Source organism: Epinephelus fuscoguttatus, linkage group LG8 (genome assembly GCF_011397635.1).
Source record: "Epinephelus fuscoguttatus linkage group LG8, E.fuscoguttatus.final_Chr_v1".
Lineage (NCBI taxonomy): Eukaryota > Metazoa > Chordata > Actinopteri > Perciformes > Serranidae > Epinephelus > Epinephelus fuscoguttatus.
This window is the reverse complement of record NC_064759.1, coordinates 12,160,485-12,425,523: the sequence shown is the minus strand read 5'-3', so window position 1 is coordinate 12,425,523 and position 265,039 is coordinate 12,160,485. Positions and strand designations below refer to the sequence as shown.

Here is a 265,039-nt window from a genome sequence, read left to right as displayed (position 1 = left end):
AAACAGTAAATTTCCTGTTAAAACAGAAGTGTGTTGGGGCGTTGGTAGCTTAGTGGATAGTGCCGGCGCCCCATGTGTAGAGGTGATGCCTCGCTGCAGCTGTTGCAAGTTGAACTCCGGCTTGCAACCCTTTGCTGCATGTCGTCTCCCCACTCTCTCTGTCTCCCCATTTCACACTGTCCTGTATATTAAAGGCAAAAAAAGCCCCCCACCCCCACCAAAAAAAATCTTCCAAAAAAAAAACAAAACAAAACAAAAAAAAAACAGAAGTGTGTTCTGAAAGAAGACAATGCATGTAACTTGACACGGCGTCCCAGAACGTCAACAACCAACGCACCCAGGGTATTTTTCACGTTGTATCTGGACGTGGAAAGTCCATGACCAAACAGACATTGTCACTCCGACAAGGTTTGAACAACCCAACAGCAAAGTCTCTTTGGAGAAATCATGGCCAGGTTACTCAAGATAATCCACAGACCTTGTTGTGAGCAGTGTCATACAGGAACTATTTTCTTTCTGTTGAATCACATCCACCACTGTGTCACCACGCAGAAGGAAGTGTGCATCTACTCATGGATGAGAGGTTGAGCTAGCAGGACATGCAGACTTCCTTCTATGCAGTGATACTGTTGGTGGGTGTTGTTCTGCAGAAAGAAAGAGATTAATTATCATGAAGAATGTGGACGTCAACACGTGAAGTGGAAAAGAAGATTAAAACAGGACTTTAAAATATAAAAGAAAAGCAAGGCAAGTGAACATTTGAACATGAAACTGCTCACAACAAGGTCTGTGGATTATCTTAAGTAACCTTGTCATGATTTCTGGAAAGAGACATTGCTGTTGAGTTTTTCAAATGTATTTTGACACTTTGAGGCACCACAAACCAAGTGTTGTATAGTTCCACTGTATTGGAGAAATGGCAGACCTCTCTATGGCCAATATCTCCAACACTCAGACTCACACCAAAACAATCTAGACTGATCAATAACACTACAGGGGCCTGTATCACAAAGCGAGATCAACCTTTCCTGGGTTACCCAGACCTATCCTGGGTTGACTAACCCTAACAATGGCAATCAGGATAATCAGTATCACGACGCTGGATATCAACTCGGTAACTCAACCCAGGGTTGCTTTATCAAGAGCCGTGAACGCGCACGCAGCGGACCAATCACAATCATGAGAGAAGTGCAGCGTCACTGAGCGTCCTCACAGAGCGCCGTATGTGAGGGGAAAAAAAAGTATTTCTCATGAGGATCAGAGATTAATTCTACTAAAATATGAGGAGGAGAAAAGCAACGTTACAGAAAAGGCCAACACCGTGGCAGCTGCAGGAGGAGGAAACATGCGTGGCAACGCATAACGAGATGAATAATGTTTAGTTTTAGTTTAGATTAGTTTATTTGCACATAATGTTAAAAATAAAATTTACAAGATTAAAAAAAGAAAAGTGCCGGAGAGGTCAGAAGCCACTAAAAGCTTATCAAAGAAATTCCCCTGTCAAAACATCAATGAAATCACATAATAGAGAAGAAAAAAACGGGTCAGGAAAGAAGAAATAGAGGAGGAGAGAGGGAAAAATCAAGACAAAACAAGGTAGCAAATAAAATGATGTGTAGGTTAAATTACTCATCACTGGTTCAAGTAGCTACAGTACCTGTACCTGTACATCTGACACTGATAACACCCTTGAATCCCATCAAATCAATGCTGCGCAAATGAATTGCATGTATTACAATTATCGTCTAACATCATTGCGTCTGATAAATTGCTCTTCTTTGTCATAACGTTATATATGCTACAATAAATCTTAAAGCTGACGCCACAGTTAAATCATATCAACACCAAACTGATAGTCTGAATAAAATCATCCTGATATTGAGCTGTGTTAGAAATTAACAGCTGTGCAGAAATATACCTAGTGTCCCTCTTTAAAAAACAAAAAGGAAAATCCCTCAAACACCATGAAGTGTAGACATGATAGGCTACTTTGCACATTTCCAGCAGCAAAGCTGTCAATTAGGCCCATCATCTTTAACAGGGATCATTTCCTCCAACAAAACAAAATGTTAGCACTAATTAATGGTGCTATTAACTGTCCGCAAATTATCAGTTTCTTTCTTATGACGGAGTGGGATGAAAGTTCGACTTCTTTCCGCTCCCTTTTGAACAATCTTTTCATTGTCTGTTGTTGTTGCTTTCTTTTCTTTTTTAATGTTCAAAATAAACTTTCAAATCAAAATCAATCAAATGAATTAAACTTCCCGTCATGACTGGGCTGCATTTCTGTCAGCCATCAACAGCTGATTGGCCAGTGGGTGGTGCTTTTTACAGGATCAGATTCAACCCTGAACTTACCCTGCTCCGGAGCAGGATAGCTGTTCAGAGTAAGTTACCATGGTGATCTACCCCGATAAGAACTGAACCGGCTTTGTGAGACCGAAAACCCAGGGTTAACCCTGAAGTTACCTCGCTAAGACATTAAACCTGCTTCGTGATACAGGCCCCAGGTTAGAAGAAAAATATGTATTTTTAATTTAGGGGTGAACTGTCCCTTTAAACCTGGACATTAGGATTCTTTGCTTGGAGAAATGATGTGACTCTGGGGAAATGTTCAACACAATCTGGCACAGTGTCACATTTAGTCTGATGATTTTAGGAACAATCAATTTAAAAAGGATTTAAAACAGTCACCTTACATTAAGAGAAGACTCACTTATCCCAGCTTTTTAGAACGCTTATTTATTCAAAACACTTTACTTGAGATGACTGTAACAAGGGAAAATAAAGTAACAACAAAAAGTTGTGGGGGTTTAAATTATGGGTTCACACAATGATGATCCGATCCAACCAGGGGCCTTTATGTTTTAGGTTTGCATGGTATTATATGAACTTTTCCACATTGAAATGTCTTAAAACAATCATATCAATATTACGTTTTTTTTTTAATTTGGATACTTAACATTAGCCCAAACATTTTCAACAATAGAACCCATAGAAATCTGTCATTTTAATAAAGGATACAGTACATGTCATTTGATCCTTGTCGCCTATCAGTGGCATTATGAACCCTTTGTCTTGTATGCTAGAAGCTAGAAGCTGCCTTTTTATCCTGTTTTAAGCCACATTTTTACTATAAATGTTTTAGATCTTGGTTGTTTTTAACTATACGTTTTAAACAGATGAAGGATGTTAAGTCATTGGACAACTGGATCTTAAATTATCAGAGAAACGAGCTGAGCTAATGTCAGCTGCAGCTCAACTCCAGCCCCTGCAGTAACAAACAGCCTTGGAGAAACACTGATTTTTAACTTGAAACTGCTTTATTAAGTGCTTTTGGATAATTCAGCTCCCGGTAAAAAACCTCCTGAACAATGAACGCAGAGGGAAACCTAACCGGGTGAAACCGTCTGCAATGATGGCATTGCATCATCTGTTATTGTTTTGATTAAAAGACCCCTTGCAACAGAAAGATGTAATATTATATGTGTAAAGATGTGCAAGTACTTAAGACTCTAAATTTATACTTATGGTGTGTACATCTGAGTGAGTGGTTGTCTATTACCCTGCAGAGCAGGTACAGGTAATGGCTGGACTCCTAATGCGTGGTATTCAATCGTACGAGGCAGGTACAGTTTGTGCACTATGATTATAAAAGTAGTGGCAGCAGGTTATCGTCTGTCTGAGACGAGAAAATAATGATGATAATGTCTGCATTCAGTGTTTCCTTTGACAGCTTGTTTGCAGCTGTGCTTGTACCTCAGAACACACTGTTGCTCGGTTGCTTTTTCTTAATGCCAGTGGCACAGAGACTCCTGTTCGACCCACTGCATCCATTTGAGAGCAGCGAGGGAGAACAAGGGCACTATGCTAATGCACTAAATGCAGGGGAAAAAAAGGAGAAGCTGAACTAATGCATCAGAAAAAAGCACATGAAGGCAGGTCATGAAAAGTGCACTTAGGAAGAATCCTAAAATGTTACTTATGATGTCAAGTACCACACATCCAACCTGCAGATTATTCAGAGAAGTACATATGAAACCATTTATTTCACACATACAATCAGCTCCCTGTGCTATGGAAAGATTGAGTCTTTCTCCATATTATGGTATAAAACATTACAACTAAAGCTGCCTTTTTTCAATATGCTCCTCTTCCCTGATCAGTATTCAGCAGTATTCAGAGGAAACGGCTACAAACTTGGAAAATAAACACTTCTGAGAAAATTAATTCACACATTAAGATTTAATAGATTTTGAAGTGGCCATAAATGGTTTCAGATTTTTGACACTGTTTAAAATTTCATTTCATACAAATTACTGTTCCCTGTCTAAAATAAGGCTCCTTTAAAACTTAGTGATGGGGCTTCAAGTTGTTGGGTTTTTCCTCCGCAGATCAGTGTCACCTTCAGGGGGCATTTTCTTATAGTTCATGGCATCTAGACGATATTTCTCCATGTAAAATTATGTATAAATGACTGTGTTAAAGTTTAGAGGCAGAACTTTGCATTCATTCTTATTATAGCAATTTCCAAAAAAATAACATACTCACAAATCTTCAGTGTAAAACTGAAGAAAAAATTAGGATGATTTCAAGAGTGAGGCCACTAAATAGTGGATGTATCAGTCTACAATGAATGTGCCCAACATTATTAAATCTATTTTGTCTTCACATAGTAGGCTAATAAGTTGAATAATGGGTAAAAGCAATTAGCTATTATTGTTTTCTCTTACTAAATATGTATGGACCCATCACAAAGGAGATTAAGATTAGACAGTAACAGAAACATTTAACTATATGCAAGATGTGCAGGAAAAGGGCTGCAACTTGATATCAAGGCGTCACTTAATTTTGTACATTTACGACAAATTTTGTCATGGGAATATTAGTTTCAAACATTTCTTCAATTTCCAGTCCACTTTGAAAAGCCTGTAAAATAACCATTTGTATATCAACTACTCATTGCATGTTATGTTGAATTTGTGAAGAACACTGTTTATCTCACACGCCTCCATGCTGAACGGAGAATTCAAAAAGTACGATCCTTCTTCATGAATTGAAGTCGTTGGGGACTGGGTTTATCAAACAGCAAAACTTAAATCAAAACATCCGTTTGCAAAAAGGTCACACAACTTGCGCAGTATAAGCCAAGTCTCTTTCATTCAGTTTTATGCTCAGTACTTCCTAAAAACATGCATTTTCATTGAAACATCATGATACAAACACTTCCGCCTACGAGAAGCAGGACGCGCCTCAGCATGAATGTGCATATGAGTAGTTTTCAAATGCAAGGGGCATGGCCAGGCATTCCTCTTGACCATGCATGAGACCATGACGTGTTTTAAATCATATCATATCATCCTTTTAGCGAAAATGCACGTGTTTGGGAAGTAGTGACAATACGACTGGATAAACAAAACTTGCTAGCATAGAGTTGTGTGAAGAGTTTGTGAGTTGTGTGAGAGTTTGTGAAAAGATGTTTTGATTTGGTTTTGCTCTTGTTCAACGTAGTCCCCAAAGACTTCGATTCGGGAAGAATGTTCGTCTTTTTTGGGATTCTCCATTCACTGTGGAGGCATGTGAAAAAGAAAAAGGTCTCTTCACAAATTCACGGTAACACTTAGTGAGTTATTGATAAACAAATTATCATTTTGAGGGTGAAATATTCTTTTAACTCTACACCAAATCAATGTATTGTCAACCAATTTTTGCAGTGCAATAAAATGTGCAAAATGTCATTTTAAAGCCACTATTAAGAGAACTATAAATGTCACTGTATGCTGGTTTACCTCTTTTTTAACTTCTGTCATGAAAAGCTGTGAACAAAATGCTGCAGCACATCAGCAGCTGCATTTCATTTGATGTGAAACAAAATAAATGGGGGAAAAAAGGGGATTTTTTTCACCCCTGAAAGAAAATAAGTGAGTGTAGATCACTGCCATTTTTAAATTGATGTTTCTGAAGAGAAGAGAAATCTAGTGGCGTGTATAATCCATGGCTCAGAATGTGGTGTGGTTCAAGTATTGAAATATTCAAAAACAGACCAGTTTACCCCCTCACTTCATTTGTTCCTTCCTAGTCCTCAAACCCCAGAAATTCCACGTCCATGTCATCACTTGACTGGAAAATCTCCAAAAGTCTCAGCAAAGAGCTGTCAGGAGTGTCACTTGGCTTCACACTCTCAACGCGTGTGTCCACTTTCCGTCTTTTGCGCTTATAAAATCTCACCCTCCTCCGTATTTTCCGGACCGGGGAGAAGCTTTGTGAGGGAAGGCTCACTTCTTCCTTTAATGAGAGGTTGTTTTCAGTCATTTTGTCAGGCAATGTGTTTACGTCCTGAACAGCCTCATGCACTGAGGAATCCTGTTTCTTCTCAGACTCCTCTTTTTGATTGGTTACAACATTAAGGCATTTTAAGGAAGTTTCATTCTGTACATTCATGTCTTGGAGATGAGAAGATGAGTTGTTAATGTCTTGAGTAACTGTTTGGTCCTCCTCTTTGACCTGAGTAACCCTGGTGGGAATAGAGGGAGGACATTCACCTCCAGAGGGGGCTGTTTCCATCACGGGCTGAAGAATTTCAGCCTGTTCAGTCTTTTGAGGGCAAGAAGTCAAAGAATTCTGTCTGCACGGCCGTTTACGTGCAAGAGATCTGTGCTTGGATCTGTCTGTGTGAGTGTAACAGTTCCTCCTCTCCCCACCTCTGTCAACCAGAGGAGCAGAACCAGTAACTGATCTGGTTTTTAAAGTGTGTCCTGAATAAGATCCCTCGTGCCCATCGATAGTCCAGTGCTGCTCTTCTTTAATAATCTCTGTGGTATCGAGATCTCCCTTGTGCCTTAGCTCAGTTTTCCCACATGGTCCCGGGGCAATGAGAACAGAGGAAACACTGCACTTTGGTCTGACAGGAATCAAAGAAAAATATTGCATGAGTGAAAGTTGAGAGTGAAGCAGAGATAAAAAATCTGAATATGTCAAACACAAATCAATTTAAATGCATTTCTTTCTTATGAACATATGTTGATGGACGTTTTTAAAGGAATGTAAACAAATTACCTTTTAACTTGAGTTCTGATGTGGATGAAGTTGCACTGCAGAGTTGAAACCAGTTGGTCAACCACCAGGTATTCATCACTCTTGGAGAAAGCTTTGTGACGTTCACTTTTAAGATGCTGAACAAAAAAAAAAAAAAAATTACATCACTCGATTAAATAATTGATAATTACAGCTGTCTAGTGGAGACTAATTTGCACACAATTTCTTCTGTTACACACCCAAGTAGCTACAAAAAAAACAGACAGATCAAAATTACAGACAGCTTTTAAAAATGCCTTCTAGGATGCAGATTTTTCAAAGCTCTGGTTACTGTTCATCTTTGTGGACGTGTAAAACGGAGCGTCTGGGGGAAAAAATTGCCTGATCTCCTTAAGTCGGGCATGTCCATTGTTGCTGTGTAAAGAGCATGTCCAGAAACAATACCTATGGTGGATTACTGGTTTGCTAACATTTTTTAACACTGTTTGGTGTGACTACTTTACACTTAAACTTAGTATTGCTGAAGCTCTTCACAAAAGAATGGAGGCATCTGCCGCACCAAATGTTTTTGCTCCACCTCAAAATCCACCAAAAACAACCATTTTGATTTAGGCTCGTTCAAACCAGCAGATTGTGTGACACATTCCAGAGTGGGAGTTTTGTCGATGACAGGAAAACCTCCAAATGTCTCTTACATGTCTCTCAACACTCTTATGTTTGAGTGAGTTCTTGCAACCTCATATTAAATGGTAATCAGACAGCTGATGGTGAGCGTTTAGGGTTGGTGTTTTTGCGCTCTCCTGTCTACAGAGATATTTTGCAAAGCAAAGGTTGTGTGGGGTGTGGGTTTTGGTTTTTGTGGTATTAACATAAATTATTGTATTATAGTCCTGGTGGTATTGTATTGACAGTTTTTGCTTTGTGATAACTTACCATTGTGACGTTCTCATATTTGATCATACAGCACTCGCAGTAGCCGCCTCGTTTCTTGTCTCTGTTCTTCTTTCTGCCGTGTGCTCGCTCTTCACTGGCTGAGGCTTTTGCACCTCTGTTTTCCAGACGTTGCACAAATAAAACACACATTTTTATCCAGTCTTGATGGGTGGCTCCAGCACTACCAACTCAAATTGGGTGGAGAATCAACCACATCACTATTATCAAGATCCTAAAGGTTTTGAAGACTGAACTGCAGATCGATGTGTAGGAAAGTAAGCCAACACAGTGCAGTAATCTGTGAAAATACATTCCTTTTAAACAGTGTGGAAAAAATGTATTTAGTTAGTTACTTTATTTTCCACAGCGTTGAGAATTTGTCCTTGGCTTCGACCCACAGTACAAATTAAAAACAAGGCAACACAATTAGTTCAGAACAGATGTCTTTAACAGAACATCAATAAACAACAGCACTGTGAAAGATATAGATCACTGAAAAATACAAAAAGGAGCTGTGTGCAAAAGTTAGTTGATTAAACTAACTTTGAAGCTCCTTCAGGGGAATTTAAAGTGGGATTTGGTGGTGCCAGTGGTTAAAGTATGTGAAAATAAATGTGGTCTTTATGAACATGTGACATACTCTGCTCTCCACATGTTGAGCAAAGCAGAGAAGAAACACCATACCTGTGTACTGGCTGTTTGTTCCCTGCTGGATGTTTGTCCTCAACACAGAAGGGCGTACAGGGAGGGGCAGTCTTCAGGTTGAACTCAAGCATGTTTGGCATAGTGAGGTAGATTGGACGGTAGTGTCTGAGGAGGAGAAAAGAAGCATTTTATAGCCAATAGATGTAAGCTCAAAGACAGCAGGATGTCATCTCCCTTTAACCTACTGTCTCTTACCTGCTTGAATCCTCAACCTTGATGAATGGTTTAGTGATGCGCCCCCCTGGAACAAACATCATTGATGGGAAATTTAAATATGAGCATGTACTTAGAAAACATCAAAAGTAATAGTCAAGTCAAGTTTATTATAGCCCCGTATCACAGAGCATGCTTTTCACCCCCCCCCCCCACACAATACTGGGTAATAACTAGGCAACATTTCACATACCTTTGCATTTCTGAAAGCCTTGCTTTGCTGCTGACTCAGCTTTGACCTTTAAAAAAAATGAAAAACAAAAGCTTTTATAAACAAAATTTTACAAAACCTTCAGCCAATCATACTTTTCTGTCAGAGCTTCTATACTATGGTATGATCTCCCATCTGAGATAAGAAACTTTAACACCTGTCACACCTTCAAACAAAGGCTCAAGACCTGTTTTTTGGACAATCAGACATGTGAACATTTCTAATCAACAGTACACTGCTCACCGAAACACTGTTATTTCTTTCCTAACCTGGTGCTAACTTGCTTTACGTCATTGCCAGGCAGTCAGCTCTGCATGGGTATGTGTGCAGTATCTATTTTATTAACAGCATGACTAACTTTGTGTCGCATGGCTTGTGTGTTAGTGCACATGACCATATCACTGACCTGTAACTGCATGTTTTAACATTTTACTAAGACCTACATAATGACTATTGTATTTTATCCATTATCCTTTCGCGATTGTCACTCTTGGCCGTGCCGAGTAAAACCATGCTGTGCCAATTTGTGTTTCTATTGTCAGTTTAGATGCACCGTGTCATGCCAAGCCATACTGCAGATTGACCTTCTCAGGAGCTGGTCCAAAAGCCGGGCTGCCCGCACTCAAGCGGGTAGCGGTAATTTCTTGCCGACCACAGCCAACCCCTGACAACCCCCCGTGTTAGTGGTTTGTTCTGATGCTCTGCTGTTGCTTGTTGCTTTGCACAGCTTCTCTTCTATCTTGACAATTTCTGTGTGCTGTAATTAATGCTGTGTTTGCGTCTCTATGTTATCTTTGTTCTGTGAATTGTTGTGTGAATTTTATTCTTTTATTGGTTTAAAAACATCTCGCCAAAGGACTGCAGCTGAAAATTAGCCAGCTGGCTAACGTTAATTAATGTGCATTTTCCTTTAAAATAAAATAAATGAAATGAAATGTTAAACCAGAGAATGCATTTAAGAACTTGAAATTTACACTTACACTTGTTTTCACAGCAGTGACAGCAGGACACTGGCTGCTGAAGATCTTTTTTTTCTTCTGTACATATGCTATAATATCTGAAAGAGCCATAAGAGAGATAAAACCAGAAAAAAGGTCATTATTGGTTATTACATATTCAAGCACTGTAAACAGTGGTTGAGGTTATGAAGCAAAAACTGGTGTAACCTCTACAACATACCGTCTATGTAGAGGATTTTCACACCCCACTCCAGAGCATTCGACAGGATCTTGTTCATTTTCACCCTCTCCTGAAAACAAACAACTGTGTATGAGCACAGGAAAGAAACAGGGTAGTTAAAGTTCCTTGCTGAACTCATAAGTTGACTTACCTGCCCTTTCACCACTCTCTCCAACAAAGCCTTCCCTCGGCTTGAAACACACTGCAAACAAAAACAAAAAATCTATCCCATTAATAACAAGTAAGAATCCAGATCTAGAAGGGAATGACACAGGTAAGAAGAGACCGACCTAAAAACACATCTGCACTACAGTTGATGAAGCAATGAAAGCGAACCCACTGTGTCTGTTTGGCCCTGAGACCTGCTTTTGACGTTGTCCCCACGGCTGCTGGGTCGGTGCTGGTTTGATCGAGGGTGAGGTGAACTCGGTCCAGAGTCCGGGCTGGGCACAGGAGAGTCCTGCCTCAGGCACTGAACGTATCGTGCCTCCCTTTTGTTGGATACCAGATACTTAATTTCCTTACTGAAGAACTTCTCAACAGTCTAAGTGACAAAGACGAAAAAACACAGGACAAGGTTTTTGAGAAAAATTTAGGACCCTTATGCCAAACAATTGCAATACACAGAGTATATTTACAGTGTCTTACATACATGTGTTGGTATCCACATTAAATGCATTTTGGTACTAACTGACATGTCTCCATGTTCACAGTGTTCTGAAAACTGTCAAGGATCAAAAATTGGTATTAAGTTTGGTATTTCTCAACCTGGACCCTATTTCCCATGGGTTTTTGTGCAAGTGACTAATGGGAACAACAGTTTTTGTAATTGGTCCAATAATGAGTGAGACACAGTGACAAAACAGGCTTCAATGTAACCTCTCAGGATAAGTTTGCACATCAGTTTTCATCTCCTGAAAGTGGTTGTTTTTGCCACTGATAGGCTCAGATTGTTACTGTAAGTGTTTGACAAGTTTATGGAAAAGATCCCTACAGAGATAAACCTCTTTAAGAACAAATAGAAAAAGGTATACACACAAGTACAATAAGAACAGAAGTTGGAAAACTGTACAGGAGCAGCTACAGAGAAGATGAAGAATCATCATAGTTTATAGCAGTGGTTCCCAACTGGTCCAGCTACAGGGTTCAGATTTCTCCCCAGTCATTGGTTCAAGGTCCACACAGTTTAATATATTCAGCATCACACTTGTGTTTGGCCATGTCTCAAGCTAGTTTGCGGTCTCCATTAAATTATTCACTCACTCTACAGCAGGAAACTGCACTTCAAAATAAAAGCTCTGTGCTGGAAATTCACTGTAGTGAAAAATGAAGTGTGTTTTTTACAAAGTTGATACATTAGCAAGTCACTTGTGGCCCATTCAGAATGGACCCATGACCCACTTTTGGACCACGACCCACCAGTTGGAAACCACTGGTTTAAAGGTTAAATTATATCAGTCTATAATGATACAATGCTACCAAATAAAAGAGTCAGTTTACTTCAAACACAGAGGAGAAATCTGAGTATAGGGATGAAGCCTCATAAAGTCAGCAGAGCTAATTGGGAGAAAATACAACATTGTGTTTTATAGAGTATAGACTTTATCCAACTGACTCAATCATGGATATGTAAAGCCGACACAAGGGAAGCGACAGATATTTGAGCCCTTCTGACAACCAAAATAAGAATATAGATAAATGTCTCACCCCTCCCAGGTCTTTGATGTCACTCTCCAACGTCTCTGCTACTCTGTTTGATGGCAGATCCAAGTAAAATACCTTCCCAACAAAAGGTCTGACTTGAGCAGGAGAGGACACACATGTTGGCTTAGCTTGGCTCAGCGCTGCCTTGTTACCAGTAGTGACACATTTCCCTGAAAAGACAAATCAGTAAAGTCACAGGATGAGAGAGGGAGATCAACAAGTCTTGAATCAGTGGTCACTAACTGAGTGATCAGTCACAAATGAAACCATTTATTTTACTTACCGGTCATTTGTTGTTACATTCTTCTGGTTAAAAGTTAAACCTTTGATAGTTACATCTTCAGAAATACAATGAGCAGCTTGTTTTTAATCATTGTCAACTGGGTGTGTTTCATCAGCTGCTGGCTAAACTAAGCAACTTTAAAGATAACAAAGGACTTTGTTACTTTATCCTCTCATTGCACTGTATAATAACTGTTAAAGTTGACTTGATGGGACATTAATTCAGCTGAAGACAGACTTTGAGTGAAGAGACTTAAACATCTTGAATCAAAGTAACATTGCTTTTAGGTTATGTGGAGCAGATGTAGGTGTCTACAGGTATCAGACAGTTAAATTTAATGCTTTTTAAGACCTGTTCAAGACACCTTAGGACAGATTTTTGGACAAATCAAGCAGTATATATGTGGTCTTGTGCAAAGGTAAGTGTTATGTAGGAACGTGGTTATTACAGTGAGTTAAGTCAGTCTACATTTTGCCAACAGGTAAGTGCAAGTATGAAGTAAAATGACAATATTATAGTTTTTAAAGTTTGTAACCTTAGATATGTGGACTTTTACACAAAAATGCTTCACTCATTTTCACAAAAAGAAATTATTATGTATTTTAAATGTATATAATGGTTGTGTGTATGTGTGTGTGGACCATTTGAGTCCGTAATAAAGATTATTATTAAATTAAAAATGGATAAATTAACTTAGATAAAATTTTTGTAGTAGTTAAGTTCACAAATTCAAATTTAAGACTATTTTATTACTTTTAAGGCCTTTAAAGACTTCTTAAGGACCCAGTTTAACCGAAAAACATTGCGTCAGTGATGATAAAAATCGTTAAACTAGCTTAACACTACGTCTCAGATTTAACTGGAAAACATGGAAACGGACTTTGGTGTTTCAACATTTCTAGTAAATAAAAACATAAACATTACCTTGCCAATTGGGGCCTGTGTGCCTCTGGATGCGTCTCGGCTTCATTTTATTCTCTTTCATTGAGGAGAAAAATGTTCTTACTGCCCTCTTGTCTCAAGTCAACATGACCCAGGAAGTCCTTGTTTGTCCCCTGTTGGTAAACAAACAAGCGGATATTTACAAATAATGCAAACAGTAAGGCAAAAAGTGTTTGAATAGTAAAATATGAGCAATGTAATGTCGGCGCACCGTTAGTGTCAACCGATAGCCGGATTTAACCAACGGTAACTTTTAAATGCAGTCTTACCGTGTGACGTTACTGTTTCGTTTCCTCCGGTGCACACAGCTTTGTCAGTTAGCTGCTTTGCTAACTTTACGTTACATTATTTCGCAAGCTAACATTAATAAACGGTAAACGAGCGACGTGAGCAAGTTTGCTGGCACAAACTATCCATTTGTGGGAGGTTTTACAACTGTTAAGCCAGCTGTAGGAAACTTTCCAGACCACAGCTCCACAAAGCTTCCCTTTCCCGCTTTAAATCCAATAGAAGAGGAAGTCCACGTTGCCATGTTTGATATTTTCCGGTCACGTAAGCACTGTTACGTTTGTTTTAAAGGTGCTCAGCGGGCGTTCCCAAATTAGTTGAACAGCAGTTTTGTATTTACATATAGTATTCCTAAAAATAACCCACTTGTCTTTGATGAACGTCACGGTCGTACTTTTAATACCGTTGACAAATTGAGACGTTGTGAGGTTTTACGGAAATTCTTCAACCCTGGCAACACCGGAAATAAGTAAACGCTGCCTCTGTGTTTGAAAGTGATGTTTCCACATTGCTGTAAAAAAATTAAATAATAAAAATATACATTAAAAATGCAAATCGATAAATTAGCCTCTTTACAAACAACTTTTATACGCTTCGTATGTAAATATTAATATCCTCTTCTGCGTTTAATGTAACGTAAAATTCCGAAAAGTGCAAGAAAGTGCTCTGCTGAAATTAACACCGTGCAGGAAATGTTATCATGTTGTTGTGTAAACTGACCAGCTAGCTAAGGTTACAGCCACTGCGCACACACACGTGTTGGAGCTGTGCTGTCCCTTTAGATCATGTAGGACAGTAGTAGTAACTGTCAAAACACTAAAAAACGTGAGGATCATGTGTCATGGACGACTTCGTTGATGCTGAGGCGCTTTAGCAGGTAGGAAGTTAGCTAACTTAAATAGCTAACCCAGGTCAGCCCATGAATGTATGAAGATATATAAAATGGCTGTATAAAGATATGCGTGGATTGGTTAGCTGGAGAGTTCTGTTCATGTAATGTTATGACACCTGGGGCGATATTGTAATAAGTTAGTAACCACAGTGTTGGAATGTAACTGAGTACATTTACTTAAGTACAGTCTTGACATACTTGTGGCTTACTTGAGTATTTCCATTGTTATGCTGCTTTATACCTCTACGTTACTACATCATAGAGGGAAATATTGTACCATTTACTCCACTATATTTATCTGATAACTTAAGTTGTATTGCAGAATGTGAGTATTATTTCTAAGGGATTGTTCTTTACTTATCAGAGGAGGGTGGTGGCTGGGGTTTGACTTTTTTGCTTGTTTGTTTTCTTTTGCTTTTTAACCCTCCCCAAAGCTACAAATGTTTTTCCTTGAGTCTCCCTGAGTGACTTGGGGAAATGCTCAACCCTCCCTCCACCATAAATTAGTTATAACGTTTTAAAGACTTACCCAAACTTGATGTTTGAAAGTTAAAGATTGAGGGTAAACTCCTCAAGTTGAAAAAAAAAAAAACAGTTTTTCCTCTCTTGTTATGTATGTTGGTTTGCTAGTGCCGAATTTTTACAAAATTTTAGATATAGAATAAAGTAACTTTGATAAAATATCACCTTTTTTTTTTTTAACTCAATTTGTTTTTCTGTTGGTAGCAATCGTCCCATGTAATGTGTTCAAGTACCATCATAAATTTGAAAATCCAAAGATACTTTTTGTTTCTGCCTGAAATAAATGGTGTAGTTTAGAGTAATTTTAAAGAAAACAGCCCTTTCAAACCCGCTTTCAAAGAGCTGTTTTCTTTCAATGAGCTGTATGCCCCTCCCTTAAGCCAAAATAAAAAAATAAGTCCTGCCGCATTGCTTGAAAAAAATATTTGACATGCCCCTCCCTTTTTGCACCACCCCCTCTCCTATCATAAATAACAAACAGTCCCTAATATATCCCTAAAAATATGGATTAAGACAGCCATCAGTACATAATGTAATTAAAATAAGCTCCACCTTTACAAGCTTCATCATTAAAAGGATTACCACATGAATGCATCAGTAATAATCCAGTTAATGGGCCATTATGAGTACTTTTACTTTGGGCACTTAAACATTATTTTTATGCTAATACTTTTCTACTTTAGCCTAAGACTTTGAATGCAGGACTTTCACTTTGACTTCACTGGACTATTTTACACTGTAGTATTGCTACTTTTACTTAAAGGGGAAGTCCATCTAAATTAAGAATTCCAAATGTCACTTCCACGGCCTTAGAAAGTTCAGTCAGTATTTGTGAACACGAGGTGAGTCTCAAACTTGTGATGTGATAAGATATAAAGTCTGGAGCTGCTCCACAGACATAGAGTGCGATTACATGCACATGAATAACCTGTTTACGAGGCTTATCTAAATTATGATCATATTTGGGACATGGCGTTTACATGAGAACAGAGAAATAAGGTTCTTCATATACCCTGTATACATCCTGGTTATACTTGTGAAAGTGGAGTTTCCTCCCTCACCTACTGGAAAAGTAAACACAGGTCAAGGCACAATCTGAGGCTGATATGGCTCTCTGCCTGACAACCTCCATCCGCCCAGTTGAATATGCTGCTCAGTTTTATGCAATATATGCAGTAGGGGGTTCCCGCTCTGTCTCTCTTTCAGCTAAGGGGTCGTTGGCCTGTAAAACTTCCCCAGATCTGTAACATCTTTTAGCATTCATTGCCTATGGAGCAGCTCCAGACCAAAACACAATTTAATTTCAATTTAATTTTTAATCAATCTAAGTTTTAGCATTCTGCTTTTTGTACTTGGGACAGAGTTGTCAATTTTACAAATATATTTGGACTGTCTTAAACCACAGGAATAACATGTATGAATTTTGAAAATGGGTGTAGTTCCCCTTTACGTAAAAGAGCTGATTAATTATTCCACTACAGTCTAACTAAGTCAATGTTTCTGTGGCTACTAATTTACTCATTTGACAAAACAGGTTCTTGATAAGTTACACACAGTCTACAACACGTCTAATGTCAAACTATATCTCTGCTTTTAAGAAGACACAATGAGTGGTCAAAGTCCTCCAGCCTCTAATGGCATTACTCCACTGCAGCAGATGGCGGCGTCCTGCTCCGGAGCCATCCTTACATCTTTGTTTGGTGAGAGACTAAGCATCTGTCCTGTTTAGGCTTTTTACTTGCTTTAGCTCATGCAAAGCAATACTACATTTAATCATTTCTTATAACTCGCCATTTGTTTCCTGTCTTTACCGGCAGTCACTGTTTTCTACTCAATTCAGTGCATTCTGAAAATCTACTTTAAAAATTGAAACCTAAATCTCAGTTGACACTTTATTGGGTAAAACCTTATTATTGTGCATCTATGGGTAAAGCCAGGGAAAACCAATGCAGTCTAATACAATACTATCCTGTAAGTAGGTAGGATTAACTGCAGAGCTGTCTTATTAGAATGTATTAATGTCATCAATATTTACATGACAACTAGTCAAACAAGTGCGCTTCAGGGAATCCACCGTGAACATTCTGTTTCTTTTTCATTTCTGTTAAAACTGAGTTAGCATTTTATTTTGTGGTGGTAATGAAACAGTCAAATTGAATTTAAAAGTCGGTCCAAGTGATGTGTTCAAATACAGATGGGATTCTCGAAACTTTAAGACCTGAAAGGAAATCTGAGCAGTAGATAAACAATAAGATGAACATGGACGTGGTGAAAATAATCATGTAAAATGTGGTAACTACTTCTTTTCTTTTTTAAATAGTTTCTGTCGCTGTATCAAACTTTTTATGTTTGTGACTGTGACAGATTATTAATCAAGTTCATGAAAATGTTCATAATGTGAACGAGTAATTCAAGGAAGGTTATAAAGGTTTCTTGAAATGTAGGGAAAAAAAATAGCTGTTATCTTCTGAAAATGGTTGATAGTAATGCAAAATATATGTGATATATTACAAGGGGCCACAACATACAGAAACACTCATGTTACATTTTTAGGGCCCTATTAAATCCGTTTTAATTTTTTCCAGATTCCTTTTTATTTTTTCCCAATTTTGGTGATTTTCATTTAAATTTTTCTAAATTCTGTTTTATGATTTAAGCACACTTTGCCACGAGAAAGAGTGTGTAATCACTAATCAAAGTTTCAACAATTCAATAATAAAATAATAAAAATGTAATGACTGTCAATGAATTTGGCATAAAACAACACTGTACTATTTTTTGGAACTATTTTCAATAATTTTAAATATGTTTTATAGTTCCTGCGAATATGATCTAATTGAGCTTATCACCATATACGTATTTATACTGTATTAACATCTTATTTTGAAAAGTGGACATAGTCATACGAGTATCCTGGACTGTTTGAATGCATTTAGCTCATAGGTCAGAACAGGCCTACAAGTGCACGGTGCGCTCCAACTTAAGCGACAGCTGCAGGTCTGACCACGAAGATGTGAGTGACAGCTGATTTGATGCAGAGTCATGAGACGCTGTGTGTGTGGACGACCCGAGAATCACAAGAAAGCAGGATTTGACCTAGCTTGACTCACCGAGGAAACTTAACAGACAGACCAAAAACATGTACAAGCACTGATGTATATTATGAGTAGTACAGCAGATCTATTTGCACAGAAAGACATTGCATGTACTTAATTTCATACATGGCTGCTCATGTTAATTTAACTTTTTTTTTCAGTTACACCTTTGGATGTTGTGAAGATCAGACTGCAAGCACAGAAAAATCCCTTCCCCAAAGGTATAAGGAAAATGAACTGTGTTGGTTTTATTTGTTGAATTCAGTAAATGTGAAATGACTAAGTTTTTTTTTTCCAATATCTTTCAGGGAAATGCTTCGTCTACTGCAATGGACTAATGGACCACATATGTGTGTGTGAAAATGGCAACTCCAGGGCCTGGTACAAAGCCCCAGGTCACTTCAGTGGCACGCTGGTAACCATTTCCCCAATTCACTCTTTCCCAAAATAAAATACAAAGGCTTAGAGTTAGTCAGACAAGTGCCCCAGCTTTTGCTTGTCTCACTTGCCAAACAGCACATTGACTCTACACTCACATCTCCGCAGGATGCCTTCATAAAGATAGTCCGCAACGAAGGAGTAAAATCATTATGGAGCGGTCTACCTCCAACCCTGTGAGTGTGAAGTCTTCTGTGTCTCTTTTATTCCCCTGTTGCACTTCATCCTGCTTTCGCTCCTCTTAGAGTGAGTTATTGAGCAAATGTGGTCGGCCGACAGTCGTTTAGCCCGTAGCCCATGCACTCATTAAGGATACTTTGAAGTTGTACCAATTAGTGGCAAACCACCTAAGGTTTTCTCTAGGGCTGACGACTAAAGATTGATTCATGTTAAGTGTTATCTTAATGGAAGTTTCTTTAATAAATGTTCAGTAATTTATTGGTGTTGCGTTTGTGGCTGACATTTTCCCTGCTTGGAATACTCTTGACGGAAGCTTAATATATGAATATTTTCCATATGTGTCATCTCCAGTGTGATGGCAGTCCCTGCTACAGTGATCTACTTCACGTGCTACGACCAACTGTGCGCAGCACTGAGGGTCAGGATGGGAGAGCGTGCTCAGGTGGCTCCTCTTCTAGCAGGAGCTATCGCTAGAGGTGAGTCAAATGCTGTCACATCAAGAGGACCGATCCCAGCATTGATTATTTTACAGAGTGGAACCATCTATTTAAAGGTCCAGTGTGAGGATTAGGGGCACCTATTGGCAGAATTGGACTGTAATATTCACAAATGTAGCCCCGTTTCCACCAAACACTTTGGTGGAACCTAAAGTAACCCTTCAGACATGGTACCTAGACTCTAGGGTTTCCACTGCAAACAGTACTCTTAAATGTGGGCGGGGTTCTTGTCACTCACTGCTCCGTCCAGCACTCACTGTATTTCCTCCTTTATCAGTCTGCACTATATAGTCACTGATATAGTTAGTGTGTTCCAGTACCCATACTACCATACCATTTAGTATGCCCAAGTACATAGTATGTCAAATGGAGTATGCCAAAAATACCAGGATGTTCTACAGCAGTGGTTCCCAAGTGCTCCAGTCACAGGAGCCAGATTTCTCCTGCACACTTGGCACATGAGACAATTATCAGTTGGAGGCCGTTTACACGTGGCCGGCTATTTTCATAAACGGACATTTCACCGTCTCCGTTTTCAAAAAGATCTTCGTTTACACTCACCTGTGTATATATACACAAGAGCATGCCAAACCTGTAGGTGGCAGTGTAACGAGAAGCTCAAGCCTTCCATGTATCCATTGTCACCATAGCAACATAGGTCGCACTTTTGACAAAGGCGCAGGTTCCGGCGCATACTGTGACGTCGACTGCCTATAACTCCGTTTGAACCGTCTCCGTTTATCTCAGTTTACATGCAAACACGGAACCGGAGTTTCCCAAAATCTCCACTCTGGCCGGAGTTTTTAGAAAGACTCGTTTTCAGAGGCGAAATCTCCGTTTGCGTGTAAACGAAGGGCACAAACGAAGGAAGATGTCTCCGTTTATCAAAATCACCGTGTACGTGTAAACGGCCTCTAGGTGTCACTGCAACCTCACAGCTAGGTGCCACTAAATCCTACACACTAGAACTCTTATCAAAACAGTATCAGTTGAAAAGGTGTTTTTTGAGTCATCAAAGTTCCTTTCAGCTTGATTAACATATTGCTGTATTTTAATAATGCTGGTGTTTTAATATCTAGATTAATTTTCAAGGGCATCCACCCATACCTTCTGCCCAACAGCTCTGAGTATCTGTGTGTAATTTTATCACTACGTTAGATTTCATTTTGAACACGTTGTGGCCCTGGCTGGGTTTCGAGGAGGGTGACTGCAATTTGCTTGTTAATAATTCATGAAGTGATACACGACTCTTCAGTTAAAATGCTCAAAATGTCATCATCACCTGGTGTGTTCTCTGCGACAGTATGTTTTAAACTTTTCCTCTCTGTTTCCGTGTGTGTGTGTGTGTGTGTCAGTGGGTTCAGCGACAGTGATCAGCCCCCTGGAGTTGATCCGTACAAAGATGCAATCTCGGAAACAGACGTACAGGGAGCTAACCGACTGCATCCGCTCTGCGGTGCAGGCAGAGGGCAGGCTGTCTCTGTGGCGAGGCCTGGGGCCCACGCTCCTCCGAGACGTGCCCTTCTCTGCCATGTACTGGTACAACTATGAGAGGGGCAAGAGCTTCCTGTGTGAGCTGTATAACACCAGAGAACCCACCTTTACCATGACCTTCATATCTGGAGCGGTGTCTGGCTCTGTAAGTGTATCTGCGCCTTGTGTCCTGTCAAACTGCTCAGAACTCAGCTCTTCAACCTGCAGGAATAGAACTCGAAGGAAAATATCACTAATTAATTGATACATATTTCCATTTCAGATTGCAGCCATCGTAACGTTACCTTTTGATGTCGTCAAAACGAGGAGGCAGGTGGAGCTGGGAGAGCTACAAGCAAAGAATTGTAATTATGACATCATTATTTATTGCTCTGAAGATTGTGATTGTTGTACATCAGTTGATTTCCAAGATCTCCAACTGGTGTGTTTTACCCTCCATGGTAGTTCTGCAGTTGTCAGAGTGTATATGAAAAGATTGTGGAGATTGTGCAGCCAAACATTGTCTTTGATTCCTTTAATCTAAGACAGTTTACTCTTTCAGTAGATGATTTAAGAGATCCCACAGTTTCCAAAGTCATACAGTGTAAACTTCACACATCTTCAATGAAGAGCTGGAACAAGCTGACACAGGATGTTTCTGTAAAACTGTCAGACAATGTGGAATAAGATGTTTTTTCCTACATTAAAGCTGCAATAACTTTTATAAAGTACGTTTTCGTCATGTCTGCCGAAACTGTCACACAGAAGTCCATGAGACAGATAATCTGTGAACAAAATATTCCTCTGCCCTCTCTGTCGAATGCCAGCGCTCCTAATGGCATCGCTGGACGGGAACAAAAACAGCCAATCAGAGTGGAGGAGTCTCTAACGCAGATTTCAAGCATGACAATCACTACTCGTGAACTGTGGTTAAACTGACAGACTAGGCAGCGCTGATCAAATATGAATTAGATTCTGTTACTACATTTCATATTTCTCACCTTAGATGTTCACAGACACATATTTTAGAGCAATGGTTCCCAATAAAAATGTCAAGTTTGTAAAAAACACAGTCTATTTTAAAGTACAGTGAATTTCCAGCACAGAGCTTTTTTTCTGAAGTACCGTTTCCTGCTGTAGAGTGAGTGATTAACAGACAGCTACTTGACAGAGGCGGCAAACTAGCTTGACGACTTGGCCAAACGCATGTACGATGCTGAATATATTAAACTGTGTGGACCTTGAACTAATGACTAAGGAGAAATCTGGCCCCTGTGGCTGGACCAGTTTAGAGCCACTGCTTTACTGTTTAGCTGTAAAATGAGAAAGTTGGTGACTGTTCAAAACAGGCGAACTGAAAATGAAGCACCGTCCACTAGCCAGAGCAAAACTTTCTGAAAACATTTAAAGCAAGAAATAGGCAATGCAGTAAGAGAATCTTGAGTTATATTTGATCAGTGCTGCCTATTTTGTGCCTATTTATTTTGTATTATTATCTTAAGCCATGAAAAAAACAGACGCTTAGAAACACTTGCCGCACTGGCGTTACTCTACCTTCTGCGTGGCTTTACTGAAAATGTTTGCTTTGATGCCGCAAAAAACTCATCGTGTATGCAGTCCTTTAGGCTACTGTTAGCGGAAGGATAAACTGTTGCAACATTCTCTCTCCTTCTGTGAAACACTTTGCCGATATTAATGTGTATTATTTTGTTTGAATTCGGCTTTTTCCGAAGGGGCACGCATATGCATTTGTAGAACAGCCAATAGAGACGCCCTCTCTTGGCCAAAGTCTCCCGTCACGTGCTAGATTTTTTTAAAGCCTGAAAACAGAGCCAAGAGGAGGTGCAGAAGTCTATTTTTCTCTCAGTCCAATTGAAATACAATATGCTCAAAGGTTATTATGGGATTTTTGCCCTGTGAAGCCAAAATCGCCTACCCCAGCTTTAATGTGCCATTTGATGTTGACTATTGTTGTTGTCTCATCAGTGTCCCATCAGGTCTCCACCTCCACCCTCAGTGTGATGAGCAGGATTGTGGCGCAGGACGGCTTCAGTGGACTGTTCAGAGGTAGAAAACCTGTGTGATATTCTGTGAATGATTATAGTTATTTCTCCTGACATGGCCTGTAATCACTCCTCTTATGTGTTGTTTCTCTGTCAGGTTTCCTCCCAAGGCTGATCAAAGTGGCCCCGGCCTGCGCAATCATGATCAGCACCTACGAGTTCGGAAAAGCCTTTTTCCGCAAATACAACGAGGAGAGGATACTCAGGCCGCTGCAGACCAGCAACTCCTGAAACAGCACTACGACCACTGTGATACTATAGCAGGGGGAGAAATGGCTCATTTTGCCAAAGTAAAAAAACACAAGCAGAAATGGTGAACGGCTCAACCCATTTCTGCGTTAAAGATTTATATTAAATTCAGTTTATTTGTATTTAAAATGATATTCTATAATATATGTTCACTCCTACAGATCCTGTGCGCACAACTGAAAATAGATCATGTTTTGTCTGTCTCATCAGTGCTCCAATCACATGCTTTTTGATGCGCTGAACAGCCAGCAGATGGCAGCCACAGTTTTGTTAATAATATGTGATATGTTTCACTGTAATCATGTGCACTGTGCCTGAAGTCCTTACATTAGAGATACAAGATTGTGATTCCCCTGTGTGTCAGTCCAAGTCAGTGTATCCTTCCACAACACAGAGAGGATCTCTGTGTGTTTGCACCTCTACTCCAACTCCCTGTTACCTGTGAATACACGTGTGACAGAGAAACAAACGCACAACAGCCCAAATCAAGTGTTAAGCCATTAAGAGTGTGGACTGTGACATGTGTAAACTTCATGAAAATATGACTTTTCAAATGTTTACTATACATACCTGATTGTCTTTGTAGATTCTTCTCATGCACTGACTTTATACAGACTGTATCACACCCATTCATTGTCAAAAAGAAACTCAAATGTCGCTATCAAATTCTCACTGTTTGATCAAGTGGAGTTTATTCAAAATGAAGGATAAAAAGGCAAACAAATCCAATAAAACATCTGCTGCATATCTGTGCAAATGACTGCTGAAACGAGCTAAAGGCAAAGTCATGTGTTCAGTGTTGAGGTACACGGCTAGTCACCAATCAAACACATCACGTTATACTGATATTCTGCAAATTCACGTTTCTTAGTCTGAAAAATATCTGTCACAAGATATTCTTTACTGGGTTCTAACACAGATCTTTAATTAGAGTTTTAAGAGTGATCTATTTGTGGTAACTAGCCATTAAAATACTGCATTTGAATAATTAAAGGGCCAATAATGCTTAAAGGGACAGTTCACCCCAAAATCAAAAATACATATTGTTCCTCTTACCTGTGGTGCTATTTATCAGTCTAGATAGTTTTGGTGTGGAGATATTGGCTGCGGAGATGTCTGTCTTCACTCCAGTGTAATGGAAAAAGATGGCACTCGTCTTGTGGTGCTCAAAGTGCCAAAAAGATACATTTAAAAAATTCAATAGCAATGTCTCTTTCCAGAAATCATGACTCATTTATTTAAGATAATCCACAGACCTTGTTGAGAGCAGTTTCATGTAGGAACTATTTTCTTTCTACCAAACTACATCCGCAAAATTAATCAACACGCAGAAGGAAGTGTGCATCTACTGCTAGCTCACCTAGCACCACTGAGCAAGTGAACGTTACAGCTTAATCAAGGAGGATGCAATTAATGTTCGCATCTTACACTGCCAGGAGCATTAGCCTCGTCCATGAGTAGACTTCATACTTCCTTCTGCGCAGTGATTCAGTTGGCGGGTGTAGTTTGGTAGAAAGAAAATAGTTCCTACAAGAAACTGCTCACAACAAGTTTTATGGATTATCTTGAGTAACCAGGTTATGATTTTTGAACAGAGACATTGCTGTTGAGTTTTGCAAATGTTTGGTTTGTTTTTTTGTTTGTTTTTTTTGCACTTTGAGCACCATAAGCTGAGTGCCATCTAGTTCCATAATACTGGAGAGAAGGCAGACATCTCTACGGCCAATATCTCCAACACTCGACAACTCATACTGTGTCTGAACTAGATGTGTTTTGTTGAACGGCCCTTTTATATTTTATTCTTGTTGCTCGTGTTGAAAGCACCACAGTGGACAAGGAGTTGCTGATTCACGAGGAGTCATCTATGATACCTACAAAAACCTACATAAGTTGGCATCTGGCTGGAAGAAGAGCCCCAGGGAGCTGAAAGTTTCTGGCAAGTATTGTGTGGGATGCTCAGCTGAGCTTGTTAGCAAGCTAGCTTGTTTTACAAAGTGGAGATGGTGGTACGATACAGCAGTAGTTCCCAACTGGCGGGTAAAAACACACTTTATTTTTAAGCACGGTGAATTTCCAGCACAGTTTTCATTTTGAAGTGCCGTTTCCTGCTGTAGAGTGAATGAATAACGCACAGCTACTCGACAGCAGACAGAGACAGCAAACTAGCTTGCAGAAATGGCCAAACGCAAGTATGACACTGAATGTATTTAACTGCGAGGACCGTGAACTAATGACTAAGGAGAAATCTGGACCCCATGGCTGGACCAGTTTCGGAACCACTGCGATATAGTGTGGTAGCTACAACAATGATATCTATACGATAGGAGTGATAATATTGTTGTGAATATGGAAAATAAGGAAGTATGTACTAAAATTCCAGAGTTCCATATTTTACAGATCCAGCGTGGACAGAAAGTCTCCAATTTAACACACTGTGGAGCGACAGTCTGACACTCACTTGCTGTTAGGACATGGTGTCACACCAGAACAATCTAGATTAATAAACAGCACTACAGGTAAGAAGAAAAATGCATTTCTGATTTTGGAATGAAGTGTCCCTTTAATCTTAAAGTAATAAAGGGTGAGTATTAATCATAGGGATCATTACCTGAGAACAAAACCATGTGACACTGCATTATACACCATGTTGACAATATAAAACTGATCAAATAAAAAATGTGAAAAAAGTGCAGAAACATTTACACCCGAAAACAAAAAGTGAGATGGCATTATGCAAAACTTTGATGTCATAATGTGACAAATGTGAAGGTACATTCATCAGAAATCAAAGAGATCACTAGATAAAAAAAACATGAATTCAGTGGCAGCAGTAAAAGCACAGACAATAATAAAAGACCCTTTGAAATGATTCATAGTGACAAGAGACTAACACTGACCAAAGCTTTCAGTATTTTGTGTTTTCTCAGAACTCTGATCTACACTCAGTATTTTCAGCATGCTATGATCTCCTGGGAAACCTTTCAATCCTTACACAAACTCTCTATTATTTAATACATTTCCCATAATGGAAAAAAACGGATGCTCCACAGATAAAAACACCAACAAAACAAAAACACATATAGAGAGGTGAAGTCCCTCCCCTTCTGGTGGACCTTGTTTCGGAAGAAATAGGTGCTGTAGTCAACGTCAAGAGACAAATATCATTTTGATCCCCTGTGACATGAATCACACATATGATAATATAAATAAATAGGTAAATAGAAAGACACACCCAAAAATCATATAAGTGATGTCATAACTTCCTCTTGCTGAAGCTACGACGCCTGTGTGTTTCCAACTGGGATGTACTGACATTGGCACATCTGCGGCTCTTGACATGGCCAGACTTGTAGTAATTTTCACCTCTTTAATGCTTATTCTCACATTCTGGGAGAATGTTGTGTGGAGGTAACAGCCGTGTTGGTGTTGGTGACATAAACTGTATGTGACAAGAGGTGTAGATCATTGAGTACAAAACTAAATGGAAGGGGAGGGACTTCGCCTCTCTATTAATGAAATAACAGCAGGATATCCTCTATAGAGAGTCAGAGGTCGTTTCAGCTGTATGGTACAGTAGTAAGACATTATTCTGTCTGATGGAGCTGCTCTTGAGTTTAACACAATTCAAAGGACATGCTTCACCTGATTCTCTACTTACAAACCCCGACTTCCATCTGTCAAAGCTCCACATACAGACAGAACGGAAATGTCTACAAATCAATGAGCCTGTTGACACCTGGTATTGACAAGTGCTTCAGTAATCCGAACGCAGGTGGACAGCCGAGACACATCACCGTTCATATCTGTGTCTATTATGCGCCTCCAGCTGACAGTTTGTGTTCAGATTGTGTTACTGCCTATGTCATTGACACTATGAGGGCCCAGCACAAAGTTATTACATCCACGCTCTTGCTAGCATGTTTGCTAGTCATGTGAGTGGTTGTGTCGGTACAGCTGGAGATACCGCTGCCAGCAGATTTAACACTGTGCTTCAAACCGATCAATGCTTATCCACAATACATTGTTCAATTCATCATAAAATTGGCAAGTAATAGAGCAGGCATCTCCATAGTCCGGCCTGGGGGCCAATTGTGGCCCCCGAACTGATTTTAAACGGCCCCCAGCTTGTTGTTCAAAGTAGACTATGTATGGTCCACAGCACAGTATTGGATAGTCAAGCAAGTTCACTTTGCATTTTTTCAGTTCACCTCATGATGACAGGACTGTCAAACAGTTTGTAGACATGCCCCAAGTAGAATAGATAAATAGAATAATAGAATAAATAGATGGTAAACAAGCTAACGAAAGTTTAGATTCGGGAGCAGACATGAACACAGCAAAGAAGCATAAAGTCGACAGCAAAGCTCGTCACTTTTAGGAGCTGGCCCTCCAGGTATTTTCCCATTGTCTAATCCAGCCCCAGTTGAAAACAGTTTGGACACCCCTGTTATACAGCATCAGCACTAGGCTTGGGTGGTATTACATGATAAGATTTTCAATCCATCCATTTTCATGCTCTTGTCTAAGGCCAGGTCATGGGGCAGCAGGCCGAGCAAAGCACCCCAGACGTCCCTCTCCCCAGCAACACTTTCCAGCTCCTCCTGGGGGACCCCAAGGTGTTCCCAGGCCAGATGAGATATGTAGTGTGTTCTGGGTCTGCCCCGGGGCCTCCTACCAGTTGGACATGCCCAGAACACCTCTATCTGGAGGCGCCCAGGAAGCATCCTGATCAGATGCCCTAACCACCTCAACTGATCCCTTTCGGCACGAAGGAGCAGCAGCTCTACTCCGAGACAATACTGTCAAAAATACAGACACTCATCTTTCTTTTGAAATCACATGGAGAGGCTGTGTTGAGGATATATGTGCCGCACATCATGCATCACCTAGTGTCAGTCTCTACTGGTGCAACAGGCAACTGAGATGACATACATGGTGACTGCGAAGAGTGGGGATAACGTTACAGGACTGCAAACAGCCAGCCTGCATGGCAGAAAGAGACCGGTGGAAAAACAGCTTATTTTTTACATTTAACTCTGTGAATTAAGGGTTTATTTTGACCGAACTAGAGTCGATGATTATTGGAACAGTGGACTAAAAAACTAAACCAAAAGCAAGTAAACTGAGTCGGACGGTTTTGGTGAGTTTTATTTCGTTTCTGTTGAGTTTGAATGAAGTGTGTTTTACGACAAGGTCACAAGGCAAGTAAGCTTAACGTTAGTTCAGTGAAAGAGAGAATCTTGAATTTATTAACATTTTGTGAGTCTCACCACGACCACCTCTACAAGTGGTTGGAGTTATCGTATCACAGTGCGTCTTGGTGGCTGTTTACACTGTGTACTTAGCGCTGTCCACTTGTGATGGTATCACCCAAGAAGCACGTCAATACCAGGTGTAAACAGGCTCAGAAACACCTACATTAAGAAAGTTCCTGGATTGTCTGGCCCTGGTTGTGATGTATTTTTTTAGCTCTATGTTCCTTATGAAGGAGTGAAGCCCGGGCTGCTGATCTCTGTTGCAGGACTGGCCAAACACTCGCTGGACTTCAGGCTGGCCAGAGACTTGTAGCTTGCGACTGAGGTCAGGGAGCCACACAGACCCTTTAGAGATGGAGTTTCCTCTTTACCTGAGTGACAAGATAAATAAGATTAATACTCACATCAGAGCGGAGGCCCTCCTGGACAACGGTGCTTACTCGCAGAAGGAGACGTACCTTGGTGGGGCCAGTGTGTGCCGGTCGGCCTGCCCTCCAGACTCATTGTGTGTGCCGGTTCAAGTGAGGTCTGGGAGAGACTCATGTCTGCAGACAGCTGCTCCAGGCTCTGGAAACTCTTCCTGCAAAGAGGCGACAGAGGATCAGTAAAGATTACACGTAACCAGTGCTGAGACAATAATCGTTAAACACATTTACTGCTACAGATAAATGAGCAAGGTCTGTACTCCATGAATAATTCACTTAAGTTATTGAGATTAATTAATAATAAAAAAAAATAGTTGGAAGCTGTAAAAGCATCTACATACTCCTCCCACTGTCCCGTGCTCTTCCTGTACAGCAGCGTGTCCAAGGCAACGGCGTTGGCATCCAAGACGACAGGAGATGGCCACTGATTGGTCAGATGGGCAGTAAGCTCTTGTCTGGATCGCAAATCATTGTTTTTCAGGACCGTGCTAAAGACAACAGACGTCCAGAGTTAGAGACAATTTATTGACTGAATGAACTCTTCAAACAGAAAGAGGACAAAGGTCATTCAGTGCAGTGTAAAATAATATCTGCACAAATGCAGTCACTTAACATTTAACATAAAACATAACACAACAACACACCAAACACAATATCATTATTATGCCAGAAATAAATTATGACAACACTAAGATATTTGAAATACTGGAAAAATGCAACAGTGCAGCAGTGATGACTTGAGTCTGTCTCAACCTTCCATCAGCAGAGTGATCGCACTAACAATGACAACACTTTCACAGTCCGCAGTTCATTTAATTTCCACTGGGTGTCCACACCTTGCAGACTCACAAAAGGGCATGTCTCTGACAACCAATCACATCTGTTAAAAGAATGTATCACACCAAGCAACGGGGTCAACACCTCCTCACTATGATAAAAGTTCCTGTCCCTTCCTTGCTCAGAGCTGCTTTGAGAACCTTCCTAACTCACTCCTAAGCTAGGACTCCTTCCTAAAGTTTCTAGGCAAAGTTGATAGCTCTCTGAGAGTGTTCTCAGTTTGTGTTTGTGAATACGGCCCCTGGCCCTCAATAGGGTGCAAGGTGTCCCGCCGACCACTTTCTTTTTCACAATGAAAATAAATTGATTCACATTAGGATTTTTTGTTGATTTTTTTTTTTGCTTGTTTATTTAAAAAGAAAAGTGCCAGGGGAGGATCGCTGACAGAGGTCAGAGCTAATTATTTATATATTCATCATCTATGTTTGTTTACTAACTGGCCCCTGGCCTCCTGTCATTTTGAAAAAGTGGCCCACTGTCATAGCAAGTTTAGCATTTAGCATACTGTATTTATAAGAACAGGACCCCAGGAAGACGAGACGCAGATCCACGTGAGAAGTAGAATCAGAAGAGGATTTATTGCCAAGTAGGTTTTCACTTACAATGAATTTGCTTTGGTTTTTTGGTACATACATAAAACAGTACTGCAACACTCAAGAATATGAATACAAACTAGAAAAATTACAATAAAAATATGACTAAGATAGTTATTTAAAAAGTTCAATGACATAGCAAATATGTACAATAAATCTGTTTATGACTGTGTCAGAACAAGATGTGGAGTTTGTGCAGAAGGTGCAAAAATATTAGTCAGGCAATGTGCAAAAGTTCCCAGTGCAATGTGCAGATCTGCCTCTAATAGGGATCCTTGAATAAACAATAAACAACAATACCTGCGTACTCTAAATACTCTCTGACTCACAGTGTCATCTCTCTGACTGCACTCGCTGCTCCTCACTTTGCCTCTCACTCTATTTGCATTTGAAAACATCCACTGACTCATTCCACTGGCTTTAGACTGCAGTTTAATTTCCAGAGATTCTGACACACAAATCCTCCTGACAGACTGTGCAGCCAGCGTTAAATTAGCGATCAAACTGAAAATGTTTTTTCACTAATTAGAGCATTAATTTAAAGACACAACGCTGCTGCAGCTTTTCCTCTCGGCGAAAAGCAGCGATTGATTCAACAAAACACAAACAGCAAACCGACTACAACCTCCGGGCTTCCTGCTGTGTCCTGAATGTCAAACCCACAGCTGGATGCTGCTGCAAAATGCTCTCCACCTCACCGTCACCGACCTCACATGCACTGACAAACACACACAGAGAGGCAGGATGAACTCACAGTTGGTCCTGTAGTTCCAGTATGATGTACTCGAGCTGCTCTTTCTCCAGTGTGTGGGAGACGTGTGTGTCTGCTAGGCTCTGCTGAAGAGCTTTGTTATGAGACATGGCCTCTGACAGCTGGGCCTCTCGGAGACGGACCAGCTCCTCTAGGTAGCCCTGAGGTAAACACACACATCAGCATACACATTTGCGTTGTGTGTTTGTTTACAGAAGTATTTCAATGCTGAAAAGATGGTCTTTTTGTAAAACTAGGCTATGCAGTGGAAAAACACAAAGACTTTTGAAACTGGTGCTACATGACCAGAGAAAACAAAGGGAGGGGCTGTGGTATTCGCTTTTGCTCAAGAGGTAGAAAACCTACAACTACCAGAATGCCCTGCGCCGCACCAGACCAATAAACGCTCCTACTAGTAGGTGAGGAAATGCAAGCTTGTTTTGTTTTTTTTCCAAGGGAAACAATATGGCGGCTGGTATGAAACAAATGATCTTTTTACACATACTACCCACATTGGCATGATACAAAGCTGGTTGATAATGGGTAAAGCACCCCTTTAATGCTGTTTGAGCTTTTTGTTTTTGGCTCAAAGCAAAGTGGAGACAGTGGCAGGTCCGTTGTTTTATCCTCGTGAGACCCTGTGTCCTCATATGACGACGTTATATTTTGGGTTTCCTGCACCTTATACTCCATTCTGCATAACTTGGACCTGTTGTCCTAGTTTGTGGACACTTTTATGCTCAGTCTACAGCTGATCCCGACACAATAGACTCACAAGTCAGTTTAGACGCCTTGCTTAAGACTGATGACTTTCTCCTTGATTTTGTATTTAGATGGGTGGATACAATTTCAGAGTTTAAAAAATTTCCCTACGTTGCAGAACCAATAGTAAATCTGCAGGGCGGTCCTTCGGTGGCTCGCTGAACTCTTGTGCTCGTAAACATAGTCTGACTAGAAACACGTGCAGCGGTACAAAATGGCTCAAGTCGCTGTAAGTCCTTCATTTCCACAATCTTGTGGACTGAACACACGTTTGATAAAACGGAGTTAAATCTCTCGGCATCCATTTTCAAGCTCTCTGTGTGTTTGTTTCCTTGCGGACGAGAAAAGGGGGAGCGCACATTTCCGGGAGGGTGTGACCTTTTCAAAAATGCAAGAGGCATTGCTTTGTTGCCGACCGTTTTCGCCGGTGTGTTAAACACACTTTAGAAAGGAGTGTCCCCAGACTATCAGAAGCTGGAGGTCTCTGATTGTCTGGTGGCGAGACTACCGACACAAAGGTAGACTAGGTGCAAAAGCTGATCAAATTTTATGGTTGAAACTTGTTTATTTGTGCTAAATAACATCTGTAATTTGATATGGCTACAAATTTGAACAATTTTAGCAACAGTGACAAGCCAAAATGCTGAAATTGGGACAAACTCGTTTGAGCACACAGGGACTTTAATATTGTACTATCCCAGCATTTTTCACAGGCCACTTAGGTGGGACAGACTGTTCCCACGGACAAAAAGGACATTGTAGTATGGAGCAGAGAAAATATGATCCAGGGTTACAAAACGAACAAATCACAAGGCTTTTAGATATTTTGCATTACTTAATTACAGTTTTGCACAGCCATGTTCAGGCGTTGAAATGAACAGTTTTTGAACAGTGTTAGACTTGAACAGTGACCTCTAACCTCTAAATGTAGCATTGTTTGTAATTTTGTTTTTGCACAACAGTGTTCAGGTATTGAAACAAACAGTTTTATACTTTTTTACACACTTGCAACTATTAAAAACAAGCCCATTGTCTCCCTATGAAGACATCTTTTTGTCCAAAAATTACTTCCTGTTCAAAGACAATGTTTAGTTTTTTATACTTATCAGGTCCTTCCAATCCTAAGTAGCTCAGAGAAATTAAAAACGCCTATCAAACACAAGCTGCGGTCTCAGGAGGTTATGTAACAGCCAAAGCCACAGAGGAAAGTGACATTAAGGATGTAGTACATTCAAAAAAGTCAAGCTAAATGTGTTTGTTTGTGTCAAAAACATTTCTTCACAGAACACATCTCCTGGCATTTCACAGCTCGAGCTTTTAACGTTCATGCAGGCATCATGGGAAATGTCACGTTTGCATATATATTACCATCCACTTTGTTTATCCCAAAATAACAGTATTACTACACACACACACACTACCTTCTGCTCCAGTGCCATCCGGTACTTCTGCTCAAAGCGTTTGCACTTGCTGACCAAGTTGCTCTGCTCGGTGAAGATGGAGGCGGCGGTGGCCGTTTTGTCGGGGGTGCTGCTCTCACTGCCGCTGCTCCCCAGAGTCCTCATCTCCTCCTCGTCGCTGCTGATGCTGTCTGCACTGCACAGGGAACAAACATGAGCCTCATATAAGTACACATCCAACACAGCTGGGGCAGGCAAACAGTGGCCTGTGACTGACCCTCTTTATAGTGCTGTTTATCAGTCTAGATTGTTTTGGTGTGAGTTGTCGAGTGTTGGAGATATCAGCCGTAGAGATGTCTGTCTTCTCTCAAATATAATGGAACTAGATGGCACTCGGCTTGTGGTGCTCAAAGTGCCAAAAAAAAAAAATACATTTGAAAAACTCAACAGCAATGTCTCGTCCCAGAAATCATGACGTGGTTACTCAAAATAATCCACAGACTTTGTTGTGAGCAGTTTCATGTATTCAGTCTATTGATAATCGATCTATTGTGCAGTCAGAATGTTTGTGGGTGCACGTGGGAGCTGACACGCACCCTGTGGGAATGGACAGGAATAGATAACACACTGTGGGAGTGGTGGTGGTCAGAAATCCAGCAGGAACGGGCAGGAGTGGGATTAGGAAAACAGTCCTATGCAGGGCACGCTTCCTTCTGCGCGGTGATACAGTTGGCGAGTGTAGTTCGGTAGCAAGGAAATAGTTCCTGCATGAAACTGCTCACAACAAGGTCTGTGGATTATCTTGAGTACCCAGGTCATGATTTCTGCAAAGAGACATTGCTGTTGAGTTTTCAAATGTATTTTTGACACTTGCACCACAAGCCAAGTGTCATCTAGCTCCATTATATTGCAGAGAAAGTTAATATCTCCAACACTCGACAACTCACACCAAAACAATCTAGACTAATAAACAGCACTACAGGTAAGAGGAAAAATATGTCTTTTTAATTCAGGGGTGAACTGCCCCTTTAAAACTTTTGCACAACTTTTAAAAAATCTGCTGTAGACAACAGTGTAAATACAATTTAAATCCCAATAAAAATGACTTTGTTGACCCCTGCTATCATGTGTTATTGGGTGTTATTTGACCTCACATACTTCTGAGTGAACTTCAGGTAAGGCGTGTAGTCGATCACGGCGGGGCAGCTCCCGTCCAGACCCTCTCCTTTCAGACAGAAGCTAAAAGACACGATGGAGAATCAAAGCACCATCTCTTCTGCTGCAACAATGCCGATTTAGGTGTGTCCAGTGAGAGTAGGTAAATACTTACGCAAACAAACATCTAGCTCCGGTAAATTATATAAAACTTTTAATCTAAAATGTATTTCTATTACAGTCAAGAGGAGCAGCTTGTTATTCCATCCACGTCCTCCTTTTGACTCATTACACATAAAAGCCTTTTGGCTCAGCCTCAAAACCGGAGGAGGGATCGTAACTTTTCCGATGACACTTTGCCAAAGAAAGCTACATACTGACTGAGCAGCAGGGAGAAAAAGAAAGTACACTTAGAGTTACAGTGAGAAATAGCAGACTGTGATTAGTACCTGAAGTCAATGGTGTTGAGTCCGATGAGCGTGTCTGCTAACAGCCCTGCCTCCTCTCCCAGTATGATCGCGCCGTCCTCATAAAACCTCCTACAGTCACACATGTGCAAACATTATCGACATTAATTCCTTTAGATGCAGTGAGATGACTGGGAGTTGAATAAAAAGTGGAGCAGGAAGGTGGAGCTGTAAGATGTGTGATAATCAACTAATAAGAAGATGTAAATGATGCTGCAGGATGCTGATGTTGGAGAGAGACCCTGTCTGAATGCACATGATTTGATAAAGATGTCATAATTAGGGTTGAAGGGGAAACAGTGTGTAGAGTGTATGAGCAGCACATTAAGACCTGGTGGTTTTGAAGTCCCTCAGTGCAGATGAGATGTATTCTGATAATCTCTTCTCCATCAGGACCACTCTGATCCACGCCCTGCCCTGCAGAGACAGACACAAGTAACACTGAGCCATTAGTCGAAGCTTATGGAGTTCATGACCTGAGAGAGTGCGCGCCTGTGTGTGCCTTGTTCTCACCTACAGCCAACATTAGCTCCAATTGTTTGCTCTCTTACTTGCGGGGTTAGACTGAGTCACGTTTTATGAGCATGAGTGTTCTTAACAGTTTTTTTGTTCCCTTTGTTCTTTTTCTGAGGGGATAATATAAAGAGGGCTAAAATAACACACCTCTCATTGTGCACTGTGTGTGTGCTGCAGGTCAGGACACTGTCGGACTCAGTATACTCAGTATATCTTTCAATTTGTGGCTAAATTTACACATTAAAAAAGAAAATAATTAAATTGGAGATTCAAGTTATTTTCCTCCCTGCTGCCTCGGGTAATTAAATCTGGTCCCAAGACAGATTTATCCTCACTTTAGCTCTCGACGATCGCACATTCTCCATGCTCTCGATGCTTCGGATGCAATTATGAGGGACTTTACTGCAGGCAGCTTTAATGTAATCCCAGAAACTCCGAGGACTCTCATAACCAAACCAAGTTGTCTGACCTGCAAGAAAAAAAGAGACAGAAACAGAGGTTTTAAATGCTTGAATCTGCATTAGTCATTCTCTGAATGTTAAAGGGATAGTGCACCCAAAAATGAAAATTCAGCCATTATCTACTCACCCATATGCCGAGGGAGACTCAGGTGAAGTTTTAAAGTCCTCACAACACTTGCAGAGATCCAAGGGGAGAGGAGGTAGCAACACAACTAATGCAGGCTTATGGTGCCCCAAATTCAAACGTCCAAAAACACATAATTGAAACCACAAAATATCTCCATACTGCTCGTCCATAGTGATCCAAGTGTCCTGAAGCCCAAAAAGTTGTTGAGTTAAAATGACGTTTTTCCAAACAACTTTTTATGTCGGGGCTTCAGGACACTTGGATCACTACGGACCAGCAGTATGGAGATATTTTGTGGTTTCAATTATGTGTTTTTGGACATTTGAATCTGGGGCACCGTCAGCCTCCATTAGGTGGAGTTGTGTTGCTACCCACTCCCCCCTCGTATCTCCACAAGTGATGTGAGGACTCTAAAACTTCACCAGAGCCTCCATCGGCATATGGATGAGTAGATAATGGCTGAATTTTCATTTTTGGGTGCACTATCCCTTTAAAGATGCTCAAAGGAAGTTTGTACTTGTTATACATACGGCAGTGGAACACAGTTTAAGGGATTTTTTTTAAAGAGAAATTACACTGAAGTGACATATAATATGCACTCATTGGACTGAATGTATTAGAATTACCACCTCAGGGTCGTATGTCTCTGTTAACCAGTCAAGTTGAAGTTACAGTTTATATCCATGTCTCATATGTAGCCATGATGGTAGACAACACTTAAAATATGGATGCTGCTGCAAAGAAGCTACATATTCTAAAAAATGGATGCTTCACATACATCTTCAACCCGGCAGCACAGAAGATCTATGCAATCAAATCAGTTTCAAGATGGACACCCAAAATTAGTGTCACTAACTAGTGTCACAGTGAAGTTGACCTTTGACCTTTTGGATATAAAATGTCATCACGTTAAAATTACATCCCGAGCCACATTTATTTAAAAATTTTGTCATAATTAGCATACAAATTCTTGAGAGATGGCCAAAAACATGTTGTGTGAGGTCGCACAGACCTTTGACCCCACACGTGAGTCCAAGTGGACGTTTCTGCCAAATTTGAAGAAATTCCCTTAAGCCACTCCTGAGAAATCTTGTTCATGAGAGCGGGACGGACAGACGGACAACCCGAAAAGATAATGTCTTTGGCCACGGCTATGTCTGTACCAGCAGGAAGGCACAAGACGTCCACCTTTCTGAAAGTAAGTCCTTAGAGTCCTAGTTAAGGTTTCCTCAAAATAAAATCAGTTGCACAAAACACCCTTAAGTCTTCTCCTTAAGAATTTTTTAAAATGATCATTTAAGTATTTCCGGATTTCTACTTGTCTTGGTGTTTTACTTAAAGAAACCCTACACAGTTGCACAAAAGACCTTAGCAACCAGAGCATGGTAAAAAAAAAAAAAAAAAAAGAAAGAAAAGGTACGTCTGACTTATCTTAACTGCAATGCGACAGTGTTTATAGTGATGAATGAAAAGAACTAACACACCCTGAGCAGAGTGTTCTGTGACCAGGAGAACCTGATGGATACCTTTTGATTTTACACTTTAGATTTGACTGAATCAATGTTTTATTCTTACAACTGTTTTCTTTTTCAGGTACTTGAGATCAAATTTAATCTTCTCCTCCTCTGACCAATATAGTTTTGTTATCTTCAGCCATTTTTTCACTAACTATAGGCCAAATTTGTGAGTCCAAGCAAATAAACAATCTCCAGGGAAACTTTTACCGCTGTAAAATCTCTTTCAATGCAGTAGATGAGTTCACATTTTTCCTTAACTAGAGAAACCTTGTTAGGGATTCTGTGCAACTGTGTGAGTCCCTCAGGTACGGAGAAAATAAGCCTTAAGTGTCATACTTAAGGAGAAAACTTAAGGTGTTTTGTGCAACTGGTCCCAGGTCTTTAACAGGCCAGTATTTATACTATAGTTTAGAAATAATCTAGAATCTAGAAGAATCTACTGTGTTTGATACTGAGAATATTTTTTTTTACCAGCATCCATACTTGATCTCAATAAAGGGACACAAGATGCCTGTTGTTACCCTAACTAGTGATTGCAACCGATGAGTCATTCCAATTTCACATTAAAATTTTGCATATTTTTTCATATTCTTATCTGGGTTGCTGTTATCAAGACACAAGTGACCACAACGTCCGCTGCTCATTTCCTACTAAGAACCATTATCACGTGTCATCCCTCTCTTTCTCTCTCATGTTTCCTGTCACTCTCTTATCAATAAAGTCAGAGCGTGACAAAAATAATATTGCATCCTGCAGCTTAAATATTAGGCTGCATGGCATGCATATGTTTATGTATGGGTTATGTCTTTTACCTTTGAGTCGATGACTGAGGATGTGCTCCAGGATGGAAACAAAGTTGATGAACTCTGGAGACGTGTCGTCTATTGTCTCAAAACAGGAACGGTCCAGAAGAGTCTTCACTGAAAACCTGGACACAAAAGAAGATGCACACACTGGTATTAAAATCACTATTAGGCCTGTATGGAGCTCTATAGGTATCTACCAGGAAGGAACATCTGATGAAAAGAGGCTACTGGTTGCAGTATGGGAACTGCAGGATCAAGCAGTTTTGTTACATTTAATAAATAGCCAGAATATGTTGGCCCTTTCATTTAAAAAAAAATCTCTCTCGTGAGTCCCCAAACTGAAGGCGAGTATCCCTTTAAATGTGCGAGGGATCTATTCCCATTTTTCTACACTGACATCTAAGCATCCACATTGATAAAAGACTTTCTTTGTTGCTGTCTGATCCCAGACTGAGTGATGTGAAACACTCGAAAAGGTAATACACACTTTACTGAATGCATCACAACAAACAAACAAACAAAAAGAAGAAGAAGAATTTCAATTGACATAAACTGAACGTAACATGTCTGTCATTAATTACAAGGCACGAAAAATAAACACATTTTGCCTCCAGAGTTTTTTTTTTCCTGTTGTATTTGCAGATACAAGCTTCATGAATACTGTTCAGACTGACTGATCTGCAGCTACTCAGGAATATGTATGAAGATTTGTTATGACTGAAGTCCCTGAGCTTTAGATTTGCAGTGTCATGCTGAGTAGGTGTGTATTCAATCTCCTCTTGAAGGTTGTCTGGTCTATAAAAGGTCAGAAAATAGTGGAGAATATTGCTCAAAAGGCCAAGTTGACGTCCTAAAATGTCTTATTTACCCCACAGCCCAAAGATATTGAGTTTGCTAGGATTAAAGAAACCAGAAATATTTAAATTTAAGAAGCTGATATCAGATAATTTCACTTTTTTCTTGATTGATCATCAAATTATTTGGCGATTAATTTAATAGTTGACAACTGATTGAATGAATGGTGCAGCTCTAATGTGAACACTACTTGAGGTGGTGTCTCTGATGACAGCAGGGGGGAGGCTGCTCCATGCTGTTACAGCAGAGTGGAGAAAGATCCTATCAAGACATCTGTTATTAGCTCTGGGGAGTGACAAGAGATGGCTTGGTGGTTCGACCTGGGACATGAGCTGAGGGAAGCAGTGCATCTTGAAAAGAGACTTGTTGCAGCAACTGTTCACCAATGGTTAGCGAGGCTTTGATTAATATCCTGTGATGATAACAGTCATAATGTGCTGCCCACTGCGACAGTCATGTGCTCCGGCTGACTCCATCTAATCTGGTTTCAACTAATTAGACAGGAAGGAGAGTTAATGGGCAAGTGTGTGCACATGTATGTGTGTGTGTGTGTGTGTGTATGTGTTGTCCAAATTCTGCCAAACTGTGTCTCTTTCTATCTCGTTGCTTAGCAGCAGGTTGACCACAGAGCGCGGGCTTCCTGTGAAAGACGAAAGCAGAGAGATTTCAGCTTATTTCCATGAACAACGGCAGGTTTTAATGACATGTCATGTAAATTAACTTTCAGACACTTTGAAAATCAGCCCTGCTTGTTACAGCAATTTAGGCAGACACCACAGAAACGTTTCTGCAAACCACCAATACGTTACATTTGCACGTTATAATGTGTGGATATGTTGAAACCTTATGTTTCACCAACACTGTGGTTAATGTGTGGTTAGGTTTAGAAATTATGTTTCAGCCTAAAATACCCGGGTCTAAGGCACAATCTCTGTTGGAACATAGCTGCTTTTTGTGTCATTTCCCAGCAGAAAAGACAGAAAACTTCTGGGATCTAAAAGGCTGCTGGAAAAACAGCAAGTAGTCCCTACAAATCACCAACATTTAAGGGTTGAAAGGCCTCAGGAAACTCAGCAACGGGTTCCTAAAAATACCCACTTTTGATGGCTTAAAAGCAGCCATGTTAGGGGGCTAAAAAGCCGCATGAAACGCAACCACGTCCCTAAAAAACACCCACATTTAAGGACTGAAAAGCTGCAGGACCAGGTCCATAAAAATGAATCCATATTTTCCTGGTATTTCCCAGCAAGAAAGCCTAAAAATACACCCTCTTTTGGGGTCTAAAAAGCTGCTGGAAAAACAGGAATGGGTCCCTACAAATCACCCACATTAAAGGGCTGAAAAGCCACAGGAAATGCAGTAACAGGTCCCTACAAAAACCCATGTTTGGGGGCTAAAAAGCTGCTGGAAACACAGCCACAGGTTGCCAAAAAACACCCACATTTAATAGCTTAAAAGCTTCAGGAAACACAGCACCAGGTCCATAAAAATACATGTTTTCGTGGCATTTCCCATCAGGAAGGACTAAAAAACACCCTCTTTTGGGGTCTAAAATGCTGCTGGAAAAACAGCAATGGGCCCCTACAAAACACCCACATACAACGGCTTAAAAGTTGTAGGAAACATCGCACCAGGTCCATAACAAAAATACCCACATTTGGGTAAAAGCCCCTGGAAAATCACCCACAGGTCGCTTAAAAGCAGCCATGTTTGGGGACTAAACAGCCGCTGTAAACACGGCAATGACTCGATTAAACACGACCAGTTTTGCTGTTTGTTGGTCTCAAACAGTGGTTTGCAACTTGGCAGGTATCTTGCCTAGGTGTCATGCCATCAACCATTCCCCCACCTCCTGATGAAAAAGTCACCTCATATATTACATGCAAACTTAATGTATTAGTGGTTTGCAGAAAAGTATAATACCAACATTCTCTTCTGGAGACTGGGTTGAAAGTTTAGGAACACCTGTAGCAGACTATGTACAGTATAATACACATTAGAAATTATATCACTGTGAGGATGGTTTTAACATAGAGTAAGTCAAATTCATTTATAGAGCACGTTTCAAAACAACAGATATACTTTACGAAGAAATGTAAAATACAATTCAAATTATTAAAAACAAAACAAATAAATAACTGTAACAGACAAAACTAGGACAATTGTTTAAATTTGGGTTTTTAAAAGTGGTGATAGATGGGTTAAACTGTTTGATCTCTCCAATGGATCGACTGAATAAAGTCCCTTTAAGGTCAGACAGCCCGAGACCAGAACATCCACAACACTGTCCACCCACACACAACTCATTTAACATAACGCTGCATTCAAATGTAACTCCTGAGGCTGTGTTTTCGATATCAAAATTCAGTCACGCACAGTATCGCTTGCTGAGGTGGTTAAAGTTGTGAGAACCCTGTTGCTAGGCGACCGACAACAATAATCGATGTTACCTCTCAGAAAATTGTGAATGATCTGTTTTCTGCATGTCAACGCGTCCCAGTGTGACATGATGGATTCATGATGTGACAATACGCGACGTTTGAGCCATCAGAAAATAATTATTCCCACAGACACAGGGCACCATTTGAGGGCTTGTCTTCCCCCATCTCAGGATCAATCAATCAGATTTCATTCAGAAAGCTGTGTGCTTGGATGAATAACATCACACAGCCTCTTAGAAAACACTGCTGCTCTTCTCTTTGGCCTTCACTCTATAAAAACATCTCCTCAGTTATTTATAAAAACCCTATAAAGCAGTGTTTTAGATGTTTTCCTCCATGTGATTACATGACTGTAGATGGACACTCTCTGTCCTCCAACAGAACATTGAATTTAATGACTTCTGCACAGGTCTTCCCAGAAGAGGTCAAATCAGTCAGAGTGCATGAAAACACCTGTGTAGGTTTGAAGGGTGTTAAAATAGAAAGAAGGTGATCTTAAAGATATATGGTGACATATGGTGTTTTTTTATAAGACATATCATGAATGATATGAGCAGTCAATGCCCTGGCTGAGCATTTCCACGTTAGAACTGGTACCGATGAGTCTCAAAAACACAGATTTCGACAGCAAGGGCCCAGTTGTTGAAAGAATTGTAGTGGAAATCCCATGATTTGCTGTCTAGGATCAGCTAATCCATCTTAGTTTTGTGCCAGTTTTTCAAAGCAACATTGCATTGGATCACCCTAATCCAGATACAAATTTTTAAGAGCACCAAATCTGCTCTAAATAGGATTACATATCAATGTAGTCTGCCAACAAACTCACTGTAATTACCACTTGTCATCGTAGGTGCTGCCAAAAAGAACGAAACAGAAATCTTTAATATTATAACTTTAAATAATTTTTGTTTGATTTTGACAGCTTATTCTATGGGGACAACATCCTTTTCGAACTTTACTATGCTGAAAGGCTTAATAGGTTGCATAATGTCTAATCTATCTACTTTATCACAGTAACTGTTATACAAATGAAGTGCAAAATATTAACAAATGTATATATATTTTACCAATTTTAAAGTTTTATAACAAGCTCCTGAATCCACACTTCAGGATAATCCTCATTTACTGGATCTTCTGACAGCCCATTTTCAAGATTTGATCATATCTGACAGCCGAAATGCGATCACATTATATCTGAACTGGGCCGTCGGTTTCAAACGCAACACAATCTCACACTGACCTCATCACACATCGACGTTTGGTCACGGACCTTCTACATCCAGATACGATGTGAAAGGTACCCTGGGTGAGTTAGTTGTTGACGTTCTGGGACGCTGTGTCAGGTTATGCCTGTCACATGCATTGTCTTCTTTCAAAATACACTTGTGTTTTCTCAGGAAATTTACCATTTACACACAGTCTCTTTCAAAATAAACACATTATGTCCGTAGAACAACGTGAATTCAGGTTTTATTTCCTCCAACAACTAACACACATGGTTAACTTTAGGGAAAAAAGAACAGGGTTTGGCCTTATAATCTTAGGGGAAGTGAGCACGGCTCTCCTGAGTGAAGGTTGGTGTTTGTTGGACCCATCCACCACCTCTCCCACCCACCCTACTTGGACTTTTGCCGCCTTAACTTTCATTTTTCGCCCGCCGTGTTTCCCCCTGACACAGCTGAGCACCATTAAACTATAATGGCGACCAGCCATGTATCATGCCAACATTAAAGGACAGCTTTTTTCGTCAGTGTCTTACGCCGCAAGTCACTGCCCAAGCGCTAGATTTCGAAGACTTCAGAGTGAGACCAGGTTGTCAAACGTTACCAACATAAGGAACCAATCTTGTCAACTTGAAGGGTGGAAATTTCCATATCATTAGCATAACACTCAAGGGGTATCAAAAGAGAAGCCAGGTGTAGCTACGTTTCAGTATTTTGCAAGTTAAGCGTACTTTCACACCTAACCCGTTTGGTCTGGTTAAAATCAACTAATCAACCAAACCAAGAACACATAAAAAGGTGGTCTCAGTTTACTTCCAAGCAGACTCTGGTGCATTTTGTTTGCGGTGTGAAAGCAAATGAACCAACCACATGATTTCATGATAGTAGATATGTGATTTCCAAAGCTGATCTACTAATAATCAATCTGCTGATCCTGAAATCTGTCCGCTTTCTCATGACCGATCTGCATAAGGCCATGTATATGACCTGTCAAAGCTGATAATTTGGTGACCATGCTAACCCATATGCACGGCTGTGTGGGTATTTTCTTTGATTAATAGGTCAAAGCTGTTAAAACAGCCGATGGGTGGGTGGAGACAGAAGCGAGAAACTAATCTGCATGTTCACAGATCTGCGCATACTAAATAGAGGCAAAGGTGCAGAGTTACATGTAAGCCATTTAAGGGCATGAAGAGGTTGTTTTCAGGGAAAATACTCCAAAATATGTAACTTGCAGTGTCCTGCCTCTTTTGTCTTTTGAGCTTTTAGACAATGTCTGTTGACAGTTCCTGCAGCAGCTCTTACAGAGTCTCTGCTTTCCTCTCATGCTCACTTTCAGTAGCAATCTACACTTTTCTTAAAGCCTGAACCACCTAACAAGCAGCAGGCTCATGCTGTGCAGACAAGCACTGCTCAAACCAAGTGAAATTGAAATTCTGGTGAAGATCCTAAAGTTTCCGGGGGGCTGTATAAAATGATGAATAAGACATCCACAATTTGCATGGAATATAATTCACTCGGTGTTCAACATCAAGGTTTAAATAAAAAGCTGCAACAAGCCAATGCAGAATATGCAGTATATGTTAATAGGGCTGCAAACTAACTATCAATTAACCTGCTTGATTAATCATTCTGTCTATAAAATGACAGAAAATTACCGTAAAATAACAATTCATATTTCCCAATGTGACATTCACCGTGTTTGTTTGTCCAAGCAACAGTCAAAAACCCCAAAGATATAATGTTTCCTGTCATATATAAGAAAAGCATCAAATCTTTACATGTGAGCAGCTGTGACCCGTAAATACAATAAATGAAATAAAATGTGTCAATATCGGTGAAACATTTCAGAGATGGAGAGAAAATGTTGATAGTGTAGCCTACTCAAGTGGCTGAAATGAATTTCCTTAGAAGGGTGGCTGGGCTCAGCCGCAGAGACTGGGCAAGGCGCTAAGACATCTGGAGGGAGCTCGGAGTCTCTGCTCCTTTGCTTCGAAAGAGGTCAGTTGAGGTGGTTTGGGCATCCGATAAGGATGCGTCCTTGGTGTCTCTCGCTTAAGGTGTTCCGGGCAACTGCTAGGAGGCCCCGGGCAGACTCAGAGTACGCTGGAGGGTTACATATCTCACCTGGCCTGGGAACACCTTGGGGCCCCCAAAGAGGAGCTGGAAAGCGTTGCTGGGGAGAGGGACGCCTGGAAAACTTTGCTCAGCCTGCTTCCCCACTGACCAGGCTTCAGATAAGCGGTTGAAAATGGGTGGATGGATGTAGCCGTCTCCTAACCAGAGCAAAAGGCTCACGACTGCAGCTTCAAGTTCACATTTATGTGGTTAACATTAGCGAGAGCCTCGACTCAGTGTGTCCTCCGCCTCACTCTGATACAGACCAACTTGCCGGGAAGAGAGTGAGCAGCAGCTCTGCGTGGCTGTGAACCTGAGGCCGCAGCAACCCGAATCCAGCCAGCTCAAACCCCAGCTCCAGGGGAACGTACAGCCCCAACTCCTCACCAGATCAGCAAACTTTCTGTTGCTGCTGTTACACAGGTTAGACCCAGCACTGCTGCTAGCCACCAGCCCACTGAGACACCCAGCACTGGGGGGTTTGCACTGGCCAAATTTGAGATGCAACAGCCACTAACAGAAGGTCCATCTCCCAGGCTGCAGCCTGCTCTCCTCCCAGGGAAGCAGGCCACAGCGGTGGGGAGCGAGGCAGAGAGACTGTGGGTCTGCTTGCTGGGTAATTCTTGTCTCATTTCTGATACACAGAGAGAAAGCGGGGCAAGGAGGTGCTGGGAGAATGAGCTGTGTGCTACTGTACAATGAAATAAGATTGGATACATCAATGTAAAGGAAACAATGGGCTACTGAATGAAGCATGTGCATGTGCCCATGGTCGTCTGGTGGGAGGGATTTAAGACAGAGAGGGGAGAGCTGCAGGAGGGGGGTGTATTTTCAAATCCTGACTTTTTTCCTTTTGCCATTTCCAGATTTCTGCCTGTCTTGGCTTTAAAGCTACCAAGGTGGAAACAAGAGGGAAAATGTATTGTCCTCCTTCAATATTACTCTGCCCTCCTCTAACTCCAGTAATATTTAATCCTCCACTCATTAATTTTGCCATCTCTTTCTCTCACCTTCCTTCTCCCTCCTCCGCTTGTGCCAATCAGCGAGTTGATGGCTGGTGCGGAGGCAGAGAGAGCCGGGAACAGGACCAGAGTGGTCAGCATGCAGCACCTGCGTCTAATTACTCTCCCTTTACATCTGTTTCAGTGATGTTAATGGAGGAAGGCGTACCAGACACGCTACACCTGATATTGTCCTGAAACCTGAAAATTATATTTGTTCTCTTGTAAACAGAGCAGACACCAGCTGGAGCAGGTGGTGTATTATCAGTTTGTTTTCTGGACTGTTACTCTTTCTTGGTGCCAAAATAAAAAACTACGCCTCTGCATCTTTGCTTTTTTCTGACCCTTTGTGCTCCTCAGTCTCAAACGCACCACAGGGACTGTCAGTCAGTAACTGACATGTGCCAGCAGCTCAGAGGACCACAGATCGATACTCAAAGAGCTTTTCACTTCAGCTGACAAAGAGAAGCGGGGAAACAGGCGGGCGACACGTGTGCACACACCTCAACATCTATTTATCTACCTGTCAACCATGCTCCATATATATCAACCAAGCTTATATTTATGAATGCAATGAGGAATGAATGACTGGGTTGGGGTGCATAAACACAGAATTTATGCATTGTTTTCCAGACTTAGTATCTTTATATTTAAGTTTCAGCCAGTCAAAACAGGAAAAACCACTTAGTATTTTTCTACTTTAATCATATTTCTGGTGTGTTAAAGCACCAGTGAGGGGGATTTAAAAATATAAATGCATATTTGCACAGTTAAATGAACAAAAAATATATAAAAACAACATTTTTCAGTTTGCTTTTGATGCCTAATCCAACATTTTTATTGAGGTGGGACTGTGATGGAGGAATTTGGACTCGTGACCTGAGTATTTCCAAAATCCCGGCTTAATCCTACACTGAACTGATTGTATGGGTAATTAAAAGTGAAATGTGATTGTTTAATGGAGGCTTGTGTAGGCTGCTTGTAGTGGGTGAGTGTGCATTTGTGTGTGAGTGAATGAAAGAGGCAAAATACACATGATAGATGCATTTACCTGAGGTCAGCCAGCTGGTATTTAAAAACATAAATAAATAAATTCAATTATATTTTCATGCACATCGTTTAAAAGATGCAGGATGACTTTCTCCCATGTGCACATGAAGTCATATTTTTAAATACGGATCCACGAGCTAAACTCAAACAAACGCCTCTGAGATTATTAATAAACATCTCTGCCGTGAGGCGCTGTTTCATCCTCCCTGTCATCAGATAAAAGAGCAGTGTGAGGAAATCCCACCTGCACACCGTGAGCAGGTTCCTCCTCTCCACCGCGGCGCTCCTGCCCGCTCCCCGCTTGCGGATGAGGTGCAGCCCCACGCCGAGCGACGCCATCCCCGGCCCGTGTCCGTCCGTGGCTGCGGGCGGCGACGGTGCGTCGTCCCTGCTCCGCTCGCTCTGCTGCACCAGGGAAGGACCAGCTGTCTCCGTCACCCCGGAGGAACACACGCTGCTCCGCTGCAGGAGGGGCTGAGGGCTCAACACAAAGCTGGGTCAAGGCAACTGGTACAGAACTTCCGGCTGGAACCTTCAGAATAAAAGCTAATATAATTTAATACAATGTGTCAGAATACAACTTAAAGGTCTTGGGTTTGGTGCTATCTAGTGGTGAGGTTGCAGATTTGCAACCATGGACGGTATAAAATAACTAAATGGACATAGCTACCTTGATGTCACCCATTGGTTGGTGGACACTGGTTTGAAACCTCAAGTTTGGCATTTCTCCAGAAGTGACCATATTTGGACGTGAGGGTGGAGCTGTGGAGGAGTGAAGGGTGGATCTGACTCATGGCCTGTTGCTCAAGTAATTCTGCATAACTTTAAGCCGTGATAAAATGTAAACCGCTGAGTCATATATAAAAATTTTACCCCCTGTGCAGTTGTCATGAATGTTGAAATTATCTACAGGGACTTTTTTTGTTTCAAGCTGTAAACATGATTGTTTCTGCTGTAAAGTTGGGCATGTTAACATGGGGGGTCTGTGGGGATTGACATATGGAGCCAGTCTCAAGTGGCCATGAGAGGAACTGCAATATTTGGCTCAGGAGGATGCTGCTTGGTCAGAATGCAAATAAGTCTAGTATGTCAGATTTCGTGCCATCTAGTGGTGAAATTGCAGATTGCAACCAATGGAAACTTCACCTGTGTGCCAAGCATGTTAGTTAGAGAACTATGATGGCTGATATGAAAATGCAAATGGTCCTATCAAGAGCCAGTGTGCAGGCTACTGTAGAACGACATGACAGACTCTGCGGAGGAGAGCCCACTTAGAATATAAATATAAACGTCTCATTCTAAGGTAACAAAAACACAGTTCTTAGTTTGAACACATACTTGTGAATTTATGTTCAATTTCTGCCAATATATCTCCTTCAGTTTATATTAGACAAGGAATTCAAAAAAAACTCAAATTGTGTAGTTTATGACAAATACTTCCTTCAAATGTTTCTGTTTCATTTGAGAGGACATTATTGGTTAAAAATATGCTGTAATTTCTGACAAATACAATTCCCATGATGCTGCTAAATGTCATTTACCCTGGCATGAAGTCTTGTTCTTTGTTTTGTTTTGTTTTTTAAGTTTGGGAGTACCTGGGGACCTATCTATCTATCTATCTATCTATCTATCTATCTATCTATCTATCTATCTTTATTATTATTATTATTAGTAGTAGTAGTAATAATGATAATAATAATATTATTATCATTATTACGAACTTCCTTGCCAGATCTTCTTGTAGTTAAAAAATACAGTTTAAAGAAAGTAAAATATAGCCATTAACTACATATATAACTGTTAAAACTGAAATTATTAATTAATCAGCCAAATTAATTATAAAATAAATTTTTAAAAAAAGAAAAAAGAAGAAGATATCTGGTCATTTTCACAATAAAATAACTCTTTTTTTGGCCCCTAACATTAGACTACCTATCCTTATCAAACTGGTCAGTTTGTCTCATGAGCCATATCTACCTGAGAGCTTCTCTCTGTATTTCAAGTTTTTATTCTACTAAATTTAAATGTTCAAATGCACACTTAATTTGACCTACTTTTACTTTGAAGGCAGACTTGTCCAATCGGCAGTATGAGTCTGATAGTGAAAGGGTCCTGAATGAAAAGCAAGATGATGTTTATCCTGTAATCAGTGTGAGGGGTTAAATTAAAGGTGTGTGTGTGTGTGTGTGTGTGTGTGTGTGTGTGTGTGACTGCCTGTCACCCACAAACAGAAATTTATATAATGGGTAAATGACATGTCTGTTTTAATTTGCAAGTGTTAAGAAGCTGATTCATCCAACAAATGAATGAAAACATTCTGAATCTTACATTTTCCTCTTTGAACTACATATTTATCAATTTTCCAGTGAATCATACGTGAAATATATAAATAAGTTTTACTCCTGTATTAATAAAACAAAACATTTAATAGCATCAGAAAACATTGAGTCACATTTATGTTTTCTAATGTTCATGCGTGTCTTAAAATAACTGACAGTAAATGCAATGTGAGAGAGTTGCCATGTTCCAGTCCTGTGCTTGGATTTTAAATATTTTGTCGGATCACTGTGTCTTTTAACTGCCTTTAAATTCAGTTATGTCAGCTTTGAAGGAGGAGAGAGCCATCCAGTGGCCCCAAAGAAAACAGCACATTCTATCCTGGTTCCCTTCAATATTACAGCATTAAACACTAGAGGGTGGAGGTGAGTTGTATTTGAGAGACGCGCTGCTTTGTTTTTACCCTTGCAGTTCCACAAGTTGTCTAAAATGTTACAGGGTTAGGGTTAGGGTTAAAATGAGCCATGCGCTCTTTGCATACATTTCCAAAACAGAAATCTGAACTAAAAGAAACACCTCAGTGTGTATTTTGGATGTTTTCTTTCCTCTAGTCTAATAGAAAGTCTGTTATGGAGGCAAAATGTCTCAAATTTTTTCAAATTTTCTGTACCTCCATGTCCTGTTGGGGGTTGCGGGGGGCTGGAGCCTATCCCAGTTGTCATTGGGCGAGAGGCAGGGGTACACCCTGGACAGGTCGCCAGACTATCACAGGGCTGACACATAGAGACAGACAACCATTCACACTCAAATTCACACCTATGGACAATTTAGAGTCACCAGTTAACCTGCATGTCTTTGGACTGTGGGAGGAGGCTGGAGCACCTGGAGAAAACCCACGCTGACACAGGGAGAACATGCAAATTCTGCACAGAAGGGTACCTATACCCCCGGGTTCGAACCCAGAACACTCTTGCTATGAGGTGACAATGCTAACCACTGCACCGTTTTTTTAATTGTAGTTTATTTTATTTTATTTCATTCTAGTTGATTCTAATTTTAATGTGTTATATTCTAGTTTATTTTATTTTATTTAATTTCATTTCATTTCGTTTCATTTTATTTATTTTATTTTCATTCATTCATTCATCTTCTAACCGCTTCATCCTCTTGAGGGTCGCGGGGGGGCTGGAGCCTATCCCAGCTACATCGGGCGAGAGGCAGGGTACACCCTGGACAGGTCGCCAGACTATCGCAGGGCTGACACATAGAGACAAACAACCATTCACACTCACATTCACACCTACGGACAATTTAGAGTCACCAGTTAACCTGCATGTCTTTGGACTGTGGGAGGAGGCTGGAGCACCTGGAGAAAACCCACGCTGACACAGGGAGAACATGCAAATTCTGCACAGAAGGGTACCTATACCCCCGGGTTCGAACCCAGAACACTCTTGCTATGAGGTGACAATGCTAACCACTGCACCGTTTTTTTAATTGTAGTTTATTTTATTTTATTTCATTCTAGTTGATTCTAATTTTAATGTGTTATATTCTAGTTTATTTTATTTTATTTAATTTCATTTCATTTCGTTTCATTTTATTTATTTTATTTTATTCTAGTTTATTTTATTTTCACTGAGTTGAGTCGAGTTAAGTTTAATAAAGAAGGGATAGTGCAAATTAATAAATACACATGGTATAAAATGCCAAAATTTGCCAAAAAGCTATTTTGCATCAGTAGTCCCTCAGCCAAGATGTTACACGAGGCTACCTAAAATACAACAAAGCACAAAACAAATAAAAAAACAAAACAAAACAACACAAAAAAGAAAAAGGAAACAGGGCATACAGTGATCTACCCGATTATTAGATCTGAAAGCAACACAAAGACATTGTAAAAACTCTTAACGCTGCAGTGTAAAATAGTGGTTCCCAACCTTTTTTGTGTCAAGGACCCTTAAACTGAAACACATTAGGTCACGGTACCCTATTTAATAAGGTTTTTGCTTCAGGGACGTCCATCTGAAAAGACTAATCTCTGCTATTCTATTATTTCATATTAAGAAACAGAGTGACAGGAAAGGCAGGGGAGAGAAGATGACACGCAGCAAAGGGCCCGGGCTGAACTCAAGCCCTTTATGCTGCAGTAAGAGCTTAGCCTTAATGGTATGCGCTGGGAGCCACTGAGGGCGCCCCATATGACAAGATTTTGGTTGTTAATTAGACTTCAAGATTTGTTAACTGCAGCTGTGGAGATAACCGTGAAGGATGTGAAACCTATGATCAGAATAGTCATTCTTATGACTCTTACCCACATTGGACTCACTGCTGTAGTGAATTAAACAGTGAAAATAATGAATTTCCCATTTTTATGAAACTCCCTCAAGGTGGTTTGTTGAGTCAGTCTGACATGTAGCATGAACTCTACTTGAATCCTTACGTGTGTTTGTGAACCAAACCACAACAGCAGCGTCTCATTATCACATGATTAATCTGCTGAATCTGTTCTTTTTTTTTACACCACATAACCTCTGTGCAGCCAGAACCTGCGCTTCAGAGTGAGGTGACGTGAATCAAAGAAACCACAGGAGTGACATTTCCCATAATGTCGACGACAGTGATAAAAATACTCTCCGAAGGAAACACCTGACACAGTTGTAAATATGATGACCTTTACTGAGTTACATGACTTATTGTTGAAGGTAAGACACGTGACTCTCCGCTGCTTTGCTTTAACTTGGTATAAGAACAAATGTGAGGGAATCAGACATCAGTGCTACAGTAAAGGAGCCTTTCATCCACAACAGCCTGCGTCCACACAGGACATGATAGGACATGATAACACAGGGTGAAGTCTGTTTTTATGGTCTGTTATCAACACAATGTCAGAGTTCAACAAGAGAGTAAACCGTTTATATGATATGACCATTAAACTCAAAGCTCAGACCTTTTAAGGTGTACAAAACACGGATTTTAGTAACTCATTTAGTGACGTCTGTGTCTCCTGTGAGATCTCAATAGATCACAGGTCTTACGCTACCTTTCACCCACGTTGAGTCAACATTATGACTTGTGTAATGCGGTAATATGACAGTTTCACACCACACGTGCACTCAGCTGTAATGTCAACCTTTAAACGATACATGCTCTTTGACATGAACAAAACAAGCAACTGACCCCAAATGATGACACAAGAGGACAGATGATACAGCACAGGGTTTGATTCAATCATAGACACAATTCATCAACATTAATTGGATAACAAGCAGAGGTGGGCCCAGGTCTTTGTTTAACAAGTCACACATAAGACTGAAGTCCAAAGTCAAGATCGGCCCAAGATCAGTCTCGACGGCCTACATCAGCCTCTCAATACAAGTAGGCTAGCTACACATCAATACCATATATGCCATGAAAAGAAAGATGTCACTGAAAACATTTTAACACTAGCTTGTTTGTGCCAAAATTGAAGAAATTCCCTAAATCTGATCTTAAGATATGGTGTTCACGAGAATGAGACAGACACAAGGTCACAGTGATCTTGACCTTTGACTACCAAATTCCACTCAGTTCATTGTTGAGTCCAAGTGAACATTCATTCATTCATTCATCTTCTAACCGCTTCATCCTCTTGAGGGTCGCGGGGGGGCTGGAGCCTATCCCAGCTGACATCGGGCGAGAGGACCCTGGACAGGTCGCCAGACTATCGCAGGGCTGACACATAGAGACAAACAACCATTCACGCTCACATTCACACCTATGGACAATTTATCCAAGTGAACACCAGTGAAAAATATTGTGTTTACAAGAATGAGACCTTGACCTTTGACCTATGACGACCAAATTCTAATCACTTCATCATTAAGTCCAGGTGAATGTTTGTGCTTAATTTGTCATACATAGGTCTCAAATCTTTGCACTGAAGTCCAAAGTCAAGATCAGCAAGTCCTGAGTCAAGTCTCAAGTCAAGACCGCCAAGTGCCAAGTCCTAAACTTTGAGTTTCGAGTCCTAAACAAGTCATAATGCGCTCTTCAACAAATGTAATGCAATATTACGAAGAGAGTAAATTCATAATGTACAAAAAAAAATGCTTTTTAAAATTTTGACTTATTTGTTAAAAGCGTTGTGTGGTAGCGCTGCATCTACATCTGTCATTTTCAAACAAACATTAGCCCTCCATAGTTCTCTCCTGCAACTTGCCTGGAAGCTGTCGGACTAATTTAAACAAAACTGATTGGGGGACTTACATGTCGACTTGTTGGGAATAGATAGCATTAACATGAGTTAATTCAGAACATGAAGGAACAAAGAATTGATTCATGGCACGCTTTTTAAATCGAGTATTAATATATTTGGGGTTGGGGGAAGGTATCAAATATTTTCAAGTCAAAACGCTCAACTCCAAGAAAAGTCATGAGTCACTGGTGTTCAAATCCAAATCTAGTTGCAAGTCTTCTTTGATTTTTCTAAAGTCATCAAATTTGTGATTCAAACTTGAGTCCAAGTCAGTCAGTAGTGGTATTCATTCATTTTCCGTAACCACTTAGCCTGGTGAGGGTCACGGGGGGACTGGAGCCTATCCCAGCTGACACTGAATCACTAGACTATCACAGGGCTGACACATAGAGACAGACAACCATTCATGCTCCCAGTCACACCTACAGCAATTTAGAGAAACTGATTAACCTGATGTGCATGTCTTTGAACTGTGGGAGGAAGCTGGAGTACAAGAAGAAAACCCACGCTGACACAGGGAGGACATGCAAACGCCGCACAGAAGGGCTCCCCCACCCCAGTGTCTCTTGCTAACCACTACACCACCATGCCTTCGTGCATTATGATACTGTCAATGATATACTACAGGGATATTACAAACATAGTGGGCATTAAAGAAACAACAGACACAGTATGTTTAATGTTATTCACCATCTTCAGTACCATCTGGTGTCACCATCATCATTAGCACTGGTTGGATTTAAATACTGTAATAATATTTAAAACTGATAGAAATAGGGGAATGAAATTAGTTTTAAATGAATCGCAGAAAATGCAAAGAAAGCAACGGAGTAAATAACATTCATCACGAGAAAGATGTAGAACTTTTACACCAGTAAATGTCCTGATATGGTACTGTAAAAATGCTCCATTATAAGTTAATGTCCATCATTCAAAATCCTAGTTGAGGTGAAGCATTATCTGCAAAATGTACTTTTAATATCAAAAGTAAAAGTACTCATTGTGCACAAGAATGGCCCCAATAACTGGTTTGTTATTATATACTGATGATGTTGGATCAATACATAAGCTGCCAGGGGTGGAGCTAGTTACTTTCATGAATTTTGGTAGGGCTCCTTCCAGTGGGTCTCAAGATAAATATGAGGGGTCATGAGATGATGGAAGAGAACACAGAATTGTATTAATTTCTTTGGACTCCTAAATGTAACAAGAGACCCTTTTCTTAAAGGGGTTTTTGAAATGTAAATCTTTATCTGAAACTCAAACCATCATTCAACTGCAGTGAATTAAAAAGTGCAATATGTCCCCCATGGAAAGGAAATATTCAGGTAACTACCTCAAAACTGTTTTTGGTCAAGCTTAGAATGACGATAGAGGGTCATCGGTTGATCCAGCTTGCCCCAGTCCTCAGGCTATAAAAGCTGGACCACCAGTTTCTCTCTCTCTGCAGAAGACATCCACCCTCCATCACTTATATTTATCTTACACCATTCAACACCTCAACACATACCTCACACCTTCATGCACTGATTGCGTTCTTGATTTCCCTCTTCCATCGTTTGTTCTGGAGTTCAGTTTGAGTTAATTATCTTTGTTTCTCCCGTGTATCTCTGGCGTGGACTCGGCCCTTATCACGTTCCCTGAGCTACTTTGTGACAATACATGCAGATCAAAGGTATACAAAGGAGAAAAGTAAATATTACCAATGATATTCTGTTAAACCAAACAGGCAACTGATCAGCTTTGCAGTTTGTAGCTCTTGTTGTCATCGTAATTTGCCTCAAGCAATGAAACACTTAGAAGCGTGACAAACCTGTTTTTGAGGAAAAACCTATAGCCTACGCTATCAGCAGAGGAGTCCTTGGGCTTTGTTTTAAAAGTCTTTAAATATGCAAATACTGGACTGAGTTGGATTCAGATCATTATTTCAAATAATCTCAAATGCAAACAATGAGGTTATAACCCAACCGTGTATATTAATTACAGGAGGACCCATGCTAATATTAATATATGAAGTATATGAAGTGTATGATATACACTATGACAATCACGAGGTGGTTGCCCACCCCACAGCATGGTGCAGGGAGTAGTCTTGTACCTCAGAGATTTTGGTCCATATTGACATGATAGCATCACACAGTTGCTGCAAATTTGTCGGCTGCACATCCATGATGTGAATCTCCCGTTCCACCACATCCCAAAGGTGCTCTATTGGACTGAGATCTGGTGACTGTGGAGGCCATTGGAGTACAGTGAACTCATTGTCATGTTCAAGAAACCAGTTTGAGATGATTTGAGCTTTGTGACATGGTGCGTTATCCTGCTGGAAGTAGCCATCAGAAGATGGGTACACTGTGGTCATAAAGGGATGGACATGGTCAGCAACAATACTCAGGTAGGATGTGGTGTTTAAACCATGCTCAGTTGGTACTAAGGGGCCCAAAGTGTGCCAAGACAATCTCCCCCACACCATTACACCACCACTACCAGCCTGAACTGTTGATACAAGGCAGGATGGATCCATGCTTTCATGTTTACACCAAATTCTGACCCTATCATCTGAATGTGGCAGCAGAAATCCAGACTCATCAGACCAGGCAACGTTTTTCCAATCTTCTATTGTCCAGTTTTGGTGAGCCTGTGTGAACTGTAGCCTCAGTTTCCTGTTGTTAGCTGACAGGAGTGGCACCTGGTGTGGTCTTCTGCTGCTGTAGCCCATCTGCTTCAAGGTTGGACGAGGTGTTGTTGGTTCAGAGATGCTCTTCTACAGACCTTGGCTGTAACCAGTGGTTATTTGAGTTCCTGTTGCCTTTCTATCATCTTGAACCAGTCTGGCCATTCTCCTTTGACCTCTGGCATCAACAAGGCATTTTCACCCAGAGAACTGCTGCTCACTGGATATTGTCTCTTTATCGGACCATCCTCTGTAAACCCTAGAGATGGCTGTGTGTCCATGCCACGTTCAAAGTCACTTAAATCACCTTTCTTCCCCATTCTGATGCTCAGTTTGATCTTCAGCAGGTCGTCCGTGTCTACATGCCTAAATGCACTGAGTTGCTGCCAAGTGATTGGCCAATTAGCTATTTGCGTTAACAAGCAGTTGAACAGGTGTACCTAATGAAGTGGCCGGTGAGTGTATATAGATCGTTTTACTGTACGGAGCAAATTAAAACAAAGCACCAGCGAAGACCTATCACTGAAAGAAAAGCCTCATTGTTTGCACAAAAGCCACCTCTCTTATTTTTCCTATTTTTTATTGTTTTATGTCGTGATTAGAGTGATAACACACGTTATAAAAGCCCAATGATGGCAGCCGGAATCGCCAGCTGATTTGGCCCGATTCTGGGGCGTCATTCTGAGTCTCAGTCGTCAGGCACCTGGATACGGCCGGCTAATTTCATTCAGGATGCCGACTTTGGGCCGATGCTGGGCCAGGTCATTTTTGATAACGGCCTAGTGATGGCAGTGTGTGCCGCCAGAATCGTGCCAGCTGATTTGGCCCAATTCTGGGGCTTCATTCATACTGAGTCTCAGCCGAGTTGGGCAACTGGAGACGGCCCGGCTAATTTCATCCAAGTTCAGGCCAGTTCTAGGCCATATCCTTTTGGCAACCTGGGAGCTATTGAGCACAGACACAAATACAGGTGTGCTTTGAGATTTTGACTTGGCCTGAGCACAAAAAGTTTGAAAACCACCGCCCTTTGACATCACAGATTTGAGTTTTGGCACTCTAGTTTTTGGATTTGGGAGACGTACATTTTTACTAATATTTTTAGACAGTCATATGAGCAAAATGTATGAATGATGAAAATGAGTGAAGTACCCCTTTAACATTATTGGTGTCGATCATCTCGTGTACTTCTTACCACGAGAGCGATCTTAAATGTAGTTATGTAATTGCGGACACTTTCTTTGACTTGGGTGAGGTGAAACATAGAGTAAATGACAGGAAAATAGACATCTGCACTCCCGGGCACGCCCCTGGCTGTTGTTGACAGACTTTAACCGATGTGAAGCACCGTTCAGCGGACACAAGCAGGAGGAAGAAAGAGCCACGAGTGAGACATCAACAAGTCAAATGTGCATTTCAACTCTCTGCAGGTGACAAGAGTCAGCGCTTTCGTTAACCCCCGAGGGTTGTCCTCTGATAGAGTAGAGTACGGCGGAGATAAAGACACGTGAGGAGGGGACAGGGAGGAGGAAGAGGAGGAGGGGACAGGGGAGGAGAAGGAAGGGCTAAGCAAGCGCGTGTGTGATCATTGCTTCTGTCAAAAATAGACCGGAGGACAGAGAGGGGTCGGTGGTGTAACAGTGGCACAGCCTCCCTGCTGTTTTATTTTATTTAATATTTTATCCCACTTTTATCCTCTAACCTCCACGAGTGTTTTTCATCACACAGTTTAATCTTAGACTTACAGTTTATAATGAACCTCAGTCTGAGCCAGTGAGCTCTGAATCCTGAGGCTGCTCTTCGGTTATTTGATTTTTATTTTTTTTTTTTTAATCTCACAGAGGATAATATAATTTGTTTAGCCGGAGACATTTACTGACAGGACCCAAACATGGAGGCGAAGGACGAGATGGAAATGCTGGACGCCGGCAAACAGGAACAAAACGGAGGTATAAGGTAAACTCTCTTTAAATTCTCTTATTTTAACCAAGTTCAGTAGATTTAAAAAAAATATCACACAGCCTAAACACTGACAGGTGAAAAAAAAAGCAATTAGACTTTATATTCATGCATCATTTTTATATCCTCCAGTGATAGCAAGACGGATGGAAAGGAGAAAGAAAAAGAGGCAAAGGAGCCCATGGTTGGCCCCATTGATGTGGTAAGCTCAGTCACCATCACGCTCTCATCTCTCTCTTGAATTAGGGGTTTGAAGCAGTTTATGTAGTTTAATTTTTTCTCATTCTTTCAACTGTTTTCACTTAAAACAAAAATGGTACCCGAAAGTGGTTCTTTGGCTGGTTGTAACAAGGAACCTGTTGTGGTGTTATTTGGTACCCATTCTTTAAAGGTGCTATAGGCTACAACACCTTCGTCAATTCATGCTGATGTTTAGTATTATAGCTGTTTCAAAATGTTATGATATCATGGAGTCGTCAATATGTTTTTTAAATGACACTTTTACTTATAATATGAACGATTATTAATCATTTCTTGTGAGATAACCTATTGGTGTAAAGGTTAAGAATCCTGCACTAAATGCTTACTGAGGAATTCAATATAAACCTGGTTGAGAGCCACTCCTTTAATGTGTCATCCTGTGGAAGTGCACTGTTTGTAGGCTCTTTGAAAGTCGTGTTTCTATTTTTTCTCCAGTAAACTCACCTAAACTAAGCTGAGGAGCCAGCGAGGAACCTCTAAAGAACAATTTAGAGGCTTAAAATATTCTTTCTCTGCTGGTTCTTCAGCTTAGTTTACTGGGGGAGGAACCAGTAGAGAGCCTCTAAAGAAACATGCGAGGCCTTAACAAAAGGTTTCTTAGTTTAGTTTAGTTTAGTTTACGAGGGAAAGAACTAGTAGAGAACATCTAAAGAACCTTACAGGGGCTTAAAATGTTCTCTACTGGTTCTTCAGATTAATTTAATTTAGTGGGGAAAGAACTAGTAGAGAACCTCTAAAGAACCATGCAGGGTCTTAATAAAGGTTCTCTATTGGTTCCTTAGTTTAGTTTAGTTTAGCTTAGTTTAGTTTAGTTTAATTTAGTGGGGAAAGAACCAATAAAGAGCATCTTAAGAACCATACAGGGTCTTAATAAAGGTTCTCTATTGGTTCCTTAGTTTAGTTTAGTTTAGTTTAGTTTATGAGGGAAAGAACCAGTAGAGAACATCTAAAGAACCTTACAGGGGCTTAAAATGTTCTCTACTGGTTCTTCAGATTAATTTAATTTAGTGGGGAAAGAACTAGTAGAGAACCTCTAAAGAACCATGTAGGGTCTTAATAAAGGTTCTCTATTGGTTCCTTAGTTTAGTTTAGTTTAGCTTAGTTTAGTTTAGTTTAATTTAGTGGGGAAAGAACCAATAAAGAGCATCTTAAGAACCATACAGGGTCTTAATAAAGGTTCTCTATTGGTTCCTTAGTTTAGTTTAGTTTAGTTTATGAGGGAAAGAACTAGTAGAGAACATCTAAAGAACCTTACAGGGGCTTAAAATGTTCTCTACTGGTTCTTCAGATTAATTTAATTTAGTGGGGAAAGAACCAGTAGAGAACCTCTAAAGAACCATGCAGGGTCTTAATAAAGGTTCTCTATTGGTTCCTTAGTTTAGTTTAGTTTAGTTTAGTTTAATTTAGTGGGGAAAGAACCAATAAAGAACATCTTAAGAACCATACAGGGTCTTAATAAAGGTTCTCTATTGGTTCCTTAGTTTAGTTTAGTTTAGTTTAGTTTAGTTTAGTTTAGTTTAGTTTACGAGGGAAAGAACTAGTAGAGAACATCTAAAGAACCTTACAGGGTCTTAATAAAGGTTCTCTATTGGTTCTTTAGTTTAGTTTAGTTTAGTTTACGAGGGAAAGAACTAGTAGAGAACATCTAAAGAACCTTACAGGGGCTTAATAAAGGTTCTCTATTGGTTCTTTAGTTTAGTTTAGTTTAGTTTAGTTTAGCTTACGAGGGAAAGAACTAGTAGAGAACATCTAAAGAACCTTACAGGGGCTTAAAATGTTCTCTACTGGTTCTTCAGATTAATTTAATTTAGTGGGGAAAGAACCAGTAGAGAACCTCTAAAGAACCATGCAGGGTCTTAATAAAAGGTTCTCTATTGGTTCCTTAGTTTATCTTACTTTAGTTTAGTGACATTTAGTTTAGTTTACTGAGGGAAAAAACAGTAGCGATCCTCTGAAGAACCTTAGGGGTTTTAAAATGTTCTTTACTGGTACTCAAGCTAAATGTAGTTTATTGGGGAAATAACCAACGGAGAACCTCTAACGAACCATACAGTGGCTTAATTAGGTTCTCTATTGGTTCCTTAGTTTAGTGTAGTTTAGCTTAGTTTAGCTTAGTTTTGTGTAGCTTAGATTAATTTAGCTTAGTTTACTGGGGAAAGAACCAGTAGATCCTCTAAAGAGCCATATTGGGGCTTAAAATATTCTCTGCTGGTTCTTCAGCTTAGTTTTGTATAGTTTACTGGGGAAAGAAGTAATAGAGAACCTCTAAAGAAACATACAGGGCCTTTAAAAAGATTCTTTATTGGTTCTTTATTTTATTTTAGTTTTGTTAGTTTTGTGTATTGCGGAAAAGAACCAATAGAGATCCTCTAAAGAACCATACAGGGCCTAAATAAAAGGTTCCTCAAGGTTTAAAGTTCAAGGTTCAGTTTATTTTATTTTATGTTTACTCAAACATGTTAAAAACATGAGGGAATGAAATTCGTTACCCAGGTCCAGCAGAATAAATAGCTCAGTTTAGTTTAGTTTGCTGGGGGAAATAACCAACAGAGAACCTATAAAGAACCATATTCAGACTTAAAAAAAAGTTCTCTATTAGTTCCGTAGTTTAGTTTAGTAAGAACCAATAGAGAACCTCTAAAGAACCATACAGGGGCTTAATGCTCTCTACTGGTTCTTCAGCTTAGTTTAGTTTACTGGGAAAAGAACCAATAGAGAACTTTTAAAGAACCATACAAGACCCACACACTCACCCAGTGACCAACAACAGTGCTCGCAAGTGTATTAGGTGTAAAGTGTCAGTCATGGATGTTGCGCTGCGTGTGTCACATATGAAGACGGGAGCAGCTTTAAATTATTTAACATAGTATTCTGTAAAGCTGTGCATGCTCAGTGGCTACAGCCTTTGGTGGTTTAATCTTACAGTCATAACAGCAAGTTGCGTGTGTGTCAAGGTTTGTGTGAGTGTATGAAGTAAGAGGAGGAGGCTGGGAGAGAGGATGGGAGTGTGGAACATCCTGCTGTTGTTTGACCCCACCTGTCCCCCGCTGTGAGAATATAATAGCTGCTTAGAGTTAAAAGTCTTTCCCTCGCTCTGATTGTGTAATTCAAAATTCTTAACCTCCAGCAAATAATCAGGTGCATCCACAACATACAGATACTGATATCTGCTGTTCTGTCTTTGGTCTGTCCGCACTGTCTCTTTTACCTGAGTGTAGTTCAGGTTTGCAAGCGGAGTGGACATTGCGTTGATCTTGGCTGGGACACTGCTGGCCATGGTGCACGGTGTGGTGCTTCCTCTCATGTGTGTCGTGTTTGGGGACATGACGGACAGCTTTGTACAGGACGCGATGAGCCACATGAACACCAGCCACCTCAGTGAGTTTTCAGTTACAGACATCGGCACACATAAGTAACTGAAATAAATAATTAATATGCAGTAACACCTATATCACTGTCTTTTTTTACCGTGTGTCATCAGATATCACCATCCCACCAAGAAACAGCACCTTACAGGAGGATATGACGAGGTAAGACTTTACATGATCCGCATCAACAGAGCAAGCTGTCGTTATCGAGTGAAAATATCTCCAAAATACTGAATGTAACGTTGATGATTGTTTGTTTTTTTTTAGTTTGTTGAGAGTTTCATAAATGCAGGAAGATCAGGGAGCTTGCAGGGATTAGATATAAAATAGCATAAATTGCAATTTCTTGTTACTTGCATCCTTATTAGACACATTCGAGAACTTTTGAAGTCCTTTGTGTCACAACACTTCTCTCCTTCTCCTTCCAGGTTTGCCATCTACTACTCCATCCTGGGTTTTGTGGTACTGATTGCAGCCTACGGGCAGGTGGCCTTCTGGAGCCTGTCGGCCGGGCGGCAGGCCTCACACATCCGCAAGTTGTTCTTCCACCGCATCATGCAGCAGGACATCGGCTGGTTTGATGTCACTGAAACGGGAGAGCTCAACACACGTCTCACAGAGTGGGTAACAGACAAGCCACACACTCTATTTTATGTGCAGGTGTAAAGTAGAGCTGCGACCAATTATTGATTCAAAATTTGCTGATCATTTTTTGGGTGGCTGTGGCTCAGAGGAATCGAGATTGGCAGTCCGATCCCAGGCTCCTCCAGTCCGCATGTCGAAGTGTCCTTGGGCAAGCCCCAAATTGCTCCTGATAGCAGTTCTATCAGTGTGTGAGAGCGTGTGAATGGTTACTGAGTAGCACGTAGCACCTTGTATGGCAGCTTTGGCCACCAGTGGTTGAATGAGTGAATGTGACTCATAGTGTAAAAGCACCTTGAGTAGTCGGAAGAGAAAGGTGCTGTACAAGTGCAGTCCATTTACTATTTTCTCAAATAACTGATTCCCCATTTGGGTCATTGTAACTGAAAAATACCCCTAACAGATAGATAGATACATGTTGCAGTACTCTGAAGATCATTGGTGTTTTTATTTGTGTGTGCAGTGATATCTACAAGATCCAAGAGGGTATTGGCGACAAGGCTGGGAAGCTTGTCTATGCTATCGCCAGCTTATTGTCATCCTTCATCATCGGCTTCATCAAAGGCTGGAAACTCACTCTGGTCATCCTGGCTGTGAGCCCTTTGCTGGGCATTTCAGCTGCACTTTTCTCAAAGGTGAGTCTCTCCATCTTCTTCCTCTCTTTTACAGGTGCAATGTGTAGGAAAGAAATGGGGGTCAGCATTTCACTGCTTTGCCTCTGGGTCCATGAAATCTAAATTTAGTCATCAGTCATATTAAAAAAAAAGCTAACTACTAACAGCAGGGCAAGAATACGCACAATTTTTGAATAAGCTGCTGAAACTCTGAGAGCCGGTCGAAATATTCATGTGTGACATCAGCCTGTAGCTTAAGTTACAACCTGCTGAGCTCAGTTTTAGCAAGACCACAGTAGCAAGATAACAGCTCTACCAAAATCATATACTGCCGCCATTTGGAATGTTTCCAGTATTGTTTGTGTTGTCATTACTTACACCGAAGATTCATTTAGCTATATAGCCAACGTTGGATTTTACTTACCAGTCTAAAGCCCCCTTTTCACCGCACAACAAACCCGTCAACACCTGCTAACATCTGGCTTTTTGAATGTAATGGCAAAGGCTACAACCACTATTCACACATGGATTTATCGGCTCCGGCTCATATCGGCATTGATGGAAATACGATGAACACGCAGATTTTTTTACTGGCGAGATTCAATGATGCGTCACCACAAAATACTGTCCATCTCCGCCCAAGCAGCGCTCAAACATTGGTCCAAATTACTCTGCACTGAGTTTGAAACGGAGACTGAGTAAGTAAGAGATAAAGAAGTAACCACCATGAAGTTTTCGCAGGCCTCTATGCTGCGTGGATGTCGAGCGTGACACCAAAAAACCCCCACAAACACAGAAAGGCAGACTCATCTGCTGCAGTGCTATGTACACAGCTCCGGTCTACTGGGAATGGAGTCCATTGCCTGTTTTTAGCAGGTTTACCCGTGTTTAAAGAACACGTGTACACGCACTAATTGGGGTATAAAAGAAAAGTTCAGCATACAAACCTCTTCAGCAGGTGGTTGGCTAAAGTTAAACTTGTCTGTGCTCAAAGCCAGACTCCAAAAGAAAGGTTTTTAGTCAAAATACATGTGTTTGGGAAGAATTGATCATACGACTGGATAAATGGAAAGTGGAACTATTTTTGCTCCATGTGTCACTGAGCAACTTTCATAGGAATCAACGGGGTCCCGGCTCCAACGTTGTATCCAGTTCTCTTCATACACCAGCTCTTTGTCCACCTTTCCACCTTTCTCTTACCCCCTCACAGGTATTCTTAGTAACATTATGTTTTTTGGTCAAAACAGGTGCTGGCGACTTTCACTTCTAAAGAGCAGACTGCATATGCCAAAGCTGGTGCTGTGGCAGAGGAGGTGCTCTCTGCTATCAGGACAGTGTTTGCCTTCAATGGTCAGGAAAAAGAAATCGCCAGGTGCAGTATGTTTATGTACTGTATGTAAAGGTATAGGTGGTCCACTGCTGATTTTCAGCTTACTGTCAGATGGATATAATGACACTGATTCTCTCAAAATAAATATTGAGTGTTTGAGTTATTTTTCATTTGCAGATCTGTGATTATAATAATAATAATAAAACTATTTGTATAGCATGTTTTATACAAAAATATGGAATACAGTGGGTTTTACAAAAGACAGATGCTGAAACCAGGGACATTAAAAACCAAATAGGGATGCACAATACTGGAATTTTTGCCGATTTGCAGGTCAACAGTGTGTACATGTAGAAGTGTTTTACATCATTTGAAAGCAAGAAACCTGAAGAGAATGATGAAAGTATACGATAGCCATTCCAATGCTCCATTATGTCTCATAAGTTGTTCCAGCAACTTTGGGGTTGATACCATTTGTTACACAGATTTGGTGCTAAAATTGTCAATTCTGTGGGTCTTCTTGATTCATATGATACCAGTTTCATCACTGTAGCGTTAAAACTCAGCCCTCTACAGCCTCTTTAAAACAGGAATGTCAGCTGGGATTGCCAGCGGCCCTGTGGGCTTTATAGGGTTAATGCCAAACAAGCTGCATAGTAAATAAATGACAAGTAAAGCTGGCTGAGCTACAGTATATCAGTAGTTTCTAGGTATGGCTAGTCACCTTGTAGCTGAAGATCAGTGTTGGAATATCCAAATTCAAAGTGTTGCCCTTAAATTACAACAAGATTTTGACATTAATCATTAATCCATTAATCTGATGGATGGTTACGAGACCAAATTTTGCTAATTTCTACTCAACAAAGCAAAACATCTGTGAATAAATCTGTTTTTAAGGTGATTAAAGTCCAGGAAATATCCCCCGCAAAGCTGTAACTGGATAAAACCCATCAAAAAAGCCCATAGAATTAGATTACTCTTTTCTACTGATGTGACATTTGTTGATGCCAAAAGGCCGTGTTGTCACCACAATCTAATTTCTATTTAACTTTGTTTCCACTGAGCTAACACTCATGCTTGTATGCGTGTTACACCACAGATATAATAAGAACTTGGAGGATGCAAAGAACGTGGGAATAAAGAAGGCGCTATCTGCTAACTTGGCCATGGGCTTCACCTTCATGGTGATCTACCTGTCTTATGCATTGGCCTTCTGGTACGGAAGTACACTCATCCTGAGTAAGGAGTACACAATTGGAACTGTACTCACTGTGAGTAGACACTTCATGACAGAATTTGTAATGATTTGTTTCCCTTTAACCATAAAGAGACACTAAAAAAGAAGGTTGCTACAGCTTACTGTGATTTGTGTCTTCAGGTGTTCTTCGTCGTGCTTATTGGAGTGTTCACTTTGGGACAAACTGCTCCTAACTTCCAGACCTTTGACAGCGCCAGGGGAGCTGCACATAAAGTGTACAGCATTATTGAACGCGTAAGGAATGCAACATTTTCCCCTAATACACACACGTCAAAAGATTTGATTTAGACCTTTTTGCTGCTGGACAGTTGTCGGGCTGCATTACTGAGCACGCACCGCTGCACTCTGGCGCTCTGGGAAGCTGCTTTGATGCAGCCGACAACTTGGAGTGAGAGATGCTGGATTTTACTCTAATTGGAGCACCTGCTGTCAGGTCATTTGGTTTATACTGCACAGCTGTGGCTCTCCCCTTCCTGAACTTACTGCAAGTGTACCGTGAGGTTAAACAAGATTTTAGTTTTTCAAATATCGTACTGCTGTCACACACGTACATCAGCTTCTCATCATGCATGTCTGTGACTACCATCAGTGTATTTAAACTAGTCCATATACTTATAGGAACATGCAGCATAACCAGTTCGTTTAAGGGAACCACTTCCAGGGGAATGTTAGACATTCTCATCTCTTGCTATTCTGGGACGGGCCTGTGTTTAGTTTACAGTGCGCCTGTTAGTTTTTCACATTGACAACACACTTAAGTTAGTTTAGAGGCACAGCTACAGGATGTTGTATTCTGCAAACAAGTGGGTGAATATAACATCTGTTTGCGCATTAACAAAAATAAGTAGTTAGTACACAGCCTCAAGCAAAACTGAAGAAGTGTGAAATCTTCCCTGAGGGCATTTTCGTTGTCCCATGCTCCAAGCTCAAAACTGAAAGAGGTTGCACAGGGTTCACGCTGATCCTTAAAAAGTCTCGACGATCTAGTGTGTAGGATTTTGTGGCTCCAGTGGTGAGTTTGCAGAACTGGAACTTCTCCCATGTGCCAAGTGTTTAGAAGAGCCACAGTGGCCGACGTGAAGCCCGTGTTTGATTTGTCTAAAATCAGTCCTTGGATAGTTTTAAAATTGTTTGAGACATGGGAAGTAGGATTTTATGATTGTTTTTTTTTAATCAATGACATCTATATTTTTGAAATAATTTACGGGAACCAACAACTATTATTTTGTTTCCAACCTGGATGCTCAGAGCAGAGGATCCACTGTCTGTTAGCAAGCTGTCACTCTACCCTGGAGGACATGGGGGAGTGCACAGTCAACAAAAACTGGCTATTTAACCAACATTTCACAGCATGGCTGAAACTGGTACAAGGCGATGCATATGAGGCTCATGTATTTCATGCAAAAAACTTGACATGATGGGAATCCCACATGCTGATTGAGAAACACAAAATTTGCAAGGACAGCTGCCAAGAAATGCCAGGTATTTCCCAGTATTGTTCTGCCCTCGGCTCTGCCTTTTTTCTTCTTCTTTTTTTTTTTTTCAGCATTTAAAATAGTAGTACAACAAAGAATTTGCCTAAGTCATTGCACTTCATTTACCAATATCTTCTTAAGTTTTCCTTAAATTTGTTTCTGAGAAAACTTCCCGTCAGATTCATGATATTTCTTTAAACGGCAGAATTACTCACACCTGTGTTCTTATGATGAATCCTGTTGTCCTCGCACATTTACAATGCATGTCTATTAGTCCTAATTAGCATAGATAAACACCCTGCAAATCCCCTAAAAAAAAAGTCATGAGACTGCAGGGCCACGTGCACACACAGAAACTGAAGAAGACGAGGTGGAGCACCACATTCCAAACGTAAGAAAATAAAACTTCTGTGTTGAAGTGAATGCCAAATAAGCTGTCATATTTAGTAGCATCAGAAGAGGATTTAAAATAACCTGACACAAATAAAGATGCAGAGGGTTGGCCTCCACCAGCTCAGTAGAGCGGGCACCTCATGTGCAAAGGCCACGTCCTCGCCACAGCAGCTGTGGCTTCAATTGCAACTCCAGTCCTTTGCTACATGTCATCCCCCCCGCCTCTCTCCTCATTTCTTACTAGAGCTATCCTATCTAATAAAGGCAAAAATGCCAAAAACAAATCTTAATAAAAAGATGCATGGGGTGCTAAAAATATCCTACCTAAAAGCAAATCCAAAATTAGTGAATGTCAAAATCTCCATGAAACTGTCTAAGTGTGTTTTAAGAAGAATTTTTTCTTAAGAACATTTGAATGAGACCATATGATATCAGTTTTCGTTTTCTATTTAGGTTGTTGTAAAATTGGTCTTAAATTTCACCCCAAGTCACATTAAAAAGTTTCAAAAAGCCTTGAATCTAACTTGCTTTAAACTGTAGGAACCCTGTGTGCATTTGAGGTCATGGCTCCTAAACTTGGTAACACTGTGTAAATTACTATTAGACCGTGTCTTTTCTATGTCTTGGTGATGTTTGATCTAGAAAGGTGCTTTACTGTCTAGTCTGAAACACAGAAGGGTGAGGCCTCAAATAGGGACGTGAAACAGTACACCAAGAGAAGCAGTGAAAGCACAAAAGAGCTGTAGAAAAAACATTAGCCTTTTTAGAGTAAATACGCTCACCCTCACACTGAGAGCTAACAGCCTTCCTCCCATTGTTTGTCTGAGGTTGTGATAACGATCAGGTTCTTTATCCAACTGTGACTCAACTACAAACTGAGCTGAGCTTTTAGAAGTCAAAATATAGTTAAAGGGAAAATTCACCAGTTTTCAACCAGCTGTGGGTAGTGTGTGTAAATGAGCTGTGGTACACTTCCCTACATCTAACTAGTGCCTAGATCTCCCAGCAAAACTCTGGATGACACATTTTGTGGGCTATCATCCAGTAGAATTTCCCTGGCTCACAGGCTATTGCTCAGACTACAGGCTGTACTTCTGTATATTGGTATTGCCCACCACCCATGCCACCACACAAAGGGTATAGAAGTGGATCAAGAGACAGACCCGGCCCTCTCTTTCTCAAACTCAGACCAAACTCCAATCAAACATTAAAACTAGGCGATGCTGACCGAATATAAACTAAGATTCTGTTACAATACTGCCTGTTTCTCACTTAAAATGTTTACAGAACATATTTTAGTGCCCTGTTTAGCTGTAATCACTAGAGTTCGTGAACAGAAAGTGGGCACCATTGAGAAATTGAGATTTAATGCTATGACTAGTCATCACTGATCAAATATAAACCAAAATTCTGCTACTATGCTGCCTATTTCTGGACTAAAAATTTTTCAGAAACGTGTTAGCTTACTGTTTAACTGCAGTTCAAGATCGTTTCGTTACCAGCCAGCCACCCACCATTGCATTATGTCACCTACCAGCAGGAGTGCTTATTGGTCTGGTGCGGCACTGTGCATTCTGGTAGTTGTAGGTTTTCTACCTCTTGAGCAAAAGTGAACGCCACAGCCGTTTACCTCTGTTTTCCCTCGTCATTTTGCACCATTTTCAAAAGTATTTGTGTCTTTCCACTGCATAGACAGCCTAGTTTAATGAAAAGACCATCTTTCCTGACGTGAAATACTTCGTTAACTCTTGTCTCAACAGCAACCCACCATCGACAGCTATTCAGAGGAGGGCTTCAAGCCTGATTCCATCACAGGAAACATAGAGTTTCAGAACATCTTCTTCAGCTACCCCTCGAGGCCGGACGTCCAGGTACTTCAACATAGCCACTTTTACTGAACTCTAAAACAGACATGACAGTACTTCATCCTGTATCTCATTATTGACATTGTTATCATTTGTAGATATTGAATAACTTGTGTCTGAGTGTGAAGAGTGGACAGACCATAGCCTTGGTGGGTAGCAGCGGCTGTGGTAAAAGCACCACGATCCAGCTGCTGCAGAGGTTCTACGATCCTCAGGAAGGATCTGTAAGTGATTTCTGATTATGATATGATTTCTAAACCACTTCATTCAAAAGATTAATTCAGTATTTGTCATCATATCCTTGGTGGACTCTAAATGAGCAGTTAAAAAACACTATTCTTTATCAGCAACAGGAGATGCCATTTCAAATATGCATTGTTGTGTTTAGATGTCGATAACGTTCTGTGTCTGTTTGACTCCTGCATTTTAGGTGACTATTGACGGTCACGATATCCGTTCTCTTAATGTCCGCTACCTGAGAGACATGATTGGAGTGGTGAGTCAGGAGCCCATCCTCTTTGCCACCACCATCTCTGAGAACATCAGATACGGCCGACTTGATGTGACGCAGTGGGAGATTGAACAAGCTGCCAAGGAGGCTAATGCCTACGACTTCATCATGAACCTTCCTGATGTATGATTGTATTTATGACTTCTTGTCCTCTGTGCTTATCAAGAACTACGTCAACCACTTACTAATATCTAATTCTTGTTGAGCAGAAGTTTGAGACAATGGTCGGAGAGCGAGGGACTCAGATGAGTGGAGGACAGAAACAGAGGATTGCAATTGCTCGAGCTCTAGTCCGCAACCCCAAAATACTGCTGTTGGACGAAGCCACATCTGCTCTTGATGCTGAGAGTGAGACTATTGTACAAGCTGCACTTGACAAGGTACTTCTACACCTCATTCAGAACACAACTGTAGGGTTTACTTTGCACTTTGAATCTGACACAGTTAAAATACACTTACTACAACAAGGAGTACTTTAGTTTATTGCTTTCTTTAGTGACACTAATGGCACAGGTTTAGAAATGTTGGTCTGTCCGTTGGTCGGTCCACTGCTTTGGTCCAGACTGAAATATCTATCGATTACCATGAAATTTTGTACAGTCATTCATGGCCCCCAGAGGCTGAACCCTTCTGACTTCAGTGATCCCCTGAGCCTTTTCCTCTAGCGCCACTAACAAGTTTGTTTGTAGTGAATTCTCTCGGCTATGGATGAATTAAGAAAAACTGGAGACTGCGTTCCAAGATTGCGCTCCATTCATTTCCATCAAAGCTTCTGTAGACTTCCTCATGCTGTCTCTGGCCCGTAGAGCAAAAATAGACTGTGTTCAGACTTCCTTTGGCTGAGGCAGTTTACTTCCTGTTGGCTCCTCACAAACAAGAATGGGATTAAATATCATAATCATACAGCTGCTTTAGACCCAAATTTTATTGGAGGTTATGGACCAAATTCTGATTATACAAAACATAATTTCAACAAATAAATTCACAATTTTACAGACATTTATTTTCTAATGTATGTATGGTAAAAAGTATTTTTGGGCTGCCTGCGTGCGCCATGTGATACCGCAATATTAAGTGTGGTGATTGCAGTAAAATCACCTCCAAAGCTGCTCCTTGGTCTCAGCAAATACTTGATGGATATCCATAAAATAAAGTACATATATCCATGGCACCTATAAGATGCAAGGACTTTTGTGATGCTCTGACTTTCCCAGTAACACCACCAGCTAGCCAAATTTGAATTTGTCCAGCACTACTGGTTTTTGAACAAATATTTACCACAGAGCTTATTTTCTGCAGTAATCCAAAATCAAATGGAAAAATCCCGATGGCGATCTTAACTTTCATGTTTGTCTACAAATAAACATAATTCCTGCAGCACTCTATAATGGCATTCTAATCCCCCTGACCCTATGTTCATCCTACAAGCAATAGCGCAAAGGCGCGACAAGCTACATTATCGCAGTCGCCATGGAACTGTTGCTCAAGCATTTGTTAACATGGTTACGGCATCACAGGCTTGGGTGTCTGCTACTTGCGAGAATGCACCTCAACTGAACGCCATCTAAAGTTTGTATTAAGTCATAAAAATATTGATGCGATCAATCAGTTCCCTCACTTTTGGCCTCCTGCTGCCACCCCATTGCATCACTGTGTGCACCGCAATGCACAGAAACGAAGCATAGCATCAGCTAAGTTAGCTAAACAACACAATACCACAGCTAGAAAACAAAAACATGCAATTAGTTGACGCTTTACCGTGTCATTGGAGTGCTGGATAAGTTAAGGCCAGCTCAAGTTTCGTTTGTAGCACTTCACGAATGTCAGCAGCAACAAGTATCGGGCGTCAGTCTGTAGCTTCATGTCACCGGCTTCCACTTAAAATGACATGTATCCTGTTGCTGCGCCGCTCGTAGAGTGAGCACAGCATTAGTGTTTAGTGCTAAATAGCAATTGAAACCATACTAACTTGCTAAATTAAGATGGTGAACATGGCAAACACCACATTAGCATTTTCACTGTAAGTGTGTTAGCATGCTGATGTTAGCATTAAGCTCAAAGCACTACCACTGTGCCTAAGGGCTCATTTATGCTCAGTGTAAGACGAAGATGGACGGAGCCTTCTGTCCCTTCTCTGTGTTTATTTTGTCCACATTTGTGCATGTTTTAGAAAGCTTACAGATACAAACAAAAGAGAGAAGTACCACCGGATTGTGGAGGCAGTGTTAGCTAGCTTAAGCAAGATGCGACCGCAGGAGACGACAAATCAATGTAAATGATAGTGGAACCGAACAAATCTGTAATACATAATAATATACAGTCAAAGCAGTCGAAAGAATTCTCAGTCCACACATTGACATGTACTTAACGGCAGCACAGACCACCGCTGTCTACAACGCTGCCTCTGTTTAAGGGTACAATATTACGACCTCCTCCGCCGTCGCCTCGATTGTTGTTGTATGAAATGTTTGACTCTGCCCTCTAGTGCCATTTATTGACTGTATCTATGCCATCATAAAGGACGCATAGATGTATGAGGGCAGGGATGTTTACAACATTTGAAACTGACCTATCTATTTTCATTCGTAAAGGGAGTAGCCTATAAATGGGAGTATTAATGAGCTATAAAGCTATCAGCCGTAGACTTTTAGTTTTATCACTATTATTAAAGCATGTCAACTGCAAACATGTTGTATGTACAAGTTTAGTTCATTCTTGTAAATGTAAGCATTGAAACAAAAACTCGGACACATCTTTGTGTGCAGGTCCGACTGGGTCGTACCACCATAGTTGTTGCCCACCGCCTCTCAACCATCAGAAATGCTGACGTCATTGCCGGCTTCCAAAAAGGTCGAGTTGCCGAGCTAGGGACTCACAGCCAACTGATGGAAGAGAAAGGAGTCTACCATACACTGGTCACCATGCAGGTAACATAGACACACATAAACACTTTGACGCACCATTTGGGCAGTCTGGAAGTCAAGGGGAGTTTTCATAATGTTCAGTCTTTAATATTGTTTGTGTTTGTGGTTTCCTCCCGTCGCTTTCTGCTGCAGACCTTTCAGGAACTTGAGGAGTTGGAAGAGGCAGAGTTTGAGCTGTCTGCAGATGGGGAGAAGAGCCGCTTAGTCAGGACCCCCTCTCGGTCCTCTCTGCGCAGGAGGAAGTCCACTAGGGGCTCCTCCTTTACCGGCTCAGTGGGAGAGAAAGAAGAGAAAGAGAAGCTCAAGGATGGAAATAAGGAGGAGGTGAGCTGTGTTGCAATATCTCTGGGGTTTGAGTGGTTTGGTCAACACCACTATTACCTGAAATTCATATATCATTAGATGTCAAAACAGGCTTTTAACGGGGCTGAGAGATTTTCTTTTTTCAGGCTTTAACGGGTTTTGTTACAATGAAAAATCTCTTCCTGGAAAAAAAGGGAGAGAGGCACAGGGAAAGGAGGTGTGACTCAGCTCTTTCTCCCTCTGTCTGTAGGATGACAGTGCTCCACCCGTGTCATTCTCTGAAGTGATGCGTCTCAACCTTCCCGAGTGGCCGTACATTTTGGTGGGGACCATCTGTGCCATCATCAACGGCGTGATGCAGCCACTGTTCGCTGTCATCTTCTCCAAGATCATCACTGTATGTAACTCACAGTATCTGTGTACCACAAGTTACTTTACTGCTTCATGTTCACTGCAATATTTGTCAGATGTTGTAGAAGGTGTTTTTCCCCCCTCTCCTTTCAGGTGTTTGCAAACCCAGATACAGAGGTTGTTAGGCGAAAAACTGGATTCTTTTCTCTGATGTTTGTCGCTATTGGAGCTATAAGCTTTGTCGCCATGTTTCTACAGGTAAGCGCGTACAGACACACACACATGAATTTGACGTACATTTGTTTTTTTGGTGTGTTTATTGCCCTCAGAGGAATAGTTTGATGTTTTGGAAAATAGACTTCTTTAATTTCTTGATTTGCGACGAGATTAAACCGTTTTAGAACGTTGCAGAGAAAAGTTGCAGCGGTGTGAACTGGCAGTCTGAGCTCGACTCAAGCTGACGGATGGTGTCACCTACAACTCAGCTGCATTTATATGCAGATATTTGAGCGGAGCTTGGTCTGGCGCCCAGATGTCTGCTGGCTACACCAGCCCAGTCAAAGATATTGGCCGTCACCCCTAGAGTCTTCATCGTCATTAGACAATAGTGGATGGGTTCTGAGATTGCAGGAAGCCTGGAGCCAGGAGCGTATCTGTGTTCCCAGGGTCCTATGTTTCCTAGTTCAATATTCTGTTAACTCATATCAACCCTTCTTATGTGTTCCTGCCACTTTCTTGTCACTCTCTGTCTCTAAAATAGCCTTGGTGTCCTCTGACTATCAATACATAAGACATATCAGACAAAGAACCATAAATAGACCAAGAAATAAGATTATAACTGATGAGAAAGATTGCAGGTGAAGGTTCAGACCTCTTTTCCAGGTCTGTTTGGAGAGAAGAATAGTTAGTTAATTTTCACCTTAACCTGACCTTCGACCTATTTCCTAACCTTAACCTGACTGGAGATGGGAAGTAAACCTTGCCCTAGATTTCTTTTCTAATCCTTTGTTAGCCCTTTTTCATTCCCTAATTGTTTTTGTTTTTTTTATTCTTTCATTCTTATAAAAGATTTTAAGTTCTTAGGCCACAATTAATTTTGGAACTGTCATTCAACAGAAAGAGCAACTATATTTTGACAAAGACCTGTGCCAGCACAATTTCATCACTCTCAGAGTCATGATTTTAGTCCCCTAACCTAACCTAAACCTAATGTCATAATAAATTAATGCAGAGCTGGGGAGCATTGGACCTTGGAAACCTCAGCATAAATAAGCTTAAGTGCACCTCTAAAGCTCACTAATTAACACATTGTGTCTTGTTTGTTTAGTCGGTTCACAGGACAAATGTAAAAACAAGTAACTTTGGAAAGAGCTGGGCTAGCTATTTCCCCCTGTTTCCAGTCTTTGTGCTGAGCTAAGCTAACCGTCCTCTGGGTGCTTTATATTTACTGGACAGACATCGAACTTCTCATCTATCTCTCAGCAAGAAAGCTATTAAACAAATTTCCTTTCTTTACCCAGATGATAGTGTTGCAGTAAAAACACGTGGCAGTTAGTCATAGAAGTTCACATCAACGTCCAGGTGTGCTCATGTCCTCTGTCCTCTGTCTGTCTAAACTCTTAACAGGGCTTCTGTTTTGGTAAATCTGGAGAGATTCTGACCCTCAAATTGAGACTCAGGGCCTTTATGTCCATGATGAGACAGGTGAGTGTTACTAACTGAAATGTGAGACCTTCACAGGGTTCTACATGGGAACTAAATTAGTAATAACAGAGTCATGGTTTCGACCCTCTTTTCTCACCTCTGTTATCTCTCTGTCAGGGCTGAGCTTCTCCAGATATTGAGTTCTTAATAAACAATAACTAATTATGTTGTTTTTTTTAAAACTTTGTTGATTATCTTGTAAAGTCTGATGTTACAGAGAGATAAGGTTTTCAGGTGGTAAATGGACGTGCACTTGTATAGCACCTTTCCAGTCTTCTGACCACTCAAAGCGCTTTTTTTTTACACTACGAGTCACATTCAACCACACATTTATATACTGGTGGTCAAGGCTACCTTACAAGGTGCCACCTGCTACTAAGTTTTTAATACACTCACACACCGATGGAACAGCCACCAGGAGCAAACTGGGGTTCAGTATCTTGCTCAGGGATATCCAGGGATTGAACCGCTGATCTTCCGGCTCTAATTAGTGAAGGACCAACTGTACCTCTGAGCCACAGCCACCCAAAGATGGTCAAAAGCTAAATGGTTTCAGTACAGTAGAAGTCAGAACAATATGGCACTCAAGCTCAAAATATTATTTCCATAGATTTATTTTCATACCCAGATCGGACGCCAAGATGGCTCGTATTCATTCCAGTGGAGCTGCTCGCCTGTCTCATATGCCAAATAAAGTTTTGAGCTTCTGGGTTTAGTTCTGCGGTATGCAGTCCACTGAATATGCACACTAGTATTTCTCTCCAGGCCCCGCCTACGAGTTACCTCTCTGCTCTTAGACTTAACATTGTTAAAACACCACAGATTTTTACAATGTTTTTCTCGGCTTGAGGAAAATTTCAAATATTAAACCTCCAGTGATCAATTCATAACAGAGAGAGTCATAAATTATCTTGTTTAAAGTTCGAGGTGTCTTGTCAACAGTTTTACAGATGTCATTTTTATAATGGTGGTAATGGGGAAAATGCCTTTTGATGGGATTTTCCTTGCAATACCCCGAGTTGCCACTGGGAAAAATTTGCCTCAGGGCCAAGCGTTCCTGGAGGCCTGGTTATTTCTGATTGCTGCAGTGTTTTAAAAGCCTTTTAACTCTCAGTTTATGTTAGCTATTCATTTTCATTGCCAAAAAAAAAGTCAATCCCTGTTTTCTTGTAGGACCTTGGCTGGTTTGACGACCCTAAAAACAGTGTCGGAGCGCTTACTACCAGACTGGCCACAGACGCTGCTCAAGTGCAAGGGGTAAGTCTCACCAGCTATCACACACGTGCACACACACAACTCAGGTCAAACCAAATCTTAACACAAGTGATCACAGGACACTTTACAGAGAGAGCGCATCTAGATCATACAGTGAGCCAACTACTCAAAGGAATTTTCTAATTACTTTCGTCTGTTGTGCGGCAGTGGCAAGGAAAAGCTTCCTTTTAACATATTCGAATTGAACAGCCAAATCTTCGACTGATATAATTCTGAGTCAGGTACGGTCCTCGTAATAAAAACAGTAATGATAATGGACGAAGGACTAATAATAATATCTGTGGGCATCAAGCAGGATCACGGCAGCAGGTGCCACCCCAATTCAAGAAACCTGCGAGCTCAGTGTATCCTCCAAAAGTCCCCCTGCAGACTAGGCAGCCTAACTAGGGGCTGGTTCAAAGCAAGCCTGAGCCAGCCCTAACTAAAAGCTTTATCAAAGAGGAATTTAGCTACAGCACTATCGACAGACATCTAGTACCTAACAAAGCTATTTGCCAAAGACCAGTGAATCAGAAAAAAATGTGATCTTGTCATCTGCTTTGTTCCCATCTTCCACATCTGCTCAGGCCACAGGAGTGCGTATGGCCACGCTGGCCCAGAACATAGCCAACATGGGCACCAGTTTGATCATCTCCTTTGTGTACGGTTGGGAGCTGACCCTACTCATCCTGTCTGTGGTGCCTGTCATGGCATTGGCTGGAGCTGTGGAGATGAAGGCGCTCACTGGAAATGCTGCTGAAGACAAGAGGGAGCTGGAGAAGTCTGGAAAGGTGGGGATTCAGTGTGGGGCTCTCCAAGGACGAGCACCACTTGTTAAAACACCGACCTTGTGATATGTAATGATGTTTGTATGGTTTGTCTCTACAGATTGCTACGGAGGCCATCGAGAATATCCGAACTGTTGTCTCTCTTAACAGAGAGCCCAAGTTTGAGTCTTTGTATCAGGAAAACCTCGAAATACCATTCAAGTACGGAAAATTCGATTTTTTTTAAAACACAGCTCCAAACAAAAACTATATATGTATTTTAATGAAATTTGATTGATTTGAGAAGTGCTCTCTCTCATGACACCTCTCTATATCTCTCTGTACAGGAACTCCCAGAAAAGCGCCCATGTCCATGGTATTACCTTCTCCTTCAGCCAGGCCATGATCTACTTTGCTTATGCAGGCTGTTTCCGCTTTGGAGCCTGGCTCATTAAGGAGGGAAGGATGGATGTCGAGGGAGTGTTTCTGTGAGTTAACAGACAGCATGACTTTGTCTCGTCTCTTAATCAGGAGATTGAGTTCCAGTTTATGATGAGGAAGATGAACAGTTTGCATGGACTTGTAGGTTTCAGCAGGGAATATCAGCAAAGCTTTTCTGTTGGGAGGAGAGGCTGTTTATATGGCTTTTAATCATTACCCCGGCCTGAAGTATGTGAGGGGCCACTGTGAATGTGTTAACTGTGAACCCAGAGGACTTAATAACACAATCCACCAGACACACACGTGTTTTAGGATGCTGACGTAACTCAGTGTCATCGTTGGGAGGAGCTTCCACCTTCACTTATTTTCTACCTGTTGCACACAGAGGAAGTCCAAAGGTCACACACTGAGCTTCTGAAGGAGCATAAAACTATAAAACACAGAAATATTAACTCCTCAGCCCATGGAACAGTACACAAACACATGCTGTAAACCTTCAAAGAGAGGACCGACTGAGAGTCTTGCTGCAAAGAAACATTTAAAGCTGCAAGCATGTAGGCCTACTTGCTTAATGTCCGCACATCTGATATATAGAAGTTTCTGATCATTTAGTTAGAGTGAGTGAAATTTCTGGTATTGTGCCACCACGCTTTAATGGTGATGCAAGCCAGATGACCTAGCTACCATGACGTTACCCATTGGTTTGTGGACTGTTGTTCTGAAGCCTTGAGTTTGGGATTTTGGCCATCGTCATCCTGGTTTTTTGGAGCAAGTAGTGACCATGTTTGGACGAAAGGTTGGAGCTGTGGATGAGTGAGGTTGGATTTGACTCGAAGGCTGCAGGGAGGCCTCACAGACGGCCTGTCACTCAAGCGGCCCCACCCTTAAACAATGTCTGACTTTGATAAAATGTAAATGGGGGAGTTAAAAAGAAAAATTGACTCCCCTGTACAGTCATTATAAATGTTGAAATTAGCTATAGAGACCAGAACATTGTACCAGGCTATAAATATGTTTATTTCTGCTGTTAAGTTGGGCATTTTAACATGGGAGTCTATGGGGATTTACTCTGTTTCGGAGCCAGCCTCAAGTGGCCATTTAAGGAACTGCAGCTTTTGTCAAGTCATGTTTTCAGGGGAGCTCATGTCTCATTAGGAGGATCCAAGCTCCCTCTGACTCTGCTGTGGTTCACAAACCAATGGGTGATGTCATGGAAGCTACATCCAAATATGGTGAACCAGAGGTGGACCAACAACCCGAAAGCCATGTTGCTTAAAGGGCCAGTGTGTAATGTTTGGCATGGTTTATTGTCAAATCTGAATCTGAATCTGAATATTCTACCCATTAATATGTTTATACAGGTGTATAATCGCTATAAAATAAAATTCGTTTGGTTTTTGTAGCCTTATAATTATGCTTTTATATATATATATAGCAAGGGCCTTGCTTTAGAGAGGTCGCCATTTTGCGCCGTCATGTATGTAAGGCAGCCCGAGTGGACAATCCAGCCAGCCGGAGAACACGTTTCGCGTGTATAAATGAACCAACGAAGACAGCGGAAGGAAGGAAGAAGGAGGAGGAAACAGCAGGGAGTGTTAGTAGTTTGTCGATAGAGAGTAGTGAAAAGTTTTTTTAGTTATAAAGTTTGCGAATGGACCACACTTACCACGCAACAGGAGAGAATGAACCTGAACCGTCATCTGCGAGGAAAAGAAGACACAACTTCACTCCTTGTGATGCACTCTACGATGGTAGCACCGAATCCCATTCTGTGCAGCAAAATGGGAGCGGAGGATTCAGCCTCTCTTCTTGCCCGCTCAGCATCAAACACATGGAGTTCCTCATCTGTGTGCTCCGGCTCAAACAGGTATGGCTCTGGGTCTGTGTCTGCTACAAGAAGAGACGGAGTCTTTTACCCCCTGGAGCGTTACCGGAGTTTTTGGAGTGCTCAAATAAACTGGCCTTTTTCCCGAACGCTACTCTGGTCTCCTGCTCGTGAGGGATCCATTACAATATCGTAACATGGTTTAGATTTCTAATAAATATTCACCTCGTTGCTAGATAGACCTACTCCTGAAAAACTGGTATCTGTGCAAGGCTTTTTGTCCCTACGAGGCCACTGTCATTTACCCGACGGGAGGGGTGAGCGAGTGAGACCTGCAATCTAGAATTTGACCACTGATATCACTGTTTTCAACCCATTTTACACACTGGCCCTTTAAAAATGTTAAATCTAAGTTAGAATCAATTAAGGGGAACAAATAAAAGGAGATACTGGGAACGCTGGGTGACTAAAATGTAAAAGTGAATTATCTTCATCCATTCAACATTTGATAGAACTCTATTCACTATTTTATCTTTTCTTCATAAACAAAAAATTATACAAGTGCCATATAAAAGTTTATTAATTTGCAAAACAGTCCATGAGTCAGATTCAACACAACATTATGATGATGACTTGTGCACCTTTCACCTGTGAGCTGCAAACACAACACCCCTTCATTTGTTGTATTTAAAGCTGTAAACACATGAGCCAATTCATCATGACATGACGGCAAACTGAACTCAACAGAATGGCTTGTGTAATTAGGGGACAAAAGAGGAAATGGTGTTTCTTTTCACATATGAACACCTACAAACACGTGATGTTGACACAGAGGTTAAGCTGTCATTGGCCCATGTTATCTCAGTGTTATGTAATCACGTGTAACGCTCTGTTGAATAGTAACTGTGAAAGGTCAAACTAACGTGCATCTGACTTCCTCTCCAGTGTGGTTGCGGCTGTTCTGTACGGTGCCATGGCTCTCGGAGAGGCCAATTCCTTTGCTCCAAACTACGCCAAGGCCAAAATCTCAGCTGCCCACCTGATGATGCTGCTGAAGAAAGAACCTGCCATTGACAATCTGTCACATGAGGGAGAGTCACCGGTACATAACAGAGCCCCACACACACTAAACACGTCACATACAACACAGCTCTTTACACACATGCTAACATATCACTCCTCTGTGTCCTCTCTTAAAACCGCAGGAGGAATTTGATGGTAACGTGCACTTTGAGGGTGTTAAGTTTAACTACCCCTCCCGCCCTGAGGTGCCCATCCTCCAAGGGCTGAACTTGAAGGTGAGCAAGGGAGAGACTCTGGCGTTGGTGGGGAGCAGCGGCTGCGGAAAGAGCACCACCATCCAGCTGCTGGAGCGCTTCTATGACCCCAGAGAGGGGAGAGTGGTGAGCAGCTCCACCCACGCTCTGTGTACACTAGCACTTGCCTCTTCACCTACTGTCATCTAGCTAATGGTTAGCTCACTGGTGTGTTTATGGCTGCTTTACAGCACTGTACTGGGAGACAGGGACCTAGAGACTGCGTGAGGCCTGTGTAGCATGTGTGTTTATCTTTACTGCACTGACCAGTTCATTTTATCATGATGGGATTGCTGGTCTTGCCGACAGTCATCTGAGAGTGTAAAGAGTATTTATTGCTATCTCCTGGTCTCTCACGCTATGACAAGGTCACTATTTTAAAGGCCCTCACAGCTCACATTTGTATAAACTTATTAAATCACACCCCTTCTCCATAAATCACTGAGTGAATTGAAACAGACAGTTCCCTTATGTAGATAAACCTATACCTAAGACTTATCTAAATATACCATTGTTATTACCTTTAAACTTTGTCACACAAAAATGTTTATGTATGTAATAGTAATTACCAAATATCTATCTTATAAAAACTCATCTTAGTATATAATATAAATTACTAATTTTCCATGACTTGGATATATATAATACCAAGTGTCTTTGCCTCACAGAAAAATAAATATGAATATTAATAATAAATATATATCTTTATCAGCTCGTCCTGCTAATTGTTTCTGTTTAAATTAGTGAACATATGAATTCATTCATTAATTTTATTTATTATATTAAATCATATAATATATATTAATTTTTATACTATTTTTTCATTGTTAATTACAGAAAAAGAAAATATATATATAAAACTTGTCCTGCTGTCTTTTTATATTTAAATAAGTGAACATGTGACTTATACAAAGTATGAATATATTAATTTTATTTATTATATTATACAATGTAATAATTTTTCTCATTGTTAATTACAGAAAAATAGAATATATATATATATATATATATACACACACATGTTTGAGAAAGTAAACAGTAATCCCTGTGAACAAATAGTGAATGTCAAACCCCTTCTTCAACCCTGTATTTCCTGAATATCACGTCTGAATACCTTTTAAATTGGTGTATGTTTGGACATCGCTTGAGCTCCACATTTAAACTGCTCCATGACTTCACTCCACATACTAAAAAACAAAAACTCCCCCCTCCCCCTGCTTTATGTTGCTGTCGGACATGGATTTCTGTTGGAGAACTGAAGCAGTTCTGTTGCTCTCCTCAGAGCCAGACTCCATTGAGAAAAACAGTGATTTAACATCGCTGATCACAGGAGCTGCTGGTCTACTGCTGCCTCCATCAGTTTGTTTGTTTGTGTTACTGTGTGATTTTGGTGTTTAAATGGGTAAGTTTGAATTTACCACAGTCACAATAACACAGACTAACTTACTTATTGAGGCCGTGGTAGATCAGCAGCTCCTGTGATCAGCTATATTAAATCAGTGTTTTTCTCAGTGGAGTCTGGTGAAGCCATTAACTGCTTCCATCTGAACAGGCCATCTGACATTAAGGCAAAGCAGTGAAAATATTCCAAATAAAACGTACACTTAACTGATGTAGATTTTGTTTCAGATGGGACTTTTTTTAGGTGGCTAAAATACATTTTGTTGCTGCCGTCATCCACAGCAGTACACTGCTTAGCTTAAGTTGCGGTTCTCCTGCTGCTTCTCCAAACTGAGTGCCTGATATTTTACTCAGGAGTTTGTGGCGACCAAAAAAAGAGGCCAAAAAATTAAAAAAAATTAAAATAGTCATGCATGTTTTAGACATCAAGCCCCATCACTCCTACAATAATAACTGCTAACATTTTCTCCTTCAGCTGCTGGACAATAGAAACGCAAAAGAGCTCAACATCCACTGGTTGAGATCCCAGATAGGCATCGTATCCCAGGAGCCCGTGCTGTTCGACTGCACCTTGGCCGAAAACATCGCCTACGGAGACAACAGCCGCACTGTGACCAAGGAGGAGATAGAGGAGGCTGCTAGAGCGGCCAACATTCACAAATTCATCGAGGACCTGCCACAGGTAACTGCTGTGATGTGTCAGTCATGACATAGGTGGAAATAAAAGAGCAGTGTGATGATTTATATCGATCAGTTATAATCTTTACAGCATCTCAAGGCCCTCACTGAGACAGTCGGGATATGATGTCTGTCAGTGTGCCAAGGATTATACAACAGCAAGCAATACAACTCACGTCAAGGTCATTTAATCATACGAGTCAAGGACTGGGCACCCAAATTACACTTAAATTATTCAGTGTTTTCCCTTAAGTGATGACTAGTCTTTTACCTCCAGTGGTGTTGAGTTTTTTTCCTTAAGTGGTGTCAAGTCTTTTACCTTAAGTGGAAACTAGTCTTTTACCTCTAGTGGTGTTGAGTCTTTTACCTTAGTGGAAACTAGTGTTTTACCTCTAGAAGTGTTGAGTTTTTTTCCTTAAGTGGTGTCGAGTCTTTTACCTTAAGTGGAAACTAGTGTTTTACCTCTAGTGGTGTCGAGTCTTTTACCTAAAGTGATGTCTAGTCTTTTACCTCTAGTGGTGTCGAGTCTTTTTCCTTAAGTGGTGTCTAGTCTTTTACATTAAGTGGAAACTAGTGTTTTACCTCTAGTGGTGTTGAGTCTTTTCCCTTAAGTGATGTCTAGTCTTTTACCTCCAGTGGTGTCTAGTCTTTTACCTTAAGTGGAAACTATTGTTTTACCTCTATTGGTTTCCAGTCTTTTACCCCTAGTGATGACTAGTCTTTTACCTTAAGTGGTGTCTTGTCTTTTACCTCTAGTAGTATCTAGTCTTTATTTTACCTCTTGCTGTGTCTAGTCTTTTACCTCTGGTGGTGTCTAGTCTTTTACCTCTGGTGGTGTGTAGTCTTTTACCTAAGTGATGTTAAGTCTTTTACCTTAAATGATGTTTAGTCTTTTACCTTAAGTGGTTTCTAGTCTTGTACCTCTAGTAGAGTCTAGTCTTTTACATCTAGTGGTATCTAGTCTCTTAGCTTAAGTGGTATTTAGTCTTAAACCTCTAGTGGTGTATAGTCTTTTACCTTTAGTGATATCTAGTGTTTTAACTGTAGTGGATTGTGTTCCTTTTACCTTTAGTCATGTCTAGTTTTCTTTTTTCTTTTTTTTTTTTTTAACCTCTTGTGGTGTCGAGCCTTTTATCTTAAGTGATGTCTAGTGTTTTACCTCCTGTGGTAAGTAGTTTGGGCTATATTTGCCCAAGAGGAAGTGTCCCTGGTACTTCATTTTATGGATCCATAATTTCTTTATAATTTCCTGGGTAGGTAAAAGTAAACTAATGTACACACAGTGTTCAAATCAGTACATTTCTTTATTGAGAGAATATTCTACTCAGTGCACAGCAGCTCAGCTGAACATGCAAAAAATGTGAAATAAGTGTAAAAGTACATGGAAAGTAAACTTTCCAATAATTAATAAATAATCTATGATATGTTACTTTAGATTAAATGTTGCAGTTCTTCCAAGAAACTCTCAGTCATCAACTGCTTATGAACTAAACTAAACAAATCCAACTAACATATAGTCTCAGACCTGTCTCTGTATTACCATTGTAATTAGTACCAATTTTATGTTTCTTTCTAGGAAACTACTGACTCATAAAATAAAGTGTTGCCACACCATTTCTTCAGTACAAAGTATTTACAATGAAAACTGGATAACAAGATGCTTCTGTCATGACTTTGGTCACTTCCTCTCTCCCTCTGTTTGTATGAGCAGAAATACGACACTCAGGCAGGTGACAAAGGAGCGCAGCTGTCAGGTGGCCAGAAGCAGCGTATAGCCATAGCCCGAGCCATTCTCCGAAACCCCACAGTGTTGCTCCTGGATGAGGCCACATCCGCGCTCGACACTGAGAGTGAGAAGGTAAGTGTTAGGTGTGGGAGGGCTAAACCAAAGATGTTTTAGGACCAAAGGAACTTTTTCATAGTTCTAAACACCCATCTTTTTGTTGTGTCTTAACTAGGAACGATCTTAGTTCTTAGAACGCTGTTTTTAAGGGACTTTTTAGCTCCTATTTCAGAGGAAGTGCTCCTCCAGCACAAGAGGAACCAGCTGTGCGTTACAATACCCATACTACCATTCTATTTAGTGTGCCAGAAATAGATGTATGTATGTATGTAACACATGGAAATCAATGTATGTCAGATGCATTATGCCAAAAAAAAAAAACAGGATGTTCTACTACATGCGGTCAAATTTTGCAATATGCAAGCCAGCATGCTTTACTGGCTATTCTGACCCACAATCCTCTGCACAGTGGAAGATGATGGATGACAGCACAGTCAAGCACATTAATGGTTTAAATGAACAAAATAATCATAAAGATAATACGTCCTGACCCCGTACATACTGCATGCAACAGTACGTACTTTTCAAGGGCAGCTGTAGTACCTACTAAAAGTAAAAAGATGAAGTATGCGATTCAGCATGCATCCATGATTGATGTTAGCATATGGCGATTGGTCGAACACGGTCAATGAAGCCCCGACGGCAGCCATTTTTAAAGACCTGTTAGCTGTGTAAACAACCGGCAACACAAACAACAGCTCATAACGACAAAAATTACAGGTAACACAGACAAACGGACCAACACCTACATCCAGGCTTTACTAAGCATGTATGGAACAGTGGAAATAATGCAACGTGACTTTGACTCATTAAAGCCAAAGTGATAGTGCTATACCAACCACTGGCTGCATGAATGCAAACAGGAAAAAAACCCTCAAAGGTATGTATTTCTCAGGAGCTCTGCAGTCGACAGTTCCTCTCAAGCCCCTCTCGAGTCCCCAAAACTGTTGGTCTGAAATGCCTAGTGTCACCAGTAGCTCAATGAATCCTTCCCACAAATGATGCTTGCACCAGTAAGACCAAAGAGCAAGGAAATGGGAATATAAGAATAGTTTTATGTGAAAGGAATTAAAGGTCTGTCCCAGATACAGGCCTGTTGACTTCAGTAATTTAAACAAATAATAGCCAGGGCTATTAATTGAAGTTTTACAGGAGTTAATTTGCTAAAACTTTACTTGATTTAATTTGTGTGGAAATATCAGTTAACAAAAAAACTAATCTCAAATGTACTAAGTGGAAAATAACCTTCACAATGGTTTTAAAAGAAAGCATTTCATTGTTTGCTGTTGAGGGAATTTTACCTTAAGGGCTTTCTGCCAAAAAAAAATTTCTCTGGTAGGTAGGTTTGGGAAAAAAGATCATGGTTTGGGTTAATGAGGAGATATCTGGCAGAAAGCCCTGAAGGCAAACTTCCACGTGCTGACCCGTGGGCCCTCGTGAGCTTTTATTTGATGATTATATGTAAACAACTGCTGTATTTGCTGTTGTTTAACTGGTTAAGTCAAACAACCTAATGTTCAAAAACTACACTCCTTGCAGCTCAATTGATATGGACCATTTTATGATACAGCCACTATAGCAGGTTCAATAAATGCAACTGTCAGACAAAAAACAGTTTAAACTCACCTATGAAGCGTTGTTGTAATCCACAGATTGATATTATGCCAACAGAAATGGTCATCATAAGTGTCTTCATACATTCCCAGTAGTCCAGATGATCTAAATCCAAATTTCTCCACATAATTTCTTCAGTTTGAATCAATAGCCAGTGATTGCCCCAATGGCTTATGGGTCTTATAGTCAATGAAACTCCTGACCTCCGCAAGAGGTTTAAACTCCCTCTGGGCAACAGAGACTGTCATACATGTACAGAGATGATAAACAAATCGCTTCTCTGTTGTCTTGGGGTAAAAACCAGTCTGTCTTACCAATTTAGGAGTGCTTCATGTAGTCAAACTCTTAAATTAAAGTTAACCTAATCAGTAGTAATGCAGTATGTACTCTCAGATTTTAATTAGTGTCAGAGCAGTGCTGCAGCGTCTTTAGTATCATCATGTATATATATGACACAGGAAAACAAATATGAACAGGGAGAGGTACAAACCAACAGAGGAAGACGTAACAAGCTGCACCTTTCACCAGATGTTTTATATACGTTCATGTGAGGTCATTCTGCTCTTTCCAGGTGGTGCAGGAGGCGTTGGACCAGGCCAGTAAAGGCAGGACGTGCATCATCGTAGCCCACCGTTTGTCCACCATCCAAAACGCAGACCGCATCGCCGTCTTCCAGGGCGGAGTGGTGGTCGAACAGGGGACACATCAGCAGCTGCTGGCCCAGAGGGGAGTTTACCACATGCTGGTCACCACACAGATGGGCCACGGGAGGGAATAAGAGGACAAAGGGAGCTATACTACACAGATTGTTTTTTATCTTAATGTTTCCAAAGATATTTATGTTTCCCTGCCCAGCTTCAGTGGAACTGTCAGATGTGTATGAACGTGTATGAATGTGTCTCGGCTTGTTTGGAGATTTGCCTCAGTGACCTTTTAGCTGTGTGAGAATTTGTCTTGCAGCTGTACCTCTTTGGGTCACCTTGTGTGGTCATCATCAGACAAGTTACCTTTCAGTCAGAAAGCCTAGTCAGCCAAGAAGTGGTCGTAGCCTCCGGGTCTGAAAAGTGAAGGCAGTGCAGCAGCGCCTTAAAGGAACAGTGTGTAGGATTTAGTGGCATCTAGCAGTGAGGACTGCAGATTGCAACCTGCTGTAACTTCTCTTGTCTGGATTTCTTCAGTGTTCTTGTTCAGGAGGTTTTTAACCATGAGCCGAACTACCCACAGAGGTCTCTTCTCCAAACCAAACCACAACACAATAAAAAACATAAAAGATAAAGAGTGGTGTAAAATATTAGAACACCTACGCACAATGACAAGACCCATCCGACTCATTCATCCTTGTAGTTATTAGAGCTTTAAAGTCAGGTGAAGAGACCAATTCATGTAGTTTCAAATGTCTTTGAAGCAGTTTTATATTTGTCTTACGTCACTTGGCTGAAGCCGCACCTGCACAGGTAGTCAGCGGCACAACAACCACGTTAACACACGGATCATAAACAGGTTAGCCATGTCAATGTAAACGCACTCACTCGCTAGTTTCAAGTCCTCTTCAATACAGCATGATATTCATTTTGTAAATTACAGTCCCAGTGAGGCTCTCAGTCAGATCCATTCTTCGCACTTCCACAGCTCCACCCTCTCATCCAAACATGCTCAACTCTGGCTCCAAAAAACCAAGATGGCAACGGCCAAAATGCCAAACTAGAGATTTCAAAAGAGTCGTCTACAAACCAATGTGCGGCTACGTCCACTTCTTTTATACAGTCTGTGTTCTTTACTACCGTTTGTTAGCTGTCACTTTTATGGGCCTTTTTCACAGAGGATATGTTGACATGTGACAGCTGGAGAAGCACAGGTAACATTAATGACTGAATTCCAGGAACTCCTCACTGGAACACTCAAATATTCTTGGTAGCACCTGTTCTTTCCTACAATCAGAAGTCCAAATGTCTGCTTTGGAAAAAGGTTTACTATACTGTACTCTCTCGTGTTTTCTCTTTTCTTCCTCTGTTTCGTCCAAGTTTGTGTCTTGTAAACTGAGACATATTTACCCCTGCCCTCTCTTCACGAAGGTGGAGCTACTTGTAACAAAAAAGCCTTAGCTGTTGATTCCTGGTGCCATCTTCTGTTAAATGCTCAATCTAACAGTACACTGGATTTATTATGTATAACACTGCATTATGTATACCTCTGACACTGGGACTATCATCACAAATGAGTTATGTTCTACAATATATGCATTTGTGCAAATTCTTTGATAATTGCTCTGATTGTTTAGATGCAACTTTATTTTTTTTTACAGTTTGAGTGAATAATGGAGCAGAAGTGCCTGAAGATACTGTATACACAGAGCTGTGAAGATTTAAACTGTGGCTGCATCACTTGGAATCCTATTTTGTTTCTACAAAAGCCAGGGATTACTGTACTAACTTTTTTTTTGTAGAATATGCTTGTTTGTAACTATTAAAGTTTTATATTCAATTATTGAACCTTATCGTGTGACTCATTTAACAGGACAAACACACACATGGAAATCTCTCAGGTTTATTTGTCAGAACAACTTTGCTACATTTCCAAAATCACATTTAACATTTTTACAATAATAGAAATGCAATTGAAATTTAAAATATTCAGATATTATTTAAAGATAAAGGAAGTACAATCTTATTCACATTTTGCCATTTCCATAAGCTTTGTAGACTTATTACAGATTAGGCTTTAAAAGCAGGAAAACAATGTTGGTGAATAACATTTTTAAGGCTTATTTATGTTTTACAGCAGTTAATGTAAAGTCATATGAACATTCCTCGTTAACTTGACAGACAGTACACAGATAAAGGTGTGTGGTCCAGGCCCTGTAAGTGTAGTGACTTAGAAAGGAGGGTTTTGGTTTAAAAATAAAAAATGAGTCAACAATAAGTGATCCAGCAGTTTGTAGTACAAAGCAATGTGTAGCACCTCAAGAGACTAAGAGGCAACTCAAGAAAGTGGAAGCTAGCAAAATACAGTAGTAACGTTACGTCCTGCATAGCTAGCTAGTGTTTGCTGTTGTTTCTTAGCAGTGAAAGTGGAAATCAGTGGATAGTGAAGAGCAGCATGATTAAGGGTCTGATCACACAGAAAGCTTTTTGCAGGATATCTGTGTGGTACATGAGACCCTATATAAAAGGGTGGATCATGGGGAGTACCACCAGTTGGTCCAGGAGCTTCTCCTCGATGATGGCTGGTTGCAGGCGTTTTTTAGGATGACAACCTGCTATCATCGGGCTGTGTAGCACTGGGTATCCAGCAACCGCTACCACCAGTTTCTCCTCTATTGTTTACCAACTGTAAACTTGTTGTCGTGACCATGACAAAAAAAAAAAGAGATAACGTGGGGCATTTATCCGTTTTTTCAACTCAAGGAGTTCAGAGCACCCTGGCAAAAACGCCAGGTGACTGATGAGTTTTACACCACAGACAGTCAGTGAGCTGATCTGATGTGTTTAAGTGGGTTTTGTCAGTGACTATGTGCTTGTCTTACTATTTGTCTGCTTTTTACAATGTTGTCTTTTATGTTTGGCGAGCTGAAGACAAATTTCTACCCATGGTGGACAATAAAGATATAATCTATTCTATTCTAGTCTATGATCGTGGCCCAGCCTCCAACACTGTATCCACTTCTATTTATACAGCCATGATCCAGATACAGTGATTGCAACTGACCAGACTGCAAAAACTAGTCCTGCAACCTCATGTTACCCCTGTACTTCTAATAACGTACAGACAGGGAGTGCCAGCGGTATGTATGGTTGTTGGAAGGTTGAAGGAAGATTTTCATTTCTTCTTTTTGTTTTTGATCATACAAGGCACAAATAAAAACAAACACCAAGAAGATATTCACTGATTTCTCAGATAAATTTCAACATCAGTTCAACCTAAACAGTTTAGTACTTATGTTGCATATTGCTGTAGATTTTCACCATTTCCAAACATAAAACAAGGCAAATTAACCGTACTAATATCAAAGCTATTTTTTATGGGTTCAACTGGAATGTCTTTTACTATCGCAGAAACATTTAAGGCCAACGGTCAAAACAACCAGAAGTTTTTTCTTTAGTTTTCCACCTTAAAACTGACACAAGTTAAGTTTCATCCAAATGTAGCAAAAAATTGACCAAGTTTTCAAAAAATCAGCAAAACAAATTTATTAACGTGCTTTCGATCAACTGCTGTTACGCAAATATTGGGAGCTGGTTCAGCGAGATCAGCAGTGGGTGGCGCTAATGCTCCAGTGCGGTGCCACTGCAGGAGAGGGTGCAACAAGATGACATTAAGTAAGGGTGTTTTCATGTTAGGTACAATTGATTCATGCCATGCCAAAGTACGATTTCACCCCCACTCCTCTCCACCGCTGCTCAGCTTTCACGCTACTAACGTTATTCTGTACCCGAGTGCACTTGGGTCATCATCTATGTGACATTTTTGTTGCGCTACAGAGTAGAAAAGGTCGCCTAAGATGGACAATGCTGCCCCGCGACTGTCATCAGTGCCAATAAGCGGAGCAGCAAAGCTGAATCTGCTGCTGTCTGATTTAGAGGCATCAGTATTTCATTCAGACTGTTTTATAACCGGTTAAAAATTCCTTGTAGTCATGTTAAATAGTGTTTCACTTCTGTCTTTTGGTACAGTTGGATAGATCAGGGCACTGTGTCCGTGTATGGTACACAGTGCCCTGATCCATTTACACTTCTCCAACAAACTGGTGTTTGGGGCCAAGTGCACTTGGATCGGGGCCCAGGTCCATGATATGAAAGCCTCCTAAAACAGCGCCACTCAAACCTCAAACGAACGAAAACAATGGATGTATAAAAACAGTGAGCACACTGGACAATGGAAACTGTGTTTGAACAACAGTTAAAAACAGTTTTTTTTTAGTTTCCTTACACTGGCTTCCCATCTGTCCTATTTCCAGCCTCGCCCCCAAATTACATACATTTTCCCCCACTCGCTCTCTGCTTGTACATACCGGCTGCCGTAGCAGCTCTTTTTCTCTGCTTCTATCGCAGCTCAACTCCTCTTATTACCATTGTTGTATGAAGAGAACTCTGTTGGTGATGTTGTCTCGTATGTGAGATGAAGAATGGATGAAGAGAGACTCATTGTTGGGGTCAAGAAATATCCCCAGCTAAACAACCCACTATCCCGTCATTACAAAGACAATGGCTAAAAAAAAAAACATACAGCCTGGCGAGTCATAGCTCTGGATATCAGCTCTTCAGGTGAGAAATCAAGTTTATTTAGGGACTGTCCACACATGATTTTATGCTAATGCAGAGGTGGAGGAAGTACAGATCTTTCAGTAGAAGTAGTAATAACTTTGCGTGGTCGTTGCACAGCTTATTGATTGCAGGCATGAATTTTGTTGCACCTAACTTTTATCCATACACAAAATTTTTCATCATCCCCTAGAATGAAAAAGCACACAAATTTGCATTTTCTTTTGCTGATTTTGGTTAAAATTTGCACTTGATTTGGTTGGAAACCCAACCGGTGTCACTTTAACTTCTACTCAGGTCTTGAGCCTTAACATCATTTTAGCTTAAAGGCAGATTAATACTGTCAGGATTTAAAATTAAACATTTTCTACATAATTTACACAAGAATCATTAAAACAAGAAAAACATATACACAGAAAATAAAAACTCATAGTAAAGTGTTTATCACTACATGAAACAGAAAAGTTGATAGATTCTCCTAATGCCAGAGACGGTGGATATCACCTAACAGTACTGATTCTCTAACTTTGCATTGATCTGTGCTCAGAACAAATGTGACTATCTGTAGCTGTCGGCTCTCAGCTGAGGGTCTGTGAACCGTGTGTGCATTAATGTGCCAGTGTGGGTACTTATAGCTGAGATGTAGTGGCCAGGTGGAGCATCTGATGCAAGGAGCTGGAGAAGTTGTTGAATAGTATCACAGCGTCCGTCTCATGGCAAGATTTCCATGCTGACATGGAGATCACAATCCTGGAGGGGAAAAAGACATAAGGTAGCCATGATTGCAGTTGCTGAGATTACAGGGAAGGTAAACACTATCTCAGACTTTGATGGTGAAAACTGTGTTGAAAAGAACTTTTGCAGTTGAGTCACACTGATGCACACAATTGCCATTTCTGAAAGCCTTTGATTTTGGCATATTTTGTGTTGTTTCTAAGTTTTAAGGATCCGCCCGCAGGATATTTTTCAATTTAAGTTTTAACACCTCATACATAAATCATGACAGTTTCAGAAAAATATTTTAAGAAGAAGAAACAGCATCATGGAAACTTTTGTCTCGTCTGCCCACCTGTCATCTCTGATGCGATAGAAAAAGCCATAGCCGTGGTGCACCATGGGAGCCACGGCCCCCAGGATTGTAGTGTAGCCCACCAGACTGGACGACAGCACAAAGTTACCACCACCGCCACTGCAGACACAAACACAACTCAGTTACAGACAGACAGAAAGACGTCCCTAACACTTCTCAACCAATGCAATGTCTTCAGTCTGCTTAAGAATTTCTGTATTGCAGCGCAGTTTGTCAAGCAGATCATTTATGAGAATGTCCATCACAATCCAAAGGTAATTTTGTACCATCCCTTTAAACCTCAAATGTTTTTGCACCAACACCTATTGTTTAATTTACATTAAAGCCCAACCAACATGAGATCTGTGAGGCTGATGCTTTCATATTTGATGCCTTTATATTTCTTTGTAATTATTTTGTGCCCCTTTGCAGTTCCTTTGCATCTCTTTGTGGTAATTTTGAGTCTCTTCCTGGTTGTTTTTGTCATTGTTCCTCTCCTTCAGTTGAAAGGAGGTCCCTTTGTATAAGTCTGTGGCTTCGTGACCTCTCCTGACATATTTCTTATAGTTTCTTTTAAATGTTTGGATTTTATGCAGTTTCATGAGTGTGCAATCAAAATAAATAAATAAAAAAGTTATTTGGGTGACATTTATTTCGCAGCTGAAGGCCAGGGGGTCACCCTGACACTTAGGGCTCCTGGGCTCTAATCCATCAACGAGCGTGATAGCTCCAAAAGTGGTGAGTCATTGTATCAAACGCATCCCATATTAAATAAACAGTTGTGAATGGTTTGACCCAGGCCAGTTTGGCTGAAAACCTGTTTGGATGGCAGGGGGTATCTGTCAGAGCAAATAAAAGATGAGCTTGTTGATTCATCCGGTTCTCAAGCTACTACTTCTGCATGTTATCCAGCATACTCGCCTCTGCTGACACACTGAGGCTGTGGATATAAGCTGACAACATGAGCCTGCTGACATACGCCCTCTTCACCACAGACATGTTGATGTGTCATAGTAGGACAACGGCAAGTGAATTAACTTAATTCTATTAAGGTGAGCCAGCTGTGTGTGTTTGCTCACTGGGATGGCTCACTAGGACATGGTTAATGTTATTAGTCACACCTGTGTTTTTCCTGCTTTGACAATATAAATGTATGCTGTGAAAAAGGTCTAATGGTCTAGTGAATGGATTTTGGGGCGGGGTACAGTGAAAACAATGGTCATTTAAGTCTGTATATAAAAAGCAGTTTTACAAAACAGAGAGTGCCATTGTATTATCAGATAAAAGGCACATGTACACAATGATATAACCCACATAGACACACTGTTTCCAAAAACATGAGTAAGCTTTACAGCTCGTACCTCTTTGCATAGAGAGGATCTGTGAAGAGTTCTGGAGTGGGATGACCCTCCTCCTTAGCAATGAGGTACAGCCCAAGGAGATGCCTGTCAAAACCTGGCAACAGGATCACAAAATGACAACATGAGACAGGTACATCAGTGCTACCCCCGTTAACACATAAACAACATGCAACACTGCGCAACATAAACAACAGAACTCCCAGTGAAAACACTGGACACATTTGTAAGTCCAATCTGATACTCTACACTAAAATAAGAGCGCTGATGTACAGAGAAACAGAGCGTTCTCGTTCTATATGAATTAACGAACGGTTAAGTTAATCACACATTCACTCTGCTTGGTGCTCTGCTGCTCTGAGAGTGTGGTTCATTCCAACAGTGCTCCCAATTTACCAACAGTCCAGTTTGTGCCAGAGAGCACTCCAGCACTCAGAGTAAGTATTTTGGAACCCATAGGTGTTCTGCCACTAACAGTTGGTATCAGTTGAACGCTCTGTTCTCTCTCCACTACTGAAACAAAGCTCCATAACGTTAGCCCCATTTACACCAAGCAGTTCAGTTCACATTTTTTCCATTTCCATTGTGAAAAGTTGTGGATGGTACCAATGGAACCCTTCTGTATCGTCCCCATTTTTGGTCACCTCTCCGTTGGGGTACCTAGCACACAGATCTGATACTAAAAGCTGCCGGTAGAAACACTACAGTCCTTTGACTGGTCAGTATAGAACCGTCATTCTTGCTCAGGGCTGAGTTGTGGCTGGTTTTGAGGCTCATGTAACCACTGTTCATACCATGGCAAGTTTTACATACGATAGTAAACTATAACTATTACAATGAAAGGATGTTTTGCTGCCTCTAGCAGCAGCTGTAGACTAAGAAAAAATTATTTAATTCACTGGGCCAACTGCCGGCAACTTTTAAGGTGGAACGTCTATCTGTAATGTTACTCAATGCATAAACTGATGATGTGAATCCATCAACACAACACACCTTAAATTTTAGTGACAACTTTGACCATTACTTTAGTTTTTATTGTCTCTCTTCGATGACATACACTTTTAGTAATGAGTGGATCTTCCAGCGTTAAAAAATATGTTAATTTCGACCAGATTATGTGAACTGCATTTAATGTAATCCTCATGTGGAGGAACAAAAAAACCTGTCGGAGCTTCATTCTGGTGTGCTGCGGCAGCACTAAACCCGTGAGCTTGCCTGAGAAGGGCTCAAAGCACAAACCAGCTATTTTTAAATATCCCATGGGGAGAGACTTCCCCTCCAGTCCGTTCCATTTGTTCTGAAAATGTTGATGTGCAACCCCATTCTGTGGACGATAAATAAGGTGCAAACTTCCCTCTGTATCATCAGTGGAGAGGAAATACAGTGAGTGACAACAGCCCTGCCCACATTAAAGTGTACTGTCTACAGCAGAAACGCTTAACAGATCTACAGTCTAGGTACATGTCTGTAGGGGTTACTTTTGCTTCTAAAGGTACTATACCGAAAGTGTTTGTTGGAAACGGGGCTATTGTTACAGGTCTTTGAATGCTGCAGCCCCTAATTTGAGATACAGCTATTATAAGTGTTATAAGTACTGTTAAACATCAAGCAATTACATGTATATATAAGTGAACTAACCTTTTCCTTCCTGGGCTTCACCCATCAGTTTGTTGTGTTTTGTGAAGGCCTGCAGCATGGCTTTCCTCTTGGTGTCAGCCTGAAAGAAAAACGTTCATGCGCCATATCAAATAAGACTGCTTCCACCCCCATCCTCTGTGTGATTTTGCCATAGTGTAGGGTTTCAGTCATGCACACACTCACATCACACGTTGGGTCCATCATGGCTTTGCACCAGTTCACAGCCTCCTGGGTGCAGGGTCGCATCGTATCCGTCCTGCCGTGGTAATACTTGCGAGTCATTGCTGTCTCGTAACAACTTCCTGGCCTGTGAAGAGTAAGATGAGACATTCAGGGACCTTCCCGTCACAGACTTCAAACATTAGTAAAGGCCTGGTCCAATTTTCAACCAGCCCATACCTTTTGTGAATTCTGTAGTAGGCCAGCTGTATTGCTAGTTGAACAAAGGTGTCTGGATGCAACTTCTTCTGTCTGATGTCTGCTTTTCCAAACCCTGTGAAGGCGTAACACACAATCTGCAGGTCCTGTGCCTGTAAAACCAGCGACAAAGTGGACACCCACACAGCTGTGACTATGGAATATCATTTTGCATCGCACTTCTTCTGCTGTAGTTTGGTGTTCAATGCTGGCTCACCGCCTCAAGATATTGCTGTTTGGCGTGGCTGATAGCACTCTGGATTTTTTCATCCACAGTAAACACCAGCTCCTCAGGACGGGGTACAGGTCTGACTGCATCTGAGCCCTAAAAAGTATAGACATCAACGTGTGAAAAGTGGACAGATACATTTAAATGGAACCAGCAAAAACAATTTATGTATAGAATCAAGTGATGGTCAAAGTTTACCTGCCATTTGCCTCCTGCAGCTTTGATCTGCTGATCCAGATACCAACACATAGACACCAGTGCCATGGCATCATATGGTGCATGCTGCAAAACAATTTGACTTTTAATTCTAACGCTTCGAGAATTAGATTTTAAAGTTTAGAATTATTCATTAACCAGGGTGAGCAGCATGAAAATATGTCATATAAAAATGTGTCATATACAGGGTGTGTTGAAATTCCTGTAGCATCACACACACACACACACACACACACACACACGTATAAACTCACATCACAATTGGATGCAAAAGTGCCATTTCCGAACACCAGTGAATTGTATGATTTGTCACCCCAGCGGATGGTGGGGTCGCCTGCAAGGGCTTCCATGGTCAACTGTGTTCAGAGATTCAAAGACAAAATCAGACACACAGCTCTCCTCTTTAAACCTCTTCCACTCCACTCCTCCAGACCACAGACCAACTTTGTCTTTGTTAGGGGGGGCAGGGGATAATTAGGGGTAGATAGCAGGTCAACAGCATATGCCTCATGGAAGTGTTACACATCATCTGAAAGCACTGTGTGACAAGTTTTTCTAGTCATAAATCTGTAATAAACACTGTTGTAGTTAGGCGCCTGTTCAGACTTTGAACGTTTAGTTTGAATAAGTGCTTGGAATATTATGATACACGTATATGTCGGCCATTTTAATGCTCAGTTCTGTCTCATAATTTGTTGCGGTAATGTTTGGTTCGAAACCATTTGTCACCCATTCCATAATTGATAGATGTTTAGCAAATCCCTCAAAAACACCAAGACCTTGATGAGCATCATAGAAAAATCCATGTTGTGATTTCTTATCAAAAACTTTTGACATTTGGAGATTTCTGTAAGAATTGCATTTTTCAGCGATTGGATGGTGAGCACTTCTGTTCTGGAAACTGCCAAGAAACCCTCTCATTGTCAGTACACCTAAGAAAGTCATACATCCTGTCAATGCCCAACGTCTCTAGTTTGTGGCTGTAAAGTTTCATGAGGTTGTGATGATCCTAGAGGTCACAATATGTCATTTTATACAGTCTTAAAAAGGGTCTCACTGCAGTAAAATGTCTAAGGGGACCACCACGCATGGATAAAACTGGGTTCATTGAATCCCCAAGAGTCTCAGCTGCCCAGTCAAACACAATATGCAATGTCAAGACTTTTTAGGGACCCCAGTGTGCAGAAAGATTCAAATACACAGGTGAAAATAACACATTTTTACTACATGAGAAAAACAGCATGAGTTTCGCCCCCAAACGGCATGGGACTAGAATAAAGTCCATAAAGGGGAAACTTGTAGGTACCCATAGAAGCCCCCGTGAAAATGAGATGCTACATCTCAAGGGGCTATCCTTTCAATAAAGTCAAATTCAAAATTTAGCCTAACTTTTAAGAGTTATTTAACCCCCTTCCTGACAAGATAGCCTGACATGTCTGGTACAAATGGATTCCTCTTTAGGTCGTTAAGTGTCTTGTGATACCAGTATTTTCAATCTAGCTTTAAAACCAGCTACAGCTTCTGAAAGACAGCAAAGTCGGCCAAGGATGCCAGCGTCGAGTGGAAGAGGTTAAAAACACTGAACATTAAGTAATTAAATCATAAATAATTAAATACTCTGTGCAGCCCTTACATTTGAGTAGTTCTCTGCAGTGGAGTAGGGTTTCGCTTCATCCAGAGAAACGATGAACAGGCAGCTCTGGATGGTCTCCAAGATGGTGTTATTATGTGGGTCAATGCTTATTAGATGCTCCCTGGCCTGCAGAGAGAGTAAACAGATACATGCTGACAGTACTGATACTCAAATATGCTTCTGTAGTATGAGAGCTTTTTCACAAATGGGAGCCATTATCTGTTTTGGATTGTATTCACACAACAGGTCAACATTAAAGTCTCCTTGCATGAGCCCCCCTACCTGCGCCCAACGAGTCCTCTCGTCTGTGGTGAGAGCAGCCACTCCTTCTCCCACCGGCTCTCCTTCACAGCACTGCTTCACATAGCTCAGCTGCCTGTACAGGTGAACACACCCACATTAAAAAGGCAACATTAAAATCTTGGTTGCTTTCCATCAGCTTATTTCGCTTCCTCGTCCTCAAGCTCATAATTACAGGGTTTCTGCAGGTTCACCAAGTTTTAATTTGCCTTTTTTAACATCACACAGAATGCAATTTAAAACCTGTATAACAGTCTAGACAGTCTAGAGTTATTTATAACTAATGCAGTGCCCACTCAAAACATGCCTGCTTGGAGCAGGTCGATTGCATGGCCTGCTGCATTACTGCCTGCAGCTTTCACGTGTACCACTTATACAACTTCACATTCGACACCTGAACCACAAACGGCTATAAATGTATTATAATGTTATTATAATGTAGATATTAAAATATTAACTTTGATGCTATAGTTGTTGGTGTCTGAGTTTTTCAGAAACTGCTGATCTACTGGGATTTTCACACACAACCATCTCTAGGGTTTACAGAGGATGGTCCGATAAAGAGACAATATCCAGTGAGCAGCAGTTCTCTGGGTGAAAATGCCTTGTTGATGCCAGAGGTCAGAGGAGAATGGCCAGACTGGTTCAAGATGATAGAAAGGCAACAGGAACTCAAATAACCACTGGTTACAGCCAAGGTCTGCAGAAGACCATCTCTGAACCAACAACACGTCCAACCTTGAAGCAGATGGGCTACAGCAGCAGAAGACCACACCAGGTGCCACTCCTGTCAGCTAACAACAGGAAACTGAGGCTACAGTTCACACAGGCTCACCAAAACTGGACAATAGAAGATTGGAAAAACGTTGCCTGGTCTGATGAGTCTGGATTTCTGCTGCCACATTCAGATGGTAGGGTCAGAATTTGGTGTAAACATGAAAGCATGGATCCATCCTGCCTTGTATCAAGGGTTCAGGCTGGTGGTGGTGGTGTAATGGTGTGGGGGAGATTGTCTTGGCACACTTTGGGCCCCTTAGTACTAGGGTTGGGTCGGTTCTCGGTAATACCAATTCGGTCCAGTACTTCGTCTTGGACCGGGTTTTATTTTTTGAGACCGACCAGACCGCATACTTGGGCAGAACGTACGCGGAGCGGACGCCGCGGAGGTCCGCCCGGTAAAAGTGGACGTCCGCTAGCCCTGTGCGCGCAAAGCACGACCGCACGGACTTCACTCCGTGCACCAGTGTCACACAAAAGACTGTTCAGCATGTATTTTTCACATCGCAGGGATTTTTCGCGGACATTTTTACACGTAGTCCGCTCTGCTTATAGTAAGCCAGAGTCTGTGAGCACCTGTGTCTGCCTCTTCACCAAGCGCACAACAAGCAGGAGAGAGAGGGGGGTGGGGCGGGGACTGAGCTAGGAGGTGCGAGTGCACATGCGCCTCTACTGTAGCCTGGAGTTTGTTTAATAGTGACGGGGAGTCGATAATGGCGGACAATTTAGTCTCGACGAAATCAAGGAACGCGCCACTATGGCAACACTTTGGCTTTGAGCCAGACGAAGGAGGCAACCCTTGTTTGCACTGATTGAGTAAGCTGCAAAATTTATTTGTAAGGAATAAAAGAAACAACTTGTTACTGTCACTCTGTTGTCCTAAGGTCGTTTTTTATTTTAAATGAGTCAATTGCGCCCCCAAGTGGTGAAAATCCGGTATTACCGACTTGATGCGGTTTTTTACAAAAACCGGACCCTTTTTTTTTCCTCATACCGACCCAACCCTACTTAGTACCAACTGAGCATGGTTTAAACACCACAGCCTACCTGAGTATTGTTGCTGACCATGTCCATCCCTTTATGACCACAGTGTACCCATCTTCTGATGGCTACTTCCAGCAGGATAACGCGATAATGTCACAAAGCTCAAATCATCTCAAACTGGTTTCTTGAACATGACAATGAGTGCACCGTACTCCAATATAGTAGAGTACATAGCACCTTTGGGATGTGATGGAACGGGAGATTCTCATCATGAATGCGCAGCCGACAAATCTGCAGCAACTGTGTGATGCTATTGTGTCAATATGGACCAAAATCTCTGAGGAATGTTTCCAGCACCTTGTTGAATCTATGACACCAAGAATTGAGGCAAGGAGGAACTAAGAAGCAAGGGAATAATGCTAGGAGCCATGTTACCAAAATGGATAGGCCCCGCTTGTCTGCTTCCCAAAGATACTGTAGGTGTAGCGCCCTCTTTGGGCTACCTATGGAACACAATTTTTTCAGACTCAGTGGTAGGTTGTATAACACTCTTCTATCTTTTTATAAGTTTAGTTAACAGTGTCAGCAGCAGTTGGTTTATGGCCCCAATGCCTCAACTGCAAGTTTGTTCCCATGAGTGGTGTGTGTACTACCTGAGAAGTTCTGGAGGAGTGAGGATTTGTCCATCATGGACTGCGTCAAATGTGAAGATCCGTCCACGACACATCACTAACAAATGGGAAGGGCACGGACCCTCACTCTCTGTGGGGCAGCACAAAAAGCACATACACAAAGGTGATATGTCAGCTTATCAGGAGTGGTAAATTGTATACAGGTGTGTATTAAGGTTAGAGATAAGAGCCAAGTTGATCGTACCTGTCTTGAAGTAATTACGAATGGTGTCCTTCTTTACTCCAGGTACTTTGCAGGTGCAGAACAGCATTCTGAACTGGTCCATATCCAGCGGTATTTTTCCAGCTTTCTGAGGATGAATCCTCTCCCTAAAAAAAAAACCAAAAATTACAGTTATACCTGTCTTCATGTAAAAAGGAAAGCAACATCACAAAACACAGCTTGTAAAAATGTGTGTGAACATGTCTTACGTGCGGATCAGGTTCCAGTACTGTAGTGTGTGCCATGTGCTGATACTGGCCCTCTCCAGTTGAGTTCCCTCTTCAGCAGGCCAGCAGTGCTCTAAGTACGCCCCAGGGCCGGCAAAGTTCACATTCAGCTGAGAGGGGATGCGTGGCTCCAGATAAGCAGTGTCTAACCACCATTCTTCCAGCTGTAATAAAGTAAAACATCCATGACTGAATAGGGCACATGTAACACCAAAAACAAGGCATTTACAGCTCAATTACACACCCAGTTCCTCCTTGTCCTGGCTCTCTGCAGTAGCTTCTGGTGAAGCTCTTTGCCAACACCATCTTGAAATTTCCTCACAATATCCGCTGTAGCCTTGAACTCTTCGTCAGATGCAAATGGACGAACTGATGGAAAACATGGCAAAGAAATATTAGTTAATTAAAAGCCCCAGCTGCCAGTTGTGGTGAACATTAAGCATCTTCTGCTATAGAAACTAATTCAGCTTGCACAAAAAGCTTACATATACAGTTAATATTCAACACATAGTCATACAATCCTACTGATTCACTTATTAACACACCTCTATGTGGTGACAATAGTCAGAGTTAAAGGTTCTATATATGACATTCAGAGGATTAATACAGCTACAAACTACTACTGACCAGTTAAACTCCACCCGGATTAAAGTTAGGAGAGTTTTTCTTCTGTTAGTTTTTTCTCTCTTCTCTCCTCTTTCCCCTCATCAAAATGAAGGAGTAGGGCGAGGTAGAGTGTACGCGCAGTTGGGCTGGAGAGATTTCAGTCTGTGGCTCCCACTCAGAAACCCAGACGATGAAGTCACGCTCCCTCTCTGTGTTGTAATCTGAGCGTCTCTATGGTTTGTTGTTGCAAGCTGCATGTTAGTGCATGTGTGCATCCCGTTGGCTGGCTTATCAATGTCACTTTGCACTACACTCATACTGCAGTTACTGCTGATATCTGGACGTGAAAGTATAGCGCCCACCCTTTGGTTCCGCCCAGTTAACACCTTTAGCTCCGTCAGTGCTGTTGCCGTTGTTTAGCGCTGTTAATTTCACCATTTCACCTGGCTCAGCCACCTCCATGTTGATAACCATGTCTAGACAACTCATATGTCCTGAATTTCACTTCTTCCTTTTAAGAGCTGCTGACTTTGGCATATTGCACCTCTATGTAAGCTGTTCTGGTGAGAAGAACTGTTGCACCTTTGACACAGACAAATCCAAAGATCTGAGATAAACTGTTAAATCCCGTCGCATAATTTTAATTTCAGTGTTGATGGCATATTTTAATTTAAACGTGAACGCATCTATTTATTTTCCAAAACTTAGTAGATTTGCTCCTAATCCACCAATTTTTGGAAGCGATTGAGATCAGTGGGAACATACTTCTTGTCCTGTCTTAAATATTGTCCAAATCCAAGAGAAACCAGTTTAAAACCAAAGATAAGGGCTTTTACCTGAAGGGCAAAATTACATGATAACAATTCTCACAACACTAAACATTTACCTAAAGACAAATGACAGTAGCAGCAGTGAGCAGAAAGACCATGGTGAATTTTCTTAAATATATACAGTATTTGTTTAAGTAAATATTTAAAGTTCACATGATGAATATTTAAAAAACAAAACCTGAAATGAAACAGAGTAACATGTGACACAGCAGGTTGTTCAACGTTACTGTCCTACCTGCATTCAGGTACTTTGAAAGGCTGGTCTCTAGTGATGGGACAGGCAGGGATGGCAGGCTGTTTTGGTACTGGAAGGTCCGCTCTGGCACAGTCTCTGACAAGTTATTATCCATTTCTTCTCCTTGGACGGAACTGAGACTGAAACCACAAAACAAACACATGTAAATGTCTTAAGGGAACACTGCGTGGGATTTAGTGGCAGCTAGTGGTGAGGTTGCAGACTGCAACCAACTGAATACCCGTTCCTTCATGATTCCCTTTCCAAGTGTGTATGTTTTTTTTCCACTAGTCTGAAAGACATGATAATAGCCCAAAATCTCAAAATTGATGGATAGTATTGAGTTATTTATCATAAGCAAGTACAGCTATACAGCCCAGCCTATAATAAAAGCTAGTACTGTCTACATAAGTTACACATGCAGCGCAACATAAATGATTAACACTGTACTCAGACTCCTTGTCCATTATCTGATAAGTATAACACACTGACACCAGTGGTTCCCAGCTGGTGGGTCGCAGTCCAAAAGTGGGTCACAGGTCCATCCTGAATGGACTGCAAGTGATAATAATAATAAAATAATAATAATTAAAATAACTACAGCAGACAAACAGATCAGGTCAAAGACACTGTAAACATTTCTCAACAAGCCAAACAGTTCTTGCAGATAAACTACAAAGCCAAAAGCGTGTGTACACCCCTGGCTGCGTACTTCTGTTTATTTAGATCTGGCTGTTATTTTTCATTTGGACTCCACCTAATCATAAGGAATCCTAAATGATGGATGCCAAAAATCTGTCTTAAAGCAATACTCATGTGCCCATGTGTGCATCAAAACAGGTTGGACTTGCTATAATTATTCTTCCTCTTCATACAGGCCAATAGGAATCACTTTCTGATGTCCTTACAATGTAAGTACTGGGAGCAAAAAATTAATCTGTTGCCAGTTTGAGGTATTCCTAATTAAAACTAATACAGTCTGATACATCACTTCTGCAACATACTGTACCATCATTAAGGCTGTATAATGTTTGGTTTTTGTTTAAACTGTTTTAGAGAGGCATTCAACTGTATGGTCATTGTGGATGGTGTCGTTTGTGTTGGGTATGCTAAATCAGTGGTCCCCTGCTAGTGGGTCGCAGACGAAAAGTGGGTCACAAGTCCATCCTGAATGGACCGCATGTTTGTAAACAACACATTTTGTTTTGAAGTACAGTGGCACAGAGCTTTTTTTAAAAGTGCTGTTTCCTGCTGTAGAGAAAGCGAATGACACAGCTACCTGACAGAGACAGCGAACTAGTTCAACATCATGAGCAAACCCAAGACTGCGAGTACATTAAACTACAATATGTGGAACTTGAACCAGTTGGAAAACCACTGCACTAAACATATTGACATTAGTTGAATATGTCTGCGAGCCCTGTTTTGCCAGGGTTGGCTACACCACTTAGACCAAACACATGCAGAACATATCATAAACATAATGCAAATAATGATGGCAATTTGTTGAGTTAATTCATGATTTTGATTGTATTGATTGATCACAATGATTATTTTGGACAGCAGTGTGTGGTTGGCTATCACATATCAGCATTTTTTTTTTTCTAATTTAGACATTTTTTATCAATAGTATTTGGCATATTTGAATATTGGGGGTGTCCCCTCTACTATATATTATAATTACTGCTTTGACCCAGTCTGTAGGCTGATATCATACATGTTCCCTGGGCAGGTGTACACAGCAGACCTGTGACCAGTCTGTTTGGCAGTAACTGCTACTCAAAAGGATTTTCTAATGGTTGTAATATCCTCCAGTTTTACTGTGGGATATAAAGTAGCTTTAAACTGCTGCCAGCGGTGTTACTAACCTGTTAAACGATGTCCAATTAGCTAGCTAACGTTAGCACAACAGCGCGTTAGCTAGTCTCGCCCGCGGCAATTAGTTAAGTTAAAGCGAAGTAAACAGCGATGTTTGACATGTCCCGAGGACAAACTTGATTTAAAAACAACAAAATGTCTAGCTTTAAAACAAAGTGGGTTTGGTAGCTCACCGTCTTCAGGCTGCGTTGACTTTAGCTGACTGCATCCACACACTGCAGAAATACATTTAATGAGCCCGGTCGGTGTGTTTGTATCCTCAGCAGCAGCAGCGGTTACCTTTACCCCACTGAACTGTACCACTATGCCAACCCGGAACACCACACCGCGCATGCGCATATGCAATGGCACTTGACCTACATTTTATCAGTGGAATAAAAAGGCAGTGTGGGTTTGTACCTTTATCAGTATGAATCCATGGTCTGTATACTGCAGAGAGGTGAGAGGTGAATTGATTGACAAGCACATGACCCATATAGAGACAAGGACACTAACATTTCTAAATATTAGGGACTGTTCTTTCAGAGGAAGGGTGGCTGGAGAGTGTTTTATTTTATCTTATGTTAGTTTGACCTTCCCTGAGGCTACAGATATTTTTCCCTTGAGCCTCCCTGAGTGACTGCCTGGAAATGCATGCCCCTCCCTCCACCATAAAGTAGTTACTTGATTGTAAAAGCTTATCCTGTGATGTTTTTGAGTTAAAAGATGAGGACAAATGAAGACAGAGTTGAGAAAAGCTTTGGTTTTTCACTTTTGTCGTGCAAAGAGTTTATTAAATGAGATGGATCATGAAATATCAGTATTTGGTTTTGTCTGATGGAAGTGTTTGTGCCACATAATGTGCTCATCAAAGGCCGTGGGAAATTTACAAACCCCAACCCTAACAATAATTTCTGCTTTCACAATTTCTGGCCATGATAAATAGTCTAATTTTGGCAATTTTGGGTTTGTAAAGCATGTTTTCTTTAAAATCGGCTTTAAGATAAATACAAAATACAGCCATTTAAAGTTGTGTGCCCCTCTCCTAAGCCAAATTAAAAAACAAAAGTCCTCCACAGTGCTTACTTTTTTTTTTTACATGCCTCCCCTTTTTCTGCACCACCCTTTCTCCTCTCATAAATGACAAACAGTCCCTTATGATATTGAAAATAATTACAGCAGACAAACAGATCCACCAGTCAAACACACTGTAAACATTTCTCAACAAGCCAAACAGTTCTTGCAAATACACTTTACAGCCAAAAGTATGTGGACATCCCTAGCTGCGTACTTCTGTGTATTTAGATCTAGCTGATCTGTTCTGTTTGGACTCCACCCAATCATGACAAATCCTACATGATGGATGCCAAAAATCTGTCTTAAAGCAATACTCATGTGCCCATGTGTGCATCAAAACTGGTTTAACTTGCTATTATTATTTCTCCCTTTCATACAACTGGTGGGTCGTGGACCAAAAGTGGGTCGTGGGCCCATTCTGAATGGACCACAAGTGACTCACAAATATGTCAAGTTTGCATGAAACACACTTTATTTTGAAGTACAGTGAGTTTTTGGCACATAGCTTTTATTTTGAAGTGTCATTTCCTGATGTAGAGTGAGTGACTAACAGACAGCTACTAACAGAGACAGCAAACTAGGACAACATGACCAAACACATGTATGATACTAAATATATTTAACTGTGTGGACCTTGAAGTAATTACTGAGGAGAAGTCTGGACCCTGTGGCTGGACCAGTTGGGAACTACTGTGCTAAATAACAACAAACACAAACAGTGCACAAAGAGGTTTTATTTTCACATTTGACAGCATTAATTTGTCCTGTTTTGCATTATCAAGCTACATATCAAAGTGCTAGTGTATACAGTAAGTTGCTGTGCCCGTGTGGATTACAAGAATAAACTACATAATTAATTGCAGTCAGCAGGTTTTATACTTCTAACCTTAAAGGATGCATAGGAGTTGTTCAGTTGTATAAGTTAATGGGAATAATCTATGTATAAAAAAAAATAAAAGACTGTCCATGAAAAGAAGTCACAGCAAATTTTAAGTGACACTTTATCCTGCATCATTATGGCCTCTGACAGCAGAAGGCTACTTGTTATAGAGACAGCAGCATTGTTTCAGTGATTTAGTTCAGAAACTGTCATTTTTTGCATTAATTCTGCCACTTTAGTGCGTTGCAAGCTTTACATGCCGTACTTGCTGATGATTTCCTTTGCGAGTGTGATGTAGGCTGACATGGCATCTTCCTTGGACATTCCTTAAAGAGAGGAAATTTGAATTAAAAACATTTTTTTTTTCCCAGCAACTTTTACAACTACGAGTGTTTTTAACTTGTTACCTTTCCTGGAGTTCCAGGCGTCCCACTTGGCTTTTCCTTTTAAATCTGTTATTCCTGGTCTTTCTACAGTCGTGAGCGCACACAGAGAGGAGGACATATTCAGAATTCAGGGAACACGTAACATGGAGTGATTGTGTTTTTTTGTAGCAAGTCATACCGGTGTTAATCTCTCCAACGACTGACTGCTTGTACAGGCCGTACAGGTCCAGCAGCTCCTGGTCCGTAGGCCTCGTCTTCACGTTCTTCACGTCCGCTGCCATCTTCTCAAACTCTGCCTGCAGATAATGAATGGTCCGAAAAAGTCAGATGGACAGACAGACAGACAGGTAGGTAGGTAGGTAGGTAGAGGACGTATGAGGAACTTATCAATAAACAGTAAATCACATACAGTAGATGTCAGTCAGCACAACCCCAGTTTAGAGAAGCAGGCTGAAGTACCAACACAGAAGCTAAGCAAAGTACTGCTGTGGATGGGGGCAGGCAACAAAATGTATTTTAGCCACCTAAAAGAAGTCCCTCCTAAAAACAAAATAAATATTAGTTTAGATTTATGCTATATTAAGAGTATTCCCCCCTCTTTATCTTTTCATCAGACATCCTGTTCAAACAGGAAAGCCATTAAAGGCTTCAAATCCCCATCCACGCACTTGTCATCTAAGTCACCAGACTCCATTGAGAAAAACAGTAATTTTGGCTCACTGAACGTGGGAGCTGCTGGTCTACTGCTGTCTCGATCAGTTAGTTAGTTTGTGTTAGTGTGTGACTTTGGTGAATCTAAACTAACCCTTTTAAATGCCGAAGCCACTTAATAACACAAACAAAAATACCAGAGGTGGCAGAGGTAGACCAGCAGCTCCTTTATTCATCAGTGTTAAATTGTGTTTTTTCTCAATTGAGTCTGGCTTTGAAGAGAGCCATATAACTTCATTTTCCCATTGAAAATCGGTGTCTGACATTAAGGTGTAGCAGTGAAAATACTCTCAATATAGCGTACACTTAAACTGATACTGATATTTTTTAGGTGGCTAGAATACGTTTTTGTCCACAGCAGTACATTGCCTAGCTTCTGTGTTGGTACTTCAGCCTGCTTCTCCAAACTGGGGGCATGACGACTGAACTCTCCCTTTACAGCGAAAGATAAAAAGCAAAGAAATATACAGTACTAATCAACAATACAGTGGCGTAGTGAAGGTGTATGCTAAACTGTGATTTCGATGCTATACCTACCTGTAATCTCAATACCGATACTGAAATGATGCCATGGCAAAAACCTAAAACCTAAACTTAAACCTAAACTAATAACCCTGGAAGTGCCAGCCTTACAGCTAATGTAATTTATGTTTATTGTTTTCATGCTCAATGAAACTGTAGTTTATGTGCTGGTAAGTGTTTTCTTGTTTGTTTTTCATACACATAGGTGCGAATTTGACAATGAATGAGTACATTTATAACATGAATAATTAGATGACTGTAAATAATTACATCAAGGTCATAGTGTTATTAAAGCTTTTACATGGGTATGCAAGAACACAGGGTATACCTTTCTCTTTTTATGCCCACCAATCAGCCAAAAGGCCATAGGAATATTTAGGGGAGAGTATATCCAATTTCTCCTCGGTAACCCACCCATACACCCACCTCATCAACTGCCAAAAAATTAAACATAGTACATTATTACAAAGTAATCTGCAAAGCCATAGTGCAGTTATAGATAGATGGAAAGTGCAGAAAGCTGAAGTTTGTATTGATTTGTATGTCTGATAAATTATTCAAGCTATTATATTTGCACAGGCTGGTTATTCTGCTCTCTGACGGATGAATCAAAGTCATGTGGTGCAGCAGGAGCATAGAGTAATCTCAGAATATGAGAAAGTGCATATTAATCAGTTACAAACAACGCAGAATAAGTAATCTGAGCGTAGTATTCCAGTCATGGTGCAGAGCCCTGGAGACCTATTGTTGCACAAGTTGGAGACAAACAATGGGCTTTTATTCAAGACTCTAGTGCTTCTGTGCCTACTTGAATAATCTACTTTACAAAGGATCTAGGGCATTGCAGAACAGATAATTATAGAGCATGGGAACCCTTAAAATCCCGAAACTCTCAAGATTTAGATGTTTGTGAAATAATTTTGAGTCATACAAAGATTAATCGTAAACCTTAAGCAGGCCTATAGTTTAAAAGCATCAGTTAATCAAATATTTTTCATCTGCTCAAATAATTCAGAGCCAGATCCTGCTTGTTATTCCTTATCATAATAATATCATTTTATTTTTTTTGGCAATCTGCTTTCATAACGTTAACCGTAGCTGCATTATCAGAAGAACCACAGAGCCAAAAGATATAAACATATATATATTCAGACTCTCTTTTCTCTCATTCACTCATCCCACACTGTCAAAGATGGATGACACACATACAGTGAATGGCCTGGACGCCCCGCCGCTGCGACCGTTATTCATTTCATAGCGATAGTGCGTCTCCCGTCGACACACAGCTGAATCAAACAGAGACTAAAGCAGCAGACATTTTACCTGAGAAGACATTTCTGCAGATGTAGCCCCGTAGTTTGGACGAATGTGTTTCTCCTGTCGGCTCTGCGCAGCTGTGATTACAGCTGATCTATGCAATATAATCGGGCACAGAGAGAGGTACTGCAGCAGAGGAGGGAGCTGATTGGCTGCGTGTCACCTCATTCTCACACACACACACACACACACACACACACACACACACACACACACACACATTGTTTAATGATACTATTTTCCCCATTATATTACAGTGAAACTACATTTATCTGACCTAGTTTTTTTTTTTTTTACAGGCTAACAATAAAATCTTTGTTATAAAACCCAACAGTATAGTTAGAACAAGCAAAACATTAACCAAACATGAAAGTTAAATGCTTCTTACCATGAAAGCATAAAAATAAATAAATAAATAAATAATATAATGTCTATAGTGAATAGATTGCTTTTATCTTACTACATTTTCCTTCAAATATTTTGGATGTGCAAGAAAAATTAGCCCATGAACCCGGGACTCGCTCATGGTTATTTACCAATATATAAATAATGTATAAATACAGGAGACATATTTTCAAGGGTCATGTTTGGATCAAAGTAACTCGTCAATTTTAATTTATTGATGTATGTATGTATTTTTTCATTTATGATTACTTGTGTTATTGAGTCATTTATTCATTTACTTATGTAATTAATTTATTTTATTTTTTTAGTATAACTTATTTTATTATTTATTTTTATTCATTATTATATATCTTCTATTTAATTCGTTTATTATTATTATTATTAATAATATTTATTTATTTTTTTCTATAACAATTGGGTTTAATAAATGGCTTTTGCTTTTAACACGACTCGAATCTCACTCCGGCCTTTGAACGCTGGTCGGCGCTGTTGGCCTTTTTTTTTTTTTTTTTAAATAAAGTTTTTCAATTCAAACAAAATGGCGGCGCCCTGTGTTCCATCCGTGTTGTTGGACTGTTGATGTGAACGGAGCACGGGTTTATGAAAAGAAAAGAACCTTTGCTGTATTAAATATCAGGTAAAGTAACTTAATGTGACTCGTGTTTGTCCGGTCCGTTGCTGACAGCCGTAATGTTGACGCAGTTATAAAACAGTTGACGGTTTTAACGAACTTTTCAGCCTGTCATGACTTGTGTTTTTTACCTGTTTAGACAAATACTCATTAAACTGATTAAAATATTGCACGGAATCATCAATCACGGCCAAAACAATGCCACAATATTATTTAAGTGCTAAAATATAACTAATTCTTCATGTTATTGATTGTTATCATTATTTGTGCCCTCAGCCAGGGTTACAGATATACCGGTTTCAAGAAATACCTGAAATAAAAGTTGACGGTTATGACACCGTGTGTATTTGCTTATCTACGATATTGGGTAACAAATGCAACTGGATGTTGAAGCTCCCCTTTATTTAAGTTATTTTCTGAGGTGAAGACTTTTTACACATACCTGTATTAACAAAATGGTTTTAAGTTTCAATTATAGCAATAAAATGTTTGTTCAACCAACAACAACCCCTCTGTTTACACTTCTTAAGGGTCAGTCTCCCTGCAATAATGTAAATTTTATAACACCGGGATATTTTCCACGATATTTTCTGGTACAGTTGTACAGTGAAAATCAACTGAAACCTTGTTGTTATTAGACTCTGAGATTCAATACTTTATTGACCCCGAGAGGACATTATAATTCGTTACAGTTGCTCCGATGTAAAGAATAGAGAATTAAAAGAAGTAAGAATAAGAGTATGAAATAGAGGTACCTAAATATAACGCAATAAAATAGAAATGAAACTCATACTTAAGATATTAAAATATTAAAAATAAACTATATCGTCACTGCTGAGGCTGTAAGTGTGGAAACTGAACTACAGTGTATAAAACAAGAAGAATAGAATAATATTAAACATAAGAAATATATACAGTTACACTTATATTTGATTTTTTCTCCGTATCGCCCAACCCATATCCTAATCCCTTATCTTAATCCACACACAGACAGTTTTGATAAGGATCCCTTAAATTTGGTCAGTAAAGAGTTGTGATGAAGAAATTATTTGTAAAGTTTGCCTTTTTTTTCCTCGTCTGTATTGAGTCCTGCTTCCAATTATGTACTTACCCTATTTTTAATGTATTGTATTTTTTATTAATTATTGTTTTTAAATTGGGCTATTTTACACATCTTTACTGTGGAAGAAGTATTCAGATCTTTTACTTAAATTAAAGTAGCAATACTACGATGTGAAAATACTCTGTTACAACTAAAAGTCCTGCATTAACATTCTTATTCAAGTAAAAGTAAAGTATTAGCATTAAAATATTCCTTAAGTACCAAAAGTAAATGTATTCATTATGCAGAATGGCCCATTTCATAATCATATATGTGGTATCACTGAATTCTAATTAATGATGCATTAATGTGTTTAGCGCTTTTGTGTTGCAGCTGGTAAAGATGGGGCTGTTTTATGTACTGCTGGGTATTTTAACCCACACTTAATAAATCATTATCTATTAGTTAAGTTATATTTTGTATTAAGAATCTGAATCTGCAAAAGTAACTAAGTTGAATAGATGTAGTGGAGTAAAAAGTTGAATATTTGCCTACAAAATGTAGTGGAGTAAAAGTATAAAGTAGCATAAAATTGAAAAACTACCTCATAAGTACCTCCTAACTGTACATAAGCACATTACTTGAGTAATGTTTTCTTGTCATCATTTCAGAGGAAGAATGCCTGCTGCCGGAAAGTCAGCTAAAAAGGAAATCAAAAAGCCACCCAAGACCTCCTTCGCATCACCGTTTCCTCCACAATGGGGTACGATTCCTCAAGAAGACATGCACTTCATCCTGAAAACCCTGAAGGACAAGCTGGTGTCTGTGGGTCTTAAGAAGAAAGAGGTGAAAGTGTTTCGGCCATGGAGGAAAAAGAAGGACAAGAAACCTGCTGCCACGTCAGAATCAGAGCCTGTTCCCCAGGTGAGCCAGGAAGCACAGGCGCAGGATTCTCCCAAAACCGGCTGGACAGACGTGGCAATGAGGAAACAACTGGCCATTGGCATCAACGAGGTCACCAAAGCTCTGGAGAGGAACGAGCTCAAACTGCTGCTTGTGTGCAAGTCTGTCATGCCCAAACACATGACGAATCACCTGATAGCACTGAGCGTTACGAGAGGCGTGCCAGCCTGCCAGGTGCCTCGGCTGAGCCAGAGCGTGTCGGAGCCGCTGGGGCTGAAGAGTGTCCTCGCGCTGGGATTCAGACAGTGTGCCTCCAAAGACGACGAGGTGTTCACTGACACTGTGGGCGCCATCACACCCAAAGTGCCTCCAGTGGATGTTGCATGGCTACAAGGTGCAGCACCCAGTGTGACACCTGAAGACCCCGCTGACATGGAAGAGGAAGAGGAAGATGGCAAGAAGAGGAAGGGCCAAAAAAGGAAACTTGAGAGTGAATCTGACCAGGTCATAGAGTCGGCGTCTTCCTGCACTCTGCAACCTCTCAAAGTGAAAAGAATAGTTGCTAACCCTGCAAAGAAAAGAAAAATAAAGGCTAAGTCACAGACAGTCTAATTAACAGAGACTGCCTAAAGAAAGAAAAGGACCATTCCTATGTTTTTGCATGTTTTAGCCCACCAGTTTCTGATGTTGACCTCTTAAAACAAGGCGGAGGACATGAGAGCAGTTTTGTCTCCTCAGATTGTTTCATTTTAAGGATTTTTAGAGGCCTGAGAGTTGAGAATGTTTAGTATTTCACCTCCTGACCATTAACTTGGGATCCACTATTTTAGTTCATTCACTTACACTTTTGTCAATGCATTTTTCCTACGTTGTGTTTGCACGGACTTGAAATGTGTTTGAGAAAGATACTTAATTTGTGACAGTGAACTAGAGCTGCAGTACCCAATTGATTAGTCAATTGACAGAGGATTTTTTGGTTTCAGCTTCTTCAGTGTGACAAACCTCTGCTTTTCTTTTTAAAGTTTATTGAAAGTGATTTGGGTTTTTGGATTATTGATTATAAAAAAACAAGTATTTGTAAGATGTGACCATGGGGATATTTCACAAAGTCTGTCATTTCATAGACATAATAAGAAAGCAATCTGCAGATTAATAGATAATGACGGGAATTGTGGTTGCAGCCCTACATTTAATGTCAGCTTTTTTTGTCCATTGTCAGTATTTCATTGTAAAGAAATTGACTTTCTTTCAAAGTCAACAATTCATAAAACAGAAAAAATGTGAATTAAATTCTGTCAAACACAGAAGCAGACATCATTTGTTGAAATGGGCAGCCTTTTTAAATAAATTAAGTTTCTGTTCTCATTCTCTGTTGAAATGAATGCAAACCAGTGGCTGCAGTAGAGGTAAAAAAAAGTGTGGTGTGGTTTGGGGACTGGGCTGCAGTTTACATGACTCAGAATAACTTTAAAGGACCCTGGTATGATCCTTTAAACCAGTGGTTCCCAACTGGTCCAGCCACAGGGTCCAGATTTCTCCTTAGTCATCAGTTCAAGGTCCACACAGTTGAATTTATTCAGTGTCACAACTGCCATTGGCCATGTCATCGAGCTAGTTTGCTGTCTCTGTCAAGTAGCTTTCCCTTAGTCACTCACTCTACAGCTGGAAATCAGACTTCAAAACAGAAGCTTTGCGCTGGAAATTCACTGTACTTCACAATAAAGTGTGTTTTTTGCAAACAAGTCACTTGCAACCCATTCAGAGTGGACCATCCACCCATCAGTAGAGAACCACTGCTTTAAGTTGATTTTGTCAGTTATATTTCTAAGGCTGCAACCAAGGATTATTTTCACAATTAACTAATGAATCAACTAATCGTTCAGTCTATAAAATGTCAAAAAATTGTCTCAAAGTGCTCATCACAATTTCCCATAGCCCAGAGTGATGTCTTCATATTGCTTCTTCTGTCCAAACCAACAGTCCGAAACCCAAAGATTCATGTACAGTCATAAAAAAATAAAGAAAAGCAGCTATTTCTCATATCTAAGAAGCTGGAACCAGCAGATATGACATTTTTGCTTGAAAAATGCCTAAAACAATTAATTTTCTTTAAATTGACTAATTGATTAATTGACTAAACGTTGCAGCTCTACATATTTCTTTGGCCAGAAACACACATATTAAACTGATATTTTTGTTTCTGAATAAAATCTACTCAACTGTGTGTGATATATTTTTTCTTTGGTAAACGGCTTAAGTTAAAAACTAGAATTACCGTCTCTGCCAACCAGTCAAGTTTACAGTTTACATCCATGTCCGTCCAGACTTGTATGCAGCCATGACGGTATTATATTCTTCAAATAATTGATGTTGCTGCAGAGAAGCCACATATTCTAAAACGTGGACGCTTCACACATTAGCCTGGCAGCACAGGAGATCTATACACAGCAGATGAGTCAGCACTTTTTTTTAGATGGTCACACAAGATTAGAGTCACTGACCAAATATCTTTCCTTCTGTTCCTGGGTTATGGCGTTGAAAAATGCCCATTAAACTGTTTTTACAGAACATTACGATGTCACAGCAAAGATGACCTTTGACCTTTTGAATATGCCTTCATCACTTCATGTTATCATATTAGAAATTTCTGAAATATTCAGCATATAAATTCCTGCGCTATGGCCGAAAACATGGTTTTTTGAGTTCACAGTGACCTTTGAGTATCAAATTCTAACAGTTCATTGTTGAGTCCAAGGGGACGTTTGTGCCAAAATTGAAGACACTAATGTAAAGCATCCTAGAGATATTGCATCACAATAAATGGAACAGACTTATGTATGTATGGAGAACCTGTTGGCGTGGAGGTATAAAACACACAGAAACAAACATGTCAGACCCTAACCAACTAAAGATGTTTTGGGACAGAGTCCATTTATAATTCTCAAACCGAAAAATACATAAAGGAAAACACTTGCTTTGTATTCTCGTTTTCCACTGCGATGTTAAAAAGAAGCGCGTCACTCGTGTCCCTTTTTAAAGTGAGTTTATTCAATCAAATATCCATGCTGGTATAGCTGACGTGTGTGTTGAAACAGATTGTTATTTGCATGGGGGTCATGTCTAAATGATGCTGGTACAACTTCTTCAGCTTTTTCACAGCTTACAATGGATTTGAATAAAAATATTGTTCTTCAGTTAGAGAAAGCTGTATGTCGTTTTCAAAAGTACATCCCCACCCCACCCCACCACCCCCAAAATCTTTTAAATAAGGCAGGTACTTCGGGTTGAGTTCTCACTAAAGGGTGTGGCTAGTAACAATAACGCTAAAAATCATCACAGCAGCAAAACTGACATGCTCATTCAAACAGCTGCAGGCAACACATCTGTGACACAACCAACATCCATGAGGCACACCGTTGACTCAATAACCCAGTTCTTTCAATGGTAGAAAAAAGAAATCTTTAAGCCCTGAAGCACTGACTGTCCACTGGTTGTCATTCTCTTGCTAATATATAAAGGGATGAGAAGAAAAGTACATCACATACAGAAAAAGTAACGACGAAAACGGCAGCAGCCTTCACCTCTTAAGTTACGCAGAGCCACGTGAACAGGAGCATCAAACACAAAGTAACAAAACTCAGAGCAAAAAGACAATTTTAAAAACATTTTGACCTTTGAGAACACCAGCAGCTCCACCACAGAACAAGTGGTCTGACAAATCAAAGATCTCCGTCGCTCAGGCGAGCACAGGGAAATGCCAAATACTCCAAAAACACTCAAAAATCAGTTTGGACGCTGCCTATTAAACTGGGAAATTTGGGGAAATACTGGAAAGAAACAGAACAGGAATTATGTCTTAAGACAAATTGCAAAGTACAATTATAAATATCAGAACTGTTCATTTAGCTGCACGACACACTAAAAAAATGACCCACAGTATTTTTTTTTTTTTTTCAGACACAAATACAGTACCTTAAAAAAAATTAAATAAAATATAGTGACGTCAATAAAAATGGATCTGGAAAAAAGAGAAAAGCTCAAATTTCAAATTGATGCTGTTACTGAAACAGGCTTATGTTTACTCAGATGCTGTGCTCTGAGTACCTGCTGTTAAATTATTCCCCACTCGACACGTTGTGCTCCGCTCTGTTTTATTTAACTGAGAGTTTGATTAGAGCGCATTCAACATCCTGCTGCAGGCCAGGGAACTGATGGTTATTTATTAAAGTGGAAATAGTCACGTTTTTTGTTTCAACTTATCATTTTGAAGCAAATGTTGATTGCAGAATGTGATGGTTACAGAATGATCTGCACTTAGATTGGTTCCCTAAACCAGTGGTTCCAACTGGAGGGTCCACAAGTGACTTGCTAGCGTACCAACTTTGTAAAAAACAAACTATTTTTAAGTACAGTGAATTTCCAGCCCAGAGCTTTTATTTTGAAGTACTGTTTCCTGCTGCAGAGTGAGTGACTAATGAACAAGTGCTTAACAGAGACAGCAAACTAGCTCAGGACATGACCAAAGGTAAGTATGATGCTAAATATATTATACTGTGTGGACCTTGAACTAATGACTAAGGAGAAATCTGGACCCTGTGCCTGGACCAGTTGGGAACCACTGTCCTAAAAGCCTCGCTTGCACTCTGCAATTCCGTCTGACACCGGGTACGAAAATGAAGGCTTGCTTTACTGCACAAAGGAAGTGCATCAACCACTGCGCAACCAAAACAGGAAGAGCATAGAGCTTTTGTTTTCCCCAGTAGCTGTAGGTAGCTACCCCTAGCGACCAGAGGTGGGGGGGTTGAAAAGTTGTCTATTTCCACTTTAATAAAAGAAACATCTCAGTGTTGTTCTTGTGGCCAATCAGCTGCTTCACAGGGGCGTCTTATTCACTGCTTTGCAACAGGCTACTGAAAGTAAGAAGTCATAGTTTCTCTGTGAGAGGCAATGACTAAATCAACAAAGAAAACAGACCTTGGCTGCTTTAAAGGAACACTTCACCTGCAAAATGACCATTTGTGTATCAATTACTCACCGCATGTTGGAAACGATATTCTCACATGGCTCTACGACCACATTTAAAAACATCAAATCTATATCAAACCATCAGTTTACAAACTCTCACACAACTCGTGCAGTATAATCCATGCCTCATTTATCTAGTCATTTGCTCATAATTTCCAAAGCACATTACAATTTCAAACACATGGGTACAAACAGTCTCATGCACGGCTAAGTAGCCTACCTGGGCATGTGTGCTTTAACTCTACTTCAGTGGAGCTCATACATACATACACCCGTGCTGAGGCAGGTTCAGGGGCGCCAAGTGTTTTATACTGTCATGTTTTTTGCAAAAAGGCATGTGTTTTGGAAGTACTGAGTATATGACTGAATAAACGAGACTTGGATTATGCAGTACAAGTTGTGTGAGAGTTTGCTAACGGATGTTTGATATAGTTTTTCTGTTGTTAAACGCAGTCCCCAAAGACTTCAATTCATGAGGAAAGTTCAGCTTTTAATGATTCTCCATTCGCCATGGAGGCATGCAAGAAAAACAAAGATTTCTTCTCAAGTTCAAGGCAACATGCGGTGAGTAACTGATAAATAAATGGTCATTTTGCAGGTGAAGTGTTTCTTTAAATGAGACTTAATTAAGAGCATTATTCTTAAAAGTAAGTGAGATGTTTTTATGCTATAGAACTGTCTCTCGAGGGCAACACAGACTATTAAGATTTTGTGTAAATCTAAATCAAATCCACCCTGGTTAGACTTCAATTTGTCTTGGTGCTGTAACTCTCACTGCCCTGCTTGTGTGTACTCTAGTAGCCTCTTACAGTATATTACAGCCTTGCAAACTGAACAACAAACCATTCACATGCAGAAAACTCTGAGCTACATGAACAGTGAATACAACAACACGTGTGGCTTAGAGCTTCCGTTAAGCATCTGCTCCAGAGACAGGTTTGTAACATAACAGCTCACATCCTGTAAAAACAGAGGTTGTTCAGTTTGTAATACAACCCATCAGTTTTGAAATATGACCTTTAAAAAAACAAAAAGAAAAAGACCCTTTTGCTTGTTTAGGAACTCAAAATTGTGCTTCATTGACGCAATACATTCTTCATCAAAAACCATTTTAAACCCACGTTGTCGGAACAAACTCAGTGACATCTACACTACCTATGAGGAAAATACTTTGGATCAGCCCTCCCGAACCCCGAACTCACACTACAGGAATAAATATGATCTGGCTTTAAATGTACAGGTAACTATATATTTTTAACAAAAAACATGTATATCAATGCACCAGTTGGAGGAGTCCTTCCATGAAGATATCCATTATGTGTGTGTTTATTTGACAGTGTGTGTGTGTGTATGTGTTTCTGTGTGTGAAAAGTTAAGATATTTTTCTCCTAAATGCTTTTATATGTCAGCTATCACAGAAACACGTTCTTAGCATTTCTAATTCTACTGAGGCCCAAAACAGCCGCCAGAGAAACGTCTGACCACGATGATATGAGAAGGAGATGGGAATAATATCTCGTTTAAATGCCTTTAAGACCCTCTTATACTGCCGCTGCAGTGGGACACAATAACGTATTGTTCTGTATTGTGGTCGTGTTGACTTGTTGATTATCATTTACATAGTTCAGTGTGAAAGTAATTGACATGCCAGTCCCCTGTAACGTCTGCTGAGGAAGAAGAACTAAACAAAAGTCACAATGTCAAGGCATCCTCTTGTATGTCAAACTGGTATGTTTTAAATGTGAGTGTGCATGTCAGGAGCGTTGTACTGTATGAGTATCTCAGGCATAGCATGACTTCACATTCAGGATGTTGATGATTTAAGAGTTTTCACCTCCAGGTGAACTGAGAATGTTCTTGAACCGTCTCCCAGTCTCCCAGGTTGGTTTTACTGTTGTGGTTCTCATTGTCTAGCTTGGGCTACCTGTATGTCCAGGTAAGGAATAGACGGAGGTCGCTAACGACCTCCTGATCAGTGTTTGTGTAGCAGCCGTGAAGAGAGCTGCTACTGAAGGACGAGGCCAACCTGAAACACACAGACAACAAACTGCTGTTAGATGAGATTTGACAAAACTTATACAAACATTTTGTAGATCAGATGCTGAAGCCGCTGCGCCAGCTGTTTGAGTTCAACTTGTCTTAATTGTATCTTAAGTGTCACCAAATGGAGATATGCTGCATCACTAAATGATGTAAAGATACACCAACTATCAGCCAGGTGTAACTGTAGCTGTTGTGTTTGGACAAAACTGTAGAGGTGGGAATCACCAGCAGATCCATGATACAATTTTACTTAAGTCACAATACAATATTACTGCAATTTTAAATATGTTGCAATATGTTTGCCTTTGCTTGCTTTTGATGTTTTTAACATTTGTTTTTTGTGCTTTAATCTGTGTAATCTGTAAAGCACGTTGGGGTGCCTTTGGGTATGAAATGTGCTGCCTTGCTGCCTTACAAATTCGGATACTCATTGTTAAAACACATATTTCTACACGTATGCATCTATAAATGAACAAAGTCATACTTATACAAAGGCTTTGCAGGTGAGTTTGATTAACATCTGGCCTACTTAGAATACTGTTTTAAAGTTATATTAGGTCTACATCTTATGATCCTGGAGGGTGCTACAGATGTTTCCTAAGAACTGATTTACACATTATGTTTCAATGCTTTTAGTCTTTACTGTCCAAGACATAGTTTTACTGGTGCAGTCTGATTTAGTAAATTATTAATTTGACACTAGCTGGTAGTTACAAAGACCTTAGGAGAAACTTTAAACACAAAGGATTCCCTTTGCATAACCTGCTATATGTTGACTGTAGTGGGATGATGTTATGAATTGGTGATTACTAGCTGTAGAAGAAACATTGTTTAGGTACATTTAAAAAAAATATTATTTTACTTATGTATTGTATTAGAATGTTAGTTTTTTGTGTTTGTATATACTGATATAGTTATATATTGTTCATGATTCTTGAAAATCTAAGAGTGTAAAATATTGCTTTTATCATTACAAGTAGCCTACTTTTTACTGTCACAACTGAGTCTTTACTGGCAGGCTAACTCAAACCCAGTATTACTAATCCCACTGATTACAGCATTTTAGTCCACTAAATGTGATGCACCTTGCAGAGGTATAAACATGACAAGCTTCATATGAAATAGAGATGTTTAATACAGACGACGTCCACTACCATGGTATCTACAAAATAACCTGCTTCATCTCTCATTACTAAATCTTAACACCAGACTTAGATGATTGTTGGCTCAGACGAATCGTGCTGCTGACCTTATCGGGGTCCATAGGGGGACATTTCCAGTTGTAGAGGTAATACTGCAGATTTCCATCTCCTATGCCAAACTTGAGCTTCTCCAGGAACACCTTATTCTCCATTAGATCCAAGGCATTGAACACATCAAAACCTTTCTGTTAAACACACAGAAGAAGTAACAAACTAAATACCATGATGAATTACACAGTAGCAAAAAAGTTGCTGCTTGATGGTTCCCTTTTCCCAAATTTAAGTTTAACAACTGATGGGTCATTCCATGGAAACTGTTCAGATTTTTGATCATAACCAAATCTAGAATTTTATATTTTATAGGATGAAGAGTATGTTACACCTGAAATAAAACATACTTTGCAAGCTCAGAAACACTTCTGTCACCCATTATATTCAGAAATTAGCCAGTGACAGAGTGGAAAGATACAAAATTATATGGCTGGAATTCTCTTTATGGTCAGAGCTAACTTATTTAGCAAGCAGCTAAATGAAAAATGTAGATGGAAGCATTACTGCCCCCAAAAACAAATAAGTCTGAGATGTACGCAATATCTATTGAATGTTAAGGCCCAGACACACTAAACTGACATCAATGAAGTAGTGGCAGTGAAGGCGGACTGTTGCATCTACTCACTTACGGCACTTGTTCACATCACAAGGGACTACAGGCAACATCCAACTAGCATATACATTTGTGGGGGAAATATCTCTCTATACCAGCAGGTGGTGGTAGTCTGTATTCGTCATTCAAAAAGGGAAACTGGAAGACTAACAGGGCGATTCAAGATGGTAGTTTGTCAGTTAGCACACTAGTAACACAACCTGATGTTGAAAGAACAAAGGATCTTTACAGTGTGCTAGCCAACAGTAAAACAGTTACGAACCTTAAGAACTCAATTGCTAAAAAACAATAATCTTCATCTTCATTCATCTTCTAACCGCTTCATCCTCTTGAGGGTCGCAGGGGGGGCTGGAGCCTATCCCAGCTGACATCAGGCGAGAGGCAGGGTACACCCTGGACAGGTCGCCAGACTATCGCAGGGCTGACACATAGAGACAAACAACCATTCACGCTCACATTCACACCTATGGACAATTTAGAGTTATCAATTAACCTAGTCCCCAATCTGCATGTCTTTGGACTGTGGGAGGAAGCCGGAGTGCCTGGAGACAACCCACGCTGACACGGGGAGAACATGCAAACTCCGCACAGAAGGGCTCCCACGCCCGGGATCGAACCGGCAACCCTCTTGCTGTGAGTCGAGAGTGCTAACCACCACACCACCGTGCCGCCCCAACAATAATCTTAGTATATAAAAAGAGTCTGTTTCTCTTGTCGTGCACTGAGCTCAACTGCTAATCAGAGTGATTTCATTTCAATGCCGACTAAACATGTTGCATCGGCCAGAAAAAAGTCAACAAGCCAACAAAGTCCGACCATGGCTAACTAGCGCCAATGGTGCAGGACACACTGCAAAAAACGTGGGCAACAGATGCTCACCAACAGCCCAACACTGACCGACAACTTGGTGTGTCAGGGCCCTTACCTAACATGAATGTGAGAAATGGTCAGAACTAGCATGAGAAATTAACTACATTAGAAAACAGTTAAAATGTTTGTTAAAAGTTTGGAACCCAACTTGACAGTTTTCATGGAATGACTCTGATAGTACCATAGAAAAAGTAAATTATTTGTTCTGCAGAGAGAGTAACTTTACCAGCTTGGCCAGGATCAGTGCATCATTCATTAAGTCCAGTAGTGGGGTTTGTGTATGAACGTTGTAAAAAGAGTAAGCAGCCTTCAGGCTCCTATGGAGAGGGTGATGCATCACGGTCGAGGGCAGAGTGTAGAAACTAGTGAAATCTGTCAGTACACCACCAGCACCCTGAGAAGACAGACACACAACAGCTGTTTAAACAGACAGAAGAACCTACAGTGAGTATCTTGAGGATAGAAACTAATTCCTGATACCTCTACTACAAATGTGTCAATTATGTTGTCCTGTGGCAAAAACCAGTGAGCCACCTCCTCTTCCCCCATAGATGGTGCAAGCTGGAAACGTCTCAGGAATTTCTGTAGCAGCTCGGTGACCTGGCGGATGTCGCGCCTCTCCATCGGCCGCAGACCTGGGGTCTTGGTGCTCTATATGAGGCGTAGAGAGCAAGAGGGAAAGCCAATTTAAGTTGCTGCCATGAATAAGAATCGTAAAGAGAGATCCAGGACTGACAGGTGGAAGTATTTACATCTGGTAATCTGTAGAGTTTCATGGTTCTTTGCAGCGTCATATTTCTGCTCAGGTGGGAGAATTTAACTTCCACAAGCTTTCTGGGGTTCAAAGAACGATGCCAGTACCTGACCCAGACAAAAGAGGGAAAAAAAGCAACAGAGAAAAGAGTCAGTATTGGTTTTAAATGACTTTCTGACACCATGTCTTATGAGTGTCATGTTTAAATACTGGATTGCACACCTGCATGTGGATACAGGTTTAGGCAGCACCACTCCTGCTGTGTATACTGCCTGAAATATTCCTTCTATGTTCACTCTCCGTGTGATCTCTCTGATTAGCACTGGAGCAACACGCTTTGAACGCAGCTTCTTATGGACACACAGGAAGTTGATTTCGACCATCCTCTTCAGTCTGGAGCAGCAGAAGGAAAGAAGATGTGCACATTATAGTTGAAGTGTTTCTACTGACTCGTATCACCGCTCTGCTCCACATGTATATGATCGATAATTAGTGCTCACGTGTCATAGATGCGTATATCTGCAGGGATGGCACTGATGAAGCCAACGAGCTTCTTATTTGAGGACACTCTCACTCCGCAATGCCACTGTGGTAACCAGCCGGGGGGACGCAGAGCCCTGAGAGGGGAGGAAAGGTTTAATGGGAGAGTAGACGGTTGAATACCTCACGGCCGAAATACATGGGGCACGGATGCAACCCATCACGTAGGCCAGGCGGAGTATTGTTTTTTTCTATGTGTGGTTGCTGCCAGCTACACTATGTGTGTACTGAGTTTTGCCAAGCGATAATGCAGCTGGTGATGCAGAGTTTGAAAGCATATAGGCTATAATAACTGGCAGTGAATTAATTAACTGGATTGTTTGGACTAAAAGATGCATTGATTTATTTAAATGCGAAATGTAAAAACACCCACAAGGCTGCTTTGTTGCTCTGCACTGTCTCTGGTACATTAAGTTACTTGTTTTAATCATATGAAAACAGATTTTACTTGTCCATTTACACAGCTTTTCATAGTTTTCAACCAATTGGAGGGCCACAGAGACGTGTATAGAGAAAAAACAAACAGACCAGCAGTTTAAAAATATCACTGAGCAGGGCAATGCCCACCTGGGCACGCCTTCTGTGGTCAGTGTAGCAGCTTCAGCTGATCATAATGGTCTCCAATTGCCCTCTGCTGTGAGCATGCTGCAGCAGACTAGTAGAGCCACTTCCATGTCCTATGTATTTCAGCCGTTTACACACATTTGATGAGAAAGCAAAGTGATAAACAAGAACATCGTAAGAGCTGACAGCTTACCATTTGAGAAAGTTTGGTGAATAATCAAATCTGAACATGTTATCGTCATCCTCCACATAGTTCTCATTTAACAATGTGTACAACTCCTTCAGCTGGAAAAGATAAGGCAAAGAAAATGTGTATTACAGCTGTGATGACTGGTCAATTATCAATTAGACAATCAAAAGAAAATGAACAGATGACTATTTTGATAATGGATTTATTGTTTAAGTCCCTTTTCAAGCAAAAATGGCTAACATTTGACAGGTGTGAGGTCTCAGATGTGAAAAATCCCCCCATTCAGTCTTGCATTTAAGTTATATTTTGGACTGCTGTTCTGACACCAGACATTTGATGAGGGCACCTGGTGCACTAAGATAGTCCAAACCAAATCTACCGGCAGAGAAGCCAAGCAGCAAAATGTATTTTAGCCACCTAAAACTCAATGTCAGTCGAAGTTTACGCTATATTTGGAATATTTTCAGCTCTTTACCTTACACACTAAACGATCGAGGCAGCGGTAGACCAGCAACTCCTGTGGTCTGTGAAGTAAAATTACTATTTGTTTGTCAATGGAGTTTGGTGGCTTCCATATAACCGCTTCAATGGCAATGTAAAGCAGTGAACATCTTCTAAATATAACATACACTTAGAAAGCTACTGATTTTTTTAAGGTGGCTAAAAACTAACAGAGGCAGTCCCGTTTCATGACATGGGGCTTCTTCACATAACTTACTGTAAACAATCATTGTGATGCAATCTATAGACCAAACAACTCATCAGTCAATCAAGAAAAATAATCAGCAAATTAACTGTTTCGTGTCTGGAGCACTGTACTTACTACATCTGCATTGCTGAGATCCAGAGTGTCCCACATAAAGCCTTGAGGTAAGGAATATGGCTCCTGTCTAATGTTTTCTTTGTCTGCTTCTATCGGCCCGTGACTCGTCACCACCTCATCTGCAAAAACAGCAAAGCTCTCTTTAAAGATACAAAACTTTTTTCACCAATCACATATTTCCTGTAAATTTAGCATTGTGCTCAGCTGACACTGATCCTGAGCCAACACCAAACATTAGTGTATTTTTAAAATTGCTGACAGTTATAAAATCTGCTTCTGTTGGTCCGTGCTGACCAAGCGAGCCCATGGCAGTAGCCCTCCTGCACAGACCCGACTCTGTGGCCAACAGTTGTCATGGAAACAGCTTAATCTAATGCCTCTAAGCATGTCCAGTGAGTATGCCTGGACCCCCACTGAAGTTCACAGCTGACATGACATGTTTTTGGGACACAGGCTCTGAGCAGCACAGACTGTGATGAAATAAAACCAGTAGATGGCACCGGTGCACAGGAACAGTGCTCAATAAAGATGATAAATCTGCTGGTAGCTGAAGTATTTCTGTTTGAGTAGGGAAGCAAATTAAGCACTTTCCATAATCATCATTTGGCCAAGCTGTTGATTAAAAAACACTTAATATTTCAGAGTTTACAAGGTAAATGCATGCTTTTCCTCAATTAAAGCATTATTCAAACATGACATGGACTATTTTTGCAGCAGTTAAAATAAATTAGATTAAAAAACAAGACTATTGTTCACTCTGCCTAAGTGAAGTAGGTACTTACTGAGCTTCGGCACAGGCTGAGTGTCCCAGAACTGGTACTTGTGCTTGGCTGCCTCGTCGATGCTCTTGGCTGGACCCTGGCAGGACAGCAGCTCCATGGCTCTTTGGATGTCCTGCAGCTTCTGAATGGGTAAGCCAGGGTTCTACATGTGTTAAAAGACAGTGGGAGTTCGAGGTTTAGTGTGTAGGGTTTAGGCTTTTCCAAGAGTGTAGCAGAACAGCAACGGCAGACACAAGAACAGCAAGAGCTCATTCTAAGGTAACAGAAACCCAATGATTCATAGTTCCAGGTAATTTATACATTGATGAAAACATAGCTATGAATATTACATTCCATTTCTGCCACTATATCCATCTTAATCCTACACACTGCGCCTTTAAGTACAAAAACAAAATGAATGAAGCTTTCCCTGCATGTGTGATACAACATGTGGAAACATATCATCTAAATTCAAATGTAGCCATAAAGATACAGCAGAGAGCGTGTGTAAGATTTATAACCTGTTCAGATAAAAAACAGTGCCTGATAAAGGATGTTGGACACGAGCTGAAGCCACATTGGACTGTTCACACCGGATTATTGGTAACTGATTAAAGCTGCATCATCACTGCTCACAAAACACCTGTGTCCACAGCTGTAGTATGTTTACATGCACACGGTATCCCTGGTTGTGGTCATTCTCATGATATGATGTTCATATGGAAAAAGATAAACCTGGTTATTCATGCACATGATTCTAACAGTATCCAGGTCTTTAACAGTGGAGGCTCGTATTCATGGCGAGTTGCAGTGGTGCCTGTTTCCAGTGTTTATGTCTCTCGCTGTCTCATTTGCTGGAATCTGCAATTCCATGGATGAATTCTGTTTGATTTTCTTTCTTCATCTCATCAGCAGAAAATGAGGACGGGAGCAGCAATTTAAATTCATCCTCTACACTACTGTCAGCCTCACACTGTCATTTCAGTGTGTATTAAATTGTTTATCATCAGTTTTATTGTGTCACTGACTAACTGCTCACATATCTCAAGCTGTGGAGGCACCTGCACACATGACAAGGGGTGATCAAAGACCTGGATAAGGTGTAAACATGTGATAGTATCCCAGTTTTGTATGCGACTACTCCAGGAAGCAGACAGTATCTGTGATGGCTTTACAGCTTGTCCTGGTGTCTATAAACCAGGATATGATGTTTATATGGACAAAGAAATAACAGGGATAGTAATGTTTATGGAAATCTGCTCACAGTGTCACAGTGGACACCTCCTCCATCCATATTCAGAACATGTGCCCCCCCTCCCATTGCTAATAAAAACATTAACATAGCAGGGGACATTGGCTGCGTTTACATGCACACCGATATTCCTCTACAATCCCAAATAAAACAATATTTTGAATTCAATGTGGGTCATGTAAACAGCATATTCATTTAAATATTCTGAAATAGACTTTTTTCCAAACTCAGCATTTTCCGATTAAGACATGTGGGATATGCAAGCATTTGGGTTTTAACAGCATTTTTTGGACATGTATACAGCACATGTGGAATTTGCATATTAGTCTAGGTTTTTACCACAGTTTGCCACACACGGCCTCTTTCCTTTTAAGGTCATAATTGTGTCTATTCATGGATAAGTTGTACACAAACCAACAGCTTGCAAGGCTGGGGTAAAGATGCATGCCCAAAGGAAAAATCTACATTTCTGATTGGAAGAAGAAACACACTTGCTTTAAAGTATTAAGGCCCAGATCACACAGAAAGCTTTTTAGCAGCTGGAGGCAGCTTTTTGTCATTGTTTTAAATAAGAATGAAGCTTTTTGCTCACTGTTTTTGCATTGCTACACGACTTGTCTTTCTGTCCTCTAGACGCCTGGAGTTTTAGCTGGAGTGCTCTGAACTCCTTAAGATGAAAAAACTTCAACTCAGAGCAAAAAAGCACCCCACATCATCTCCGCTTTTTCTTCCCACTCTCCAATCAGATGACTTAAGAGACAGACCTTCGGTGGTGGTCATGACAACAAGTTTACAGTTTACAGTTGCTGAAAACCCAAAGCTATACGGCTCAACGACAGACAGCAGGTTGTCAAACTGCCCCCAGGTTATCCTAAAATATGCCTGGAAACAGCCATCGTGGAGGCGAAGCTCCTGGACCAACTGTTGGTACTCCCCATGATCCACCTTCATTATTAGGTCTCATGTTCCTCTGTGCCCAACAAACTATTTACAGACAGCCTCTCACCCTCAACCAGAGCTACAGCAAGTACCCTCTGCCTCAACGTTTTAGGAACTAGATACTTATGACTGTCAAATAAACAAAAACAAATAAATAAACACAAGATTGATTACATAGGAAGGTAAGGGTAGGTTTTATTGTTGGCAACAATGAAAAGATGCAGCAAGCTTTTTTTTTTTTTTTTTTTTTACTAGTGTCATTCATTTAAAAAAAAAAAATGGCAGTGCGGTGCGCCTCATGTTTTGCAATCTGTAAAATGCTTTCTGAGTGATTGGAGCCTGAGAAAGCCTTGGATATTGACAGATTTGTGAATATGCCCAAATACTGTAATGCCAAACTTTTTAAGAGGGTGGTTGAAGGAACAGAGGAGGAAAGGAGGAAGGCTGTGTTTGTACGGTTGAGCAAGTCTGCCACTGCAACTGCCAAAATCCTGGCACAAGCGACAGCTGTTCCACTTTTCCATATTTTTGACATCATAAACAACAGGGCACATTAATCAAAGTATGCATGGTTGCATGTAAATGAGAATGTTAGTGGAATCGTTTTCAGAATATGAGTGAAAAACAGAATATTTTGTGCATGTAAACACAGTCACTCGCTCTGGTAAAGTATGTAGTGGCAGCTTGCAACCTCAAAAGCAATGGCTGCACTGAGAGAGGGGACTGTGCGCAATTAGAGCAGGAAGTACCATGAAGTTACCACAATAAAATGATGCAGAAAAGGTACAATTTGGCGAATAAAAATTTACCAGAATGCAGGAACTTAAGTGTTTGATGCAAAAAAAAATATATTGGGGAGGATCCCCTGCTTAGTATGTGTACACCCAAATGTTAAAATGTTGATTAGGGTAACTCTAGGGACAAGACCATGAGGAGAGTCTGGACCAAGATTGGATAACCCCTACTGACCCATTCACACTGATGGTAAACAAGCAGGGTTTCTCAGGATGTTTCTTGTGCGCAAAAAAGAGTATTCTGTGTTTCCCCTCACTTGCTCCTTGTCTAGCACCAGCCTGGCAAGATGCTCCACTAGGTTAGTGGGTTATTGCTTTGCCATAAGAGGGTCTGTGCACATTTCAGTGGGTCATCATCTCACCTTTATCTCCTGAGAGTCAGAGGCAGAGTCGGACTTGGCTCCCCCTGAGCTTGGCTTCTCTTTCTTCCTCTTCTGCTTCTTCTTCTTCCTCTTAGCCCCCAAATCTCCCCCCGGACTGCTGCAGACATGAACACAATCCCACACCACATTATTAAACAGGCTCTGACTTTATTTATCTCACATTTGAGTCCTTACACACAGCACCAGTAAGCTAACGTTAGCTACCATAGCAACGAATGACAGCTGAGCTAGCTTACCGTTAGCTAACTAACGGGCTGTCTGAGCGGTTGGCTGTCATCGTGTCATTCAGTCGGGACGCTAGTTGTGTGTATAAATATGTCCCTGACGGCACACACAGTTACACCGATAACAATGGCAATATAATAAAGGTTTAAATCAGCACTCTTCCTGTGGTTACTAGCTTGAATTGACGGCCTTGTTGCAAACAGCCAGGCTGTGTTTGTGTCGGCTAACGTTAGCTAACTGCGCTAGCCGTTCCCGACCGAGCACACACATAAACAGACAGCCTGAAATAACGTTACTGCGTTTCCCAGCCGGACCGGACAGGCCATCCTCACCCCTGCATATGCTCATTCTCCTCCTCGTTGTCTCCGTCTATCCCGCAGGTGTCCTGGTCGTCTAGCTCCAGGCTCTGCTGACTGGCCGCGGATTCACTGTCCTCCGCCATCATAAAATGTTTTTTTTTAAAAAAAAACTGTCAGCCACCGTATATGATAGAGATCACGGGCAACGGGCGAGAGGTGGAAAAACAAAGAAAGTGCCGGAGGAAACTGCACCGCCTAGAGGCCGGTGGCGGAACAGCAGCGCTGAACTCCTGCCTGTAACCTGAGCTACAGTCCAAATTAAACTGTTATCTATTTATATCTGTTTATCTCACTACTAACAGTATCCAGATTTTGTCAAGTATCCCTCTGTGGTAATTTGATTGAACAAAACTATTCATAAATATGCAAGCAACATCTACAAGACAGGATCACAACAGCAGGTAATAAGTCAAAGCCTGTTTTAGATGATTTTGTATTTTATTGTATTCCCAAACAAATGTGCAATTAATCAAATTGCAAAAAAAAAAAATTAATACAGTGAATCTGGAGTTTTGGGGTTCTCGTATATGATGGTAATTCAGCCTCATCAAAAGATATTCATTTGATTTATTTATTTGATATTTGCTTAAAGAATGGGGAAATTACAACAGAGCAAATTGTTTTTTGCTCACTAGAGTAGCCTATAAACTGAATTTCTGAAACTCAAGACCATGTCACTTGCAGGGGCGTGTCTGTCATCAGCTCATGTGCAGGCTAAGACATTGGGGGCTCAGCCTGGACCTGTGTTGGGGACATTTTTTTATGAACAAGCTTTATTTTTATGCTTTTTTAATGCACTCTGGCAACCTTATCTACCCTGCAAAACTTTTTTTTTTAATTTTCCAAATTAATTATGAATTATGATGTTAAAAATATCAGTGGTTGTTGGTAATGAGCACAGAGTAGAAACAGCATACTTTACATCAACTATTGGAAAAATAGTCAAATGTATGTATTAATGTTTAACAGTGGTGGACTGTTACTAATTACATTTATTCAAGTACAAGTAGGAATGGACTGATAGATTATTAGATCTGGGGCCATTTATAAAACATTCAGGGCTGAAGCATCGGACACCCAGGCATGACGACGCCACTGTTCATACGGTATATTATACACAATATAATAATGACAAAACAATGGAACATATCTTAATTTAACTACTTAACTACTTCAAGAAGGCATCTAATTTACATGTAACAATCTGACTGTATCAGCAAAATTAAGTCAAACACACGTGGACAATTTAAATAGCTACTTTACTCATAAGATCATTCAATCCTATTTACAAGACACCTTTAAAGGTCCCATGTTGTTAAAAAAAAATCTGATTTTCATGTCTTCTTTTTAAGAAATTATAAAGCAGGTATAGGTGCTATATAAATATTGTGAAAGCATCATAACATTTAATCCAAAAAATGTGCAGTCTGTATCCAGAAACTGTGACTTTAAGAGCTATCAGGACTGTGAACTTCTGTGAAGTTGTGATGTCACAACTTTACTATATAGACTGAATCACTGACATTGTGCTAACAACAGTGACTTCAAGGGAGAAAACTGGCAAATATGTGACAAGAGCAACTTGTTTATTTGTTTTAATTTCCCGCAGTAACTGTAACGTTTTAAGATATATAGTTAAATACGGTGGTCCGACCTATCTGACGTTTCTGCTGTGCCTATTTTATATACTGCATTGCTTTGCTATCATCTTTGATAAACCAAATCTACCAGCATGGGGGCTAAGTAAAGCCGCTGCAGAATGTATTTTAGCCACCTAAAAAAATTAAAAAAGCAACATTAATGTGTGTACACTGTATTTGAATATTCTCCTTGTTACCCTTACACTCTAACCAATCAACGCCGCAGTAGACTAGAAATTACTGATTTGTTCATGGAGTTCGGTGGCTTTGATATAACAGATTTAATTCCCCCTCGGAAAAGGGAGAAATTCCATTAACTTCCAGGTAGAGAACCCCCTCATCATGAACATAAAAACCAAACAGCTGAGCAAAAGCTGCCTCAGTGAGTAGGTTGTTACCCACCTAAAACATGTCCCACTACACTGTATTAAGACTGTCAGCGCTTTACCATGCCATCAGACAGCCTTTTCCGTCAGGGGATTGCAGCCGTTATATCAAAGCCACCAAAATTTTAATTTAAATTTAGCAGAACACTGAGTTGCTGGTCTAGCGTGGCCTCGACTGAGTAGTGTGTGTAAGGTAAAGCTGAGCAAATATTCAAATATTGCATTTCACAAGTTTACTGATAACATGACATTTAAAATGGAAATAAAAACTCTCAGGCTGCAAATCCCTTCTTTGTAATTATACAAAGCACAGACGCACACACAGATCATTCCAGTTTGGCGGTTTATTCAGAATAATAGGCTTCAAATATAATGCAAGCAACCAAGTTACACACTCAGGATGCTGTGCTGCAACTCCACCCTAGAGCTGGAGGTTGCTGTGGGATACTAAGAGGAAAGAGGCCATTCACAACACCAACTCACACTTCATTTTGACCTGGTAGAGGAAAGGAAAGAACTATACACACTCTGTAATATGATTGCTATGACTATATGATCCTTGAGTGGATGCATGTTGATTATTCATCACGTGGACAACACAAACTCACAGCCAGCAGCAGAGGAACACTACCACCACCACTCAGGCGCACGTAAACACATTCGAGACAAAACATTCACCCTCCAAAAAACACCAAAATAAGAAAATGCACTGAAATGACCTGCAGTTTAGCTTCACATACAATCGCACTTAGCTTTATCTATCCCGTGCTACACTGAAAACTTGTGTAAATCCTTAACTGCTTACTCTAAGACAGATTGGTGCCTTGCTGATTACTGTAGAGGATTTTACGATTGCAGCAGCTGGTAGACATTTTCTGAGATGTCTGCAGTGTAGCTTTTAATACGCTAGTGCCGAGGAAAGTTTACTGCATGCTTTCTTTCACAAGTGGGAGAGAAAGGGAGGGCTGAGGTAGAGGAGGAAAGCTGAAGGCAAAGGAAGGTGAGAAATAAATAAGGTAATCTGTTCCACAAATTCGTTGCAGAGTCAGGTTGTTCAAAGGCACTTGGAACGTGAGGAAATGGTTAAAAAAAAAAAAAAAAAATCAAGGTTAAACTCAGCATGCAAAAATAGTTTGGTTTCAGGTAAAACTTGCAGTTATGTGTTTTGTTTTTTGTAACTCTAACGATAAGGCGGGTGAAGAAGAAAAGCCCTTAACATATTCGAAGAAATAAAAATAGCCTATTTTTCGGGTAAAATACTTCATGTTGGCAATTAAAATGATTGAAATTACAAAAAAGGCATCTCAAGCAGCCGTATAAAAGTGATGCATAGCCTTCAGAGCAAAAAATATGCCAGTCAGTGGTTCAACAGTTACAAAACCCTTCATATTATTACACCTCACAATTAATTTGGGTGGAGCTACAGTCTTCGTAGTGGTATTAGATCCTTGCCCACCAGCATAGTGGTGTGTCACATTATCTGTTGCAGTGCGGATAGTGGTTTAATTTCTTCAGTCCAAACCATCTGTAGATCACGTAGAAACATCCGTGCAGCCTTATGACTGGCTAGATTAAATTCTAGCAACATACTCCAAACTATCCGAAGCTCAGGATTCACATGTTGACGTCAGGGCTGATTCTTGTGCAGACTGTGAGAAGAGTAGAATCAGTTGCTGTGTTTTGCAAAGATGCTCCACAGTCTTAAAAATAAGGGTTATAATTTCACTTGAAAGTAGTGTGGTGTGTTCTTTACAGTCAGTGGACTGAGGCCAATATGGCTCAAGAAAAAAAAAAGGCTCCTGTAGTCTTTCAAATGTGAGAACCACCCATCATCTGTTTCAGTTCCTTTATGCTTACAAGGCTATTTATTTAAAAAAAAAAAAAAAGGCATATATCTGTTGTGCATAAAATATTCTTGCCTCCAACATCCGTTTGTCTCCCTCAGACGATGCATACGTTATTCCTGATGAGTGGTGTGTTCGTGTAGAGGGTCATGAGGATGACAAAGTGGAGTGCAACAGTGGTACTTTCATAAAGGGGACCTGGAGGTTCGTGAAGGATCTGAATCGTCCCTTCGTGCTCTTGGCTAGAAGGGATCCCAGTGCTGAAATGTCTTCTCAGTGCTCTATTAAGGAAAACAAAGGGCTTCAATTTAAATGGTCCTTCACGTTGTGGTCTGAGCAGAGGGGGGAGTCATGATTTAAGGATTAATTCACATTTTTTCAAGTCTATCTCAAAACTGATCTGCCCACACGTGCAGCTGAACAATTTCAGTTGCTTTACACGCTCCTCCTGTCTCACTAACGGCAAACAGATCCATTCCTAATGTGATTTCAGTGAGATGAAGGACAAAGAACATGGTCCTGGCTCAGTGTGTTTTCAGTATATCCATGACTGTACAGACAAACATCACTGGATTACTCTGATAATGAAGAAAACTTAAATAAGTGATGATTCACAGACAAGTTCTGGAGTTATATTTAGCAGACTTATGGCTCTTTATTCATGATGGACATCTGAGATAATGATGTCAGGGAGTATAAGTCAAACTGAGATTGAGTTATGACTCAAGACTTGTGGCAATTCACCTCACCTAGTATCTTTGGCTAACACTGGCCTCTCTTGTATATAGAGTACGGTCCCAGTTCTGAGATTTGTTTTCATTACTCTATTCATGTAGTCATCCAACTTTGTGTTGTGTTTCATGTGTGACTTGGCTGCTGCAATGCTGTGTTTTCCTACTGGGATTAAAAATGTACTTTATCTAAAAAACTAATTTTGATGTCACTAACTCAGGATTTTAAGTCTCCAATTAGCTTCAGCTGAATCAGAATGAATTTCAGCACAGGAGGAGGACTGTCAATTTCATCCATCGGCTCATACAGGGAGGAGGAACTCAAGTATTTTTCAATGTGGACTCTATTTTCCCATGTGATTCGTAGGAACAATAACTTTTTAAATTGATCTAGTGCTGTGCGAGAGAGCTGCAGTCGGCAGCGGCAAAACAGGCCAACTACTTGAAGTGCTAGTTTTTGTCACTGACGGGCTCAGATTGTTATTAGGAGTGTCTTACAACATTATGGAAAGAATCCTACAAAGGAATAAAACGTTTTACTGAACCTTTCAGTTTATCTGGTCTGTTTTGTGTCCAGGTCTTGCTAAAGGAGAAGTCTCTTTCTCATGAGAGGTGCCTTATTGCAGGAGGTAACCAATGGAAACATGAGTGAGAGTTGGAGAGAGTTCTTTGTTTGTTTGTGTTGGAGCACAGACGGCGTATCTTAGTCTTATCTACAAAATTTTCAATGACATGGCTGAATATTTAGTTGATTTCAAAAATGTGAGAAAGCCTGTGAAATTTGAGTGAGTGAGTGAGACTTTCCATCAGCGAGACTTGGACACAAAACAGACAGGATCAGTGAAAGGTATAGAAAAATGTTTCATTTCTTGGTAGGGACCTTTCCATAATGTTGTCAGACACTTATAAATAATCTGAGTCTGTTAGTAGCAAAAACAATCACTTTTAATTGAGGTAAACTAACGGGGCCTGGGTTTTACTGCTGCAGACTGCAGCACTCTTTCTCAATACTGGACCAATTTCAGAAATTGTTGTTCCCACTAGTCACTTAGACACAAAAAGATGGGAAAATATGTTTAAAAATACTGAAGCTCCCCTTTAAAATAGCTTTAAGTAGAGCCAGTGTGGACAGGAGGAGCAATTACTCCAACCAAAAACACATTCAATGCATATATGGGCATATCAATACTCCATGACAAAAAATGTGAACCTATCCTCGAAGTGGTCATCTGTGTATCATTTCATGTTGAAGGCCAGCAGGGGTCGCTCCTCTCTCCTCTGCCAGGGACTCTTCTTCTCCTCCTCTCCATCCTCGTGTGCTGCATCATCATCAGGAGAGACTGACACCAGCACATGATCAGTCCTGAACGTCTCTCCCTCTGGTGTTGGCAGGGGAGGAGGAGAAGCAGGGGATGAGGACAGTGAGGGCGGCTCCTCGTGTATTTGTACCCCTTCTACTTTTTTCCCCTCCACCTCCCCCTGACAGTGATCCCCTCTCTGAGCCTCCGCTTTGTCTGACAGGATGGGTCCTGTTATACTGTCCTGTGGGCTGCACTTGGGCATTTCCTCCTCGCTGCCTCCCACATCTAGGTCGTCTACGTACACCAGCTGAGTGTACGCCATGGCTGGTGTCGTGCCTTTCGACCTGTCGACATCTCTTTCCTCCCGCCCCCCGTCTCTCCCTCTCCCTCGGCCTGCTCTTGGCTCGTTCAGGTCCACGCCGGAGTCCAGACTAGCATCGTTGCCGCGCTTCCCACTTTTGCCATTACCCTGCTGACCTCCTCCACTTGGTGTGTTGCTGTGGCACCCCGCCCGCTGCAGGTCGATGTAGGAGTGGCGAATATGAGCGTTGGAGCGTCCGTCAAGTGAGACAAACCAGGCCCGTGGGTGAGGCAGAGGCTTCCCTCCCCTTAGCTCCATTAAAGTCTTTTCAGCCAGTAAGGTGTCCTCACTGTTTATTTCCACTAGACCTGTGTCCCCGAGTGCTGCTGGGATAGAAAGAGACTCTGACAGGCCAAGCCGTTCTCCATCACTCTGTTTGTTGGGATGTGGGGCACTGTCAGTGGGGGTTCCCCCCAGGGGCTGCTGGGAATGTGAGGCATTGAGTTCAGCCTGGATTGTCTCCAGATCACTCTGCTGGTCAGTCTGCAGCAGGAGGGCCTGACCAGACAGAGGGTGCTCGCCGGGCAGCCGCATGTAGTGTGCTGGGATCACCAGTGTAGGACGCACCCTCGGGTAGCCTTCTCCTCCACTCAGCAGGTCCACGGAGCCGCAGCAGAGCAGCTGGCCCGGCCGAGACAGCAACGGGGGGCTGGGACGCTCCAGGTGGTCCACAGAGCGCGACAGAAGGTAGTCAGGAGCTCTGCACTCACACCCCTCCCCTCTGCTGGGGGAGTGAGGAGGAGAGGAGGGGGAGATGCAATCAACAACCCCGACACTGCTCAGCTGGTTAGCCGACACCTGACCGTGATTGGCTGATGACAGTGTGTCAGAAATGGGGTTGCTGGATGAGCAGACGGAGGTATATGATTGACGGTAGCCTCTATCTGTTCCACATGAAAGGGCAGACTTTAATTGGAACGTCTCCACAGACTGCCGGTAGTCTCTGCTGCGAGGCGTTAGATTGCCAAGAGATGAGCCGTGGTGGCTGTTGTTGCCGAGCGAGGAGCGGCTGTGTTTGCTGTGATGGATTAGGCTGTGTTGACGCTGATTGTCTTGGTGCTCATACGAGGAAGGCTTCAGCATTGGTGTGGTCATGTCGGGCTCAGTCGCTGTGGAAACAAGCTCCAACTGCACCTAGAGATGACAAATACTGAAGTGTAAGAAACTTTTGAAATATACTCAGTGTAAAGTGAGATATAATTCAGACACAACCCAAAGAAAATCATCATATCTACTAAAGTAATCACAGCACAGACAACATGAGAGCGTTGTTGCAACATTCTTGATTCTTACTAGTTCAAGAAATTAGTTTTTCCACCCACTGCAGGAATATTTGATGAAGGATTTACCCCACAAGGCAGATATTCCCTGACACAAGGAGCAAGGACTTCCTCTGATAATCACTAAAGCTGCTCTCTCAAATGAACTCCGGAGAGTGCCCGGACAATCAGGTCCAGACGTTCAACAGAGTTTCCCTTTCACACACAGGTAACACAATACAGGAGATTGTCTGTGTCAGCAGCGTTCTCACCTACTGGAAGGACTCTATTTGGTTTATGTGAGTGATGGCGTCTGGGCAGAACGCAGAACACGATGCGGATGACACCATAGTCGGAAAGCCGGTTCATTACTTGGTCATACACAGTCAAGTCTCTTGCCAGTCCTAGAGTTTGTTTGGCGATTTTGTTGCCGTCTTCGTGTAAATGACCCGTCCCCTTCATCCTGGGATGTTTGTTTTCTTCGGGTTTCACGCAATTGGCATGATAGAAATCTTATCACTGTGAATTCTCCAGGCGATTATTCACACAATCGGACATTAAACTGACTTTGTACTGGGACGCTGGCAGGATAAAGTCTGTTTAATGTCCGATTCCAGGGGCAGGGGCGGCTGTGGCTCAGGAGGTAAAGCAGGCTGTCCACTAATCAGAAGATCAGCCATTCAATTCCCGACAGACCCTCAGCCATGTGCTGAAGGACTAGATACTAAACCCTAAATTGCTTGCTCCTGCTCTGTGAGTGCTGGCGATTGCTTAAAAACTGTATAGTAGCCTCATCCACCAGTACATGAATGTGACAAGTAAATCCATTTAAAATAATGTCTAGATAATTTCAGGTTTGCAGTGTGAAAGGGGCTTAGGACAGTGCACTGTAGACTAGTGAGTGGATCATTTAAGTCAGACAGACCTCGTTGCTGATGAGGTTCAGGTGGGACATGGAGGTGGCTTGGTCCCTCTTACTGCTGTCTAGACCGGAGGACAGTGTCAGCTTACGGTGAGACCCTCGAGGCTTCAAACAACGACGCCTGCAAAACACAGAGACAACAGATACCGGATAACATCAAGTACAAAAACATAAAGTCTAAATTAGTCAGCGACTGTACATTCACATGTTCCCCACAACCAGTCATGAGAACTAACTGACTCATATTACTGTAAATTCCTGACACTGTCAAAATGTTGCCTTTGATTCCTCATTTTGGAGACAAATATGGCAACTTCAGACAGTCTTTAAGATGAGATCATATTGCCATGGAAATGTTTCACACACCTGCAGTAGTACAACAGAAGGCAAAGCAGGCAGAGCAGGATGAGAGCCATGCCTCCCAGTATAGCCAACAGGAAAAAGGTGTGGTACGTGCTGATGTCCTTCGCAAACACTGGACCTGTAGGACAGACGAGAGATCATATTTTAATATCAAGGTTTCATTTACTGTCTACTATCAAAAAAAAAATGGTGGAAAAATATTTTATCTTATTCCTTCTGAGGAGGCTTTCACATCAGGGACATGGGCCCCGATCTGACTATATCTGACCCCCAAGTGCAGTTTGTTTGATTAATGTTAACATGGTGCACCGGACCTGGTCACGGTACATCAATCTTTTCCCGGGCCCACATGAAAAGGTGGTCTCAATTACAGTTCTAAGTACTAAGTTAGGCCAAAGAAAAAAAGTTTCAAAACGGTTTGATATCAAGGCAAATCCAGACCAGACCAGCACTTAGAATTTTACCACCAGGTGTCTCATGTGACTCAGCAGCTGCATCTGAGCGGGCGATAATGTGACTCTGCTTAATTACTACCTCTGCTGCCAGCTTAATGGCCGAACAACAGTGCCTCCCATTCGGTGTCCCTACGTTTAACACAGAACGGTGAGGTTAAATAACGGCGCAACAGGCTGTATAAAAGGGGCTAGAGAGAACCCTCTTGACTTGTCACTTCATGTTGCCGGGGCTCAGCTTGGCAGTTATGTGCACACAGCCTGACTGACACTAGTAGCTCCATCCATCCATGGGTGATGAAGTTGGAAGGCGGGCAAGAGAGTCGTCCTTGACATTGTTCTCCAAAACATAATCATAGCAGACTTCATAGTATGGGCTCACGATCTTATGCTTGGTGCTCTTTTCTACAGTTCGAATTGTACCTAATATGAAAATGCCCTTATTTGTTAACATGACTATATCGACACTGTACATCTTTCCACATACAAAGCACGTACTGTACATGACATGACAAAATGTGTATTGTGCTCTCCACAGCAGTTTCTCACCTGAGTGCAGTGGAGACATGGCGGCCACCCAATATCCCAGCTGAGGAGCAATGTAGGTCAGACTGAGCTGGTTGCCCTCCCGCTGCACGTGACCCCAGCTGCTCTTTATCCAGGCACCTGCAAACACAATCACAGGTCTTGAAAATGTATTTTCCAATAGTTATTTTATAAAAGAGCCAGTCTGCCAGTTCACAGAATGCATTCAGGACAATGTGACAACTGACAAGGCCTGCAGCGACCTCCGATCTGACTCTCAGTTAACCCAGTATAGACAAAGCAGTGCTCTTATTTGTTGGATTTCCCTACAAAAAAGTAATCCCTCTCAATCATCTTCTGACCCATGAGCAGTGTGTGGTAGTGTCTGCATCTGCAGAGAACCTGCCCTCTTCCTGTATTCACTCATTTTGGTTTGTTCGTGGTGTTTCTGGGTGTCAACCTTTGGGTAGTGGTGTGTAGACCCCAGCCAATAGCAGCGTGAGATCGAGACTCTATAAAAACATTGCCCCCTGGGTACATTGCTGTCTCTGTCTCTCTCCTCTGCTCGGTGGATATGAGCTGCAAGTCTGTTTCTGTTTGATCGAGGGCAGGGTTGAGCCACACACACACACACACACACACACACACACACACACACACACACACACACACACACACAGCAGAAAAGCTAAAGTGTGCTCTTCAGCTGAATTCACACAAATATGGCAATGCAGCATTTTGCTGCAGGGTTGTGCAGAGGTGTGAGTGTGTTTATTTGTGCTGTGGACGCCACTCCCTATCTTCACTCACTCTCTCTTGACCCCCGCTGCACTCTCAGATTCACTGAGATGAAGAGGAGGGGCCAAATTTGCATGTTGTGTTTACAAACAAAATGTGACAAATCCTTTAAAGGGTGCCTTTAAAACCATTAACAGCAGTGGAAGTTAAATTTAACACTTTCTTTTAACACCAAATACAGTGCAATGTAATGAGTGTTTCAGTTTGACAGGTTGATGAAAAACCAGTAAACACAATACTGCCAAGAATTATTTTATGTTATCTTTGTTTTTCAGCAGTCCTAGCAATATAAAACAACTCCTGTCGATAAAATTAATCAAGTTGATGTGACCTGGATAACAAGCACAAAACTGATGGATGGATTAAATGAATACTACACAGGTTGTGAGATGTTGTTAATAAACATGCTCACCAGCGAAAGTACAAACCAACCCCAGATTCACTCTCGGTATATATCCTTTTGTTTTTGGCGCCATGTCTCTTTGATACCTGCTGTTAACAGTCTGGCACCACATCGCTACCTTTTTTAAAGGCCCAACTTCACTAGAGCGCTGTGGGGTACACGCCCATAAAGGCCCTGAACACAGAAAATAAGAGAATACAGGCAGAGGGCAGAGTCTCTGCGGATAAATACACCACCACACACTTCAAGTGGGTCATAAGTGATGATTAAGAGTAATTACTTCTGTATGAGGAAAATCCTGTACGGTATATCTAAAATCAATGTTTCTGCTGAGGTTGACACTTCTCCAAATGTATAAATGAATCTCCTAGCAACTGTTACTAACAAGCAGTAGTAACAGTGTTTGCTAGAGGTCCTGACATGGTGCTGACAAAGACTCCATGGAAATTGATTAAACATCCTCCTGTGTGCACAATCCTGATTTTAGCTCCTAATGTCAACAACAAACAGCAATCAGATACAAAATCATTTTACAACTAAACTACAAGGACTTATGTGTCTTAAATTCAAGACTATTTTACACCTCTCAAGGTTTATTTAGAGAAAACTGAATTCAATGCTTTGCAAGACTTTTCAAGGTCTCTTAAAAACTCAAGCCCGGTTGTGGGACAGAGTTGAGTGTTTTGGCAGTACTTAACTCTCCCGCAGGGAGGCAGCATGCTCAGTCAAATGTCACTGAGGGCCTATGAATAGGAGCACAATGGCAGCTCCAGCACCAAAAAAAAGCCCCACAACAAAGCCAGAGTCCCTGATTGATTGGCTCACAGTAAATCTGCTCCAAGAGGAAACGTTCAGTTGTGCCTCCACACTTCCCCTCCTCTGGGTCTCAGGGCTAATGTGGTGAAAGCCACTTTGTTTCTTTGTTTATTCCCAGTTATACATCATCAAGTGGTCAAATATCGGCATCGATCTTCAGGGGGGAGGGAGGAACCAAAAAAAGAAGGGAGGGAGAGGATATTCGATGAAGAAAGACAGATATATGAAGAGCTTGGAAGGGGAAAACCATAACAAGGAGAGGAAACAAGAGGAGGAATGGAAGGAGAGATAAGGGAAAAGGCAGAAGAAACGAGAGAGGCTGTGTGACTCAGCACCACACACACACACACACACACACACACACACACACACACACACACACACACTAAGCCCTGTGCCCAGCCCTGCCAGGATTCACCCTGGTTCTGTCTGATTGTTTCCACAGGGGAGTCCTCTCTCTGTGGTGTGACTGACCTGTTTAATAGTGACATTTAATGACTCTGTTCCCACGCTTCAGTACAATACACTGCAGAGACTCTGGCGGCTGCTTAGACTCAATGCAAACATTTATAACGTCAATACAGCCTGTATATCACTTCTGCTTCTCGCCCATTCATGCAAAGTCAACACAGCTGACACTGGGTCTTTTTTTGTTGTACAGATAGTAGTCTGCATGTCTGAGGAAGCTGATTTGCATTATCATACTCCTCTCAGGATGAAGGTGCGTCTGTTTACAAATGACACCCAGGTGAATTTGATCTGTTCCAACATGACATCATTTTTACCACCACACTCCGTTAACATGTTACATAAGGCTGTCAGTTATACAAGACAAACAGGTTTTTGCGTGTTTGTGTGTGTGTCGTCCATGTGCGCACTTTGTAAACAAACTGAGCTTCTTTGTGAGGGAGCTTTCATCAGCCTGAAGTATTCCACCAAAAAAGGCACCAGACGGGTTTCAAAAGATCTTTTCTTTGTGTCTGTTTTCTATCCTCAATTCAACACACACACACACACACACACACACACACACACGCACATTTCACACACTTAAGCGCTCAGTGAAGACACTCAATCAGGAGCGGGGACTTTCTGTTGTGTTACTTATTTGGCGGGGTTGCTAAGGAACACGAGATGTAGCCCGGAGAGGGGTCCGGGGATGACTTCTGTTGTGGAAATACTTGCTGCTACAGGCTGTGCGTAGGCTACAAGTGAGTGTGTGTGTGTGTGTGTGTGTTCCCCCAGCTTTTATCAAAGCCCTTTTTATAAGCTCTTGATGTTGATACTGTAGGCACTTTAAAACTGAGCCTTGAGATCCTTAAAACCATCACAAGAGCAAAGATGGTCCAATTTTAAAATTTATTACCCTAATAAAATGCTCCTAACTTAGCAGGAACATCTTTAGGGTAGATTTAGTAAAATGATAGTCTCATCTCACATACAGTTGGGACCAAAACATGTTTAATGTGGAAGAGATTTATCCCAGTGGCATGTGGCCTATTATTCCTGTTAATGTTGAAGTCTGACTCAACACGTGAACTTGCAGGGGTACGCCTCAATCTGTTGAGCAACAACTGTTTACTGCTTCTCCAAGCTTTCTATTTTATTCTTTTATAAAACATGTTGAGAAAAATTGTCATCTTAATAAAGTATCTACCAGTGTCTACCTCACAGACTCTTGACAAGAATGACTGGTTTAAGGTGATCACACTACGGCTGAAGCAAACAATTATTTTCATGTTCAATTAATCTCTTGTAATGTCAGAAAATAGTGACATAGTGAAAAAAGCCTCTCACAATTTGTTGCTGACAAAGCTGACATACTCAAATTGCTTGTATTGTAACATCTACAGTTTAGATGTTTCGTTTTTGGCTACAGGTGAGGAAGTTAATCAGCAAATATTCACATTTAAGAGGCTGGAGGCAGGTAATACTTGGCATTTTAGCTTAAAGCTGCTAAGATCTTTCCCCACAAAGACAAAGCCATGAAGACCTGGAAGGGCACTCAAAGGACGCAGACTTCTGCCATGGCAAAACAGCCTCTTGCAATGTTAACAAAAGTGAAAAATGATTTGTGTATCAGCCCTATGATTCGGGTCGGCTCCAAAATGTAATGGGTTCTTCCTTGACCCCGTGCCACACCTTTCCAGCAAGTTTCACGAAATCAGGCCAGTAGTTTTTCTGTTATCGTGCTTACAAACACACCAAACGTAATCCCCTTGGTGGAGGTAGTTTTTCCGAGACTCTGCAGCTCCACTCAGCTCCATGGAGAGTTTCAGCGTCTTTAAGCTCATTGTTTTGGTTTTCGGGCCTGTAACTTTACCGTTTTGGTTTAGTTTCACCACTTTCTCAGTGTCGCTTTCAGCTGCAGAAAAATCTCAGATGAGCCCACTGTGCATTATCTGGTTAGCACCAAGCAGCATACCGACACAGTTAGTGACTAGCTGGTGAACACTGTTGAGAATTTAGCAGCTTCAGTGCCACATATTTCCCTCATGAGTTGGTGGAGACCAATTACAGAGCTAAAAACAGACACAAACAGAACATCTAATAAATGCTAGGAAAAAAAAAGAGATCACTGGTTGCTCTGTATACTCAAATGTAGATCGAAAATGTGTCTGGGCTCTTGGAAAACGGGGTAAAAATAGAATAAACAGGAAGGCAATCCAGGCACTCCAAAATATTCGAAAAAATATATCAATGATGGAGCAGTCAGTTCTGGTTTCAAACTCGCATGCTGTCTGGGGCCCTTGTGTGTGGAGTTTATATTGTAGGTTCTCCCTGTGTCAAAGTGGGTTTCCTCAGGGTGCTCCGGCTTCCTCCCACAGTCCAAAGACAGCAGATTAGGTTAAATGATGACTTTTAATTGCCTGTAGGAGTGCATGTGAGCATGAATGGTTGCTTGTTGCTATGTGTCAGCCCTGTGATAGTCTGGTGACCTATCCAGGGTGTACACTGCCTTTCGCCCAGTGTCAGCTGGGTGACACTGTTCCTGCTGTCCCCATGTGGCCAAAAACTGAGTATTGCAGGTTTTAAAGAATGAATTAAAAATTATTCAAATGTGCCCCCTGAAAGTCGGAGATTCGAACCATCAGTCGGAAATCTCTTAGTCAACTGAGATTGCTTCAAATTGAGCAGTCTTTTTTTTGGTAGTCAATGTGCTGTGCAGTGTACTTCTGGGGACGTTTTGGTCCCTAGATTTAGCTGCAGAGTGAGCGCTCTTGACTTTCACGAAACTCTTTGGCACAGAAAGCTGAGGACAAGATGCAGTGGCACAGAGGAGGAGAACCTTTACATCACAAGGCTCTGAAAACAACTCTTCTCTCTTCTGCTTTGACGTGGTGAAAGTACAGCTCACATCAGCTTAGTACGATACAGTCTCTGGCGTTTGTTTGATATCTAGTGTTGGGAAAAAAATTTGTTTATTTCCACTCTGTCCTTAGCGCACTTTGCTTGTTAACTACGTTACGTATATGCGGCTTTCACACTAACCATCCAGCTAGGCCATGTTTAAACTTTGAAACTTTATATATTTATATAAAAAAAGAATAATCAAATATTGGTGTGATTTCACTGACATAATTCTGAGTTGGGTACAGCCCTACTTAAAAGATTAATTGATTATCAAATTTGCTACAGATTATTCTGTTTCACAGCTCGGTGATCAATCAACTCAATGTTTCAGCTCTATACCCACTGACCCTGTACATTTCATTTCACCAGAAGAATGTTAATAGGTCCTGGCAGAGCACAAACATAATGTACAGTTGATCTGGAAATGTGAGACTAATGTACACACAGCGAAGGATGTTTTGTTGTGCAGACACTTCTGACTCAACTGATGATCTAATCACTGTGTTTCAGCTCAGCCTGTCCAAGAAGAACTGGGTGTGTCACAATGCGGGACATCTGACAACATAGATTTAAGATGGCTGAAATAAATCACAGTAGTAAGGCGTGAGGCGTGAAGGATCTCTGCCGTAGGAGCCAGCACCGCAGAGCACTTAGCCATTGTTTAGCTCAGTTCAAGATTTAACCGACCTGCAACAGATTATACATCCACAGTCCAATCTTGTGATGTGGGGCAGTGTTTGTTTTGATTTGCAGATTAATGTGGCACCGCACGCTGGTCATTTTTTTGACCTTATGAATAAATTCATTCATCACTCAGACACACAGCTACAAGTTGTGACCTGGCCGCACTGTGTGGACACACACGTGGTTTGTATTAATGCTCCTACTCTGATAATGTCATAAATCATTCACTAGAGGAAGTAGGCCTCATTTACATAGAAGTAAATATATAACAGCACTGCACTTTTTAAAGGTGCTATTTTTCTAAGATTTTAGTTGAAGGTGTTGGTGAGAAAACTTTACGCTCACAAAGTCAGAAAATCTTCTGTGTTTCTATCAGTACATACCCAAGCGCGGGTCAAATCTCCAAGCAGGGATATGATCATTTTCCTTCAGGCCACTGTCAGCCGGCAGGGGGACGGAGACGGTGATTGGCTCATTCACCTGCAGCTCCACTCCGTCGCTGGCCAATAAGTGAACCGAGATTGCCGCTACAGGAGTCAACTCAAACCTCTTCTCAGTCCCTGTGAGAGAAGCAAGAGAGTGTTGGAGTGAAAAATGCAGCGAAAAGAAAGTGAGTGGGAGTAAGGTGCAAAGGAGGGGGAGCAAAGAAAGGAGCAGACGGCGGGTGGTGGCGTAACATGAAAAAGCGTAGATAAAGCAGAGCTGTCAGGGGAAAGACAGACAGGAAAGAAAACAAGGGAAAGACAGGAAAGAAGGAAGCAGGGTGGAGAGTGAAAAAGCTAAGAGACTGAGTGTGGAAAGTGTCACAAAGCACAAGTATGCTCGCGCTGCCTGGAGGGAGAAGGTACGAGCTGTGGGGAGGGGGGAGCTTTTGAGGGGTATTCAAGCTGAAGTACACACAAATTCATACAACACACAGACATATCAAGAAGTGGATGAGACTGCCTGAAAGCTGGTGTTAGACAGACAGCACACACACACACAGGGGTTATTGTGTTTCAGGAGGTCAGATACAGAGGCCTCTCCAGGGTAGAGTCTCTCTGATGTACTGCTGCTTCTTCCCTTCACTCCCCACCCCCTCTCAGCAGCCTCCTCCTCTGTCATCTGTGCCCAACTATCCTTGGCCCTGTTTTTACAGTCTGTCACCATACGCCAGTTCGAGACTCACCTGTGCCATTGCCGCTGAGGACCTGCAGGTGGGGGAAGTGCTGGATGTGCGAGGGGGAGCTGGCCACGGTGAGCAGAGCAGTTAGGTTGGCATAGGACGTGTTGGAGGGAAGACTCAGAGCTCTGCGCTGGAAGTGAACGCTGGGCTGATGCCGTAAACCTTAAGAGACATCAGAAAACATGGACATGTTGAATGAAGTGTTGTAGAAGTTTTAGTTTTAGACCAATTTCAAATTGCTTTTTTAAGATTTTATTTGCCATGCGGCAGTTAAACAGGACAGGAGAAGGGGATGACACTCACAGATACTAACTGAAATTAGACCATCATATATTTTTTTAAATTAGTCTCTACATTTTTTAACATTGTCCTGGTGGATTCTAATAAAGCCATAACATTCCCAAACTAAAAAAGTGCACTCAGTAGAGCACAGATCTCCACCAGGCAGCCAAACACCCAAGCAGCTCATTATCATCCTCCCTCCGAACTCCCTTACAGTCAAGACAGAGGTAAAGGTAACAGTATCAATGGACTTACTGATCTTGTATAATGCCTATTTTTAGAGCATCATCACACATTGGGTATGGAATTAATCTGCAATTGCTGTGCTTCAAAGTAAGACCACACTTTTCTATGGATGTCAGTTTTTGTGTTACAATGAGGGCCAAAATGTGGCCTGCAACAAACAGTAAGACTTGTTGTTTTCAGCTAAACCCATTCCTGGAAAACTTGCAGCCGCTATCAAGTGGTTAAGAGGAGTGAGCAATCACAAGTCAGTGTCGATATAAAACAGAGGATAAAGCACGTTTTTCAACAATAATGAATCACTGCAACCACAAAAGGTCCTTGAGCATACAGTCATAGATGTCCAGGAAAGATATTTGGTTGATTGATCCGGTGGTTTTGAGATTAACTGCAGACAGATGGATTCACACACACGACCAAACGCATAAATATACATGTTGTTCTGTGGGTTATAAACAACAACATTAGGTACTTATTACAATTGTCTGTTGTGCAAGGTATTAAAGAAGAATCTCACCCCTTTTGCGAGCCATTAAAGGAATTTGCTGTATTACAGATCACACACTGGTCATTTTTTTTCCTTTGAGACAATGCTAAGAAGGCAAGTGTGCAATTAAGATAAATAATTACAAGTAAAACTAAGAATTAGAAAAAGAAATACTTAACGATGAAAATGTAAAGATAAAAAATCATGAATATATGTAATTTGAGCATCAAAACACGAACACATATATTGAATCTGTATAGGGCTTCCCCCTGAAAGACAAAGATTTGAATCATCAGGCAGAGAGCCCTCAGGCAACTGAGATTTCTCAGTGTGGAGGCCATTTCAGTCGCCAGAAGTAGTTGCAGTGTCAGCGCTTCTCACTGTCACGCTCCTGGCCAGAGTAAAATAATTACACCATCAGAAAAATGTCTTCATTAAATTCTGGGCAAAGCTGGTGACATATGTGAGAGCATTACAACCTGATTTTGTGGAGGTATCGTACAAAAAACCCTATGATAATTAGTCAAGCAAATCTCATCTATTTTGATTTTTTCGTCTCTTTAACGCCTCCTCAAGTTCCCCCAACATATGGTACTTATATGTGCACTTAATCTCTTCCAAAATGTTCTACAAAGTTCTTAAATTGTGAAAAAAATTTGAGCAGCAGGAGTAATTACTTTTTTATTAATTAATCATATTTTATTTTTTGCTTTGTATAAAAATTAAAAAAAAAAAAATCATTACACCATGTGAAGTCGTCCTGTCCACTCTTTAAGGATGTGTGTGACGGGGACAGACAGCTGCAGACCCAGACCCAGGGTGAGTACAAGTAAGATGAAGGCAGCTGCCTGGTCAGGCTCCAGGACAATGTTATCTTCCTCGTTCTGCTTAGATGAGAATTTACAGCTCAAAGCAACTTAATACAATACAGTCTATGGCTTTTGTTTGGTATCTTGTGACGGCATAAAGTGTTGTTGTAAATTCCCAATCCATTATTAGCGTAGTTAGCATGCATTAGCTCTGAGGAATAGCTTGGCTTGTTTACTACATTACGTGAACGTCGCTGTCACTTCGAACATCTGGCCAAATCCCATCTGAAAATCTAGTGGTTCAATAAATGGACCTTTTTCACAGCAGACATTTTGACTTGTGTCAGTAGAAAAAGCACAGGTGAAATTGATAACATTAAGGATGGCTGAGTTCCATTCAGTGTCCCAGTAAGCTAGTAACATTTAGCCAACATGGACAATACCAGGGTCTCCCCTAAGTGGAACGCAGCTGTCATTAGTGTCATTGAACACACCTGTGTTGCTCCTACTCTGACATGTCAAAATGTCTGCCGTGAAAAAGTCTATTGTTTGATAGTTTAAATGAAAACAAAGGAACAAATTGTCGTATATTTGTATTGAACAGCCAAATCCGATTCAAATGACAAAATCCTGAGTCGGGCACAGCTCTAACTCTGTAAATATAGTAGTCACAGTTGTAAGGCAAACAACAAAATAAAATTTTTTCATAGGCTATATAAAACCCAGAACAACAAAACTTTAATGGGTTTTTCTACTCCAGCTTCCCCTTTAAAAAGAAATCTGACAATCTGAAAAAATTTAAGTAAGGAGGTTTTCACCCGACAGCAACTGTCCATCTCGCACACTGATGTTGTTTCAGAATGTTTTACAAGGCGATTTTCTACTCCTCGTCTTTGCCTAATGCCTTTTAAATACAGCCATCAAATTAGGCTTAATGGAGGCAACTCTGGATCAATACATTGGAGATAATGCCTTACTCCACTTTTTCTCTCGGCCAGCGTGATGCTTCTTTCTGATATTTTGCTGCGCAATTAATAGTTTCCTTTTCATTTCTCCCCATCGCTGCCGTACATCCAGCCTCTGCCTGCCATTAACAAATTATACATAAAGAGTAATAAATGGTGAAAACTGCATGTAGCTGGACTCAGCAAGGTGATGTCATTGTGGTTTGACTGTACCGAGTGCACATTCCTGAGCAGTGAGACACACATCCAGCTGTAAACCAGTGTTCACTGTGTTTTCCAGTTGTGCTCCACATGAAATTTGGCTCTGCAGCGAGTGCATCCTTTAACTTTTATGTTTCTGTCTGACGCTTGTTCTTGAAGTTCAGGTGTGGATGTTATTTCCCGTCTCTGTCTCTGTTTTTGTGGGAGGAAATGACCCTGTTTCTGTTCTTTGTGTGCTCCCTTCCTCAACTCCTCACATCTTTTTTCCCTCCACTTTCCCCTCACCTCATCTGTTCCTCCTTCTGTTGGACACTGCTCTGCCCATCCCCCTTTCTCCCCAATTCTCTCCAACTGCTCCACCCACAACCCCACTTTCCAGCACTTACTGTATCATCCTCCTCCTCCTCCTCCTCCTTTTTCCCCCTCTTTTATTCTCTTTTCTCATGCCACATGCCGAGGTTTATCACTCCCCTGGGCGCCCAAGTTCACAACATTGTGACAAACAGTGTGCTGGACAGAGGGCAGAAACTGCGCTCCACTCAGGCACGTGCTGCTGGCAGTGTGTACTCAAGAGGTTTACATGTTAATGGTGTCTGTATATTTATGTGTCTGTGAAGTTCTTTTTTAGTCAGACAACACAGCTGACACATTAAATTATTCGCTGTCGCTCACAGACGCACAAAAGGACCAGCAGACAAAGAGGCAATATTGATTCTGCCTCAGTGAGAAAGCCTTATCTAATATAATTACACACACCTTAACAAAGAGGCTGACTAACAAAGACAGGCTCATGATTTATATTTGTGCATGTGGGGATGGAGGATGGTGGGTTTTTATTCAACAATGAGTAATTTTATGTGTATGTAGGACAAAATATAGTCTTCCTTAATGACAAATATGTGAGTTTATTTGTGTTTATCATTAAAAATTGGTAGCAAATCGGATTCTGACTCTAGTTTAACAATGTATTTTTCCTGCAAATACAAACTTAAAGATGACACATATTATAATACATTTATGTGTATTTCATTTCACATTCTTTTATCTAAATATATATAATAAGCTGTGCTGAAAACCTAATTTACTGTGAGTTGCAGTGATCAGTGTCTCCTTGATGCTGAAAACACAACAACTTTTTAATGTGTCTAAACCATAGCTGGTATAAAAGAAGTAGCCAACATGATGTCACCCACTGGCTTTAGGACTCCCATTTTAAAGCCTTGACTTTGGCATTCTGGCTGTCGCCATCTTATTATTATTATTTTTTGGAGTCAGGAGTAACCGTATTTGGACCCGCTCCCAAACCAAAACTGCAATGTGCAATAACGCACCCGCAAATTTGACCAATTAGTTCCACAGCCTGACCTGACACGAAATCAGCAGCCGGACCAAAAACCGCAAACCCCCTAAGAACCACATGCTGCTGAAAAAATTTCAGTAAGGTAGCACATTTAAAGTGATTATTTTTTGACATTCCATACATGTGAAACTAACATATTATATTTTAAATTTGAAGTAATTCAGTATATATAATTTAAATGAATATTTTTGCTTATTCTCATAATATTGAGCAGCACATCCTCACAGTTAATTTGCCTGTTAGTAACACACCTCTCATGTTCAAGCTAGCGCAGAAGACAGAGCTGACACACAAAGTCAGCAGTCAGAGGATTTGAGCGTTAAAACAGTAAATTCAATATATTTTTTGAATATTTTTTTTACATGACACCTGTGATCTGACCCACGTATTCTTTTTTTCCACCCAGAACCGAACCCAGAAATAAAATTAACACCAAATACCACCTGCAATTCACTTTTTTTTGCAGGTCAGCCAATGCAGGACTATACAAAAAGGTGGACCTAGGAAGGATACTCATTGCTACACCTCGATCCTGGTTAATAAGTCGCTGTGATGGCAACTTGTCAATCACAAGGTATCCCTGTCCTAGAGCATACCCTGCTTTATCATCTATTCTACTCTAAAACGGGACCAAAATTTATAAAATGAACATGATGCTGTATTGAAGAAGACTTGAAACTAGCAACTGAGACCATAAACTCATTAGAAAAACGTTTACTGAGGTAAGAGATCAAGTGAGAAGTTGGGTCATTTTCTCATTGATTTGTATACAATCAGACTTCATTTTGAAACCAATGAAGTTGAATGCATATTTAAGTCACTTCCGCATTGGCTTCACTTTTCAGACCTGGAAATAACCCCTTGTTGGAAACATAAAATCTAGGTGAAAATTCACACTGAAAGTTCATTCTTACTCTTGAAAAGCAACTGTAAAACAATCTCACCACAACATTCCTTGCTAGCTGTTCTGAAGCCTTGGAACGCATCAAACGATCTTCCTCAACAGATTTGGAGTATTTATTTTTCTGAACGTTTTGAAGACTACTTGCCAGTGTTGGCCTAATATTTGAGATTTTAATTTCAAGTTCAACTTCATCTGCTGAGCAACATCGATCAAAAACTCCAGGAGTCTCATTTATAAAACAATATGTATGATTCATACTGAAAATGTACGTACCGACACAATCCAAAAATGGAGTGTGCCAAAAAATATTTGACCATTTCCACAATCAGGTTTCCACCTCACCATCTGCGTCGCCAGTTTCCTGTCTCCAAAATGTTCGTCAGTATGGGTCAAAGTTTCTCCCATCAAGTCTATTTTATTAGATCACAACTTTTGGGTGGGAAGTGTCATACACCTCTTTCAGGCCTCGTTTTGTGCGTAGACAGTGTTTATAAATGAGACCTAGACCCAGCTACTGATGGATTTTGGGATTAAAATTATTTTACAAACAGTTTGAGGCTTGTTTTAAACCAATCTGCTGCTTTTAAAATGTTTGGGTTTGGGTTTTCGTGGTGAAAATGGTTTAAAATAAAAAAAAAAGAGCTAAAAATACAAATGCAAAAAAGTACCCCCACACACACTGCATTTACCTTGTAATCCTGACACAATCTCCACCACATCTTCATATACCATCAGAGTAGCAGCTCTCTCTGGTAGCAGGTCCAGGCTGATGGAGGAAAATACTGGAACACAAACAAAAACCGCAAAGCGTACACACACACTACATTAATGGACAGAATGAAATCACAATCAGATAAGAAACAAACTGCAGCAATCTACCTGGCCACTTTACTGATGGCTATCTGACATAACAAGTCATTAAACCATCTTTATACATTTTTAATCGTCCTGCTTTCATCCTGTCTGCTGTGCAGCAGGACACAAGTCTGACCCAGCAAACTGCACTTCTTTCCTCTTCCTTCCTTCCTTTCACTCCTCCATTGTTCGGAGCTGGTAAGCGTGATAATCCAATTGGCCGCCGTTCCGTTGGCTCATAATACCCCCCTCAGTCCACCCCCCCACATGCAACACACTCAGACACACACACTGTACTGCCGCCTCTTGGGAAGTATTTTGTGTGTAAGTGTGTGTGTTAGTGAAAGGGGAGCTTAAGCAGCCCCCTTGCTGGGTTTTGGCATCTATTGTAATAAATTAGTAATGGAGCACTCCACTCATCATTAGCTCTCACACCTGGCACAAACTCACACTATTTCTACTTCACACTAACATACACACATTAAACTGGCCGCACACATGGAAATCAATAACCTGCAAGCCGACACTCCCAATCTAAATGTGGCTATTTCATAATGCGCCTTCTGCATTTGTCCTAAAATATCTCTCTCTCTCACACACACACACACACACACACACACACACACACACACACACACACACCTACCAGGTAGTCTTGAGGGACTCCAGGGCACAGAGTTTGGCACATATCCCTGTTTGGTTGCGGTGACGACCAACGGTGTCCCAAGGCGGTAGGAGAAGCGCAGGTAGGTGTTGCCATCAGGTGATGAGGTTTCTGAGGTTACAGGCGTGTGGTTGGCAAAGAGCTGTATGGAGGCTCCTCCCAGGGGCTGGTGAGTGCTGGCATCGCTCAGGTGAACCTTCAGAGTCACCTCTGTGAACAAACGGAGCGTATATCTGTGAGTGTTGGTGTTAAGCAGAGAGGAGTGATACAGACACAAAACACAGTGGTGATACAATTATAGCCGTCTAAAATACACTCGTCTCTTTAACTGTGTTTGTTTTAGTGCCAGGCCCTTTGCCTCCAATCCACATAAACGGCATTCTATATTCCAGCCAATCACAAAGAGAGAGCCCGCTGACCATTTCCTGGACTCTGGCCAACAGCACTTCCCCTCTAAAACAATGGACCATTTCCTTCTCTCAAAGAAGCCTTGGACCAGAGGGGAAAACCAACTGTATATATAAACACCTTCAGTAATGGAGAGGATGGATAAAAAAAAATGTATACAGACTGCCTGTTGATTGAAGAAAGGCTCGCACTTGAAGATATTTTCACAAGTTCACTGCATGTTACACTCTGCAAGCTGGTTCTAGTGAAAATCTTCACATCTTACGTCAGACTAATTTCAATACACAGTTAAAATGATTGATTAATCGAGATGATGATCAGCAGATAATATGTACATTTATATACATATAGTACACGTCAATTTAATTTAAAGGTCGAGTGTGTAGGATTTAGGGGATAGTTTGGCAGAAATGGAATGTAATACAGTTCGTGTTTTCATCATTGTTCTGTAGTGTATGGGTGCTTGATGACCTCAGAATGGTACTTGATGACCTCAGAATGGTACTTCAAATGGGGTCGTGTTTATCAGGTTCACAAGAAGACTCCATATGAACTATGGATGGGCGATAATACGGTAATAAGGTATCCCGCGGTATCTAAAAATAGCAACGGTATCAGTTTCATTACCGTACTGTTATTTATTGTTCTGTTTTTCTTATTTGATAATCCCTAGTACTGGATGCTGTAGAGCTGTGCTTTTAATGTATTTGATTTACGTTGATAGGTTCTAAAATAAACCATCAGAGTGTAGCCGCTGCAGTCGGATACGCTGTATAGCATACATTATTGTTACCGCCGTTGTTATTTATTGATATTTTTCTGGAAGTGGACTGTAGCCCACAGACAGTGTTGTTATTTCATTCTGTTTGGTTGACTGCATTTTTTTTTTAATTTATTAATAAAAGTTGTTAATGTTGTACAGGTTTTGTTGTTATTTTTTTCAGTATTCTTAGGCCTATGTAATGTTTGTTATTATGTTTCTGAACAGTATAGGCATAAGCCGACATTTTGGCGACTCCCTCTGAGCCCTTTAAAGTGATTTTTAATTAGTCATGGTAATACCGTATACCCCGGGAAAATGTGTGGAAGGTTTAACGGTAACAAAATTTGGATACAGCCCAACTCTAGTATGAACATCTCCCTCTTGTGGAATTCACAACCTCGTAAGTGGAAATCTTCTAAAAGCTCCCATGACTTCCAATGTTGTAAACATGAGCTCACAAGTTCCATTTAAATGCAGCATATAATCACCTCAAAATAAGAACTGTTGCGTATTCATTTCCTTAAAATGAGATGTTTATATTTCGCAAAGGGGGCAGGTCCCTAACCACTGTGTCAGCCATATTGCAGCACCATGGTTCTACAGTAGCCTAGAACAACTTGCAACTGTAATTAGCACCCTCCCGCAATGAGCAACATCAGAAAAAAACTATTTTTTTTAATGTGAAACTGTTTTATTAAGAGTTTTTACTGGTTTAAATCAACAGGTCTATTTGTTTTTAGAGAGGACAGTACTCTGTGGATAATTCAGCTCCCAGTAAAAACTTCCTGAACGTCTGTATCTTAAGTTATGAGAGAAAAAAGAGGAGCGCACATTTGCAGGCAATAGGCTAGCCGCCTGTCTTTGACAAGCCAAACACCATTGAAGAAATACTGATATGTAAAGTGAAACAGTTTTATTCAGTGTTTTGACAGGTTTTAATCACCTGGTCTGTTTGTTTTGGAGAGGAAGAGTCTTCTGTGGATAATTTGGCTCCCAGTAAAAAAAAAAACACCTGAACTAAAACTAAAGGAATTCTAACCGGGGAAAGTTTCAGCTGGTTGCAATCTGCAATCCTCACCACTAGATGTCACTAAATCCCCCTAAATCTCACACACTGCTCCTCCGATTTATCTAGTGCCCTTTACTAAATTCTTTTTTAAAGTTGCACTTGCACAAATGTCACTTTTTCGTGCTACTACTGCTGTTTTCTGGGACTACTTTAATTTACTTATTCATTTATTGATTTTTAACTACATCGAGAGAAGTATAATGACAATAAAGATCATTCTTATTCTGAAAATACGAAAGCAGTAGCATCAAAAATATTTTAAGTCCCAAAGGTAAAAGTACTCATGCAGAATGGCCCATTTCAAATTAATGTTTATTATATGACTGGGTTATAACTGTTAATGCATTCATGTGTACCTTACTTACATGTTGCAGCTGATAAGGGTGAGTATAATTTTAATTACTTCAAATACTGATGGATAGCTTGGGGATTAAAGAAACAAAATAAAAGTAGTGGAGTACAATATACAATTTTTCCCTCTGAATACAGTTATAACATGGCAGAAAATGGAAATACTCAAGTTCAAATATCTCAACACTGTACAAGTACAGTATTTGAGTAGTTTTAAAGAAAAAGTTACTTTCCACCACTGCCAAACAAGGTATGCACACATCTGTTTACTCCTCTGAGGAGGCAGCTCAAACACTGTGAGGTTCTGTATATCACAAGTGGAACAACAAACACAAAGTTAATGTCAGCTTTGTATCCCAAAAGGTACGATAAAAACAAACCCGTTACAAAAACACTATCATTTAAAATCCACACAAACCCACAACCTTCCTCTCTCCGTCTCTGCACACATGAGAACCTAAACCCTGTTTGATCATTGGCTGCTGGTTAACCCATTGTGACCTTTCAATTAAGCCGAAAAGGTTTCTCCCTCCTTCTCCTTTCACCTAAACATGCCCACCTCCCCCACACTCGCCGCAACTGAATTTTGTCGTAACTCTTTCTTGTAACCCCACCCTCCGCGACACACACGCTAACACACACATATCCCTGGCTAGACGGGTCCCCCTCCCCCCACTCAGGGATCCTGCGGTCAGCAAGGAACCACTCTGACAAATCTGGTGAGAGTTCAGCCTGAGTGCAGCGGGCTCCACCTTAAAAACAAAGCGCTGGGCCAAATGATACCTTTGCATGGGTGGAAGTTGGTAGGTTTGGCAGACCAACATGTCAATTTCAAACCATACACATCATTATCCTGAGAGGTCTGGTGTGAAGATCCGCTCTGTGGCTGCCTCCTAACCCTTCATTTCATTCCTCCTTGTTAATACATTTGTACTGCCACAGCTAGAGGATTCAAAAACTAAAAAGACATCTGACAGAAATTCCCCATTTGCATTAAGATTTGGTGTGTGTGCGCTGGAGAGATCATGACCTCACTTCCTGTCCCACTCCCAGTGATATGTTGTTAGCAGTACCAGCTGTGCTCACTTTAAAAAACTCCCTTGGGAGACTCCGGATTGACAAATGCAACAGTCCCCCTCCCAATCCTCATCCAATAAATCACTACTGTGGTGACATCATTGTTAAACAAGCTAGGAGTCTCCTCTGTGCCCCGATAAACTGGAGAGAAAAGGGTCAGCCCTGAAGAATCACTGAAGATTCTGCAGCAAAGCCAGCACCTCCATGACTGCTCCTCACTGTACTGACTCCTTATCTGAGTGTGTTGAGTACCATATGGAGGATAAAGGCATCAAAGAGAGTTCTGCCTGCCCAGCGCTGCGATTGCAGACCAATTATCCCAGGCAGCAGCCGCCAAAGCAGCAGGGTGGTTGTGTGTGTTTGAATGTGAGTAGAAAGAGAAGAACCCAAGAGGAGACTATGGGGAAAACACAATAAGTGTGTGAGTGTACTTCAGCCCTCTACAGCTTGAATTGATGCATGTTTGGTGTATCAATCACAAGTTATAAGGAGCTGAAGCATTTCTGTGCCATAAAAGTGAGGTGCGATAAACTGGAAATGCATAGTATGGCTGGCATCCACTGGGTGTGTGAGGGGGTTTGGTGTTCTTCCAAAAAGGGGGGGGGGGACAGATGCTTTCTGCACACGAGGCTGAGTGGAGAGCTTGCTCGTACTCAACATTCAGTATAACACGGTTGCAGCTTGTTGGAATCAGCAACTTTTTACAAGTTGCTGATTACAAGTTGGAGCTCAAAGTGATGTCAGTGAAAAATAATGAGCACAAACAAACCCTAAAAGCACTTCCCTTCACTTAAATTTCCACAGTAAAGACTTGTAAAACTGAGTGGAAGTGCTAAAAATAAAAATAGTTTAAGGCCTGGTCGAGAGATTATCAATAAAAGCAAGATGTGACGTTGTGCAATGGAAACAGACAAACACATCATGACCTACATAAATCATGTGACTTAAACATCCACTAAGAAAACTGTCAAAACACCAGATCTGTGTGCACCAACAAGGAGACTGTAACCTTCCTAAATTCTGATACATGACAAAAAACAAAAATGGCAAATTTCCATCACATTGTGTTCACTGTTTTCCACTGTTTGATGGTTGACTACGCCCTCTTTTTTCTTCTGCAATGATTTAATTGCACCCAAATGGAAAAAATAATCAACAATGTGGGATTGGTTTGGTTACAAAACATCAAATCCTGAACAAATCACAGTAATATGTTGAGGAGTGTGAGAAGATGGTAACAGCAAACTTATATCTCACCATCTCAAGCAGGAGCACATGGTTGAGTACAAGAAGAGCCAGAAATCATGTCACAAAAACGCAAGAGGTGTTTTTTCATAGACCTAAATCCTTATAGGAATAGTTTGGATCTTTTCAAGTGATGTTGCATGAAGTACCTATCCATAGTCAGTGTATTACACACAGCTGACGTCTGTCGATACGCCCCCAGGTGGGAGAAGCAGCAGCAGTACCACCACTGAAGCTAGGCAATGTACTGCTGTGGTTTGGGGCAGCATCAAAATGTATTTTAGCCATCTTAAAAAAGGTCCACCTAAAAAACACTTTAACAGTTCAAGGGTGCGTTCACACCAGGATAGTCCGGGGGACTCAGTTCGATTGGGCGGGAAATGCTGAAAAATTACACACTTTCATCTGGTTCAGACTGCACTTTTTAAAGCGGACCAAACCGTCCCAGACAACGTTACATAGTTACAACAGCTGCTCGTTTGGGGGCGCTACTGCCCGAAACGACCACTGAGCAGGAAGAAAAAAAAACACGAGGAAGAAGAAAACCCGGCTCATCGATTGGCCAGGAAATCCATCCCCTTCAGCCGGCCTGATCACCACAAAAAAACCAAACACCAAAATGCACTGCGCTCTACGTCACTTCCTCTCTTTGGTTCGCTGGATAGTCCGTTTGCACTTCCCACCTCACTTGCAAGTGAACCGAGACCCCCAGTTTTCAAGCGGACCAGGGTTCGCCCGTTTGGTCCGCACCAGAGTTCGAATGAGCTGGTGTGTTACGTTCAATGTCACAGACAGGCCAGATAACAGGTTAGTAGACAGTAGAAAGCAGCGTGAAAGCCAGTGAAGATGTTACGGTGGTTACTCTTTCATACAGGCCTGTTTCCACCGCAGGAACTTCGGGGTAATTTTACGGGGCCGGGGCCGTTGGTGCGTGTCTCCACCGCAGGAAGGACAGAGTTCCGGAACTTTTACAGGGGCTAAACAAGTCCCTGCCTCGGAGTAGGTATTCAGAATGGCCCGAGAGATTCCTGGCTGGGGCTTGGGGATTACTTGGTGCTGATTGGATATACTCAAGGAGGGATGTGATGTCAACAGAAAGCAACAAAATAGCTGGCATTTTTAAAACTAAGCGGACAAGGGTTAGCTCGTTCATATAGCTTCTTCCGCCATGTAAAAAAAAAAAGCTCACTAAATGGCCCGTGAAAAAAATATTCTTTCCAGCGGATATCTTAGTTACAACATGATTGAGCTAGCAAAGCAGTTTTGTGTTGCTATGTGTGGTATTTATTCAGTTTTGGGAAATCACGATGTCTAGAAAGCATCAGTGGCAGTCATCTGTTAAAAGCCTCCCGTTGTCGGATACGACATGAAACTACTCCAGATAGCTCAATCATGTTGTAACTAAGACAACATGGAAAAAATATTTTTCTTCACGGGCCATTTAGTGAGTTATTACAGACACTGCTAAGGGCTATCAGCTAACGGCGTCCCTACGTCGCCCTGGTAAATGGTTGCACAACGATTATGTCACATACAGAGCCCGGTAACTTTACAGGAACCTTCCTCGTACTCCACTCTCTCAGTGGAGACACAGCGGTTGAGAGGGCCGAGCGAGAGGACGTTCCTGTAGTAGCTCCTGCCCCCCAAATAGTACCAGGAACTCTTCAGTGGAAACGGGCCTTATATATCTGTTATTTATTCAGTCATTCTTTCAAACGCCGTCAGACTTATGTTAAACTATGTTTGAGCACTGCTTGGGCGAAGATAGGCTGTATTTTGTGCCGTCTTGTTGCATCTCATCAGATAAGGGCTAAAATTAGCGGGTTCACTCAAGAGTTTTGTTTCCATAAATGCCGATCAGAGCCAGAGCCGATAAAAATACCCATGACTACTGCAGAGTCATGTGACCCGGGCCTGAATGCCAATTGTAACCTTTCCCATTATAATGAAAAGCCAGATGTTTGGGGGTGTTTGCAGGCTTTTTGTGCAGTGGGAAAAAAAAAGCTTCAGCTTCCATGTCAGACTGCAGCCTGCTTCTCCAAACTGGGGGCTTGCCAAGTGCCAACTGACATCTACTGTATGTAATACACTCACTGTGGATAAGCACCTCATACAACCCCACTTCAAATGTTTCGAACTTTTCCTTTATAAGGATTCAAGCTCATGAAAACTACACCAACGCATGCCACTTTAACTTCAAGCTCCAGCAGACTTGTGTGTTCTGGATGCAATAACTTGTAAAACCACAGCAAAAGGAAACTCAGTGACTGAAGCTATTTGTTTACCATTCAGATAAATGACAAACATCTGACTCTCAGTTTGGTGATCTCGCAAACAAGAAAAAAAGAATCAGCCTTATAAAACGGTTATGGGAAAAGAACGAAGAATACACAAAAAGGTCATTGCCATTAAGTATGAGTCATCAACGGTGACAAAGAAAACGTGTCTCTACATGCAATATAGAAAACAGAAAAATAAAGTCACACACAAACACACGCCTGTTTGTTGAACTGACTCTGTCATCATAAATAAAGAAAAAGGCTATCAATAGGTGTTCAGCCTGCTATTTTCTCTCATCGGGATTAAAAGTAGGATTAGTTCGCCATGGTCGATCCCATTAACTCAGCAGGGGACACAGCAATTAGGTTACATCATCATTGTGTCTCAGGCTGTAGAGCAAATGGACTCTCTTCATCCTACTACAGTAAATACTCCCATCTACTGTACTACACACCTCTACTGGATCTGCTCTTTGGCTCAGGGGGTTGTTGGCCCCGTCCCTAAACACAATGCCTCCTCATGACCTGATATATCCTCCCCAAACTGGATCTGCTGTTAACACTCACACCAGAGCCTCATGATTAAAATCAAGCTTGGCTAGCTGGTGACAATATGATCGGATTGGTCTACTTCCTGGCAGGCCTTGTCCAGCTACAGCGAATGTTTGTCTGCTGGAGATGCAACGCCATGCCTATTATGGGCAGCAGTAATGTGAGTGAGATCTATATCTGCGGGGAGATTGTCTGTCTGGCTCCACTGTTCCATGTTTGTCTGCTTGACAGACCAGGAGAAGTCCTCGGTATCGACCTGAACATAACCCCCCCAGGGACTACTGAAGGTCAATCTGAGGCCGCCAGAAAGAGAGTGAGAAAGAAAGGGAAAACAGAGAGCAGAAAGAGGCCGGGACAGACTACACCTTGTTCTTTACCAGAGCGTGTTGTTGTGAATTCAGATTTTCATGATGCAGAAAATTCCTGATGACAGGCCTTAAAGTGAAACTACTTCAAAAACTCCTGAACTAAACATAAAAATATGAGAAACTAACTCGTCAATTTTGAGAAGAATCTGTGCTCAGTGTTGCTTTTTTAAACCCTGACTGATTTACTGCATTAGTTACTGTATGTTTACATTCATACTTGAACTGTAAACACAGTTGTAGCGAGAGGACCGAATGTAGGCCAGCCAAAAATGTAAGCGAACACAGACGACCAGTGCTGTGTGTGCGTGCTTGTGCATGCAAGTGAGAGATAAAAGTGACACATGAAACAGATGTGGCTCCACTTTAGTTGTTACTGTGACAGGGCAGCTTTGAAGATAGTGGCTGAATGAGATGCCAACAGATTATTGTGATTCATGATGGCTTACAAAGTTTGAATGTGTCGGCAGCTGTACAGTAGTGACAAAATACCCCCTTTGGATACACTTCTAGCTGCAGACACATCACCAACGGATTTCATTTGATTGCAACATATTTTCCTCTCCTGTCTTTTTTTTATTTGTGTATTTCTTTGTCTTACAACACTTGGGATGCTTGGTATATATACTACTCATGAGTAGGAAAGAGAATCACCAGGAGACCCATTTGTTATCTAAATACTTAATTCACAATACAATATTATTGCTATATTTTATATTTTGTGGTAACATATATTGCCATTTATTACTTTTTTCAACTGCAAATGATGTCCCCAAAGGAAACTTTGTCAATATCAGTTTTATCTAAGTCTGTTTAAGTTTATCTAATTTTCAGCTGGTTCTTCAATCATTTTTATTGCTGCAAAATAGTGGACTGAATAGGCAATTGATTTTATTACTCTCATAGGCTCCCAAAGGTTACATTTTATGCAATATTAAAAATTTATACATTAAAAAAAATAATACTTTGAGTCCATGTATTGATTACATATTGCCATACAAAAATAGCGATACTATGTTGTATACATTTTTCCCCATACTGCTATTATTTAGAAGAGCTGACGAATATTTTCATTATCAATTAATCAGATTATTTTCTAGATTAATAGGTCTATAAAATGTCAGGAAATAGAGCCAGGGAAGGTTTGGCATTTTTGTTAACTTTTTAAATGTATTAAATAGCTTTAGCTCTAGTATTTTTCATGCTTTGATTTGTATATAGGCCCAATAGTGGGTCATAATGTACACACTGTAAGAAAACTGAACACACTTTTTTGTTTTTGCTCCCACTTTTCACAGCTTAAAATCAAATAACTCAGACTTTTTTTATTCACTTAACAGACATATTTTTTGCTGATTTTGGTCACAGTTTCTTAAAACCCGTCAGTGAGCAGTTCCCCTTTTCCAAGATAATCCATCCACCTGACAGATGTGGCATATCAAATTGCTAAATAAACAGCATCATTACTACACAGGTGTGCCTCGGGATAACCACAATAAAAGGCCTCTCCAAAGTCTACAGTTTTATCACACAACACAATACAACACATGTCCCAAGTTTGGAGGAAGTGTGTCATTGCCATGCTGACTGTGGGAATGTCCACCAGAGCTATTGCCAGTTAACTGACTGTTCACTTTCTTACCGTAAGCCATTTCCAATGTTGTTTCTGTATATTTGGCAGTACATCCAACCAACTACACTACTGCTAAATAGGAATAAAAAATATAAATGTATTGAGTGAATAAAAAAAAGTCTTAGATTTTTAGTTAAACCTGACATGCTGACTGCAGGAATGTCCACCAGAATTGTTACCAGTGAACTCAATGTGCATTTCCCTACCATAAGCCATTTCCAGTGTTTCTGTAAATTTGGCAGTACATCCAACCAGCCACTCTACTGCAAAAATATGAGAGAAATATATATGTACTGAATATTGCATATGTATTGAGTGTAGGGCTGCAACTAATGATTATTTTCATCATCGACTAACCTTTCAATTATTTCTTCGTTTAGTCGACTAATCATTTTATCGAAAAATGTGTTAAAATGTTGAAAAATGTCGGTCTGTCTCTCCCAAAATTATGTCATCTATTGTCTTGTTTCGTACTCACGCCAAAGGGTTTTAATTCACCGTCGTGGGAGAGTGTGTAAAGCTGCCAATATTTGAACGTAAGAAGCTGCAATAAGAGTATTTTGGAGTACTTTTATAGTACCTTTCTACAAAAAATGACTCAAGCCGATTAGTACTAAAATAGTCACCAATTATTTTAATAGTCAATTAGTCATCGATTAGTCGACTAATTGTTGCAGCCCTAATCGAGTGCATAAAAAGTCTTACATTTTTGGCATAAACCTGTGGAAAATGGGAGCAAAAACTAAAGTGCTGCATTTTAATTTTTCATCAGTGCAGTGTACTAGATTTTAAAGTTACGTATACTATGCATATCTTCTTGTACTTCTACAGCTACAACACTTTAAGTTCCATGTGTGAGAAGAAAAAAAGTTTCATTATTTTATCTTATCTTACAAGTAATTAAAGTAAAGTTGGGCAGAAATAAAGACAGAATGCATCAACGAAAATTTCAATGACTGATTCAAGTGTTTTTTAAAGCAAGAATACCAAAAGGTTCAAAGGTTCCTAAATGGTAACACTGGATGTGTTTTTTATGATAATAACTTGATCAGCTTTGTGTTCAGGACTGTGAGCTGCACAAACCAAGCAATCTGAATGTGTCAACTTGGCCTCTGGGAAATTTACATCTTCAAACTGATTATTTCATTAATCAAGAAAATAGTCATTAGTTGCAGCTGCAGCACTAAGGCCAAGGATCAAGTTTGAGCTTGTTGGTGTTCATCTACCTGCAGTGGGACACCTGAGCAGTTAGCTCAAGGTGGACACCGTTTGCAGCCACTGACATGAGAACCTACTGCTTAAACACACTGAAACAGCAGAACTGCAGCCTCTTTCTGCACAAATGTAAAGTCACAAGAGTGCAAACCCTTTAAAACTACAAGATGTAACATAGTGGTTTAATGTAGTCTTGTTCTCAGATAAACACTCAGGAACATACAGGGAAAAAAAGTATTTTCTGAGATGCTAAAAATGACAAATCACAGCAGCTGGACTCCTCTGCTGCTGCATTATCTACTGGACAATATGAGGACATGCTTTCAGCTACTGCCACTAACAAAGTATTTCACACAGATGTAACTGCGTCACGCTGAAATAAAGTTGCTTCAAACAGTTATCCAGGGACATAAAAAACAAACTGGATAGCAGACATTTCAGAGAAGTTTTCTTGCTCTCCTTCTGCCACCAGCTAACTTGCTAACGTTAGCTAACTTTAGGTCACATCAGCATCCGAGCAGGCTAGCGGCACCATTAGCCACCAAAAATAGCCACACAACCAGGTTTATTTAAAGGACGAAGTGTTTAAATCACTTTTTACCTTCTGTGCCAGTGTCGTCCGGTAGTGTTTTGGCGACAGCTCCGGAGGAAAGGTATCCCAAAAGGCAGAGTACAATCGCAGCGGCTCGTCCCCAGTCCACAGCCCGCATCATTGCAGATGTGTGTATCAACGGTTAGAAAACAAAGTGTGAGCCCAAATCTTTATCCTTTAAAAACTCACTGACCGGACACATCAGCGTTCACTAGGTTTATTCCACAAAGGAGGCGACACTCCATGTTCAGCAGCATCAGCATTCCTGGTTTTTCTCCTGTGAAGCTGTTTCCTCTGAGCCGTTGTGCATCCCCCGGCCCTTCTGCCGCTCGCTCGGTTTTTTTTTTCATCGACGGGTCAGAGAGGAAGACGGCCCCATTCCTCTGAGCCACATGCCCCAGAACAGCACCAACAGGCGGCTTCTTCCACACGCAGCACCGCTGACATCTGCGGAGCTCTGGCGCCATCTGCCGGCCGAAGAGAAGAAAGTCTCCTGTAGTCTTTTAACCATTTGAAACCTGAGCAAATTGGGTTCGTTCAAAAACACCAGAAGGTAATGAGCAATGAAAGAAGAAATGTCCCCAAAAATTAGTAAGAAATTAGTTAAAAGAAGAAAAAAAAGAAGAAGGAAACAAACAAGGAAGGAAATGCCCTGGCAAAAGAGCATGTAACATAGTTTAAAATATATAATAATCATAATTATAGTTTTTCCTAGCTTTTTTTTTTTTTTTTTAAATAATTGTCTAAATCTATTAAATGTTATTGCACTTTATGTCACATTTTTTACCAAGTTGCTCATTGCCTTTTTTCCCCATGTTTTTGAAAGACACCAGTCTGAGCACCAGTTTGCTCAAGGTTCAAAGGTCTGAATATTTGTGAGAGGTGTCTGAAAGCAGCACAGGACAAGTGAGTGCTAGGGTTAAAGGTCTTTTTTTTTTTTATCTAAATTATGGACCCCAAAACTGAGAAATTCAAAAATATGTATGACTGTTCTTTATTTATCAAATGAGGGGGGTGGCTGCGGTTTGACTTTTTTTTTTTTTCCTGTTTTTAATTTTTGTTTATTTAATTTTTATTAATTTATTTATGTATTAATTAATTTTTATTTATTTATTTATTTAACTTTAATTATTTGTATATTAAGCTCTTTATTTAATCTTTATTTTTGTATTTATTTTTTATTTATTTATTTATTTGTTTGTTACTGTTTTTGTTTTTGACCCTGGCCAAAGCTACAAATATTTTCCTTGAGCCTCCCAGAGTGACCACGGGAAATACATAACACTCCCTTCACCATTAATTCGTTATTAGATTTTTAAAAATTTGCCATTTGATTTTTTTTTATAATCAAAAGTTGATGCGACAAAATCCTGGAGTTGAAGCCTCTCTTGTTGTGCATGATGGTTAGTTTGTGCAAACAATTTGCTTTTGGCCAAATTTTAAATGAGACACAGAATAAAGTGATTTTGATGAAAAATCACTATTCTAAGCTTAGATTTCGTTATGTTTTGTTTTGTTATGTCTGATGTAAGCGTTAGTAAGCCATGATCTCGGAAATTTTAAAATCCAACAATGATTTCAGTTTTTACAGTTTCTGGCTGTGATGAATGGTGTCAATTTGGCGAGTTTTGCGACCCCCACCAGGATAAGCACTTACAGAAAATGAATGAATGAATATTAAGAAGAGATGATCTAACACACATCCATTTGCTCTTCAATCCTCCTGTCTCACTCTGCATCTGAATTATGTTCAACGTTAGTTCCCTTTTCATTTTTGTTGTTTTTGAACGCACCAAATTCTGGGCCATATGCATTAAGCAGGCCTCATTTAACGTTGGCATGATATGCAGCCAGTTAGCGTTATAGTTTAATGGTGCTCAGCGGCGTCAGGGGGACCCGAGAGAGCGATGTTAGCGTCCCTTAAGATTCTAAAGCTAAACCCTGTTCAAAGTCAATTTGCGGTGTTGTACTGACGTAGTGGGTTTATTTTGAAAGAGACTGTATGTAAACGTTAAATTTCCTGTGAAAATGGGAGTGTATCTTGAAAGAACACAATGCATGTAACAGGCAGAACTTGTCACAGTGTCTCAGAACAACAACCCAGGGTACCTTGCGTCATATGTGGATGTGAAAAGTCCATGAGCGAAGGTTGTGCAGCCTCTTCCTCCTGCACACATCTACAGACCTCCAGCACCACCTGCAGCCCAACATGGAGAATTTCCTATAATGGTAGGGGGAAAAAACCTGTCAGAGAAGTTTAGTTATAACATCATGTTACCTGTTGTTATGTAACACAACTCTGTTGCATTTTGTATTCTTTCATTACTTATATGAGGATGAAGCTTAGATAAAAAGTTAATTTCCTGTCACACATCGTGAAAAATTGGACCCATTTTTTGGTATGTCTGTAAATAAAGTAATCTTTCTGGGGTGAATATTTTTGTTTGTTTTTACTTCTTTTACATAGACTCCAGTGGTTTAATCTCCTTCAGCAGTGTCTTTTTTATTGTGAGATGCTGGATAGTCCAGCGTTTCTGGCCTCTGGCAGCTCTTTAGATGAAACAGTCAGTAGGGAACCTTTGATGAGGGTTTGTGAGACTGTACATTTATACTTTATTTTATTTCATTGTTTTTCAGTTCCCCCATGAATTTCTCTACGTTGTGGGCTGCTTTGAAAACGGGGACAACTGAAGTTCAGTCTGAGTATGATGCTGAGGAGATGTTATACATGGATTTTGACAGAGATGAGGTTGTTTACACTGTGCCCAGATTTCTTGTGGACGACCCAAGTAAACTCTTTGAGAATTTGCACATATATCTAGACGCTAAGAAAGCCAAGAGATCATGTAAAGCAATTGCGGTACTCTGCAAAGAGGAGGAGGAAGACCCAACAGAGGAAAATGGTGAGTTAACCTCAACATTTCTCTCTGTTGTGACGTGACTGCTAAGATGCTGATGATGTTTTTTAATTGACTTTTGACCCACTAAAGACCCCCTTGAAAGCATCGTCTACTCTTCAGAGGAAGTTGAGCTGGGAGTTGAAAACAGCCTCATCTGCTTTGTGAATCATTTCTACCCACCTGAGATCAAAGTCACCTGGACCAGAAATGGTCTTCCAGTGTCGGAGGGGGCATCACTCAGTTGGTATTATCCCAATAATGATCAGACCTTTCATCAGTTCTCCACCCTGACATTCACACCAAGGGAGGGGGACATTTACAGCTGCACTGTGGAGCACATGGCCCTGGACAGGCCTCAAACAAGGATCTGGGGTGATTAATTTATCTTAAGAAGCCACTTAAATATAGAAATTATACAATGATTTCTGAATGTAATGATGTTTTCTCACGTTCCTTCACAGAACCTGACTTTAGTCATGACAGTAGTGTGGGACCAGATGTTTACTGTGGAGTGGGCCTGGCTGTGGGTTTGTTGGGAGTCGCAGCTGGAACATTTTTAATGGTTAAAGGACACCATGGACGGTAACATCTCTGTTTGAGAGAGATGAAATTGATGATGATGATGAAGACAACGATCATTTTGAAGTGCACTATTTATTGTCTTCTAAACCGTGATTTGGTTTAGAGGGAGGTGTGAATATCAGGCCTGCTGTGGCTCATTCAAGAACGAATCGAATGACATGTTTAGTTGTGGAAAATTTACACTGTTCAAACAAATATTTTCTCACCATGCACAAAGAAAACAGATTGTAAACTATAATTCAGCTTGTCATTTACATGTGAACACATCTTAATATACTGTACATATGCAAGATTATGTTTAACTTTAAAACGAAACGACAAAAGTTTTGAGGGAGGAAATAACACATTGTTCCTCTTATTAAAGAAATGCTGAATTCATAAGCAACTAGGGACCATAAACATAAAAGTAGTCACTGATTTGAAGAGGAAATGTTCACTGTCCTGTCTCCTGATCAGTCCTCTTTTTTAAATGCCCTCACTCTTTGTTTCGTCTCACTCTGCATCTGAACTGTTTAAATATTACTTTACATTTTTGTTGTCCTTGAATGACCCAAGTTGTGTGACATTCATGTATCTGTGGTTACCTTCATGCTCCAGAAAAGCCTCTTCCTCCTGCTTGCATCTACAGACCTCCATCGCCGACAGTCCAACATAACAAATTTCTTTTGATGTAAGAAAAAAAAACCTGACAGAGAAGTTTGGTTATAAAATCATGTTACCTGTTCTTATGCAACTTTCTCTCTCAGGTTGCATTCTTGTACCCTTTCATTTCTAATTTGAGGAAGAAGTTCAGATGAAATTGTCACTTCCTGTCACATGATGCATCATGAAATTTGAACCCATTTTAACTAAAGCAGTCTTCTGTTCTTCCTTTTTTGAAAATCTTTCTGTTTGTTTTTACTTGTATTACTGAGACACTTATGCAGTGGATTAATCTCCTTTAGCAGTAAAAATAGATGAGATGCCAATCTCCTGTCACCTAGGTATGAGACACTTTGATAAAACAATAACAACCAACCACCATCTCTCCTCACAGCAGCAAATGTTAATTGCGAAAATGCGACAACCTTTAATACATAGGTTAGTGTTTCCTAATCTGGGATCACGATCTACACAACTTTGTTTTACAAGATTAAACTAATTTTTTCACTAACCTTATTTTTTTATTTCTTTTTTTTTTTTTTGTGAGACACAAGATGGTTCAACGTTTCTAGCCTCAGGAAGTGATTCAAAAAAAAATAATTATATACTGTACAACCCCACTTCCAAAAAAGCAAATCTTTTCGACCTACATTCAACTGAATACAACACAAAGACAATATATTTAATGTTCAGACCGATTAACTTTATTGGTATTTGTAAATATACACTCATCTGAATTTGTTGCCTGCAACATGCTCCAAAAAAGTTGGGACAGGGGCAACAAAAGACTGGGGAGGTTGCTGAATGCTCAGAAAGCACCTGCTTGGAACGCCTCACAGGTAAACAGGTTAACTGCTGACAGATGATAGTGTCATGACTGGGTATGATGGGGCATCCTCAAAAAGCGAGGACAGCGGGAGGTTCACCGCTTTTTGAAAAACTGCATGTTAAATAGTCCAACAGTTTAAGAACAACATTTCTCAAAGCACAATTGCAAGAAATTTAGAATTTCACTATCTTACAATCAATAATATCATTGAAAGATTCAGAGTCAGCACATAAGGGGCAAAGCTGAAAACCAATACTTCATGGCCATGACCTTTAACCCCTCAGACGGCTCTGTATTAAATACTGACATGATTGGATAAAGGATATTACCACACAGGCTCAGGAACTCATTGGAAAACCACTGTCAGTTAAAGAAAAAGCAAAAGAAAAAAACATATACCAACAACATCTAGAGACACTGCAGACATCTCTGTGTCTGAGCTCATCTGAAATGGACTGACACAAGGTGAAAAGGTGTTCTGTGGTCTGACGAGTCCACATTTCAAATTGTTTTTGGAAATCAGGGACAAAAGGGCCGTCCAGATTGTTACCAGCTCAAAGTTCAAAGCCAGCATCAGTGATGGTATGGGGGTGTGTTAGTGCCCATGGTATCATGAGTAACTTGCACATCTCTGAAGGCTTAAAGGGACATACAGGTTTCGGAGCAACATATGCTGCCAAAGATGACGCTTTTCAGGGGCGCCCCTGTGTATTCTAGCGAGACAATGCAAAGCCATATTCTGCACATTACAGCAGCGTGTCTTCGCATTAAAGGAGTGCAGGTACTGGAGTATCCTGCCTACAGTCCAGACCTGTCTCCCACTGAAAATGTGTGATGCATTATGAAGCGCAAAATATGACAACAGAGACCCCAGACTGTAAGGCAGCTAAAGTTGTACATCAAGCAAGAATGGGAAAGACTTTCACTTTCAAAACTTGAACAATTAATTTCCTTGGTTTTCAAATGCTTACTGAGTGTTGTTAAAAGAAAGGGTGATGTAACACAGTGGTAAACATGCTCCTGTCCCAACCTTTTTGAAACATGCTGCAGGCATCACATTCACATTGAGTGTATATTTAAAAAAACAGATATATTTGTCAGTTTGATCATTAAATATCTTGCCTTTGTACTGTATTCAACTGAATATAGGTCAAGAGGATTTACAAATCATTGCATTGTGTTTTTATTTACGTTTTAAGCAGCGCAACATTTTCAGAATTAGGGTTGTATATCTACACTTACACTTTCAAATGCAACAATTTTGTTTTTGCTCCCATTTTTCACATGCTTAAGTTAAAGATCTCAGGCTTTTAAAATGCACTTAACAGATAAATGTCTCTCAAATTGTGGTCACAAATTTGTTATAATCTGTGTCAGTGAGTACTTCTCCCTTTCCAAGATAATCCATCCACCCGACAGGTGTGGCATAACAAGAAACAGCATCATTACTACACAAGTGTGCCCTGGGCTGGTCAGAATAAAAGGCCACTCTAAATGTGCAGTTTGATCACACAACACAATGCCGCAGATGTTTCAGGTTTTGAGGCAGCGTGCCATTGGCATGCTGACTGCAGGAATGTCCACCAGAGCTGTTGCCCGTGAACTGAATGTTTATTTCACAACCATAAGACATCTCCAAAGTCCTCAGGGAAGCTCATTTGCATGCTTATCGTCCTCACCAGGGTCTTGACCTGACTGCAATTTGTCGTTGTAACTGACTTGAGTGGCCAACTGCTCACCGTCAATGGCATCTGACACTTTGGAGAGGTGTTCTCTTCACAGATAAATCCTGGTTTTTACACCGTACCGAGGAGACAGCAGACAGCGTGTATGGCATTGTGCAGGTGAGTAGTTTTCTAATGCCAATACTGCGGCAGTGCGGTTATGGTGTGGGCTGGCATAAGCTATGGACAACGAACAATTGAATACACAGCATACTGTGATGAAATCCTGAGGCATGATGTGATTTTGTGGAGTAGGACACACGTCTGGATTAACATCCCATATCGCGTGCCTGGACCAACATTGCAAACAACCAATCACAGCCCACTGACATCATCAGTGTGCTGTTCCTGCGCTTCGTTTAAAATTTGTGCGTCTTTAGAACTAAGCTAATTTTCCAAAAATCGTATAAGCTACTGCAGAGTTAGAGTTAGCTTGCTAACTAGGTCGGCTATGCTTACAAATAAACTTCCCAATAGACTAGAATATTAGCGAGTTAGTTTGCTGATTAGGAAGGCTATGCTAACAAGTAAGCTTACCAGTAGGCTAAAATATTGTTCATTATCATAAAGAGTAAAGATAATGTCATTTTGCAGTTTCAAAGACCTGGACACATTTTTCCTCCATTTTCAATGCCAATTTAAAACTATCATTTGCAAGAGTTTCTAATAGGCTTTGCAACTGAAAAATGATATTATTCACAATCTTTGTTAGTGAACAATATTTTAGTCTGTTGGCAAGCTTACTTGTTGGCATAGCCTTCCTAGTTAGCAAGCTAACTCGCTAATATTCTGGCCTACTGGTTTTGGTTAATGGTAGTGCGGATTTCATTCATTTGTACTAACTTAAATTTGGAAAACTAGCTTCACTCTGAAGAAGCACAAAGAAATTTTGAAGGAAGCACAGGAGCAGCACACTGATGATGTCAGAGGGCTGTGATTGGTTGGTCAAAGTGTTGGTCCAGGAACATGATGTGGGATGTTGATCCAGGAGCATGTCCCACTCGACAAAATGGCAATGTGCAAATCGCAAGACCCATTGCCGAGCTATTCATCACCATGACCCTTATATTAGATCATGACAACGCATGGCCGGTTGGATGTTCTGCCAAATTCCTGTAGACGGCTTCCAGCAGTGAAATGAACATTCAGTTCTCAGGCTACAGCTCTGATGGACATTCCTGCAGTCAGAATGCCAATGGCATCCCCCTCTCAAAACTAGTGACATCTGTTGCATTGTGTTGTGTGATGAGACTGCACATTTTGGAGTGGCCTTTTATCGTGACCATCCAAAGGCACACGTGTTGTAATGATGCTGTTTAATAAACATCTTGACGTGCCACACCTGTCAGGTGGATGGATTGTCTTGGAAAAAGAAAAGTGGTCACTAGACCCATGAAAAAATGGAAGCAAACAAAAGTGTTGCATTTAAATTTTTGTTCTGTTTATGTACATGTAGCAGGGTGAGATGCTCATCCCCGCCCTTAATGCGAGAGCGTGCTGCCTTGCTCTCATCTCCACTCTATAGCCAATCACCACATGAGGGCACTCTACATGAGGAGGCTGTGTTCATCCTGACTCGTTCTTGCTCTTTGGCTCCGAGACCGCCCACTTCCCGGTCGCCTCGCTTCCTTTACCCGCTGCGCTACCTGCGCAGGTAATGTGGTAGTAGCTGCCTGTACGCGTGTGGAAATCTGGCCGTTTGACTCACAATTTAATTAGACGGTGTGTTTGTATGTAGCTTCCTGTATTGCTGTCCTGGGCCGACGTTAATGAGTCACGCACCGTTCTCCCGAGCTGTCTGACTGTCCTCCTCCCGCGGCTGTACAGCGCGAGCTCTCCTCCGCGCTCGCTCAGGTGATCAAACACCACCCGATCGGTAAGTTAGCCTGATGGCAATTGTTGTCGCTGTCAAGTTCAGCCTTTAGTGAGATTTTAATTTGGTTTATTTAAAGTGTGTGTGTGCATGTGAACTGTGGGGTTCGCCTTCACTTAATCTTGTCTGGATCTCTGATTTTGTTTTGTTACATTTTCTTTGAGTTTAAGACAGTTATGCATTGTTTTGGTTAAGTTGCATTGTGGTCATTTCTGTGGCTGGTGACGTATCTTATTTAATTCCTGATTTTTGTGAATTTTGGGTTTCTTGACATGAATATTGATTTGTGGTATTTTGATTTATTTTGTTACCTAACTTGTTTTTGGCAGTTTATATTTGTTTATTTGGGTTTTTGGTTAATTTGTAATCTCTTGACTGCCAACCTTACAAGTTTGGTTTATTTAAGGTTTGTTTTTGACTGTTTATTTGGTTGTTTTTGTTTATGGTCATTTCTGAGCGCAACCCCCATTAATTTTATTTCCCTCTTCCCCCTTCAGTTGCTGAGAGCCGACGGTGGTGGTCCTGGTGTCCTGGGTGGTGGCTTCCCCTCTTTTTTTGGTGTGCTGTGCGTAACCTGGTCCTGGTTTTCTCTTCACTAAAGTGTGTGTGTGGCTGGCTGTCACGTGTGACTGGGGTGACCTTATTTTTCGTTGGATCCCTCACACCCTTGTCGACCCATCTCCATGCCGGTAAGCCTCAATACTTAAAGGTCCCCCTTTATTTACATCCCTGTGTGGACGGTGCATCTATTGTTTTTTTTAGCAAAGTATTTTGTAATAAAGAATTGATTTTTCTTTTTTTTTCCAAGATATTTTTTTAGGGTATTTTTTGACCTTTAATTGATAGGATAGTGAAGTGTGAAAGGGGGAGAGAGAGAGGGAGTGACATGCAGCAAAGGGCCACAGGCTGGGGTCAAACCCGGGCCGCTGCGGCAACAGCCTTGCACATGGGGTGCCTGCTCTACCACTAAGCCACCGACGCCCCAAGAATTGATTTTTCTTAACCTGGAAACACGTCTCCTCCTCCTCACTGTAGAGCGAACCTGAGTGCCTTATTTGGGGTATTGTAGATTTAACTATTTCCTTGGGCGAAACTCCCAAGGTGGCGTTGTCCGGCTTGTCCTGGTGGACTAATTAATATTAATATTCACCAATAACTTGGTAACCGTCATCTCCCTCCATCCCTCGTGTTGCCACATACACATAACAATGCAATATTTGTTGAAGGGTTGGGAGACTGTGAATGTGTGGATTACATGATTTAGTTATTTGAAATTAAAAAACAAGACTGATTTCAAAAATCAAAACATCTGCACTGCTTATGTACACTTGCATTTAAATCCCTGCCAGATTTACAGAACCTGCTCCACAGGTTAGAACGGCTGTGTTGCCATCAAAATTGACATAACAAGGAAGCTCCTTTGCCTACCAAAGAATTTGTTTAGAATTCCGACAGCCTGATACTTCTGATACAGATACATTGATACAGGTTACTGAAAATTCACAATGGCTCGAAATCTAACTTCCTTCAGTTTCTGATTTGCGCTTTATCTGGTTATGTCATCACATGTATGAAGTGCAGATTCTCCAGAGTCTCCAATGATGAAGATCTGCAGCCCGGACATGAAGTGCTTAGCTCTTGTAATCCTGATGATCAACAGCATCTGTGTCTTCTCACAAAGTAAGAATACATTTCAAATTTACTACTTTGTCCTAGTAGCACAAATACTCACAGATACCTTTCTGTAGTGTTCAAAGTTTCTGAGGAAAATACAAATGCCTGTGAGAAAATCCAACAGGAGTGACTTGCTAGATCTATTTGTCGTTATGTTTATACCGATGCATTTATCATTTTCCTTCTCTCTTTTATTCTTTATTGTTTTTTAGTTCGCCATGACACTTTTGTTATTGTGGGCTGCTTCTACAATGGGACAACTGAAGTTGAGTTTGAGGTTGATGATGAGGAGTTTTTGTATGCCGATTTTGACAGAGATGAGCTTGTTTACACTGTGCCCAGATTTCTTGTGGACGACCCAAGTAAACTATTTGACAGTGAACATGAATATAGGAATGCCAAGAAAGGCAAGAAATCATGTTCAGCACTTGTGGCAATCGCCAAAGCAGAGGAGAAAAACCCGCCCGAACAAACAGGTAAAATAACCTGCACCCAACATTTCTCTCTGTTGTGACGTGACTGCTAAGATACTGATGATGTTTTTTAATTGTCTTTTGACCCACTAAAGACCCCCCTGAGAGCATCGTCTACTCTTCAGAGGAAGTTGAGCTGGGAGTTGAAAACAGCCTCATCTGCTTTGTGAATCATTTCTACCCACCTGAGATCAAAGTCACCTGGACCAGAAATGGTCTTCCAGTGTCGGAGGGGGCGTCACTCAGTCGATATTATCTCAATAATGATCAGACCTTTCATCAGTTCTCCACCCTGACATTCACACCGAGGGATGGGGACATTTACAGCTGCACTGTGGAGCACATGGCCCTGGACAGGCCTCAAACAAGGATCTGGGGTGATTGATTTATCTTAAGAAGCCACTTAAATATAGAAATAATACAATGATTTGTGAATGTAATGATGTTTTCTCACGTTCCTTCACAGAACCTGACTTTAGTCATGACAGTAGTGTGGGACCAGATGTTTACTGTGGAGTGGGTCTGGCTGTGGGTTTGTTGGGAGTCGCAGCTGGAACATTTTTAATGGTTAAAGGACACCATGGACGGTAACATCTCTGTTTGAGAGATATCATACACATGAAGTTGATGAAATTTACAACAATCATTTTGGAGTGCACTGTTTATTGTCTTCTAACACGTGAATTGGTTTAGAGACAGGTATGAATATCACTCATGCTGCCCCAAACACTTTCCAGAAATCAAAATCCAATCAGGGCCAATGAGGTATCTGCGCCGGTGATGCTGTAAAACGCTAACAAAACAAACAAACAAATGCTAACTCTAACATAGAGTAAACACAGCAATGAGTGAATTTATTGCAGAAATAGAGCCAATAACAATTAAACAAGAACAAGAGTATGCAGTGTCTCGGAGCAAAGGACATTTTTGCCTTTCTTCCGACTGGATTTGTCAAAAGCTTGATTTATCAACCAGCTCTGTTGGTGATGAAGAAGATGTTCCTCAGTGTTTTGTTATGCTGGTTGGCTGAAGGAGTTTGTCTGTCAAGGTGAGTGCTCCCGCCTACTGAAAGTCTTTGGGGCAGCATCAAGGTCAGACTGATACAGAGAGCAAAACAGAGTGTTGAGCTCATTTCATCAGGTAAACAAACACCCGCTGACACTAAATGTCAAGAAGTGCTTTGGAATTACAGATCTAATATGAAAGGGCCTTAAAATATGAATGAAGCTTTTTATTAGATTTCTTTTTAATTAATGTTTCTGTTTACCTTCCAGGACATAGAGCTTTAATATATGTTGTTATGAATGTACAAAATAATTTTTATTCAATTCGATTATGTCACTGAGATCGAGATTTCTTTTGCAACAGTGACCTGAGTGCAGTATTGCTGCTGACTCTATTACTGTTCCTGTGTGTCATATTTTTAATTTATGTATTGACAAAGGTGTTTTCCCACAGAATTGAAAAACTGCCAAAGTTATGCCATTAGCAAAGAACCCTGCTGCACCTTTCTCTGGGGCGAATTGCCAGCTGATTATTTTGTTACCTGCTCTAGGTAAAGTAATGGAGAGGATTATGTTTGAACAAATTCAATATTATTTTGATATCAATAATTTAAATAGTGATTTTCAACATGCATTTAGACCAGGACACTCCACTTGTACAGCTCTGACGCATATGACAGATGAATGGCGTATGGACATGGATAATGGGAAATTAGTGGGTGTCGTTCTACTTGATTTTAGTGCTGCATTTGATGTTATTGACCATTTTTTGTTATTAGGAAAACTTATACAGTATGGTTTTAGTTTGTCAGCAATGAAATTGATGGAGAGCTATTTGACAGACAGGAGTCAAACTGTTCATTTTAATGGTAGTTTGTCTGATATTAAATATGTTGACTGTGGGGTGCCTCAAGGGAGTTGTCTTGGACCGTTATTATTTTCTATTTTTGTGAATGATCTCCCACTTGTGCTTGATAGGACTAAAATTGCCATGTATGCAGATGATACAGTACAGTATATGCAGTGGAGTCGTCTACAGTGGAGTTAAATAATAAGTTACAATATGATTTAAGGTTAGTGGCAGAATGGGTAACTAAAAACAAACTGGTCTTGAATGTGGGGAAAACTAAATCTATTGTTATTGGGTCAAGGTATCTGCTGAGAGATGAACCTTCCTTGGTATTGGAAATTGATTATATTCCTGTTAAACAAATTTATGAGACTAAACTTCTTGGTATAACTGTTGACCAACATTTAACATGGTCTAAACCAGGGGTAGGCAACCTGTGGCTCTGGAGCCACATGTGGCTCTTTATCCCCTGTCCAGTGGCTCCTTGAGCCTTGAGAAAAGAAGTCTATGGAAATTCATTCTATGAATCCAATTATTAATAGTGCCCTGCACAGTGTCCACCTTGTGGTAAAACATATTAACAAATGCTTATTTAGACCATAAGTATAAGCTAATTTAGACTTAATAGGCTATTTACCTTGATTATAAGGCTCAAACATGTTTTGCGGCTCCACACAGATTTTTTCAAATTATTTTTGGTCAAAAATGGCTCTTTTAATGGCAAAGGTTGCAGACCCCTGGTCTAAACATAGTGATCATATTTTGAGTAAAATGGGAAGAGGGATCTCAATGGCAAAAAGAGTGTTAAAATTCATACCACAAGATATAGCCAAACAAGTTGCAAATGCACTAGTTCTGTCACAGCTCGATTACTGTTTTGCAATTTGGTCTAGTGCCTCAATGAAGGATTTAAATAAATTACAAGTTGCTCAAAATAAAGCAGCACGCTGTGTTTTACAGTGCTCTTACAGAACTTATGTAATACATATGCATGATAGACTGGGGATCTGTCGGCAATGCATTGGTGCCAGACAACACAGGACACCCCAGAGGTCCTGTCTCCACGCCTCGACAGGTCAGAGGCTTCAGGATAATACTTTCAAAGTCACTTATCAAAACCTACATTTTCTTTGTCCTGTACACAATATGATAATTTAAGTGAGCTTATTTTCCATGAAACGGCTTGACGAATCCCTGAAGTGTTCAGATGATCAAAGATGGGAATGGTTGTTTAATTTTGAAAAGAAGGCAAGATTAACTATTTATTTAGTATTTACTTTGATTTCTCCAGAACTATATATTGTAATAAGTGTAATTGTTGGTAATTTGTAAATTTTGTTTTGGACAATGGAGAATGTAAATGTGAATGTTGCTTTAACATTTTTGGCTTTCTTATTGATTGAAAATGTGTACACAGCACTACGGTTCAGGCTTATACAAATGGGCTGGGCAATAATCACATGATCTGATATACTGGATATATGTTACTCATATACATAGAAATAATGCACTTAATACACATTTTTTGCTTGTATTTCAACAATGTTATGTCTGTTTTCTTTTTGCCAATAAACATTGAGATTAAATTTAATAAATAATATATGTGATCCAAAATAAAGCATACCTGCTAAAACCTGAATGTGTGAACAGTTATCTGCTGACTAAAATTTTAACCACTTTCCTGGTTTCTTTCTTTTCATTTTATGTCTTTAGGATGATAAAACTATACTAAAAACCCTTACAGATGTTTGAAAAAAATTAAAGTTGCTGCCGTTTGAAGATTGTGTGTTAGAGATTCTTTAGAATTTTACAACTTACCCTTCAGATGATAAACTGAACTCTAAATTAACAACCACAGTAACATGCATGGTAAATGATCAAATTTGTATTTCACTTCGATGGTCTGGGCCCTATTTCAGAAAGCAGGATTAGTGAAAACTCTGAGTATGTTGAGCCTGAGATGAGGGAAACTCTGAGTTTTCCATTTCAGAAAGCCAGGTCAGCAAAACCCTGAGTCAGTTACCAACTGCAACCAATCAGCAACTTACTCCATGCTTCATCTAAGCCTGAGGCTGAGCGTGTTGCAGGTAGGAGAAACATGGCGTGTCCTTTAGTGAATGAAGTTGTGGACGTTGGGGCACAGTTTATACAGAGGCTGCTGAGTAAGGAGAAGGTGATTAGAGCCCGTTTAGATGTCTCCCCGGAGGAGTGTCTGTATGAAAGATACTGTTTGACCTCACAGTCTTTCATTTATCTTAACAATCTGTTCCACCCAGATATATCAAATATTACACATTGTGGATTTACATTATCATAGGAGCAAATTTTATGCATTGCCCTTTGCTTCTTTGGCAGCGGCAGTTTTCTTTACAACATCAGAGACACTGAACACATCAGAGAGACAGCGGTGGTTTTCCCTGGACATAAATCAGAATCGATTATCAAAGTATTTGCAACGGAGCATGTGTGGATGGAGCGTGATCGGGTTCAAACCCAGCCTGCAGCTTCTGCTGCGCGTCGTTCCCTCTCTCCCCCAACATTACACTGTTTTGCCACTAAAGACAACAAAAGCCCCAAAAATAATCTTTAAATAAAAGGAATTCCACGGAACTTCAGGTTTCTCAGTGTTAATCAGAAATGAATCTACGCAGATATGATGCAATGATTCATGAATACTTTTCATATATTCAAAGATTCTGCGGTGTAACTGGCTCATTCAAGGGACTCAACATCCCATAATAGCTCCATCTGAGCATAAAGGAGATTACGTGAATCAGAAGTCATTTCACAGCAGTATAAGCAAAACTTTCACCAGTCTGTAAAACGTTTTTGTGTTTGATGTTGTGTCACTGCCCAGTGTGTTTAGGCTCCATCAGATTACAGCTGAATAAGATGATACAGCAAATTATATTAAAATATATGAAGGGTAGACTGAGTATAGTTGAGACATGTGTACAGTTGAAACACCCTAAATATCTTGCCTGCGCTGCAAGCCTGAACCGTGATTTTTACTCAACACATGCGTATTAGCATCCTCTTTGGTGGTGGGAAATTTGAAGAGTGTTAGCATCTCCAGTCTGAAGATATCAGCAAAAGTCTTTTTACTAAGGTAAGAATTTCACTTTACCATGTCCCTTCCACAATGAATAGCTTATTATCCTTTTGTGACCATCAAACATAACTTACATCATTGCTAATATTATTCTGTGCCCTAAAAACTCACATATTTCATGCTATCCTAGCATGTTAGGTCACTGCATAATCTAGAGAAATACACAAGGTGGTTAGTGGGGTACCTGTGACAGAGTTCTATTACATCACATGCTGTTAAGTTGTGCAGCGTAAAGATAACAGGTTACAAGTCATAATAAGACCACAAACAAAGAAAATGAAAATAAAATTTAATATTTGTGATACTTGAACTGTGTTATATTAATGGACATCTTTTTAAACATGAATGATATATGGATAATTGTGGTGTAATAGGCAAGGTGGTAGAACGGGTACAGTTGATACAGCCTTTATGGGATGTAAAATAAAAACTAAACACCATCGCCGGCGCCAGAGCCTAGCCCCACATGACCACTCAGTTGCGTGTCATAACTTCTTGTTTAGCCTATTTTTAGTGTTGGTGTTTTATTATTGCTTGTTTACAATAATATTCCATTGTTTTTAATTTCAATAAAGAGGAATGAATTTATATTGAATTATCTTGTCAAATTGTCCTTTTTTTAAAAAAAAAAGTTTATTGCATTTACAATTGATGTTCAGTCATCATCAATGGGTTTCAATAGGTGTCTCAACTGTACACATATGGGGTATAGTTGAGACGGTACCATGGTAAAAATGCACCTCATGTTTATGACCTGATTGTGGAAAAAATAAACAACTTATAAATGATATTCATCAATAATAAAGTAGTATACAAACAAATTAAACTGCACATGAAAAATCACTTATTTTCCAGTGTATAGTTTTTGTGCAATATCTGTTCAAAAATGAAGAAGCAAAAAGTGTCTCAACTGTACTCAGTCTACCCAACTATGTGTAATGTTTCTGTATTTTCTGTATATTAGGCACATTAACACATCACATTACATAGGCATTACTTCACAGTTTGTTTTTGTTTTTTTTTTTGTTTTTCATTTCGCGGTGAGTGAAATCTCCGACTCAGCTGGGATGAAACTAGCGGCTTTCTGCTTTCGGCCACTGAATATCACGTTATCTGCACTCTACTGATGATGTCTTTCAGTGCTCGCCGTGGACGCGCCTCTCTCAGGCTGAACATACTCAGAGTTGATTGAGCTGACTGTGATCAACTGTTCTGTAACCGAAAACTCAGAGTTTCTCAGCTCAGGCTCAGTCAACCCGGAGACCGGGATTAGGCTCTGAGTTTGTTGAGCCTGCTTCCTGAAATAGGGGCCACAGAGCCACACCTCTTTACGGGAATGTTGCCGAGCGTTCTGCTGCCTCACTTCCTCGTGTTTTCAGTGTGAGATCAAATTACTTCCGATTTGTAGCTTGTCTTTTCTCAGGTGTCAACATGTTCGCTCGCAGCTTCTTTTCCCTGCTGCTTCTGTTTCTGATATTTTCAAGAGCAGGTAAGTGACATTAAAATAGAGGTAACATTAAAATAGAAGCAGTCATTGTTCATTTGTTTTGCTGTTTAAAAGAGCACAGACCAGTGTTAGTGCCAGTTGTCAGTCTGTTGCTACATGTCGTAGATCAGAATGATTAATCATAATTGTAACAGGTATTTCTCACAAAAACAGTGATAAAAAAAAGCTGCTGCATATTATGAGAGTGTGAAAACAGGTAATGAACACGAAAATATAACATATTAAATGATCTAGTCAAGTCAAGTAAAAATTTATTGTAGCCCAGAATCACAAAAAAAATGCGTCAATGGGCTGTACATAAAAATACATAAGGAAATTACAAATAACACAACAAATAAAATATATAAAAACAAGTGAAATGACTATCTAACACTTGTTTGTTTCACGTTGCAGATGCTCTTTTTGGCTATGGTTTGCTACGCTGCCAGTTTACTTCCCCTGATGATGTGTTATACATGGAGCAAATCTTCTTCAACAAGGTGCTTCTGATAGATTACAACAGCACTGTGGGAAAATACGTCGGCTACACAGAGAAAACAAGAGACCTTGCAGATGGCCTCAACAAAAGCCCTTCTTTTATGAAACAAGTAAAGAAGAATGAAGACAAATGCAAAAGCCATGTCTCATTGGCACTGGACTTCCTTTCAAAACCAGGTGACTGTGTGTTAAAATTCTGTTCAGACTTTAGATTACAGCCTGCAAATTATGGTGTCATTATTTAGGCTAGGATGTGTGGTATAATACTTATTACAGTTAAGTACAAATAAAGAAGACAAGAGGTCAGGAATTAAGGGGGTAACTTTGGGTTTAAGAGGAACTTACTTTTTTGGTATCACTTACATTAAGGATCCAGCACCCAGTCCTAAAGGTTTAATTGTAAGTGAGCATGTTGTGTCTTATTTTAACAATTTAGTGCATAGAAATTCACTAGAATGCAGAAAAAATAGTATTTGATGCTCAAAATTTACTGGTGGAAGACCCCCAAATCCTTTTCATATATGTCCCCCCCAGTGTTGAAACAAAACCTACGTCTTATGCCATGAATAATGCTATGAGAACCAAAACCATAGTTCTAGGCTGGACAGGTAAGCCATCATCTATAAACTATGTAAATCTGAGGGGAGCTACAGATTCAGGTGATAATTCCTCATAAGTTCATCACTTTTTTTTGATAAATTAGACTATATTTCTAGGTTCTTCCAAAATGCAGATTTGTTACCTTTTGTTTCCCTTCTGCCTTCCATTGATTTCCACTAAGTATTTAACTGGTACGTCACATATAGAAAAGATTTACACTGTAATTTGCGGGCTGTTGTCTAAAGTGTTACTGAAACTCTCAGCATTGTTGGTGCATAAGATCTGCTATTTCATGCCAACTAGTTTTGTCTTTGGTTTCTTTCCCCCAAGTCGAGCCCTACGTCACCGTGAAGTCAGTTGACGCAGCAAGCAGCAGACATCCAGGCATGCTCATCTGCAGTGTGTATGACTTTTATCCCAAACAAATCAGAGTGACTTGGCTGAGGAACGGAAAGGAGGTGACGTCTGATGTGACGTCCACTGAGAAACTGTCCAATGGGAACTGGCTCCACCAGATCCACTCCTATCTGGAGTTTACACCCAAACCTGGGGAGCAAATAACCTGCAAGGTGGAGCACAGCAGCCTTACCGAGCCCAAGCTTTATGACTGGGGTAAGAGAGTGACAGGTTGGATCAACTTAATGTTATCAAGGCAAATCTCCATTTGACTAGAGTTACAAGACTTTGTGTTTGTGGTCATGTGTTTTTCAGACCCGACACCTCATTCACAGAATAACAAGATTGCTATCGGGACGGCAGGTCTGGTGCTGGGTCTGGTGTTTTTGGTTGCTGGGCTGATTTACTACAAGAAGAACAGTGCAGGTGAGAGTGAAGACCAAATCAGAGATAAATAGGCCTCGTCAAGATTAGACACAAACATTACATCCGGCTTTTGTTGTCTTCTGAATACACTGCACCACTGTTGTCTGAAGTGCAACTCATAGACACCCCTGCACTGATGCCTTTATATCAGATAAGATTTATTGTTCATTATCCCTTAAAGGTCCACTGTGTAGGATTTAGGGGGTTATACTGGCAGAAATGGAATAATATAATAAGTACACTTTCTTTGGTATATAATCACCTGAAAATGAGAGTTGTGTTTTTGTTGCGTTTAAATGAGCTGTTTATATCTGCATAGGGAGCCGGTCCTCGTTTATAAAGAGGACCTCATAGGCTGCAAAAATAATGGTGGTAGCTAGTTACCACGATGTCACTCGTTAGTTTCTGAAGCCTCAAGTCTGTCATTTTGGCTGTCGCCATCTTGGTTTTTTGGAGCCAGAAGTGACCGAGAGTGGTTGATCTGACTTAGAAGCCAAGGGCATTAGCCGAGGCCTATCACTCATCACTCATAGCGGCCCACCCTTGATTATGCTTGACTTTAAGTCTTAATAGAGGTGAGTTATTGAAAAGTAACCCCCGTACAGTCGTCATGAAGGGGGAAATTAACTATAAAGACCAAAAACTGATTTTTGTACCAGGCTTTAAACATGTTTATTCTGCTGTGACGTTGGTCATTTTAACCCCAGAGGTTGGCTTAGTTGCACCATCGTGTTTCTACAGTAGCCCAGAATGGACAAACCAAACACTGGCTCTAGAGCAGGCCATTCGCATATTCATGTTTTTGCATCCGCCACTATAGTTAGAAGCGACGAGCAGCGTCAACTGGTTTAAATCACCTGGTTCATTTGTTTCGGAGAGGAGGAAACCTCTGTGGATATTTTGGCTCCCGATAAAAAGGTCAGGACCTTTAGTTATCATAGAAAAAAGGTGAGCACACTTTAGCATGTGGTGGGGAACCACCTGTCTCCAATCCTGTCTACAATCATCACCACTATATTCCACTAAATCACCCAAAATCTTACACACAGGGCTTTTAAATCATAGAGCATGAAAGTCAACACTACCAGTGATCATTGTCACATCCAAATCCACCAGTGATCATGTAGCATTTGTAGATTTGACAACTAGTTTTAAACACTTGTCAACACTGTAACTCTTAACTCTTAATTTCTCCTTTTGTTTTTTATTCCAGGCCGAATGTTGGTGCCAACAGGTTAAGGCAGCCCGCCACTTTGGCTGAAACATTTGTAATACAAGCCAAAATTCGAAACGATGCGACTGTGAAATCATCTCAAATGTCAGAGGATCGAAGCAATAAGTAGTTGTTGTTTTATTTTTTATATGGAGCAACACAGTTCTCAATGGGCAAAATAGCTGCACTCACTTCTTGAGGAGGTTTAAAATAAGCTTTTACTGAAGTCTGAGGATAATACTTTCAAAGTCACTAATCAAAGCCTACATTTCCTTTGTCCTGTGCACATTATGATAATTTAAGTGAGCTTATTTTCCATGAAATGGTTTGACAAATCCCTGAAATGTTCAGATAATCAAAGATAGGAATGGTTGTTTGATTTTGAAAAGAAGGCAAGATGAACTATTTATAGTAATAGTAATATAGTAATATAGTATTTACTTTGATTTCTCCAGAACTATATATTGTAATAAGTGTAATTGTCGGTAATTTGTAAATTTTGTTTTGGACAATGAAGAATGAAGACTTAAATGTGAATGTTGCTTTAACATTTTTGGACTTTTTTTATTCATTGAAAATGTGTACACAGCACTACGGTTCAGGCTTATACAAATGGGCTGGGCAATAATCACATGATCTGATATACTGGATATATGTTACTCATATACATAGAAATAATGCACTTAAAACTTTTTATTTTCACATTGTTATGTCTGTTTTTCTCCAGCCTATAAACATTGAGATTGTATTTAATACAGAATATATGTTATCCAAAATAAAGCATACCTGTCAAAACCTGAATGTGTGAACAGTTATCTGCTGACTAAAATTTGAGTTGAGGTTGTCGTTCAAAGTAGTACAAAAATATTATGTAACAAAGCCAAAGGCAGCTACTGTTACTGTTCAGGCAGGAACAAGAAATGCTGTGCTATCAAAATTCACTCAGTGAGATAACAATATCACTTTAATGTACTATGCTTCAAACGTTATTTTCAATGATCTTAAACAGCAGTATCGTCTTGGTTTTATCAGTCTCTTCACTCTGGATTTTGTTTGCCCTACCTAATAAGATCTAGTTGAACAGGTAAGTAAGTTTGAATACTACCAGTGCCAAGGGTATTTGCCAAAGTAAACTATGGCTCTGATCTTCTCAGTTACTGGGTTGATTTACTCAAGGAAGAAAGTTGTTTTTAAGTCACTAAAAAATGCGAGGCTGGGCGCTGAGTGCTACCCCTGTGCCTCCTTTGTGCCATCTTTCAAGGGTGTGGAGGCATGTTACATCTTCCAAAAAAAAGAAAATGTCTAAACAAGCCACTGAGGGGCGAACGGGTGACCTTGTTCGTGACAAGTGTTAATTGGGCTAACAATAAACCAATGTCCAGAGCGCTTTATCTCTTTGGATTTGGTGATCCATTTATCCTCAATACAATATATACATGCTGACCGTAACACAAAAGGGCAACAGCATTGTCCGTATGTAATCATTATTCCATTCAGCAATTCAAGCTTTTAAATATGCTTCCATAACACGGTCAATTTTCTCCATTCCACATCTGATTCTCATCACCCGGAGCTTACCTATATGCCCTTCACCCTGTGTTCAGTTCAATAACTGCACGTGTAATTTATTTTTATCTCGTTAAGATAAGATAGAATAAACAAACAAAACTATATTATGGCCCCAATACAGATTTTTCAGCAACTGTGACTCACCACAATCAGGTTCTTGGGCACACAGGCATGCTTGTGCACACAAAATATTAGGCTGATTGGTCCAGTAGTATGCCAGATTAGCCGCAGACAGACAAATACACACACACACACACACACACACACACACACACACACACACAGACGACCAACGCATGATTCCCTTCAGGCTAATGTCTGGCATAGATAATAAATATAACATAAAATAATTAACACATGCCCGTGAGCCTCTTCAACTCAGTAACAAGACAAACTATCCAGTTAAAAAAAACTCTAAACATGACATAACTGGGACAGAAAAATCTGCCTGTACTGGAACAGTCTTTGTACAGTACGCAACGTGTATATTGTATTTTAGATTTTGCAGGGTGGGTGTTGGTGCACTTTGAGTCAGAGAGGCCTGGGATTCATGAGTACCCTTATCAAATCCGATGAGTCAATGTGTGTATGCTGACTTAAAATGAATCATTCTTGTCATTTTTACTCTACACACCTTTAAAAATAGGTTATTATATACGACTGTACAATTAACAAGCCTAAATGCTCAACAATTCCAAAGAATAAAAATCCTAATGTCTTGAAATACCTAAAAGCGCCGTGGATGTCCTCCGTACATACCTACTGTACATGACACACTTTCACTCCATGAAAGTAGGTCAGACTTGTGGGCACTCAGCCCTCAGTCATGGTTAGCCCTCGACAAGGTTGAACAGATTAGACACACTAACCTTGTTTCTACTTACGGTAAATATTGGGAGGGGAAAGGAATGGGAGTAGGAATCAGAAAGGCAAACATAAGCAACAAAAACCGACTTGCTGGTTTTTGTTTTGGAGTGCTGCGTGGCAGTAAAAATGTTGCGTGGATTGTCTTCTGCTATGTCCCACCACAGGGGATAAACCGGTTTACTTTGTTAATGTTTCATTCCCATCATTAATGTGTTGATGTGATGTGGTTTGTGGGGGCAGGGTTTCAGAGTTAGAGACACGGGAAGGCTGCTGAAAATGTGCAGGTAGCTATATAGTGTTATCTCATCATTTAATCAATGTGTAGCTCCTGTACCGAACAACTGTTAGGTCTTTCTTTTATTAATTTACTTTAAGTCTAATTTTGATTGTGGAGCTAAAGCTATCAGTCAATAAACTGATTAGTTGATTGGCTGAAAATCAATGTTTTTAATTAACTCATTATTTAATAATTTAATCCACATGCAAAATATAAATATAATATTTTTGACCACCTTGATATAAATATTGCGACGATATTGTACAGTTGTCTACTGGTTCTGTCACTAAATACTTAGAAATGATATTATTGATAAAAACTAATCATTAATGTAGATATAATGACTATGTGGGAAAAGAGAAATGAGAGAACAGCTCGAACAGTCTGGCAATTTCATAGACTTACATCCCTTTACTGTAATGATGCCTTTAAAACCAGGAGAGGACAACATTTGATAAGACGATATCCAAAATCTAAGACAATATCTAGTCTCATATCACAACAGATGTAGTTTTGATATATTGCCCAGCCCTAATGTCAAATATACACTGCTTCCACGTTCCTACTCCAGAGGTGCCATTTTTCTAAAGGCGAACCTGTCAGTCTAGGTGTCAGTCTCCTCTACAAATTCTGATGTAAAACTTTTTCGCTATATCTCGTGAAACTCTTGTGGTTTCATTCATATCAATGGTACCTTTGGCAACAGGAGCAATCCCTTTTTGTTCTGGTCACATGTTCAACACACAGTTGCTGAAGACAAAAGTTTAGCTTAGACTCGTTGTTAGGGGGTGATCACACAGAAATGAGACGGTAGAGACGCGGACGCTTCAAAGACGCTTGAAATGCTGGAAGTGCTTATTCAATGTGCGCTAGCTACTGGCGTCTGACACTCAAAAAGTTGAAAATATTTTAACTTTCCAGCGTCTACGCGCGTCTAAAAAGAAGCGTCTACAAAAACGCACGTCTAAAAAGACGCCGGAAAAACACCCATCTAAAAAGATGCTTGAATGCCGGTCAGACGCGCCGTATCATAGGAAAACTGGCGTCGTGTTTCTAGCGTTTCATCTTGGTGTGATCACCCCCGTAGTCGTTACAGACACGGACAGTGCAACAGGTACCAAAGCTCTGCAAAGACATTTATAGAAAATACTAAGTTAACATTAGTTAAATATTTGTTAAAGAATAAATCAGTATTTCCTAAACTGAAGGCAAATTACTTACAAAAAGAACCAGCCACCAAGAGTAGCCACTGGAACTAACCACAGAGAGTCTATGGGACTAACTAGCTTACTGCTACTTCCGCTATCTCACAGGAAGTTGCGCACACAGTCATTTCTACAGTAGTGCCCTCAAGAATAAGGTAGATAAAAGGCTGCGTGCTCCACGTTTTATTTCCCAATTGCCCTTGGAAAGAAGAATAGAGTACTGTACACAAACTGTTACCATTGGAAATCTCCGGTTTCGGTTCAACACTGGAAGTTGCACCCATGATTCGTGCAAGGTGTCATGGCGGCTAAGAATAAGGTGGACACATCCTTGTAGAGGAGGCTCTCTATATAGACATGAACAGCTCATTCTAAGATAACAAAAACACAACAATTCTTATTTTCAGTTGATTATACACTGAAGAAAACATTAACATGTCCATTTCTGCCAATCCTACACACTGAACCTTTAAACTGAAACTACAACTAGTGCTGTCCTTCTCTTTAAATCTTTCCATGACAAATATCATTTGACCTTCTATTCATAAATTTAATGTTTCACAAGAAAAGTGTGGACCAATATGTCCAGGTTGCCTGTAAGACAATATCCAGGGCTTTAAATCTCATAGTTAAAGATCCTCTCTCTGCGCATGCGCTCTCCGGAATAATGAGTCGATTTGGGTTTTATTTCATTTTTCTCTTCTTGTTGTATAAAAGTCCGAGTTTGATCCTTTTCTTGTGTTTCGCCATTTATGTTTACATCCATTACAGGACGCGATAGACGAAAGAAAACCAGAGGGGAATAATTATAAGAGGTGAAATGATGATGGCTCGTGATATCTTATCATTTGACAGTTGGATGTTTGGTATCACCAAGATTTCTTATGGGTTTACAAACACGTCATGAGATGTCTCGTCTCGTCCTTGTCTCTGCAGCTCTGTGTGGCGTCAATCTGAGATGATGGACTGTGCTGTTCCCGTCTCGGAGGTCGTCCACAGAAACATACTGTAAGCAAGACACCGGAGCGGGAGGCGCGGTTACGTTCGCGAGCCGCGATAAGACGCACGAGATGTGTGATAAGAGACTGTTATAAACACACAGAAAGAGGATGTCTGCAAACAGCCTCAACGAAGGATTCAGCGACACAGCCGGTAAGATTCATTTGTTTTTACTCACCTGTTCCAACAGGTGAAATAACCTGAGTCACTTCCCATGTTTGTGTGCATGTTTACTTTTATTACTCTACTAATTTATTCACTTCACTTTTTTCGTACTCATCATATTCTCTATTACCTTATCTACTCTACCTCACCCAGTGATGGGAAGTGAGCACATTTGATCAAGTACTTTACTTCAAAACAATTACTTTAATTAATTAATTTGGATCCCCATTAGGCACTACCAAGGCAGACAAAGACAACAAATATACAAGAAAACTGCAAAACCAAAAATTAAAAAACTAAACAAAACGAAAATAAACAGACAAGTCCTTTAGATGAACCACAAAATAGTCAGAAAATAATAATTATATTAATTATAGTGATAATAATAAGGATTTTACAGCTCAAAGGTAATTTTAATACTACTAAAAACAGCATATACAGTGATTGAGAGAATTAAAGACCAGGAGAGTTTCACATTAAGGTTCATACAGTCAGGCATCATGTAACAAACCCTATGTGTGAGGTGCTGGTGTTCTGTGCCATCAGGTATCTCTTCAACCTCTTTTTAAAAACAGCTGCACTTGCTGCATGTATAATGTCTGATGGCAAACCATTCCATAATTTCATTTGTTTTTGAAACAGGAAATGAAAAACAACCTCTTGCCACATGCTTAGTATTCATTTTATAGTTGTTGCTAAAAGAAAAAAATGGTAAAGGATAGCTGGGGATTTGGACGATGAAATATTTCTCATAAAACAGAGCAAAGAAATAACCATCTTGTCCTTCACCAATGCCCGACCTAAGGTGGTATGCATTCTGATGATATTAGCTCTTCTGTTACAGTTTAGAGCGAGTCGTGCAGCTCTATTCTAGACTAAGTGTAGTTTGTCTCAGTCTTTACTTGATGCACACTGATGCAAATGAGTGAGAACTAATGATTGAACGTGTGAGATACATTCTTGTGGTAAGAATTTAGCACATCTCCTAATAACTGCCAGACCTCTTCCAGTATCTGCAACAGTTTTTTCCATCTGTTTTGACGACTTCAGTCTGATGTCTAATATCACCCAGAGGAGTTTGGTTTGCTCTACCTGTCCCACAGGCACTCCCTGTACCGACAGGTTAAACTGTGGTTAAGATTTAAGCCTAAAAGGTGATCCAAACACTATACTTTTTGTATAATGTAAATATAATTTGAGGACTTAATTTCAGAGAGAACTAGAAAAGCACTCAGAGAGTGCAGACCTCCGCCAAGTAGGTGATATTCCCTCCCCCTCTACATCAGATTTTGCAGCCTGCATCACAATTAGGTTATTTGCATCACTATCATTATTAGGTTATAATATGCCTTCACCATGGAGACACTGTGGTGTATTTATTTCGGGTTTTTTTGTACCAACACAGAATATAATATGTTTTTTTGTATTTTTCACGTTCTTTTTTTCCAACACAGAACATTAACTTCAACTTAAGAATTACAACATTAAGCAAGTAGAACGAGACGTGCTTTCCAGCCACCAGATGGCGCTATTTTCACCGTCTTTAGAAATTGGAATTGCTGCTGAGGCTGTCAGATGATAGACTTTTTTATTATTTTATCCACTTTGCTTCAACCGATCACCACCAAAATTTTATCATCTGTTCCTTGTCCCATTATCCACCTTTCCTGAAATTTCATCAAAATCCGTTCATAACTTTTTGAGTTATTTTGCAGACAAACAGACCAACGCCGGCTTAAACATAACCTCCTTGGCCGAGGTAATTATGGTTCCTTTTGCTCCACTGCATTCATCAGCTTTATAATTTAGAAGCCTATAGTTAGAATATAAAATGTGATAGCAGGTAAATGCACACTAAAGTAAACTAAAAGCACCAACTGTATATAAAATATACCAGCACTGCAACCACCTAAATTTGCACTCCCATCATGAGCATAATAATAATAAACTTTATTTATATAGCAACTTTCAAAACAGTTACAAAGTGCTGTACAATAAACTAAACACAATTAAAACACAAGAAGAATAAAACAAATAACATGTCATAAAGCCATCTAGTAAAAAATAAAATAGACAGTCAGCTCAGGTAAAGTCAGGATATGATTTCTGATAGAAGTATGTTTTCAGGAGAGACTTAAACGAAGCCAGTGACTCAGACAGCCTTACATCCTCGGGCAGGTCGATCCAGAGCTAAAACAGCATAAAATAATAAAAATAATTATAATAATAATAATGATAATGGAGTTGTATTTTTCTTGGTATTTTTATCACAAATAAACTGTAAACTGGAGCTGACTAATGTGAGTAAAGTTCTACACAAAGTCACAGTTGCTTATTGTGGAAGTAATCATATATTTTGTTCCAGTGTGTAACCTAGTGTTTTGTTGTCTTCTCCACAGTTCTCCTCTGACAACACTTAGCAGCGACCCTGCCTGTGTGTTCAGCTGTACAGACTGTTTGTACCAATGGGTGTCTCACTGTCAGTTCGGCTGTACAGCAGGGCAGACGATAGCCCTCCCTCCTCTTCATCAGCTTTCCCTCCACTGGCCGTCCCCACATCCTCTCGTCTGGCTGTCACTCTGAACTCCTCTCCTGTTGCTCCAGGAGACAGTCGTTCACACTGGAGCTCGGTCCACTGCTCTCCTCACTTCCTACTGTCTGCCTGCAAACAGGAAGTGACACGATCACCCGCTGAGCTGAGCAGCGACGGGGTGAGGGCAGAGATGGGGGTGAAAAGCGGGCTTCATGTTTGGGAGGTGTTGTGGAGTCCCGACCACAGAGGGAGTCATGCCGTCATGGGCATCACTATGCAGAGCTGCCCTTTGCAGGCCTCAGGGTACACTGTGCTGATTGGTGGAGACTCACAGTCCTGGGGCTGGGAACTCAAAACCAATCAGCTGTGGCATGCTGGACAGAGACTGGGACTTTACCCAGGAACAAGAACGAGGTGCCACTCTGAGGCCGCTGAGGACTTAAGCACACAGTCTTCGACTTCATTACACACAAAAGTGGCAAGGACACCTCTCCCAATCCCTGAGCGCGTCTTGTTGGTCCTGGATGCCGATGCAGGAACTCTGGGATTTGTTGTTGATGGCAGCTATGTTGGCGTAGCCTTTAGAGACCTTCCTCGTGGAGTGGAGCTGTTCCCAGCAGTGAGCAGCGTGAGAGGAGGAGCCAGCATACGACTACGATACTTGAACGGCGCCACACGTGAGTGTCAGATGTGAACATAAATCTGCTTAGATAAAATACTTGGGTTTTATAAGACACATAAACTTACCGAGTTTTTCTTTGTCTCTCCTTCCCAGGTGATCCCCCTGCACTGATGGCTTTATGTGGGCTGTCAATTCGCCAGCTTTTAGGGGAACAGAGGCAGAATCAAATTGGCAAGCTGCCTCTACCCTTTCGTCTCCAGCACTACCTGATTTCTAGTCAATAATGTACAATTATACTTGCGCGCACACACACACGCACACACACACACACACACATACACACACAGTAGGAAACAGTTTGACAATCACTTAAGTGTTATAGACCGAAACACAATGTTTATTTACAAGAATGTACAGGTAGAAAACCCTTGTGTCAAATTTATAAAGTCAAATGGCACTGAGTGAACGCTGCCTCAATTAGTTTTTAGCCACCTAAAAAAGAGGCCTATCAAAAAAAAATCAATATCAGTTGAGGTGTACGTTACATTTAGAGTATTTCACCACTTTACCTTGCCACCAGACAGCCTTTTGGGAGAGGAACTGAAGCCGTTAAGTCAAAGCCCTCAGACCCCATCGACAAAATGAGTAGTTTTACTTAGCAAAACTGATTGCTGGTGTTCCACAGCCTCGATTTGTTAGTGTGTAAGATAAAGCGGCGCAAATATTCACTCACTTTTACACTGAAACTGATTTTTTTGATGGTTAAATACCTTTTGCTGCGGCCCTGTCCACAGCATTACATTACTTATCTTCCTTGCCAATAGATTTGCTTTATCAAAGACACTATTGAAGCAACGAAGTACATAAAATACGCACAGCAGACATGTCAGATAGGTCTGACCACCATGTTTAACTACATATATATATATATATATATATATATATCTTTAAATGGTTTATTTAAGGCAGGAATTGCATTTTCTTCTCATCTCCGCAATCTGTGTGATTGTTGTGTTAGCGTCACAGTGATTCGGTCGATATGAAAAGTGATGCACTGCTTTCTTCCACCTCCACAACATTTCCAGACTCCGCCCATCACTGTCCCAATCCAGCACTGAGGTCCTGGTCCATACATTTGTCACATCGCGTATTGACTATTGTAATGCAGTACTCTCTGGCCTTCCCACCAAACTCATTACCAGGCTTCAGATCATTCAAAACTCTGCTGCTTGGATCATTACCTGCACCAAATCATCTGACCACATCACTTTCATTCTCATCCAACTACACTGGCTCTCTGTTCAGTACTGGATTGATTAGAAAAACCTTCTGCTCAACAGCATAACATCCTTCAAATCCTGTCTCAGAACCTACCTGATCAAACTGGCCTATGCACTTTAACACTGTCTGTACCCTCTGCAACCCCAACTATTACATCCATGTGATATTATTGCCAGACAAATGTATTTATTATTCATTTTATTTATTACAATATATATAGTTCACTGCTGAGATTTTGAAATGTTTCTGGAAACTACAAAAGCTTTAAATCATTCACAGTGAGCTGAGAGGAATTTAAAGGCACTCCTGACTTGTGGAGTGTCTCTTTAACTCTGTTTCTTTCTTTGTGTGTAAAATAAATGGCCCCCGTTTAAATCTAACATCATTATTGCTGTTTCAATCCTTTTGTGAATGTTAGAAGGAGGGAAAATAAGATCAGTTCAGTTGTTTTGTTTGGTGGCATGGATGCTTTTAGAGGCTTTTAGAAAACATACATCACATTCAGGAGAAAATTATTATGAAGAAACAGTGACTGTCGCTGTTCCTGCAAAACAACAAACATTAAGCTAAAACCTTTCCCTGCAGGGGGTTATATAAATGCCCATTTGCTTTCACTGACTGAAACCTGCCTGATATACAGGTGGAAGAAATAACAGAGTAATACTGACAACATTTTTTAATATGGGCTCAGTCTCCCAGGTTAAGGGGTGACCAAATGACGCCAGTTAGGGAATTAAAATTGTGTTGATGCCTGTAAAGATTCAGAGAGCCTAAGATGTGTGATTTAAATATTTTCATTAAACTCTGTCATTACTCCACTTTGCTCAAAGGTGCAGTCATTTTGGGAAAGTATTATGCACGATATATAATGGATGGTAGTCTTCAGGCCAGGAGAATGATTGCTCTCTTTAAAAAATATATACAAAAGCTGTCTGTGAGCTTATGGTTGAAGGAGAATGCAACCTACCTTTTTTTGGAGAGGCAGACATGTAGTTTTACTGTAGAGGAAAAGCAAAACAATCGCAATACAGAATATTTCTTTAAAAAATGAGAATATCCTGCTATCATGAGTGTCATGACAGGTGCCTTTTATTTTATATTAATTTCATAATTTATTTGACTTTAAATTTAAATTTATTAAATTATTAAATTAATTTATTTTGACCCATTTTAAACTGCTTTTAGTTTTCACTTTGTATTATTTTTTATGTGTGTAAAATATTAATAAACCTATTGTTAAAAACCCTCTGTCAGTTATAAAACTGTCATAAACTCATCAGTGATTCTTAAATGACATGATACATTTGCTTATTTTATTTATTAATAGTTCCCAAGCAACACTATGAATGAACTGAATTTGGGTATTCCTCTATATTGCTCAATGATAACAATCTGTCTCAACTCAGCATCTTTAAATGAGCATCTGCGTGGTTAGATTTAAGATGACTCATATTCTTGGCTGCTCGTTCAGCTGCTACTGTACCAAGTACATTAAAATAAATAACATTTTAATTAAAGTATTTAACATGTTTTCCCAACAGCCAGCCTTTAGAAGGTGAGAAGTATACATTCAGTCTACCAGCTATGAAAAATATTTATTGAATGGCAATATCACAATGCAAAAACTGGATGAATTAGGAGGTCCTGAATTAAACTGTTGTCGGAGGTGGAAAGGGACTATTCCTGAGTATTTCAAGACTTACTTTTTAAGCCAAGTCACAGGTTCATTCTTATTCAACTCGTCACTCTGCAGATATTCATCCTCCTAAATTTCTCACTTGCAGAGGTCAATTTTTAATAATATTTAGAGGTGCCAATTCATTGAATGGTTTTACCTGGCAAAAAACTGTTTCTCTATAAAAATGATATAAAAGACACTTAAAAGAACATTTGCCTGCTGTTTTGTAGCTGATTTTCTCCATGTACTTCTGTCCATGTATCCATGTTTATTTGTTTGACTCAGTGACATATAGCCTATTATGATTTTGCTCAGGACTCAACAGATGCTTTACTTAAGTAGAATTACTATGGTCTATAATCACTCAACTACAAGTAAGTCCAAATTTAATTTAAGTAAAAGTACATTAGTATTATTAGGAAAATGTACTTTAAGTACCAAAAGTATGCAGAACGGTCCATTTAAAGACCCAGTCCCTTTTACGAGTCTGGTGTAGCTCCACATTTTGACAAATAAACGCCTGTCTCAATTAGATGCCTGCTCTGGTTGCCAACAGTTCATTTTTATAGAAGTTCTTTGGATGTATAAAACCAGATTGTTGACTATCTACTTGAGCTAACATTAGTTAGATGTTTAGATTGCACATACAAATGTAAATATCTATACTTTTATCAATACGGAGATCCTACACATTGTCAGCTCAGTTCAGTTCATTTTACTGAAACCATGAGCACCAGAGAAGACTGTATTTCATTCAGGTTTACCGACATGATGAAAAAAATAAGTAGTGACTCCCTACCTCTGAGGCTGTCATTAAGTCAGAATATGTGTCCCTTCCTCGATTCCCTTGATTCATATTTCTTTAGTCCACCTTTTATAAGAATCAAAAGTAGTTTTCATAAATATTAATCCATGTTATGAGTATAGTTTTAACAGGATAAAGTGGTGCTGTGTCGGTATGCCTGGTGCCGTAATCCTCGAGTGCCATGAAGTGAGTGTCATAATATAACACATAATTGATTTGTTATTCAAAGCCTAATTTTATACAAGCAATATTCATACTGGTTCAAATAAACAATTTGATTGTATTTCCCATCTTTGCTGAGCAACAGTCTTTGTGTAAAAGGGATTAAAGGCCTGTCCCATATAGACGCCTGTCAGATATAAGCCTGTTGAGTTCAGTGATTTAAAAAGCCAATAACAGCCTGAGCTACTGACTGAAGTTTTACAATATCTATCTATATACACACAAAATTTGATCGCTATCACCTTAATGTTGTCATATTACCTTTGTATGTTAATTTTTGTGTTCTTTATACAATTGTGAAATTTGAACTTATATTAAGTGGAGGCTTAAATAAGCCAACTTGATTTTCTGCCTCTCCCTGCTCTATATACCACTTATTTTTTGTCATTTTGTGACTTTCAAACTGTGCAAAAATAAAAACCTAAAACAACATAGACAAGAACCAACATCCGGTACAGTGTTGTCATGACAACAGAGGAACAGACGCGCGAGAAAAAGCGCATAAACTTGTGTGAAGGTGAGCTCCCTCTGACCCTGACAACCAATTGTAACAGCTAAGATTTTATCAACCTCTTAAATTATAAATCCGATTTTATAATGATATTTAAGGCCCATTATCTTGACTTTACAAAGCCCCAACCCGTCCTATAAGAATATGTTAGCTAACTAAACTGCTAAGTTAACGTTACTGTTGGTTACCTTTGCTCAAGCTTACCTTAGCTAACGGTAGCTCGCCTAGCTAACGGCTAACCTGCATTTCCTTCAGTTTGTTGGCTAGTTTATTGACCTAGAGGGCAAACTAACTCACCTTTTTTTATTTTTGAAAGTTTAATTCATACATTGTGCGTTTTTATATTTTCAAATAACTAATGTAGAACATTAAATTATTACTGTTAAATTATTAGCATCATGGCGGCACTAGGAAGTCTGAGAGGAGGAGGAGGAAGAGGATTCGTGTTTGGTCCGCCGGGCATTAATGGAGATGAAGAAGAGGAAGAAGACTCACCTGCGGTAAACTCAAACTTCCCACTCAGCCTGGCAGAGCAATAAATAGTTGTCAGTCAAATACACATTCATGTATTTATATGTTGGCAGGTTTTACTGAGTGTTTTCACCCAACATGGGCAGATGGGCCTCTGCTTCTATGACAGTAAGGACTCCTCTTTACACTACATGAGAGACACTCTTGACAACTACGAGCTCCACCTGCTGGCCAGAGGTGAACAATACACAGCCTGTTACATAATCTCAGCCTTGTCCCTAAATTAGAGTAGGTTTATGGTGTTTATACATTTTTAATAGCTTAGAAATGACAGTACTGTATATGAGCTGACACTTGTGCTTGCCTTGCTGTATTGCATGTGCCCTAGTACTTGTATTCTTCTGTCTAGTCATACAGGAGGTTAGTCCCCATGTAATTATTACCAGTGCAAAGCAGGAGAGCTGCATGACACGCTTCCTGCAACACCTTGGTGAGTTCTGAGATATAATCACAGCATGGGGTGGGGAAACAAAAAAATGTCACACTGAGAAAATTTTGTTTTGACGTGGTATGAGACAAGTAGTTTCTAGGTCAAGGGAATGAAGTGAGATTAGGGATGCTTGACTCTGCAGCCTGATAGTGTGATAAGAGGGAGAGGAGTAGATTGTATAGCTATGATGCACAACTTTATGAGGCTTTTATTGAGAGTAAAGTGACACAGTTCTGCCATGTCAGTGTTTTCTTTCATACAATAAACTATTTTGATTTCTTTCCTCTGTCTTATCGCAGGTTCAGACCCAGACTACAAACCAGAGGTGGTTACTTATCCTTATGTTGACTTTGGTAAACACCGATAATATCCAATTATCCTCATCAATTTCAGGCAGGATCTCTCTGCATTAAATTTAAATGAACAGATTTTGAGTCGATTTTGAATGTTGCAGGTCTGGAGGTCGGTAAGCAGAGGCTACTGTCTGCCCATCTGCCTTTCCTTCCTGCCTCCATTTCAGAGAGAGACAAAATGTCCTACCTCTCCTCCTGTATCTCCTTTGACTCACCCCTTATGGTGAGCCAGCTGTCCACATGTCATCCTATCCATCAGTCTATCGCGCAGGAGCTGATCATGAACCGTCCATCATTTTTTGTTAATGTGTGTGTTTTTTTGTGTGTGTCTGTGTGTCTGTGTGTTTGTACATCCGTTTGGTAGCTTAGGGCAGTGGGCGCTCTGCTGAAATGTCTGGACAGGAGGAGAGTGGGAGTGGAGCTGGAAGACAGCAGTGTTGGAGTTCCTATCCTACAGTTCCTCGCCTACACACTGTAAGACACACACTAATGAAGCTTTGCACACGCACACACACAAATAGGACTGTGATCACACGTTTTCCGTAATGAGGACCTTGAGAGAGTTTTGTCAATGAGTAGTTTTTTTTTCTCTATTCTCTCTTTTTCTCTTCTCTACTTCTCTGTAATTTTAGTACCAGCCAACCAATCCTGTCTCATGTTTTCATGAATTAAAAATGTTGCTCCTCTGAAACGTGTATTGTTTCTTCTCAATAAAGTAAAGGTGTTGTTTGCATGGACCAAGACACTTACAGGTAAGGGTGTTTATCCATTATATATATGATCTTTATTAAGTATCTCCCAATATGTCCTTAAAAGCTGACACTAATCTCCTAAATATCTCATTAATCGTTCCTTGTTTTACAACTAGAACCTACAGGACAGCTGTTTCGTACATTTTAATAATGTTTTTGCAACTTATATGAATAAAGCTAAAGAAATAAATATAATGTATTAAACTGCATAAAAATACGGTATATGTGAGCCATGAAAGAACACTTAGCAAGACATATGGGTTGGTTGGGATAACCGTTGATTTTGTATTTGTTCCAGTGTACTGCAGATCTTCAAATCAGAACTTCACCCATCAGTGTACAAACTGCATTCAGGTGAAAAGGAAGGACTCAGTCTTTACGGTACGCGCCCTGAAGGTAGCATTATCAGTCCATCTTATCTGATGGTGTTTACATGAACCACTTGTACTTATCTTTTGTTGCAGGGATACTGAACCGCTGCAGGTGCAGGTTTGGCTCCAGACTGCTACGGTGAGAAACATCTCCTACTAGAGTGAAATCGTAAAACCAAAAAAATGAATGTGGCCTTTACTTCGTTAAAAGAGAATACAAGGCTTGTAGTGGAAAAGGCTGATATTTGTGTCATTCATCATTCAGACAAACTAAACTCTACCAACATTTTGTATAACAGTGGTCCATAATTTATGCTGGTGTCATGGTATATTGATGTCAGATACCTCCTATCATGCTGCAGCACCACCATTACTACTGGCATTATGACAACCTCTAAAAGGCAGGGCATAGTTTTAGCTAATCTAATAAATCAAATCAAATCAAGTTTATTTATGTAGCACATTTAAAAACAACTGCATTTGATCAAAGTGCTATACAAAATAAAAGAATGACACACAAATATATAGCAATGTAAAACGTGCACAAAAAACATGTACGTTTTAAGATTTGTCTGGAAAGTATCAATGGAGGGGGGATTTAATTGAGAGTGGAAGGCTGTTCCAAAGCTTTGGAGCAGCTACCACAAAGTCACAATCTCCCTTACCCACCAGCCTCGATCGCGGGACACTTAAAAGACATTGTTCAGAGGATCTGAGAGGTCGGGAGCTGGTAAAGGGGCAGAGAAGTTCAACAATATACTGGCGTGCCAGCCCATATGTGGCTGTAAAAAAAAATAATAGAACCTTGAAATCAATCCTGTATTTGATAGGTAGGCAAATAGAGGAGATTCAAAGGGCTCTGCATCACGTAACACTAAATATAGCAATTATATAATCATAACTGTCTGGTCATGTAAGAACATAAAGTATTTTAAAACAGGAACATTTGGAGTTTTAGAGACAAATGTTACCTTTTGCACTCTTAGTATCTGCACTACAGTTTCCCTCTGGATAAATAACGTTTTACCTTATATTACCATACAACTACCAAAGCAACAAAATAAAAGTTTTTTAAACTCATTTTCTGTTTCAACTTCAGCATTCTATACAAGCAATACAGTTATTACATAGCTCACACAGTACAGATCAATGTACAAAGTTTTCAGCTGCCGTAACATATATCCAGGTTTAAGACAAGTACAGTGAAGTGTTCAAGTGCGAGAAGATGTACCTGTTCAAGAATTTCAGTCTTTGCAACCTCAATACATATGTGATTTGTTCCATCACATACAACTGGCTTATTTATTTAATCCAGATATTGTACGTTGGAGGTTCAGGATTCAACCATCTAATTGTGATACATTTAATCGCAGCCCCCAAGAGGATTTGTAATAGCAACATTTTTGCCTTCCCCTCAAACCCTTCAGGGATTGCTGCTCGGAGAATCACCCTTGGATCTTTGGGGATATTTGGATGGAGCACTGCTCTCAGGGCGTCTAACACATCCTTCTAAAAGTTGCTTAACTTGGGGCCAGAATGAAAGTTTGTGTTACGTGCTTCCATATGAATGTTTGCGCTGCTGTTTTGTGATTCAGGCAGAAGACTCCGGTTTGTCCCAGGAATTTCAAGGTTTGCATTCCACTGCTTGTATCTATGGCAACAAGATAAATGTTTTAATGTTTCCAACATTATGCATCTGTTTTTAGTACTGTCACCAATCACATTATGGTGATCTAGTTCCATGCTGTGATTCTTGTGGGAATTACATAATTCTGCCATTTTTATTTACACAACAATTACTTTCTACATGCACACAATATCTGGTTAACTCCGGTAATTCCGGGTTTTGTCACAGTCGTGAAGTTTGCTAGTTTGTACTGTTTGCTTCTTAAAGTGTCTGTGATGTCTTCTCTTCTCCCAGCCAGTGGTTTCTGCGGCCTACACAGGATCTGACCGTGTTACACAGGAGACAGGAAGTGATTCGTTTCTTCACATCACCTCCGAACTCCGACGTCCTGAGCACCCTGCAGTCCTCGCTTCGCAACATCACTAACATACCAGTAAAAACTTTAACTAATTACTTCCTTGTTTCCTCCACATCTGTGACCATTTATCCCTTACCTGCTGGGTCACCACCTGGACAAGGAATCTGTGAAAGCCTAAAGCCAGTATGTGTGTGTGCTCGTGTGTGTGTGTCAGACTCTTCTGCGCAGGATGTCTCTCTCTCACACCAAAGTGACCGACTGGCAGAGTCTCTACAAGGTTGGAGCTACACCTACACCTTATTCACATGTCAAGCTTTGTTAAATGTGTGAGAAATGTTGTGTTTGTGTATGTTCATCAGACTGTGTACAATGCGGTGTGCATCAGGGACACGGTGCGACACCTGCCTCAGTCCATTCATCTCTTTCGGGATATCAGCGAAGGGTTCTCGGATGACCTCCACCACATCGCCTCCCTCATCAGCCGAGTCGTGAGACGCAAACTAAATAACACACAGCTGCAAATCTGAGAAATCTCCTGCCGTTTGTTAAGATTGGTTTGTAGTCAATTTAGTGTTCAGACTCCATGTTTGATTTGGAACATGTAGGTGGATTTTGATACCAGCATAGCTGAGAACCGCTTCACCATCAAACCGAACGTGGACCCAGCAATTGATGAGAGTAAGCGCCTGCACCCTCGTTTCAAACCTAGAACAGTCATATGATACATAAAAGCCTCATCATAAATTTCTACATGTTATGTGTTGATAAGTGTATACGGTGCTTGATTTTAAGTCTTAAATCTCCCCCTTTCTCTGTCAGAGAAGAGGAGGATGATGGGGTTGTCCGACTTCCTGACAGATGTAGCCAGAAGAGAGCTGGAGCACCTGGACGCTCGCATCCCCTCCTGCTGCGTCATCTACATCCCTCTGGTCTGAGCTTCATATTGACAAATATATATACCAACTGATCTGTATGGTGAACGGTATGTACAATATTATTGGTGGGAATCATACAATTAGATATGGTGAAAACAGTCTCAGGGGGATCCTTTATTTTCCAGCTCGGTATCCTCTTAATATGACATTAAGACCCGATAAAGGGTTTTATGTACTCAGCAAAATTTTTCCCTATAAGAGAAATATTCAAGGTATGTTTTCCTGGGTCAATATATGGAAATCACCCACCTGCAACTTATAGCCAACTGAGGTTATACTCCTTGAAACCTGCGCCCTCAAATATGCAGGCAAGACAGTTGTTTTGACTTTAGACATTGATATCTCCACAATGGCTGAATGGATTTTTACCATTCACACTTAGGGGTAGGCATTGTGAAGTGGTTACAGTTGAGAACCAGTTCCAAATTGTCCGATCCATTACAGTCGTATGTCTCTCAGTTCATCAATTCCTTTGATCAGTGTTGGCATGTTTTCCTGACAGTTATGCACTGCAAAAAAAGATGTCAAACTCATGCATCCACACTGGTGGAAACTTGCAACAAGAAGGAGTCATGGTGGAGAGAAAGACACAGTCCAAAACGTAGCTTCATTTCACGGACAAAGATGACAGCTGTGCTGCTTGTAATGTCTGTAGATATGCAATATGCTGACACATCTTCCCCAAGCAACACGGTCTTAAATTCCAGGAACACCATGTAATTGACACTCTTTTCACGAGTACCACCGAGCAGCATGTCTGTTTCAGAGGGTGGGTTTCAATTTTATAATCATGCTGAAAACCTGTGTAGGTCTACGTTTTTTCCTACACAGAAAATTGATTTGGAATCAATAAGGGAATCGTAAAGGTGTCGGACTGAAAAACAGAATCAGTAAATCTTCATTCCCATCCCTTTTCAAACTGCATTTGAAGTGTCCATCTCCCTCTGTTTTTTGCTATTTCAGCAAAGTGGATAGCCCTTAGTAATCTCTTACAGTGTGGATTTATTGGAATACAGGACCCCGAGAACATTGGTATGACCCCCCCACTAGAGCACCACATATATTAGTGCTCATATATGTTTCTTTTAACTGCCCTCACAGATTGGATTCCTGCTTTCTGTCCCTCGCCTGCCCAGCATGGTGGAGAAAGAGGATTTTGAGATAGAGGGGCTTGATTTTATGGTTTGTGTGTGATCTTGTCAGCATGTTAATTTTGTTTGTTTTGTGTAATTCAGACTGACAAATGTGCTGTAACACCTTGTTCTTGTGTGCATGTGGGATAGTTTCTGTCAGAGGACCGTCTGCACTACCGCAGCCAGAGAACCAAGGAGCTAGACGACCTTCTTGGAGACTTGCACTGTGACATTAGAGGTCTTTTACCTTTTCACTCAGTGGTTAGTTTACCCGATTGTTGTGTACCTGACATTGTAGAAGTGACCACAACCACTGACACTTTTCCTGCTCATATACTTTCTGTTTCTCAGACATGGAGACGGCAGTAATGACACAGTTGCAGAACACAGTTCTTGAGAGGAGCGCCTCCCTTTACAAGGTGGGTGGGCATCACCGTGCACTTCCAGGTCCCAGTGTTTAAAACACAACTCCCACTCTGATAAAATTATTATGTGCATGAAAGTAATTCTGTTAATGTGTGGAGGTGGAGTTTGTTCTGATCAGCTATGTTGTACATTTTGATTATGAAATAGGTACAAATCCCATTACATTTTTTTTTTTTTTCATTACAAGTGTTATTTGTCTCATGACAGACGGGCGTGCTGCTATTGCCGCCTTTTATTACAAATTTTATTATTAATTTTGGGGACAGAATGAGCATTAAGTGCAGCTGTGATTATAATTTACTGGCATCTTGGCAATTAAATTAATGTAAAATAAACAATAAGCTTTATTAAAATGCAGACGTTTCAAACTTGTTAAGCTTCATTAAAGTGATACTAAGACAAGATAAGATACTTTATTGTCTCTAAGGGGAATTTTGGGAGGGGGGCAACAGTGCTACACACAGCTGCAATCAACTTAACAAGACGTAGACAACAAGACAGTACAGTGGTACAACAAAGACACAGTCATAAATTAAATATGACAGAAATTGAAAGATACAAGATATAAATACATAGGCATTATGAAATGAAGAAAGACATCATAAACCCATAATGCATAATGCATAACACTAAATGCAACAGTGCCTCCTTGCTGCGTTTAGTTTTATGCATTATGTATTACGGTTTTATGGTTATACTCCACTCAGAATCTCTCTTTTGAGAATTAAACACTCAAATCCACCCACCCTCACTGTGGTTACAATGGATTCCCAGAACAACAAGTATCCAAACATCCAAAGAAAATTACCACTCTGCTCCTGCAACACAATCCAATTCCTTGTCTGTATGCTCAGTTTGTTTCAAATGCTCATATATTCCATCAAATGTGACTAAATACACAGTCTGTCATTTTACATGTACAGACCTGCTGGGTTCTTTTTATGCAGCATATATCTGGAGCAAACGCAGAAAACTGCAGGTCTGCTGCAACTCTCAGGTCTTTTAAATCAAGGCTGAATGCTTTTCTGTTTGCTGCAATTATTCATTTCTGACATTGCACTGTAACTTTTATTCCTCCCCTTTTTATCTGTCTTATTCCATTTTAGCTTATTTTTAGTTTCCATCTTCTTGCCCCCTTAACGACTGTTTTAATTGCATTCACATGTCCTTTTTTAGTGTGCTTCTGCACTCTGTCTTGATGTTTTTGCCGTTTTATGAAGAGCACTTAGAATAACCTTGCTGGTGAAATGTGGTATATACAAATAAACTTCCCAGAGCCAGTCTGCACTCGCCACGCATCAGCACACACAGGGCCCCACCTCTGCACACCACCTGGCACACAGTTCACCCGACCACAGGGCAGTGACTTCCTTGGCTCAAGGCTGGGCCTCCTCACCCAGGTCTGGGTCTAGGGGTGGGGCCCATTGTCCCCATACTAAGCGAGGTACTTGAAGTCCAAGTAGGCCAAAACACCAAAGTCTTCTTGAATCACTCCTCGTCTGGCCCCTCCCCTGGGACCACTTTGCCTTGGGCCCCGGACAACACAGCTCCCAGGATCACGGGGACACGCAAACCACCATGTTAAGGTGGCGATTCTTGGTTGGGTTTTGGTTTGTTGCAGTGTCTGCAGTGATGCGGGCACTTCACTGGACTGTCGTGGTGAAGAGATTTTAGATTTACTGGTCCATCTACGTCCCATGCCTTACCTATGGTCATGAGCTCTGGGTAGTGACTGAAAGACTGAGATTGCAGATACAAGTGGCCGAAATGAGTTTCCTCCGTGGGGTGGCTGGGCTCAGTCTTAGAGATATGGTAAGGAGTTCAGACATCCGGAGGGAGCTCAGAGGAGCTGAGCTGCTGCTCCTTCATATCAAAAGGGGTCAGTTAAGGTGGTTTGGCATCTGATCAGGATGCCTTCAGCTGGAGGTGTTCCGGGTATGTCCCACTGGTAGGAGGCCCCGGGGCAGACCCAGAACACACTGGAGGGATTACATATCTCATCTGGCCTGATAGCACCTTGCAGTCCCCCAGGAGGAGCTGGGAAGCATTGCTGGGGAGATGGACGTCTGGGGTGCTTTGCTTGGCTTGATGCCCCCGCAACCCGGCCCTGGATAAGCGGATGAAAATTAATGGATGGATAAATAAACTGAGTTTGTGAACACTTTCTACTCTTTCATCAGTCAAAGCTTCTCTGCTCAGGACAGTCAGTGTGTTCAATGTGTGTGTTGTGTAGATTCTGGATCTTGCTGCTGAGCTGGACTGTCTGATGGCCATGAGCAGCGCCTCCCAAGAGTATGGCTACACCTCACCCAAATTAGCCAGCCACAGGGAGATAACAGTCATACAGGGCAGGTAGGCACTGTAGATGTAAACACTGATCCAGGCACTCCAGTTCTTGGTGTAATTTAGAACTCTTCATTTATGTGCCACATCATGTAAGCTCATCTAAAATTTGTTTGATCACACACACCAGTGGCTGTACATAAAGATGGACAACAAATCTTCACTTCCTCCCACTGTACAAAAATGAAGCCAAAATATCCCGGATACGGCCGCTGCCATCTGGTGGTGGTGACGTCTGCAGTGTTGAATTCCTGCCCACACACCTGTCTGACCAACTGTGAGCAGCACCACTGATCATAAGCACACTGAGTGACACACACAGCTGTGAATCATGACCTCAAACTCTGTTTTTATAGCGTCAAACACATGATTACAACTAAACTTTAAAAATTAACACTTGAGCACACATCAGCATGATGAGAACTACCTAAAATGACAGGAACCATTTGGAGGAAAAATGTATTTGTTGTGTTTTTTGATCTTTTAGTTTGGCCCATGTCCCATCCCCTAACATGGAGGGGGCAGGGTTTATGATCTATACTGCACCCAGCTGCCTGGGGCACTGTCATGCTATCCATCTTTATATACAGTCTAGGACACACTCACACACATCAGTAAAGCAGAAGATGTGTTTAATATAACATTGCAGTACAGGACTTATATCTGTATTTTTCCAGACACCCGCTGTTAGAGCTGTGCTCTCCTGTGTTTGTGGCCAACTCCTTCCAGAGCTCAGAGTCACAGGGCAGAGTCAAGATCATCACTGGCCCCAACTCATCTGGCAAGAGCATCTACCTCAAACAGGTGGGACAGAAAAAAACTCAGTAACAGGTGCAATGATAAACTGCTCCTGGTCCTGACTAGCTCAAATATAGTCTACCTTATGTCTCGCTTTGCCACTGTGTTGACTTGTTTGTCTCTCTGTGTGACCCAGTGTGTACATCTCTGTCTCCAGTTTACCTGAAATTGGTTTGTCATTTTCTTGTTTTGAGGACAAATCTGCTCTTTTCTTTGTTTTTCTTTTGCTACTCTCGGTGATAAGCTGTGGTCAGGCAAACAGTAACAGAGAGCTTTAAAAAACAAAAGACCAGTGAAGCTAAACAAGTGGGAGACACTACTGGCTCTAAAAATCTGCATAATTGCACATAATCTGCTTTTAACATCTGTTTCTTCAGCACCAGAAGCTGCGCTACAGATGGTAATTAACCCAGCGTTCTGCGAGATGATTAAAGCTGTTATGATGTACAGGATTTGTATTTTCCCTTTCTAAAATATCCAACTTTATTAATTACTGGTATCAGAAGAAGCCCTAAAGCTGTAATTTACTTCTTAATCAGAAAACACATTTAGAGCGCCATAATTAAGGGTAACAATTTCATTTCTTAATGAGAATGTCTTTATTTTACACTTCATTTGAGGGAGTTTTGACCTCCAGGCTACTATTGAGAATCACTGATGTGACTCCTCTTTGCCCTTTGGTTAAGTTTACACCACAGCACCTGTCATCCAACCCTGACTTGCTCTGATCTGACTTTGTCAGGTGGGTCTGATTGTGTTCATGGCTCTGATTGGCTCAGACGTACCTGCGAAGGAGGCAGAGATCGGTCTGGTGGATGGCATTTTTACCCGCATGCAGAGCAGAGAGTCTGTGTCTGTTGGCCTCAGCACCTTTATGATAGACCTCAACCAGGTAACGAACACACACACACACAAACACACACAAGCAATGTGTGTGGGTGTGGAAATAAAAGATATGAACTTCCAGCACTACTGTCCTCCAGCTCCACTCCTACTCTCCACCTGTCAAGACATTTTTTTATAAAGAAACTACTGCCTACAGCTATATAAACACACACACACACACACACACACACACACACACAAACACAAAATATAACAAAATGCAGTGTAACACTCTGTGTCTCTATTCTCCAGATGGCCCAGGCTCTCAACAGCAGTACTGGCAACTCATTAGTTCTCATCGATGAATTTGGAAAGGGAACTAACACAGTAAGAAGAACTTGTTCCAGCGATTTGTGAATGAAATCCATATGTATACACATAACAAGGACACACAGTGTCATTAATATGAAGCGCCTGAAACTTATTCCAGCCAATATTATCTAATTTAGAGCTGCAGCACGAACAGACCTCCAGTTCAGCCCAACATGTGCCACCTATCAGCAAGAAAACAGCAGCAGCTGTTCAGATTTGCAGATACAGAGGTGTTGATGTGCGCCATCTATAGGCAACAGCAGTGACAATGCAGTTCTAAAACTTGTGCAGCCTGCAGGCAAAGACTGCTGTTTTCCATGTAGTTTCATATATGCTTTTTTTTTTTTTACATTTGATGTTTTAGTTTTAGCAACTGCTGGATACTCAGAGTCTGCTCTGAGTATCATTATGTTCTCTGTCCTCCATCACTGTCTGCCAGGTTCCTCTGGAGAGGGAGGAAGAGGGTCCAAACTAATTTTATTTGTCCAAAAAAGAAATGCAGGTGTGGGAGGCACAGGCCAGAAGAAAACAATAAAAGAAAATTACCAACGTAGGTTGAATGGGTTTCGTTAAATTATTTAAAGGGGCTATAAACCCACTGTACAATACCTGCTCAGCACCAAACAGCAGGCAGAAACAGTTAGCAACTAGCTGGGGAACATAGTGGAGCATTTAGGAGCTTAAGACCCACATATTTCCCTCAGGAGTTGGAAGAGACCTAAAAAAGCTACAACAGAGTGAATAGTCAGGTGGCCTTCTATAATGATATTGCTCTATCACTGCTGGATGTGTAAATAGGCAACTGACTGCCAACAAATTTACAATATCAAGTTAAAAGGTATATTTTTAATTATCATTAATATAAAAAAAAAATCTGCTTTAGGGTTATTCATTCACTTCACTTTCACTTTCTTAGAAGACTAAGACTGTTTGGAGTTAACCCTGACACCATGCTAACATTCTACAATGCTGTGCTGGACAGCATCATAAAATATGGCAGCTTGGTACGGCACCGCCACTGTCCAGCTAAGAAACAGAATAACAAACATGATCAAAACTGCCATGAAGGTGATAGGAAAAACTGTTTATCCACTTTTGAAACAGTGGTGGTCAGACAGACGCACAGGATTCTTAAGGACCCAACAAACATTTTAATGCCCGAATACCAGCTCCTGCCTTCAGGCAGACGCTACAGGGCTAGCAGGTATAAAGGCAACAGATACAAATTCTCTTTTATACCTACATCTATAGCGCTCCTGAACAAAAAACCAGCCCTGTTCCCTCCGTAGTGAGGAATAGCCTTAGTCTCCTCTTAAATTTAGTTTTTAACTTTTAATAATTTTATTTAACAATTGTCAGTCAAATTATTCTAACTGTCCAACTCTCCCTTAACTTTCTTTTAACTTCTCTACGCACTTTACACTGCCGGGCCTAGTAGTGGCCGACGCCTGTATGGTGGCCAGTATTTGTCCTATTGTACACCATGTGTACTTGTAAATCTTTGGAAAAACCCTATTGTTATTGTTTGTGTACTGTGCGTTGTGTGTCACTGTAAACGCAGTTTTCACGCACTCGAATTTCCTGTAAAGGACAATAAAGTTTATTTGATTGATTGATTTGATGGATCATCAAGTATGGTGTTTTACAGCCACAAACCAAACTGTACTTCTGTTTAATCTAAATATTATTAGTAATATCTGCTGGAGGTAAGAGTGACACAGTGCTAAATGTAAAACCTCAAAAGTGCAACAGCTTAAAAACAACAGCTCTAACAAAAAATGTAAGAAACTGCATCTGTAACACTTTAAACTGCAGGTGGTGTGTGTGTGTGTTCAAATTTAGGCAGTTGTTGCTTCCCTTGCCTGTGGGTGGTGACATGCCAGAGAACTGCAAGGCCTGGTTCTTTTGTTGCACGCCCCACCCTTTGTCTTTCTTGTCTCTGTCTTTATATTAACAATCTATCTTTCTATCTTCAGAAATAAGTACTAAATGCCTCCCACAGAGGATCTTAGCATGGTCACACATCCACAAAGTTAACTTTGCTGGATATTCACCTCCAGTTCACTTCCATTCAGTGCAAGGACGAATGCAGGGATGAATAAAACATTTGCTTCCAATGGCAGAGCAAAGCTACATCTACTCATTGTGTGGAGTTGAACTTTGACCGGTGAAGATGCCGCCTCAACCAATAGCCGAGAAGTATGTGTGGAGAAGACAGTGATTGTTGTTGTGTCTAACCACAGACTGTAAAAATAATGGAAGTAGCCACCTGTGATGTCCCCCATTGGTTTAAGGACTGCTGTTTTGAACCCTTGAGTTTGGCATTTCGGATGTCGCCATTTTGTTTTTTGTAGCCAGAAGTGACAATGTTTGGGCACAAGGCTGGTGCTGTGGAGGAGCGATAGGTGGCAGACAGCCTGTCACTCAGAGAGGCCTTAATAAAATGTAAAAGGGTGACTTATGTAAAAATTCCCCTCCTGTACAGTTGTCATGAAGGAGAAATTAACCATAGAGACCAAAACCATTTTTGTACCAGGCTTTAAACATGTTTATTTCTGCTGTAAAGTCCACTGGCTTCTGGAGCCAGCCTCAAGTGGCCGTTCAAAGAACTGCAGTTTTTTGGCACTTGGTGTTGGCTTCATTTTTCAGTACCAGAGGCTGCTGGTTGTGTTTAACCAGCTGGTATTGTATGATATTGGCAATGAAAAATAAAACCTGCCATAGGTGACAGATGCTGCCTGGCTGGCAGTGAGACAGATATGGCACTTAAGAAAATGGAAAATGTAACATCATTTCGTGGTAGTCATTAGCAAGATAGCTTTCCTTGTCCGTCACAAATCTGCTGATTGATTGAAACTGCTGCTGCTTTCTCTTCCTGATGGTGGTCCAGCTGGGTGTACAATGATGGAACAGCTCCCCCTTGAGAGATTGTGCAAAAGTTTTAGTGTAAACATAGAAACTTTGATTTTGTCTTCTTGAGAAGAATTAAAACAGACAATGATTACAGAAACAGAGAATTTCTATTCTTGTGTGAATGTGATACTTGTATTCGTCACTAGCATCAGTTAACATTTGTTTTTTGTAATACTGTTGCTCAATCACAAATAACAGGGACATCTGTTGGGTGGACCTTTTCATCCACAGAACAATAGACAGGAATGTTAATTGGTTTATTTGTAGCAACAACTCAATCTCAGGCTGTTAAGGGTTTATGTAAAGAGCTTAACCTGAATTAAGACCGAACAGTTTGACCCATGGGAGCTTCATCCATGTGCACAAACACAGCTGACTGTGTAATGTTCCCCTTCAGGTGGATGGACTGTGTTTGCTAGCTGCATCGATCTCTCATTGGCTGAGGAAACCTCTGGTGGATGTTCCTCATGTCCTGTTGGCTACTAACTTCCACAGTCTGCTGCAGCTGGGCCTGCTCCCCTCCTCTGGCCTGCTGTGTCTTCTGGTACTGAGAGACACTCGACTGCACAATGATGAAATGTAGCCCGGAGCATTTTGTGAGCGTTCACTGAGGTTTCATGGTGGAAAAACGAATGTACTGCAGAAAAAATGTTGACAGCAAAACTTCCAAATGATCATCCAGCTAATGAGACCTCATTAGAAGTTTTTTTTATTGTGCATGTGAGTGTGTTGTGTTGTGTGGTTGTGTATTATTGCGTGTGTCTGTGTTAGACTCTAGAGACCGCAGTGGACGGGGATGAGTTGGTGTTTCTGTACCAACTGAAGGAAGGAATCTGCCAGTCCAGCTATGCTGCCAACATCGCTAAACTGGCAGGCCTGCCAACCAGCCTCGTGCAGAGAGGAGTGGAGGTAAACACAAACACACACACACACACACACACACACACACACACACACACACACACACACACAACCACACAGGTTTCCTACACAGTAAGGAGTAGTATGAAATTTGAGAGTATGAAAAAATATTTGTGTTTTCATTTATTTTGCTTTCTAAAATATAAAATTCTGAATTTCTTAAAAAATATCTTGCCCATACAAGCAGAGTGTTTTTCATGGTGTTTGGAGCAGGCAACCAGCGCAGCCAAAATGTTTACCACTGTGTGAGAGAGCACAGGCCAGAGCGAGCCTGATGTTGTCAGAATCAACGCAAGAAGTATGGCATGCATCTTAACACAGTCTGCAAACCAGCTCTACCCCAAATGCCTTATAACTGAACCAAATCAAAGCATCTGTGCCCAGATTAGTTTGAAATTACTGAAACAAATAACCATATTATTAAGTTTGTCTCAGTGTGTCTTAGGTAGGCAGTGATTTAGACTGTTCTGCATAAGGAAACCTTTATGACTGCGCTCATCGTTGTTGTGTGAATAAACAGGACTGCACTGACGCTGTGAAAATTTGAATATTTAAAGGTTCTATTGATGAGATTTTGAACATGATATAGCAGCAAACCACCATTTGCTATGTAAAAATAAAGTGGAGTAATGTAATCTGTGTTTTGTAATCTGAGCTTCTGTTTTGGTCGCTGGCTAGCCAAGCTTGCATCTTATTTCTTGTAAGTCTGGTTAGCTGATAATGCGCTCCTGACCCATGGTGGTGGGACACTATTGTCGCGGAAGCATGACACACTGCTAGCCACCGCCATTTTGGCTCAGCGACCCTTCATGTTTGCCTGTGATGTCAGAGGTGAGAGCTGTCTGCAGCCAATACCAGCCCAGGCTATGAATGTCACGTAGAGCACCTTCAGATGTTTTTATTCATTTTCAGTTCCTATTTATAAGAGAGACTAAAAATAGGGGGAGGGGACAATAATATAATAATAATTATTCAAAATGTTTAAGGAAAATAATAAATGTATTTGTAGCATTGGTTAGTTGACTCGTCCAACTTTCTGCATACAAGTATGGACTGAACGGCTGCAATAGGTAAATGCAAATTTTCATAGGGCTTGCTGGTTATTTGTCAGATATCATCTGAAAAACCTACTGAGAAGTCTGGAAATTTGAGACTGGAAATGGAAAATGTGTAGGAACTCTGCACACACAGAGATACAAAGAAGCATGCTCACATTGACTGTCTGTGTGTGTGTTTGGTCAGGTGTCTGAACTGTACCGGACAGGACGGCTAATCGAACGCATCGACAAAGCATCATCAGATGAGCAGGCAAACAGGTTTGTTAAACTCCGTCAACACAAAACAACAAAGAAAACCAACACAAGAGAGCAGAGTTTGTGAACCAGATGTGTCTGTGTGACTGACAGGTGCAGGTCTGTGGTGGAGATGTTCTTGAGCCTTGACCTGGATGACAAAGATTTGGACCTTCAGCACTTCATGAAGGAAGAGCTCCTGCCCTCTGCTGGGGAGCTGCTGAGCCGCAGCTGAACTGTTCTGCTGCAACCATGTGTCTACAGATCTGCGGTCAGTTCACTCGTTCACTATTGGATGTTTTCAGCTGGTTTATTTATTGTACTGCATGTGTTCCAGGCATTTATGTTTAGCAAAAGTGTCAGTTCTGTTCAATATGGTACAAACAGATTTGCTCCTTGGCTGAATTAAAGTCTTTCTAAATATGTTTATCCCATAATTATCTAATTAGTGTTTCCTAATTCAGTAGTCTGCTGCACAGTACAAAAATTCCACAAAGCTGGTGATTTTTTTCCCCACCATATGGTTGAAGTCCTTTCAGCATCACTTCACAGTCTTTCTCTTTTTGTTCTGACAACATAAATAAATAAATGCAGGTTGTTCATTGTGAGCCCGTTGAGGCTTCAGTGAGGTGCCAGGTAGTTAGCACAGCCACAGTGAGACACAGAAGTGTGGCGATTGAAAGTCTGTGTGCCGAGTTGCAGAAGGGGGTGTCGCAGCAGTGTTTGGTCATGACAAAGATGGTGTTGTTAGAGAAGAGTTCCACCGTGGTCTCCACACCGCACTCATCTGCTTTCACACAACCCAGAGTCTTAACGTCCAGAGTATCAGCTGTGGAGACAAGATGATGTTATTCAGTGTAACCTTTACACTACTTCTCATGCTTAGATATTAGTTAACAGTAGAAATACAGTCTTATTCAACACACCTGCCTTCCCTCGGCCCGTGTAGCAGTGCTCCCCTGCACTGCAGTTGGTTTCGGTTGTGTAGCAGGCATCCCAGAATCCAAGATCACAACGGAAACACTCTAGAAGCTCCTCTTCCTCAAATCCCATCGACTCCATGAGCTGCTCTGGTTGCTCCTTCTCCTCACCTGAGCCAGAGAAACAGGACACTTTGATATTGGCTACATCCACACCAATACATTTTTGTTTTATAACTTTATAACGTTTAAGCCTGGCGTCCACACTACTCTGGAGTTTTGGAACCCCTACAACTTTTAAAATCGCTGCTGACCCAGTTTTAGTTTGAAAACTCCAGGGCTGCTAGGTCTACATACCTTTCATGATAACATCCTTCTAGTCGGGGTACTTCCTTCCCATTGCAGTGGCTTCCTGCGGTTACGGCTAATGCTGCTGGTACCACTCTAATATGTCACAATGTAACAATTCCCAATCTGTTTTCCACCACCTTAACCCCATTCTGCTCATGATACTTTTAGTAACAGTTCCAGCTTGTTGTCAGTCCAAGCGAAGAAATCTCTGGTCTTACTTTGCGCCATCTCCGTGGTATTTTCTGTAACTGAGCAACCAACTGCAGACAGTAGAGTAGATAAACTGCATACCCAGTGTGCCCGAGGGGTCGTGTGATATGTTTTCAGTTGCTTTGAGGCTCATTTATTCTCTTTTACGTATGAAAATAGATACAGTCATTTCAAAAGATATGACCGTCACAGCCCACATACTTCCATGTGTCCTTCATGTTGGCATAGATGCATCTGTTAGATGGCACTCGAGGGTAGAGTCAAAAGTTTACAACAACAACAATCAAGGCAACAGTGGAGGAGGTTGTGATAATGTATCAGCCAGCATTGTAGAAGGCGGTTGTTTGTGAGGCCATCGGGACACGTGGATAGAGAATTCTTCTCACTGTATTACCAATTGCACAACTTTTTAAATGCCTTTGTCATGTCCTACAGTCATAGCTGACTTGGACTATGCTACACTGCCCACATGATTGTCAGTGGTCAGAAAATGTGCACAGATATGGACAAAATGAATATGGACAGAAAGCTCAGTCCAGGTCCATATACGTATCTGACATTAAGCACAAATGAGCCATTAAAGGGCCAGTGTGTAATATTTGGCATGGTTTATTGTCAGTCTGAAGGTATATGTTTATACAAGTGTATAATCGCTATAAAATAAAATTTGTTTGGTTTTCATAGCCTTATAGTTATACTTTTATATATATATAGCAAGGGCCTTGGTTTAGAGAGGTCGCCATCTTGCACCGCCATGTATGTACGGCAGACCGGGCGGACAATCCAGCCAGCCAGAGAACGCGTTTCGCGTCTATAAATGAACCAACGAAGACAGTGGAAGGAAGGAAGGAAGAAGGAGGAGGAAACAGCAGAGAGTGTTAGTAGTTCGTCGATAGAGAGTAGTGAAAAGTTTTTTTAGTTATAAAGTTTGCGAATGGACCACACTTACCACGCAACAGGAGAGAATGAACCCGAACCGTCATCTGCAAGGAAAAGAAGACGCAACTTCACTCCTTGTGATGCACTCTCTGCGGTGCTTTTCCTCCTGATGATATATCTCCCCACCGATGGTTAGCACTGAATCCCATTCTGTGCATTCAGCCTCTCTTCTCGCCCGCTCAGCATCAAACACATGGAGTTCCTCATCTGTATGCTCCAGCTCAAACAGGTATGGCTCTGGGTCTGTGTCCGCTACAAGAAACTCTTCCAAATCGTGTTCAAAGTCGTCATTGCAGCTACTATAGTCCGGAGATATTGCTAGGCTAAATAAACAGCTGAGCTCTGTTTACCAGCTACGCTGTCAGTCAGTGTGCGGGCTGGAGATTGAGCAGAGAGGGGAGGGGGGTCCCCACTCGGTATGGTAAACGAGTATGTGTGTAAAGTTATGAAGTGTGTGTGTGTTATGCTAGAAGAGTCAGAGTTTGGGACAGAGTCTTTTACCCCCTGCAGTGTTACCGGAGTTTCTGGAGTGCTCAAATAAATGGGCCTTTTTCCCGAACGCTCCTCTGGTCTCCTGCTCGTGAGGGATTCATTACAATATCGTAACATGGCTTAGATTTCTAAATAAACATTCACCTCGTCGCTAGATAGACCTACTCCTGAAAAACTCGTGCGCAAGGCTTTTTGTCCCTACGAGGCCGCCGTCATTTACCCGACGGGAGGGGTGAGCGAGTGAGACCTGCAATCTAGAATTTGACCACTGATGTCACTGTTTTCAACCCATTTTACACACTGGCCCTTTAACATGAACAGAGATATTTTTCTGAAACGGTACTGAAACACTTTTGTGTATGGAGTTTGTTTTCATTTTAAAACACAATTTAAAAGGAAAATGTCTCAGTGTGGATGTGGCCACAGTTAAGGTTTACTGGTATTAATTTTGAACGAACATGTTGCCAAAGGATACAGTGTCTAACAACGAGATAACTGAAAAAAAAACATCAACTTTAGTATCAAAATTATGTTGACTATAATAGGTAAAACTTTTTTAACCTACTTTTTTTGTGAATTGACATTTCTGTAAAGGTACATTATGCAGGATTGTCCCAAAAAACAATGAATAGACTCACAGAAGTAATCCAATGATCACTTATGACAAACTATGGTGTATTTATCTGCAGAGACTCTGCCCTCTGCCAGTATTTTTTTAATTTCCTTGCTTGTAACGTTTATGGGCGTGTACCCCCACAGCACTCAGGTGAGGTCAGGGCTCTTTAAAAAGGAACCAGACTGAAAGCAGCAGGCATTCAAGAGACACAACGCAGAGAAAAACACAAATATATTGAGGCGAAACACCAAAAGAGAGTGAATCTGGGGTTGGTTTTTACTTTCAGTTTTGCTGCTGAGCTTGTTTGCAAACAGTATCACACAATCCTGCGTAGTATACCTTTAAGCAGACAAGTCACACTGAGCTAGGAAGCTTTTTTTGCAAGAAAAGCAAGCGACAGCAGGATAAACCGTTACACAGACAATCAAGCTAAGAACAGAGAACACTTATTAACAGTTTAATGGATGAAAAACATTGAATTATTCAGATTTGGAGGCATTTACGTAATGTGTTGTTGGACACGTCTATTATTCAGGGGGTGCTGAGAGTGTGAAGGTGTTGGAGCGCTGTCGAAGGACATCAAGCCAAACTGATGATCCACATTCTGCTGAGCACTCGAGCATCTCAGAAATATTTTGTTTATTCTGCAGCAGTCTGGAATTTGTTTCTCTGAGTGGATGACTTGTGTGTTGCAGGGAGGGCTCCACGTCTTAGGGCAGCATCGTGTTTTTATTAACCAGACAGATACTGGAATTAATAGAAAGAGTTGGCAGCAGAACGCAGTGCAGGAGTGGGACAAATCCTTAGTTATTCCTAACACACTGTACTGCACAATCCCTCAAACTTGTGTCACACATTAGCTCTTGAAGTGCAGAGAGGCTTTTTCCTAAAGTAAGTGACTTATTGGCAGTGGGAAGTACGTGACTGAGCAGAAAGTTTTCTAACTGTTCATCAAATGTGGCTGTAAATCCCCTTAAAGTTCGACTCTTCATTTTAAGCTCATATTAAGTGTGCCATTATATATTCAAATAACTGTACGGACAGCATATTTGGATACAAAAACCTGATTACCCAGGTAGTTTTGGATGTCAGCGCATCGTTGTGTGAGATTTAGCTCTATAGAGGTCACTGTCAGAGTATATCCAGTTGCCAAAAGGTTGGCTTCAGTGTTGCTACAGGCTGCTGCTGTTGCTGGAAAAGGACTAATCCCCTCCTCGGGGCCATAAAATGAGTCTCAGTGAGAGTCACAATCCTTATCCCCTCTCATCTCGTTAGCTAGTGATGGCTTAGTGGAACGAGCAGACAAAAGAGTAGTGAGGTGGGGTTCATTGTGAGGAGAGCGCAGGCTGACTAAATTTGTACTCAGTCGCCAGTTTATTAGGTAAACCTAACCAGTGCAGTCTTATGCAACCATCTTGCAATAAATTCTCTCATCGTGATCATGTCATCATGCTCAGTTTGTAAGAGAGGTGTTGTGGACATTTGTGTAGTTGTAATATTTTCTTCACCCAATTTATATCGATGAGGGTAGATTAAACAGCAGCCACCAAAAACTGTTTTAACAAAAGCTGAATATTATAACCTGCATGAAGTTAGGAATTATTGCAGAGCTGTGATGCCTGATTGATTAGTCGATCGACAAAAAATGTAGCAACAACTATTCTGATAATAACTATCTTTTGAGTGTTTTTACCCCCAAATTTTGATGATCCCTGCAGCTTCTCAACTTTTTTTGTTGTCGTACATCGCAATAAATCGAATAGTTTGGAGTTTTAGGCAAAACTAGATATTAAAAGATGTCACCTTGGATTCTGGGAACTGGGATGGACTTATATATATTTATTGCACCTTGTTGTTATCTTAGACTTTTACATTTGCACAGCTGCTGCACATCAGTTTCCCTCGAGATAAATAAAGTTTTATCGTAGCCTATTGATCAAATGATAATAATGAAGAATAGGATGTGCAGATTAATCCATAATGATTGGTAGTTGCAGCTCTAATTCATTAAATTAAAGTGGGAGTTGTTGATATTTCACAAATCAAGAAGGCTAATAATTTGATATCAACATTAATTAAGTAAATTATTCATTATCTAATCACTCTTTACAGGGTAAAACGTTAAAGTTTTAGTCGTGAAATTGTCGAAGAACAGAAGACGATGTTTAACTACACCTACTGTGACCAGAGGCACTACGTCATCTTACCTCGAGCAGGTGTGAGCATCACAATGGCCAAAACACACAATATTAGTCCCTTCATTGTGAGCGGGATCCTTCTTCCATTGACTGCACCATGTGGACTGCTGAGGAGAGCCGATAGCAGAGCTAAAATTGGATTAGATCAGGAATACACCTGCTGTTTATCGTGCACTGATCACAGCTGCTCAGAGGCTGAAGATGATCAAACAACACAAGGTTTCAAGGGAAAGCTGCAAATTAGAAAACTCAGGAGCGGTGGAATGTGGCCACCAGAGAGATTTTATGTCTCCTTAAATGCCAGAAAAATGTCATTTGGTTTATTAGCTTGTTTTAACAGAGGATACACTGTGAATGTTACATATAAAACCTCAAAGTTTATCCCTCTGTTTTTATGAAATACTGAATGCCAGATGTGGACAAAGGTTAAAACTCCTTAGTGGTGGAAACATATCTCCATACAGCTGATGCGTCTCACTTTTATTACAAAGACTTCTTAACTGAATCCCACTTCCTGCTGTAACAGGTTAAGCATGTACGTTAAAAAACCACACACACACTTCTTTAAACTGGCATCTTCCTTATCCTCAGTCACACACATCTTTTATACCAAAAATTGTTGATCATAGCTCCTCTCTCTCTTAAGGAACAGAGAAATTGCTTGTGTCCTGAGTCAGCGCAGGGTTAAGCAGCTTACAGCCTCCCGTCCATCTGCTTAGATATGTATCGACAAACACATTCATCTCACAGAGGAGGGGATTCGATTCAGTTACATTCCCGATGCAGCAAAAAAGAACGTGCGGCGCTGAATTATGTAACAACACTCTGGCACACTCACACTCACTGATGCACACATGAGGACCCTCAAAGGTTTCTTGTATTCTGTCTGTCTGCAGTGCTGCAGCTGCACGTGTAGAGATCCTGAAATCCCCTCTGGTCAGTTTGGAGTCAGATTCAAAGGGGTTTTACATCTGAATTTAATCTCAACATCAGGATCGATGCCTGGTAGAACAAACAAGGCCTGTACATTAACATGACACAGGAGTAAATCTGTTCCTGGTGCTGACAGAGCTGAAATGATTAGTTGATTAATCATTTGAGTGATTTCTTAAGGAACAATATCGGTACCTTTGAGTTTTTGACTGGAAAAAACAATCAGTTTGAAGCAATTTAAAGACTTGTGATGACATTTTTCGCTATTTTTTTGACAACTTTATAATTATTTTGTAGGCTGCTGTTTGTGGTGATGGTGTTTATGTTTTTTAGCCTACCTTCACTGATATAAATGGGATGGACAACATAATAGAAACACTGTCAACTACAAACTGCAGCCTGCAAAATGACCACACAGTCGAATCCAAGAGCCTTGTTTGCAATTATTTCTTTAATGCAGTTAATGCCCTCCCGAATAATTAACTCCCGATTTCGAGATAACAAAGCTTGTTTTCTCATCATAGCAGGTTAATTCTCTATTCTTGGGAAAACAAAAAGCCAATTTCTCAAGTTAACGAGATAATTTGTCTTAAGAAAATGACTTTTATCTTCTCAAGATCACGGGAGAAGTGAGATCTTGAGAAAAAAGGTGTTTTCTAATTATAAAATTTCTCGTTATCTCGAGAAATCTGTCTTTTGTTTTCTCGAAAATCGACAGAGTAACACTTTGTCATGAGAAAAAAGCTACCTGCTACAGACAGAGCTGAAACGGATGGCTAATTAATCATTTGAATATTTTTTTTTAGCAATGGAAATGAAAAATAAAGATTTCTTGCTTTGATCTAAAAGTAAACTCTTAAGATTTTGGCTGTTCGGACAATGCAGTTATCTTGAAGTCATGAGTCATGAGCTCGTTTTCTCATGATAACGAGTTAAATTATGTAGATTCTCAAAAAAACAAAAGGCAGATAACGAGATAATTTATCTCTATAGATTTGAAAGTGAGCTGTCTTTTTTTGGTCTCGAGAAAAAGTGGTTTTCTCCTGATGAATTATCTGGTTATCTTGAGAAATCTACCTTTTGTTTTTATCCAGAATAGACACAGATTAACACACGCTTTGTTTTCTTTCTCCAGGTAATGGCAAGCACGGCTGTTTCCAGCTTCGGTACACTGACTGTTGATTTAGACTGCATTAGTTCAAACTGGCTGTACCTCATAAACTGGCAATTTATTGCAGACAAAAAGATTTGACAATAATCTTGAAAATAATCCGCAGATTAATCAGCACTAATCTTTGGTCGCCGCTCTAACATTCAGCATCGTTCTGTCTGAATGTAAATACATCAGAGCATCTCTCACAGCCAGAAGGACTCGTGTACGTGTGAGAGCAAGGAGAGAGCTGCTTTTCTGAGCAGTAAGTGTGAAGGAGGCTGCTTGCAGCTTGTTGCATGATTCAGTGAAAAATCAGACACATCTCCCTGTCGACCTGCTACTGAAATATACATTCAGCATCTTAAAACAGCATAATGTATGTACGTGTGCGTGAGAGTGAGATGAGTGCTCGTTTAAGTGAGTAAAATGTGCAGCTGGAAATTACTGTACACTTCAGTCTCGGTCGTCATCTGGATGGCAGGATCCCAGCATGGGCCTGAACAACAAGGAAATACTCTGCGGTGCTAAAGCACCTATAAAAACTTTCAGACTGATCCCCTGTGTAATTAGAGGCTGGAGGAGAAAATGCTGGCGATAATTAAAATCCTACCCCCTTTACCTCTCAAACATGCTCGCTTTAGCTTAATTGGACCCGGTAACATTTTACTCTGCATTGTTTTGCTCTGTTTTGCGGAAGCCAGGGATTGAGATGGAGGACGGGGTGTTTGAATAAAGCGTAGGAATCGGATGATGAAGTGAGAGGAGATGAAAGGTCGGGATGGTGGGAGAGAAAGCGACTCATAGGAGCGCTTTCTCAGCTAAGCTGCGTCAGGAATAACTCAGAACAGCCTCACCAGATTTTGCTTTTTTTTTGGTCAGTCAATGCTCTTTTCTTTCTTTCCACCATCTGATTGAAATTCTTTAAGATCTCGCTTCATCACACTCGAGAAAAGAATAAAACTGAGCAGCTGACAGTGTGATTTAAAAAAAAATGTTGAATTACAGTGAAAACTGGAGTCCACGCTCGCATGTGTACAAAGCAGCAGCTGGTATTTATAGCGTGGCTGTAGGTGTCGAGTGAGAGGAGTGTGGCCTCGTGTGCTTCTCTTGTTTATAGCGAGACACAATTTCCTCAGATAAAGAGTAGATTACAGTATGTGTGAGATTAGATAGAGACTCATTTCAAACCTAATCTGGCTCATCCTCTTAACAAAGCTCTCCAGCAAAGGAAATGTAGACCCTGCACCTCTGCATGTGTGTGTGTGTAAGAGAGAGGAGTGAGCGTCCATCTCTCAGTACGGCACCCAAATAAGTTTTCAGCAATCCTCCTCAGGTCCAAATATGGTCAAACAAGCAGTGGCTTTAGGGATTTGGGGCATGGTTGAGTTCAAAGACAACAAGATGGCGAGTTGACATCAGACGGCGTAGCTCCAATCTTTCAAACGTGGGTGAGTCAGAGAACGATGTAGGACAAAAACACCCTTCACAGACAGTGACTCAGAGCCACTGCGCCACTCGGAGGCACTAAAACATACCAACAAACATTTCACTTGTTTATTGAGGAATGCATAGTCTTGTCTTAAGTGTGTGTCTGCACGTGAAACTTCCAGATGAATCTCATCATGCATATTTTATGAGACAAGTTGAACCAGCGGGGGGTTCACTGTTGAGGAATGCCTGTTCGTATGTTGAAGTTAATTTCACTGGAGTTGCAAGAGTCTGAGTAGACGGAGTGAGAGATGGACGGGCAGGGGGAGGGAGGGTGAGGAGTTGGCTCCTGGTGGTGCAGAACTCGGGCCAGCAGGGTTGATCTTCCCTCCTTCTCCTCCTCCTCCTCCTCCTCTCCATCTCTACCTCCTGCATCCGTAGGAGGCGGCGGCGACGATGGCCTGCTGCTGGTGTTGTGCGTGTTCCTGTGAGGTGAAGGAAGTGGAGGATCACAGTTCTGGTTTGAGAGGGGGAGTGTGTGGGTCGGAGCCGCCCAGGATCCCTGCTCTCTATCTTTATGCTCCCACTGCTCCTGACAGCTGAAGCTGGGCTGATCTTGCGAATCCTCCCAGCCGTCTCCTCCTTTCAGATCCTCAAGGTCATCTCGCCTGAGGACTTCCAGATCCCGGTTCTCGTACAGCAGTGTGGCAGCACAGATGAAGATGAACAGGCCCACTCCCATGACCGCGGGCCCGGCCAGCTTCATCCTATCAATGTGGGTCTTACCTCGGCTGCCCACGACTGGCTTTGGTGCTGCAGATACGTAGCCGGCCACTGCAACAGCCATCCCCACCAAAACCACCATTACACCCAACAGCAGCCACACACCTGGCGCAGAGCTCAGGTGCAGCTTGGTCTTGAGGGCTTTGCCTTTCTTCAGGTGTCTCCTGCATGTTGGGAGGCAAGCGGGTGATGACTGGGAGGAGTGGGAGGAGGCGGGGCTGCAGACAGGACTGGCTTCTGTCATCCTCTGGCTTCACACTGGACAGAGAGAAGACGGGAAAGCAGAAATACAAGAATTAAGTAACCAAGTGTTGCATGCAGCACCAGAGGGAGAGCGCTGGGGGTGTTGGAGAGAAGATAGTTTGCTCTGCATTGCACACAACAGGAAATAGCTGCTTTAATAAGACATGTGGCAGAGTTAATGAGATGCCAACCTCTCTGCAGCTCCTCCAGTGTCTCTGTGGAGCCACACAGAGACTCTCTCCAGTCTCTCTACTCTACCCTGCAGCAGCTTCCCTGAACCCGGACTGAACTGCTATCAAACCGCTCACTCATCATCATGGGAATAAATACAAGTGACCCCTTTCAAGACCTTGTGATTTCACTTCACAGTCTCACTGCAGTCATGAAAACAGTCCCATTACTACGGTTATTGCTCCAACTGAACTCATGATTTCATTCCCCCCGGAGCGAGTGAACACAACGGGCGATTCAACAGGACGCACACGTTGGTGATAAATGCAGTTTTTTGAGTGCTTTTACGCATGCATCTTTCATGGTATATTTTGATTCACGTTGCGCTACAGCACTGTTGCTGCCCACAGTAATTCACCGCAGTTCACTGTCCGGTTACTTTAACGCAGTCCATGTATAATCAGATTGAGTACTTGCCTTGTTTTGGACGCAAATCCGAAGCAGAAACTGGCTCCTCGGCATCATCAAGACAAATACCCCTGAGTTGCGTTATTCCTCCCACTCCTGCGTGTGTTAAATCCAGACTTTCACCGTATTCCTCCTCACATGAAGACGGGTTTTTATGCGTTTCTTGACTGTGTGAGTCAGTGTGCAGCTCAACAGCGAGCACTGCGGAGCCTGAAATGAAGCTTTTATAGTAAATACCAATCTAACTAAAAGTGGTGCAAAGCCGCTCTGCCTCTCCGTGTCCTCGCTGCTTGTGCGCCTCTGCAGCCTGCCTGTGTTTTGATTTGTGTGTGTGTGTGTGTGTGTGTGTAGAGGAGGGGTCGTGGGAATCTGTGGCTGGTCCAGGCCAGTCCCACGGTGAGCCCAGTTATTCTTAGTGATCACCAGCCATCTATTTATCTCCTTGACAACAATACACTTGACATTTTTATTAATACTTTCAAACACATAATGTGCAGGTTTATTTTCAGACAGCAAATATGATTTCATTCAGTTCTGCATGGTCTGAAAATCACTTAGCAGATGCTTGAATTTTGCTTAAAGGGGGAACGCGGATTTTAAAGTCAGTTCAAAGTCTCGGGGAGTAACACTGCATCAGTGGAAAATAAAAAAAACGTTGTAAAAAGCCTTTTGTGGCTCCAGAGCACAGGCTGTAAAAGATAATGGACGTAGCCACCATGACGTCACCCACTGGTTTGTTGACTGCCATTTTGAAGCAAGAGTCAAGTAACAGCGCAGGGCTGTCAAGCCAATTTTACATAGTGGCCAAAAGTGGAACTTCACTGGTCTTGTTGGTCACGAGGTGCCATTGGGCCCCAAAATACTTTTCCCCATAGACTTACATTGTGATGGAGACGTTGTAAATAGTGGAGCACTTGTTTTTGAATGTCTCAGTCCAATAGCATTTTGAAAGTCCAGACGAGTCGCACATTACACAGTCAGTCATGTTTACAGAGGGCTATTATGGAAGTTAGCCGCTCAGTTGTGCTCGGCTGCCATACGTCTCTAGTGTGCTTGCTCTATGGGCCTCACAATATGAAAGATCTAGGTAATTTTTATACTGCATACATTGGGCTTTTTTGGCTCCATACGCCACTGAGCACCTTTTATAGGAATGAACAGGGGCACACCTCCAACACTGTATCCAGTTCTCTTTATAGATCTGTTTTTTGAAGTCTCGAATTCTGCATTTTAGCTGTTGCCATCTTGGATTTTTGGAGCCAGCAGTGACCACATTTGGACAAGAGTGTAGTGCTAACCCAAACCAACTAGCTTTGTTCGCATGGTACATTTACAGCCACGGTTAACTGTGATTATGCTAATGCTAACTTTTTCTAGAAAAAAAAGGCTTAAAAAAAATTAAAACAAATTGTATTTACCAGAAAAAACAGAACACAGACTCCTTAGCGGGTTTTTTAGTACAACCAAATGCTGAATGAGACTTATTTAGGCCTAACCAACGCTGTCATCTTGGTAGCCTCAAATCAGCCACAGCCCAAACATGCAACACTGTAAGCCTTAGTCAGATGTTACTGGGTGAGTTATATAAAAATCCATCCCCTCTACAGTTGTCATGATTATTGAAATTGGCTAGAGACTGAAACCATTTCTTGTACCAGGCTGTAAACATGTTTATTTCTGCTGTAAAGTTGAGCATTTTAACATGAGTGTCTATGGGGATTGACTCGCCTCTAGAGCCAGCCTCAAGGGGCCTTTCAAGGAACTGTATTTTTTGGCACTTCTGCATTTTTTAGCCCTGGAGGTTGCTGTTTGCTCCAGAGGGAACTGCATGATGACGCCTGCTAAATTACATAGAGTGGTGTCACTTAGTAGAGTCAGTGCTGTTGGGCCTGAAGACTACAAGTTTGACAGTGAAAAGGATTTGTGGATGGGGAGTTAGAAAGAGGGGAGCTCACCAGACCTTGGACTGTAGCCCGCTTTTCATCTCTGCCTGAGGCACGTGGCTCGAGGCTGCGTTACGCAACTACGGTTGCATTGCATTGCAGTTAATGCAGTTTTGACAAGAGAAGAAGAATGTGTGGAATGAAAAAAGACGACATCTCTGCGTCTTCTGCATCAATTTTTTATTATTTTAAACTGTCTGAGTCTGACAGTGGCAGTGTGGCATGGTGCATTATCCTGCTGGGGGGCCACTGCCACTGGGGAGTGCTGTTGCCATGAGGGGGGGTTCTTGGTCCGCAACAAAATAATCAAAGTTATTCACTTCACCTGTCAGTGGTTTTAATGTTTTGGCTTATCACTGTATATTTCAATTACTGCCTGGAGTGGACAATTCTTTTAAGTTGTAAAATCCATAGCAGTGCTCACAAAATGTGTGTGACATGGTTTCATTTACTACATTCTGGCTCACGTCTATCTGGGCCATTTTTGGTAGCCATGGCACAGTTTCAATGGCAACAGGTGTCACTTGGACCAGATTTGGGCCAACAGCTATGGCCCATACCACTTGTCCGCATTAATGTGACTTCCAGCTCGTTGCATAGAGAACAGGTGTAACAAATACACAGCATGGTGGTTTTAGGTTGAGCAGCAGCCAGCTGTTAGCCAGATACGGCCCACACAGCACTCTGGTTTGTTGCCTGTTTGCATGTGGGTCATCACATATAAGCAGTACACAACCAGCCAGTTTGAGGGTTGCAACCACATTGCAACATCCTGTCCCCAACAAATTTACAGAAAATGTGGGTCACAACACTGAGGTAGCTACAGTTCAATGTTTAGAGCTATCTGTTTAAACAAAACATACAGCTCTGGAGCTTCATGCCGATATGACTCTACGCACATACGCTCTGATGTTGACAGCTGAGTAAACCACCTCATCCATTTTTAATACAGATGAACATTCTGGGAAAAGTTAGTAAACTGACCTTGAGTTTGATTTTTTTCCTCAAACTAAATGTGGTGGAGGAAGTATTCGGATTATTTACTTTAGTAAATGTACCAAAACAACAATCTAAAAATACTCCATTGCAAGTAAAAGACCTGTATTCAAAATTTTACTCCAGTAAAAATACTTAAGTATTATTTAAATTTTCCTTTAAGTATCAAAAGTAAAAGAACTGCTTCTGCAGTGTGACTGATAAATTATCATATGACATCATTAGATTGTTAATACTGACGATGCATTACTGTGTTGGGAGCATTTTACTGTGTTTAGCTGCTGGGTTGGAGCTACTTTTAATTACTTTATATACACTCACTGGCCACTTTATTAGGTACACCTGTTCAAATGCTCATTAATGCAAATAGCTAATCTGCCAATCACATGGCAGCAACTCAGTGCATTAAGGCATGTAGACATGGTGAAGACGACCTGCTGAAGTTCAAACCGAGAAATGGTTGTTGGTGCCAGACAGGCCGGTCTGAGTATTTACTGGGATTTTCACACACAACCATCTCTAGGGTTTACAGAGGATGGTCCCAAAAAGAGAAAATATCCAGTGAGCAGCAGTTCTCTGGATGAAAATACCTTGTTGGTGCCAGAGGTCAGAAGAGAATGGCCAGACTGGTTCAAGATGATAGAAAGGCAACAGGAACTCAAATAACCACCCTTGTTTCCAGCACCTTGTTGAATCTATGCCACAAAGAATCAAGGCAGTTCTGAAAGCAAAAAAGGGGGCCAACATGGTACTATCAAGGTTCCCCTTATAAAGTGGCTGGTTAGTGTATAGTTAGGTGGTGAAGTCTAGTAGCTCTCAACCTAGAAGTCAGAGCCCATCTAAGGGGTCATATATTGAGGGGAGTTGTGAGATGATTAACTCTGCATTCATGTGGTGTCGGAAAAGTTGTAAACATTTGGAACAACAACTCGGAAAGTCAGTGAAAATCTTGGTAAACAGGAAGCTGAGTTGATGTCATATATGTTCGGTTGATTGGAATTACCTTTTTATTAATTCACATATGCATGTCAATTTTTGGTAAGGATGGAATAAGCTGCACCTTAATAAACTATCTTAATCTTCTTTTCTGGTGCAGAAGTCAGAGAAATGTCACAATGTGACAAAGGAAGACTCGCACACAGAGCAAAAGAAGATTCAGACTGAAGTCTGGATTTAAAAACTTGGTATTTTACATGTTGCAGGGCTGCACAGACAGTGAAAAAAATGTGCAAAAAGTGCATTTCGACCCATGTTTGACTTTCCTCAGTGCAAAATGGACTGAAACATTTGCACTTTATGCACATTTGCACATTATTCATCTGTCTGTGCAGCCCTGGAACATGTAAAATAGAGATTTTGGAAATCCAGCCTTCAGTCTGAATCTGTTTTTCTTCTGTGTGTGAGTCTTCCTTTGCTACATCGTCAGTTATTTGCTCACATGTAATTTGTAATATGGTATCAGATTGTAACCGTTAGTTGCTGTCCACGTAGAGCGACCTAGATTAAACAGTTGATTTAATCTTATAAATTGTGTTGTAAAGCGTGTACGATGTTACTTTCCACCTCTCACTTTGATGTTTAACTTTGAAGCCAACACGGACAAGATGTCCTTCAGTACAAGAGCTGTAAATTAAACTTTAAGAGCTACTTAATCTTCATTATAACTAAAGAAACTCCATCTGCTGCTGAAGTCTGTGATACTCTTAAAGCTCCAGAACAAAAGCTGTGGACCTTGAGTTGTTTTGTCAAACTACTGTACCTCAGAAATGCATTAAAGGGACAGTTCACCCCCAAATCAGACATACATATTTGTCCTCTTACCTGTAGTGCTGTTTATCAGTCTAGATTGTTTTGGTGTGAGTTGCTGAGTGTTGGCAGTATCGGCCACAGAGATGTCTGCCTTCTCTCCAGTATAATGGAACTAGATGGCACTTGGCTTGTGGTGCTCAAAGAAAAAACTCAGTTACCTGGTTACTCAAGATGGTCCACAGACCTTGACGTATGCAGTTTGAGTAGTATTGGACAGTTTGATAAGTAATCAGGGGGAATCTGAACTGGGGTTTGCTGTGTAGCCAGAGACATAGCACCTAATTCTGGGCTCCAGCAGCACGACCAGTGTCTCACTCAGTGCCAGCTGCATTTTGAGATGAATCCTAGTGCAGGGGCAGACTAAAACATTTTGCAGCTTTAAAGGGAAACTTCACCCTATTTCAAAATTCATACGTTATTCCTGTGGTCTCAGACAGTCCAAAAATATTAGAAAAATCGGCCAACTCTGCCAAAGCCAAAAGCTACAGTGCTAAAACTCAAATTTGTGATGTCATAGGTATCACGTCTAGAGTTGCTTCCAACTGGTCCAGCACCAGGGTCCAGATTTCTCCTTAGTCATTGGTTCAAAGTCCACACTTTAATGTATTTAGCATCATGCATGTGTAGCTGTCCATTAGTCACTCACTCTACAGCAGGAAACGGCACTTCAAAATAAAAGCTCTGTGCTGGAAATTTACTGTACTTAAACATAAAGTGTGTTTTTTACAAACTTGACATGTTAATGAGTCACTTGAGGTCCATTCAGAATGGACCCACGACCAACCAGTTAGGAACCACTGTTCTAGATGAGATTGATGTCAGAACTGAGAACACTATAACAGAATAAAGCTCATTTAAGTATTTAAAAAATCTTTCTTTGGGTCCACTATGGAGCAGACTATGGAGCAGCTCCAGACTTTACACATGATGACATCACAAGTTTAAGACGTACCTCTCTGGTGCCTGGCTTTGAGAGAGAGCAGCTCAACTTCACAAATATTGATTAAACTTCCCTAGGCCATGGGAATAATATATTAGAATTCTGAGGTGGTGTTCCCCTTTAAGCTTGAGAGGGTCCTCAGAGAGCTTCCACCATTTTGAACTGGATTGTTCAGACAGTTTTAATTTAGTTAAGGCCAGCACTTAGTTAAATTGCAAACAAAACCACTTTTTATTCCATGTTTTTCGAGGCCTCCCCTCCCTCCTGTTGGGGCCCTGTGTACTACATCGCTCCTGTCAACATTTAACACTTGAGGGCGTAGCTTGTGAGCTCTTCTTGCACTGGGCTGATGTGTTTCTTTGCCTTGTTCATCCATTATGGGACTGCGTGATTCATAGTGTTGCTGGGTATAAATCAACCTGTTTCTTCCTCTATGAAACTGACTCTGGAGTGTATATGCCTTAACGGCGTCTGAAACTGTTGTCTGAGGCTGGGGTTTTCTCCACAGTGGGATTTATTTCCTGTGTACTGAACTACACCCACCAACCGAATCACTGCATAGAAGGAAGTGTGCATCTACTGCTTGGACACCTAGTGAGGTAGCTACAGCTCGAGCACGAGCCTCTCGTCCATGAACAGATGCACACTTCCTTCTGTGCGCTGATACAGTTGGTGGGTGTAGTTTGGTTGAAAGAAATTATCTGTGGATTATCTTGAGTAAGCCGCTCCATCAGCTCTGGCTCTATGAAACTGAAGAGAAGGCAGACATGTCTACGGCCGATATCGCCAACACTCGGAAGCTCATGCCAGAAAAAATCTAGATTCATAAAAAGCCAGTAGGAGGGAGAATATTTTGGGGTGAACTGTTCCTTTAAGTACTTCCTGAGTGAACGTGTTTTCCACTTGCGTAAATAAATAAATAAAAACAGGTACAGATAAAGACCGCAGTTACACATTATCTGTGCGTGTGTGTGTGTGATGACTGAGGTTAAATGAGGACAGCAGACAGTGTGCATCTCATTTATTTTCACCCATTCACACATTTTCCATCAAACAGCCGCAGCTTGCCTTGGAGCCAAAAACAGCGTACCATTCCCCTTTAAATTAGAATACATAAATAAAAGCAGTTTGCATTTACACAGACACTGACAATGTTTCGCTTCCTCTTTTTTTTTCTCAAAATCTTTGTATGAATTGAGGCTCGTAGTTTCCAGTCCACTGTCACAATGTCCTTCCCTGTGGACAGATGTCAAGCCTTTGCATAACCAAGCAGGAGTAAACTCTGTTAGGGAGGGAGGGAGGACAGTCCTGTTGTAGCTGTATATTATTTACATTATGAATGACAGGTTATTTTAAACCAAACAAAGATATCAACAAAACAACTAAAAGCTGTTGTTTTTAACATTCGTATCCATGTGCCGTTCCAAACGAGAAAGCAGAGAAAGAAGAACAGAGCTGTTTCGTTGTCTTGTTCCACCTTAAAAGACTGCACGTTTCCTTGATTTAACATTTAGCCCTTAGCCCTGCTCGTCACGAAACAATCCTCTGACCAGAAAAGGAAAACACACGCAGGCTGGTGGGAAATTGCACCCTCATTTCTCAAACACTCTTAGTCACATTTGCACACACAAACACACACACAAAGTCTTTACCATCCCCCATTCAATCTAAGCTCCAGCCAACTCCAATTTAATCAAACTCCTTTGCCTTCGGGCCTGTGGAGCGGCCCACTCGCACCATCTACAGGCTGAACTACATAGTGCTTCTGCTCCACTGGGTTTCACATTTTTAAAAACCTCTCGCCACCTAACGATTGTATTTTGCAGCTTAAAAAAAAAAAAAGTATCTGTTGCCTGGTAAAATGCAACAAAGCACAATCGCTCTTGTTCCATCTGCTCTGAGCTCAAGCACCATTACAGTTCAAATAAAACAGGAAACGCAACAGAATCATGACACTAGATCCAATCCATAATCTGTACAATATTAAGAAGCATTGAAGGTGCCTGTAGTTCTTTTTTTTTTTTTTAAATGATTCAGTAAACAAACACGATATAAGTCAAGGAATCCTCATGTAAAACTCTCCCTCAGGGTGATCTGTACTGTCCATCATGGAGAGAGGAGGGAGAGGGAGAGGGAGAGGGAGAGGGGGGAGGGATGGACGTTTGTAGAGATGATGGCTTCCACTTGTTTCGTGTAGCTGCACTGTTGCAGAGCTCGACACATGAAAACTGTTCTGGCTGATTTTATCAAAATGTCTTTAGCTGAGTGTTGATGAAACCAGTGAAGAGGGAGCGATTCCTCCTGAGAGTCCGGTCTTACTCTTCGTCTGCGTTCTTCAACATGAGGATGGAGTTGTAAATCTTCAGGGCGGGTCCTAGCTTGATGGACAGGATCTTGACAATGTCCGCTTGGGTGAGCAGCAGAAAGGCCTCGCCATCGATTTGCTACAAAGAGAAGGAAAATGTTTTGCTCCATATCACTGTGGTCTACAGACTAGAGGACTTTGAACACCAAACTGACATCAAAGAACTAGTGGTGATAAAACAGACTGTCCTGTCGCCTGTGTCTTGGCCAAAAAAATTGCAGTTGAACATACTGTGAAGCATACAGCCATTCAAAAAAAGGAAATCCAGAAAACTGACAGGACAGATACAAGACGCTAGTGTTGAAAGAACAAATGATATTTATCGTGCACTTGTGAACAATAACACAATTACAAACTGTTTCAGCTAAAGAGCTCAATGGCTAAGAAAAAACAATCTTACTATAGCATGTTTCGATCTCACGCCCTTTAAAGTTTAGCCATATGTTTGCTCTCCTCACTTTCGTTTCTCTTCTTCTGCAGTGAGTTTAGCAGCCAGTCAGAGTAATGTGGGATTTATACTTCTGGGTCAAATCGATGCCGTTCCTAAGACCATAGCCATAGCCTGACATGCACCTCCCCAGAAATGTAACTACACAACGTTACCTTTGTTAAATGTTGCTGTTGTCCCTGGCTTCATATGAGTAGGGGAAAGGTATGCTAGCTGCTCGGCTAATTTATACAATGCAAAATGCCATAGGCTAACTTTAGCATGTTGTATTTTTGGGGAAAATGTGTCCAGATAAAGACAAGTGTTTGTCTGTGAACGCTGCGAGTTATAGTGAAGCCGTTTAAAGTGTGTTTTGGGTGTGTTCACAGCATCTCTGCTGCTGCCTAGTGTTTTGGAGGTGTAACTGCAGAGTGACACAGACACACAACCGCACAAGTATAAATGCTCACAACAGTGTAGGGTCTGCTGCACAAGTATAAATCCCCCTTAATTTCATTCACTGACTGGTTCTGCCATCTCGAGCCCTGATTCAAAATGCTGAATCGACTGAAGAACAGCCGACAAGAGCCAACTAGTGGAACACACGGCTAAAAACTGGGGCGACAGACGCTCAGTCGGCTTAATGTTTCAGGGCCATCACTCAGATTGTGACTCTTTTAAGCTTTGAAGCTGATCCATCATGAAACAGCAGAGACATCTTGTTAGCAAACAGTTGCTTATTCACACATCCAGCAGTTATGGAGCATTGTTATTATTCATTTGGAGTCACGTTTTTGGTCACTTGAGCAATATAAATCCAATATTCACTTTTCTTTTAGCTCTGTTTTGTCTCTACCAACTCCTGAGAGAATATGTGTCTCTTTAGCTGCCAAATGCTCCACTCTGTTCAGCAACTCGTCTCTAACTGTGCCTGTCCTCTTTTCATAAAACAGTTTAATTAAACTCTCAGCAAAAATATACTGCATTGCCTGATGAAAATGTGTGTGATTGCTCTGTGCTCTGAGTCTTCTGCACTCCTTGGGCTTTAATAAACATTAGTGTGTAACTCTAACTGTGCATGCGATCATTATTTACAGTTAATATATTTGAATGAGGTTTAAATTTTGTACATTATATCTCCTAAGAATTACATATCTTTCAACATGTAAATCATTTGACAGCATTAACTGTGGATATGAATCAAAGGTCTCAAACAAAAATCTAAATGTCTTATCATGAAAATGTATGCAAATGTTATGAAAATGCAAGAAACTGTGTAGAATTAAGCAGAGCTGCAGAGCAAACACACTAATGAGGCACCTAAAAAGTATTCACACTGTGGTCGGGCCTTTTTTCTGTGTGTTTCATGTCAGGCAGTCTACACACACATGGCACCAATACATAAACACTGAAGTAATTAGGTCAGTGCAAATGTATTGCTGCCACCTGTGTGTATGTTTCATGTATTTGTTTTGAAGTTTTGGCATCCATCCACTACACAAAAAAAGAGCTGTGTATTTTTTCATGTATATACAGAACAAAAATTAAAAGAGCACTTTTGTTTTTGCTTCCATGTTTCACAGTTTTAAAGATCTAAGACTTTTTTTAAATGCACTTAATAGATAAATGTCTCAAATTTTGTTCCCACATTTGTTGAAGTCTGTGTTAGTGAGCACTTCTCCTTTTCCAAGATTATCCATGTTCACTGAATGTTCATTTCACTACCATAAGCTGTCCCCAATGTTGTTTCCCTGAATTTGGCAGAACATTATATTGGCCTCCTTAACTACAGATCATGTGTACCCACACTATCTCAGGACCTCCACATCCAGTGTCTTCACCTGCAGGATTGTCTGAAACCAGCCACCTGGGCAGCTGATGCAACAACTGGTTTGCACTGGGCAGAGTGAGAGAGTAGTGATGTCCTGTGGCTGCAGATGTGCTGATGTCATCCAAAGCAAGGGCCTGTACACTTCCTACTAACCGCTGGCTGTTGTAACTTTCAGAAAGTTTAGTTGTAATCTTTCTCTCTGCTACAGTCATTGCTGTTCTTTAATTTGGATCATTGTGTTTTCGACAAAATAAAGTTTTTTGTTGAAGTGCCTTGGTTATTTTGTAAAAGTGTTCACACAATGTTCTCTAATTTTGATCACCACTGTATATTGGCAGACACCCATGACGATACAGTGACCCCTACAGGACAAATTAGCAACCTACACACATTTAACACCATGGATGGCTCCTGTACACTGCAAGTGGTGTCACACCAGATACTGGCTGATTCTTTGGAGTATGTGACCAATATGTGGAGCTGTTTTAATCAGCATTTTGATCGGCCACACCTGTAAGGTGGATGATTATCTTGGAAAAGTGCTCACTTACAGATTTTAACAAATATGGGACCAAATTTTGAGAGAAATACGTTTGTTGGGTGCGTACAAATTCTTAGATCCTTAACTTAATCTTGTAAAAAATAGGAGCAAAAACCAACGTGTTGTGTTTAAATTTTTGTTCAGTGTATTTTCTATGCAAACTGGGGGCTTAGTAGACATTATGGCACAACACTACTGACTTGCTGACTGACAAAAAAAGCAACTTGAGGATATTTGGCTCTTTTTTTAAAAAAAAAAAATGTTTGAGCAAAGATCAATAAAGTATTAAAAAATAATCTATCAATCATTAAATACAGTAATCATCAGCTTAATCGTAAGTCTTGGCGAGTTCATCAGTAAGTTGAGGTCCTAAATAGCAATGAAACACCTACCTCAGTTTTAAATGTAGCAGCATGTTCTTTACATCCTGGGAGTCCTTTGACAAAAGAGGCCACCTGATTAAAAAAAGAGGAACAACTTTAAGTAAAAATCTACAGACAGTCTGTCAAACACAAGATGTTTCAATCAATACATGTTTATCCACTAATCAAAGTGCTTCGTAGGCCTTTACTGAACCAACAGGCCGAAAGAGAGCACCGACTCAGAACCAGAAAAGCTCTCCTTGAATATTCATGCACAGTTGCGGTTTCCCCAGAACAACTAGACGCCTTCATGTCGGATGAGTGAAGGAGGAGCATGTCTGCTTTTCATGTGTCGGCGCAGTGCGAGTGTGTGAGCATGTCTGACCTCCTCGGCGCTCCAAGTGGCCACTCTCTTGGCAGTCAGCCCCAGGACCTCGGGCAGCAGCTGGCAGTGTTTGTCCCAGCAGAGAGCCACCCGGTGGGGGGGAGAGGCGGAGATGCCGGGGGAAAACACAGACTCGTGGAGGGCCTGCTGGAGAGAGATGGCGTCTGGAGAGGCTGAGGACAGAGGGAGGGCAGAAGTCAGTGGGAGTGAGGTTTTGACGCTTTATCGTGTTTAATTTTACACACAGTCACACAAACCTTTACTGTCGCCAATCTCCTCTTTAACGTAGTGCATTTTCAGGTATTTGGGGACTGGAGCCGTCCTGCAGAAACACAGAAGTTAGAGTCACTCTCCAACACAGGGGAACACTTTCTGCATGCGGCAGAGCTTGGTGAGATGATTTCATGACTGTACCGTTTAGGCCTTGTTCCATTGTGGCTCTGCTCACTGGCTCCACCTGCTGGCTCAGGCTGAGCATTACGTCCTACACGCTCAGCTTCCACCGTCACCGGTTTCCTAGCAACACAGATAACTGCTCTCAGGTACAGACCACTGGATGGACTTGCATGTGAAACACTGAGAGGAGTTCTCTCGGGAGTTTAAGTGGCTTTTAAAGTGTGTTTGTGCTGTTTTTGTGGAGCTAAATGCACAAACCTGTTCTGGGAGTCTTCCGCTCCGTCCGGCTGGTCCGGCGTCGAGGAGGTCTGTGTCGTAGTGTTCACGTGAGGGTCCGGGCGTCGGCCACGTGGATGAGGTCCACTGAGGGCGAGGGGTCGTTCTCCACTGAGGCGGTCTGGCAGCAAGCCCTCCTTGTTCAGATTCATCTCCGAGTAGGGACAGCTCACCTGACTGCACACACACAAAAGACACGGCACCTTTACCCGGGCCTAAAACAAAACTGCCAAAATGTTCACTTCTGATGCTCTGCGATGTAACAGGTTACAACGAAAAGGAAGAGAAAACAGCTAAAAATCACCTTAAAGGCTCAAAACTCCCCCCCACACTCACAAGCAACACATTTACACTGCAGGCAGCCCACACAAGGATAAATGAAATTTAAGAACATTAAGATTCTTTCTTCTTCTCCTGTGCACATTACATACACAGTGCCCACACTGATGTGCTGTTTGAGCACAGTGGTACAGCAACACTGACGAAATCAGAATAATTTAGAGTGTGGTTTTCATAAATAGAAATTTGCCCAGAATTTAGGCTAGAATGTACTGATGGAAGGGATACTAAGAAGTATTACACCAAAGCCTAAGATTCTCTAAATGCACCATTCAATCAGACTTTTTTGGGCGACGATTGATTTGAATTTTCCATTTAAATTTTTTTTCCAGCACTGACAGTTGTGCCATTGTTAAACCATCAAGTCTTGATTCATAGAGATCAACATATCATTCGTTTTATACCCTGTTTTATGACTTCTTTAAACACAGATGCTACATGGTATCAAGTTTGATATAACCGCCTACTAATAGGGCTGGGCGGTATACCGGTATGCACCGAAAACCGGCATTTATTTTCGTTATGATTTGAATTTTTCATATACCGCCATACTGGTGAATAGCCCAAACAACGTCCGGAAAGTGTTTCAGCGGGGACCCATTTCACCGCTGCACACCACAGGCATGCTTGAGCGGGTGAGAGTGAGAGCATAGAAAAGTTTAGAGGCGAGAATGGCTGCTGGAGAGAGTCCTGAAAGCAAAGCAACTGTACACGATGACCCAGAAGAACTCACACCAAAAAGAGCAGTGTTTACAATTCTCCTCTGCCCTCTGTATAGCGCACGGCGGAGTTTGGCCCCGATGCGCACACACCCACACACACACACAAAGCGCACACACAGATGAGCACACTCGAGCACGGCATTTTCCTGACCGAAGACAACCCGTCCCGAGTCCGAGACAGTTACAGCCGGGCTCCACCGGGCACGTCAGCGGCGCGGCACATCTGCAGCGCAAGTCCCATAGCAGCTCGCTCCCTGTTAATCAATTGCAGCGGCTCGACAACCCCCATCTGTCGCACGACAACTCTCTATTTTACGCGGCTCTTCTATTTTTGTCGCGCTACGCTCCCCTACGCGACCCTCCAGCAGATAAAAACTACATGAAATAGTGTGCTAAATGAGCACAGTGTGTTTTTAAATGAATAAACCATTATCAGAGGTGATATGTGATCATTTTTTTCATGCATTTACCCATGTTTATCCGTGACATTGTGTAAATGTCTGTGGCGGACATTTGAAAGCGAGTAGATGACAAACAGTACAGTAAACTTGTAGATAACTCAAATATATGTAATAACTTGGGTGGAAAATGCTTTAACATTTCATGCAGCCTACATGCAGCCTCTCGGCCCAACAAACGGTAAACAACCCCGCTGGCTTCTCTACGTGTCGCTTCCGTACGCAGTCAGTGGAGGCCAAATGAATGGAGTGGAGCGTGTGTTGTGTTCAGGTGTTGTCAGGTAAATAACAAATTCCAGCACTTGAATAGGCCATAGCACAACACAGCAGCATGTCAAGTTGGCCGAACTTGAGCAAAATACCGTGAAACCGATATGATTTTTTCTTAAAACCGTGATATGAAAATTTTGTCATACCACCCAGCCCTACCTACTAAGGTCCTGATCAGAGAGAGCGAGTCTTGAGGTTTTCAAAACACGCACCGCACTGCCTTTATTGTTGAAGATGCCTTCTTTATTTGAAGATAACCACCAAACAGCCATAGCATAAATGTTATTTTGCTGTAAGTAATGTTAAAATCACACATCTGTATCTTTCAGCATAAAAATGGACAAACAGAGGACACCTGCTTTCACTCTGAGGGGGAAAGGCAGTTCTTGTTGGACACAGGGAAACTTAGGTCCGTGTGGGTATATGAGAACCTCAAAAAGAGGAAGAATCATGGGAAGTACGCAGCTGGTCCAGCACTTTTTCTGTTCTGAGCTCAAGTTTTTTCAATTCGAGGTGTTTTCAGGGCGCTCCTGCAGAAATGCAAGGCACTCAGCAATGAAAGAGAAGCGAGCAAATCGCTTCACTGTTAAATTTCCTTCAGGATCAATAAAGTTGCATCTATCTATCTATCTATCTATCTATCTATCTATCTATCTATCTATCTATCACTGTCAAGTGAGAACAAAATGAGTAGCCAAGAGATGGCCAAAGGCTTCTTTACAACAACGTCTTGAGTTTCCTCGCCTGCAAAAATGGTACGTTCCGTTTAAACTGAGTCAGAGTTTCCAAGTTCCCAGTCAGAAATATCAACTGGAATGCCCCCTGTGGTTGGATTTCCGACTCAGAAAGTCGAAAGAACCTCACTAACCCGCCCTCAAAACCCAAGATGGGTTCTCCGCACATCAACAGTAGTGAAAGCTGTTTCTTTCTTTCTTATTGTCTCTCAGTAAATAAGTCACACACACAGTACTGTCCAACTTCTATCTGTGGAAATGTCACTATAGTGTTTCTATGTGTAAAAATACAGCGTAATGCTTTGCGCTCCTATCCTGGCTAGAGCAAGCCCCACTGTGAAATAATGATTTTCAGACTTCTTGTACTGGAATGCAGCCAACTCGGGTGTGACATCATTCCCAGCTCCGACCACTAACTTCCAAGGTAAATGGAACGCAGCAAAAGACATCACATCCTTGATTCACTGTCACTTCTCTAGTGTAGCCGACAAACTGTAGTTTTTCTGATAATCACGTGTTTGTTTTTGGGAAAGTAAAATGTGGAAGAAAAAGGGTTTTCCTGTTCTGTTATTTTTCCGTCATCCCCGACTCCGGTTGTAGCCACAGTGTCTGGAAAAGTGCTTCTGCAGGCTACCAGTAAGCTACACCATCGCTATGGGGGAGGCTCCGATCCTACTTTTGATTTGGAATATAGAAATCGAAAGCTCATTTCGACCGATTTTTGATTTATGATACTGGATTCTTGATGCTTCAACTGAGGATTAAGTGATTTAGAAAACAATCATATGTGTGCCACACGACATTAAGACTGAGAAACATAGCAAAGAGAGAAACAAGAACAAGAAAAGAGACGGAGTTTGTGCTACTAACGTGTAGTGGGTCCCATAGCGAGGTCCTCTAATGTGGCCAACCCCGTTGCATCCTGGGGTAGGACATCCTTGGCCAGGGGCAGTCACTAAATCACTGGAGCCTAAAACACACACACACACACACACACACACACACACACACACACACACACAGGAATGTTCATAAAACTAAGTAAACAACTGCAAGACCATTTCCATTTTTAATTCATTATAGATTCCTCCAGAAGTGAAATGAAAGCAAACACACTGTGCTGACTCATCTGTTGAAATTACAATTTTGGATTCTTCTCCTCAGAAACCTCAACTGACCTCTCTGAATATCAGGCCTGACAGACAGGAAGAGTGTGTCTCACCGTTGGGATATTGTAGTGGGTGTCCAGTCTTCTGACACCAGCCTACAGGGTGCAGATCAGGGCAGTCTGTCTCCACCCAGTAGTCATACTCCGAACTCCAGCCATCAAAATGAATCTAGATGAGAAGAGGGAGGGTTGAAGCAAATCAGACAGAGCTCAGAGCAAGTGAAACACGTCCGGATGAGGAGACATGTTGTACCTTTAGTCGGTGGTCCTCTGTGTCTGCTATGGTTGCAACACGGATGAGCATGGGGTTCCTCTTATCCACAGCTTCCACTTTCATCCCAATCTGGAAGCCATGTGGAGGTCGCTGCAAACACAGGGCAAACCAACAATCACATGACTACATCTTGACTACGCTTGTACATATTATAAATCTAAGTGTATGAGTTGTACCGGTTTAAAAGCGCGAGCAGGAGCAGCCTGTGTGCCCGTCTCTTCCAAATACTTCTCCCATGAGAAACTCTTGGGTTGTTTATATTCTGAGGAGAGGGAATTAGATCCGTTAAGATTCAGTTATGTAACACGTGACCTGTGGATCAAACACTGGTGACAATCTGAACATCCACAGGAACTGACAGCGACATGCATTTCACCATTAATGTAAACTAGCTTCAGTATATTTACTTAAAAAATGTTAACACCAGAAATATGTAATAAATGTAGTAAACTTTCTACAGCAAAATACATCGATCAGGCAAGCAAAGAATCACATTATAAGCTTTGTCAGCAGAATCTAGATATGGATTAGTATTTACTCTAGTAATGTTAGATTCTGCATTCCCTACGGTATATTAAAAGAGTTTATACTGACCCACGTGTGTCTTGGTCTGTGTCTTACCAGCTGGAGTGGTCAGAGTTAGCTCAGCCTCTTCGCAGTATCCCACAGGATGGATGTATGGACTGCTAGCGTCACACCTTGATAAGAAACAGCTACTAGGTGAACAAGCACGCATTAAGGGATGTCTCAAATACCAGTTTTTGTCATGAGAGACAAGGACACAATTTGCACTATCTTGAAACAACAGTTTTCAGTTAATGCACCTAAAATAATGTGACAATGAGCCACTTTGTTAGCATTCAGGTCGCAGTAACATTAGCCATAATAGCTAGAAAAAATACTTTAAAAGACAGATGTTTCCGTAGAGTTTCCAGGTGATTTGCCAGACTCGTTGGAGAGTTATGATATGCCAGTTTCTTATCTGGCACTCAACTTTTTGGGGGTCATCTTCACACTTTTAAAAACTAGTCCATTGACATCTTGGTAGCAAATCGGTAAGCCTGTGGTTACATGGTCCAGTTTTAGCAGTGCTGCACATGAGATGACAGCGAGTCACAGTTATAAAACTACATTTTGTCTAAAAGTCCTTTTCTGAGAATAAATTAATTCTAATGTATGTTTATGCTGAATTGGATGTCAGTAACCATGACAATGACTTGAGCACAATTTTAGACTTTTTCAAATGTGTTCCAGGTGCATAAACTCTTGTAATGCATGTCCAACTTTTCCAGACTTTATGTCCAATTTCCAATCCACCTCATGTTCATTTCCACATTCTCCATAGCAAAAGCACACCAATACAGTTCCCAGCAGTGCTCCTAATGTATTCAGATCTGAAAAATTAAATATGGTTGAAGGTTAATGTACAATGTGGCTGCTACATATAAACCTACGCTCTGCTGTGGACACCACGTTAGTTCGGTTCGGAAAGTCACACAATAACCAACAAACTAAACAATCGAGACAGCAGGTAGATGAGCAACTTCCAAGTAATGTGAGGTAAAATTACTGTTTCTGTCAATAGAGTCTGCCGGCTTCGAAGGAGATATAACAGCTTCAGTTTCAAATCAGAAAGGGTTGTCTGATGCTGACACTTAAAGTGATGTTGTTTTTCTTTAGGTGATCCTTTTTTTAGAGAACGAGGAGCTACTAGTTACTTGTGCCTCTGATTGGAGGGGTTTCAATTTTAAAAACATGTTCAGAGGACAGATGGACGTGCCCCTTAAATCAGGCTCTTACCAATAATCATACGTGTCATCCCAGTTGTCAAAATGAATGAGCAGCCGGTTGTCGACGACAGCAGCAATAGTTGCTACGCAGATCAACGATGGGTTTTTCCTGTCCACTGCCTCCAGCTTCATCCCTGCTCTGAATCCAGACGGAGTCACAGACTGGAATAAAAAACAAAAACATACACGTTTAGCTCACATAAAACCTCAATTTAATAACTTGTTGATTTATACTGTGATTTTTGTGTGCTAGTATTGTTTTCTATGTACTGTAATAAGGGTGTCCTTGCTTTCAGTTGCCTTCCCTGTTAAATAAAGGTAAAAATAGGAATATTACTGTGTGCTTCATACTCACGGTGTTGAGGCTCTTGAAAAGGTGTTTTGGGGCCAGCTGACCCCTACAATTCTTCACATACATGCTCCAATTAAACTCTCCATCCTTACAACCTACAAGACAAACCTGCTCAGTAAAGCTGTTTCTAAAATATTTCATATGTTTTTAAGTGTGTGTGTGTGTGTGTGTGACTACCTTTAGGCAACAATAACTTATGCCCGTTCTTCTCACACCAGCCAGCTGGTTTTATATCCCACGAGTCGGCGTTGGCCCAGAAGTCGTAGCATTCTGGGTAACCATCGAAGTGGAGCCTAATCCTATAGCCTTGGATCTGAGAGGCGATGAACAGTCAAATTGTTAAATAAACAGGGATTAATATGGATGTGGTCATATGCTAAACCAAGGTTACAAACAACTATAAGCGCACGCACCTCTGCGACCGTGAGAACACAGAACAGAGACGGATGAGACGGGTCCAGCCCCTCCAGCTTCATTCCAACCTTAAAACTGTTCCTGCTTTGAGGAAACGACTGGTGCTACAGGACAAATGTACATCACAGCTCGGTCATGATTTGGTTCATCTGACACTAAAAAAGCAAAACCATCTAGTGATACTTAAATATATCGACACTAAAACTGGCCAATGTGTATGTGGGGAAGATGTACCTCCTTGAATAGTTTCACAGGAACAGCGATGGCCCTCTCTTCTTCCAAGTAAGAAGGCCAGCTCCACGCTCGTTTCTTATTGGCTGGTGCTGTCACTGAGAATGGGACAGAAACACAAGTATGATGTACTGTATTGGTGCATGACAACCTTCATCACATTCATGACAAACATTCAGATACAAGTTTGAATTTTTTTTCTTTTCTTTTTTTAAATAAAAAAATAAAAAATAAAAAAAATGAAATATTTTTAATTCAGATCAGTTCAGTTTGCTTTTAATTTTAATTTAAGACTCAATGTTTGGACACGTCATCTTTGTCTTATTCAAGCACTACAGGTGAGTATAAAGGTAAGTAGTACACATATGTGGTCCTGTGCAGATGTGTGCAGAAGTAGGAATACGGTTATTAGAGCGAGTGGCGTTAATCTACATTTTGTCAACAAATAAGAGCAAGAATAAAGTAACACATTTAGTGGTAGGTTTAAAGATTTGTATCATCAGAATTGTGAACTTTCACACAGAAGAGCTTGACTCATTTTGACAAAATGAATACATACATAAATAAAGGATAAATTAAATCAGATAAAATGTTTGTGGCAAATTAAGACCTCACAAATTCACATTTAAAACTATTTAATGAGAACCTGCAGACAGCCTGAAAAAAATGTTCTAATCTATCACTCTGTATGTCAATGAAAAACATGACTAACACCTGGAAACACGACCTTACTATCGATAAATCGGTATCAAATTAATATAAGCTGTCATCCATGCCTGTCCTGTGTCACACTTCCAGGGTGCCTGTACACTTCATAAGTTAGAGTTAAGATATTTTAAGAAGTTTCAATACTAAACGCACTGAAGATTTGAAAATAAAAGCTGATACATGAGACGACAATCTGTAAGACAGTTGGTTTCTCACTAGGGCAACAGCACGTCATTTCGCTCCAGCAATTTCACGACTTACAAAACTGAATTTAGGGACATAAAATGTATCTTGAATTGTATTTGATACCCATTAAAGGCCTTGATTTTAGTTGGCCATGTCAGTCATTTTGAGGTTTGTGCGTAGGATTTAGGGGCATCTATTAGCAGAAATGGTAAATAAAATATATAACTATGTTTTCATTAGTGTGTAATCACCTAAAACTAAGAATTGTTGTGTTTTTGTTACCTTAGAATGACCCGTTTATACCTACATAATGAGTGGGTCCTCTTCCACAGATAAACCAAATACTGGCTCTAGAAAGGACCATTTGGGTTTTTATGTCAGCCACTGTAGTTCTCCAACACTTTTGGGTCACAAGAGAGGTTTGAGTTCTGCAACCTCACCACTAGATGCCACTAAATCCTTCATACTGGACCTTTAATGTCTGTTATGGGCTTTAAAAACCCTGTGAGACAAGAGAACACCTCTATCCTTATCCTCACTCTACAGTGGCAGCAGTCTAACATACCCAGTTTGGCAATTTTGGCACCTCTCCTGCCTTTGGTGGTCTTGGCCTTCTCCTACAAAAGGTGAAATAAAAAAAATGTGTCAATAATCTGAATAATCAGCTTTATTCCCGTCACCTATCTTGTGTGGTTTCTTGGCTTAACGATGAGGAGAAAAATTATAAGAATAGAAAACTTTCATTAAATGCTTTGTTGCAAAACTTCACTTATTACAGAAACTGCAGAAAGGGAAAGGAAGTATGAGGGTATGCTCCTCACCTCTGGTTCCTCTTGGTTGTCTTCCTCTTCATCACCAGAATCCATATAGATCTTCCTCTTTTTGCGCACACGTTTCCCCAGCCTCTCACCCTCAGCTGCTTGACTCTCCCTTGCTTCCCCTGGAGACGATCTGTAGAAGATAAAAATTTGGCTCCAGATGAAACTGCAAAATGATCTGAAGGACACAGAGGTGCTTAACGATACTGGACATGTGATTTCACCTGCCGCTGGAGGGCTGGGCACACACCGAGCTACAGAATTTGCCCTGAAGGAGGGCATCGCGGGCAACACGACTACCGCAGGCTCGGCACCGTGACAGCTCCCCATTTGGGCCCATGTCTGCGCTGGAGCCAACTTCAACACTGGGACCAACCTCCACACTTGGGCCCTCCATACTGGGGCCCTCCTCTAAAGACAGAAGCACAGGACCAGGAGCTGGAGGACAAAGCAGAAAGAAGGTCTGAAACTGACAAGTAGAGCATCAAAAAGTCAACGCTGCATTGCTTAACAATAACAGCATTGTGAGGATTCAACATGTGCCGTCATACCTTTAACTTGAGACGATCCAGGCTGACTCTGAGTGGCTGGAGTTGTGGCTGTGCCAGTCTGTGATTGGCCCTCTGGTGGAGGTGTAGGAGTGTGAGACTGTGCTGGGTCCAAGGTCTCAGGCTTAGGCTCTGTCTTCAGGCCTTTGACCTCTAGGTCTGTGACAATCTCAAGAGTCCCAAACTCTGTCATGCGGAACTGTAAAACACAAGCAAGGCAGAAACTGGTATGTTCATCAGGGTTTCTGCCAGGAAATTATTGAGCTGGTACATCGCCCTAATCCTGATCATGGTGTCTACTGATGAAGGTACTTCATTGAGGACAACCTAAATAATATTCACACTGAATAAATATATCATATACCCATGGATGGATTACTAAATGTGCAACCAGGCAAAGGCCCAGGAGCCCAAAGTGTCAGGACCCCCCTGGCCTTTACCTGCATAATGTCACTTAACATACTGGCAGAAAGCAACCACAAGGAGACACAAAATTATCTCAAATAGGCACAAAGTGACCTCAAAGAGACACAAAATGACTATAAGGACAAAAACCAACCACAAGGAGACACATAACTGGCTCCAAAGAACACTACATTGCCTCAAAGAGACCCAAAATTATCCCAAAATGAGGCACAAAATGAATACAAAGAGAAACTAAACAACAAGAAAAGACTCATAATTACCTTAGAGACATAGAATTACCTCAAAGACACACAGAGTGACTAAAAGGAGACACAAAATTACATCACAGAGACACAAAACAACTACAAGGAGGCACAAAATGACCAAAAGACACAAAATAACCTCAAACAGATGCAAAATTACCTCAAAGAAACACAAAATTACCTCATTAAGACACAAAACAACCAAAAGGACACACACAACAACCACAGGCAGGGACAAAATAAATACATAGAGAAACAAAAAGACCAGATCTGACCTAAATTTGTCTTGGAGAGACACTAGATAATCTCCAAAAGACTCAAAGCTGCCTCAAAGAAACCCCACATTACCTCAAGGCACAAAGAGACACCACAAAGTCTGTGTGTCTCGTTCCTAAGTAGGAGATGTGGTGGGGCCTTTTGGATGTCTGTGTCTAGGGGCCCACTGTCTCATAATCCACCCATGGGTATACCCTGTGCGACAACGTGAAACAATGCTCCTCCAAATCTGTGTGTGACCACAGACTTTTACACCAACATTTACATAAATATCTCCCATACCCTGATGTCACTACCCGGCAGCGTGGCAATACCGTCCTTCCAGTCCAGAGCACCCATCATATCAAACTCAGCTCCCTGGGAGGGGCCATCGCTGGGCGGAGTGTCGGTCATTCCCACTCCTCTGATATCCCCAACCTGCAAAGATGAAATACACTGCCTGGCCAAAAAAAAAGTCACCACCAAAAAAAAAAAAAAAGTCATACACTCTAATATTTCATTGGACCGCCTTTAGCTTTGATTACGGCACGCATTCGCTGTGGCATTGTTTCGATAAGCTTCTGCAATGTCACAAGATTTATTTCCATCCAGTGTTGCATTAATTTTTCACCAAGATCTTGCATTGATGATGGTAGAGTCTGACCACTGCGCAAAGCCTTCTCCAGCACATCCCAAAGATTCTTAATGGGGTTAAGGTCTGGACTCTGTGGTGGCCAATCCATGTGTGAAAATGATGTCTCATGCTCCCTGAACCAGTCTTTCACAATTTGAACCCGATGAATCCTGGCATTGTCATCTTGGAATATGCCCGTGCCAAAAAATCCATTGATGGAATAACCTGGTCATTCAGTATATTCAGGTAGTCAGCTGACCTCATTCTTTGAGCACATACTGTTGCTGAACCTAGACCTGACCAACTGCAGCAACCCCAGATCATAACACTGCCCCCACAGGCTTGTACAGTAGGCACTAGGCATGATGGGTGCATCACTTCATCTGCCTCTCTTCTTACCCTGATGTGCCCATCACTCTGGAACAGGGTAAATCTGGACTCATCAGACCACATGACCTTCTTCCATTGCTCCAGAGTCCAATCTTTATGCTCCCTAGCAAATTGAAGCCTTTTTTTCTGGCTAGCCTCACTGATTAGTGGTTTTCTTAAGGCTACATAGCTGTTCAGTCCCAATCCCTTGAGTTCCCTTCGCATTGTGCGTGTGGAAATGCTCTTACTTTACTATTAAACATAGCCCTGAGTTCTACTGTTGTTTTTCTTCGATTTGATCTCACCAAACGTTTAAGTGATCGCCGATCACGATCATTGAGGATTTTTTTCCGGCCACATTTCTTCCTCGAAGACGATGGGTCCCCACTACCCTTCCAGTTTTTAATAATGCGTTGGACAGTTCTTAACCCAATTTTAGTAGTTTCTGCAATCTCCTTAGATGTTTTCTCTGCTTGATGCATGCCAATGATTTGACCCTTCTCAAACAGACTAACATCTTTTCCACGACCACGGGATGTGTCTTTTGACATGGTTGTTTAGGAAATGAGAAGCAACTCATTGCACCAGTTGGGGTTAAATAACTTGTTGCCAGCTGAAAGATAATCGCCCATGCAGTAATTATCCAATAGGAGGCTCGTACCTATTTGCTTAGTTAAATCCAGGTGGCGACTTTTTTTTTTGGCCAGGCAGTGTATAAAACAAATACCAAAGACACTGCCACATGATGAAAACTGACACAACAACATTACAGATGTTCAAAATGTAACAGAGGTTGATTAAAGAAGGTTCAGTCCACATCTTTGTCTCATATTATGGCGTTGTTCTCCGTCTACTGTGCTGACTGTGTGTGATAATCCCAGCGAAGCAGCCCCCTGCATGGCTTTACCTACGAAGTGCTCCCAAACGTCAAATGCAGTTTCTACCTGCACTTGTAAACAGCATTGCCGGACATCACCGCTGGATGGCGACTGTGTGCTGGCTTGCAGGATACACCATGCACTTCGATTTCAGACAAAACAGTCAATAATAATATTGTTTTGCTGGTCAACTAACAGGGGAATACGTGCACAAACGGCCCCATTAGAGTGAACCTTCACCAGGACCATTGACAAACATGGGGAAAGATGTCTCAACTTGAAGTTAACCACACAAGTTCATCTTTTCCTTGTTTTAACAGTATCTCCTAAAACCGGCTGTTTGCCTGGTTATGAACAAGTGAGAGGGTGATTTGGTTATCCGTTTTAAAGAGAACACTGTTTTCTGCACTGACTGGCCAAACTTAAAAGCGTTTCAAGGCGACTAATATTTCGATCTAACGTTTTAGTCTTGACGCATGTTCAACACTGAATTAAGGTGATATTTTCTGTTTGCATGGTGCTCATAAGCATGCGAAAAGTAGACAACAGCCCGAGCTGATGGATCTTGATTAAGTTTGAGTTTGCACTTGATGCCTCAGTTTTATTCTAGCCATAAATAAAGTGAATGTAGGAGCGCCCATGATTAGCATTCGTCTTATACAAAATGGCGGAGCATAGGAAGAGGCCACCAACACGTTTAAACTATGTAAATTACTCAAGTTACCCATTTAAACAAATCATGCAAAGCCGCTACGCGTCGAACAAAAGCAAACGCTTGCTGTATAATTTCCTGACTTTGTGTTTTCCGCCACTCGACTTATTTTCTTCACTTTCCCCTTGTCACGGAATGTCAGCCCAGGTTGCTAGCTAGCGCTGACACGAAGCTAACAGCCAGCTAGCTCCGCTCCGTTCAACTGCACTGGGGGTTGCTAGACGGCTAGCCATAGCATTGTGACTGGATGCAGCCAGCTAAGGACAATCTGTAATAAATAAGTTTCCCGGTTAATAACAATAGGAAAACGCATTTCGCGAAACGTCAACATTTCGCACAACAGCACACACAGTCGCAATAACACCGCGCCACTGTTAGGAGCTTCAACATTGTTGCTTGATTAATTTCTTCAATAGAAACTTGAAAAAAACGATTTATTCTCGCCGTTTTAAATCAGAGTGGAAATAATGTGAACTAACGCCAATAACCGAAACGAAGGCCGCTTTTTCAAATTTCGCCACTGTTAGCGGCAATAAATGAGTATTAACGCCCGTATTGTTTAAAAAAATGTGGAACTCACCTCGTTTCTGTTTTAACTCTTATTTAGAGCTGGATAGGAGGATGCGCATGCGTGCAAGATGCGCTGCCTGACAACTTTGGGTCTCGGAAAAGTTCAGTTTACTATCGGTGGTCAATACCGGGCCTGTTTACTCTCACAACACGCCCAAAAACTCAGTTCGGCACCGATATAACGAGCACTACCGATGGACCGGTGCTCATATCCACGGTTTGCTCGCAACAGCCACAGAAGTATTCACATAAAGAAGTACGACTGAGTGTATTTCAATGGAGCGCAGGGACCGCAGTGTCTTCCATAACCGTTGAGGAGCGGTTGGTTCCCCTCTGGTCAAACTGCCTGTCCCCCTTTCAGTTAAAAAACATCCTCAGTTCCCAAATGGCTTAAATATGTACATGCAACCCGAGCACGAGCGATAATCAGTTTGTTAACGCCGGTGCTAACAGTAGGATTAAACACACAGGCCTGTAAGTGGCATTTTATTAACCTAAAAGGACCCAAATACGACGCAACACAACAATCTGGACCGGTTTGTCCGTTAAAACACATCCACAGTCATGTCGGCTGGTGCGTATCCAGCACATAAAGTCGTACAGGATGAATGCACATTTGAGTTTAGCTTAATGAAACACACATTTAACACAGAGAAACGCAGCCACATGGCTTCATTTTGTCTTTAATCCAACATGCATGCAGGCACTGTATCGGACTGTGTGGCATCACCTCAAATACTATTACTGCATGTATGATTTAATGTGACAGCTAATCCATTTAACTCAGTAATAGGATTGTGTGCTTATTCCTTTCTGGTGTTTCTAGGTTGATTTGAAGTATTTGTGGGGTCGCTGATGGTTATGTTGAGGCACATCATCCCCAGCTATCCTGCAGTAGTGTTCAATCCCTCCCACATAGGGCGGTTATGGTTTCTCCGGTATAATAAAGCTGCAGATTTTTAAGCGTCGTTTTAGCCATTTTTTTGTATGCAATTGACACCGGTTAGGCAGAAAACATTAAAGTACCCCTGACTGCACGTTCAGGTGTTAGCTAACAGGTACACGGAGAGGAAAGTCTTTATTTGAGCCAACAAAGGCCGCCCTGATACGAGGTGAAATGAGTTCAGTATTGTAGAAGCGGCGGCGCTGGTTTTGTGTCCCGTGTTTGTCGCTAGATGGCGGAAGAAGTCCAGTTTTCCGGGGGATTAACGGGGTCGTGCACCGTGCTGCAGCAGCCTGGATTATTTTGTAATGTAACATCAAGGAAAAACAATGAGATGGCATTCAAAAGCAAAGCGGTCGACTCGAAGGTAAGAGGACAGTGAAGGTGTCATGTGTGGTGTGTGGACTGTCAGTCGGGATCGGCTGAGGGGGAATCATCTGCGATCAAATTGTGAGGAGGATATGACAAGATATGTAACGCCTGATGCTTATTTTTTTTGCAATAATGCGGATTATAATCTCCACTGAGTGCAGCAGGTCAGTGTACAGTCGCTGTCTGCCTCCCACTGCAGCCCGGTCGCCTTCAATATGCAGCTCCAGGTTCATGTTTGCGTGGAAAACATATGTTGTTCATTACACAAATTAAAATACCGTATTGTGAAATATTCTGTCTCAACCCCACAGACCGTGCTCTTCAACCTGCTGCTGTGTCTGCTCATATTTTACTCGCTTTTCTACATGATTGGGAGTGTGTGCTTCGGAGCCTTCAGGTGAGAGTCTCTCACACGCATGCGCACAGGCACACCAGCCCTTGAAAGCATCACCAACCTCTCCTGCGAGAACTTTCTTCTTTTAATTAATATCATCCACACCCAGTGAATATTCTAATATTATAAAATGGTGGCTAAAAAACAAGATAACACTTATATGTTTTTTTCAACAACCTTTTTATTAATTTGTCAACATTATACAAATAGAAAAGAACATGTAGAATACCAAATGTATGAAACAAAAGTCCTGCCTTTTCTTTAAAATAAATACATCCATGTTGACAAGCCATATTAAAGCAATTGAAAAATTATAACAAACACTCACACACATGTAAACAAAAATAAGCAAATAGGAACACAAACAGCATCAATAAATAAAACTAATAGTAGTAATAATAACATTAAATAAAAACAGAAAAAGGCAAAGAAAAAAAATACAATGAGGGTTCTACATCCTCCTGAGACCTGAACTTTTATTTGGTGTACAGTTTTAATTTCTCCTCGCTTGTTGGGATCAGTAGGACCTGATAAGTATAAAAAACTAAACATTGTCAACGATACCGAAGTCCCAATGTCCTCAAACAGACGATAATAAAGTCCTCATGTCTTCAAACAAGTACTTCCTAATTTTCAATTATGCTTTTTATGGTGCAGTACCTCCTAATTAAAAACATCTTAGCTTGTCACTGTTGCTAAAACTGGTCAAATTTGTTACCGTATCAAACTGCAAACAAAGTTTCAACCATAAAATGTGATCAGGTTTTGGACCATGTCCACTTTTGTGTCGGGGTTGGCTGCAGACTGACTTGGCAGAGATGGCTGCCATCTTGTTTTTACATTGCTAAGTGTATTGTGTTCTTACTACAACTACATGGCACAAAAAAGTGTCCAAGGATGAAGACAACAGGTCTGAGTTAAGAAGAATGATAATAAGATCAAGTAAACCCAAAATGTGGGGTCTCAGGAGGATATGACAGACACCGACACAAGTCCTTCATTGCATACTGTATATTACATTTCCTCTATACAACAAGTAAGTTTTAATGCAGAGGTTGTGATTATGAGTCCTTTGTTATGTCCAACATACGAGAGAGATCTCTAACATCTAAAACATCTTATAAATGGGCCCCAGATACACTGAAACCATTCTTGTTTGTCTTCATTGTGTATGTAATATGTTCCAAAGGAAAACACAGACATTTCCTTAAGCCAGTGCCCGATACATTGTCTCTGGGTGCTTCTCCATGTTGATGCTTAACATCTTTTGGCTTTAGAAGGCGTGCGTCTATTAAAATTGCCCAATGTCTCTTTGCATAAATGCCAAGAACAAAAAAATTGTATGTATTTTTACTGACTCTTAAGGCGAAACATGATGCCACGTGTAGTCTGCAGTGTGTATTTGGGGGTTGTGGCATGCATACAAAACATGCAGAAAACGTGACAGACAGCGGGTCAGTAGGGCCAAACAGCTTATTTTTGACAAGGGTAATGGATCCACCTTTGAAGCAGCCACTGCAGTGGTTAGATTTAGTTATTTGGGGATTTAGTTCTGCACCATGTCGCCTATATCTGGAGCCTGCTTTTACCTGTTGCCAGGTAGACATTAGGGGTGGGTGACATGGCCCTAAAATAACAGCATGATATTTTAAGGGATTTTTGTGATACTGAAAATATTTTTCAAGGAGATACAAGTGCAACAAAATAGGTTTTATAGTTAATGTCAGTATAAATTCAACAGTTTGCCTTCAAATAAGCAGAACAAACTAAGCAAAAATGATCTCAGTTCTTTAGTTTGTAAACAACAGTTTCTCAGTGAGATTCTGATTCTGTATGAAATATAAAAAAAGTACAACAAAATAAAGTCAACTTAAAATGTCACATCTTAACAGTTGCCATTGTGTATACAGGAAATTTCCTTTTCTTTGGGAAAAATCCATAAAGACTGGACTGTCTTTTCCATCTGAATCTTCACGCTCTGCTTTTTCCTCCCTTCTCTTTCCGCTGTATCTTGTGTCACTCAACACTGACCATCAGGTTTCAGTTTCAGCCATGCTTGTTGTTGCCGTGTGTAACACTATGACGTCAATATGTCAAAAAGTTGGAATATTGCCATTGTCAAGATATGAATTGTTGTTATCATGTTAAAACGTATACTGGTGTTGTTGTGAACAAGATGATATGGCACACTGGTTTAACACACTGTCCTGCAATTGCTGACATTAGTTTTCCCCTTTATTGTATATTTAACCCACCCCTCATTTAGGTTGGATCACTTTGACGGACTGATCCCATTTGACTTTAAGACCGAACCTGCTGAGTCCAACTCCAAATACTTGGGTGAGCACATTAAACACAGCCAGTATGATCAACAATGAGCTTGAATTTTTTTCACTTCCTGTATTTTTTGCAGTGAACCTCCTGTCCTTGGAGCTCACCTACTTTTGCAGCGGCCTTTTGTTTGCCGCAGTGGTGAGGAGGCGGGTGTGGGACTACGCCCTCACTGTCACACTACTGCATGTAATGATCACCAGTGTAGGTGAGTGGAGATCTAACGGAAACATCTAGGCACACACAAATTGCAGAATGTTTTGTGAAAGTAGACGTGTTGCTTTCATGTTGCAGTGATGTTGGAGTTTCCCATGGTGTGGCAGTGGTGGCTGGCTTTAGGTAAAACAAAAAACACAAGCATCTTTTCTGTGTTTAACTTTATGAGCTCAGTTTGACATTTTTGTTTTTACGTAGGCAGCGGCTTGTTTCTGATGATCTGCAATGGTCAGCTTATAGCTTACTTCACCTGCCAGAGTGACCAGAGCTACGCCTCCTTCAGCATCTACTGACAGACAGGAAGCTCCTCTGCGTATAAACTGTTTCATAAACAGTCTTGTGAAGTGAGGTGGAAAGGATCAGACCAGATGCTCTCATCCTGGAGACATCCATTAGATTCTCCACGGTGATGGACTTTTTCTGTACACTAAAAAAAGACACCATTTCCTCACCATCATACATAAAGTCAGAGCTGGGTCCAATTTGTGTTTCAGGGTTGTCAACAGACTGGCATCCTATTGTTTTTATGTAAATGCCACGAGGAGATGTATTTTGCTTGTGATGCACAATGCCTCTGTCACTGCAGGGTTTTAAGGCGCCCTGTGAAGTATTTTCAGTACCTTTGTAAACTGTGAATGTAACAGCAAAACGGGAAAGTTGCAATACATGCTTGTTGTACATATTTAAAGATATAAATGTAAAGTGCATAAACAATAAAGCTGCTTCAGATTGTTTATTCTTCCACCCTCTTACATGTTAAGGTAGTTAGGACTTGTGAAATAGTGACCAGCCTGTTTCACAATATGAACTGATGTCAAAGTAATAACTTAAAAAATATATTATATTTTAGTAACCAATGAAACATGCAGTGTTAGTGTAAGAAACTTTTTGCTTAAGTGTTTAAAAATAGACTTTGGTTTAATAATTTATGACATAAAAAATAAATATTTGAAGAAACATGCTCCCAGAGGATTTGGCGTTGTTATAAAATCGGCTCTGCTGCCACGTACTCCAATGGGTTCATGAAGGAGAATCCTGGGAAGACCTCGCTGACCTCGCCCTTCTGGCACCGCTCATTCACAGAGGCAGGGACAGGCTGTATCGTGAACTCAGGGTCAATGTAGCTGACATCACAGGGACCAGTCTGGGGAGGAATAAACACACTCAGGTCCTGTGGGCTTTGATTTGGAAAAAAAAAGTGCTCCCCATTCATTTCTGAATCAGTCTTACCACTTTGGGGATGTACGGTGGTCTAACTTTCCGGGCCAGGAGGTCGTCCCAGTTGATGGATGCAAAGAAGGGATGTTCCTGCAGCTCCTCCTGGAAACACATTGAAATCAGACCCTCTGTGGTTAGTGTGATCAGACACATCATTGCTTGTGTCTTTTTTTTGTGTGTGTGTGTGTGAGCACTTACAAGGTCACGGCTCCCTCCTAAGCGTTTGGAGACGTCTCTTTCCAGCAGTCCCTCTAATAGTGAGCGTGCAGCCTGAGACCCCCCACTACGCATCTGCAGAGGAGCGTGAAGTATGTTCTCAAACATCTCCACTTTGTTACGGCTGTAAAATGGAGGCTGAGAGAAAAGACAAGGAGACTGAGTAATGTGAAGATAATGAAGAGGTTTATATGATGATAAGATTGTTTCACATGCAGCACTCACCAGCCCATAGATCATCTCAAACAGCACAGTGCCGAGGCCCCACCAGTCCACCGCTGGACTGTACGGGTGGCCTCGTAGCACCTCTGGAGCAAGGTACTCAGGAGTCCCACAGAACGTATGCATGATCCCGCCTATGGCCACTCCCTCTTTACATAGCCCAAAGTCAGTCAGCTTCACATGGCCCTCACTGTCCAGCAGGATGTTCTCTGGTTTGACGTCTCTGGAAGACGAACAAATGAGACAAAAGTGTTGGTTTAGTCTACAGGTTCCAACAAAAACAGATAGTGACTTTGTTTTTGTTGAAATTTCGTCTTGGTTCCTATCACTTTTCTCAACAGTTTATTTTTAATGTGGTGTTGGAAGACATGGTTGTTTCTAGTGATAACATTTTTATGCAAACCTCTCTAATCAAAGTGAATGCTTTATTGGGATTTCCCTACATGAATCAATTAAACATGAGGAACACATTTAAATCAAATATGAGTCAGTGAGCGCTGAACCAAGAAAAACTTGGAAGAGTGACTCTGTAATGGCTTGTCTATTTGTGTATGTGTATGTACCTGTAAACTATGTCAAGAGAGTGGAGGTATCCCAACGCCATGGCCATCTCTGCAGCGTAGAAAGCAGCCCTGGGTTCAGGAAATGACCCCTCCCTCTGAAGGTGGTAGAAAAGCTGAGGACAAACAGATGAGCTGTGACATCTCTAAAATTAAATTGAGTGCACAGTCTTAAAGGGTAGCTCTGGTATTTTCCAACAACAATTTTAAAAACTGGTCCAGTATTGAGTGAGAACATCAGCAACAAAATAGGCTGCAATGAAATACCTGCGGGCGATTGAGAATCATCATCTTACGTCCACTGAAAGGGCTTCTTTTTGCCACTGACAGGATCATATTATTATCAAAAATGTAAAAATGGTAGCACATCTCAAATTGCCAAGTTAAGGAGGCGGACAAAGTACTCACATTTGACTTCTTTTAATGACTCACATCAAAAAAACAAACGCTAACGTGTTTTGGCACATGGCCTTCTTCAGAGCGTTTGGCGAAGGCCATGTGCTGAAACGTGTTAGTGTTTGTTTTTTTAATGTGAGCCATTAAGACAAGTCAAATGTGAGTACTTTGTCCGCCTCCTTAACTTGGCAATTTGAGATGTGCTACCATTTTTACATTTTTGATCATATTGGAGTTTTGGGTTTAGCACTCTGAGTATCATCACTGTTGATGCACAACCTCCTTTTTCATCTGGAGGATCAGATTATTATTATATTATATGTGTCTGATGACCTATGGAAAGAATCCCTTCAGAAATGGACCTCTTTGTAGAGTAAAATCCTCTTTGTTAAAACAAAAACAGCCCCGAAATTGCTTTAGTCAAACACTCCAAACTCCATTTAAATAAACTGTAATTTTATTATCATATAACACATTTCATTCAAAGTAGACAGAGAAAATAGAACTCTGGTTTGGTTGAAATAAACCCTTAATTTACACAGTTAAATTACAGTTTACTGATAAGGAGTCTGGCGTATTAGGCGATGGCAATTTCAGGTCTGTTTCTGGTTGAACAGAAAGGTCACCCTCTGTAGGGATCCTTTCCATAATGTTGTCAGACACTTAAAATAACAATCTGAGCCTGTCAGTGGCAAAAAAGAAGCACTCAGTTGTTGTAAACTGACGGTGCTCAGTGCCCACAGGAAGTACATCACAGCCTGTTTCACTGCTGCTGGCTGCAGCAGTCTCACCCAGTACTGAACCCCTTTCAAAAATGATTGTTCACATAAGTCACTTAGGCACAAAAACATGTGAAAACAAGGTCAAGGTCAGAAAATACCAAAGTTCCCCTTTGAGAATTATGTCAATTTTATGTAATATCTAATACCAAGGTAGCAGTTTTCATATTCTGAATGATTGTGGGCAGTTTCTTACCAACCCACAGTTGACAGAGAAGAACTTTTTATACACATACCTCCCCTCCATTAACGTAGTCCAGGACAAAGTAGAGCGTGTTCAGTGTCTGGAAAGAGAAATGGAGCCCCACTAGGAATGGATGTTGTAGTCCCTTTAGCAGCACGTTCCTCTCAACCATCACATGCCTCTGCTGCAGAGACACAACAGATACAACAAGTAGTTAGACAGACAGACAGACAGACAGACAGACAGATAGATAGATAGTTTACCTCTTTCCTCTTGACAATCATCTGTTTCTGCAGCACTTTGACAGCATAGTAGCCTCCACGTTTTCTATGTCTTGCCAGCAGCACCTGTATAAGTTTGACCTGTCATTCAATATCCCAACAACAGCAACAAAAAAAATAATCACAAAAAATATCAAGAATTAACAAATCCTACCTTTCCAAAGCTTCCTTTGCCGATAACTTTGAGGTAGTCAAAATCTGACGGCTTCATCCTAGTTCACATAATGAAAGAAAATGAAAGATATATGTTGTGAGGCATACTCTTGGTCCTTATTTCAATAATTGCTTAATATGCTGTTAGTCTTAGCGCTGCTGAGAAACTGCGCCAACTTAGTGCAACAAAAAAATTTGTCTTGGGTGTGTCAGTACAATGGACGGCCAAGAAGGGACAGCAGAGGTGACGGACACAAAAAAGCACTCATAATAGTCAAGGACTGAAATGTTTGCTGCTGTTTTAATTCACTTTTTTTTTTTGCACTTTGAGCAGCTTTTTTGTTAATGGATGTCCTAAATAAATTGACATTTTTTTGCATTGATCTCAGCCTGTGAACCCTTTTGTGGCTGTCCAATCAAGTTGCACTGGTGTGTGGGTATCTCCTCTGCCATCCTTTGTTGGTTGTCCATTGTACAGACACACCAAAGACAAACTTTTTTGTTGCCCTGAGTTGGTGCAGGGTCCGAAAAACACAGATTTTTAACATGAAACTGCTTTAATCAGTGTGTCTGCTGGTTTGAATCACCAGGTCTGTTTATTTTGGACAGGCAGATATCCCTGCAGATAATTCAGCTCCCAATAAGAACCATCTAAACAATGAACAATAAAGTAATAACAACCAGGAGTTTTTTTGCTGGCTGCAATCTGCTATCCTCACTGCTAGGTGCCACTAAGTCATACATACTGATCCTTTAACTAACTACTCACTGTATCATATTGAAATTTTGAATTGTGACAAGTAATTACAGATCAGTAGACTATCAATAATCATTACTAAGAGGATATCAATATCTATAAGTGTAACTCAACAGACTGCTACAGACAGAAAGAGCTGCCCCATAATGTGAAGCCAAGCTTTTTCTGTCATGACGTATTTCTTCATCGGGTGGTAAAAGGACTTACTGTGAGGTTGCTGTGCTCGCTGAGCTCTGCAGAGAGAACAGACAAATAGGGGTCAGGAGGGTCGGGAGGGTCAGGAGGTCAGATTCAGTTTCATCTCCTGTCAACACTTAGCTCAGTACTTTCAAAAAACTCCTCTATAACTCACCAAGGTGCCTCTCTCCTTCTCTCTTTTCAGCTTGCTCTGTCGCTGCAGGATTTTCTGGGTGTCCAGGCTTCAATCAGGAGGTCAGAGACAAAAGTTATTTTTCCATCAGATTCAGTGAAGTTAAAAGCTGTAAACATGAAATTGCTAACTTACTGTTGGCAGAATTGCTGAGTGGAAACACATTTGTGTAAGAAGCCACTGAAGCCAACTTTCTTCCCCTTGAGCAGAGCTGTAAGACAGGCAGGGGGTTAGCCAGCCCCTTACATAAGAGTTCAACAGCTGTATTTAGCCAATAGGTTAAGCTGCCATGAATCTGACACACTTGAATGAAGTTATGAAACCATTACACTAAACTTTTAAGTTATGTCTTCAACTTTTTGTAACGATTTAAAAAAGGCTAAGTCTTGATATTTTACTTTAATATAATATCCTTAAACTCCAGGGGTCTACTCTTTCTAATTTAAAGTGATTTTGTTTCTTAGTAGCAGGATTTCTGTAAGCTAGTTTTAACCGTTAGAGACTGTGATTCACTTGTTAGCAGTTAACGGTCAAATTTAACGTAACGTAAAAAAAAAAAAAAACGCCGGTTATTTACCTGAGAAAAATGACACAAGCCCTCTCATTTTGGCATAGGTCAGCGGCTGGTCTTGAGTCACGGTCATTTTGACGACTGTCTGGAAGATTTGGTAAGAGTTAGACAGAGGAGAGAGCAGTGGGCTGACAGTGAAGGCGGACTGTCCAGCAGCAGAGACGCCCCGCTTGTCCCGAACTTTCACGGTGTAGCAGCTCAGTTTAAAGACCAATGACGTATGAGTAGTGCTGCGTTTAAGGACCCTCAGATGTGTCGGCTATAAAAGCGTGCGCTAATGAGCGACCAGTTATTTTAAAGTGATTGTAGTTACATTAAATCCTGATTGACTGAATCGATTTCATGGCTGCAGCAGAGACACAAAATATAAATTCGTAGGCTGTATGGTGAGGTAATGATACATCTTTTTAAAATGCGTTTACAGGCGGCAAGAGGAAGAGCAGGCAATGAGTAGCCTAACGAAATACTTCAGGTCCTGGAGGGACGAGCTGCTGTTTGCACTTGAAGGCAGCAGACTGGGCTCGTGCCCCATTGACAAAGAGAAGTGCTCACGAGGTCACTACCCTGCAGCCACGCGGTCAGTGAAGTGACCCACTTGATGTTCCTATCGAAAGACCTGTCCTTTCTTTCTTTCTTTCTTTCTTTCTTTCTTTCTTTCTTTCCTTCCTTCATTTCTTCATTCATTTCCTTCTTTCTTTAATTCCTTGATTTCTTTCTTTCATCATTCTTTCCCTCCTACCTTCCTCCTTTCCCTCCCCTCCCCTCCCTCTTTCTTTCTTTCTTTCTTTCTTAATTATTCTCTTTCCTCATTCTTTTCTTCCTTCCTTCTTCCCGTTCTTTCCTTCCTCTCCTCCTTCCTTTCTTCCTCCTTTCCTTCCTTCTCTCCTTCCTTCCTCCCTCATTCTTTTCTTCCTTCCCTCCTTCTTTCCTTCCTTCCCTTCCTTTCTCTCATTCATTCTTTTTTTCTTTCTTCATCACACTCAGTTGTCAGGAGCACTGTATGCTATGAGTGGGAGGGACACCGACAATGGGACAAGTACTGAGTTAATGTGTGTGTGTGTGTGTGTGTGTGTGTGTGTGTGAGAGAGAGAGAGAGAGAGAGAGAGAGAGAGAGAGTGAGCCAAACATGTAGGCTACAGCACAAAGTATAATCAACATACCATCCTCACTGACCTACATGGTTGAAGGCACGGTGTGGAGGATGAAAGCACATGTGCAGATCAGGTATTACTTTTATATGCCCAGCACACTTTTGAGCCTAAAGATAGTTAATGGGTCATGGAAACTATAGCCTACGTGTGCAATGTCACTACAGCATTCCAGTATATGACAACTCTGTCTTCTTGTCTCATGTGACAGGGTCTGTCCACACCTCCACAGACCCACTTTCATGCTTGTGATATATGATCAGTATATTGTTGCATACAGCTATAGTGGCTGGTTGTTTTATCAGTGTATAGACACTCCAGTCATTCACAGTCACTGTTAAATCCAAATGTTCCTGCTGGGGACTGAATCACATGAGCAGAACTTTCTATCAACATGTGATTATATAATAAATAGGAATAGAAAGAGGAACTATTAAGAGTCTGGCACAGCTCGTGGTAAACAAATTCTTCCGAGAGAGAGACAGAGAGGTCGTAAACTTAATCTTGTTGTTGTTCCACCACAGACCAAAAGCTATAGATAATACATTCACACAGGACACAAACTGGGCTTTGTCACGAGATAAAATAAGGCCAAAGGTCAAACAGGAAGTACTGCCTTTAACTGGAATTGAGCAATTGAGGAATACGGTGTGAGGTCAGGTTAAGAGGGTGTGAATCAGATAAACGGGACATGAAGTGCAGATACTGAACTAACGTCAAATCTGTCTCTGTGTCTCTGTGTCTAAATTTGGAGCTGCTGAGTCCAGAGTTGGGACAGGGTGTCTTACAGGTTACTGTTGCAGAAAGCTGATCTGCGAACAGCAACAGGGGGGAGGTCCCTCTCTATTACAGTGGTGGCGGGGCGGGGGGAGAGCCCTCCACCGGTCTCCCCAAAGTGAACTGGTCTCTGCTGGTCTGACCCACCACCCTCAGTCTGAAACCTCTTGTCACGTCACTCTGCAGCAGGGGAACTGGACGCAGCTGGTTTTTGCTTCTGCAGGCATGCAGCAGGTGACAGTGGACAGCAGAGGAGACCCACCAGAGACACAACTGCCCAACACAGGACGGGCACTGTGCGTCAGCTTCAGGCCTGACAGGAAGAAAAGTTGAACGACATTCAAACTCCACGTCTGAATGACACCCAAAGCCCCTTTTAACTTCTGACCTCATTATAGCTCAATTATCACCAGCCCTCACCCTCTCTGTGCTTAATTACCTCATTCAGAAACCAATCTCATTTTCACCCCTTTAACTGTCATTAACTTTTAAATCACTGATGTCTCTGTCACGTCTGTTCTTCTTTTAACTCATGCTTGTGTCCACACAGTCAGATTTGTGGTTGGAATGGGAAATGTTGGTTTCAGACCTGGTTCAGCAGGAAAATCTTGACTTTAAGCTGCAGCACACTGAAGCACAAAAACACTTCCTGGTTTCTTAAATTTGTGTGGGATAAAGATTACTGTATTTGTTCTAATACTTATTAGATATATATTACAACATGCTTTCTCTCAGCTAAATGTCCAAATGATATATTGTAATTACACTCCATTGTACATATTTCTAATTCTTATTTTCTATCCATAAATATTTTTTTCTGTAATTTTTAGCATAATGTATATCTTTGTATATCTCTAAAACTTTCCACAATAGTTTTATATGTTGGAGCATAATACAAATATTTTTACACTTTTACATACTTAGCATAATACACATATTTCTATCTTTTTAAATATTTTACATTCTAGTGAGATTGGTTATATTCCTCAGACAGTCCACTTGTATTGTAGCATAATACACAAATTTTTAAAACAGTTTTAATATTTTATTTACTAGTGTTAAACATTGTAATGTCATACCCATATTTTTATTTTTTCTTAAATATTTAAAAAATATTTTATTTACTAGTGTTAAACATTGTAGCATAATGCCCATATTTTTTAATATTTTAACATATTTCTATATATTTAATTTGCTAGAGTTAAACATTGTAGCATAATACCAATATTTCTTATAATTTTAAATATATTATGTACCATTGTCATGTAACACTGTAGCATAATGCACATATTTTTAATATTTTAAAATATTTTACTCACTAGTGATAAACATTGTAGCGTAAAGCACATATTTTTAATATTTTTAAATATTTTATTTACTAGTTTTAAACATTGTTGCATATGACAAATGCTTTTATATTTATTATTAATACATTCATATAATTATCTAGTTCAAAAGCTACTGAAGCATTAATACATCAATAATTCTGCAATATAACATGCAGCAGTGTAAAACTCACAGGGACCATGTTTCTGCAATGAGTACTTTTACTTTTAATGGTGAAAGTACACATTTCCATCATTATGTTTTTGTATTAATACTTAGGCAGTATTTTCAAAACAGGACTTTTACATGTCTGGAATATTTTACACCATGTCTCCTTAAATAAAGGCTCTGAATACTTCATTCACCACTAATTATACAACATTAAAATTGTTTTTATTAAATTTTATTTTAGGTATAAGTGTGCTCTATATGTTTGGGGTAAATAGAAATAAATTACCTTAACAAATGCTTTTATAGTGTTCTGTCAAGGTGTTACAGAGTCTCTGAGTTACTGGGAGGTTTTTAATCATTACATATATTACATATTACAGTGTGAGCTCACACATGACAGCAGCAGTGCTTCATCTGTCCTGTAGATGGAGACAGCAAACCAGAGGACTTGGTGAAGAAGACTTGACTCCTTTATTTTTCCTCTCTTTCTGGAGGAATGTGTGTCTTCATATCAGCAGACTACTCCCTTTGAGTAACAGCAGAACAGCAGATGATTCGACAGTGAGTTGATCAATAGACTATGAATCAACAGTTATGTTTCACAGTTCCAGTTTACCCAGTTTAACATCAGTATAAAAAAAACAAATAATTGGAGAAATAATTGACAGATTAATTAATGATGAAATTAACAGTTAATTGCATCTCTTAAAATAACAATTACAATTATCTTAGCTCATTTACTCAGCTCTGTAGACTTCAGACTTGAGATATTTGTACTTATCTTAAATATTTTCCTTTACTTTCACTTTATACTTTTTTAATTGAAGGGCAAACATTGTAATCTTTACTCCAGTATCATTATCTGACAACTTTAATCAGTAGTTACTTTGCAAATGAAGATTTTAACACTCAAAACAGGGTAAGTAT

At 40.9% G+C, this 265,039-nt stretch overlaps 18 protein-coding genes, 1 long non-coding RNA gene and 1 pseudogene across 28 annotated transcripts; 9 read left to right on the top strand and 11 right to left on the bottom strand.

The window, feature by feature from the left end:
- Window positions 1-4,226: 4,226 nt before the first annotated feature.
- On the bottom strand, window positions 4,227-14,032 carry dbf4 (DBF4 zinc finger). Its single transcript, XM_049583978.1, has 13 exons — window positions 13,475-14,032; window positions 13,188-13,318; window positions 11,984-12,150; window positions 10,617-10,820; window positions 10,428-10,478; window positions 10,277-10,346; window positions 10,078-10,154; window positions 9,080-9,125; window positions 8,869-8,914; window positions 8,653-8,778; window positions 7,969-8,083; window positions 7,057-7,172; window positions 4,227-6,901 (listed from the first exon to the last, which is right to left on the bottom strand). The coding sequence occupies exons 2-13, from the start codon at window positions 13,246-13,248 to the stop codon at window positions 6,076-6,078; spliced, it is 1,905 nt and encodes a 634-aa protein (XP_049439935.1). The 5' UTR covers window positions 13,249-13,318; window positions 13,475-14,032; the 3' UTR covers window positions 4,227-6,075.
- A 178-nt stretch (window positions 14,033-14,210) lies between these two features.
- Window positions 14,211-23,647, top strand: slc25a40 (solute carrier family 25 member 40). 2 transcript variants are annotated; one of them, XM_049583980.1, is made up of 10 exons: window positions 14,211-14,370; window positions 16,509-16,607; window positions 18,164-18,223; window positions 18,311-18,417; window positions 18,549-18,616; window positions 18,972-19,096; window positions 20,473-20,756; window positions 20,874-20,955; window positions 22,577-22,657; window positions 22,751-23,647. In XM_049583980.1, exons 2-10 carry the CDS (start codon window positions 16,514-16,516, stop codon window positions 22,882-22,884), a joined length of 1,035 nt encoding a protein of 344 aa, XP_049439937.1. In that variant the 5' UTR covers window positions 14,211-14,370; window positions 16,509-16,513; the 3' UTR covers window positions 22,885-23,647. The 2 variants fall into 2 exon arrangements, with proteins under 2 accessions (XP_049439937.1, XP_049439936.1); XM_049583979.1 differs by having other exon boundaries at window positions 16,506-16,607.
- A 911-nt stretch (window positions 23,648-24,558) lies between these two features.
- Window positions 24,559-47,178, bottom strand: rundc3b (RUN domain containing 3b). Its single transcript, XM_049584290.1, has 11 exons — window positions 46,907-47,178; window positions 37,981-38,096; window positions 35,399-35,532; window positions 34,879-34,964; window positions 34,530-34,619; window positions 34,084-34,164; window positions 32,947-33,121; window positions 30,767-30,924; window positions 28,924-29,070; window positions 28,616-28,737; window positions 24,559-28,528 (listed from the first exon to the last, which is right to left on the bottom strand). Exons 1-11 carry the CDS (start codon window positions 46,999-47,001, stop codon window positions 28,383-28,385), a joined length of 1,350 nt encoding a protein of 449 aa, XP_049440247.1. The 5' UTR covers window positions 47,002-47,178; the 3' UTR covers window positions 24,559-28,382.
- A 10,259-nt stretch (window positions 47,179-57,437) lies between these two features.
- abcb4 (ATP-binding cassette, sub-family B (MDR/TAP), member 4) lies at window positions 57,438-88,404 on the top strand. Its single transcript, XM_049583846.1, has 27 exons — window positions 57,438-57,803; window positions 57,939-58,008; window positions 61,286-61,445; window positions 61,549-61,597; window positions 61,864-62,055; window positions 62,541-62,712; window positions 63,939-64,063; window positions 65,121-65,292; window positions 65,400-65,513; window positions 68,908-69,018; window positions 69,111-69,236; window positions 69,443-69,646; window positions 69,733-69,903; window positions 72,289-72,450; window positions 72,580-72,771; window positions 73,001-73,147; window positions 73,255-73,359; window positions 74,728-74,805; window positions 75,979-76,062; window positions 76,647-76,850; window positions 76,948-77,048; window positions 77,174-77,314; window positions 80,038-80,194; window positions 80,298-80,495; window positions 82,285-82,491; window positions 84,199-84,345; window positions 86,516-88,404. Exons 1-27 carry the CDS (start codon window positions 57,739-57,741, stop codon window positions 86,720-86,722), a joined length of 3,861 nt encoding a protein of 1,286 aa, XP_049439803.1. The 5' UTR covers window positions 57,438-57,738; the 3' UTR covers window positions 86,723-88,404.
- Window positions 88,405-88,479: 75 nt separating this feature from the next.
- crot (carnitine O-octanoyltransferase) lies at window positions 88,480-104,811 on the bottom strand. Its single transcript, XM_049583038.1, has 17 exons — window positions 104,667-104,811; window positions 102,616-102,755; window positions 101,189-101,313; window positions 100,927-101,108; window positions 100,700-100,824; window positions 100,477-100,585; window positions 98,045-98,138; window positions 97,763-97,888; window positions 96,384-96,485; window positions 96,112-96,195; window positions 95,902-96,009; window positions 95,667-95,797; window positions 95,451-95,574; window positions 95,268-95,346; window positions 93,633-93,726; window positions 92,272-92,391; window positions 88,480-91,952 (listed from the first exon to the last, which is right to left on the bottom strand). The coding sequence occupies exons 2-17, from the start codon at window positions 102,728-102,730 to the stop codon at window positions 91,832-91,834; spliced, it is 1,839 nt and encodes a 612-aa protein (XP_049438995.1). The 5' UTR covers window positions 102,731-102,755; window positions 104,667-104,811; the 3' UTR covers window positions 88,480-91,831.
- A 1,452-nt stretch (window positions 104,812-106,263) lies between these two features.
- acbd7 (acyl-CoA binding domain containing 7) lies at window positions 106,264-109,527 on the bottom strand. Its single transcript, XM_049583040.1, has 4 exons — window positions 109,372-109,527; window positions 106,994-107,111; window positions 106,837-106,899; window positions 106,264-106,755 (listed from the first exon to the last, which is right to left on the bottom strand). Exons 1-4 carry the CDS (start codon window positions 109,381-109,383, stop codon window positions 106,682-106,684), a joined length of 267 nt encoding a protein of 88 aa, XP_049438997.1. The 5' UTR covers window positions 109,384-109,527; the 3' UTR covers window positions 106,264-106,681.
- Window positions 109,528-110,267: 740 nt separating this feature from the next.
- Window positions 110,268-114,570, top strand: rpp38 (ribonuclease P/MRP 38 subunit). Its single transcript, XM_049583039.1, has 2 exons — window positions 110,268-110,407; window positions 112,115-114,570. The coding sequence occupies exon 2, from the start codon at window positions 112,122-112,124 to the stop codon at window positions 112,956-112,958; it is 837 nt and encodes a 278-aa protein (XP_049438996.1). The 5' UTR covers window positions 110,268-110,407; window positions 112,115-112,121; the 3' UTR covers window positions 112,959-114,570.
- Window positions 114,571-116,480: 1,910 nt separating this feature from the next.
- Window positions 116,481-129,931, bottom strand: nmt2 (N-myristoyltransferase 2). Its single transcript, XM_049584080.1, has 12 exons — window positions 129,708-129,931; window positions 129,130-129,247; window positions 125,804-125,945; window positions 125,022-125,140; window positions 124,202-124,293; window positions 123,405-123,521; window positions 123,127-123,297; window positions 122,903-123,011; window positions 122,631-122,801; window positions 122,377-122,544; window positions 120,664-120,801; window positions 116,481-119,397 (listed from the first exon to the last, which is right to left on the bottom strand). The coding sequence occupies exons 1-12, from the start codon at window positions 129,818-129,820 to the stop codon at window positions 119,377-119,379; spliced, it is 1,479 nt and encodes a 492-aa protein (XP_049440037.1). The 5' UTR covers window positions 129,821-129,931; the 3' UTR covers window positions 116,481-119,376.
- A 2,063-nt stretch (window positions 129,932-131,994) lies between these two features.
- On the bottom strand, window positions 131,995-168,270 carry fam171a1 (family with sequence similarity 171 member A1). 2 transcript variants are annotated; one of them, XM_049582593.1, is made up of 11 exons: window positions 168,138-168,270; window positions 167,167-167,278; window positions 165,067-165,575; window positions 153,491-153,718; window positions 152,679-152,771; window positions 146,742-146,900; window positions 145,957-146,133; window positions 139,543-139,659; window positions 138,545-138,659; window positions 138,182-138,299; window positions 131,995-137,131 (listed from the first exon to the last, which is right to left on the bottom strand). In XM_049582593.1, the coding sequence occupies exons 3-11, from the start codon at window positions 165,176-165,178 to the stop codon at window positions 135,572-135,574; spliced, it is 2,679 nt and encodes an 892-aa protein (XP_049438550.1). In that variant the 5' UTR covers window positions 165,179-165,575; window positions 167,167-167,278; window positions 168,138-168,270; the 3' UTR covers window positions 131,995-135,571. The 2 variants fall into 2 exon arrangements, with proteins under 2 accessions (XP_049438550.1, XP_049438549.1); XM_049582592.1 differs by having other exon boundaries at window positions 165,067-165,524.
- Window positions 167,689-168,546, top strand: LOC125893464 (rano class II histocompatibility antigen, B alpha chain-like; annotated as a pseudogene).
- A 4,774-nt stretch (window positions 168,547-173,320) lies between these two features.
- LOC125892586 (H-2 class II histocompatibility antigen, A-U alpha chain-like) lies at window positions 173,321-179,247 on the top strand. 3 transcript variants are annotated; one of them, XM_049582597.1, is made up of 7 exons: window positions 173,321-173,388; window positions 173,473-173,610; window positions 174,105-174,296; window positions 175,189-175,287; window positions 175,494-175,757; window positions 175,850-176,131; window positions 176,221-179,247. In XM_049582597.1, exons 4-7 carry the CDS (start codon window positions 175,206-175,208, stop codon window positions 176,343-176,345), a joined length of 753 nt encoding a protein of 250 aa, XP_049438554.1. In that variant the 5' UTR covers window positions 173,321-173,388; window positions 173,473-173,610; window positions 174,105-174,296; window positions 175,189-175,205; the 3' UTR covers window positions 176,346-179,247. The 3 variants fall into 3 exon arrangements, with proteins under 3 accessions (XP_049438554.1, XP_049438551.1, XP_049438552.1); XM_049582594.1 differs by having other exon boundaries at window positions 173,339-173,610; XM_049582595.1 differs by having other exon boundaries at window positions 173,339-173,610; window positions 175,184-175,287.
- Window positions 179,248-181,895: 2,648 nt separating this feature from the next.
- Window positions 181,896-186,140, top strand: LOC125893018 (H-2 class II histocompatibility antigen, E-S beta chain-like). The gene is made up of 5 exons (XM_049583423.1): window positions 181,896-182,209; window positions 182,621-182,881; window positions 183,635-183,916; window positions 184,016-184,126; window positions 185,340-186,140. The coding sequence occupies exons 1-5, from the start codon at window positions 182,152-182,154 to the stop codon at window positions 185,363-185,365; spliced, it is 738 nt and encodes a 245-aa protein (XP_049439380.1). The 5' UTR covers window positions 181,896-182,151; the 3' UTR covers window positions 185,366-186,140.
- A 3,804-nt stretch (window positions 186,141-189,944) lies between these two features.
- On the top strand, window positions 189,945-195,810 carry si:ch1073-228j22.2 (SPRY domain-containing SOCS box protein 4). Its single transcript, XM_049583881.1, has 4 exons — window positions 189,945-190,072; window positions 190,194-190,409; window positions 192,821-193,631; window positions 193,730-195,810. Exons 3-4 carry the CDS (start codon window positions 192,887-192,889, stop codon window positions 193,858-193,860), a joined length of 876 nt encoding a protein of 291 aa, XP_049439838.1. The 5' UTR covers window positions 189,945-190,072; window positions 190,194-190,409; window positions 192,821-192,886; the 3' UTR covers window positions 193,861-195,810.
- On the bottom strand, window positions 192,507-198,689 carry LOC125893300 (uncharacterized). Its single transcript, XR_007449856.1, has 4 exons — window positions 198,569-198,689; window positions 195,825-195,855; window positions 193,702-193,776; window positions 192,507-192,611 (listed from the first exon to the last, which is right to left on the bottom strand). It is a non-coding gene; the product is annotated as an uncharacterized LOC125893300 (long non-coding RNA).
- msh5 (mutS homolog 5) lies at window positions 198,029-214,704 on the top strand. 2 transcript variants are annotated; one of them, XM_049583879.1, is made up of 26 exons: window positions 198,029-198,079; window positions 198,468-198,573; window positions 198,658-198,781; window positions 198,954-199,034; window positions 199,334-199,387; window positions 199,489-199,610; window positions 199,752-199,861; window positions 200,104-200,139; window positions 200,438-200,520; window positions 200,604-200,649; window positions 202,432-202,570; window positions 202,710-202,772; window positions 202,855-202,983; window positions 203,101-203,173; window positions 203,315-203,424; window positions 204,532-204,612; window positions 204,714-204,801; window positions 204,915-204,982; window positions 207,223-207,341; window positions 208,010-208,136; window positions 208,873-209,022; window positions 209,268-209,342; window positions 212,638-212,784; window positions 213,012-213,149; window positions 214,404-214,477; window positions 214,568-214,704. In XM_049583879.1, the coding sequence occupies exons 2-26, from the start codon at window positions 198,472-198,474 to the stop codon at window positions 214,686-214,688; spliced, it is 2,460 nt and encodes an 819-aa protein (XP_049439836.1). In that variant the 5' UTR covers window positions 198,029-198,079; window positions 198,468-198,471; the 3' UTR covers window positions 214,689-214,704. The 2 variants fall into 2 exon arrangements, with proteins under 2 accessions (XP_049439836.1, XP_049439837.1); XM_049583880.1 differs by lacking the exon at window positions 198,029-198,079 and having other exon boundaries at window positions 198,424-198,573.
- A 46-nt stretch (window positions 214,705-214,750) lies between these two features.
- On the bottom strand, window positions 214,751-220,283 carry LOC125893299 (sperm acrosome membrane-associated protein 4-like). Of its 2 annotated transcripts, none has more exons than XM_049583884.1 (3): window positions 220,189-220,283; window positions 215,380-215,544; window positions 214,751-215,282 (listed from the first exon to the last, which is right to left on the bottom strand). In XM_049583884.1, the coding sequence occupies exons 1-3, from the start codon at window positions 220,241-220,243 to the stop codon at window positions 215,053-215,055; spliced, it is 450 nt and encodes a 149-aa protein (XP_049439841.1). In that variant the 5' UTR covers window positions 220,244-220,283; the 3' UTR covers window positions 214,751-215,052. The 2 variants fall into 2 exon arrangements, with proteins under 2 accessions (XP_049439841.1, XP_049439842.1); XM_049583885.1 differs by lacking the exon at window positions 220,189-220,283 and adding an exon at window positions 215,731-216,800 and having other exon boundaries at window positions 214,999-215,282.
- On the bottom strand, window positions 217,951-226,919 carry LOC125893298 (transmembrane protein 200B). Its single transcript, XM_049583883.1, has 2 exons — window positions 225,368-226,919; window positions 217,951-224,734 (listed from the first exon to the last, which is right to left on the bottom strand). The coding sequence occupies exon 2, from the start codon at window positions 224,718-224,720 to the stop codon at window positions 223,926-223,928; it is 795 nt and encodes a 264-aa protein (XP_049439840.1). The 5' UTR covers window positions 224,721-224,734; window positions 225,368-226,919; the 3' UTR covers window positions 217,951-223,925.
- Window positions 226,920-232,140: 5,221 nt separating this feature from the next.
- On the bottom strand, window positions 232,141-250,844 carry l3mbtl1b (L3MBTL histone methyl-lysine binding protein 1b). Of its 4 annotated transcripts, none has more exons than XM_049582720.1 (22): window positions 250,738-250,844; window positions 247,868-248,002; window positions 246,645-246,840; window positions 246,318-246,531; window positions 246,097-246,226; window positions 245,841-245,892; window positions 244,385-244,479; window positions 244,150-244,254; window positions 243,914-244,049; window positions 243,740-243,831; window positions 243,395-243,546; window positions 242,189-242,292; window positions 241,771-241,856; window positions 241,574-241,684; window positions 241,375-241,489; window positions 241,023-241,122; window positions 237,612-237,806; window positions 237,372-237,473; window positions 237,215-237,279; window positions 236,958-237,130; window positions 236,603-236,665; window positions 232,141-233,490 (listed from the first exon to the last, which is right to left on the bottom strand). In XM_049582720.1, exons 2-22 carry the CDS (start codon window positions 247,976-247,978, stop codon window positions 233,362-233,364), a joined length of 2,526 nt encoding a protein of 841 aa, XP_049438677.1. In that variant the 5' UTR covers window positions 247,979-248,002; window positions 250,738-250,844; the 3' UTR covers window positions 232,141-233,361. The 4 variants fall into 4 exon arrangements, with proteins under 4 accessions (XP_049438677.1, XP_049438678.1, XP_049438676.1 ...); XM_049582721.1 differs by having other exon boundaries at window positions 247,868-248,024; window positions 250,738-250,814; XM_049582719.1 differs by having other exon boundaries at window positions 242,216-242,292; window positions 247,868-250,762.
- Window positions 250,845-251,184: 340 nt separating this feature from the next.
- On the top strand, window positions 251,185-255,565 carry LOC125892644 (transmembrane protein 244-like). Its single transcript, XM_049582724.1, has 6 exons — window positions 251,185-252,037; window positions 252,354-252,439; window positions 254,703-254,776; window positions 254,850-254,975; window positions 255,062-255,106; window positions 255,182-255,565. Exons 1-6 carry the CDS (start codon window positions 251,903-251,905, stop codon window positions 255,274-255,276), a joined length of 561 nt encoding a protein of 186 aa, XP_049438681.1. The 5' UTR covers window positions 251,185-251,902; the 3' UTR covers window positions 255,277-255,565.
- A 136-nt stretch (window positions 255,566-255,701) lies between these two features.
- sgk2b (serum/glucocorticoid regulated kinase 2b) lies at window positions 255,702-260,887 on the bottom strand. The gene is made up of 12 exons (XM_049582723.1): window positions 260,697-260,887; window positions 260,255-260,330; window positions 260,102-260,168; window positions 259,957-259,982; window positions 258,994-259,051; window positions 258,822-258,905; window positions 258,611-258,742; window positions 257,203-257,315; window positions 256,643-256,862; window positions 256,400-256,555; window positions 256,214-256,303; window positions 255,702-256,127 (listed from the first exon to the last, which is right to left on the bottom strand). Exons 1-12 carry the CDS (start codon window positions 260,761-260,763, stop codon window positions 255,966-255,968), a joined length of 1,251 nt encoding a protein of 416 aa, XP_049438680.1. The 5' UTR covers window positions 260,764-260,887; the 3' UTR covers window positions 255,702-255,965.
- Window positions 260,888-265,039: the final 4,152 nt, after the last annotated feature.

Coding starts and splice junctions, on each gene's coding strand:
- dbf4 (XM_049583978.1), bottom strand. CDS start 13,248: ATGAAAGAGAATAAAATGAAGCCGAGACGCATCCAGAGGCACACAGGC. Junction 10,155..10,276: donor GAAAATCCTCTACATAGACG/GTATGTTGTAGA, acceptor TGGCTCTTTCAG/ATATTATAGCATATGTACAG. Junction 9,126..10,077: donor TCACTGCTGTGAAAACAAGT/GTAAGTGTAAAT, acceptor TTTTTTTTAAAG/GTCAAAGCTGAGTCAGCAGC.
- slc25a40 (XM_049583980.1), top strand. CDS start 16,514: ATGAGTGGTCAAAGTCCTCCAGCCTCTAATGGCATTACTCCACTGCAG. Junction 18,418..18,548: donor GTCACTTCAGTGGCACGCTG/GTAACCATTTCC, acceptor ACATCTCCGCAG/GATGCCTTCATAAAGATAGT. Junction 20,956..22,576: donor AGAGCTACAAGCAAAGAATT/GTAATTATGACA, acceptor TTGTCTCATCAG/TGTCCCATCAGGTCTCCACC.
- rundc3b (XM_049584290.1), bottom strand. CDS start 47,001: ATGGCGTCGCTCGGCGTGGGGCTGCACCTCATCCGCAAGCGGGGAGCG. Junction 28,738..28,923: donor AGCACGGGACAGTGGGAGGA/GTATGTAGATGC, acceptor GCCTCTTTGCAG/GAAGAGTTTCCAGAGCCTGG. Junction 28,529..28,615: donor CACACACTGGCCCCACCAAG/GTACGTCTCCTT, acceptor CTTGTCACTCAG/GTAAAGAGGAAACTCCATCT.
- abcb4 (XM_049583846.1), top strand. CDS start 57,739: ATGGAGGCGAAGGACGAGATGGAAATGCTGGACGCCGGCAAACAGGAA. Junction 76,063..76,646: donor ACGCTGCTCAAGTGCAAGGG/GTAAGTCTCACC, acceptor ACATCTGCTCAG/GCCACAGGAGTGCGTATGGC. Junction 80,496..82,284: donor ACCCCAGAGAGGGGAGAGTG/GTGAGCAGCTCC, acceptor TTTCTCCTTCAG/CTGCTGGACAATAGAAACGC.
- crot (XM_049583038.1), bottom strand. CDS start 102,730: ATGGATAATAACTTGTCAGAGACTGTGCCAGAGCGGACCTTCCAGTAC. Junction 100,586..100,699: donor TCGTAATTACTTCAAGACAG/GTACGATCAACT, acceptor GCTGCCCCACAG/AGAGTGAGGGTCCGTGCCCT. Junction 97,889..98,044: donor AGAGGACTCGTTGGGCGCAG/GTAGGGGGGCTC, acceptor CTCTCTCTGCAG/GCCAGGGAGCATCTAATAAG.
- acbd7 (XM_049583040.1), bottom strand. Junction 106,900..106,993: donor CGTTGGAGAGATTAACACCG/GTATGACTTGCT, acceptor TCACGACTGTAG/AAAGACCAGGAATAACAGAT. Junction 106,756..106,836: donor CGCCTGGAACTCCAGGAAAG/GTAACAAGTTAA, acceptor CCTCTCTTTAAG/GAATGTCCAAGGAAGATGCC.
- rpp38 (XM_049583039.1), top strand. CDS start 112,122: ATGCCTGCTGCCGGAAAGTCAGCTAAAAAGGAAATCAAAAAGCCACCC.
- nmt2 (XM_049584080.1), bottom strand. CDS start 129,820: ATGATGGCGGAGGACAGTGAATCCGCGGCCAGTCAGCAGAGCCTGGAG. Junction 123,522..124,201: donor TCACCAAACTTTCTCAAATG/GTAAGCTGTCAG, acceptor CTCCCCTCTCAG/GGCTCTGCGTCCCCCCGGCT. Junction 122,545..122,630: donor TTGACACATTTGTAGTAGAG/GTATCAGGAATT, acceptor CTGTCTTCTCAG/GGTGCTGGTGGTGTACTGAC.
- fam171a1 (XM_049582593.1), bottom strand. CDS start 165,178: ATGATGCGGGCTGTGGACTGGGGACGAGCCGCTGCGATTGTACTCTGC. Junction 152,772..153,490: donor GAGTCCCTCAAGACTACCTG/GTAGGTGTGTGT, acceptor TTTGTGTTCCAG/TATTTTCCTCCATCAGCCTG. Junction 137,132..138,181: donor TGAACCTCATCAGCAACGAG/GTCTGTCTGACT, acceptor TGTCATCTCTAG/GTGCAGTTGGAGCTTGTTTC.
- LOC125892586 (XM_049582597.1), top strand. CDS start 175,206: ATGATGAAGATCTGCAGCCCGGACATGAAGTGCTTAGCTCTTGTAATC. Junction 175,758..175,849: donor AAACCCGCCCGAACAAACAG/GTAAAATAACCT, acceptor GACCCACTAAAG/ACCCCCCTGAGAGCATCGTC. Junction 176,132..176,220: donor GCCTCAAACAAGGATCTGGG/GTGATTGATTTA, acceptor GTTCCTTCACAG/AACCTGACTTTAGTCATGAC.
- LOC125893018 (XM_049583423.1), top strand. CDS start 182,152: ATGTTCGCTCGCAGCTTCTTTTCCCTGCTGCTTCTGTTTCTGATATTT. Junction 182,882..183,634: donor GGACTTCCTTTCAAAACCAG/GTGACTGTGTGT, acceptor CTTTCCCCCAAG/TCGAGCCCTACGTCACCGTG. Junction 183,917..184,015: donor GCCCAAGCTTTATGACTGGG/GTAAGAGAGTGA, acceptor TGTGTTTTTCAG/ACCCGACACCTCATTCACAG.
- si:ch1073-228j22.2 (XM_049583881.1), top strand. CDS start 192,887: ATGGGTGTCTCACTGTCAGTTCGGCTGTACAGCAGGGCAGACGATAGC. Junction 193,632..193,729: donor ATACTTGAACGGCGCCACAC/GTGAGTGTCAGA, acceptor TCTCCTTCCCAG/GTGATCCCCCTGCACTGATG.
- msh5 (XM_049583879.1), top strand. CDS start 198,472: ATGGCGGCACTAGGAAGTCTGAGAGGAGGAGGAGGAAGAGGATTCGTG. Junction 198,574..198,657: donor AGGAAGAAGACTCACCTGCG/GTAAACTCAAAC, acceptor ATATGTTGGCAG/GTTTTACTGAGTGTTTTCAC. Junction 199,035..199,333: donor ACGCTTCCTGCAACACCTTG/GTGAGTTCTGAG, acceptor GTCTTATCGCAG/GTTCAGACCCAGACTACAAA.
- LOC125893299 (XM_049583884.1), bottom strand. CDS start 220,243: ATGAAGGGACTAATATTGTGTGTTTTGGCCATTGTGATGCTCACACCT. Junction 215,545..220,188: donor GATGCTCACACCTGCTCGAG/GTAAGATGACGT, acceptor TCTCTGGCTCAG/GTGAGGAGAAGGAGCAACCA. Junction 215,283..215,379: donor CACGGGCCGAGGGAAGGCAG/GTGTGTTGAATA, acceptor TTGTCTCCACAG/CTGATACTCTGGACGTTAAG.
- LOC125893298 (XM_049583883.1), bottom strand. CDS start 224,720: ATGACAGAAGCCAGTCCTGTCTGCAGCCCCGCCTCCTCCCACTCCTCC.
- l3mbtl1b (XM_049582718.1), bottom strand. CDS start 248,068: ATGACTTTTTTTTTTTTTTTGGTGGTGACTTTTTTTTTGGCCAGGCAG. Junction 243,832..243,913: donor TAAGTTATTGTTGCCTAAAG/GTAGTCACACAC, acceptor TTTGTCTTGTAG/GTTGTAAGGATGGAGAGTTT. Junction 242,293..243,394: donor GATGACACGTATGATTATTG/GTAAGAGCCTGA, acceptor TTTCTTATCAAG/GTGTGACGCTAGCAGTCCAT.
- LOC125892644 (XM_049582724.1), top strand. CDS start 251,903: ATGGCGGAAGAAGTCCAGTTTTCCGGGGGATTAACGGGGTCGTGCACC. Junction 252,440..254,702: donor GTGTGCTTCGGAGCCTTCAG/GTGAGAGTCTCT, acceptor CCCCTCATTTAG/GTTGGATCACTTTGACGGAC. Junction 255,107..255,181: donor GCAGTGGTGGCTGGCTTTAG/GTAAAACAAAAA, acceptor GTTTTTACGTAG/GCAGCGGCTTGTTTCTGATG.
- sgk2b (XM_049582723.1), bottom strand. CDS start 260,763: ATGACCGTGACTCAAGACCAGCCGCTGACCTATGCCAAAATGAGAGGG. Junction 258,906..258,993: donor GCAAAGGAAGCTTTGGAAAG/GTAGGATTTGTT, acceptor AAACTTATACAG/GTGCTGCTGGCAAGACATAG. Junction 256,128..256,213: donor CACCGTACATCCCCAAAGTG/GTAAGACTGATT, acceptor ATTCCTCCCCAG/ACTGGTCCCTGTGATGTCAG.